Here is a 281,822-nt window from a genome sequence, read left to right on the forward strand (position 1 = left end):
CGCTCGGCTCGCTGCAGGCTCGCCTGCTGGATTCACCGCAGCCCCGCATTTTCCCCCACCACCCCTCCCGCTCCGGCCCTGGGACAGTCTGGCGTTCTCCTGGCCCCGAGCCAAACGTGGGAGTGGGTCTTTACCCCGTAACCCCATCCGTCGGCAGTTGCACCTTCTGCTGGGGTCTGCGGTCGGAAGGTCCTTCCTCTGTACCATCCCTGCCAGGGTGCTCGCCCGCAGCTTTGACCAGGTGCGGCCTGCTCCCACCTCGCACCACCGTGCCCCGGTCCTGCCGGGGCCTAGGGCTGTCCCTGCACAAAAACCGATCCTCACTGACCTAGCGCCACCTCCCTTTGCAGCGCGCCGGGCAGCTCAGGTGGGCCTCGGGGGACAATGCATCAACTGGGGAAACGTTCTCGGTACCCCGTTTCCGCCTCACCATCCGTTTCTCCTTAGAGGCCACGGGCTCCTGCCCTCGCCTTGTCGTCAGGTCCCTACCGCTGACGGCTGAGTTTTAGCAACTGCTCCCAGCATCCCCAGAGCTCGTGATTGGGGCCAGCCCTCATCAGCTCACCTCCGGCACGGGGGCAGCCGCCCGGCTTGTTTCTGGCGTGTTTGTCACCAATACTGAGCTGCATCAGCCAGTCGGCCCCAGGGCTGCGGGGACAACCCGCCTGACATCTCCGACAACATCGTCGCCATTGGGACAAAGGGCCCGGGCCCGGCCCGCCCCGGGCAGCACCGTGCGCCCCGGGCCGCCAGGGGGCGCTGCCCGCCGCCCGGGCCGCTCCTGCGGCCGGCGTGAGGCGGCGGCCCCGGGCGGTGTCCGCGGCCCCGAGCGGTGTCGGCGGCCCCGGGCGGTGTCGGCGGCCCCGGGCGGTGTCGGCGGCCCCGGGCGGTGTCGGCGGCCCCGGGCGGTGCCCTGCCGCCCGGCTGCCTCCGCCCGTGCCGGGTTCCTGTCATCAATAATACGCGAGCTCGGCATCCTTTGCGGTGTTGGGGCTGGCGCCGGCCTCGCATTAGCGCCCAGAACCGAGGCCAGCGACAGTCGGCTCCGTCTGGCGTCCAGCCCCGGCGGCCGCAGCGGGGTGAGCAGGCAGGGACCGGGCAGGGTCCCGTGCCGGGGAGGTATCAGGTGTGTCACAAGTTGTCTCGGCGGTCTGTGGGACGGGGGTCTCTGGGACTGCCGGTGTCGGAGGAAGGCTGGGAGCCGTAGCGAACGCGAGAGCGGCGGGGGCTGGAGCCGGGCTCTGGGGCCGTACTGCGGGAGTTGCCGGAGCGAGCACTGCGGGACCTCTCGCTCGCTCCTGCTGCCCGTAAGACGCAGGAATGGCTGCTTTCCTTGCCAGCCCGGGGATGCTGCTTCTGCTGGTACTGCGGTACCCCAACCCCAGTGAGTGAGCACGGGCCTCCGGGAGCGCAGCCGCCGCGGGGAGATGCGTGCTCGAGGGCCGGTTCTGCTCCCTCCGCTCCAGAGCCGTTCCTCGCTACTGCACGGGCACAGGGAACGACTCCCAGCACTGACACCCGCTCCGGTCACTGACTGGGGCATGTGCTCTGCTCAGCCACCAGTGGCTGGGACCAGCCAGCCCCCGGATTGGGGGTCAGAGCTATGGCTCAGAGTGAAGACTCCCCTTTGTCCCTGCATCCTTATCCTTGTAGCAAGCCTGCCACAAACCCGCTATGGGACATTGAGCAAGAAGCTCTGAGGGAAGGTGCAGATTGCACAGGCAGTGCAATGTTGCTCTTTCCTGCAGCCTGTGCTCCAGGACCTGCTCCAGGACAGCAAGGGTGCCATGCCCTTGAGATCCTGGTGCGGGCACTGCCTATCCCAAGTAGGCTGGCTGCAGCCCATCCAGGATCCTGAGGACCATGGGGCCCACTGGCTCCTGCTCTCCCACTGCCTGGGTGCTCAAGACACATTTCCCACTGGAGTGCCTTCATTTGCCAGAGACCTTCCAGAGTGTGCTGCTCAGTGTGGGACCTGAGGCCATGCAGTGCTTTCTGGCCCTGCTGCACTGCTCCTGATACCAGCTGGGAGGTGGCCGGGGTGGATGGGATGGGGCAGGGCGTTCAGAGCACATGTGTGGTGATTGTGAAGCCTTGTGATGGAGGGGAAACCCGAGCGGTGCCTCTGCAGGAGGACAGGGCTGGGAGGTCAGTGGGGTGCTGAGTGCTGGGGTAAGAAGAAGCCGGAGCCACAGCTACAGCAGCGCACGTTTATGGGGTCTGACCTGACGCGTTGCGGGTTACAGGATGCAGCACATGCTGGGCACAGAGATCGCACAAGCTAAGGGGGACCTGGGTCCCAGAGCGCTGCCGTGGTCCCGCTCAGTGCCGGAACTGCGGCAGCGGCGGCGGGATGCGGATGTCCTGCCCCTTCTCCAGCCGCCGCTCACAGTCTATCAGGTAGTTCACACCATCGATCACCAGCTGCACCAGTTCCACCTGCACAAGCACAGATGTGGTGACTGAGGGACCATCCCGGGAGCCACTCCCGCTGCATGCAGGGCAGGCACTGCCACTCCCAGCACCCACATGCTGGCCCCAGCACACTGCCCTGGGGCTGCATGGGCACTGTGGGCCCCTCATGCAGACACATTGCAGAACCTCCCTCCCCAGCTCTCTCTGGCACCCACCTCTGACTTCCCCAGACGGTCCAGGTTCGAGATGTCAAAGACACAGCCTTTGGCTGCAGTGTCCACACCACCCGTGCCACGCTTCTGTAGCCGGAGGTTCTCCAGGATCTTAGGGAAGCGGGTGTCCTGGTGCCCAGAGAAAGTGTCAGTGCTCAGCAGGACCAGCAACAGGGGAGTCAGGGCTCTGTGGCCGAATGCTCCCTGGTGTGGGCCCCTGCTGCTCACAGGGTCCTGTCAGTGGGTCACCAGCCCTACCAGAGTGCTGCCCTAAGCACACCCAGGCCTCCCTGGCTAGGAATGCAGGCAGGGGCTGGACCCCACACCTCCTAGGGGAACCTGAGTGTGGCCCAGGGCTGGGTCCCATGTTGTCCTGCACCTTTGTGGCTGAGCTCCCCACAGTCCCAGCCTGGCTCACCACAAAACTGGCCATGGTAATACCTTGCTGAGCAGTGGCAGCTTGATGTGGACGCCTGCTCGCAGCCCTGTGCCCAGGTTAGAGGGGCAGGTCAGGATGTAACCCAGCCGCTCATTCCACATGAACTCCCAGCCTCGCTCCTGGATTAGCCGCTCCACCTGAGTCAGAGGCACAAGCAGTCGCTCAGCCCTGGCCAAGGATCGCCCAGCAGAGGGCCAGCACCACAGGAGCTCTGCTTGCCCCTCTTTGCCTGTTTATGGGGCTGGCACAGCAGAAGCTGACACTCACCTCCTTTAGGCCCCGGCAGAACCGCTCAAAAACGCGCTTCATGTTGCCCCCCTTCTCCATGGAGATGATACGTGTGTGGTCCTCCTCATTGATCCAGATCAAGAAGGTCTTCTGGTGGTTGTGCCTAGGGACAGGGCAGTGTTTGGCTGTGCTGGCTTGCAGAGACCCTCTGCCCACTCAACTGTGCCCCTTCTGCCCCTGCCACTGTGCTACCAGTGCTGCCCTTGGTTCCCACGTGCTGAATGCACCAGTCTGGGCAGCCAGGGGATGCTCCTGGAGACAGGCCAGTGCCCATCCACATGTTTCACTGCTGCTGATGGGAGCTGTCTCCAGTGCCCTGGGCACAGACGGGTGCCAGCACGGTGGTGACCCAGCCTGGACTGGAGATGGGAGCGCGGCTCCTGCACCGTGCAGGCAGTGGGAGGGGGCTTGTGAGGCATGGAGCGTGCTCTGGAGGGCTGGGCTAGGTGCAGCTGGAGCTGGAAACCGTCTCTGCCCTGGAGATGTTTTCCATGTAAAGGCACGGCGTCAGCGAGGGTGGCATGGGCGGACAAGTGTGCCGGCTGTTGCTCTGCAGGAGCGTGGGATGTTGCATGGCTGTGCAAAGATGCTGGGAGGGAGCAGTGAGATGTGGCTGTGGCAGGGCAGGTTTGGTGTCACACAGAGTGTGCAGAAGCCAGGAGGAGTGCTGGGGATTGCCCAGGGAGCAGAAGGCAATCAGAGGTTTTTGGCAGCCTTAGAGTGCAAGGTGCTGCAGGATGGTGAGAGCAGGCAGGATTGGCAGCTGGTACCGGCTCCACAGTCTCTCTTGCCAGTACAGTGCTGTGTTTATGTAGGGAACAGTAGACTGCTGACAGTGATGCACGGAGCTCCCAGGTGAGGCCACAGAACACATGGTGAGCACGGCCCAGGGGCACTGGTGCCATGTGCTAGGGTCTGTGGCATGGCAAGCAGGGGAAACATGGGTGGCAGGGCTGAGATGGATGGAGCAGTGCATCCCCCCCCATTTGTGCCCTGCTGCCCGTTGCCAGGGCAGAACCTCACCAGATCCCTCGGGCGTCAGGCCAGTCCCGAGCCATTCCTGCTGCTGTCAGGAGCGGGGACACCGGCTTGTCAAAGAGGAAGTGGTCCTGGAAGGAGGCAGAGTTCATGGGCTCACCCAGGCTGCATGGCTGGAGCCAGGGCACCCTCACTTGTTCCAGTACTCCCTGTCGTACTGGTCCCATCTGCCATGCAGGAGATTCACCACAGCTCTCCCAGGCAGGGCACCCAGGGGCAGGAGCCCTTGCCTTCCTGGCCTGGGAGGCAGAAGGTTGCTGGTGCATAGCCCACCCTGTGCCAGGGGCTGGTGGGGCACCACTTGAGTGCAACAAGACTGCCTTCCTCTTGGCAGGGGCATGGGCAGGGAAATGGAGGCAAGAGTCAGAGGCGGCCATGAGCTGCTGGGGCTCAGTTTGGGGAGCTCCTGGCTCACGAGGGCTGAGCAGCACTGTGTTGTTGGGCTGCCTTGCTAGGGCAGGGCTCCCGGTTGAAGACAGCAGAGCTGTAAAAAGAGGATGCAAGCTGCCAGAGAGGCAGTGCCAGGAAGGGGTCCTGCTCTGCATGCACCCGGGGGGCTGCTGGGGAGCTGCGCTGACTCACATCAATGAGCTGCTGCTGCTCCGACTCGGTCATCTCGCTGAGGCGGTAGTAGCGGCCCGCCAGGTCCCCGGTGAGGCCGCTCAGGGCGTCCACAGCCACCTTCTCCACCTCGCGTCTCTCGGCACGGGTGCAGGCCGGCGGCAGGCTCAGGCCGCGGATGCTGCGCCCGGTCCGCACCCGGGACGAGAGCACGTAGCGCTCGTCAAACTGGCCAAACTTTATCTGGAACAGACAGGAGCCACAGGCTGTTCATGGGCGGCCCTGGGGCTGCCAGGGCCCGACCCCACGGCCCAAGGAAGGACACCCCGTGCAGCACCGCTGTCCAGCTTCTGCACCTTTGTGCAATCCAGGTCTGTGACGTGCTTCATGGTGCGGGGGTTGTATCCGTTGTGCCGCTCCTGAATCACAGGGTCAAACAGGTCGGCAAACACCTGGAAACAAGTGGGACAATGTACAGCAGACCCAGGGCTCCATGAAGCCCCTGCCACAAGCCTGGCAGGGCCACACTGCCAGTGTGGGGGACAGTGTGTCCTGCAGTGCAACGGCAATCCACAGGGCAAGTGGAGCAGGAGGCTGCAGGGCTCCAGCAACAGCTGCTCCAAAAGAGCTCCTGCAGGAGCACAGGGAGGCTTTCCAGGGGCCTCTCCAGCTGCTCAGGCTGGGCGAGAGGAGGTGGGCAGTAATGACCCAGGCTGCTGGTTGTACCATGGGTACTGGGATTCCTCTGGATGCTGCAGGCAAGGCTCTGGCTGCCACTCACCTCATAGGTCTCCTCATCACCAGCTACAATGCCCACAGTCTTGATGAAAGGATGGCCAGGGTTGTCGACGCCAGTCTGAATGCACTGGTCCAAGGTCCAGCCATTTGGGGTTGCTTTGTCACAGAGCCTGGCGTAGATGGCTGGTGTCAGGTTGCTGGCCATGCAGTTGTTGTGCTTCCGCAGGTCGGGGTACTCAGCGCTGTGAGAGGAGACACCAAGGAGTTCTTTGGGGCCAGGGGACCCCAGCACTTGTGCCTGTGCTCCACAGAGACTCTTGGTGCAGGTGTGGGCAGGGGAGCTCAGGGAGGAGTCAAATACTCTGCTTATCCACAGCAACTGGGAGCAGGGAGAGAGTTACAGGCCTTGCTGGGCAAGGGCAGGGAGAGGCCAAACCCAAGGCTGGCACTGAACCAAGACAAGAGTCCACAGGCAAATCTGGACCAGTCCTTAGGGAGCGGCTCCTTATCAAACACACAGCAGGGCCCCAGAGCGGGAGAACCTGCTGGGTGAGCAGTGGGGCCACGTGAGCCCATCCCCACACTGAGCTCCAGGGCAGCTGGGCTGCAGAGTGGGGTCCCACTCCCCTTGTCCTCCCTGGGGCTGCCCTGATGCCAGCTCAAATGGAAAGAGGCTGCTCCTGGTCTGCCGATGCAGTGGGCAGGGGAGGGAGGACATGCAGTCTGCAGGGTCCTGGCTTGCTTGAGCCCTGGACCCCTGCCCCCCAGATGCTGTGGGGCAGGAGATTGGCTGACCCTGATCTGCAGCCAGTGGGAACAGCACAGTCCCAGTGCAGTTTATTGTATTAGGGGGATGCTTTCCTCTAATCAGCTTAGAGGGAGGCTGTCTCTTGACCTCATTCCCACTTTAGACAGACTTTGTACTTGTTCTGCACTCACAGGGAAATTGGCAGGGCAGGACCTGCTGGCCTTGGCCAATCTCTCTGGAGGGTGCCTCCACGCACCTTAGTGGGACGGGACCGGCCCTTGTCAGCCCAGGAGACCACACTGGTGGCTGGAGGGGGTCCTGCATTCCTGGGGACGCCCCACTGAGAGACGCTGCTTTGGGGGTGACATAGCTTGGGCTGGGGGTCCATGCGGAAGGAAAGGTGCCTGGGCTGGCACAGGTCTGGTCGTTGGAAGCAAGTCAGGCATCAGCACTAGCAGCGAGTCCTGGCACCCCCTGTGCTCGCTCCTGCGCTTGGGCTGAGTGCTCACCCTGGGCATTGGCTGTGCTGCCAGCACCAATCCTGTGCTGCAATGCAGAGCCTGTGGCTGCCACTGCCTCCTCCCCTGTGTCTGCAGGCCAAGGAATGTGGCCCTTCGCCCACAGCTTGGCTACTGCTCATGGCTTCCTGTGCTGTGCAGAAACAAAGGGAGCTAGGGCTTCCAGTGCATTGTGTGGGGAAGCACTAGCACTGCTGCCTGGACCAGCAGAAGGAGGCATTTGCTCCAGACAAGAGCTGGTCCCAGGTTGAGGGGGCTGAGGGCTGCTCCCAGCCCACACACACACCTGTGCCCTGTTGACATGATCCAGACAAGAGGCTGACGTGCCATGCATGGGATGCAGCCTACCCTGGCCTCCCTCACTGCTTCTGCCCCTGTCATCTGCTGGTCACTGTCTCCCCTGAGTGACACGCTTGTCAAAAAAGCATTTGCTGATCAGAATGGGACCCTTGGGCAGGTTCCTCCACTGCTCCAGCATGGTCATGCTGCTGGGCATGCCGGGGCCACTTGCTGTGCTTTCTGTGTCACAGAGGATGCCCGGGAGCAGTAGAGGTCCCCAAGGAAAGCCAGCTTACTCCCAGCAGGCAGGAGAATGCTATGGGTTGAAGCATGCTGTCTACACCTTCCCTGAGGTGCTCAGCATGCAAACCATGGGACTCCAGGCTCCTGCCTGCAGGTGCTGTGCCTGCTGCAGAGCTGACTGAGCACCTGGTTGGAGTGCACCCACCCCAAACAGCCCCGGACCACAGCCAGCAAACTGGGGCAACTCAGATGGGTGTTGCCAGGAGCAGCTGGGTAATGCTGGGGTGAAGGTCCTGAGCACCTGGCGCTGTGCTCGCCGTGGTGCCACAGAGCTGCTGGGGGAGGCTGTATCCAGGCTGGCACTGGAGGGCTCTGGCAGTGGCACCACGCTCCCACCATGTGCTCAGGGTGTCCACGAGTCCTCTGGCATAGTGTCAGGATGATGCTGCACCCAGGCTGCTTTGACCCCTTGGTTTTGGTCCCCAAGGCTGGTTTCAAAATTATGACCATTTCAGCACCATCTATTTTGTTCCCACAAAAATTTTTTTTTGTGCCACAGCACCGAGTGATATCTTAAAAGTCTTTTCCAAGCCCAGTGATTCCATGATTGCACGGTTCTGTGGTGCTGTGGCTCCTGCCCAGCTGCAGAGGCTGGAGGCGTGGATGTGTGCCAGGAGTGCAGCTCAGCACTGGCGCCCACGCTGTCCTGTGCTCGCCTCAGCCTGCCGTCCTGCCCCTGACCTCGGGCTGCAGCTGCCCTCTCTGCCCTTGAGCAGGCAGGTGCCTGACCCAGAGCAGACCTGCTCAGCAGCCAGCAGGGATTATTGCTCCACTGTCCACTGACTGGGCAGCTTCTCCACAAGTGACAACCACCTGCACCTCCCCACAGCTCTTCACCTCTAACGTGGCAGCCGCCAGTGCCCTTCCTGGCATCACCGGCCTGAGGAGCACACGTGGCCTCTGGAGAGGTGTGGGGGTGTGTGGGGTGAGCAGCAGAGCCTGTGTCACGGCATGGAACTGGAGCTGGCAGGCAGCCAAGCACGAGGCTTGCTTACGCAGGGAGGAAGGGGCTTGGGCTTTGTCTGGAGGGGCTTTGCAGGGAGCCCCATCGTGGTGGCCCAAATGACGGGCCATGCCTATCACAGGACCCCCGTGGCAGAAGGCAGGGGTGGCAGTGCCTGTGCCCTCCCAGCGTGGCCATCCATACCACAGGGTCTCTGAAAGGAGGCTGCAGCGTGCTGCTCAGACCCCTCAGGGCTGCCGCCAATGTCTCTCGGTTTTAACTTAGAGATTGGAGGGGCAAAATCCTCGGGCAAGTCAGCTGCCGAGTGAGGGATTGCAGCTCACTCCTAGGGTTCCATCCAGGTGCTTTTCAAGTGTCAGCACTGTCACAAAACCATTCCTAACGGAACAGAACCCCCCAGGAGGCTCATTTTAGAGCTTCTCAGCCACAGCCTCACCTTGACTTCATCCCCTCCTGACCTATGTCCGTGTCTCTGCAGTTGTTCGGAAAGCTGGAAAACATCCCCCTCTCGGGAGGTAAATAATCAATAACATCCGGCCTTTGTAATTCTATTAACTCAGTCAATTTCTGTCCCCGACTTTCTGTAGCCCAACGCAGCTTGCCAGAGCCCCAGTGCCAGCTCCTTGCGAGCCCTCCACATGCCCAGGGTTCCCAGTCTGCAATGCAGCACAGCAACACACCGCTCTGACTGTCGGCATTTGGTGCAGGGATGGCAGCAGCTGCTGGTGTTCGGAGCAGCAACGCGCTGCCTCCTTCCCACCATGCTCCTTCCCTGTGCACAGTCTCTGCTGGTGTTGGGATGGGCAGGAAAACTCACTCCTCGTTTTCCTGGCCTGCCTCTAGGATGTGCTAAGCCAAGCAGCTGTTGCCAGCACAAGGACTGGCTGGTGGCCACCACATCCCTCTCCCCTTCTGGCCCTTGCCCCGTTCCCACTGTGCCTAGCCCTTGTGAGGCACAGGTAGTTACTGTGCCCAGTCCTGTGTGGCACCGTGCTGCTCTATGGTCCTCAGGGCTGGCAGCACAAACACTGGGCAGGACCAGCCTGTGTCTCCTCCACCCCACTTGCCATGGCAAGCCATGGTGAGTGGAACCATGAGAATGTGAGGCACTTGGCCCTCCTGGGCTTCCTGGGGCAACAAAGAGCCATTTGGAGGGGAGCGACGTGAAATCTTCTGGTCTAGAGCTTGAACCTTAGCATTGTGCTGCAGCTGTGACACTTATCTGGCTTAAGGGATCAGGCGCTGGGTGTGCAAATAGAGCCAGGGCTCTTGCAGAGCCAGCATTACCTCAAAAGCACCCCTAAGCCAGCCTGTGGCTGTGTATGCGCCCACTTGGCCCAGCTCAACCCTGCGCCCACCTCCCACAACTCCCGACTGCACATCTCATTGTCATCCAAAATCCACACATGGGGCTATTTGCTCAGCATCCACAGGCCCCTCCAGCTCTCCCTTTAAAAACTGGCCCAGAGAGGGAAGAGGCAGGACCTGCCAGCAAAGCTTTTCTTTTCAATAGAGGAGTCCCTGTCCCAAAGGGAGGCACGTGGGAAGGCTGGTACAGCCAGATGAGGTCGGGCCAGGGGCTGCTCTGACACCAGCTCCCACAGTTAGAAATCCTCGGTGTTCTGCCAGCAGGACAAAATGGACCCTTTGCTCCATCCCGTTCCTACCAGGACATTGGCAAAGTCTCCCTGGCTTCTCTTGGGCCGAGCCTGGGGTATGTCCCCACTGGCACTGGCGGTCCCGGCACTGCTGTCTCCCAAACAACCCCAATCTCTGCCCTCCAGCCATCGCAGGAAGTCCCCCGGGACCCCAATCGTACTGTCAAGCATTTGTCCCGTCCCGCTCCCCCACGTCCCCGGCTGCAGCGGCTCGTCCTGGTACTCTGGGACCACCCAGGGCAGCCGGCAGCTCGGGGCTCCCTGCCCGGACCGCAGCGCCCCGAGCCAAGCCCCGGACACGGGAATGTGCCCGGGCGGCCCCCGCAGCCCTCACAGCCGCTGCCGGCGCGGGTCCCGCCAAGGAGGCCCGCGGCAACCCCGAGGAACCCCGCAGAGCCGGGACCCGCGCTCCCTGGTCCCTGCGGGACCGCACCCGGCCCGCGGCTGTGCCGGTGTCCTTGCGCGCCTCGGGGGCCGGCGGGGCCGGTGACCAGCAGCCCGAGGTTGATCCATCCAACGCGGCTGAGCCCCTGCGGCCGCCCCGTCCCCCTCCCGGCCCGGGGCCCCGGGGCCGGTTCAGGGCCTCCCGGTCCTTCCCGCCATGGACGAGCAGCGTCCATCGCGCCGTCCCCACGAGCTGCCCCGGGACCCGCCGCCCAGGCTCGAGCCGGGGGGCGGCCGCCGCGCCCGCCCCCGGTGCCGGTGCCGGTGCCGCAGGGATCGTCCCCGCCCGTGCGCCCTCGCCGCCCGCGCGCATTACCTGGGCGGGTATCGCCGACGCTGACGGTCGCCCGCGCTGACCGAGTCCCGGGCGAGAAGGAAGCCGGCGGCGAGAGAGCCGGCGCCCACCATGGCCAGGAGGCCGGCGGAGCGGCGAGAGGAGAGAGCGCGGGCGAAGGTGCTGGCCATGTCGGAGCGGCGGAGCAAGCGCGCCGGGGCGGACAGCGGACGTGAGGGGAATGGGAACGGGAATGGGAATGGGAATGGGAACGGGAGCGGCGGCGGGGCGCGCGGAGGCGGGGACCGGCGGGGCACGGGGGGGCCTAGCGGCACCGCCACCTGCTTGGCTGCCCCGCCCCGCCCCGCCCCATCGAGGCTGCCGCCGCTTTCAGCACCGCTCGCCGGACAGCGCCGGAGGGGCGGCTGCGCCGAGACCGGCCGGCTCCACGCCGGGACCCACTCCTCGGACCCCTCGCCGCGCCCTGGGGCGGGTCGGCGCCGCCGGGTCAAAGTTCGTCCACCTGAAGCCGGGAGCGGCGACCGCGGCTGCTCGATGGGATGCGGCCCGCGATGGGTCGCGGGGTCGGGGGGCCTGTTCTCACCGGTCACCAGCCCTCCCGCAGTGCCCGCCACACCGACGGGGCCGCACCGGTGGGCCCCGGAAGTGCGCTGCGTTCGCTACCCCAGAACCCCGAGGGACGGGAGCTGCTGGCGCAGACTTGCGCTGCTCTGGGACACGGGAAGCGGCCGCCCAGTAGAACCGTGCGCCCAGCCCGGTACGGCCGCTGCGGCCGCCTGTCCCCCCGGTGCAGGCGCGCGCCTGCCGTTACAGCACGGGCCCGGCGTGGGGCCCGCGCCCACGTGCGCCCGGCCGCGCTGCATCTCCCGCAGTCGCCGCCAGGCGGCGCCATGCCATGCCCGCTCGCGTCCCGGCCGGCCCGCCTCCTCCGCGCCGATTGGCTGCCTACGGTCGTCAGCAGACGGTGATTGGCCGGCGGCAGAGCCCGCAGCGCAGGGTGCGCTCGGAGGCCGCAGGTGAGCGGAGCGAAATGGCGGCGCCTGGCGTGGCGCCCCCTGCTGCCGCCGGGGGGGCAGGGGCGGCCGAGGGGCCGGGGCCGGGTCGGGGAGCGAAGTGAAGCAAAGCGCAAGGCGGGGAGGGGTAGGGCAGCCGATCGCGCCGCTGCTGGGCCCTGTTTGTTGGCGGCTGTCGGGGAGCGCCAGGAGGGCGGCAGCGGCGGCTCCACGGCGAGACGCGGCCCGGTCCCGTGCCGCCCCCCCGGCTCGCCGCCGCCGCCGCTCGCCTGTGCCGCCGGGCCCGGGTCCGGCCTCGGGCCGCGCGGCAGCTCCGCCCGACTCGGGGGCAGCGGCGGGCCAGGCTCGTCCAGGCCGCTCGGGGCCTGTGCGTGCCGGCGCGGGGCTGGTGCCTGCCCGCTGTCCGGGCAGCGGCGGCTCGCCCTTTGCGGGGCTGCTTGAGGTCGCGCCGCTCTCCGGGCCCGGTCCTGGCTGCCGCCTGTGCCTCTGCCCCGCTCTCCGGGGCCGCTGTCTCTCCCGAGCCTGGCGGGCCGGTGTTTGTGAAGCCGCCACGCTGTGCGCGGGGTAGAGCGGCAGCAGCCCCCCGCAGTAAACCCTCAGTGACAGCGGCCGTGTCGGAGGAGTTGCCGGTGCTGAGGAGTTTCACGCTCTACAGGTCCCACGAGTGTGATTAAATATTTCGTTGCGAGCAGCGCCAGACGCGGCGGGGCCTCGCCGCCGTGCGCACGCACCGCCCGGTGTGCGGGGCAAACCGAGGGGCTGCCCGGGGCTGCCTCCGCTCCGCCCTCCGCGCTCGCAGCCCGCGGGGCGTTCGGCTCCCCGGCAGCGCTGCTGGCATCCGCTGAGCATCCGCGGAGCACCGCTGCGCCTGCCTGCTGTGAACGCGCCTGTACTACCAGAACAGAGGGATTGCCTTGATACTACGTGTCCAAATAGTTTTAATTATTAGCCCTAGGATAGGTGATGTTTGTGTTCTGAAGCAATAAAGTGCCCATGAGAGGAGCACAGCTTTCACCATTTTAAAGTATGGAATTAACCTTAGTGCAAACAGCCCTTGTAACAGTGGAAGTAACTCTCCGTGTGTCACTGGTCATGCAGAGGTGTATTAGTGGTCATGAATGCAAAGGTACTTCACTGCTCAGGGCCTAAGCTTTCAGGGTTGGTTTTTTTTGGTCTGGTTGGTTGGTTGTAGGGCCATCAGTGGTTTCAGATAGTTCTACAAGACATTGTCAGCATAAGTGTTTTAAAATGCCAGCTGTGTGTATTTTTAGAAGTCGTGATCCTGCATGTACTTGACCTGGCTTGGCTAGACTGTGGGTCTCTAAGTTGGATCATGCTTGCAGGCTTTTTGCTTGCCAGGGTAATCCCAAATTCCTGCCACTGGCAGTGGTATAAGTCATGTTCCTGTCTGTCAGCCCAGCACTACAGGCACTGCACCTGCATCTGCACCTTGTGTTTAAAAAATGAAATGAAACAAAACCCTGACATGCAAGCCCACTCTTTGGTTAATGCCACACTGAGTACAAAATACAAGACCTAATCACATATTCTCACCTTAAATGCCTGGTACCTCAGAAGCAGGGCACGAAGAATTTCTTTACTCTATTAGCACCCTTATCTGAACAGCACCAGAATGATCTGCTGGGGAACAGGAAAACAATTTCCTATATGGTTTCTTATCTCTAATACAGGGCAGTCTAGGGAGCTGAAACAGTCCCAGGCCATCAGAGGCAAGGTCTGTGGCTCCATTTAGGGTTGTGTGTCAGCAGATTTGGATTGATGATGGGGTAATTTTGGTAACCTTTGGTATGACTGTGCAGCAGATCACAGCTGCCCTTCTTGCAAGTGCAGCAGGAAAGTCTCCGGGTGTAGGGACTGGCATGTACTTTTTCCTGTGTGAAAAGTGTGGGCTGTGTGCTGTGCAGGAGCCTGTAAGGGTTCTGTGATGGCATTGCCACCCTGCTGGCATATGGGCCCTGTGCCAGTTCAGCACTAGAGCTGGCTCAGGTATGGTGGGCAAACTTCCTGTCACTGTCCTTAGATACCAGAATAGAACTCCGCTCGCCTGTGTCCATTTAAGAGCAACAGTCTGAGTTTTAAATGCCTTAGTTGTGCCTGTAGCTAAAAGTTCTGTTCATCAAGAGTCTGTAGTTGCTTGGTGTAAGTCTATGGTAAGGAATGTACTTTTAAGAAAAACTAGAAGAAGGTTCCAGTTAACCGTCCCCTCACACCTGAAATCATGAGGCTTTCCTTATTAACATCATGGGCACACCTGTGCTATCAGTGGCTGTCAGCTTCAGTGAGGCTCTGAGGTTTTACTTGATGTGAGTATGATGTGTCACGGCCTTGAAACAGAGCTACAGAGCAAGGAAGAGGCTTTGTCTGTGGGGTAGGAGGAGGAATATAGAGAAGTTGTTGCTTTCTGAGTTCTTGGGGCAAAGGTTTTCTTGCTGCTTATCTGTTTTTTTTCCAGGAGGGAGGGGAGATTAAGGGATTGGAGAAAATAACCCTCTTCCTCCTTTTGCTTGGTTTGCTTCACTTCATTAAATCATCAGCCTTCAAGCTGATGGTATACCTGCCAGGGGTTCATTCTGCACTGGTATGCTGAGGCAGCAGGACACAGGCGTGAGAATGGTTCCTGAGTCTGTTGGGAATGCTACTCTTGTCCTCCTCTGGAGATAGCAGGGCTATGTGGAGTGCACAGTGAATGCCTCTAGAGCCTGCTCTGCCGGCCCTGTTCCTCCCACTAGCAGCGAGCACTGATGGTGAGTATCATCTCTGACTGGTGCTGCTCCAGGTGTTTCAGTGCCAGGTGTGTGTGCTTTGAGGGTTTTGTGGCAGCAGCAGCCCTGGGCTCGGTGCATGGGACTGGGATGGAGGAGACCGTCCTTGGTGTGGTATGTACAAAGTCCAGCCTTGCTGTGTCCCCTCGTGTGGTTTCTGTTGGGTCGATGTCTGCTCACCCAGTGGATCCTTATGCAGGAGGAATGCTTTTGGCTACTTTATAATAAGGAAAAGCACAGTGAAAGACGCCTGCTTGACGCTGGGTGGAGCTTAGGCCAACGGTGAACAGCTGTGTCCTTGGCATGGCTAGGTCAGTTGAATGGTGTGTTCAGACTCTGTCTCCTCTGAGGCAGGCAGGGCTGCTCTTGTAGGTGACACTGGAGGACGTGATCCTTTCCTGGTGTTTCTAACTCATAGCATATATTCAGCAGCTGGTCAAAGGAGGTGATTGTTCCATTCTGCTCTGGTCACAGCACTAAGCCTATGGACAATGCTCTCTGGCACATGGTGGGGTTTTTGGGATGTCTGCACAGGGCCAGGAGCTGGACTCAGTCTTGATGGATCCCTTCCAACTTGGTGTATTCTGTGTTTCTGTGCCAGCTTGCAAACCCAGACATCCTGACCTGTTACCCAAAGTGTTGCTGATGCTCCCTCTGTGTCGTCTTTCCCTGCCATAGAGTTTTCACTTGTTTTTCCTCCTCCCTGCAAACTCCTTCACCTCTCAAACTGTTCTCTCTGTTACTGTAGGTCTTCTTGAGCTGAAAGGATGAAAATTGGCAATTGGAAAATCACTGTCACTGACCTGAGCTTTATCCTGACTTCTGGAGTCCCAGTTGATGTTGTTGGGCATATGAGTCTGCAAGAGTGTCCCCTGTCCATGATTTAGGCAGCGGTTGGACATGCATCACTGTAAGGGTTACATGATTTCAGTGCTGGTGGTAATGCTTTCCCAGTGCGAGGGGGTTAATTGCAAAATGGAGCTGCTTATCTAAATTGATCCAGAATTCCAAATCCCCTCCCACACTGAGAATGTCTTCTTGTTCCCCGTTTTTGTGCTGGGCAGCACTGTCCCTGGGTTCCCTCATGCTGGCTCAGTCCCTGCCCTCCCCACATGGTTTGCTTCCCCGTGCAGCTGCCTCTGACCCCTCTCCCTTTTGCACTCTGTGATTCCAGAGCGGGATGGTCGCCCACCAAAGCTGCAATGTCGTCCCTGACGACCTCCAGTGAGGGAGAGAACTCTGCTCCCAGGTTTGTTCTTGGTTCCAGAGATGATGAGACAGAATTTCTGGGATCAAACATGAAGACAGACGAAACTGATTTCTTTGAAGATGACGAAGAGGAGGAGTCGGTAAGGAGGTCCCAGCATTCTGGGCTGGAGCACCTGTGTGGGATCCCTGGGTCTCAGCCAGGTTTTGCATGGTTACTGCTGGGGCTGCAGGTAGTTGGGACTGCAGGGGACATGGCAGTGGCATTGATGACAGGACACATTACATCGTGCTGCTATGCTCACTGCCTCGGGAAATCCAGCTTTTTTGCTTGCAGATCTGATTTGAGAAAACTAGATGATTCCTTTGTTCTAGAGACTTAACCTCACACTCCTGTAAGTCTTTCTGTTTCACCAGGGAAATTTTTGGGGAAAACTCTGGCATGTGTGAAAAGGACAAACGTGTCTCTGCAGAGAGGAAACATTCATTTTTTCTATAACCTCCAGGAGCAGGATGCAGAAAAAATGATCTCTAGCTCCTGACTGCCTTTGGCCCCTATTCAGTGTTATATTAAATGCTACTTAACTGATCTCTGTCTTCCTCTCTGTCAGCCTCCAGAACGGCAGATCGTGGTGGGAATCTGTGCCATGACCAAAAAGTCCAAGTCAAAGCCCATGACACAGATTCTGGAACGTCTGTGTAAGTTTGAGTACATCACAGTGGTGATCATGGGGGAAGATGTTATTCTGAATGAACCGGTAGAAAACTGGCCCTCTTGTGACTGCCTGATATCCTTCCACTCCAAAGGTAACACATCTCTAGCAGTCCTTAGCCTGCTTGAGCTGTGGGCAAGGGATTGTCCTTTCAGCCCTCCCCTCTGTCCTCACCCTGTATTTCAGGATTCCCCCTGGATAAGGCAGTTGCTTATGCCAAGCTGTGCAAACCATTTCTGATCAACGACCTTGATATGCAGTATTACATCCAGGACAGGTGGGTGTCTGTGAGACACTAAAGCCCTTTCCCTCTTCCTCTGATTCTTCTCAGCATGCTGTGGAATTCTAATTTTTCTGGTCACAAAGGAGTGAGATGAGGAGGAAGGGGACCTTAGCAGTGGCTTTTTGGGGTTTCTCCAAAGCGTGGAGGGGAATGGCTTTGAGGGTAAAACCATTGAGACCATATAAAATCATGCTTTGTTTTCTGGTGTAAATGTCCTGTAAGGAGTGGCTGGGATGTAGGGAGTGGAAGAGTTCTCACAGAACAAGGCTGCCACGACTAAAGCAAAAAGACTAGTGTCTAAGGAGGAGAGCCAGATGGTGAGATGGGGCTCTGGGTCAGAAATTGGGAGCAAGGCTGGGTCAGAATCTGTGCAACCTGTGTTGTTCAGACACGTGAGGTTTCTCAGTCATCTGTTGGTAGAGGCCACTGGCAGCCGTGTACTTGGGCCCTTATAGCCAGGCTGCTTTGGCTGTGTGTGAGTAGGGCTCCTAACAGATCCTAAACCTCCTGCCCTGTCTTTGGGGTGGCGAGCAGTGTTATGTGGGTGCTGGCAGGCATCCCAAGGTGTACCTAGTGAAAGAACTGGGATTTGCCCCTTGGCACAAGATGAAAGAAGGCTCCTGCTGCTTCTGCCAGGCCTGGGCACCGGACAGCTTGGCATGACAGGGCACTCTCCAACAGGATGGGTCTGGGCAGGTGGTGTGCACTGGGTGTGATGCTGTGCTTTGGGCACATGCTAATAATTGAGCATCCATGTTTAGGCCAGGTAGAAATTTACTGTGGGCCGTCTGTGTCCAGAGCAGGACTGCAGCAAACCCTGTAGCCTGTGGGACTCGGCCAGAGAGCATGTGCTACAAGTACCTGCAGTCTTGATGCTTATTTGTGTTCATCTGACTGTGTTTCTCATCAGAGGGAGTGAAGTCTTTCCCTTGGTGTGTACTGAGGACATTCTAAACTCTTCTGATGCTTTTGTGTCCTCTGCAGGCGTGAAGTGTATCGGATCCTTCAGGAAGAGGGAATAGACCTGCCCCGCTATGCTGTGCTCAATCGAGATCCTGACCGACCAGAAGGTCAGTGTCCAACTTCTGCTGAAAGCCATTTCCCCAGGCTCTGCTCTTTAGGATAGTCTGCAGAGGACAGATACTGGCAGTCACCTCAAAGAGGTCTGGCTCCTAAGTCTCCCGGGTTTTTCTCGTGGGCAAAGGTCCCAGCACAAAACCGGCTGATGGGCCTGGAAGGGGCTGTGGCTCTGCACTGGGACTGTGTCACCTTTCCCGATGTGCTGCTGCTGTGCTTTGTCTTCAGAGTGCAACTTGGTGGAAGGAGAGGACCACGTGGAGGTAAATGGAGCTGTGTTCCCAAAGCCATTTGTAGAGAAGCCAGTCAGTGCTGAGGACCACAATGTGTATATTTACTACCCGACATCAGCAGGTGGGGGCAGCCAGCGGCTCTTCCGCAAGGTGAGGAGGGGTCTCCAGGGCTGCTGCTGGGACCAGTAGATCTGAGACTCGTGTGGCTTCAGGAGGGAGTGTTGGGGCAGGGGAAGGGCAAAGGAGGGTTTTGTGTGGGGGAACTTTAGACCTTCTTAGAACTTTGAGTTCAAGTGCATCTACCTGGGAACCACAAAAGGACATATTTTAGTGGTAGTGCTGACTTCACTTTCCCCATCCTCTTGGTGACATTTATCCTGTAGTCATGGAGCACTGTGTCCCTTTCTGAATTGCATGCTGATTTCTCCTGGGTTCATCATGATGAATTTTTCTAAAAACCTACATTCCTTTCATTTAACATCATTCTTGCCCTTCCCATTTACTGTAGCTTGCACACGTGATAAAAGCAGCATTTATTCCTAGATTTCACAGGAAATCTGCCCTTACTCATGTCCCCCACTTTTCCAGTGAACAGTAATAGGTGTGATGTATTTTTTTCCAATCAGATACACATCTGGCATGAATAAACCTAAAATGATTGTTCCCTTAGGTAAGATACAGGTATGCCTCTTGAGTCTGTATGCAAAGCCTTACTACAGATGAAAACAACGTTATCCTTGATGTTGATAAAATCAGTCATGGTTCTAGAAGGAAATGAAATTATCACCTGGTATAATTTATTTTCATTTGCATGTTAGTTAGGCTCCTTACCTTGTAGTATTTTTTCACTTTTTTTTGTTCCATGTCCTTGAAGTGATTGGAGACAAATTCATGGTCTATAATAGCTTTTCTCCTCTTTAAAACCTGGAAAATGACATACCTGCTGCCTGCATTCTGGTATCTTTTGTCCTCCATAAATAAGTGTGCTGTAACATCTGAGGAGCCTGAGATGCTGATCCATTAAGTCTGCTAAATTCCCTACTTACGGGATGAAACTTCTGCTTTTCTGCTTCCATCTAAGAAAAGGATCCCCGCGCTCTTCCCTGAGGTGTTTATTCTGTGCTTTCAGATTGGAAGCCGGAGCAGTGTGTACTCCCCAGAGAGCAGTGTGAGGAAGACAGGCTCCTACATTTATGAGGAGTTCATGCCTACGGATGGCACTGATGTAAAGGTGAGGAAAAGCCTGGCATGGTGCTTTCCTTTGTCAGGCTTGGGGAAGCTGAAAGTTCAGCTGCTCTGCTTAGTCCTTCATAGGCTATGGAATGTGTGTTGAGGCTTTGAGGTGCTGACTGCGCAGTTTGACCGCCAAAGTGGGGAGTGGGTGCTCTGTGGATCACGCCAGGAGGAATGTGTGAGACGATCTCATCTCCTTTTCTGCGTCTGCAGCAGGAATACCTGCTGGAAGCTGCAGTTAGTCGTGGTGGCTGTGTCAGGTGCGCTCCCTCTCGCTGCAGGTGTACACCGTGGGGCCGGACTATGCCCATGCAGAGGCTCGCAAGTCCCCTGCTTTGGACGGGAAGGTGGAGCGGGACAGCGAGGGGAAGGAGATTCGCTACCCGGTCATGCTGACTGCCATGGAGAAGCTCGTTGCCCGTAAAGTCTGCGTAGCCTTTAAGGTCTGCGTTTTCTTTCCTGTGCAAGCAGGACTCCACAAATGTCTGATATGTGTCAGGACTGGGATTAAAATTGGTCATCCTGGTATGTCTCAGGCATAGCAATCCCCCGTGCCTGGTGCCAGTTGTTGGTCCTGCTGGCTGTGGCACTTTGCTGGGCAGAGGTGACTGGGACGGCAAAAGGGCCTGCAGCAAATGCCCTTTGGGCTGGTCGGTGCCTGGTGCCCCACATACATCTGAGCATTCAATACTGAATCCTGAGCATGCTCTCTGTCTGACCTGTGCTCATCCTGTCTTGACTTATTTCCTGCTTTTGTTTATGTGGAAAATTTGGTCTTATTTTCTTGGGTTTTTTTTTCTTTTTTGTGTTTTGGTACTTGTGTTTGGTTCTTCTGTTTGTTGGCTTTTTGTTTGTCTGGTTTTGGTTTTTTTAGTTCTTGGTTTTTTTTAATATGGCTCTGGTGCAAATTGATGTTTTATTTTAGAGTTGGGTAGAGTGAGTAAGAGTCTAGGTATGGTTCCATGACATGTTCGGCAGTATCAGTGGAAGAAGCACTGGACTCCTTGTTCCTGTTCCACTGCAACTGGCACCCCGTGTGGTTGGGCTGATGCAGATTTGGTCTCTTTTCTACCTTGTAGCCTTTTCCATTTAGTGATGGGTGTCTTTGCCTACTGCACTTCTTGTGCATGCTTGTCAATCTGGTTCAAAATTATTGGATTTCAAAGGAAGAGCTGGATATCCAGGAACTGCTCTGTTTCAGGTCCTTAGAGCTCTGGAAAGTCGGGGGTTGGCCCTGGTGGCTCCATCTGGGGGTTTGTGGTTAGGGCCTTTGGCTCAGCAGTAAGGGGGTAAAGGGCTGACTAACAGCATGTCTTCACACTTGTTGTAGGCTTGTGAGGTGGGCATGGACTGTAGGATGGCTGTAGCATCAGCAGGCTGAGCTGGGCAGCGTTGGCTGGGTCTGTGCATGCCCTGCTGGCAGGGTCGCTGCTGTCCCCCACTGCTTCCTTCCCGTGTGTCCAAGGGCCCTGTCCTCTGCTTCCTCCTGCAGCAAACCGTGTGTGGCTTCGACCTCCTGCGGGCCAACGGCCACTCCTTTGTTTGTGATGTGAATGGCTTCAGCTTTGTGAAGAACTCCATGAAGTATTATGATGACTGTGCCAAAATCCTTGGGTATGAGCAATCTGAGTTTTGATAAGGTGGTAAGGTAACTCACAGCAGAGTAAAATGAAATATGGAGTCTTGGTCACTATGTCAGAGAAGTCTGCCAGTGGTTCATGCGAGTCACTTGCTCAGCAGGTGAAAGCTTGGCTCTTGGAGGAACAGGTTATTTTCAAGCCCTGGAGCTCCTGCCTGCAATGGCATTAGCTGTCTTTGTCTACAGCTAGATATAGATATATATCTTCCAGGACTTTTCATTGCATGCTGAGCCCAGTTGTGGTATTGGTGATGTGGGGAAAACTGGTACCCCTTTGGGGTGCCCTAACTAGCCCACAGTGTGGTAGGTGTCTCTGCAATGAAAGTGAGGGGAAGTTCTGTGGCTCCCTTCACATCTTTCAGCAGGACTGCTAAGGAGGAGGTAGAGAACTAAGGGAATGGATTTTCTTGTGAGTGTTGTATTTTGATTTCTTTCAGAAATATAATCATGAGGGAGTTGGCTCCCCAGTTTCATATCCCCTGGTCCATCCCAACGGAGGCAGAAGACATCCCCATTGTCCCCACTACTTCAGGCACCATGTGAGTACCTGCTGTCTTCTCAAAAGGATGCCAGTGATGACTGTGTGAGGGACAAATTGTGACAAACCCTGTCCAAGGGCCTGACACCACTAGCAGCATGGCATCCTCCAGCTGCTGTGCTGCTTGCAACCCTGAAATGCCTGTGGAAAGGCTTAGCTATGCACGTGGAAGTTGTGATAGGTTGGAGATTAGTTGTAGGTTTGATGAATGCAGATGAGCAATAACTGAAGAAATAACAGAAACTGCTTGCATGGCTTTCAGAGGTCCAAATTCTTCGTCAGGACAGGAAACAGATCAGGACAGATGCTGTAGCTGGCTGCTACATGGAGAAAGTGCGTGTTGAGCTACCAGTGAAATAGGTGGAAACACTTAGTTGAAACATTCATCATTACCAATATGCTTGGCAGCCCCTCATTTGATACCTTTGACCTTACTGGTTTTCTGGCACATAAGGCTAAAAGATCAAAGGCAAAAGTTTCTTTGTGATCCTCAGCGTACTTGTACACCAGTATGAAACCCCTCACCTTAGTAGTGTCTGCAGAGCTCTGACTCCCTCTGCAACTGTGGCACTTGTGTCTGGTTTAGGCTGGGAGAAACTCTACCCCTGCTGAGGAAAGCAGGTGTCAGAAGAATGGAACTGAATGAGCAATAGGAAGCTCCTTCCTGGTGGCAGTTCTGGAGTGTAAGGGCACATTTGTCCTCTTTATCTTATGTTTGCCCAGGATGGAGCTTCGCTGCGTTATTGCAGTCATCCGTCATGGAGATCGCACCCCGAAGCAGAAGATGAAGATGGAAGTGAAACATCCCCGGTAAGAGCCAAGGGAAAAAGGTGCTCTGCTCCTGGGAAAGGATGAGGGCCTATTCTCTAAACCAGAAGCGGGAGCAGAGGGCTGAGTGCATAGGAGGCAGTATTTTTCATGGCCCATCCAAGCAAATGCTTTCTGACCAGTTGGGAGAGCCCCCTTTCCCCACAAGGATCCTGACACCTTTTGTGTGAGCTGGAAGGCAGAATGAAGGTGTGGGTGCTGAAAAGGGAAGTGCCTCACTAAATGGGAAGCTAGTATCTGCTTACTGGTTGTATTTTGAAAAACACTTGTTTTTTCAGAATTTCTGAAGTGCAGGGAAGAGCCAGCAGCCTGCTGGTTCTCCCTGAAGAATAGAGACTGAAGGCACAAGTGGGAATGACCCTCCTTGTGTTATGAAACAGCAGAAAATGGATCAGCATTCTTTTTTGTCTGTTCAGGTTCTTTGAATTATTTGAGAAATATGATGGTTACAAGACAGGAAAGTTGAAGTTGAAGAAACCAGAGCAGCTACAGGTGAGGAAGTGCATTCTGGGGTTACTGCGTGGGATATGCAGGTAATACAGATCCTGGTGCGAGGCAATTCTTTGGGAGGGTACAAACCTCCAAGAGGGCAACAGTGTGTCACACAGATGCTCTGTGTCCCATTCTGCACCCTGGGCCCACTCAGCTGGGTGACAGCAGGAGAGCAGAATGGAAACTTCTGCTGCCCGATGCGCACGCTGTGGGATGGAGATGACCTGATGCAGCTTGCCCACCAGGCTGTGGTTGCCTCTGGTGACAGATGGGTCCATGCTAAGGAGTGGGGCAGTTGGAGGTACCTGCTTGGTTCTCAGCAGGGCTGTAGTACAGCATGAGGATGAAGCAAACTGCAGTGTGGAAGTTTGTCCTGCCTGAGCTGTGTCTTATGAAATGACATACCTCTGAGGAGTGTCTGTATGGACCTGCTTCTGGGTGAAGCTGTTAGGAGGCCTTGCAGGAGTACACTGGTGAGTCTGAGGCAGAATTGCTCTCTGCTTCCCAACAGGAAGTGCTGGACATTGCACGGCAGCTTGTGGTGGAGCTGGGAACCCACAGCGATTGTGAAATCGAGGAGAGGAAATCCAAACTGGAGCAGCTGAAGAGTGTCTTGGAGATGTAAGCATTCCTGTCTCAGGGCGCTGCCTCAGAGGATGTGACACGGGACCAAGCTGTGCTGCTGGTGCCCAGAGACGGGGGTCTCCTCTGTCCCCTGTTAGTAGCTGTACAGCAAAGGCACCATGTTCCTCACTTTTTCTCCTTGACATCAAAACCCTGCTGATCCTTGTCCCAAGCGTGTCTGGTGTTTGGCTAAACTACTTGAGACAAAACTGAGCTTTCTTTGCTGCAGGAGAGGAACTGGGGTCCTAGATGGACTATGTTGATCTGAAGCATTTTGATATGATTGGAATAAAGTTGTTTTAAATAAAGTTGTCCTGGTGCCAAAAGTTTAGCAAAAAAGAGCTTGGAAAACATGAAAAGATGTTGTGTCCTCTGAGGTTTTGTACAGTCAAAATAAAAATGTGGTGATATTGACAGCTTCTAAACAAAACAGGGTTCCTCTCAGGCTGCAGCTGGCTATGGCACACACAGCCAGCATCTGTGTTCAGGCCGTGTCTCTGGAGCACAGAGGAGGACTTTTTGCTGTGATCACCTCCTCTGCTCTTTCTGCTCATCATGGTTATCCTCAAAACATCTGTCAGAGTGGTTTTTTCTGTGATCTCATTAATCCACTTGTTAAAGGTGTAGATAAGAGTTTAAAGCCATAGTGAGGAATGACAGCATAGAGTGCTCTTGGTAGAAGAGTAAAGCAATGGATCTTTGAATTTTGTTTGAGGGAGCTGTTTGGCTTTTTGTGGGGGTCTGTGCTGGGTCACAGGGAGATGACAAAAATCATGTTCCATGGCTATGGGTGTTGTGGCAGAAAGTCTCTTGCTTGTGCTATACTTCTGCTGTGTACTGCCTGGGGGCCTCTGGGCAAAGGTTGGGTGGAGTTGATTTGTTTCAGTGTTTTTTTCTCCATCCCTTGTGACAGGTATGGACATTTTTCTGGCATTAACCGTAAGGTTCAGTTGACCTATCTTCCTCATGGACATCCAAAAGCTGCGAGTGAAGATGAAGGTAAAGGAACCTAATGGTGCTACCTAAACCTGATCTTTAAGCCCAGAGTTCAGGTGGGAGTGCAGCTACCATCTGTGTATAGGCCTCTGGACATGCTAGCAGAGTTGGTGACCCATATCTTATCTTTGCTCACATCATAGGAAGGATTGCAGGGATTCCAGTACACCCTGGCTGGCTCTACAGGGCTTGCATTTCCAGTTTTATGAATGTCATCCTTCAAAAAGTAGTGACTCTGAATTTCCTACTTGCTGGTTTGTTTCCTGGGGGGCTTGGGTCAGGCTTGTGTTGGGAGCTGTGTGCAAGGTGCTGATGACGGCCTCTTCTTCCTCCCTCGGCAAGCTCAGGCAGGAGCTCTGATGGGTGAATGCCTGTTTGTCTCCTAGAGGCTCGCCGGGAGGCCTCCCCCTCGCTGCTGCTGGTGCTCAAGTGGGGTGGGGAGCTGACCCCAGCGGGAAGAGTGCAGGCTGAGGAGCTGGGCCGCGCCTTCCGCTGCATGTACCCTGGGGGCCAAGGTGAGTCTGGCCCTGCCCAGCCCACGCGAGGGCTGCGAGGGCATCTGTGGCTGTACACAGCCTCTGGGATAGTGTTTGTTCTTTTGAGTTGGCATGGTCGGGATAAATAATTCAGGTGGGTTTTGTACCCAGATCCCTAAGCTGACCTGAGAGGTCTGCTGTTAAACTTCAGTGTGTCTTGGAGAGCCCGGCAGCTTTCCTAAGACATACATTTCCTCTGACTTGTGGCTGGTGCCTGTCTGCCAGGGTGTTTCTCTGAGCTGTGAGCTGGGAGTAGTTAGTGTTCCTGTCTTGTCACACGGTGTGACTGGGTACTGTGCAGAATTGCCCTGGGATTCCAGGTAGCAGCAAATAGTGACCACTGGACTGTCTTTGGAGGTCAGACTCGAGAGCTTCATGAGTTACTTTCCTCCATTACTGATCTGACTCTTGTGGTTGACTCAGACATGAGAAATAAACTGGCAATTTGTGCCACAAAGTAATTGTAGCTGTACAGGACTTGCTTTGGAAACTTCCTTGCTGAACCACCCTCCCTGCAGTTCTGAGGGCTGCAGGATTTGCTCTCATGCAGAAACTAAGCAGAAGGAAGTGGGGTTTTTTTGCATCTTCATTCTGCACCAGGGATTCAGGCTATCAGATCTACTACAGGGTGTTCAGTAGAGTTTGCTGCAGAATTTGGGCAGCATCAGACTTAACTGGGGGATGCTCATTTTTTTCCTCAAAATGAACTTTCCCAAGTTAAGCAATGACTGTTACATTTCTAGTCCTTGTGTATAGCTAGAACTGTCTATTTTGGAGCAGCATAAATGCTGCCTATGCAAGTGACTAGTTCTCTACATAACTTTGTTACTACAATAAAGTTTGTTTGTGTAAACCAATATATTCAGCTGGTAATTTTGCAGGTGTGAGAATATAAATCTTGAGTTGTCCCTGGTTGCAGGCGATTATGCTGGTTTCCCTGGCTGTGGCTTGCTCAGGCTGCACAGCACTTATCGCCATGATCTCAAGATCTACGCCTCGGATGAGGGGAGAGTGCAGATGACAGCAGCAGCTTTTGCAAAGGTCTTTCTTCTCTTTTGGGCATCCGTTTGTTCATCACTCTTAAAATATGCCAGTTCTAAAGGAAAGCCTCTGGTGATGAGGAAGGAGTTTTCCTAGGATCTTCCTCCTCTGTGTTGGATGGACTGGGGTACACTGGGCTAATAGCAGGTGTATGGGGCAGTACTGAACATCTGGTGTATCTGCACACACCTGTCACCTTTAATGTCCTGTCCAGGACAGGACTCTCAGTCAGGAAGGAGTTCCATGTGGATTATTGCTGATGCTTGATCTTAGAGCACACCAGATGTGCTGCTGAGTATTGATTGCCTATAGAATGAATGTTTCTGGGGTGGCTGCCCAGCCAGAGGGGTTATTCCTTGCCTGCTGAATTTAAAAGGGAAATGAAATGTCTTTGGTGAGGTATGGGGTGGAAACAGGTTCATTTGCAGCTAAAGCCAAGGGGAATCCTGCGGTGGCCTTAGCTGGTCTTTGGAGCATTCGCTGTATTTTCAAGCAAACTGAGCTGCTTGATAGTTGAGCCTGCTCAATAGTTGCCTGGATAAATCTGGGGCTGCCACAGGCAGATCTGCCCTTTGCTTGAACAGCTCTAGAACCATGCCAGAGTCATCTCTGACTGGAGGGGGTGTTGCTGTAAAACTGCCCTTCAAGGACAGTTGAGATTTTGCTTTAGTTGCCTGAGTTCTGGCCATGAAACCACCAGAATTTTTGTTGCTTGGTTGCTGAAATCTTGTCCTATGTGGTGTGGTTTTAGGGTCTGCTGGCCCTGGAAGGAGAGCTGACCCCCATCCTGGTGCAGATGGTGAAAAGTGCCAACATGAATGGTCTGCTGGACAGTGACAGTGATTCCCTTAGCAGCTGTCAGCACAGAGTGAAGGCTCGACTACATGAAATCATGCAGAAGGATGCTGAGTTCTGTGAAGAGGATTATGAAAAGGTAAAGCACCAGTGTGGCTTCATTGCTCCCTGGATCTGAAAGGAGAATAGCATCACTGCAGTGGTTTGATGTGAAGTCTGGTATGTGGACAGTGGTTTGGTTAGTTTGAGATCAGTTCTGGTCAAAATGGCAGGATATGTATGGAATGTGCAAGTTAATAGCTTTTGTCCTTCCTGGAGTGACAGTCCTCAGTGTTGCTCTGCTGTCCCCTTCAGGACTGATCATGGTGCCTTTTTCTCCCTTCATAATTGCCGGTTCATTTTGTTCTTGTGAGTGTGCTGGAAGAGCTCCTGCATGCTGCTCAGATCAATCCCAGCTGCTGTGGGCAGGGACTGTGTCTCACTGCATTCTAGATCCGTGCTCTATGCACGTGTGAACAGACCTTTTGGTTACAAATTGTTGTGTGTCCTGTCAGGTTCTCATTGCTGCAGAGTGGAGAGCATGGGCTGCATGCAGCACAACAACCAGTGAAAGCACTATTGCTGCTTCTCCAGCAAGTCCCCAAAATACTGTTTTTCCCAGACTCTGAAATGTGATTACTGGACTGAAGTCCTTTAAGGAACATATTTATCATCTCAAAGAACTACTTAAAATGAAGCCCTTTTGCTCAAGCACAGAAGCAAAATGAGACAAGAGTGGATATTGGAGGTGGAGGGAGGTCCAGACTAATGGGAGCAGTTGTTTGCTCCCTCTGAGTTTGATCTTGAGGAAGATTTTAAGACATGCCTGACTACTCCTAAGAACAGGCCAGCTTATTGTGCTCAGCTGGGAGCACAGCTTTTGTCCCAAGTCATAAAGCAGTATGGCTGCAAAAGACAGACATTTTTCATTCCCCATTTGTGTAGACTGGCTAATGTCTGCTGGAATCTTCTTTCAGCTAGCACCTACAGGCAGTGCTTCTCTGCTCAACTCCATGACCTTTATCCAGAACCCAGTTGAGGTCTGTAACCAGGTGTTCACCCTGATTGAAAATCTCACCTCCCAGATACGAAAACGTCTGGAGGACCCAAAATCTGCAGGTGAGCAACAGAACTGGAAAAGATTAATTTATTGTTACATCTTCCGAGCTCCCAAATACCACTAGGGCTTGTGATTGTCTGTAGCAAAGAAACTGTAAAGTGTAATTCCGTATGTGCTTATTGATGTGGAAGGCTCAGCTTTCAATTACTGTTAAAGAGAGCTCTAATGTAAAGGAAATTATATATGCATTTATGGCAGACCTAAGCAGCTAGGCAAACAGTTTCACTTTTCTCAAGCATTTCAGAAGTAGCCTGTTGCTGCAGATTAAAACCCCTGCAACAGTTCCAGTGGCTTTTCCAGACTAGGATTCCTGTGGGTGACACAAGAATTGGAGCCCTTTCGTGCTGGGAGAACTCAGTCACAGCTGGCCCTTGAAATCTCTGCAGCAATAACCAAGGTTCTGTGATTCTGTGGCTCTAGGATGTGCATGTTGTTTGCTGTCCTTTGCTTTTTAGACCTGCAGCTGTACCACAGTGAGACTTTGGAACTGATGCTGCAACGCTGGAGTAAGCTGGAGCGAGATTTCCGCATGAAGAATGGGCGCTATGACATCAGCAAGATCCCTGATATATATGACTGCATCAAGTATGATGTACAGCACAACTGTGCACTGAAACTGGAAGGCACAACTGAACTCTTCAAGCTCTCCAAAGCCCTGGCAGATGTGATCATACCCCAGGTAGAGCCTGTATGACAATGCCTGTGCCACCAATTTCTGAGCCTTTGCCTTTGTGTTTTGTCTCGATTCTCTTGCACATTAACTGCCAAGGCAGCCTGTCACAGTAGGGTGTTTCTCAGATCTGTCTCAGTGTTTGTATAAGGCCAAAACCATTTATGACTTGAAATGTGGCAGGGCTGAGCTTCTGGTTGAGGATTCTGGCAGGGTCAGAGTAATGAGCAGCTGATGCAGCAGCTTTTCCATGTTGCTGTAGTGCATCACAGCACAGCTCCAAGCTGTGTGTGTGTGTGCTACAGCAACATTCCATCCTCTCCGCATGTAGGGTTGTGAAAGTGAAGGGATATTTCTGTGTTAAAGTTCTGACAAGTTTGTTTTTCTTGTCAAACTAGGACTTGTTCAGTGTCCAATGTTGAGTTGCTTCTGACAAAGTTTAATTTATATGGGATGAGTTTCTGCCAGCAAGGTCCAGCTGCCCCTGTAGAGCAGAAGTGGTCTAAACTTTTTCAGTGTTGCTGGTGATGTGCAGTCTGGCTGTTTTCAGCGTAGCACTGCAGTTTATATCTTTGCTAATAGCAGTTGTTGCTTTAATGCTCATGCTAGCTCAGGGTATAAGTTTGCATGTCATGAGATCTGAGATTTGCTCATGGTCCTTGCACTCTGAGCTGTTGAGGATAGTGATAGTCATGTCCAGACATAACTGGGGTTCTTGGAAGTCTCAGTCCTCTGTTACCCCCTGCAATATGTGAGGGAAAAAAAAGTGAAAAGTGTTGAGTGACATTTCTCTTCTTGTCCTTGCTTAACCAGTGGTGCTGCAGACTGAAGTGGCCTTTTATGTGAGGATCTGGCAAAGAACCAGGGCTCAGGGTATCTGTTGTTTTGTTCCTGCAGGAATATGGGATTAATAAGGAGGAGAAACTGGAGATTGCTATTGGCTTTTGTCTTCCTCTCATTAAAAAGATCCAGCTGGACCTACAGAGAACTCATGAAGATGAGTCTGTCAACAAGCTACATCCGTTGTAAGGCTTGTGCTGCATGCTGCTGGCAGTGGGGAGGGCAGCTGTGGAGCAGGGGTGGTTCCCATGCCAGAAGAGTGTACTGTTGTGGAAGGAGGTGCTGAGCATACACTGAAGGACGTCCAGGTGGAAGGCATGTTGGTGCTCCCAGAACTAGAAGGCAGATGGAGAAGGCACATTGAGACAGAATACCAGAAGTGCAGGGCCACAAAGGCTTGTACCCATTGCAGCTGGATGGTGATGCCTCATCCTGGCATTTCCCTGCACAGGGCCACTGTAGAGTGATGAGCCACCTACTGTGTGTCTCCATTAGGATTTCACAAAATTTGTTGCTCCTGTGCCAGCACTCTCACTGTTTGTTCTGTCCTGCTGCCTTTGACATTTCTCAGTGTGGGGCTGTGTCATTGCATTAAGTGTGCAGAAGTGCTGATGTGTGACAGATGGCAGTTGATTGGCAGGTGAGTGACTGGGGCTGGTTTTGGTTTAGGTACTCACGAGGAGTTCTGTCCCCGGGCCGCCACGTCCGCACTCGGCTGTACTTCACCAGTGAGAGCCACGTGCACTCCCTGCTCAGCATCTTCCGCTACGGGGGCCTTCTGGATGTAAGTGTCCCGCAGTGCTCACACAGTAGGCCTCCCTGCTTTCTTCCAGTAGCCTTTTCCAAGGCAGACAGTGTACGTCTGTAGGTTGCCCCTTTAGCCAGCTCTGCCACGAATGCTGTGCATCAGTGGCATCGGGCCAGCTCCATCTCTGCTGTGTTTGCATGCTGCAGCTTCCTGCATTTCTGGCATGTAGGGGGATTGTTCTTCCTCAGTGCCTTCCTTGCTTGCACAGAGACATGTTTTCTCCAAGATCTCTCCTGCTAGTTTCAGGTGGGCAGACCACTTACTTGTATAGGAGAAGAGCAGTATGAGGCAATGGGGATGATTGAATTTCTTCCTTCCTGCTTCCTTCAACCCTTTATTTTAAGAGCTTAGTCCTGTATTTATAGTCCTGTCTTTAGTCCTGTCTTTATATCAATTCTAAGTCAATAAAATCAGTTTTCTTACAGAGGAAGCAATTCAAGGTTGCAAATTCACAGGATGTGCTCTCTACCAGAGAGGCAGATGACAGTTTTTAGGGATTAATTCATCCAGCTTACCCTCCACTTGCTCTCTCTTCACCTGCTTCCTGAATGATTTGGTATGCAGACCCTGAGAAAAGCTCTGCTTTAAAGAGGCTGTCTGATTTACCTTCCCATTTTTAAGCGTGGTCTGAAATGCCTTGAGAGTTTGGGCTTGCTTAACAGACATGATTTCTGGTGTCTGTGGCAGCTTAGCATATCTGTAGACAGTGATCAGAAAAGTGCCTCTAAATCACTCACTGAACAAGATGCTCCCTTTTCCCTGACTCAGGTGCCCAAGGATGCTGTGTTGCCAACACAGGGATATTGGGCTGCATCTGAGTTCTTTGTACTGGAGAGTTCAGTTCATGTCCATCAACGTGCTGATTCACTCCACAGCATCATGGGTGGCCCTTCAGGTGTGCCCATTTCCTGGCAGTGCTGGGGGGCAGTGAAGGGTGGGCTGCCCTGCTCTGTGGAGCCCAGGGCTTCAGCCTGTCTCCACATTTTCCATTCAGCGTCAGGTGACAGCCTTTCACTCGGTCCCTTATTTAGCACAAGCCCATCCCCTGTGCTCGTTCCTGTGGTGTGAGAATGACTGTGTTGGGAGCCTGCTGTGGGCTCTGCTTGTCTCCAGTCAGCGCGGCACAGCGGCTTGCAGCTCCCATCTGCCATGGGTCCCTCTGTGCAGCTGCCCCTGACTGCAAGCACCCCACCACATGGCAAGCTCATTTCTTCATGCAAGTTAAGCAAGGTGTTACCTTGTGGAGAGAGGAACTCTCTCAGTCCCGTTTCACTGAATGCTGCAAGGTGTCTGCTGTTGCTTATCCCATGCGACTGTTTGTGTGTATATATCAGGAAAACAAAGACCAGCAGTGGAAGAGAGCCATGGACTATTTGAGTGCTATCTCAGAGCTGAACTACATGACCCAGATTGTTATCATGCTCTACGAGGACAACAACAAGGTGAGGGATAGAGCAGTAGGATGCAATGCTTCCTGCCCCGTTGCAAGGCAGTCCTCAGAGTTGGAAGCTCAGTTGGAAGTCTGTAACTTGAGCTCTTGCTGCTTGTGGACAAAGATGGATGGATCATTAACACAACTGCTAGTTTTTAGTTTGTGTGGGAGGCAGTGACCTAGTTAATGCTTGTTGCATGTAAGCAGAAAGAGCAGTAATACTCTGAGCATAATACCCAACTTATGTAATTAATACTGACTATTTTAAAGCATTTTCTAGTCAAAATTATTTGCTCTTTTTAAGTATTAATTGCAAGTAAGCAGTAGGAAAAAATAAATATATTTGAGTGACATTTGATTTGTATTTTTGAAATATGTCTAGAAAATATCCAGAAATTCCACATCTGTTAACTATTTTTTATTCTGAAAGCGTGCTGATATAGTTAGGGAAATGTAAACTGGTATCTTCAGGAAGTAAAGAGACTCATTTAATAAACAGCTAGAATGTGGGAGCTGAGGGTGCTGACTGTAAGTAGGTTTGCCACCAAACTGCATGTCTTGATCATCAGACCTTGTGACTTGGGTCTGTGCTGCAGGAGGTTGTAGTGGTGAGGGAAGCAGCCCCTTAGCCCACACCTTACAGAGTTAGAGCTTTGCATTCACAGAGCTGGTGTGAGCTTCTAATGTTAGAAGTGATGCTTCTCAAAAAATATGTGACTAGAGCTCTCACGAGTGGTGTGGATGTGTCAGTCAGTCAAGATGGGTTTATATCATTAGTGCCAGATACTGTAAAAACTCTGTCTTCCTTTAAAAAAGGTTAATGAAAAATTATTATTAGAGACAGTTGCTTAAGTCTTGGATCAGCCTGACTGAAGGTCCAGGGGGGACCCAGTCTCCCCCTGTCCTGGCATATGCTGGGTTTGCAGCAGGAGTGGGTCAGAAGGAGCTGGGGTTTAGGGAGATATGTGTGTGTACATATATAAATAGAGCCTGATTCTGTTATACTCCTCTGTGGCTGTTGTCTCAAAATAGCAACAGTCAGAATGGCTCAGCTGGGTGCTGATGAGGGCTGTCCTTTTGGATGGGACAAATCTGGAGCCATTCTGTTCATGCTTGTTGCCTCTGCTTTCCCTCCGAGGGATGGGCCTGGGATGCGTGCTGGCCAGCACAGCAGGGTGGGACCTTGGCCTGGGCTGATGGTAGGATTAACTGGGTTTTGTTCTTTACCTATTCCCTGTGACATGTGTTCACAGGATCCCTCTTCAGAGGAGCGTTTCCATGTGGAGCTGCACTTCAGCCCTGGTGTCAAAGGCTGTGAGGAGGACAGGAACATACCCACGGGGTTTGGCTTTCGACCGGCCTCAGCAGAGGTAAGCAGACACCTGGGCAGGAGCTGCCAGCCCCAGGGGACACCTGGGCGCTGTTGTGCTCTGTCTGTGTGCACGGGGAGCTGGCACGCTGTGTCTGTCCCGTTTGGGCCCGTCAGGGTGGCTGTGGGACTGTGAGTGCCTCCTGAGCTTGGCACGGCAGGAGATGCAAGCCTGGAGCTGGTGTGGGGCAGCGTGGGCAGAGGCCACGTGCCTGTGGACACAAGGGCAGCGTTTCCTCACGGCAGAACGAGGACAAGAAGGCGGACCAAGGCAGCCTGGAGGACCTGTCGCGTGAGAAGGGCGGCGATGAGGCAGAGCGCGCGCGGCAGAAGTCCCCGCAGCCCTCGGAGCCCGTCAGCATCCAGCGCAGGTCGCCGCTGGTCAGGAGCCGCAAAACGGGATCCATGGAGGTAACCGTGCTCCTGGTGCCCGTCCTGCTTCTGGCAAAGGCCTTTGGCTTGGTGTTGGTTTCCTGGCGTTTCTTTTAACATGCCAGAGTCCGAGTTGATTCTGGGAAAGGATCTGCAGAAGGCAAGGAGGGATGTTGTGGAGGGCAAACCTCTGAAACTCTTCCTCATTGAGGAAGGACAGGAACACAGGCCAGAGAAACTGAAGAGCACGTAAGGAAATGCTTGAGAAACACTAGCATTATTTGGATTACATGCTCTACAGAGGCACTGGTGTAGCCAGTATAAGATTACATGCAACCTCACCACCAAGCTGTGATGACATCTTGCCAGTCTGCCTTTCACAAAGGCAGCTCCATGTTTCACATTCCTCCATCCCATCCAAGATCTCATGCTGATGAGGGTCCCTGCTCACTGGTGGATACATCCAGGATGTTTAAGCTATCAGGGCTTAGAACTGTCCCATTCACTGATTTGGTGAAGTAACAAAATTAATTTTACTGTTGTAACATCTCTCCTTCCAGGCTGTTCTGTGTCACAAGGCCAGTGTCACAGTCAGCAGGTGACTGTTACCTTCAGAGCACTCTGGAATTGTCCCTCCTTTAAGAGGGATTTCACAGGCATTTTTGCCATCAGTTTTCTGAACCAGAAAACAGCAGAGTTAATGTTTGAGGTTAGCTGTCTTCCATCACTGTATGTTTCTCACAATGTGCAGCACTCAGAGGCTCTTTGTGATAGGCACATACTGAATTAAAAGGGATATGATTTCCTGCTGCTAAAGAAGGAAGTCTGAGTCCCAAGGATCTCAGAAAGAGTCTTGGGAGAAAAGATGCTCACTACATGAGTCCCGTCCTACTTTACAGATTTCCATTGTTCCACAATCCAACAAAATCTTGAAATTACAATTGAGCATTCATTATCACAATCCTAGCATATGACTACCTTTGTGCTTCTTGAAAATGATGATTTTAAGGAAGAGATATCCATTTCTTTACCTTCAACTGATGTTTAAAGGCTTTGATAGCAGTGGGTAACTTGGAGCATGGTGCTGATTATTTACACTATGTCTTTGCAGGTGCTGTCTGAATCTTCTTCTAAATCAGGAGGTTATCGCCTCTTCAGCACTTATTCCAGGCAGTCTTCTGAGATGAAGCAAAGTGGATTAGGTACTGTACCTGACCTGTAACCAGCCTACTTGCTTGTGACTCTATTTCCATGGGCATTAGTCTGTGTCTCCACATACACATCTGGCTTGAGTTCCTTGTATGCCTCTGTGTGTTTCGTGTCTTCTCTCAGTGTTGCTGTTGAGACCACTGTAGAGACTGTCTCACTCGGTACCTTTTGTACAAACTTCTTCAGCTGCTAGCAGCACAAGATGGACTTTTCATCCTTTCCAGTACAGGAGCAACAGGGCAAACTGCCTGCAAACCTGCAGGCTTGCCTCTGCATCTCTGTTGCTCTCATTTGTTACGTTCCTCAAAGGAAGAGACGATTTTAGGTGAGAACTCGTGAGCTTTCTGTTCTACAAAACATCAGTTTATCTGCAAAGCTGTTCTTCATGTGAGACTGTTCCGTTTCTACCTTTGCTTCATAAAGATCTGTTGTATGGAACAGACGTGTCACATACAGGATGTTTGATAGCTCTCTAATTGAGCCGAAGTCCTTGGTCAGCCATCGTCATGTGGCAGCCAGTGGAAGAGAATATTTCAGGGCATTTGACAATCTCAATCTCTGTCCTTGATTGTTTTATTCCATGTCATCTTAACCTAAACTATGTCTGAACAGTTGAAATTCTTCCTGAAATATTTCTGCTAAAGCAAGAGCCATTTTGAAACTGGAAGAGCTGTCTTTGCTGTCATGAGCTTCAGAGATGGCTGTGCAACCTGTGTCTTGAGGAGAGGAGGTGATAATGCCCAAATCACGCCCACTTTCTTTTTCTTTAAACCATCTTAGCATTGTAGCATGGCTGCAGACTTGCAGCAGTTCTGACTCATCAATCTATTATATGGAAAACCTGCAGCTAAGAGACTACTGAAAGGCCTGCTCACTTCTTTGCCACTTCTGAATGGGCAGCTTCTTTGGAATCTAATTCTTACGAAGGAAAGAGTATTTTCTTCTGAGTGGTTAGAAGGTATCCCTGGAGCCTGCCAGCTAATGCGTCCAACCAGCTGGAAAAATCTAAATAGGAATGACTGATGTACGTTATTTTCATAAAGGGACAGTATCCTTGGCCAGGGTGATTTTTGAATGTGTTATTCACTTATCTCTGCTTTTCCCGGTGCCACTGTGAGATTCAGTGAGCTGTGACAAACTGCCATGCTTAGGCTTGAAGAAACCTGTGGCTGTTTTGGATGAATATGGGAATTTCTGAAATGGCACATAGTCAAGGAGGTGCATCTGCTGGAGAATTACTGGGTATATCAAATGGTACTGCAGACTGGTTTTACTGTTTGAATGTGCGACTACCAGAAGGCCTGGGCTCTGGAAAGCAGATATTACAGCCCTTGGACTAGAGCCTTTTCCAGGTTTTTGAGGAATGTCTGTTTTGGCAATAGAGAAGAAGACCACTGCTTTTCTACACCTTTGTACAGTACTACTTTTCCTTCACAACAAAATCTGAGATATGATCCTGGCAGGTTTGATTTCAATTTCTTGCTTCGTGTGCCTTGCTGGGAAGCTTGTGCTGGTTGCTCTTCTACCTGTGAAGCTCTGCAGGGACAAAACCTTGAGCAGGAGCTGATAGATGTGATCTGTGCCGTAGACCTGCAGCCCAGCCATGGTTCTCCTCTGTAGAGTCCTGCAGGTACAGAAGGATTGAGCAGGAAAGACCTGTTGTACCACACCAGCTTGCACAACACTTGGTGATTAGGATATCTGTGTTTCTGTGAGGTTTTTTTCACCTGAGGCCTGCTAGGAAGAACCGTGCCCCTTTACCTGTACAAGTCAAGATCTTCAAGGAATCTTCCTGATTCTTTTCCTGCTTGTTTTTTAGAAATCTAATTTCTTGCCCCTTTATGATTTGAAATGTGTTCTCTCTCTAAGAGATAATACAGAACTGTGGAAGCTTGAGCTTTGGCTTTCATACTTGTCTCAGCAGCTTTGGGGGGTTATGAGGGGGGTTCATTCAGGCACTCCCTGCTGTTTCTGAGTTTTCTGAAGCTGAGCACACCTCCTGTTGCCTGACCTTGTCAGTCAGTACCTGGCTGTCATTCTCTCTGGAAAATGGAATACCTGTCCTGGTGTAAGCTCCCATGTGTAGGCATGCAGGAGCAGAGGGAGCACGAGGGAGCTCTTGCAATAGCTCTGCCCTGCTACTATACCTTCCAGAATGGTGCATCTACTGTAATTTAAAAAAATGTAATTCCTTCTTTGAAAATAGGTGGCTGCACCTTGCTTTGTCTGTGCTTTGGAGTGTGACAGGTTTTTCTGGGCAGCATCAAGTGCAGTGCTGTGGATTGTTTGCCATAGTGAATGTGCTTCTAGCTTGAAAAGCCCAGGGATGTTTCAGTACCTTTCTTTGCTTACAAGAACCCTTCAAAATGGAGTAAAATCACTGCTGGCTATTTGAGCAGTAGAGATTGTGCACTGCCAGTGGCACAAAGCCTTGTGCTGAGATTCCCAGAGGGGAACCAAGAATGACTAATAAACATCTGACATACTGAATGAACACGTGACAATTAAATGCACAGTAAATATCCAGCACGTACAGTAATTCCTAGCAAGTGTTGCTACATTTAAATCCAAATGGCCATTGTGTTTTTAGGATGTGTGTGTGTGTGTGGTTACTTGGGTGCAGTGGTCTTGTGGAGTTCCCTGTAGACAATTGCTGTTGTCCATAAAGTCATCTTTGTAAATTCTCTTCTGACTTAATGCCTCTGTCTGCAGCAGGAGAGCAGAAACACTGAGGTATCCCTAGCTTAATGATTAACAGCGCAAGGTTGCTCAAGACATGCAGTCCTAAAAAGTTCAATTTTTATCTGCCAGTAAATGCATCTGTTGGGTGGTTTTCGTTGTTGTTTGTTTTTAAAACCATGGAAGAGCTATTGGGAGCATCATCCTGTCTGATGTATGACAAAATTTCATTTTCATTCCAACAGATTCCAGTTCATGCTGAGTCAGCACTTTGCATCAATTTGAGGCATTTAGGAGAAAATTTTCTAAGGTTTGTGTATCAGTGACTCTGCAGGCAAGAGTTCCTTTATGTCCAAGGCACGTATGTGCTGGTCTGTGCTGTGGAAAGCCACCAGCAGGGTCACAGTGGGGCCCCAGCTGCAGTTCACTGCCACAAGGACCCTTTTGGTCACCCAGGAACAGATGTCCTCAGCTCAGCCTGAGTTTACACAAGAACATTTTAATGCTCAGGATCTCTGTGTTTTCTCCAAAGAAGCTCTGGCTTAAGGATCTTTGCAGGAATGGAGCTGGGGTCCCCAAGAGCAATGAGTGGATGTGAAGCAGCAGTGTGTCCTCACACCAAGGAAGGCTGATGGCATGCCTGGCTGCATCAGCTGGAGTACAGCTGTCCAGCTGAGGGCTTTGGCTCTTTCTGTTCACCTCTCGTGCGTGCCTGAAGCTCTGCTGTCCTGCCCCAGGCTCCCTGGGCTGTGTCAGGGCTGTGAGCTCACTGGGAGGCAGTGGAAATGGGTGAGAAGCCTGGAGCTCATGGCATTGGAGGAAAAACTGGGAGCTGTGCTTGTTCAGATTGGAGCTTGTGGGGACTGGAGACCTTAATGCTCTTTCAGCACCTAAATGGGAGATTGCAGAGAGAACAGACACAGACTATCCCCAGAGCCCTGTGGTTGTTGATGGAGAAACAATGAACACAAGTTGCAGCATAAGAAGTTCCAATTAGCTAGGAGGAATAGATTTTTCACCCACCGTGAATGTGCCAGATGTTAGAGCAGGGGCCCAGAGAGATTGTGAAATTTACTTTCTTGGAGGTATTGACAACTTGATTGGACAAACCCTAGCAAGCTGATCTGAGCTGGTCCTCCTGGGGTGTTGGGAAAGAAGCTTCAGTCTCCTTCCAACCTAAATCATGCTATGCTGCCATATTTTAGAATCAAGAGCTGCTTCCAGTATAGGCAGGTTCTCTTTCAGAGCAGTAACAGTTGCACTGTTCTGTGTTGCAGGTTTTTGCTGTGGCAGACCAGATCAATCTGCTTGTTTCTGGAAGCCCTTTGTATGTACGAGTAACGTTGGTTTGAGCAGTCAGTACAGAATGCAGCAGCAGGACTGTTTACAGAGAATCTGCAGCCAATCAGTGGCTGTGTCTGGCCCATAATGAGGTTTTGTCTCGACTCACAGTTGCTTTCCTCAGTCAGTTGAAAGAATCCTCTTTGAAATGCCTGGTGTTCACTAAATATCACGGGAAGCCAAGTCAGTGTTCAGAGCACTGTGCCTTGGAGAAGCAAAGCCAAAGCCCCAGGAAGGAGGTTGCCCTCCACCTTGCATGCCGTGTTCCTTGACTCTGGGTAGGTCAGGTTCCATGCTGTGTGCACATCTGGTGCTTTGCAAGGCTCTTGGTGGGCCCGTTGCTCCTGTGCTGGAGCAGTGAGCCATGAGGAGTAAAGTCTGTCTGTGATGGAAAGTTTGTGAGAACAAGAACTTTCTCTGCTTGTTTGCCTGGAGACGAATCCACGCTGGCTGGTCCACAGATCAGACAATTCTTTCCTCTCCTCAGTGTCCTGCACAAAAAGGAGCTTTCCAAAGAGAAAGGGCAAAGAGCAATGAACCTCTGTGACATGAACATCAGTGGTTTGGCATCCTGAGTGTTCTGGCATCAGTGTGTAGCTTTGGCTTTGCTGACTAAAAGGGGTGAAGGTGTTTCCCCTAGGTGAGGGCAAGAAAGCCAAATGGAAGTAAACCTCTGGATGAAGTTAGGAACTTCCCTGGTGCTGAGGTTTGTGCTACCTGCTCTGCATTTGGCACTGTGGAATTTAGAATGGAGAACACGGCCTCCCTGTGCTTCCAGGTGTCATGTTTTTTTCCTGAAGTTGCTTGTGAAGTGGCCAGTTCACCCTTCATCCTTTGACTAACCCTGCTTTTCTGTCGCTGCATGCAGTGGGTATGTGTTACTAACACCTTCCCTGCCTTTCCAGGGTCACAGTGCACCGGGCTGTTTAGCACCACTGTGCTGGGAGGCTCCTCCAGTGCCCCCAACCTCCAGGACTACGCACGCAGCCATGGCAAAAAGTTTGCCAGCAGCCTGACATACAAAGACGGTATGTGTGTTCCCTGGCAGCAGGGCGGTACTTTGTGGACACTGGCGTCTCAAGATGTGCCTGTGGCACAGACTTGGACTGCGGAAAACAGTGACAGTTCAATGTATGTATTCATCACATCTACAATGGTAAATTTTACCATGCTGCAAGAAATCACGATTCTTGCTAGCACAGAAGGGACCTAACATTGTGAGAAAAGTTTTAGGCTGATGTGTGGTATTGCTGGGGTCTGATTTTGGTCTGATGTTTTAATAGTAGTTGGCTGTTGTGAAGGGGAATTTATTGGTCGAGATATTAAATCAGTTTGTCCTGGAAGGGCAATCCAGCAGATCACATCATCTTGCTTACCTTGATCATCTTGCTGATGCTAAAATGAAGCTCTTTTTGGGGCAGTAATCCTTGCCCCATGGAAGGTGGAGCCATCCCAAAGACAGAATGATGTGCTTGGGCATGGTTAAGGTGGGCACTAGAGAGAGGCTGAGCACGTGGCAGTCTGAGGGAGCTCTCCGGAGCCAAGGGCAATACGCCCGAGGTGAGTGAGTTGCTGTGGATGAAGTACTGCAGATGAAGTACTGGAAAGTCTGGTTTCTGTGCAGCTGTGCAAAAACTGCCGGGCAGGTCAGCAAGCCTTTGGTGAAGGCATTGGGGCCAGGGTTAGAGACACTCCATGCCCATGGCTGCAGGTGCTGCAGCTGCACCCTGGCCTGCCGGCAGCACTCGGTGCCATGTGCAGGGAGCAGCAGAGCGTTGTTATTTGCAAGGAAGTTGGGGCACAGGGCACAGGCTGGGCTGTCCTGGAGCAGCTGGAGGGTGTCATGCACAAGTGCAAGTGTCCACTGTGGTCCTGCTAGGAAAGACACTCACTCAAACTCTTCAGTACTGATTCACATACCATTTGTTGGGACACTGATTTGGGGAGCTCCATGGGCAGGGTTTGCACAGCATACTCTGACAAGGTTGGAAATCCACCTAAGGTTTCCCAGCATTTGAATGGATGGATGTAAGGTTGTCTCTATTGGATGTCTTATCTTTTTGATATTTTACTCAATGCAGATTCGGAGTGCCTTTCTTATTGGGATTGTAAGGAACATTAACACTGCCGGTTTTCAAAGTGGGAAGAGGATTAAGGGAGTAGTTTGGGAAAGACACGAGGTTGGTTCATCTGGATTTTTGTCCAGTTTTGAGGCAAGGAAAATGGCCTAGCAAATCAGGATGGAAAGATGTTGTCCAATTCTCATCCCTGTTGGAACTCTGTAGGTGCCACTATGTACGCTAGCTGCATGTGCTGCTTTTCTTGTATAAGAGAAAGCTGAGCTGGTTCTCCCCTCCTCAGGGCACTCCCAGCCACACATTGGGCTGTGAATGATGGTGGCAGGGAGGGTGACACGGGAGTGTTCTCAGCCCCAGTGTACCAGTCTGAGCTGCCCCAGGCAGCAAGTACTGGCTGCTCAGGTTGCAGAATAAGCTGATGGTGTTTGGCACAAAACCAGGATATGAGTCATGGTGAAGCCTCTGAAAAGGCCAGCCAAGGCCCTGGCAGCTGTTCTTTCCTGACTCTGCAAGGAGTGGGAGTCCAAGGCAGCAGCGATTCTCAGGGAAAAGCATCAGAGGCTGCTGTGTGTCCAGCTGGGCACAGAACCCTGCTCAGTGCTGGTGCTGGGCTCTGTGCCTCTGTGGAACTGTGGGCTGTGCAGCAGGACATGCCTGCAGCAGGCTACAGGCATTTGAGGCCATGGACTCCTGCTAAGCCTAAATTCAGTGACAAGTGATTTCCCTCACCAAATCCCAACTGCATCTCTGTGTGCTGAGATGCACTTGTACCCTCAAGTACCTAAAATGCAGACTTAGTTGCCTAGCATGTGTCTAACAGAGCTCAGAATTATAAATCTTGATGTTATGCTTCTGTTTTCATGTTCCTTGGCATGCCCTGAGACCCTGTGCTGTCAGTGCCTTGCTGCAGTAAGGGCATTTGGAGGGAAGGTGTCAGGAAAACAAGGAGAAGGCAGAAGGACATTTAGCTTCTGGGGAAAGTAGTTTGGAATGTGAAATGAGCCCTTGATCTGCATGTTTTCGCTTAAGTGGGCACTACTGCAGCGCTGAACAATGGAATTGAATCCGAACATCACTACGCATGGTTGCAGTCCGTGGCACTGCAGCTACAGCAGACTCTTGGAGAACATTTGTTTTAAGACCTGTTCCACACTCTTTAGACTAATGGCATTGAAAAGCAGCACATTTTTGCGTGAACTCTTTGGTAGTTTTTCATGGCTGTGACGCTTCAAGGTGCAGTGTGTGGCATACAGTACTTCACCAGTGTAGACTTGCCTTTTTCTGGGGAAGTTTCAAGGGCCCTTATTTCTGAAGCCTTTTATGCTTGGAGCTGGAGGAGGGCTAAGGAATACTTCAGCGGGAAGTTTTCTGAGCCTCAAGCTGAGGGAAGGTCCGTGGATGGTTGTGGTTACAGGCTGGCTTTCCTGAAGCCAGGGATCCAGCAGACTGGGTCAGTGCCATTTCAGTTGTTGTGCCCCCAGGGCAAGGGGAGGTGTGGAGATGGTCACCAGCTGACTGCAGCTGCAGGACAGACACTTCCAAGGGCTTGCACGTGCAGGGAAGATTGTCATGCTGTTTGTTGAGTTTAAAGAAAGAAAAACAATTTTTAGGGCTGGTACACTAGAGGAGGAAGTTCCAGTGAGAGTTGGTTTTAGATACATTCTTTGGCCAAGCCACTGCATGTAGGAGCACATTGGGAGTATGGAGCATGCTTTGGTGCACTGATGAAGGGTGAAGGCATACACATCCTGTGCACTAGGGAGAATGGATGCATGAAACATGAAAGAGAAATAAAAGGGTTTTCTACTATTTCCTGAAAGATCCCCAATAGCAGTAAAAGGTATGATTGGCTGGGGTCTCACATCAAATCCCGCATATAGGTGGTCTGATCCAGGCCATTCTTTTTCATTATAGCTGAGGAATTTCCAGTGTGGGGAAAAAAGCAAAGCTTCCAGCCTTTTTGTGTGTGTGTGTGTGTGTGTGTGTGTGTGCGCATGTGGAGCCCAATCCATGTCCTTTAAAGCCTATCTGTTTGCACCCATTGGATGCACAGTGTCTGTCCTTGCACAGTCTTTCTGATAGGGGATTTGTATGGGAGAGCTCGGCCTGGCCTGGGGCATGGCCAGGAGAAGCCTGAGGACCACTCTGACAGGTGTATCCCAAAGCTTCCCCCATACTGAAATGTTTTAGAGAACTGTAGAGGCATGGGTCTTCATGGGTCTTTTCCTTCTTCCCTACTCAGGTGATTTGCCTTTAAATTCATAAATAGCTCTATATAGCTTGCATTAGGAGGTTGTTTTGAGCTGTACCTTTGCTGGAACTCCTTAGTCCCTGTGCAGAAGAGTGTTTGTTTTCCTTGGGCAGAGGTGAATGCTGAGAACAGTCCTGCTGTGGTGCTGCTGCCGGCTGGGACACGTGCTCTGGTGGCTGTGAGCATGGCCTGGCTGCATTCTGCACTGGCTGAGCCTGCTGTGGTGGGAAGCTGTGAGCTGCTGACGGAGGGTGACCGAGTGTGGCTGAGTGTGCATGCTGGGGAGACCCTGGCAGGGTGGTGTGAGGGCTGGCAGATGCAGAATGCTTCAGGTGGGCCCACAGGCAGAGTGTTGAATGCCACAGCAGTGCCAGTGGGGGCAGCTGTTGTGGGGGTCAGGAAGGTGAACCTGAAAGCGTAATCAGGTGTATGAAGGTCGGGAGATCCTTTGAAGCAGGCTGTTAACTGAGATGATCTGTTTTTATTTCCTCAGAGCTCTTGTCTATGCCAGCCGTAAAACGATTTTCTGTGTCGTTTGCAAAGCATCCGACTAATGGTATGTTTGCTTTCTGGATTTGATGTTCCCTCACACTTCTAACCCCATGCTCACGTTCACTTTTCTCTGCACACGTTCTCCTCTCAGCCTTCTTGTGGTTTTTTTGTGTTTGTGTATCTGGTGTCCAAACATGCTTCACCTTCCTCCATTGTCTCCTTGTGACTAATGTGCTCACTCATACCCTGCTACTGCTCAGTGGTGCCTCTGTTTTCCCTGAGGTGTTCTTGTCCCAGGGGAAGAGGCAGAAGCCATGGCTCTGTGAGGGTGCTGCTAAAGCAGCCTTTAACTCTGCGGTGACATTGAGGCCTTTTGTCGTGCTCCTTGTTGGGAGGGTGGGGATCAGGGGGAAAATACCACTGGACTGGGGGCTGATGCTCATTCCATATCATGAAGCATCAGCAGCTTAGGTCCTCAGTTCCTACACTGCAGATTTGCAGAATGAAAACAAGAATAACACTAGGACAGCTGTGTGTCACCTGGAAGGGCCTAGTGTATGGTGGGAAAGAAGGAAGTGCACCTGGTGCATCATGTCAGGAGTGCTGGTAGCCTCCTGTTGTGAAACATCTCTGTTAGGCTGGTCTTGTGGTTCCTCCAAGCACGGTGGTGTTGGCACAGGTAGGCTCACCTTTTCTGCAGACGTTACCCTGTGCAATGTGTCTCTCCACAGCTCTTACTCATCTGCTGTTGGTGAATGGTGCTGGCTTGGGGGAAGGAATGGGCATCATGCTACCTGGGGTGGCATCACCTGCTTCATCCCATCCTGCCTGTCCCTCTGGAAAGGTTTGGGGACAGATGTCGGCCAGGTGTCGGACAGAGCTTCTGCTAATTCACTGTCTCTCCTCCATGTTGCTACTTGCCTGACAACCAAAGTGTGAGTCTGTGAGGTTACAGGCCACTAGCCCTGCTGTAGCAGGTGCCTTGAACCAGTGTTTACTCTCCAGCTCTTGCACAGATACTTTTAAAGAGGTTTCACAGCACCCCTCCTCTTGCATGGCTCCTGCTGCTGAGACAAGCCGGAACCAAAGGAGATCACTGAACACTACCAAGTATTTCTGCCTGATGTGATCAAGGCAGCTTGCGAATATGAAGACATCCTGCTTGGTGTAATCTGGAAGATGAATGAAATTCAGAAGACTGTTCTGAAAATGAAAGTTTTGGGAAGGATGAAATGGGAAAGGACAAGTCACTGTGGCTTTACTGTTTCAAATAACTAGAGGGAGCCTATTCTCTGTGTTTGCTTGGCTTTGGTTTTTCCAGAGTGGCCAATTGCTTGGTTTGTCTGTATGTCTGGACAGCATTGGAGCTCACATGGTGTATGTCAGCAGGGTGTGTTGTTCTATCTTTCCTGCAAAGGTTGTACTAAGTTCCAGCCTTGTGTAAGACACGCTGTAAAGCAGTTGCCCCTGCTCCAAATACAGTCTGGTTAAACCGGGCATCATGTTTCTCCCAAAAGCCCAATTAGTATTTTTGATGGCAAGGAGCTTCTTAATCAAGAAAAAAAGACAGGGGTCCAGCAGGTGAGAGCTCAAAGTCAGGGATATTTGGTCTAGGATTTGCACTACTTTGAGCAGAAGGGATGTTTACCCCATGAAGCACTTAAAAAACTGAATGCAAAAAGTATTCCTAGCTCTGAGTCAGGATTTTGTGTCTGGAGAGCTGCCTCTGTGTGGTGAAATGGAATGGGTGAGCCAAGGTAGTGGTCAAGCATAGCATCAGGCCAGATAGTTTATGCCCTGGTCGCACAAGTCTTGGGTGGGTGACGTGAGTCCTGAGGCTGTGTATAGAGAGAAGGCATGCCTGCATGCTGGTATCTTGTCTGCTATGCGAGGCTATCACAGAAGGTTGCACAGGGCTGTTCTCAAAGACAAGGAAAGTCAGTGCTTCTGTGCTCCCTCTGTTCTGCTGCACTCTCAGCACTTTGCTCTCAGTCAGACCCTGCTGTTCCCGAAGTGCCTTGCACAGCCTCTGCTCATTTGATGCTGGGCCATTTGCTCTCTCCCCGTGCTGATGTGCCTGGCTGCGCTTGGATGTAGGACTCAAACACTGTTGGCAGTCTTGGCACCGCTGGATTTCTCATGTGAGCTGCGGAAGGGCGAGTCTGGCCCTGAGCCTGATCCTTTTATCTAGCCAGACCTGAACTGCATTGGACTTGGAATGTGTCCTGAAATTTATTCCCTTGTCAGGCTTTCCTTTACAAAGATGAGCCCTCGCTCTCAGGCAGTGCCCTGTGCTGCAGCTGGGCAAAGCCTGGGCTGGGTGGGAGTCTGGTCTGCCCTGGTGTCACTGGGGAAGCATAACTCTCAAGGGCATTCCTGACCTGCTCGCTGTGGGAGGGATTTCGCTTAATGTGTGGCGTGTGTCCTTCTCACCCAGCGGCCCTGGTGCTGGCAGCTCCATGCCCACATCTCCGCAGTTTCTCTGTCCCCCAGCTGTACCTGCCCCTCTCCTCTCACTCTCTATGGCCCCTTTCCTCCAGATGTGTTGGAGCACCAGCACGTTGCCCAGTTGCTACGGCGTTTTTCCTCTGACTGTGCCGCGAGCCGGACCATCTCCTTGGATGCCACCCTAGCCCATCACCTGCAGCAGTGCTCCTACCACCTGCGCCTCTTCAGGAGCTGGCTGATCTCAGGGCAGGATGACTTGGAGTGTCTTTACGGTACTGCACGCTGCAGCTGCCTCTGTCCCATGCTCTTGTAGCTGAGCAGGGACCACTGTCTGCTTGAGAGTGCAAAGTATGCTTTGCTTCTGAAAAAGGAAAGTGTTTCCCTCACCAAATCCCAAAGGTCTCTAGGCTGCTGCTCCCGCAAGCTGTGTGGGCTGTTGTACCAGCAGTTTTGGAGCCTTAGGCAGGAGCCTTTCCACATGGAGCCTCCACTCCCCATGTGGCTGTGACTGCTCTTTCCATCTTTGGCAATTGTTTGTTGCCTCCTTCCTTTAGCCAGGGTAAGCCTTAAGCTCCCTTCAGGGAGCTGATGATCTGCTATCGATGGGATGCCCTGCTGGCAGGATGCTGTGTGCAGCTCTTGGTGAGCTGCCACAGAGTGCCCCCTTAGAAATGGAGGAACCAAAGTGGGTAGTAAGAGTAGAGGAAGAGATTAAGGAGATGCTGCAGCTGGTCACAAGCTGAGTGAACTTGCTGTGGAAATTTTGGGGAAGTGAGTGCTTGTGGGTGTGTTGTATCTAGAGAGACTGAGTTAAGACAGGGTAGAGCTGAGCTTCTGTGTGGCTGCACTGCATGGCATCTTTCCTGCCTGATAGGGCCTCTCAGTGTGTCCTGTCTCTGGTGGGAAGAGGTAGGCAACTTCAGCACTGAACCCAGATGTTATCAGTCAAAGCTTGCTGCTGTTTCTCTGGTGTTTTTCAGCCTCTGTCACAGACGGGGAGTCTGATGCATGGAGGCCTTGGTGCTGCTCACACAGGCAGAAAGGTTGCTGCTCCCTGAAGGAGGCAACGAGCTGGGGCTGGCTGCTGAGGTTTACTTGCACCATAGGAGCTGCTCGGAGCATGTGGCTTGCTGAGCTGTGTGGTGTGATGCATGGACCCCTCTTTCCATTCAGACCCACAGGTGGAAAGGGCACAGACAGTGCAGCCTTCCATGTAGTGAAGCAGCAAGACCAAGCATTTTCAGAGCCTGGAAGATGAGAATTTTTCTTAAGTCTGTTTTTCCTTGATGTGGCCCTTTCTGTCAAACAGACAGATTTGGAGACAGTTGCTTTTCACATGTAATTAGGACAATTCCTTGGTCTCCTGGCAACAAATGCTAAAGAGGAGCAAGAGCTGCTTCAAGGGAAGAGATGCTGGATCACAGCAGACTGCTCCAGAGCAAGGGCTGAGCTTTCCCTGCTGCAAGTCTTGGCCCTGTTTGTGAGCTCGGGTGGGGAGAGAAAATGAGCTCAGTGCTTTGGACACAGCACCTGGTGGGGGCTGCGTCCTGCCCCAACACAGGCGTTAGGTGCTCCCAACTCCTTACCAGTGCAGCAGCCCTCCCAGCTGGAAATCAAATATCCAGCATCGAGTTCATGCTGTTTTCCCATCCATCAGCAAGCCCACAGTTCATTGATATGTTTGGGATTCCTGCTGAGGCTCTTCTCAGAGCAGACATGGTTGACAGCCCAGGTTTCTTCCTTGTGAAAACTGCATTCTTCTGTCCTCTCTTGGCTTTCCACTGTACTTCTATCCACACAAAGGAAACATGAATTAGAAGATAGAATCAGTGAGTCAAAAGTATGCAGTTGGCATCCATAGTTGGAAAAATCAACAGTGGAGCCCTGAAGGAATGTTTGGGAACCTGTGTGGTCATAGCTGGGATAAAGAATGTGTGAAGTGAGTTCATATTGGTAATGAATCCCACTGGTACTGAAAGCCAAAGGTCAGCTGTGGACAGAGAGTAGTCCTGTGATGATGAGCAGGAGAGTAGCAGTGATGTCCACTGTAAATTAATTTAAATTACAAAGGGAAACAGCCCCAAACTCGTATATGAAATAGTGGGCTCTGATCTGACCATCATCACTTGAGACAAGGTGGAAGAGGTAGAAATTTGCAAAATTAGAAACCTGGGAAGGCTGTTTGTAATAGTGGTCTGAGTGGCCTGAGGGAAGGGGTGGGGACCCACAGTTTTGTGTAGATGCAGGAGCAAGAAGGTTTCTAATGGAGTGAGTTGAGGTACTTTGGACAGAAGTGGGTTTTTTCCAAGCTCCGTACCACGGTACCTGGCGATGTTGGGAGCTTAACTGAGTTCAAGGGGAAACGAGAATACGGCAGAGACAGATGATATCCACAGCAATTCTGAGCTCTGGGTCCCTGATGTTTGGAGCCCATGACTAGACAGTTGTATGTGCTGTCTGGACTTGTGATCCTTCATATACAATATACATGTGGCATGTTGGAGTTCGTCCAGGAGAATAGGGGTGGATTGATGATGCATGTCAGAGAGGAGCCTGACGAGTGCTTTTGTTTGTGCTGAGACTGGACAAGTGCTTCGTCAGTCCAGAAGAACTGGCAAGCAGAACACTGGCACACAGAACTTCCTCTGTGGGCTGCTGTTGGATGTTGGTACAAAATGGGTGGAATTCTGTCCAGTTTCTCGTGCCATTGCCTGCATCACAGACTCCTGCCCTTCAGGCCCCAGGAAAGAGTTTGGGGGAGCATCAGCAGTAGCTGCACAGTCAGCACAGGGTAACTGACAGTCAAGGATGGTTCCTGTGGCTTGCTGTCACATTTTGTTTTTCTTGCCCTTTCCCAAAGGTGAGAATCCTTGCTAAATGTGTGTGGTGCAGCAGTGGTTGGAGCCTTCACTGCAGACACATCGGGATTGTGATCCGTAGTGGCAGCTGCTGCCTTGGCTGTGCTGGGGTGGCGTGAGCCACTGTTGGCCTCTTCCCCAGCAGCCCAGCAGGTCCAGGGAGGTGTGCAGGGAGTGGGGTCCTGTACACAAATGAAAAGGATTCCTTGAACACAGTGCTCCTCCACCTTGAAAGAGGAAACTTGGGCCATTTTCCTCTGCTTGCTCAAGAGTGGTGCAGTGCCACAGCGCTGGGCAGAGTTGCATAAGCAGGCACCTGGCACTTTGGGGATACAGGTATGTGATTTCACATCAGCTGTGTGTCAGTGTCTAATGTTTCTTTTATTGCTGGACCTTTGATTTCCTCATCTTACTAGAGGGGAGCCCAAGCACTCAGATCCCCATTGGTGCCCCTAGTGTATCTTGTAACATTGCTTTGCCCTATCTTATCTTTAAACTTCCTTTTTTCTTTGGAGACCCCAATACCTGAGCCAACTTTGGCCCCTCTCAGACCAGATTCTGTTGTGAAATGACATTAGCCTCAAACTGGGCTGCTCCACAACTATCTCCCGTGACCATTTTAAGATTTGCCCTCACCTTTTTTGTTTAGCTCTGTCTCCCAGGAGGCCTCTGAGAAAATAGAGGACATTCATTCTTCCTTGCTCAGCACTTCCACTCTCAGGACTTCTCAGCAACAGACACAAGAATGTGGTCTTTTTTCTGTGTCTTATGTTTCTTCATCCTAGCCGAGGATTTGTTATCCTTTTTGTCTTGAATTATGTTTGTAGGTCCTTTGTGGCGTAGGTAACCTTGTGAACTCTCTGGAGGATTCTTTATCTCCACCAACTGTTATTTATTGCAGTGAGCACCTTCATGGCTCATGCTCCTTGCCTCTTGCAGAGCTGGGTTAGGTGAGGATATTGGAGCAGAGCCTGTCCTGGAGGCGACTGGAACAACTGTCTGCAGTACACAAACAGGTGCTCCAGGGCTTCTCCTGAGGTACTGCCAAGCTGCAGGGGTCAGTTTTGTCCTGTTGGTGTGGTGGGCAGACATCTTGCTACAGATTGCATCAAGAACTCTCTTGCTTTTTGCATTTCAAAGTATTTTTCCTTCTCTGTAGAAGCAAACACAGTTTCTTTCCAGAGTCTTTTTGAGGTCCTTGGAGGCGACTGGGGGGCCACAGAATGGGAAGCCCAACCCTGAGGAGTTGAGAGGCCATTAAAATTGAGAGAGGCATTAAACAGAGCAGGGGGCAGCCTCATTCCATATACCCACGGACTCATCTGTTTCTTCCTTGCTCCTCTGACAGTTCAGGTTGGCTTGGTTCCACAAGGCATTTACAGGAAGCTGGGATGAAGAGGAAGATGCTTTGCTATGATACTCTGCTGGCTTGAGCAGCAAAGGATTTATTCTGAGTGGTTGTGATGCAGCTTAGCTTTGAGAAAGTGTCTATTACACGCTGAGATGCCTATTTTATGCTCGTTCTGGGTTTGCTGGCAGTGAATTCTAGTTAAAGGGACAAATAATTCATTACCCAGCCCTTCCTTTGGACACAGCCTGTCGGGGTGCACGGGGGGGATGCTGTGACAGGGAGTTTCTGTGGCTCCTTGTGGCTGCTGCAGGGTGTGCTCCCTGCTGTGGGGAGAGGGGGCTGTGCCAGCCAGGGGTCACCAGCGGTGGGACCTCTTTAATGGAAATTCTGTTGGCACCACTTCAATTCTGTTTGGCTTCTGTGAGAGGGGGCACTGTGCCAAGCTCTGTGCCAAGTTCTCCATCATGGCTGTGTATTTTAAGTGTCCCAGGCTCAGCAGCAAAAATGGCACCTGCCAGATACTTTTCCTCTTTTCCCCTCCATGTGTACCCAGGTGCTTGCTTTCAGGTCTGTATTTGCATGGGATTGCTTCGTGGTGATTTTCTTGGGTTAGAAGAGATGACCTGAGGCCTGAGTGTGCCTGTTGTTTGATTCCCAGACTGCCCAGCTCCTTCAGCCACGACTGCTCCTGCATGGATTTTCCCTGCTGTTTCCTCTATTCATTCTCTGCGTGGTCTCTTTGCAGGTTTTGAAGGCTGCTCCATGGTTCCCACCATCTATCCCCTGGAGACGCTGCACAACTCGCTGTCTCTGCGGCAGGTGAACGAGTTCCTGACGGCCGTGTGCCGGAGCTGCAGCGAGCCGCACGCCCACTCCACCGCAGGTACTGCTCGCTGGCTGGGCTCTGGCAGGGCAGGGAGCACGCCTGCTCTTTCCCGTTCTTGGGCAGATCAGCCTGACAGCACTGCAGAGCAGTGCAGCCCCTGGAGCCTGTCCCTGAGTGTTCCAGCCCAGGAATGAGCCACAGGACCCAGCTCAGAGCCATCCTAGGCCGCTTACGTGGCAAATAATCAGTCAGGCCTGTCTCTAGCTGATGAGTAGGGTGATGAGGACACCGACTCCAGCTCTGGAAATCTTAGCCTCAGATTCCCAGGACCTGATGGGCTGGCATGGCTCTGAATTGGCACTGGTCTTTAGCTCTTCCCAGAGTGCCTGCTCGTGACTGCTGGGCTACAAGCCGTTCCTTTATGTCTGTAGGAATATTACTGATGTGTGTATTTTTTTTCCTGAAGCTCTGTTTGATTCAATGATTGGGAGCCAGATCCCAGGAGACCCCTTCATGTCCCAGCGAATCCTGTCGTCGTCGTCGCTGCCGCTGCGCCCGCGCTCGGACAAACCCCCTTGGTGTGAGTGTGCTCTGCGCTCGGTCAGGGCCGATGCAACGGGCAGGGAGGGAAGGCTGTGGAGTCAGCAAGGCCAGGAAACCAGTCTGGCTGAAAACAGTTGTTTCATTCTCCTCCTTTATTGGATTAGATGCAATATAGCTATTGCTCTAATTTTGCTTATTGTGCAATATAAGGCAAGAATAAGCATTAGTAGAGAATCAATATTTCTTTCTCTAGTGTTGACTCTCACTCAGCACTCAGGGACTGTGTGTATCAGGAACCAGGAGGAGCAAGTTGAAGCTGGGGTTGTTCCGTAATAGTAAGGGAATGAAATAAATTGGTTTGCATTTTGAAGCGAAACATCACACTTCACATTTTGTGCTGTAACAACAGAGTCTGCTCTTGGCTGTATGCCAACATATAGCACTGGATTAAAAGGTAGTAGTGTACTCTGTGTGATTGGGTTTTCATCAGCTGAATTGCCAGAAATGTCCCAGACCAGCTTCAAGCCCCTGACAGGTCCCACAGCATATAGACAGCCCTCACCTCTTGGTTGCAGAACTGTGGGACTGTGACAGTTCGGGTAGGAAAATACCAGCTACATGTTTTAAGATTTTTCTTCCTCTTTGCAGACAGCAGTGGCCCCTCCAGCACCGTCTCCAGTGCAGGCCCATCCTCCCCAACTTCTGTGGACAGCTGTGCTCGTTTCAGCTTCACTGAGAAACTTTCCGTCAGCCCCCCAAAAAGTGAGGAGCAGCTGACCAGCCAGTCCCCTGAGCAGGAGGAGAGTCAAGCGCCACGCAGAGAGCCTGACGTGCGGGAGGGTGTGTCTGGGCTGCCAGCAGCAGAGCCAAGTGCCCCAGAGACCCTGGTCTGCAATAAGGGCCCAGAGCCAGGCAGGATTCTGGAGCTGGCAGGGGAGGATGCGAACCCAGAAGAGGAGAGCATGGGAGAGCGGGATGAAGAAAAATCATCTGGGGAAATGTTAGAGCCAAGTAACATAGGAAACCCAAAGTGTGGTGAAGGATTTGACCTGGGGCTGGCTGGGGAGACAGGGAAGCCAGGTGAGGGGTCTCTCAGGGGAATGACTGGCCTGGATCTGTCCAAGGAGATCCTGGTGCCCTGTGAAGAGGAGCTGCTGGGACAGATGTTGGACCCAGAGCATACAGGCAAGGAGCTGCTGGGGGACAGTGCTCTGTCAGACCAGCTTTTCTCTGGTCACCTGTGCCAGGTGCAGCCACTGACTCCTGAGAAGAATGTGGAGGAACTGCAGCTGCTGTGTCAGAAGGATCAGCAAATTTAGTGGCTTACTGGAAGCACACTGCAAGCACTTCTCAGCCTGAGTGCAGCCCGACTTCCTGCATGGCACCTCACGCAGCTGGCGGTGCACAGCAGAGAGGAAGCCACGTCCCAGGGCTACAGGACTCTGTGGTGTGGAAGAGACTGCTTTGCTCCTCCACAAGCCAGCTCTTTGCCATTCAGCAAGAATGCTTGCCTCGTTAAATGAACAACAATGCAGTCTGGGTACTGGCATGGCACCTTCATGGAGCAGGGACATGGTGCTGCCTTGGTGTCCCAAGGGCTTTGTGCTCACTGGGACAGCAGCATTAGAGGACTGGTACAGCCAAGGCTTTTAGGGTGGTAAGTCCAAAGAGGACAGATCCTCCTGACCCTTTGGCCCACAGCCTTGAGAGAAAGGCATTCTGGGCCCAAATTAATCAGATCCATCACAACTACCAACCTCCTCTCTGTTTCTTCCTTCTTCCTCTCTGAAATCCCACTGCTGGCCACCAAAATCAGGTCTAGAGAGTCCATGGTAGGAAAACCAGCAAAAGCAGAAAGCATTCTGAACGAGTGTGGAAAACAAGGGTAGTGAGGGTATCAGGTTTGACTGCCACTTGCAGGGAAACATCCCTTTGGCATGGCCTTGGATGTTTCCCTGCTGGACTGGGGCCGGCAGGAGCCTGGGCATCCAGCCTGAGAGGGTGTGCAGGGAAGACACACACAGTTGTTTTTTCTCGTCCCCAAGGATCAGGCAGGGTACAGCTCTGAGGTCTTGGTGACAGGGATTAAAAGAAACTGCTATTTTGATAATTCAGGACTATTAGAAACCAATAAGGAGAAATCTTTATTATATAAAATGAAAAGTATTTAATGGATATTTATGTAAATGCCTTGTGAGCACAAGCCTGAGGGCAAGATTGATACGGGTGTCCCTGCCGCATCCCGAGTGCCGGCCGGGGCTGTGCTTCCCACTCCTCTGTATTTATGGACAAGTCTGCGTGTCTGTCTGTAGCTAGGATCTCTGTTTTTGTGAAGCTGTGCCCAAAGATCTCTATGCTGTGTTGTGACAATGTGTGTTCACAGTAAATCTATGCTGTGGGTCCGGTGTCTCTGTCTCTGATGCTGGCTTGGCAGCAGTGTGTATGTGCCAAAGCTTGCAGGTGCTTGGAACAGTAAGCCCTGCTCATGCTCTCTTGTCCTGGAAGAGCAGCTGTGGCTGGAGTCAGACCTGTTGGAAAAGCACAGGCTCCAGGCCAGGAAAAAAACCTCCTTTTTCCTGCATAGGAGAACTGGTCATACTGGGGAAGAGCTCCTGGCTTGCCAGGTCTCAGGGGCGTTTGTGGTAGAATGAGGACACTGGAATGGTGTGTCCAGCACTGCTGTGGCAGCCACGTCTCCTGCCAGGGCCTGTGTGTTCCTGTCTGGGGACAGTGCCAGGGCAGCGTGGCTGCCACGATGGGCCCACGAGCACCTGCTGCAGGGGCTCATTCCTGAGGGGGGCATGGACAAGGGCCCTCGGGTGCTGACCCCTACAGAGCCTGCACGCCCTGGGGAAATGCACTGCGGTCACAGGACCTTGGTTAGCAGAGACAGTGTCATTTACTTGAAAAGTAGCTGTGTGTGGAAGTAGTTCCTGGTTTATGGTAACAGTTCATGGTTCCTCCCATCAGCACTGGGTTTGGCAGCTGCCCTGAGGTCCCCACCAGGGCCTGCACAAGCTGTGGTGTGGTCTGGGGCAATGATGGCCTCTCTCCTGAGGACTGTAGCACAGAATCTGCTTTCTTTTTTCCTAGCACCCACCTGTGCCATTGCTTCCTTCTGAGGACAGGCAGGAAGGAACAGAACTAACTGGGCATCAGCCTCTCCTGACTCTGTTGCACCACAGGCAGAGCAGCAGCTGTCCCAGTTTTCTGGTAAGGAGCTGGAAGATCGTTCCCTTGTTGGAGGTCAGGCTGAAGTTCTGCAGAGGTGCCAAAGCCCAGCTGCTGCAGTGGGTCAGGCATGGAGTCCCTGGCATGCCTGTGCCCAGGTGCCACGCCAGCGGGTGTGCTGCCTGCCAGAGACCCTTGCAGCTCAGAGAGTGCCAGCAGTGCTGGGCAGAGCTGCCATTGCCAAGGAGTGCAGGGCCAGGTGGAGGGCCCAATGGAATGCATGATTCTGGAACTGTGAGGAGGGATGGTGCTGCATGGCACACAGGCCACGCCAGGCTCCTCACTGCATTGTCAGGAGCTGCTCTCCCCCCGCAGCCCCTGGCCAGCTGTCCCAGACGTGCCCCAGGAGGGACCCACAGTTACCCTGCTGGGGCCAGGGGCTGTCCCGGGCAGGCTCTGGGCCCTTGTGTGCATGTCCCTTTCCAGGTCACAGCAGAGTTCAGCAGCTGCTGGCGAACGTGGGGTGTTGCTGGAAAAGCTGGGGCTCGCCTCCGCTGGGAGGCATGGGAGGGTGGCACAGCAGCCATGGCCGTGGGCTCACTGAAAAAACAGCTGGAAACCACCGGAGATGTTCTCATTCGCAATTAATGTGGCTTTATTTTTAATGTGTTGGGCTCCTCTCTTGACAGCAGTTAGTTACAGTGTTTCACATGGAAATGGGCAAAAGGACAGAACTCAAGGAACTAAATTCAAATAGAAATGTGATGCTGAAGAAAAGAATCAGGGCTCTCTTCTTAAAACATTTAGCATAGAAGAAGCTAGGAGCACAAGATGCCATTTCAATACAGTTAAGACGTTCACTTTTTTTAATTATAGGTTTAAAATAGTATTTTTTACCTATTACATACAGGAAGATTACGCGTTGTTGCCCACATGCAGAAACAAGCAAAAGCAGAGTTTAACTGTTTCTCTCTATAGTGTTGTATTACCTCTGGCTCCAGATAGGTCCTGCTGGCTCCTGTGGCCTGAGCAGGGCCAGACTCTATGAATCAGCATTTTCCTAAGTCTTTTTTCCCCATTGTTTTTTTAAGATGGAATGGAGTGGGGGAGAGAGGGAGATAGGGAGTGAGAGAAGCTCAAGGCAGAATAGACTGAGACAAAAACTGAAAAAAAATGTGGAGCATTGAGGACAGGGAAGCAAAGTGGTGTAGGATAAAGGTAGCCAAGCAGCAGAGCTGCAGAGGGCAGGAGCAGAGCATGGAGGGCAGCCTTCCTCCTGGAATCCACCAGTGGCCACACTCCTGCCTGGAGGATGCAGGTACCTCACAAAGCCTCACTATTACTGCTGCTTAGTCAGAACTGCTTCAAGTTTAAAATTGAGAAAACATTCATGTGTGTGTCTATCTAAAGTTAGTGCATTAGCTTTTACATCTAGCTACGCAGAGGGATCCCAGGAGCCAGTGAGGGCCGTGCTTGTGCCTCTGGTGTCCGGCCTCCTGCAGCTGCCCCTGTGGCGAGTGGGCCAGGGTCTCCCCAAAGCACAGCAGGCAAAGCCCCCCAGCATTCCAGGGAGGGGCAACGGCAGGTGTTTCAGTGCCTGCAGTTGCCAGAACCAACATTTATGAATGCTGACCCCATCAGGGTGCAGAGAATGACATTTATTATGCTGGCAGACACAGTGTGATTCCATGGTTAAAATGAACACAGCACAGGGCAGGAATTAGCTAAAGCCCTGAGTAAGCTCACATGCTCCTAACAGGGGCCATAGCCAAAGAGCTGGCTGTGCCTTGGGGAGGCTGCTGGCCTCAGGCCTTGTCCCACAGCTGCTGGGTTTTAGACACCGCCTTGCAGAGACATTTTTGCTGCCCACAAGTTCTCTATGGTCTTTTCATTTGTTTAAATTGCAGCATGTTAGTATTTGTACTGAGAAAACCTGTGAACTGACACTAAAAGCACATGGTATCATGTTAACATGTATAAATTAAAATATTAACACAAAATGCAGCTTAAAGTTAAAAAAATAAATATATAAATTAAAATGCAAAATAGACCATTTCCCTAGAAACTCCATTTTAGTGCTAGGAGCAGGTTTCTAAGCAGCGTTTTCTTCATGTCACCTGCCAGAACGCTGCCGTGACTGAAGTGTCCCAGGCTAGTGCAACACAGGGCCCGAGGATGCTCATGGTGGAGTCAGCCCTCTGCTCAGGGCCAAGCACAGTGGGTGTCACAGCAGATGGAAATATTTTGTGCTGGCTGACAACCACTGCAGCACAGCTTTCCATCTCACTCCTTCTTTCCCAGAGCACAGCCTGCTGCCACTCTCTTTGTCTTACAGAAAAGCTATCTTTGTGGTAAGAGCCTCTGTCGGTTCTCTGGGACATGGCAAAGGCTCGTGGATGCTGCAGGCTTGGTGCACCTCAACACCCCAGTCCCTGCTGGGAGAACGTGTCTCCCACACTGGAACGGGCCTGTGTGCCAAGGAGGCACCACAGGGCACTGACTGCACACACTCCTGCTCCTGCCAGGCCATCCGAGAGCAAGGACAGACACCCACAGTGATGCACAGGCCAGGGAGCAAGCTGCAAGGTGGCACCACACGGATGAGCAGCGCCTCACCTGCGCTGTCAACACTTCCCTGCCACAGTGTGAGGGAACTGAGAATGGCTACGCTTGCTAAACTACTTTTTCCCGAGTATGTTGGGAAGGGCCTTCTCTTCCCTCACACCACAATTGTATTCCCCACATCCTGGACACTTGGGGGGACAACAAAAAGCTTGAACAGAGCTCTAAGGCTTGGAGCCTGGCACACGGGCAGTGAGGTGATGGCTGCTGTGTGCAGGCTGGCACAGCACAGCCACAGGGCCCCAGCCTCCCAGCAGGGCCCGCGGCTGCCTCGGCACCGTCCTCAGAGCTGGCACAGGGAGGTTTCTTCCACATCCCGGGCCAAGCGTGGCCAAGGCTTCCTCAGCCCTTCTGCTGTTGAGGGGGCTGTAGTTGTGCGTTTGGATGCTCTTTGTGTGTAACTGTTCAGGCCACAGCCTCTCTGTGCCTCCTCCTGCCACACAGCTGGCGTGCAGGAGTCAGCCGGCTGCTCTGTGTGCGAAGCTCAAGTTAGCAGGTTAGGAATGTGCTGAACCCTCCCCTCCCACTGCCGTGATCCTTCATCCCAGCTCCCTGAGCACAGCAAACAGGTGCTGCAGGATGCCACAGGTGAGTACTTGGGACACAAATTTGCCAAGCTGGCATGTGGTGGTCGTGCCTAGTAGGAGCACAGGTCCCCTTGCTCAGAACACCTCCTGTATGCTCAGGAGGGGAGATGGAAGAATGACCTTCATTGTCACATTACAGTTCAGAGGGTTTTGTCTTCCCTCGTCTCCCTGGTGCAATTTCTTTGCAAGTTAGATTTCACCTCTGCCCCCTGCCTCCCATGCACTCTGCATGCAGCAGCAGCACTTCAGCCCTCACCAGAAAGGTGAGGTTCATGGTGCTACAGGTTAAATGGCAAGGCAGCCAGGAAGAGAGTAGAACAAGCTCTCACAGCAGCAAGGCAGCCAAGATAGTCTACAGAAACTGTACAGGCAGCAGAATAAAGCAGGGAAGGTGAAAGTGCCCCTGGCCTGCAACTGCTCTTGCACAAACTCTTAGCTCAGTCCAGAAAATTACAGAGCCCTGCACTTCTTCCTCACGGCATCCAGTGCTGAGCAAGATGGATACCCGATTGCCTGACAAATGGGAACCATGTAGAGGACTAAACCAGAGAAGAACTGGACTGTGATTAGATGGTGTCTCTCATGTTGCATCGGTGACTGAAGAATCAATGGATGAACACAAAATGTGGAAGATCTAGAATTCAATCTTACAGGCTGGAAAAGATTCGTCCTGCATCACAACAGTGCTGCTGCTTGCCAGTACCATGATGTTTAGCTCTTGCTGTTTCTCATGGGTCTGTTGATACCATTCTCGCGTTACCTCAGTATCGTGTGTTGGGATCAATGTCACCTGGGAAAAGAAAGCAGCAGGGATGATTGAGAACAACTGCAGTAACAAAGAATGCCCATAGGAGCTGCAGCTAAAATTTCTTGTTAATTTTGGAACACTGTACCCTTGGTACTGCTTGTTCTATTTAGTGTCTTTCAGATGTCGGGTTCTGAGGCAGAGCTTTATTTTATACAGTACCAGCACAATGGGGCTCTGAACTGGCTGCAAACTGGCAGCACTGACACCATAATGATGAGAATGGCTGCAGTGCAGGGGAGAGCTCTGGAGCTCCAGAAACAGCCTCAGAAAGATCCTTCAGTATGAAAGGAACAATACTGGCAGTGTCACTCTTGATGGACACTATGTGCCCGTTGACCCAGCGTGCAGCTCAGGGACCCTGAAATATGGGGCTGCTTCATCTGGAAGAACATTTATACCTTTCTGTACGTGTCTTCAGGACTGCCCACCTGGCGTGTCCTGCAAGCCTGCCTAAACAAGAACTGTGTTACAGAACATTCTTGTTTAAATGCTCTATTAGTAAGTTGATGTCAGAAAAATCTTCAGCAAGCCAGGCTAGCAAGAGATGCCACTGGGTGTGGGACACTGATGAAAATTCAGCTTGTGTTGGTGTTTGATTTTGCTTGAGGATACGCTCATCCTGCAGTAGGTAAGGATGAGTGTATGATCTCTCAATGCTTCCTCCCCTCAGGAGCATGTGGAAAAGAGGACATATCTGCTTCTTCTATTCATACCATTTTGCAAGTGTTCTCCTCCTCATCAGTACAAGCAATTACTCTGCTGAGACTGCAAAACAGGATATGCCCAGTACCATTTGCTTCCTCTCAGTGTACTCCCTTGGGTATGTGATACCCATCTTTTCTGAGCACTTGTGACATCAAAAGCGTGACACAGCGCTTTGCATTTCCATGACCTACCTGCAGGTTCTCTCCCCACTGAGACTTCCCCTCCAGAAGTGCATCCAGCACTGCACGGCTCGGCTCTCCGTTGGCTGCATCGTTCCCACTCACAACATAATAAGATGCTCGAACCCGCTTGAAGAACTCTGGATCTGTGTTCTTCCCACTGCAGTGGTTGGGGATGTAGGCCAAGTCCACGTAGACAGGTGGACCCATAGGCACCGACAAACTGCTCTTAGGACTATTGGAAGCTTTGGAAAACAGGAAACAAGAGGCTATCAAAACCCTTCTGCAAGGGACAAACACTCAGATTAACAAAGAAGGACTTGGATTCCAGAAAGACTTTTCCATTGCAGCAGTGAAGTTGAGACTTATCCATGCTCTGCTGCTCAGAGGTGACCTGGATGGATTTCTGGGCCAGTGCTGTGACAGGTCTTGGGTGGGAAAGGAAGTTCTGCTATTTTTGGGGGGGAGGGATTGGAAAGCTTTAGGATCAGAAGATTTTTTCTGGGGGAGGGAACCAAAAATCTCCATTGTTAACTTTTGCAGAGTTGTCATCCCAATTAATATTTAGTCCTAATTTTTGTCAATAACCTACATTTGCTTAAACACAGAGACACACCCTCTCCCCCATTCTGATGGCCTATGTATGCCATCCTAGGGCATTACAGTAGTCTTTGTCCATCCTGGCTTCCTGCCATCCCTGTGAATCGCTGCTGCTCCTAGGACTCTATTGCACTTTCATATCAACCTTTTGTACATCTCAACCTTATCACTGCTTATAACTTTTTATGCCTGACTGGGAAGATCTGTTCTCTGTTCTGCTGTATTTAACCTAGTGCTTTTCTCGGCGTTGGACCTATAGAGATAATGCATTTTTCAGGAAGGATTTCTTACCGGGATTTGTTTTGATGCCATTAACAAGGCTCTTGCCAGGGTTGCTGTGACTACTCCGGGATAACTCATCCTCTGGCATCAGCGCACTACGTGCTTTGGGCTTTTCTCCTCCATCTCTTTCTTTTTTGGCAGTGACAGATTTTGGAGATTTGTCCGATGACTGTTTCACAGGAGTGGGTGATCGTTTCCCTTTCACATCTAATTTTCGGGCAGGTGAGGAAGATTTGGGTTTGCTCAAAGGCTTCCTCACACCTTTGTTCTTTTCTTTTATGTCTTTCTTGGAAATTTTATCAGTTCTGCTCATGCTTTGCTCATTTAGCAACATATCAGGGTCTACCATGCAGACATCAGGGTGAGGAGGGTGGGGATGGGGATCTACCATTGGAACAGGCTGAGGATCATGGCTAGACCTAGAACTGGCATGATGAGCATTCCCCACAGCTTTGTCCACTGGGAGGAAATCAGCATCTTCATCTGAGTCCATGTTGGCATCTGCTGTGATGGATGGACATTCTTCAGTCTCAGGAGGGACATCGGAGTCTGACTGGGAGGTTCCAGAATCACTCACTGATGTTGGAGGGGTTTCCTCCACTGTGGCACTTTGCATGGGACTGCTGCCAGTGTGGGGTGGTCTCCCCTGCACTGAAGGGTGACCCTCCTCCTCTGAGAGGTCACTGTCTTCAGAGAGCTCATGGGGGCTCGGGTTGATGAATGAAGGAGAGAGCTCTCCCTTTCTCTGCTTGTATTCACATGAGGAAAATTTCTGTCCACAATCAGAACTGCCTCCTAAATGGGTCTCTGTGTCATGGGAAGCGTCTCCACAGTCCTCTGCTTTTTCGCCCCTCTGCACATCTGGGAAAAATGGCTGGAAACTGTTTTCAGGGGACATCAGAGAGGAAGGACGGCTTTGCCTCTCTGTTTCCTCTTTGCCCGCGCATGGAGAAAAACTGCTGTCAGAATCAGGACATGTTTTTTCATCTTTTGCCTCTGCTGCATGGTGTGTGCTTTGGAAAGCTGGCAGACTAGTGCTCACCTCTGTTGGACCATTAGCTGTGGTTTCATCTTTGTACTGATGATGAGAAAATGATGCCAGCACATCAGGGAGAGATCTCAGAGGCAAGGGCTGCTCTGCAAATGGTGCCTTCTGCTCTGGGCTGCTCCCACAGTGCTGCTGCTCTTGCTCTGCAGAGAACGGTGTGGGCTCTGAGCCCTGGCACTCTTTTCTGCGTGGCAAGGTGCGGTCACTCATGCCATAGGGAAATGGAGACCCATGTTCTTCAGCAAAGACAAAGTCTTTGGTTTCAGCTGTATGTATTTTCACAGCATTATCTGGAACCAGTGGAGACATATCCCAAGCACTCCTCGTACCTGATTCCACTCCTGCACCTGTGGATGTGGAAAGCATATGGGAATAGAAACTTTCTGCTGTAGCCAGTATCACAGGAGTGGTGGCCTCAGATGAGGGTTCCTCTGACAGGCTGGAAGAGTCATCTTTCAGCTGCTGCTGGGTCACAGACTCTTTCTCCACACCTTTGGAGAACACCTTGTCTTCTTCATATGGACTCAGTGGTGAGAATTTAGGAAAAGATGAGTCAAGGCTGCTGATTTTCTCAGAAACCTCCAAGTACTCATCTTTGTTTCCCTGGGCTGACAGCAAAGCACAAGGAGACTCTAAAGAAAGAGAAATATCCCCTAAATGGCTTACTGAGGTTGGCTTATGTCTGAATGTGCTGGCTGTTTCAAATGCAGAAGAGCTATCCATCCCTCTGCTCTCTACCCTTGGGCCCTGTTCATATACTTCTGTTTGTTTGCTGGAAGCAGATTTCATGGCTTGCTCTTGGCACTCAGAGGCCACTGCTGCACTTGGGTAATCTGCTACCCAGAAATGGGATTCCTTTGTGGATTTTTCAGCAACCTCTATCTTTTGTGAAGAATCATGGCACATTTCTGAAGTTTGTTCATCTCTGTCCATGTCTGGTACGTCACTGTAACCAACGGCATATGTCTCCACAACAGCAGCTGATGCAGTCGCCCTACTTTCATATTTCTCTTGCCAGCCTGGACCAGAGGGAGAGGAGGCAGCGGAGCTGGGTGAAAGGGGCTCCTGACATTTGCTCTGCAGGAAGGGGTCTGAGACAGGGAAGTTGCTGATGGCTGAGATGCGTGTATAGACGGTGCCTGCAGCTTCAGCAGGGCTGTGCAGTTTAGATTCCTTTTCAGACTTCTCCTTAGCACCTTTTTCTAGCTCTGAGTCACTTGCACTTTCTTCCCCTCGACCTGCTTTCTCATAGTATGTATCTTTGGGATTTGGGATTTCAGATTTCAGGGACAAAGATACCTGCTCCTGGCTAGACAAAATGATATTCTCATCTGGACAACCAGCATCAATATAGGCGGATGACTTTCCTTGATAAAAGGTGTCAGCTGTGACAGTGGGAGAGGCAAATGCTGCGCTTGCAGATGATGGATGCATTGCAGAGTCCAGTTCTCCTGGTAAAGCAGAAGACACAGTCAGTTTTTCCTGTCCTTCTGATGTCCTAGGCTTCCCTGTTTCAGATAAGGGCAAATATCTTTCATGGATGTCTCTATAGTCAAAGACTGAATCTGCTTTATCCTTAGGGGATGCTGGAGAAGACAGTTCCTTCTCAGCTGAGGTATAAAGGCAGGACTCTTCTTCCTTTGCAGACACATGAAAATTTTGACCTTTTTGAGAGTTCAGTGCTGTCACTGGCACCTTGTCAGTGTGACCTGGGCTGTGTGCACCCATGGCTGTGAAGGGAGAGGGTCCCACTCCAGACACAATTATCTTCTCATAGATGTCAGCATACTTGAAACTTCTTTCATCAGGGTAGGGAGTTGGTTCTCTTTCTTCCGGTTCTTGTCTTGTGGAAGTGTCATCATCTCTCTGTGTGCAGACCCCTTCCTCATAGGAATAAGGCTCAGGGGAGCTCCTGGAGTAGGTCTCTGCAGGGTACACCTCTCGGGTGGTAGCACCCACAGCCCCAGCACTGCCAACAGCATCACCACTTTTTTGACCCAGGCCTTGTGCTGGAGGGGAGTGTGCACACTGCCCTGACAGCTCAGCACTCCCTTTTGTGGGCTCTGCAATGTATTCTGCTGCTCTTGTAGATTGCAACAGAGTAGGTGCTGCTGCTCTCTGCTCTTTTCTTCCTGTAGAGTCATACAGACCCTCAGTGGATTTGCAGTCATCCTCTTGCCTGCTATCTGACTTGTATTTGCAATCAATTTCCTGATACAAATCACTGATGTCTGATTTCTTTTCAGATGCCTTCGATGGGACATCCTCCCATAAAGGTGGCTTGCACTGATCTAGCTTGCAGGGCCTGTCTGCTCCTGGAGGTGCCTCTGTCTCTTTTCTCACTGCAGACAGGGGAGATGCCACAGCTTGGTCTAGTGACTTTGCATAGATATCTAGGACAGCTTTGTCCTCGTTGTCTAAGCGGGAGCAATCTTGTTTAGAGGTCAACAACAATTCTTGACTTTCTTTGTTTCCAGTTAAAGCTTTGGCCTGATTTTCCTCGCCAGGGATATACTGAGGAGATAGAGGAGAACCTTCCCTTTGTGCTCTTTCTGGGACAGTGATGTCAGCAGGAATCACATCCACTTTCTTTGTTTCTGACTTAGGTTGGGCACCCTTCTGTGTGTCTTCTTTGTAATCAAATGACTCCATCTTTAAACATTCAGTTTCTGCTTGCAGTAGCTTGGGTTTGTCTTCAGCATGGTGAAGCTCCTCATCCTCCTCACTGGGTAACTGCTCTCCTCTCCCACTGTCTCTCCCTTCCTCGAGATACCCAAAGGCAGAACCCCATGCTTCCCTTTCTGCCTCTCTCCAGGTATGGCTGCCAGACAAGGCAGGAGGCAGGTTCTCCTCCTTTCCCAGTTTAGGAAGGGATTTTGTTTCAAATTCTGGTACCTCATCCAAGAATGTACACTCCCTCTCTTTGTCATATCTCTGCCGCGTTCCCTGAACAGGGACCTCTTCTACCTCTTCTGGAAACCACACTTTCTTCTCATAACTTAAATCTTTCATGAAAAACTTATCCATTTCCGGAGATTTTTTTTCTTGAGCTTCCTTGATCTTGCAAGATTTTATGTCTTCAGTAGAAATGTGTGAACATGTTTTATCTTCACTTGGGCTAGGTTCTGTAAAATGAAAGCTCTTTGCATCTGGAGATACTTCCTGAGAGTCCAAGCCTGCATTTCTTCCCCTCAACAGGCTCTTTTCTGATGCAGAAAATAAACTGCTGTCATCTGGAGACATTTCTTCAGTTGAAGAATCTCTCGGTGATGTGCCTTTAACTGAACTACTTTCTGGGCAAGGAGAAGATTTTGATGCTTCTTTCAGTTCTTTGGCAGAAATTTCCAGTGATTTTTCATATGTGGCTGGGCTCTGGTCGATGAAACATGTGGATTTCACAGCTTCTGAAGAGAATTTGTCAGTGCATTTGGACACAGTTTTTTCTTTTGCAGATATCTCTTCTGTGAAACTAAGAGCTTTGATTTCTTCTGGAGAAAGTCCTTTAATAAAAACATCTGAAGAGATTTTTCTACTGGAACTCTCAGTGAGAGAAATGGATTTGGTCTCTTCTGGGGAAATATCTTCAACAGAAGCATGAGAAGATTTCTCTTCTTCTGATGTGTCTCCTGTTAAATATAGCAGTTTTCCTTCTTCAGTAGTAATTGTCTTAGAAATATCTGAGGATTTTTCTTTACCAATCCATTCTTCTGTAAAAGAAGGTGATTTGATGCCATCTGGTGAAAATTGCAAAGATTTGCCATTTTTACATTTGCTTTGGCTTGTGAACTGTGGAAGATCCACATTTCCCGGAGAAGCTCCTGTGGTTGCAAATGGCTCAAAGGACAAGTGCTTTGGAAATCCCATTAACCCTTCTGTCACAGTTTTAGCTCCTTGCTCTTTTTCTGGTTTCGCGCTCGGAGGCTGCTCGTCCTCCCCGACCACCACCGTGTCCTGCTTGTGGTAGGAGGGCCAGGGCAGCTCGTCCCTGCTCGCTTCCTGCACCTCCTCCTCCTCCGGAGACGCTGCAGCATCGCTGCTCAGAGCCTGTTCGTGCTGCACAGGCCCCGGCGCTTCTCCTCCGTCTCTGCATTTGGCCACAGACGCCTCGTCTTCCCTGAGAGCTTCACCCTTGGCTCCCTTCACCACAGCAGGACTTTGGCCTTCCAGTTTCTTGGCAGCAGCGTCCGTTTGTTTTTCAAACAGATCTGAATCTACCGTTTCCAGCTTTTCCTCCACTGGAGACTGGTGGAACGGCGTGTGCCCTGCGCTGGTGGGGCCGGAGGGAGTGGGAGAGGCCATTTTCACTGTGCTGTCATCGGGGCTGGTGCATCGCTCCTCAGCCTCTGCAGAGTCAGCCTGGGAAAACGGTGCCTCCTCAGAGGACAAGGGCATCCCCTGTGTGGGAACACTGATTATCACATTACCAGGGCATACTGGAGGAACAAACACAGGAGCATTGTAATGCCCTCTGAGTTTCTCAGGCACCTCAATATTTGGAGTCCCATCTTCTTCATCTTCTTCATCTTCTGCCTCCTCATGAAGGTCCTTTTTTTGAGTTTCCACTTTCCTCTCTCCTTCTGCTAATGCATGGAAATCTTCAGGGGGTGGAGATTTAAAGCATTTGTCTTCCTCCAAGGATGATGTGGGGGAAATGGTGCCAGCAGAAGGAACGTAGTCGAGACCTTGGGTTGCTTCAGTCCGAGAAGAGGGCATACTGTTTCCTGTGTCCAGAAGTAAAGAGCTTTTCCCAGTCTCTTCGGTCTGTGGTGCTGTTATGGATGCAACAGATTGATCCTCTGCTACGGATGTTGCAAAAGATGAAAGCTTGTCACATTCAGTAATGGAGGTAGCAGAAGATATGTGTTCCTCCTCAGCTAGAGGTGCTGCCACAATGTTTGTAGGATATGCCAGGATTTCAGACTCCTGCCCAGCATAGCCCTTGGCTGAAAGGTCAGCAGGAGGCATGGCCTGTATTCCGTGTACTGCTTCAAAAGAGCCTGGATGGTCAGGAACAGAAATGTTATAGGCATTGACATCATACTTCAAGTGTGGGATCCTCTCTTCCTGTTCATCATGTATTTCTTCATCAGAAATGGTCTGCTCTGTTTCTGAGTAGCCAGGGATAGTTTCATCTTGGATATAAGAAACATGTTCTGCTGTTGCTCCCGGTGGGACTGGCAGGCTGCTCAGATATGACTCTTCCTTTGTTATGTCCTTTTCAAGTAACTTGGTTTTCTCATCCATGAAACTAAATTCTCTTTCCTTCTCTGTAACAGTAAAAAGTTTTTCCTCCCTATCATCCTGATTCAGCCTACAGAATTCTCTATTCTTCTCCATTTTCTCCTCTGCTTTCATGTGCTGTTCTTCCTTTTCTTCCAGTTCTGCCTTTTCTATCACATCTTCTCTCTTTTCCTTCTCATCCTCTTCCTGTACCTGTGTCCCCTCAATATACTTTTCACAAGTTTCTGCTTCCCTCTGTTTTCTGTCCAAAGATATTTTCTCCTCTTCCTCCTTTTCTTCCTCTCTGAACACTGGGGGCTGAGCACCTTTTGCCAAGAGGTCTGTATGTGATGGCAGGTGTTCTTTGTCAGGAAACACCTCGATGTCCTTGCCCTGCTCAGCTTTTCCCCCCCAGTATCTCATGTCATGGTTTTCATCTACTGTTTTTCTTTCATCCTCTATTGTTTCAGCAGAACCTCCCCTCAGCTCCCAGTGATGGACTGCCATTTCCTCTGCTGATGATTCTTTTTCCATACCAGTAGTAGTTACTCCCTGGTCAGGGGTCTTTCCTTTTAAAATCAGATCCACTTCAAGGTTACTCTGACCAGTCATATCAACAGAGTCTCTTATCTCTGCTTCAGGTGCTCCCATAATCTTATCACTAACTTCCATATCAGATTGTTCTTGAGTCAGCTGCAAGGCCCCTTTCTCCTCATGCTTCAGTTCCTCAAAGTCCTTTGTGAGATCTTCTGGTGAAGACAGGACCAACCTCTGTTCCACCATGGATGTCTCTCCTGGATCCACTTGTACAGGTGCCTTCTCCATTGGTAATGTCTTAAGGTCAGCAGGTACCTTTTCAGGCTCTTTTTCAGGTTTTACTTTGATCTTCTCAGTTCTGAGTCTGCCTGGAAGTTTTGCCTTGTACAGTGTTTTTCTTACTTCTGGGGTAAATGGTTTCAAGTCTGGTTTAGGAATTTTTTTGATCTCTGGTTTGTTTTCTTTCTTTTTATCCTCTTTCTTTGAATCTTTTTTCTCATCCTTCTTTCCATCATCTTTTTTAAAGTCCTTTTTCTCCTTCTTAATCTCTTTCTTTTCTTTGTCTTTCTTCTCCTCTAATTTGGATACTTTCTCTTTGAGATGCTTTTTTCCAACCTTGTCTTTTGCCAATTTTCTTTTCTCAGCTTTGAGAGCATCACTTATTTCTGTCTTTATCTTTTCATGTTTAACAGGTTTCTCAGGAACTTTCTCTGTGTGTTCCTTAACCTTTTTTTCAATTTTAGCATCCTTTACAACTTCTGGTTTTACTTCCTTAATCCCCTCCTCAACTGCTTCTTCCTTCTTGACTTGCTTTGTCACAGATGGCTTGGGGGAAGACTTAAGACTCTCTTTACTGTCAGTTCTTTGTTTAATTTTGGTCTGCTTCAGCACAGGTGGAGGTATTCCAGAGGTGATATCTTTCTGAGTAGCCACTGGGTACCTCAGAAAATCAAGGTGCTTGAGTTTCTCAAGACCTTCCAATATCTTATTTTGAGGAGCATTTCCAGGAAACAAAACCCTTACAATTTTCTCAGTTGGGCTGGCTGGTAGCCATACCACTAGGGCTGTGATAGATGTGAGATAGGGAACAGAAATTTCACCTTCTTTTCCATTTGCAAGAATGATGCCAGTCTTTGCTTTACTATTGCCAGCCCATTTCTGCATTAGAAACTGCATTTCTTTACTGTCCTTGACAGGGTTCAGTATATACATGTCCAGCTTACCCACGCCCATTTTGTGGAAGAGTGTGATGGGCTCGATGGTGCTGCTCACCACCCTGTAGAGAGGCTCTGATTTAATGCCCAGTCTGTTGAGATACTGCAGTGTCATGCACGCTTCTTCGATGCTCCTCTTTACTTTCATGGAGGCTTCAGGCATCTTCAGTTTTTCAGGAACATTAAAAAAAACCACCCCGAGCTCAGGAGAAATTAGGTTTTTCATCCAGTCACTGTAGTTGGTAGAGCCCTGGGATTGTTCCTCCTCTTGCTCAGCAACTTTCCTCTGCAGCAACCCGTTGATGCCAGGCAGGTTGTCTGCACCAATGTGGGTGAGCAGGATTGAGTCAATCCTGTCCAGGTGCCTCACCAGCTTCCAGAAACATGATTTCCTTTCAGAGCCACCATCCACAAGGATGTTAAACCCATTGACAGCAAAGAGAGCAGAATCACCTCTTCCCCCAGGGAATATGTAGCAGCAGGGCTTAGAAAGCTTCAGAAAACCCCCTGAGGTGGGTGGCTCCAGGAGATCAAATGGAGACGGTACATCAACTGTCTCAGAGACATATTCCGCAAATTCAGACACCCCATCCATTTCTGGCAGAACTGGATCAGGATTCAGTTTCAGATTAATAATGTCCTGAAATCGAGGATGCCCAAGGTTGCTCCAGGCTCCTTCTCCCACGCACGACACAGTAAGAGAGGTCTTGGTATCTGAATCAGAGTTGCTGAGAATCTGGGTGACCTAATGGGATAAACAGAGACAAATAAAGGTCAAATAGAGCTTTGAGACCTATACAGCACTTAAAAAAAAATGCAGCCAGTTAATGCAGAAATACTGAAGGTACCATGAGCACTTTACCAATGGGAAACATTGGGCGTACATGAAATACTTTGAAAGCCGTGGAAAATCAATGCATAGAGCCACGCTCTCTTTTGATATTCTTAATGTTTTTGGAAATTGCCCACAGTTATGTTAAGACCCACTTTAAGAAATTTTGGGCATTCGTCCCCTGCAGAACCAGTCTGGAAGGTTATTTCAAGCTGAGCACTTAAAGGAATCACCCATGCCTGCACCTTGGAAAACTTAAGACAGAGAGTTAAAGCAAGATTCCCAACAAAATAACATGAATTATTTTTAGTATGCATTTTGCTGGGTTGCAAACCCATCTGTCTGCAAATCTGCCTGAAGATTACCCTGAAGGAGGGCCCAGGCTGCATTATTCTACCACACACTCTGAACAGGAAGGGATGTGCTGGATTACGGCTCACACTCACCTCCGGATCCAAAAGTATCTCAGCAAACTTGTGGTAAGTGAAGGTCCCTGTCTGCAGGACCAAGTCTCCTTCCTGGTCTGAGCTCTGGCCACAGAGGATCAGTAGTTTGTGGGCTGATGAATCACACACAAGGGAGCGGACCTACCCAGAGAGGAGATGAGACAGAGGGCTGCCATTAGAATTCACCTGTACTGCACACCAGCACCCAGAATCCCAATCCCACGACAGGCGATGACCACGTTATTCACAAATAGCCAAACCCTACGTTTTCTACATACAAGGAAGTTGCTTACTGAAGAGGGCAGACACTGCTACTGTCTGCCCAACACAGCTCCACGTCACACCAGAGTTACTGTGTATATCCTGATCACTGGCAAGACCAGAACACCTGGCCTTTTCACCACACCTTGCAGCAGACGGGCAGCAGGTTTGCACTCTCCAGAAGGTACAGAGTGTGCTAATCATGACCTCCATTGCAAGCAAGGGCAGGAGAGCTGATGTGGAGAGAACTTGATGGCACATCTGGTCCTCACCTCGGACACGACGCTGTCCACATTAGGATTTACCAGGATCACCGTGTCCAGAGTGTCACTCCGGTGATGGAGAGTTCTTTGGCCTGAGGAAAGAAAAAGGATTAGACAGGATGAGAGAAGCTGATGAGACAGCATCCAGCTAAAGATATTTTAGCCTCAAAAGTTCCGCTTCAGCGTGGGTTTGATTGCAAGGCTTCAGATTGTATTCAAGACCCAGTTTGATACCCAAGTCTCATAAAACAGAACAAACTCTTTTCAAAAACAAGGAAAGAAATCCTTCTTCTGGATCAGCACGCTCAGCTCCAACATATTCAGAAGTCCACAGACCCTGCACCTTGAGCTGCCTGCCTGTGCCAGCTGGCTGTGTCTGCAAACACTGGCACACACAAATGACCCCTTCCAGACACAAGTGCCTTGCCTCACTGCAGCTCCCACAGAGAGGTGTCTCTAGCACTGTCCCAACCCCAGCCAGCGCAGGGCTCTGTGAGTGCCAACTCAGTGGGTGCCAACTCAGCTCTCACTCGAGTGCCGCAGCACTGGTAACAAGTCTCCACTCATTTGTAACAGTTTTTTTCTTTAATGAAGCATTTTTCTTTAATCCAAATGTGCACTCCTAAACTGCTGCTATGGGAAGTACCTAGACAACAAGAATTCTCATTCTTCTGTCAGAGGCACAAATAGGAAACAAGACAGGACTCTGCTCTCTCTATATATTTAGAGGAAAAAAAAAAGAGAAGCCAAAGAGCAAACAAGATCCTGGGAATGCAAAAAAGCAATTTGTGTGCTCACCTTGCCATGGGCATTGTACAGATATTTGGCAAAATGCTACCCTAATTCCAGGGCCATGTTAAATTATTAGGCAGTAGGGTAATGGGTGTCTGCCACTGCTGCGTGCCCACATCAGACAGCTCTGGGGTGCAGGACAGCATGCAGCACCTTCCTGCAGCGCTTCCCTGGTCACTGCAGGCAGCACGGAACCTTTTCTGATTACAGTCTTTGCTAATACCTACCTCTGGACATTTTATCCACTCAAAAAGCCAGACACTTAGAACTTAACTGCTGGAATATATAATTTATAGGCTTTAAGACTTTCATAGGTTTTAATCCCTCATATAGACTGGAGGTCCACAGATCTTCACTGAAAATGAACAACTATTTTTAGTTTGCATCTTTCAGACAACTGTTGCTTCCTGACAATGTTCTTTCCACCCTCCACAACCTCCCATTGCCTCTTTTTAGGCAGATCTCAGTTCTTCTAAAATAGCTCTATCAATCTGGTGGAAGGATGGAAAGGATTGGAAGGATGGAAGGTCAATAATCAAGCATAGCTTTAAATCAAACTCACTTTACTGGAATGTTTTTTTAGCAATTAATCAGACAGATAAGCCCAGAAGTAGCTTTCAGCCCAAACAGAGCTAAGCTCTCAGCAGAATTATTTGTACTCAGCATCTCTAGCTGCTTTCTGAACTTGTTTTTCAGTTTGGCTAAAAATCACCCCTCTAGACTAAAACCAAACCATCACTGTGCAAAATGCATTGAGTTCAGTGGCATTTCTGGCACTGATGTGGAATGGCTGGAGACACTGGGAAGCAAGTTCCTGTGCCCAGAAGGGACATTGCAAGTGAGCTGTGGGCACGGGAGGGTGGGAGGACGGCCCAGGAAGCTGGGCCTGGGGCATTCTGTGCCGCCCGAAGAAACAAAACCACAGTAATCCTTGAGGCAATGATAATTGCGAAGGCATTGCTGATGTCCCAGAAGAGCTGACAAGGAGCACCCTGGATCTCCATGGATCCATAGCGCAGCATCCACACAGCTCTCCCGTGCCAGGATCTCCAGTGCTGCTGCTTGGGGCATCCAGAAGAGCAGTGCTCTGCCCCCGTTAGTCAGCACTGCCACTGGGATAAAGTGACGCAGCCTCTGCCCCCTTGGTGCCTGCACAGCCCAGACATGATTTTAGCAGTGGTTCCCACATCCCTCGGGGAACCCTGTGTGGTGCACAGCACCAACACCAGCAGCCTTGTCCTCGTGCCACACGCCAGGGAGGCTCCTGGGCACAGTGCGGTCACCGTGCCCACCTGTGCCCATCTTTCCAGGCCCTGCCATCTGCGGGGCACGGCAGCCTGCGGGCTGCACTGCTGACAGGGCCAGCTGCAGACGCACGGGGCCCGTCTGCAGCACCAACAGGCATGAAAACACTGCTTCTCAGTGCCGTGCCATGGTCCCAGCCCAGGCAGCTGGGGCTGTGAACAAAGCCTGGCTGTTAGCATTCTGCTGGCAGCCCCTCACCCCCGGGAATGGGCCCTGCACTGGGCAACAAAGAGAAGGCTCAAGCTGCAGGGCCAGCAGTTGCTGGCAGATGGGGAACGACTGAGTCGTGTGAAGACTCAGTCTTGTGAGGATGATTAAGGGACTAAATTGTTTTCCTACAAGGTGAGGCTGAGTGTGTGTGTGTTGCGGGGGGGATATTTTCAATATGAATAAATAAATACCTGATGGGAGGGAATGAAGAAGAGGAAGATAGGCACTCTCAGTAGTGCTCAGTGACAGGACGTGAGGCACAAATTAAAACATAGGCAATTTCATATAGACACAAGAAAACACTGTTTTTACTATGAGAGTGGTAAAATACTGAAATAGGTTGTACAAAGAGGTTGTGGAACATCCATCTCCAGAGATACTAAGAAGACAACTGGATACAGGCCTGGGAAATCTGCTTTCGCTTACCCTTCTTGAACAAATGTGATTGGACTAAACAATCCCAAGAAGTCCCTTCCAGCCTACAGTTAACCAATTCTGTGACATTGTGAAGCACTGCAGCCCTCCATAACTTTGCTCCTGGCACACTGCAGGGTAGATTCCCTCTGTACAGTTGCAGCAGTTCATTCTCAGGACGATCCAGGAGCAGAGCTGTACACATAGGCCATTTCCAGAAACATGGACTCCCTTAATACCAGTGGACCCATGCACGCCAATACCCCAAACTCTTTTCTAACTAAATCCAGAGGCAAAGCAGAACAGCACATGAACTCCAGGCTGAGCTGCAAACTGTGAGTAAGGCAGCAATACAGTGCCCTAAGGCAGCCCATGCCCAGCTAAGGGCTCTGTGAATCCAAGTGCTTTTCAGGCTGAGAAACCCTTTGCTGGCCACTTTCTCTGTACAGCCTGTGGTAGCAGCTGCACAGACAGAGGATTTAAACACACAGCCTGGCACATCATTCCTCTCACTACCAAAAACCATATGCACCAGGAATGTGTAGTGGTATGAGTGACATTGCAGACATGGGGCTTGAAGTATGCTGTTCAGGTCACTTCCTGGCATTTGTCCTTATTAGAGCTCCATCACAGTGAAATGTGTGCATTGCAAATAAGAAAATCCCTCCATTCCACTGACCAGTTCAAGAATATCCTTCTCAGGCTCCTGAAGGCTGCTGTCTTCAATTTACCTGGAACAAATATCTGGACACAGCTCATCTCCAGATGCATTCTGAACACAGATCCCTGACCCTGTGCAGCCTTCTCCAACTATACTCAGAAGCTGCTACATTAAATAAATATCCTCTCTTCAGTAGTATTGCGTTTCTCATTTTGTATGAACCCTCACTCTGTGTGTTCAGGCACGTTCTGATTTCTGCAGTGATCCCTGTGCACATGCACTTGCAGGAAATATTTCCATCCATCATGCCCCCACCAAGGCAGAAAGCCCTTGGTCTTTACCACTTGTTTCTTTGGAGCAGAATTTCTTTAGTCCCTAGGAACTGCTATCATTTATCCCTATGGCCACTAAGATGAGCAGGAACAGAAGTACACAAGAAGGAGCACAGAAGATTCACAGGGTGTCATTATTGTATTTTCTGTATTATTCCCCACCCTATTTTTTTATGCATCACAACATAACCTAAGATCAGCTTTGCACCAAATAAAGATCTTCAGTTAGGATACACAGTGAAATCCAAATGCCACCCTGCCATGAAACTATTAAGCCCTTTTAGGGAGTCTAGAAGGTTTAATTTCTTTAGTGTGCTTGACTTTATTTTTTTTTGACTATGAATTTAATGGACACCATGACTGTGCAATTTAGTTGCTGAAGTTCCTCACAGACTTTCCTACATGTCAGTAACTGCGTCATCTATAAATTTAGCCACCTCCATGTCCCTTCATCACTACTGTACTGATCAACTTTGTATTTAGTAGTGGAAATCATGAAGCCCTTGTACTTTACCTCTGAATGCCGCACAAAGATGACCATATATTTGTTTGCTAACTTGATGTCTGTCTTTTAAGTAGTTTTGACTCATGGTATTACTATGTATAGCTCACCTAGAGTAATGTATAGAAGAGCTGAGGTACCCTTGTTGCTGTTCACAGCATTCTGAAGAAGGGCAGCAGAGGAGAAGCTGCTGATCTCCCTTCTCTGGTGACCAGCACTAGTACATGAGGAAACAGAATGAAATTGCATCAACAGTGTTCAGACTGGACATTAGAAAATGTTCTTCACGAAGAAAGTGGGCAGCCGTGGGAACAGGTTCCCTGGGGAATTGCCAACAGCACCAAGCCCATCAGAGTTCAAGGGGTATTTGAATACCCCTTAGTCATGGTTTAATTTTAGCTAGACCTGTGAGGAGCAGGGAGTTGGACTTGGTGATCCCTACGGGTCCCTTCAAAATAACATATTCTGACTATATGGTTCCTTGAGTGTAGAATTTCTTTGGTTATGGCAGAGGATAGCAAGTGAAGAGCAAAGCCACACTGGCTCTGGAGTGGATATGAACTAACCATTCAGGGCTGCACCTGCAAAGAGGCAGAGGGAGAGAACAGGGGAGCAGATTCTGTGGGTTTAGTGCTCAGCAGTCAGGCAGAGAGGTCTCTTCTGTGGAGGTCAGGCTGGGCTGGAAGAAAGGACAGTGCACTGGGGTAACTGTGACAAACAGGATGCTTGAGAGAGAGAGATGATCCTACAAACAGACAGATGGCTGTAGAGGCAGAAAAGGAGGTCATGCTGACAGCACAGATCCTTGTGTTCTGCTGCTTTAAATGGAAACACCTAAAGCCCTTGTAGCTGCAGAATAAATTCTGGGCTAGTCTGAAGAGCTGTCAAGGATGGCTATGCAAGATGCTGCTTGTTATTTTCTTTAATCTTTCAGACCATCAAATCTCAAAGGTCTTATTCTGTTAATCATGACTGGAAGAACCACACTTAGAGCTCACCATGCTGAAATCAGAGATCAAGTGTCAGGGCAGCAGGACCCAGTTTCTCACCTTTGTGAAATGATGCCTTAGGTGAGAGCACTGGGTGACTTTCAGGTGACAGTGCTGAAATCAGTCATGATGCTCTGACCAGTACAACAAATCAGAATGAGCAAAGGGGCCAAAAGGACTGGCACATCTCAATGAGAGGAGAAGTCAGGTGGGACTGTTTAGCCAATAAAAGAAAACTCAGGGCAGAGATCTCACTTACCAGTCTGTGTACCTGTCTGATAGCAGGTCCAAATCTGGGCTGCAGAGCTACCACATCTTTGCCATCCAGAGGATGGAGACTGCTTGTCTGACCACATAGGAATCAGCCCCTTCCCACCCAAGATGCATTCTTTATCCCTCATTACCTCTCTTAGGCCTTCCCACACCCTTCCCCCCTTCTTTGTCCCTAAAATTATTTAGGTTTATCAGGCCAGGTTCTACCTGTAAAGTAAACACCAATAATACATTGATAAAAAATACAGAAGAAAAAATACAGGAGTCTGAAAATGTTATCAAGGCTCACAAACTACAGTGATTAAAAACCAACTCTACCTCACTTCTGGCTGTCTTAGCTGACATGAACATCCCTCTTCAAGGGGACACTGTTGAAAAGACTCTAACAAGAAGATCCTAGATATTGCTATGGCTCAGTACCTTTTTGCTACACTTCAGCAAAGAGCTGAACCTGGGATCATGTGTTCTTCCTGATGTTCACTGAACAAAATCCATCTCTGAAGACAGTGAAACCATGCATAGGGTTCTTGGAGTGTATGCATTTGCAGAGCTATTGCAAGCTGAAAGACTGCCATTTCCTTCACTCTGAAATTACATAATAACACTGAGATAGTAACAGTCTCTCTCATTCTGAGGCTGTGAGGCCTCCAACTGCAGTTTCTTCAGTGCCAGTGGAAGAAAAAGGATCCAGCCCCAAATGGTGTCCATTCAGAGAATGAAACAACACAGTCATTCACCAGCACTCCAGGACTGTACCAAGTACGGCAAGCCACAGCTCCTTGGTGGGAGATTGTAAAGGCCAGAGGAACAGCAGACAAGGTTCTGCGCTGAGCTCTGGGCAGGGTCTGCGCACATGCACAGCCTGTGCCCCACTCCTCTGGCAGAGCAGGGCTGCCCCACGCCGTCCAGCAGCGAGGGAGAGCACTGAGCAGACAGCCTCAACAGTGCACAGCTGGCAGGTGGGAAAGCAGTGAGCAGACAGCCTCAACAGTGCACAGCTGGCAGGTGGGAAAGCAGTGAGCAGACAGCCTCAACAGTGCACAGCTGGCAGGTGGGAAAGCAGTGAGCAGACAGCCTCAACAGTGCACAGCTGGCAGGTGGGAAAGCACTGAGCAGACAGGCTCAACAGTGCACAGCTGGCAGGTGGGAAAGGAATGAGCCTGCCCTTGCTGGAAGCACCATCACACTGCACAGCTCCTTCGTGAGCAGACAGCCTACACGGTGCACAGCTGGCAGGTGGGACCAGCTCTGGCTGACACACACCTAGGAGCTCTGCCAGCTAGTGAGGTAGGCTCAGGAGTTAAAAAATAAACACAAAGTCTGCTTTGGCAGCCAGTACATAGCCAACAACTGTGGATTCACCATTCAGGTCCTCATGAGCTGGTTCCAGCTCAGGAACTCAAACACAGTTTCTGGCACCCCAGGAATAGACCTGGATGTGCTTATCACAACGACAGGACAAGTCCCACTCTGTTCCTCCTTGCCATTTACTGGCAGTGTTTTGCCAGGTGAGAGGAGACTCTCAGCCAAGGCAAGGAGAGAGACATCAGGTGAGGGATAGAGGTAGAACTTGGCAGAAACCCCCCAGCAAAGGCTAAGAGCCATTCTGAGTCCTAGGTGGGTGGCTGCTGTGCACACTGTGCCTGACCACTGCCTTCCGGAGCCTGAGGCAATGCAGCAACCCCAGAAATCCTGGGCACATCCAGCTGTTGTTGCTTTTCCAGAGATGAGCAGAGCAAAGGGCTTAGGCAGATCACTAGGGATCACAGCAAAAGGGCTGTCTCACTGCCTCCTTCCCTCCTGACACAACATGTGATAGCTGCAGTAGCTACTTATTTTTGTAAGATTATTGGGAAAGCGCTGTAGTTTTAGCTTGCTGGTGTGATTCAGCATCTGAGAATGATGAGAAACTGGCTACAGATAGTGCTTTGTGGTCTAGCAGCAAGTGCTCTGCCTCTCATAGTCTGAAAAAAGTCTACTGTTAAGATTTATTTCATATACTTTCTATTTTTAGGTCTTCAAACGCACCGCAGAAATACAGAAATATTTATTTGTCAATAGCTAAATAAAAAAATCTTTCCCCTTAAAGGGAATCTTTAGTGATTTTCTGAGAAATTCATTGTGTACCAGCAAAGGGAAACATATTTTTAACAGAAATATGAAAATAATCTGAAAATTGGGAGGCAAGAAACTGCAGCAAACTGCTGAGCCCCTGTCAAGGAGGGCCAGGGCAGAGCCATGTGCTGCCTGTGGAGCAGTGGAAACCATCACCAAACAGGCCACAGATTCAACCACAGCATTAAATGAGGGATTTTAAACTGCACCTAGAAAAGGAGGGGAAGTCAATGGTGTTTAACCAGGAAGATATTACTATATGTAAGAGTTTTTATTTTTATGAATATTTCAAAATAGTGTTTGATGATTTTTCACATTGAGATACCAAGACACACAGTTAAAAACACAGCACTACTGAAATAAAGTCCTGTGGATTTGCAATAGGAGATGTGCCTTATCTGGAGGAATTGAATAAACAAAGCACAGGAAAGTTCAAATCAGCGTGCAGAGAGAAGGAAGATGATTCAAACATCTTTATGAAGCAAAGCATTCTGTTCAGACTGAACGCACACCCACACCAACTCATGCCTGTTAACAAGGGCAAATCTCCAGACACTGGCTTTGGCTTCGGCTAATATCCCAGCTGCAGACTGAGGGGAATTTGGGGTACATGTGGTCTATTGACCGCTATTGCTCATATTCCAGTGACACTGAAGCTGAGCAGAAGGCAGAGGAGCAGCCTCTCTACACGATGCCCACACGCGCACCGAGGGTCTCCGGCTGTTCTGCACCGGGACCAGGGGCAGCAGGGCTCCCAGCCAGCCCCGACTGCGGAGCACACAGCACCACGGGCAGGAGCACAGGGAGCCAGAGCAGGGCCGTGACGCGCCCCGCGCTCCTCCGAGGGCTCATCGCAAGCTCCCAACCACAACACCCGCACAGCTGTCTCCAGGAGGACAAACAGGACAACCAGTCACAGACACACTCCCACAAAACAGCCGCATTCCAGCTCCCTCAGTGTAAGGGGAGCTGTGAGGTACTAACACCACAAAAGAAGAGAGCATCTGATTTGGGACACAAAAAGCAAACTTCAGAACAGCTCAGAGGCAGAGCAAAAGCCTTAAGAGCTGCAGAACTCTGCAATCAGAGAACTTCGTTTAAGAAACTAAAGAAAGGAGACAGTGTCATCAAGATAGCTCCACAAATGAAAAAAAAAAGATTTTCAACAGGAACAGAGTGAAAAAGTAAAATTAATTGAGAACCATACTAGGATGGACAGAGAAAGGAAAAACATAGCCAGTAGAAAGAAGAATATTTCTGGGAGGACCAGGCAGCAGTGAAGGAGAACAAGATCTGGTTTCTAGAAATGTTGCTGAATCTGTCAGGATGAAGAGGGCTGAGGAATCTGAAAGTGTTCTCAGGTTTCCTTTTATGTGTAATGCTGGAGATATTTCATAACTCACCTTCCCATACCGTTACTGCAAGCCAGGAGAATTGTTCATGCTTTAAGGTAAGAGCAGGCTCTGTGAAATGACTGACTGCCTCCTGGGCATTTACTACAAAGGTGAACCAGCAGCAGGGCCAGAGAAGGAAATGAAATATTCCTTAAGGTGTGGGAGGCTGTGGGCACTTGCCACATCCCAGGAGATATTTCTGCTAACCACTTGCCTGTGCTTTCCATCTTCCCTCCTCCCTGTGGTATTTTCATGCCATCTAGAGCTCCTCTCCCAGGCAACCTCTATTTCTATACCATGTCAACCATAGCAACCATCTCTTTGCTCCCTAATTGCACATACTGTCTCACTCTTATGCTAAGGAGCAATTTGATAGCTCAGCCATTTTAGAACCACTAATTGAAGATGCAGGTACTCACTTTGGAAATAATTTCTCATATTTTTACTGCCTTGCAACTGGAAGCTATACCACCACTGAGATAATTGATAAGGTGAGCAGTTTTACCTAGTTTGTCAGCTGCTAGATTGGCCACAAAAATATTCTGTTCCCTGCAGCAGCTTTGCTGACTCATGTAGGCCTTGTATCGTTCTGCTGAGGAACAGTGTGTGGCATTCACATAAACCAGGAATGAAGCCCTGCACAGAGACATGGCCTCCAGCTGTGAGCAGCTGAAGCTGTGACTTTTTAAATGTCTCCAGCGAAATCCACAAAAGAAAACCTGAACACAACTTAAGACACCCTCTTGTCTGGTGTCCTCACTCCACCAAGCCCTGACAGATTTATTACAGCTGATCCCTTTGGAAACCAAACTAATGTTTCCCATTCCTGTGTCAGCTAGACTTCAGCTAGGAGTTGCTGAAGTCCCTGAAACAGAAGTTCCATAAAACCACTCCCACTGGCATGAGGCAGATACCCTGTTGCGTGTTCCAGAGATGAAGACTCCTGTAAGTCACGAAGTTAGACAGCTTATTATCCCTTAATTTTTATAAGAATATGCATTCCTTAACACATGCTCTTACAACAAGAACATAGCACAGACTGAAGAAAACTGCATGTTTCTCTTAGTTGAGAAGTACCTGGGTAAAACTCACTCTGACTGACTTGGAGGCACAGCAGCTCATGATGATCTGTTCTATTTATCTTTTTTTTTCCCCCTCAACTGATCAATATGACAAATAAACTGCCCGAGGTAGGGAGAACTTAATTGTATAAAAGAGGGGATGACTGCACACACAGGAAAATAACTCTGAGATTTCCTCCTGTTTGCTTATTGAGATGCCAAATTTTTGTAAGAGAGTCCTGCCTCTGACTTACAGCAACTGTTTGGACTCTTTAAACCTCATTCCTATTGCATACTATTTACAGTCTCATTCCAAGTAGCTTTTCTTCTCTCTCTTGCTTGTTTTTAGGATGACCTGCTGGATGTCAGCCCCCATGAAGATGCAGATATTAAACCAGCTGTGAACTCCGAGTGGCTGAGGTGGTTGGTGAAGCACAGGACCGCATTCTGCCAGCCCTTGAGAAAAAGCAGCTCTCCCCTGCCAACAGCTTTCTTTGTTGCATCCTGACTTTGCACTCCTGAATCTAGGTGACCCTTGATAGATCCTCTGCGTGGTCTGTGCTCCTGGGATTTGATTTGTGGTGGAGTACAACAATAATGAATATGATACAAAAAGTCATTTCAAAGTTGAGAACTTCGAGGCCTCCTCTCCATTCTGCCAGCAAACACAGGGCCTGTCCATTTGGAAGTGGAGGGAGAGGGCCCTGCAAGCAGCCAAGGAGGTTTCCAGCAGAGGAGTCCAGGCCATACCCCCTCGTTATGTCCTCTCAGCCACTGCCTCTCACCAGTCTGCTTGAAACAAGCTCACTCAAGTCTTATTCCACCTCAGGAGCCCCTGCTTCACAATGCCACCCCATCCAGACAGGTCCCTTTCAGCTTGCAGATTACACAGCGCAATCAGGAACTGAACGTACTAACCAGGGAGAATAAAAAGGACCAAGAGAGGCTTCCATCACCACAAATGCTTCTCTCGGGGCCTCTTACTGTTCAGTTCCCTCACATCCATGCAGGCATGGAAACCTTTCTTGCTCCCATGCCTCCCTCTTCCTTAGCAATGGTCTTTGCCTTTGAGTGTGGACCAAAGCAAGAAGAAAAGCCCTAACAAATGAAACTGACACAAATCTAGCAACAAAGAACTGGGCCAAAACACGTATTATACCTATCAGCCTGCAAGCTGACTCTTCAGAAAGATGCTACGTGGATCAAAGGTGCAGAGAGCCACCCTATCCAATGCTTTACCCTTGTGCAAAGGAGTAATTTTTGATGGAGGCCATTGACTTCTGACATGGCTTGGGTAGTGTCTGCATTTCTATGTGCTGCAACTTAACTTACCCCTCTTAATCCATTTTAAGCAAGCTTTTCAGAACATAAATCTAGTCACCCAGAAGAAAAACCACTGGCTTCTTGCCCATTTCTCTTCTAAGAACATCTGGAGTTCCTGAGGACACACCGACACTCCTCAGACAATTTTCAACAGGGAGCTACTAATGGTCTTTTCCTTCTAGTTTTTCTCTTCAATTACTTAAAATTTTGACACTGAAGCTTAATAGAGAATGGACAGTTGATATCAGTGAAATAAAAGGTTAGCAAAGTGCAAAAGCAATTAACTGAATTTCTCAACTTGAAAGTCAATAGAGGAAGCCAGTTATGCTGCCATGCTTCCTAAACACAGTTTGTTTGTAGCTATAGCACATTGTGAAAAACAGCACTGAACTTTTACAGCCCCGAGGTAGGTTCTAGCACATTGCCAAAGACTTCAGTGCCTCGCAAGAAGGTGCATGAGTGACAGTAACACATGCAAAGAGAGACAAATGTTATTCAGTAGCTTTGTAGCTATGTATTGATAACCGGCATGCATATTGAATCCTGCCCCTCTGTGATTTGCAAGTCTCCTTTAGCTGGTGATTCTCAGCCTTCAACTTCTTGGAGGAAATATTCAAGCCTTTACTTTCGAAAGCAAAGAAAGAAAGGACTCACTAATATCTTTCCAAATACTGATATTGAGATAATGCTGCTTTTCAAAAAAGCAGAAATTAATCAAAATTGTATTCCTCATTAAAAAATAAAACCAAGAAACCAAGTCAACCCAGTAACATTCTATGCATTTGAGAAATCAGTTGAGCAAGACTTCAAGGGCTGTCTCAGGAGAACTAAGAACCTGCTGGCCAAGGAGATTAGTGCTCATGTTCATCTGTGAATAAAGCATCAGAAGGACAGAAACTTCCTGAAGAGCTGGATACATAACTAATTGTGCCATCAATACTAACTTTTGAGATCCTGGAGAGGAAGCTATGAGAGGAAGAAAACTGATCTAAAGTCACCACATGTAGAAATTTATCTCCATTTCTTTAGTGTGAAGCAAAGGTAAAAGGCCACAGAGCTTAGGCACAGCAAAGCATGAACTAACGAAGACTGCTTTTTGTGCGGCCACCCTGCTCTGTTCCACCACCATAATCCCAGCTTCCTCCACATTCCCTGCTGCCCACTGCCCTACCCTCACTCCCCTTGTGAGCCAAAACTCCCAGCTGTGCAGGTGGCAGCGTGCTCGGGGACAGCCACGGGCAGGACAAGCAGATGCGCACTGCTCCCACCGCGGCACCGACCCCGATACCCTGCCTGCTCCACCAACTTGCAAAACACTGGCAGAAGCTTGTTAATGCCAATGTTTAATTGAAACATTTTCAGTGTTTTAGAAGGAAAGTGTTTACGGCAAATACAGCAGGTGTATTTGTAAGAGGAATTCATAACTGTGCAGCCAAGCACCTCTAAGGGAATGGAGAAAAAATAATACAAATTAAGAAGTTAGCTCAATACTTTCTCTAATCTTTCCTGTCAACAGCTACTGTGCTGGTGTTGGAGTCCAGAACGTTCATGAATTTTGAGGGGGAAAGAAAAATAAATCTTTTTTCCACCTCAGTAAATTCCCCCCAGAATAAATTTTAGGTATTCATTTACACATAGCTTGCTCTCCTTCCTTCCATACTCAGTTTCTGGGCTGATGGAGGGTCTCTATCAGCTGCCCTTCTTCCACAGGTACTTTTGCCTAACAGGCTGGAAGATACTCCCTGTGTTTTAAGCTAGCTGCTACTGTCGGGTCTCCGTGTACTAACCAGATTTACCTGAACTGCTCCCCTAGCATCTCCTCTCAGGGTCTGGAGGCCCCTCTCTTCTGCCCATCAAGGAGCAGTGGAAAGCCTGTGACAGTGCCTGTCACAAGCACCCTGGGCTCTGCTAGAAGCAGCGTCCACCAAGATCTCTGTACTCAGACGCCTATCACAAGAATCTATTACTGCATCTTTATCTGCTTCTGAGTTTCTTCTTCCTTTGCAAGATGCATCCCAGAAGTTACCTAGGAAGGTCTGTGTCTGACCATGTACAAAGAGCACAAGTCACATCCCACAGAAACTCATGCTGAGGAACTACTCTTCTGTGCCTCCCCTGGTGTCCAGCCATGCCCCTTGGAGACACATTGCACCTTTTGTTCACACACATGCAGCTTCCTTGCTTTCACCAAAAAGCTGGCAATTGCTCACCATGCTCCCGTGATCCAGTCTACCATCCATTTACCACCACACCTGCTGAAGATGTGACTCAGGTATGCCAGCATGACAGACAATGACGAAGAGTGGCAAAAGGACATGACAGGAGGTAGATTGTTTTGTCAGGAAAGAAACTACTGCAAAGCTACACATCTCTCTATCTGCAGAATGGGAGTAGGCAGAAGGTCTCACAGCCTGGCCTTGCCAGATCACAGGAAAGGAAAGGAGAAGAGAAAAAAATGTGTCCCAACTCAGTAACTACTTGCTGGAGAAATTATAAGGACAGCAACAGAGGCTGGATGCAGCCAACCAGTGTGAAGCCATCAAGGAAACAGAGAGGGTACTGACCTGACACAGCAAAAGGGCCCCTACCCCATCAGAAGAAAGAGGAATCCCCGTCATTCTGGAACAATGCCCAGCCTGCAGGGCTTTTCACAGCGGAACCAGAGCAACTTGGAATAGAAACAGCCTCGTCTCTGAGATCAGAGAATTTGAACCGGAGCTTGTTTTTTCTGCAGTCACAAGCCAGCAGGCACCAGCTGCAGAATTTGCCGCAGTGTGTGTGTGCGTGTGTCTCTGCGTGTGTGAGCGTGCAGCAGCCATGCTCCTCCCCTCGAGCTCACTGTAGGATCAATGACACAGTGATCACAGCTCCCTCCCTTTCCCCTCCCTAAGCACTGACAGTCCCAGTCTGATCGCTCGCAGCCCCCTCTCTTCTATATTAAGAGAGCTTTTGTTGGTATCTCTACTGACTTTTTTTCATTGCTCCCTCCCTGATTTACAAGGTTTTGCTTGTTCTCTTTTTCCCTCTTAGCCAAAACAACAGTGTCTGACAGATATTCACAGTCACATACCCAAGTCTATGCAAAGTGCCAAACCATGCTCTTGCTCCTCTAGTTCTGAACCCTGGAGATAAAAGGCCATGTTTTGAAATACTTCAACACATTTCAGCGCTAGCATACAGATAATTTAACACTTTTACCAAGAAGCTTGCTGGTGGCGACACTAACGAATGCCAGAGATACCCTATTAAAATAGAACCTCATGTGTCTGTGACTGCAGCAGTATCATCATCACACAGTACCACTGGTAAAGCAGGAGAGCTGATGATAAAGAGACAGCTGGCCCCTTATCCCTCTGTGTTACAAGGGCAGTCCAGCAAGGTGAGGGATGACAAAGGACTACTGCTAGGAAAAAGAAAGCATTTTGTTATTCTCACTTCTTAAGCACAAAGTCCCTGCTTATAGCCTACTAGGGTGAAAATCAGCTCCAAGAGTGGCCACATCTCCTTCTGCTGCCACAGAAAGGCTGCATGACTCACATATTAGGGGAACCTTCCCTTTTTTCTCTCCCACCTACTGGACACATTTGGATGCTTTTTGGTTTCCTGTACTGGAAGCATGTAGTGTTGTGAAGCTTGAAGTCAGACTTCAGCTATTTCATAGACTTCAGACTTCATATGCAGGTGTGCAGCACCAAAGCACAGAGAAATTGCAAAAGAAGACAGGCCTTGCATCTCTCTTCCATCAAATCGATAGCACGACAGTCCACCTTAACAACCCTCCCCCCTCCTGCCTGGTATTAGCCTCATTCCAGCATTAGCTGAACGGTGATACAGACGCTAATGCTGTCTTTTACCAAGCCTTGCCCAAAGGCAGCATCTGTGAGATGCCTTGTACCACCTCCTCCGTTCTCCAGCAGCACACCATCTTCAGGGTCAGAAAACTATACTGGGATAAAACATAATGATGCAGGACTCCTTACGTTCCTGACAGGCAGAATACTTTCTCCAGATTGTTCTCTAAACCCATACATTCTTCTCTGTGTTTGAGCTAAGGACACAAGCGCAGCAAACAGCTGAGCAGCTGGGGAATTTGGGTTTTGTTCCTATACTCGAGCACAAACAGCTGAGAAGGGGGAAGGTCCGCAGATCATAGAAACTCCAAGCTCCATCCGCAGTCACCTTCCCCTCTTGTCACTAATCCCCTTCAACCCCCCAAATTCCAAGGCAATAAACCCGCACCCGCTACGAGCGCTCCGCGCAGGTGCGTTTGCTCACCTGCGACTCTGCCGGGGCTGCGCACCCCAGCAGCTCAGCGGGACCGCGCACAGGAGCGCAGAGCCCGGACAGGTCCGCCCGCCGTCACCGACATCCCCCGCTACCTCCCCACAAGGGCCCGTCCTCCCCGCCGACCAACGTCTTCCAAAGCAACGAGCAGCATCCGAGCGCGAACAAAGCGCCGCCGCCTCCATCCCGCAACCTCCGCGATACCGGGGCTCCTCGCTCCCGACCGCCCCGGCACCTTTCGCTGCTCGCCCCAGGCCGGTGGGGAAGGAAGATGCACCTACCATCCTGCCGGGAAGCGACGCCGACGGGCTGCGCTGAGCGCGGAGGATGCGCCGGCACGGCACGGCACGGCCCGGCCCGGGCTGCGGCGAGCGGGGCCGTGTCACGGAGGGGGCGGCGCCGCCGCGGCCCCACCCGAGCGCAGCGCTTTAACCCTCTGCGCGCCGGCCCCGGCCCCTCGGGCGGCCTGGCCTGCTCCGCCGCTCCGCCGCCGGCCCGCTGAGGCCCCGGCTCCCGATCGCCGGGCAACGGCGCGCACCGAGCTCCGGTCCCGCGCTGCCGAACACCCGACTGCGGTCAAACCGCGGCCCGCGCTCCGAAATACCCGACACAGGTCAGAGCCCGGCCAACACGGCTGAACGCTTTCCACGTCGCTCTTGGGCCTCACGGGCCTCTCTGTCCTCGCGGGCTGCCGGAGGGCTGCTCTCCATCCCACCTCGGGCGCCTTCGGCTTAATTGTCTCAAACTGGAACCGCAGGTGGGACTCCAGCTGCAGAGCTGCTCCTCCAGTTAAAAACGAGCGACACGAAGCACCCCTGCTACGGGACAGATGTACCTGACCCCACACACCAGCACCTGGCTGCTCATGCACGGACACGGGCCAGTGCTGAGCTTGGACCACACTGGACAGACAGTGAATGCCAATGAGTGAGGCAAGAATACCAGATATTCAACCTCTGGAGACTTATTTCCAGCATGTTTTCAGATAAATGTTTACATTGTTTTCTGAGAACCTTGCAACTTGTTTCATAGTCAGCATCAGCTCCAAGGCACTTGCAAATAATTGTGCCTCCTTGTTTCTCCTTTGCTGGTCGCAGGCATCCCAGTCCAGCATTGGAATATACAGATTACTTCATGGTGTGCTAGTTGGCAATAGTGATTTTTTTGATTTTTTCCCCACAGCAAAAACTGAAATCACTCTCACTGCCCTGCTTGCTGTACACATGATGCTGGCTTACTTTAGATTCCAGAATTAATGTGAAAGCTGGAGATGTCCTGTCAGCTGCACAGCAGGTCTCCCTCAGTGGTTTTTGTCAGACACGATGCAATGCTCAGAAATAGAAATATCACAGAATTTTAAGTTTTAAAAGTTAAAAAACCCCAAATCAGAACCTTTCTTTCTGTAACTTTCAGATGACATCAATCAGTGGCAAATATCTGTAAACCTGAGGAAAAATCAATGCACTGGATCAAACATCTTAAGTTTCTGTATGTTTTGGACAGGTAACATTGCATCATATTTTAAAAAGACCAAAGGTTAAAATATTCTCAAAGGACAAACTATGAAGAAAATAGCTCCACGCTATAGGTCCCCTGTGCACTACAATGGACATTCTTTGAAACAGAGGGGGTCATTATCACTACCCATTGTAGCTGTCATCCCACTATAACCAGTATAACACAAGTTGAAGAGTTTTGCATAGTCAAAGTAAAAAAGGAGTCAGAAGTAAAGAGCCAAGTAAACAGGTGGGGATGCAGATGACTGCAAACCAAATGTGCAGTCCCCTTTTTAAGTTTAAAGATGCACCAGGTGAGCAAAGGATATTACCTTAAAGGTGCTGCTATGTAGGAGTGCTGAAGACAAAGCAGGAGGATGTATTTGCTATTACTGCTTCATATAAGCTAAGCTTCTTAGTATTTGAATTAACATCATCCACTTCATCCACAGTGCAAGAACTGCCCCAGATGGCTAGCCCAGGACAATTTCACCCCTTAGGCAGTTCTTGGGGTCTTTTCTAATGCACCCACAGCACTGAGATGTGTCTGTCACTTCAGAGAGCAGCGCCAGGGGTGCAGGAGGGAAGGGAGGGGATCACATAGTCTGCTCTAGAACTGGCCCACACTGCAAACTGCACTGCCATCAGCAGATTTTTCAGAGCACTCCAGAAGGGCAGCTCCCGTTGCACACTCAGGAAGGGCATATAGCCCAGGCCATTTCATACAATGACACACAACTCTACAAGCCTTTTCCTTTTCTACACCCACTACAACAGTGATCAAATTTAGCCCCTAGCAGGATATTTGGAGTAGCATGATCTCTTTCTGCATTGATTTTTTTTAATATTGATATATTCTATTTCAAGCAGCAAAATTAGATTTTACTGTCTAATCAGGACATTTCCTGATATTAGTAATTGTTTCAAAATCCCTTCCTATTAACACTCACGCAAGTACAACTAAAGTATGAACTAGCTGGATATCCTTAAATGCATTAAAACCTTTTTAATATATAAACATACCAATTTGTTATCTTCCATCCATGATCTTATTTTACAAGAAACTATATTTTTTCAACAATATGTCGTGCTCTTTTCTCTTTTGCTTCAAAATACTTCTTTATGTCACAAAAAATTTGCATCGTCCAGTTGCTATTGAGAATGTACATCAGAAACAGCTATCTCTATGAAATTAATGTCTGAAGCTAGGTGCATCTTCTGTCTCTAGTTTCCCTCTCACTTTCCACTCTTAGTTACATGTTCACACCCCAGCAAACTGGAATGCATATTTTTATACATTGCAAGTGGACGTTTACAAAGCAAAAGTAATTTACAAGGTATGGTGGTTTTCACAAAGCACAGTTCTTGGCATATGTGTACTGTTTGACCAGCAAAACACTTCTCAAAACTGAAGAGGTTCTTAAAGTAGCTGCTGCTTTTACCATGCACCTGTTATTTAAGTGGCCTAAGCAGCCTCCTGCACACATGTTCTCTGAGGCAGCCCCACTGCCTTCATATGATCAGATAGCAGCTGCAGATAATCTCTTCTTTTTAGCTTTTAAAGAAAACAACATTTAGCAATAAACCTAAAAATAGTCATCAGAAGCAAAAGGGAACTAGTAAGGGAAGCACTCACCTATCTTCAAGGCTCTTCCAGTTCCTAAAAAAAGGGCACTGAGCTTCTACTAGGAAGACCTAGAGCTATGATCAAGGTAATTTCCATTTCTTCAGTCCTTTAGGAGATCAGGAGATTCACCTGACAGTTATGGAACCTCACAGAGCGGGCACCAGGACCACTGCTAAGATGAGGCTCAACTCCAACGACCACTCAAACATGAAAGGTAAAGACACTATTATTCTCTGATCCAAGGATGGATTTATTTTACATATTGAATTAGAAAGAGACAGGGAGAGTTTCCCTATTTATGCTAAAAAGCCTCAAACCACTTTTTTGCATTTTGTCAAACGGACAACTATGGTTTGAAACAAAGATCCTGTCTTTAGGCTGTTCCCTGTCCTCATGGCTTTGAAAAGGCCACAAAGCTTCCTGTGATGTTAGGTGTAGTTCCTTTCTGACTAGGATATGGAATTAAACATGGAATCAAATTGTTAAAAATGTGAACACTTATTTAATGACTACACACCTTAGCCAGTATCACACTGACAGGAATATCCTGGATCATAAATAATAATAAGCTATAGACAGGGTCTTTCCCTAGGCCAGCATAAATATAAAAAGTCACTTCTTGAAATGTTTTTCTGTTATTTTCAAACGCCATGGTCATATCTCCATGTTTTTCTCTACTATGATGTTTAAAACAGTTTTATATAAATGAAGGCTGTATGTTTTTTTGATGTATGAGATATCCAGAACTACAGCTAAAGCATAAGTCTTACAATGAGTCTAATGGTCATGCTTCTCCTAAACAAAAACTCCAAGCTGCCTACCATCTCAAGCTCAAAAACATTTGATTTTCTAAAAAACTATAGGCCAAAGGCTTTAATAAGAAAATACATTCTAATCAAGAATATACTATCTTCTGAGAACCTTGGGACAAAGAATAACTGTGGTCTGATCCAGACATAGCCCAGATATTATTTTGAGTAAAATATATTTATTTCCCCACACCTTTGTGTGAAATGCAGAGTTGTGCTGACCTCTCCATTAGTCTACACCCCAGCTTTCAAGCTCTCACTGCACAAGGCAATCACAGCACATCCAAGAGCAGACAGCACACAGGACAGAAAAAACTGCCAAGAAGCACAAAGATTTGTTTGCATTTGGAAGATTTCTTTGCTTAGACTATCCAGTTACTGACTTCCACACGCTATCTGCTTTCAATCAAACAAATGAACCAATGACTTGGTCAAGTCTTTGGCAAATCACTCCCCAAATCCTCTTGGCTATCTTAATTTCTGCAATTTTTACAGTGATTTTTACAGCAATTTTTACTCTTTTCTACAGGCTGCACTAGGATGCATTTAAAGGACTCATTTTTGTTGAATACTGTATCTTTCTCTGCAACTGTTCAATGAGTCTTCCTATCTCCTTTCTTATTTACAGGTATATGTATCTTTTTAATCTGTATGTTAGCCTAAATTCTGACCAAAAAGGTGTTTCCCACTTTTGTCAAGTTTTCTTATTTTTAAATAACCATTTCTGAAATGTTGTGACAACCCTTTGATTGTCAGTATAGTTCTATTTAAAGTAACCTTTAATCCCTAAAGTATTTTATTCTTTCAGGTAGCTTTGCAGGTACAGTTGTTTATTATTATTATTATTGTTGTTGTTGTTGTTCTTGTCTATTACAATACAGTCACATATTTAGGCTTTTCTTCCTTAATTTGAGAATGATGTTTTCATCTTTCTGATGCTTCAGGGCCCAAGAAGTGTTTATTATCTGAGCTATTGAGAATTAACAGCCCTAATGTGGAATTTTAGAAGTTTAAAGGTGGGAATCTCAAGTCATCCAATCCATTTAGTTTTGTATCATTTTCTTCTTCAAGTAAGGTTTTACTGTTGTGGTAATAGCATCTCTAATGCAGGCCCAAAGAGACTGTGTGCACCTGTTACCAACCTCTTTTCCAATTCCTACTTTAAACAAATTCATGAACCATGTGAGTTTTCAGTGGCAACATTCTGGTCCTTCTTGCCCCAGAAAATAAGGTTTTAAAAATGGTGATCCTAATTTAACTCAGCAACTGCAAACCTTTAGGGAAAACAACAGAAGATGACCTGTCTAGAACTCTCGGTGGAAAGGATGAGGAGGTTTATAAATCAAGGCTGTAAAACTGGAGCAAACACCAGCAGTGCCAGAAGGCCAGGAGGACAGGAGCAGAGGGACTGAGGCGAACCCCAGAGCGCAGCGAGACCAGCAGGGCGCTCCTGCACAGAGCAGCTCCGCTCCTCAGCACCCAGGGGTGCCACAAGGCCCAGGGGGACAGGACCGAATCCCAGTGAGTGCTTAGTGACGCTGGGATAAACCCTAGTGTCCTCCTAATTACACTGAGCTCAAAGAGGAGACTTCTCCCAGGGCATTTCCCAGACCAGCATACATCCATCGTGCCTTCGGCCAGCGCTGGGGTTGGCCGCACTTCTCAGCCTACATGAAGGCACCCCTGGGCACAGCAAAGCTTCCCACATCACCCGTCAGACACAGAGAGCACAGCAGAAGGGACAAGCCAGGTCTGCCACTGGAAGTAAGAAAGAAATGCAACCAAGGCAATGTGAGCTACATGAGCCAAATCCTAGTGCAAGGTTTCTCTTTGTGCAGAGGGTATTTTCTCCTTCCAGTCATGCTTAACTGCCTCAGATTCCATTCTTGCCCTGAACCAGACAGCAACCTGTTGGAAAAGGTACCAGCTGCCCCAAAAATGGATTCCTGGGAACCTGCTATTTTAACTCTGTCTTCAAAGCCTGCACAGGGGTGCAAAGGCTGCTAACACCCTTATGGAGAGCAGTGTCACTCCAGCAGGTGCCCTGCCTGCTGTTTGGGTAGCAAATGCTGCAATGCTCTACAGACAAGGAAGGACAGCTCTGACAAAAAAAAATCACAGCAGGATCTTAAGAGAGAGGCAACAGGCATCAGGCATCACACTGTAGGTGCTGCAAATGGCAGGCAGGAGCAAAGGCTGGCAGAGAAACCAAAAGGAAGGCTGTGGAGAGGGCAGAGTGGAATTTAGAACTGGCAGTGGCACAAGTAAAATTGTCAAGACAACATACAGTTGGGAAGGTTGACAACACTGTATATAATTCCATGTTTACATGGCTGTGACATTGACTAGACATGACTTGCCTAAAAAGAGGCATATTTTTTATTCACCCATACCACAGGTTCATAAAACCACCAGAGGTGCTTCATTTTTTTTGTATAACATTTAGAATTGGAAACCAAGATGTAGACATGCAGACATTTTTACGTAAGCAATACAAATCAGCTCTGACACATTTTGTGAGGCGGTAGAACCCATTACCTGTCAGGTTCAGGCAGTTTTAACAGGCATTGTTTGAAGACTTCTCTCAAAATGAATCCAGGTTTGAAGACAAGCTGAAAATTCTAGAAAAAACTAAGAGTGACAGGATCTAGTTGCTACTAAATGCAAAGACACCACAGAAATAACCATATGCTATTATTACAGAACAGATAGTGCTCTTTCAGGCATATTTTAAATTTAAACAGATAAAATGTTAGTCCCTACAAACTAATGATAGTAAATTATGTGCATGTTTAGGATGTAATGGTTTCTAGACACTTTCTGCTTGTAATCTGCTTAGTTAAGAAAAAGGAAAAATTTGAGAAATATGCAAATATTCTTCAGACATGGATCAAACAGGGCATCCATTTCAGGCACTATTCCCCCCTGGGTTTATGCTCTCCTGTATGATAAGATCAGCACTGCAGCACATGCTTTCCTGCAAAGATCTAGCTCAGATGAAACCAGAGAGGGAAAACAAATAGGGGGTAGGGATGTGGTGAGGGGAGGAAGGGAAATCAATAATCACTTTGAATTATTCATCCCCATGAAATAGGAATAAAAATGCAAGCAAATGCCATCTTTATAACAGTGATCCCAGGAGAATTTTCTTTATAGAAGTCTGTCTACTGCAGATTTTTCGACAGAATCATTAGTACTCACTAAAATTTCAGAGGCAAAGAAGTAGGATTAAGTCAAACTCAAACCATTCACTTACCTGAAGGCACATAACATTGTAAATAGTCACTGTCAATTTCCACATTAGCTACTGTCAAAGTGAAGGCAGACAAAATCCAGAATAGGCCTTAGTTTACAAAAATATGAAGGAAACACTGAGATCAGGTCATCTGAAAGAAATATGTGTCCTTGTCCTATTGTGTTGTTCAGAGATCTTTTTTCTCTTTTAACCATCAGAAATTTAGGTGTCATCCACCTTGACCATCCTAAAAAGTTCTGTAGATGAGGACCAACATCACTGGAGCAAACTCCATCATTTCAAATCAATTCAGAATGTATTCCACCAAAGCCATTTAAAAAGGGCCCGAGAAATCAAAACCGTTGAGTTATTTCCAAGCTACTACCATAAGCACAGCCCAGGCTCAACATTTCTTTTTTAAAATGTAACAAAGAAAAGGTAAATTTTAAAAGGCAATAAAAAACCAATCACACCTACCAAGACACAAAGTACTAAAGGAAAAAAACCCCAAAATATGCTTGTTTTATATTGTGTCCTGAAGGAAGGCCCAACCCTTTCCCAAAGATCTCATAATTATTTTCCTTTTCTATCAAATTCAAGGGTTAATCTTCCCTCAAGGTCCATTCAAACAGATCCTGACCCCTCAGGTATCCTACATGACAGCACAGCAGGAGTGGCTCAGCTCAGTGCTCTCCCTCCTCTGTCCTCGAAGGAGAACAAAGACTGGTCCAGGATAAACCCAGATATTTTTTGCCTCCACATGTGTTTCAACAATTTGAATTCTGTGAACTGCCAGCAACATTTAACCACGGCATCTGGTTTCAGAAGCAAGAGTAACAATTTAGTAAGGCAAGTTCTAACTTTAGAAATGCAACCAGTTAATTCACAATTGGGGTGGTTTCAACTCTAGGAGTTTTTGAGCTAAGAAACTCGCAAAATTGGAAAGTTAACTATCTGTGGAGATAAAATGCAGAAAACACAGGAAAAACCTTCCCAAACGTACATTAATTTTAGCTCCCCCCTCCCCGCCCCTTCAGTCAGTAACAATGTTCGGGCAGAACAGCACAAACAAAAGAAACTGGTGTTTGCTGAACCTGTGCTGAGCTGAAGCTCAAAACAGCTCACCAGGGCTTTGGTTTCTTATTTCCACGGCATAGCCTTTTGGGTGTCACAGTGAGAACCTCAAAATACTGGTAGGAACAAAGGAACAGTCTGAAATACAACAGCAAACTGAGATGAAGGCTGACAGCTCCCTGGCCTGCCAAGGCAGCACCAGTATACTGGCATCAGATGCACGACATGAGGCCCATCTTCCATGTTCTCATGGGAAGCATCATTCCTATGAAGGAATCAATTTTTCACAGCTGCTCTGGTTCTGTTGGCTCCTCTGCTGAGTATTGAGGGGAAAATTCTGTTCAGCTTCTTAGAAGAAAAGAGAACTCTGAGGATGTGCAATGTCCAGAGGAGGTGTCTTAGCACAAAAGCAAAACCATGTAAGACCATATATAAAAACACTGCTTTTACCAACTTTAGCAGATGTTTTGATGCTATCTCATTTTAAAACTAAGCTCTTCAGGTCAAATAGAGCCAGAAGCATTCAGTAAATACTTCTTTTCTGTAGTTGAAAGAAATTAAAATATATTTTAGAGACAATGAACTTTTAACAGTAACAATGGTGGGAGACTGCAGCATTCAGACCAAGCCTATGCAAAATATAATTTCTTGTACAAGATCTAAGATTGACTAAGAAGCTCTCAGCTTCCAACATGAGCTCCACTACTCTGGCATTTAAGTCCAAGGAGACTGGAAAACCCATCAGCAGTAAAGATTCAAATAGAATACTAAATTAATGTCAATCAGCATGGCTTTACAAAAAATATGACCTTCCTTCTTAATAAAACCCAAATAAGCTTGTCAAAATCTCAAAGGTTGTATTGATATAGTGTTATTTTATAAGTCATGTCATATAAGCCTACACTGTGACTTGAGCTGCTCACTGTAGCCTACCTGGAAAGGAGGAAAGCAGACTGGAGGCAAAGCTTATGGATAGTGCCCAGAATGGCTGCAGATGAACTGCCAGGGAAACTTCACAATGCCGAGTTCATTCGCCCCTTTATTCATATGTATGAATCACATATAGAGTTACACTAACTATTGCTAACCAGAGCTGACTTGTACCACTGGGGTATCTTGAGGTTATGATCAGCTCAGTTCCATTCATGAGTCAGCTCACTGATCAGCAGCAGTCAGAAAGCAATAGATATGTCAGAGACAGGGAAAGGAAGGAAAAAACCCTTGTGCCACTGTGTAAATGCATAGCTCTGCCCCACTTTGAACACTACACAGTTCTGTTCCCAGCATCCCAAAGAGGTACATCTGAAAGGCATTAATATAAAACGAAATATCTGGGATAGATTCCCAGACTTATCCCTTAGAAAAGTCTGGCCTCTGCAATCTGGAGAAATCATGAGAAGGCAAATATGCCAGACCTATAACACAATCAGATTGGACAGGATTGTCCAATATAGGAAGGTATATCAAAATGAGACCAGGCAGGAATAAGAGTCCAAGCAAATAAGACAGTGTTGCAGGTGAATGAACCCTTCTATTCCTTGCTTGCTCTACTTGCAGGGAAAAACTGAAAAAGCACTTTGTGGGAATTGAAAAGTGCTGTTACTAAACAAGTGGAAAACACCTCTCCATGACCTGGAAAGAGATATGAGCTAGAATAGTACAAGGAAGAAGTATTTTATGTACTCATCTTACACTCCTGCCCATGCATCCATTTTTTCTTGCTGTGCTGCGTGTACCTTTGGCTTGAACCAGGATCAATACCCACCCTGACATACAGCAGCCTTAGAGAAGATTTATTCCTGCAGAACACATGAGTAACTGATTAAAGTATGTCTAACTGGCAGATCCTACCAAGTCTAACTGGTAGATCCTTGCAAGTCCCACAGAGATATTCTTTACCAGTTATCTGGGAGAAAAATCTAAGGATGTTTGTGACAGGAATCAGCTGGAAAGAGCAATGCTTGGGATTACTGCAGCCACAGGTACCAACAAGAAACACAGGCTGTGCTTACAGCCTGGGAAGCCACTGTAGTAGACTGCAGCTCATGGGATCTTTGAGGTCCTGCTCTGTGTGGTTACTATGAAAGCAAATACAGCCCTCAAGCACACAAGGAGGAAGCACAGAAGCTGGCAAGTGCTTGCTTTGTGTTTCTCTGGTCTAAAGAACAGTGGCAGACAAATGGTACGAGTCAATTAATAGCTCAAGCACTAGAAATTGCATCAGAAGTCCAAATAATCATTGTTGCATCTGTGGGGAAAAAAAAACCAAATCAAAAAGAAAACCCAGTAGTGTTAGTCACTGACTTTTCTGCTACCTGAACATGCAAATTTAGGATATAGCAGTACTTTCATTAAAACAGCCAAGACCTGAACAAAATCCATCACTCAGTGACCTATGTTACAGAAATCTCTCTAGCAAGAGGCCACAGCTGTGGGGAATATACACTTTCACTGTAATCTAATTTTCACAAGCAATTGGTCTTTTGCCGCCTGTCTAGAACAGCTTTTGCTTGAACACACAGAATTATCTTCTGTACTATCTAGAAGCTATAATTTGAATAAACAAGGCAGCTTTTTTTACTGTCATGCACTTGAGACTCACCACTGACGACCAACTAAGCAGTGCAGTTGGAAAAAGCATATGGCACAAGCTGACACTCCAAGCCATTCCAAGTTCCATGAAGAAATTGAATCACTTGCACAAGTAAAAACATTGACCTAGGGGATATTAATGCAAAAGGAAGAGCTGTGCAGAAGTACATGTGGGGCTGCCCTTAGCATACAGGAGGGCACACTTCTGTTCATTTTTTCTTCCCATGTCACACTCTCCTTCCTTCCGACAATTTACTAGCTTCCAGAATCTCCAAATAGACCCACACTTGATTTCTTGCTGTGCCTTCCATGCTGTGAGATTACCCCTACAGCAAGGGCCACGTTGTCTGTGGTACTCAGAGGACAGCCAGCAAGTCAGTGGGGGGAAAAAAACTCAAAAGCCCAACAACAAATCAACTTGCATAAGATGCATCCAGTCTCAATTTAGTATTACAAGCTCTGCCATGAGCTTTTCTCTTCTGGATTGTTCTGCATTTGAGACTCACTTGTTCCTCATCATCTTTACGCAGACTAAAATCTTGTCTGAGGGATAACTGTGCCATGTCCATTCCCAGAGAACACTGCAGTTACATTTTAATTTCAGCTGCAAACACTATGCATCGACATCCTACAAATACAGGTTGGAAATAGCTATTGTAACCAAGTGAGAAATTGCAAACAGGAAAGTCTTGGAATATTCAGGTAGACTGCTCTACTTAGTCATATTGTGTTACCAGTCTCCATACTTTGTTTCTTGCCAGTGATGTCAAACATTTACTGGTTACTACAAATCTGTCAAGTGAGAAACTCAAACAACTGCTCTGGCTTTACAGTAACTGCTGTGCTGCAGCTGACTTCTCCCTAATCAGACTGCAAGCATCAGCCTTTAAGGGAATTATATTCTCCAATTAATGCACCTCTGAAAAAAATAGTTTTATCCTTCAGATATCCTACTCAGCAGACCAGTGTGGAGGTACATATTCCCCACAAGTCAGACTGAGATCTTTCCAGTAGCATGGAATCAAAACAACATTAGCTGGGAGAAATTTCAGGAGAGCTCTAGGACAGCCATCTGCTCAGAGAAGCTAGCACCAAGCCACGAATGCTAGGAGGAAAATCAGTTGTGTACACTCTTCCCTTTGCCCACAGTAGGAACAAGAGGGTAAATAAAGTATAAAGCCAAACAGCAATAAATAAGCTCTAGTTTTATGTATGTTCATCTGGAGAATAGTGATGAACAACACCTTCACAGGGCTGTTACAGGATACATAGCAATGAATTTGCAGCAAGCTGCAGCAAAAGTTTAAAAAATAAATTAAAATTATAAAGATTCTTTACCATCAAAATAGTCAGTTAAAAATAGCTGCTCAAGCAGAAACTGCAAAACTAACAGAGCATATAAAACTGCAGCTATATTCCAAAGGGTATTAACTGATAGTACATATGGAATGCAGACAAGACTGTTCACAGTTCACATTTTGAGCTTCTTCTAGATTGTATTATCAGTTGTGACCTGAAATTTCTCTTGTAGCAGTCTTTCCCACTTCCTCCCCACAAACCATGCCATAACCATAGCTTACTGCTGTCCCTGAGAGAAACCTGTCTGCATTCAAGATCTACCACCATCAAGTAAATCCTGGGATTATAGCATAATTCCTCAATTTAGCTTTCCAGCATTCAAGATACACTATCTCCTACACAATCTTCCTGTACAGACTGTCATTATTTTCCACAGTCCCATATAGCTGCTTAACACATTTTAAATTGTATCTATTATTCTCACATACATTCCTTGTGTCTCTGACAGATCATCTTGCTGCATTTCAAGATCTATGCTTATTGAATAAACATGGGTCCAGACAGGAAATGTGCAAATATCTAACTTGAGGCAAAGCTTCTTTCTAGACCCCCCTAATCCCAAAGCCTTTCTCTGTCTGGCTGTTCTGGCCTTAAGGGCTGCCAGGGAGATTTATTAGAGAAATTGTGAGTGCCAGATGTTCGCACTTGCCACAAACCAAGGAGCCCCTACAGTTGTACCTCTGGTCCTCAGGTCAATCCATGCCTACTAGGATCCCCAGACCAGAATCTCTCACATCCCTACTGCTAAGTACCCGAGAGGCAGCTACGCTTTTCCTTTCCCAGAAATGTACCAGAGGAAACAGACACTATGTGGTGCTAGCTGGAATGTATAGTCCCACAGGAAATTCTGTAGGTGTGTAAATAAAGCTTTAAAGAAGAGGGCAGCATGACTAACACCAGGTTAAGCTTCAAGCTTTCAGTTCAGGACCAAGTCTCTATACACAGTGCATATCAAAAAAAGTTTCGGTTTACCCATCCTTTTTTCAGTAACTTCTTTTTTCAGTAACTTCTGCCTGATCCCGAATTCTGTGGCCAAGCCATTAAGGCTTTCTTAAACAGACTTCATAGACTTAGATTCCTCAAATATTTTTGCTTGGTGGACTAAATCACTCGTCTACATGTTTGCTGATCTCTTTGAAGAACTACAAGACATTTGAAAAGCAGAGCTTCCCTTTGCAGAACCAATGGTGAGTCTTCCAAGACAGACACTAATCCTGCTTTATATTTTAGTTGCTGTTTTGCTCAGTAAGTCTGACAGTTGGTTGACAGACTTGCTGTTCCCCAGATCCACCACAGAAACCTCTTCATAGACTGCCAACACAGTCATCATCTTTTGCTCCTCAGGAACAAAGCTAGGGCACGTTCATCACCCCTTGCTCCTCGGGGACTACACTGGGGAAGTGAGTAGGAGACATTTTGCTAACATTAATCCAACTCTGACTTAGAAGAATTCTTGGGCAAATGTTATATTCATGGTAATTTATTATTGTTCTGCTCTATTTATACTATAGGCCCTGTTACAGCTACTTCAAACTGAGACAGATCTACTGAGTGTTTCAAATTATATGTTTCACACACTTTTTTTTTTAATCCCGTAAGTGTACACACATGCACACACCAACTTGCAAGGAGAGAGAAATTCCATCTCCATGTTAAAAAGTCACAGAGAAGGTGAGACCTCTCAGTCAGTGGCACATTTGAGAATAGTCCAGGTACTTTCCTTCAGAGCTGTCCATTAGGAGAACAGTTTCCCCAGTGGAAAAAACTCAGAAGCTTTGACAAGAGTGTAAAACATACAGTGAACTATAAGATGGTGTTATATAAACTAGGTTTTGCAAGTGTCATCTGTGCTTCTTATAGTAACTTAACATATGTTACATAAAAGTATTATGAACAGAGTTTAAGCTTTTCACAAGCTAAGCAAGCCAAATTTCTAATGGTTGGTGCCATTTTTATAATGCTCTTATACATTTTTCTCAGGAAAGGGAGCTTCAAAAAGACAAATCCAAAAGGTCATTTGGCTACTCTTACACACTACTTGCAACACCTTTTGTGCATATGAAAACATATTTTAAAACCTCAGAGGAAGGGGCTGATAATAAATAGCTTACGAAGTAAACTACTTTGTGCCATCTGAATAAGATACAGATAGATAGATAGATAGATAGATAGATAGATAGATAGATAGATAGATAGATAGATAGATAGATAGATTCTAACTTTTAACTAGTTTAATAGGCATTAAAGCTGCACACTTTTCTATTCAACTCTATTCTCAGTAGTGAGGTCTGTAATTTTAAGGTAAATTAATTGCATCCAACACACTGTTAAGATTGTTTATCTTTCGCATTCAGCCCCACAGAATCCTAGGCAAACAAATTGCTAATTGAATCACAATCAGTTTTATTCTTTGTTGTTGTTTTTTTTTTTTTTTTCCCAGACTCAAAACAAGAGTTAGAAGTTAATGCATATAAACCAAAAAGCTGACCTTTGACTTCAGAAGAAAACTGAGCCAGATGTCGATTTACAAAGAGCCGCAGTTGATGATTCAGATCACAGTACAGAGGATTAATGTTCCAGGAACGAATTCCTGTTTAAAAAAATAAAAAAGGAAAAAGTAAGCTGTCCTTGTCATTACATCTACTCCAGAAACACAAGTGGAGAAAGAAAGGTGAGCAGGACACACAAAGACCAGGGATGCTCTACTAGATGAGCATCCTTAGGATGGAAAAGGTCTTCAGAAGCAGAGGACCATAAGATACTTACATTGCATAAGACATTTCTTCCTGAAGAAATGAAGTGTTCCATGAAGGACATGCAGTGAGCAAGTCTCCATTCAACTTGGACTTCATGCAAGGGAAACCAGCAAGAGATGAGGCCAAATGAATTACACTACCGCTTAACCAAACAAATACATGATGTTAGTTTTACATCTGCACTCTCCAGCACTGGTCACCAGCAGAGATGGGCTACTGCATTGTTCTGCTACTGAAAAGCCCAGAGACATCAGCTTCTTTGCCCTTACAGCCTGTGCATCCTCCAAGCCACAAAAGCCTCCCACTCCTCCAAGTCGCACTGCCCAATCACTCCTTCAAAGACACTGATCCCACTGAGACCATTTGAGTCTGTTCTTTAATCTTTATAATCTCTGCCGGCTAGATGCCTTCATATCACAGCAGGAAGATGCTTCTGCTCCCACAGCAAGTGGCACCAAGCCATACTGGGGAAGTCACCTTCAGACCTCAGTGTGAGCAGCTGCACATTCTGGAGGACACCAAACACCACAGACCACAGATTTTCACACCCCAGTAGGGAGCAGCCTTTCCTGGATGGTGTGACTCTTCTACACTGTGCCACAATGAACAAAAGCAGGATATCACTACGCATCCCTACTCCAGCATCTGGTGCTGATGCCTGCTGATGTTCAGACATTGAAGGCCAATGCCACAGACTTCTAAGGTTAACTGAAACAAGAATTTCAGCTCCGGTATTTATTAATGCAGTCCTCACTAAGAGTTCTTTCACCATCTCTCTTGCATAAAATACAAAGTTTTATTGCCTCTATTATCTACTTTCTTTCAAAGTAACCACGTTAATTTTCCATGGAGATATTCCCATTTACTGCAGTTCTAGCTCTCCATGTTGTGCAACAGTTTTTGCTGGCCACTGGTGGGAGAGGATCCTCAAGGATACACACTCCAGCTTTCTACACATAGCAAGACACAGTAGGCATTGCATCACACGGGTCAGTATTCTCAAGGCCTGTAGAATCTACAGCAGCTAAAAAAACTTTGAGCTTAGTTTCTTTTTCTGGTGACAGCTGACACAGCAGAGTAACAAAGCTATTTATTATGCTTATTTACTGACAGTATTCACTTCAGACTGCACAAAAACCTCCTCATTAAATCATCTGACCTTCGGTGAAAAAAAAAAAAAAAAAAAAAAGCCAGAAAACCAAACAACTTTCCAGCACTGACCCTTTCAATTTGGACATGGGATACAAATAAACAAAACACATAGAGGAAGAAGATGGACAAAGTGCTTTCCTATCCTACACTCCAAGAGAGCATAATTGTTTAACCAAATGTCCAGTGTAAGAGAATCTTAATGCAGTACTCATGAGCTTTCTGACCCGGACAGGAACAAGGTGGCACTCTGCAGGGCAAATCCTGCTGACTAGCTGCTGTGTCATGGTCATTGTGTCCTACTGCAGCAATAAGTGCTATTTGAGGCACTGCTACATCCTCTAGATTGCAGAAGGAATAGGTGCTCTTTCAGAGCAGGAAAGGGAATTATCTCACTTGTTCTCATACTTGCAACAATTTATTCAACATTTTCTTTCCTACAGGTAGTCTGAATTTACCTATAATCTCTATAAATTTGTTACAATTTCACTTTATCACTCCATGGCACATGAGCCTTGCTGATTAGAATCCTCTACCATGAGAGTGCAGACTATATCACAATAAGGGTAAATATTCCAGCTCTTTGCAAATGCAAAGCCCAGATAAGGGACCATGTGACTCATCAGTTTTCAATCTCATTCTTTATGCCCTTGTGAATGTTTTATTTCCTGCTGAGGTAATTTGCTTAAAAGATTTGGCCTTTCTCCCCAATACCAGATCTAGTCTTCTGGATATTGTTTCAAAATTGGACAAAAGTAACACAGTAACAGAAAAATAAAACTAGTATTTATTAGACAGTATTTTGGGAAAAATGTTGTTCAGATATCCCACAGATTCACAATGTCACAGCCTACAAAGCTCTACACCTGGAAACAAGCAGGTTCCTATAATGCCCTGTAGCCACTATTGCATTCTTCCGAACCAAGGTATAGAAAGAAGTCTGGAAGAACATACTTTTTATATCAGTCAGGGTAAGAGATTTATCAACTGAAAAAAAATCTTTGTTTGTTTTTTGCTTGTTTGTGGCTTTTGTTCTTTGCTTGTTTTTTTGGTTTTTTTTTTTTTTTTCCTTTCTTTGTCTTTTTGGGGGTTTTTTGGGGTTGTTTTGTTTGTTTTTTTTTGTTTTTTGTTTTTTGTTTTTTTTTTTTTTTTTTTTTTTAATGCAGACAGGGTGCCATGGCCAACAGAACAGACACAAAACAAACCCTAGCTTTTTCATCCATTTTATATTCACTGCTCAGCAGCCTGTTCTACCTTCACATGAGCCCTCTACAGCAGCTAACACTTCGGTAGGAATCATCATTTCCACATTGCTTGAACTCCCTCAGTCAAGAGTCCAGCTCTCTACAACATCATAACATGCTGACTATTGACAGGTCTCAAGATTGCTGTCATTTTAACTATTCTCATTTTTCATATCTTTCAATTTGCAAATATTGGTCCATTTTAACTAGAGGTCATTCTCCCATTTCACAGTGGGGAAAGCTCTAACTTGCTGGAGGTGCTATTCCATGTAAGAGGAGAGACTGAAATCCAGGTTTCCAGCTCTGAGTGATTCACTTCTACTGCCAGTAACTTACTAATACCGCTGAAATGGCTCCCTCCGATGCAAATGAAAGAAGTGTTTACATTTGGCAGAATTTCAGCAGGTTTCTAGTCAGACAAGGCCAACTGCAGAACTTATTTCTACTGTGGCAGTTACAATTTATGTGTCAAACAGCAGGTTTTTCCTCTGCAATGGGAAATCTCTGGCATGTGACTGCAGAATTAGAGTGAAATCCTTTAGTTCCCAGTCTGATCTGTCACCATTTCAAAGATTCAGACAATGGATAAGGGTGTAGGTTGGCACACCAGTTCAGTGAAGTGCCAAGTGAAGATGACCATCCTGCTGGGCAGGAAGCACGAGGGGCCCCTTCAAAGAAGGTCTTTCAGAGGCCAGATGGTCATAATCAGATCTACCACTCCTGAAGCCATCCCTTGAAAAAGGGAATGAAATATTCCTCATGAACAAAGGGGCCTGCCAACAGAGATAGCTGGAAAAGTGAATCAGGAAGTGAAGAAATTGGACAATATTTGACATTTTCACACCCACCCTTTTCTTAAATTGCACTGTCCATCTGTTCTGCAGTAATGCTGATGCTTGGGAAGAAAACAGTCACAGAATTATCTCTGAATAACACACTTTGTCCAATAGTTATGACTGTTATTTCAAACCAAAGTGCTTTGGAAGTGGGGAGCTGAGGGGAAGAGTGAAGGTGAGTCAGAAAGCTGTTACTTTATTTCTCAAAGGTGTACTAGCTGCTTATTAGAACAAAGGTGCCCTTAAGGTCCTGATGTGGTTGATCAGCTCTCCTTTGTCTTTTGGTCAGAAACTATCAGAAACTGCCACAAGGGAAGAACTGTCATTCAGCACCTTCTTCCCCCTTACTTCTAAACAACACTGTGTCTAATATACAAAGACTAATTCATTGCCAAGACCTCTGGATTTTACTAAAATATTGATAACAGAGGAGAAAAATATTATGGCAGACCTATCCTGAATTGTGTAATTCCTGAAGCAGTTCACTGTGTGTCACCCTGGTCCATGCAGCTGCTCTATAGACAGGGAGAGGCCATACCACAAGGGACCCTGTCCACAGCCGTCCCTGGGACCACAGTGAACAGTGCAGCAAGACAATTCCTCCAACAAGACAGAATTTTGGGGTAAGATGGAAAAAAGATGCAATCCTCCAAAGCACTAATAAAATTAAGACTGAGGGGAAGAGAACCAAGAAATGTCTTTAAGCTTTAAGACGTTCGAAAACTGCGTTAGTTACAAGTCACTAATGCATATAAAGCAATGATCAGGGGAGAAAAAGAACGGAATGCCGTCTGAAGCCGCAGAGACCGGCCCCGCAGTGCGCCGGGGACCCGAGCCCCGCCCGGCCTCGCCCTCCGCCCGGGCCGCCCCGCTTCAGCCTCGGCCCCCGCCCGCGGCCCCGACAGCGCCCCGACCCTCTCGCAGCCACCGCCCGCGGGCCCGCGCCGCCGTCCCCCCGGGAGGAGTCGGATGAAGCCCTGCGGCCAGACGGCAGTGCCGCAGGGCGGGGAGGGCGCCGGCAGCGGCAGAGGACGACGCGGCAGGCGCGCAGTTGCGCGGCCCTGGGGGCAGGGATGGGTCCGCCCGGCCCCGGCCCCGGCCCCGGCCCAGCCCGGCCACAGCCGCAGTGCCCGCAGCGCTCGCCGTGCCCGCAGTGCCCGCAGCCCTCGCCGTGCCCGCAGTGCCCGCAGCGCTCGCAGTGCCCGCAGGGCCCGCAGTGCCCGCAGGGCTCGCAGCGCTCGCAGCGCTCTCAGTGCCCGCAGTGCCCGCAGCGCTCGCAGTGCCCGCAGCGCTCGCAGTGCCCGCAGTGCCCGCAGGGCTCGCAGCGCTCTCAGTGCCCGCAGCCCTCGCCGTGCCCGCAGTGCCCGCAGTGCCCGCAGGGCTCGCAGCGCTCGCAGCGCTCTCAGTGCCCGCAGGGCCCGCAGTGCCCGCAGGGCTCGCAGCGCTCGCAGCGCTCTCAGTGCCCGCAGTGCCCGCAGCGCTCGCAGTGCCCGCAGCGCTCGCAGTGCCCGCAGTGCCCGCAGTGCTCGCAGTGCCCGCAGCGCTCGCAGTGCTCTCAGTGCCCGCAGGGCCCGCAGCGCTCGCAGGGCCCGCAGCGCTCGCAGTCCCCGCAGGGCCCGCAGGGCTCGCAGCGCTCGCAGTGCCCGCCGTGCCCGCCGTACCCGCAGTGCCCGCAGCCCTCGCCGTGCCCGCCGTGCCCGCAGTGCTCACCGCGCTCCAGCGCGCCGCGCAGCGCGCCCCGCTCCGGCTCCGTGCCGATCTCCCCGATCACGGCCAGCAGCGCGTGCCGCCCACCGCCCGGCGGCGCCGCCGTGACCATGGCGACCGGCCCCGCCGCCGTCTCCATGGCAACGCCGCGGCCGCTGCTGCAGCGCGCGGTCACTGGCGCGCGGCTCTTAAAGCGCCCCGAATCCCCCGCTGATTGGCCGAGCTGGCACGTGGTCCTGCACTACTGCGGGAGGGGGCGTGGCCTGCCCCTCCGGGCCCCGCCTCAGCTCGCGCCCCGCCCCGCCCTCGGGCTCTCCCCTTCGGCCCCGCTCGGCCCCGCTCGGCCCCGGCTGCTGCCGCTGTCCCGGCTGCTGCCGCTGTCCCGGCTGCGGGAGCCTGCTGCTGCCGCTGTCCCGGCTGCTGCCGCTGTCCCGGCTGCGGGAGCCTGCTGCTGCCGCTGTCCCGGCTGCTGCCGCTGTCCCGGCTGCGGGAGCCTGCTGCTGCCGCTGTCCCGGCTGCTGCCGCTGTCCCGGCTGCTGCCGCTGTCCCGGCTGCGGGAGCCTGCTGCTGCCGCTGTCCCGGCTGCTGCCGCTGTCCCGGCTGCTGCCGCTGTCCCGGCTGCTGCCGCTGTCCCGGCTGCTGCCGCTGCCGCTGTCTCGACCCGGACCTGCTGCACCCGCACTGCCTGCCCAAGGCAGGTCGTGCCGGCGCGGCGATTGCCGGTGAGCTCTCGCCGGCGCTACGGCGCGGGGTCGTAGTTCCTTCCGTCACGATGGACAGAGCGGAACAGCGACCAGCTCGGATGCTCAAAACCGTGAGCGGGGCTCAGACCTTTGAAAGAACAAATCAAGGGCGAAGGGGTGTTGGCTTGTAGTTTAGTTTAGAATTTAGTCACTTAAATACAGAAATCCACGGAGATTTTTAAATGCTTGGTGTTGAGTTGTTCCAATACTCGCAATAAAGCCATAGAAGACAACAGTTCTAAAGACTCAAGGCTTGGTATTATCATTCACCTTCCTTATCTCTTCTCCATTGCTTGGCCATCAGCAGATCCCTTCCTGGTGGTTCTTCCTTCTAAGAAGAACCTGTTCAATTAAAAGCAAGTGTATCTCCAAGGATAAATAATGGGATTTCCCAGATTCCAGACCCATGAGCTACAAGAACAATCTGAGCTTTGCTAGCTGCCAGTGCAAAGCTGATGTGAGCTGCCCATGACTGTACTGGCAGGCCATGGTGTATGCAGGAGTTCTCGCTATCTGGGGTGGCCAGAGAGGCCATATCTTTGGGCACAAGTCCTTGTTGCTCACAGTTCTGGCCAGCCACTGCTGAAAAGAAGTTCAATGCAGATGGCCTTAAGCTGAGACATAAGAGATCTGGATTAGATATTAGAAAAAGTGTTTCCACTGTCAGAGTGGCCAGGCATGGGAACAGGTTGCCCAGGGAAGTGGTGGAGTAACCACCCTGGTGGTGTTCAAGAGGTATCTGGATCTGTATCTGCACGATGTGGTTTAGGGGTTACAGTGGTAGTGCTGGATGGATGGTTGGACTGGGTGATCTTGAAGGTCTCTTCTAACCCTGGTGATCCTATCATGTTATGCGCAAAAACTGAGCAACCCCAATGTATGAGACTTCTACAGGCTGAAGGGAGAGCCACCAAAAAGTAGTTTCAGGTAGAAAAATTTGTATCTTTCCTGACAAAAAAGGAAGAACCACCCTGTGCTGATGTCCTTGTCTGGAAAAGCGACCCAGCGATTATTAAATGACACAAGTCAGCAATAATATGCAGTGTTTCCTAAACTAGTGTCAGATTCTGCCCTGCAGTGCACAGGATTTCCACAGGTGAGCTATAGTTCATAAACTTGATGGGCAGAGAAGTCAGCATCCTGCTCTCTTTCATTCTTTTGTGCCCACCAAGACTGCAGTTGAAACCTCATAAGGTTCAGAAAGTTGGCACTTTGGCAATCATATATGAACCTATAGTGTCACAGGACTCTGACAAAAGATAGTCAGGAAAAGAAACCAACCACAGAAAGGGAAACAAATATAAAACAATTATCTCTGCAGGCTACAGCTGATGCTACTAGCTTATGGAGTTTTCTCAAATTAAAATCTTAAATCAAAAGGTTTTAGATAAATTAGGAGATGATGCAATAGGTCTTTTTCACATTAAACTATGGTGACATCACAGGCTATGAATTTTATGAACTAAACCTTGTAAAGAGGAAGAATTACTTTATCACAAGGGTTTTTATTCATTTCTGTGTGTTGTAACCTGCATGGCAGCAATGATTTAGTTTTAGAGGACTGCACTGAACAGGTAAATAAGTGAATAAAATAGTAAACCTGGAAATAAATTCTAATGCTAGTACATTGAATTCTCTCATGAAAGTAGGATTGTAGATCATAGAGGGAAAACATGACAACAACACATGAAGGTGAAAAATATTCAGATATTTTCATACCAGCTGATAGAAGTACCTTCTGTTTTCTGGTGATTCAGTCTTAGTACTTGCTGCTTGTTTTTGACATGGTAGCTTTCCAGAGCTGCAGCTTTTCGCTGCAGTGCAGAGATGCTCTTCCAGCTGGCTTTCTGCCAAGGAGAAATGAAACAGGAGACATGCAAACTGGAGTGGAAGCTTAGAAAGAATATCCAAACAGAGACTATTTGGGGAAGACTTTACAATTAAAACACTAATTCTGCAAATGTGATCCATTTGCATTCTTCTACTGTGCCATCAATTAATAGAATGATGGTATTACTCTTGCTTTCTAATGTGAGTCAGAGATATCTGTGGTCATGGTAGAATTGCAGTAGAAAAGGCTTGTGTCCTAAGTGTGTGTGCACTGCATGAGACAGTGAAATTGGGTATTTCCAATTTACTGAGTTCCTCCTTTCCCCTGTAAATTCACACTCCAGGACCATATAATAGAACTGTATAGAAATTATGGTGTAAGCTTCTGCTTTCATGCACTGCAGCAGTAGCTGGCACCGCCATGAAAATCAAAAGCTGACTGTGCTGAATGCAGATATTAGAGGTCCTGACAAACACCACAGAAGGAGAGTGGCAAAAGCAGACTAAAGGATTACTTCAAATGGAAGGACAGCGAGTCACAGGTAAATGACCTTTATAAAAGGAGATTTAGAAAGTAGGATCAAAATAGTGCAAAAAGGATTTTCTTAATACTGTGAGAAGAACAATCTACACTATTTCAATTCCTCAGTCCTTCAGCCTGGAAGGATTACTTCCTGTGCTTGCCAGCTAAAAATTTCCAAGTGAATAAAAATACTTCAGGGAATCAGAGACCTGTGACAGTACCCAAGTGAGGATAATGCCTTTAACAGTGGTGAAATATAGTATCATTTTGGCCGTGACATTTCTAAGAAGCAGAGAAAAATTGGGTGACTACCTAAAGGGACTTTGTTCAGGTCTTGATCTCTCCTGTGGTGAACACAGCCATCCCTACATGGAGCACAAGAAACCAGCATTGATAATGCTTTTATATACAGATGGAGTCTTATGGTTGTTTATACTGACACTTCCAGAATGTGTTGTAAGATGGAGAAACAGAGGGCTAAGCTTTTCAGTTTGACCAAACCACATTTTTGCTTCTGTTTAATCCCATGGGTAATCCGAGTACTACTCCTATCCTCCCATTTTTGTCTTACAGAAAGTGTGGCAAGATACTATCTCCTGTGCAATTTGGAACAAAGCTCTGATCAAGGCCAGGATATAAGGGCCAATGAAATTATCAGGTATAGTCTTTGCATCAAGTGACTCAGCTTTGGAATTAAAAGACATGTTTATCAGGCATTGAAAGGTACTAATTTGTACTTTTATGGCAGTCCTTCTTTGATGCCAAGGTGATTTTTAATCAATTAAATATTGAATACAAACTGGTGAGAATCTGTACCTCTTTGTTTCATCTTTCCACATAACTAAAGTCAAAATAATACAGCTGAAATGGTCAGGCAAAGTACAAGTCTAAAAAATCGAATATTACTGACATTTTTTGCAGACTAAACTGTCCATGTAGGTTGCCTGCAGCCTTACTGAACATTGCAAAGAAATGATGATGCCACACTTTCCACCATAATTGTGCGTGTTTTCACAACTTCTCCTGCTCAGTTTTAAGTCAAGCACTCATTTCAACATTTCTCCAGAAGAAGATGCAGACAAACTGCACGATCCCAGCTTGTAATGAAATAACTTAATTGCAGTATTTCGTGGTGCATTTTGTGCGATTGACTAGGTTGCTAGTGTTCAGAGAAAGTGATGTGCATGTAAATAAAGTGAACGCTTGCGAAGTTAATTTGGTTTGGCAACCGCAGCCCCGTCTGGCATGATGGAATATCTGAGCGTTCTCTTGTGGCATTCATGTGGTGAACGCTTTCGTGTGAGCAGCCTTCGACAGATTAAGGACACACATACCTTGCGTTACCGGTAGGAGCCGTTGCCGGAGGGGGCAGGACCACGCCCGGGGCGGTACAGGGGCGGTGCCGGGGCGGTACAGGGGCGGTGCCGGGGCGGTGCCCGGGGCGGTGCCCGGGGCGGTACAGGGGCGGTGCCGGGGCGGTGCCCGGGGCGGTACAGGGGCGGTGCCGGGGCGGTGCCCGGGGCGGTGCCCGGGGCGGTACAGGGGCGGTGCCGGGGCGGAGCCCGGGGCGGAGCCCGGGGCGGAGCCCGGGGCGGAGCCCGGGGCGGAGCGGAAGGCGGTGCCCGGGGCGGAGCGGAAGGCGGTGCCCGGGGCGGTACAGACGCGGGAGGCGGGCCGCGGGCCCGTCCCGCCGGCGGCGCCCTCCTGATGTCAGCGGAGCAGCGTCAGTCTCGTTCGTCGGCCCGGAGCAGCTAAAGGGAGCGGCCCGGGTCTGGCGGCCGCCGTGTTCATCACCCGAGTTCTGTTGCTCCGCGGAGTGCCGTAGGGAGAGCGAGCAGCTCTGCGGCGGGGCCCGGGAGCGCTGGGGCGCCGCAGGCCCCGTCTGGGCAGCCCCGGCCGCGGCCGCTGCGCTCGGGGCGCCCCGGCGGAGCGGGACGGGACGCGCCGAGGAGCTCCGCGCAGTCCGGGAGCGACTGCGGAAGGCGGCGGTCGCTGCAGCTCCCCCCGGGGACGTGGGTGTCCTGCCGGCGGCTCGTGGTGGCTCTCCCGTCGGTAGATCGGCGGGCCGGACTCATGGCCCACGAGAGCGGTCAGTGCCCGGCACTGTTAGTTCTAAAGTCACGGCGCAGAGAACAGTGCGTACGGAAATTGGCCGGGTAGCTTTTAAATGCGTCTGCATCACAATAATTGCAATACACAGCACAAAACATAAAGCTAGTTTTGCAAATACAAGTAGCATCCTTAGTCTTTTACCAAGCTTAGCTATCTTGCTGAGTATCTTCGTTTGTTGTAACTAATTCTCATTTGAAATCAGGATCTGGAATTTGGTCCTTTTTCTAGGAACACTGTCCAGTTTTGAAGATGAGGCTTGGGGCTGCATTGGGACATGGAGAACCAGATTCAAAGTGCAAGAAATGAGAATGAGGAGTAGCAGTCCTGCTTATTGGCTCCCATAGTTCGTGGTTTGCATTGGAAAGGAGCTTTTGGATGAAAATCAATTACAGCCTCAGCGTGCTATTGCAAATTCTGTAAGATACAAGAAATTTGGAATCCTCCAAATATGAAAAATCAGACAGTCACCATACTTTCATTCATTGGAAGTCTGGTGTTGGACATGTTTTGTTTGAAGCAAAAGGAAGCAAAGATTCATTTTGCTCTTTTATTCTTTCTTAGACAAAGGTAGTCATGCCCTGTTCCTAGTTTATAATTAGACTCAGATAAAAGGCTATCTGCTGAGGAAAAATACTTAAATGAAGACATGTATATTATAAACAAAGCAGAGCATTTATTTTCATAGCATAACAAAGCTGGGAAAAGTAGGATTACAAATTTGACACAAATAATGGGCAGTCAGCTTTAAAACACACACAGATTTGGCATTTACAAATTTGTCCATCTGGACTGAGTTTTCAATTTTGTCCTATTCTGGTTCATATAAAAGAACTGAATTGCAAAAAAACGACTGGAAGGAGATTCTGGAGATAATGTAGTTCAACTTCCCATTTCAGACCAAGATCAACTATACCCATTTGTTTTACTTAAAAGAAACCCAACTTAAATGTTAGAAATGGCATAAATTTTAGAACTTCTTTAGGCTTACTTTTCAAATATTTTTGCTTATTTCTGTTTAGTCTTTAATTTACACCTACTTGCAGTTCATGAAAGCAAATTCAGTTGTCTTCTAAACTGTGAATATTAATAAACAAATTATTTGCCATCAACTTTTTTTCTATCTGGAGAATATTATGATACCCAACTCTTTTGCCGTCTTCTCACTAGATGCAGGGCTTAGCTTAGGCCATGCCAGTGGAGAGTAAAAGAATTACTTCATGCATCTAAGGTCTGCATACTACACACAAGTATAATGCTGTTTGCTCCTTTTTTTTTTTTTTTTGTGGCAGCAGAATGACACTGACTCGCTTTGTGAGGCACTACAGTCCCCATTGCTTTATTTTGCAGAAAAACTATACAGCCCAGCAGCCCCCTCCTGAATTTGTGCAGTTATTTAATTTTATATAAAATTGTTCTTACCTGCATTGTACTTTGTCCATTATCCAGACCATTAAAAAAAAACAAACTTCCTTCTAGCACTTCTAGAACCTCTCAATTTCAGATTGCTTGTGGATTAATAAATGTACTTATTTTGTGACCAAAGTGATTAAAGAAAACAGTGGACTAGGAACAGCACGCTAATGTTTGAACCTTCACTTAAATGTACTTGTTTTGAACTGAGGATTATTACTTTCTGAGGATGAATACCAAACAAGTTTTTTCCTTACCTTACTGAAACTTCATCACCTCTATGCTTCCCTAGTTTGCCTACGAGAGTCCCATATAGATACAACTTACTATAGTAAAGTTGTTACTCTGCCACCTACGTCCTGTTGCTCTGACACAAGGTATCAGATCAACTGTAGGCACCTTGTCTTTTGTTGGGGAAGATGAAACAGGAAAGCCTTACAAATATGATTGCTTGGCAAAAGTTTCTGAGAATATAGAAACTATAAGCGAGATTGAAATGAAAGCAAGTTTTGAGATCCCTCAGTTACTGAACAACTGGAAAACAAAGGTGTGGCTGGCTGAAGGTAATCCCCTTTTGATGGAACAACACCCTCTGCCTGCAGGCAGGTCTAAGGGCCTGAGCAGACTCGGCCAGCTTGGCAGAAGGGGTCTAAAGAGGAGTTTTTAGGGTTTAAAATGTAACACAGTATGGTAATGTAGTGATTCTTATAAGTTGTATGGAAATGCTATAGGATTTCTATCTTGTACTAGATTGGTTAGTGAGAATTAGAATATTTAACACAGAAGATGATTTATTGTATTGTAACGGGAACTTACTTACTTTTCTATGCTCTTACCTCTTACTCTTGCTTCCTGTTTCTTAGCTCTTGCCTTTTACTCTCTTACCTTCTTTGAGTCCCTTACGCTTTCCTCTTCTTTTCTCTGGGGCCTGCTCCGAGCTGTGGCTGCAGCTCCCAGCAGGGCCCTGCACCCAGGCCCTGTGCAATGAACCCCAAATCCCAGCAGGGCCCTGCACCCAGGCCCTGTGCAATGAACCCCAAATCCCAGCAGGGCCCTGCACCCAGGCCCTGTGCAATGAACCCCAAATCCCAGCAGGGCCCTGCACCCAGGCCCTGTGCAATGAACCCCAAATCCCAGCAGGGCCCTGCACCCAGGCCCTGTGCAATGAACCCCAAATCCCAGCAGGGCCCTGCACCCAGGCCCTGTACAATGAACCCCAAATCCCAGCAGGGCCCGGCACCCAGGCCCTGTGCAATAAACCCCAAATCCCAGCAGGGCCCGGCACCCAGGCCCTGTGCAATAAACTGCAAGTTCCAGACCTGGCTGCAGAGATCTCTGGTCTCCGTCCATCCCGACCGTGCCACCCCCATCAATCCCACAGTCTTTAGCGATCTGTGTAGGCTGGTAACTCCTCTCCTTGTCTTCCAGATACAAACCTAATTTGTCTGAGGATTTGTTATCAAAGTTTTCAAGAATTTGAAAGGAATTTTGAGAAAGTGGCTGGCACATTTGCTGTTTCTAGTCTTCAGTATCCGCTGTGAATTCTGTAAGGTATCTGTTAACCCTTCTAAAAAAACCCATTTCAATAATACAGCTTAATATACATGCTAGAGTATCTTCTAATATACAAAGGAGGATCTTCTGGGATTTGAACAATCAGCCACTAAAGCATCCCTCCTGTGTAGCAATTGCAAATATTTTTAGCCTTTTTAATGTTCTTAACATGCATGTGCAAACTTGGATTTCACATTACACACAAAATTTGTAACATACTCATATTTACAGTGTTTCGCTATGTACAACCTTTTATCTATAATGTTGCACAGTAAGAGTTTCTTTCAGGTCAGGTACCATTTTTTCCGATTCTGTGGTTTTGGTTCTACAACAAATTTTAAAATAAAATGTACAGAATTTTCATCTATAAAATACAGAGACGTGCAGATATAAAAAACAGAATTGCAAAAGTTGATTTAAATTACGCTATTCGAACTCACTGATTATTAGGCAAGAAGGTGAATGCTGGAAAGACAACAATACAGTCACAATTATGCGCAAGGCTTCTTCGATAACCGTTTAGTGATATAAACACAAGGAAATTAATAGGATTTCACTCTCCCGTGATATCCAAGAAAGGACATACCCGATGGTGGCTGTTCGGGGCACGCGATGCTCGGTCCGTGCGGCAGCCCGAGCACGGGGGTGCTTCGTACCTGAGAAGAAAGGGGATCGGGAGGGCACCGTGCGGACACTTCCCGGCCCGCACCCGGCACCCGGCCCGGGCCTCCGCCGCGCCCTGGCCCGCCATGCGCGAGAGGTCGCTGCGTTGGCCCTGGAGCGAGCTCCGCGGACGGAAGGCGCGAGGCTCTTTGTGTCTCCTGAGGCCTGGCGGCGCTCCGCGGCGCTCTCGGGGCCCTCCCGCCGGCCCGGCCCCCCCTCACCGTCTCCCCGGTAACGGCGGGGCGGACGGGTCGCTCGCACCAATCGGCGCGCGGCAAGATGGCGGCGGCGGGAAGTGCGGCTGGGTTGGGCGGCGTAGGGCCTGGCCCGGCTCCGCAGCCTGCGCCGTCCTGCATGGAGCGCGGCGGGAGCAGCCAGCTGGACCCGGGATTCTCGCAGCAGGGCACGCCCCTCCTCATCGTGGAGGACTCGCAGCCCCAGGGCGCGGAGGCGGAGGCGGACGCGGAGAGGGCTAGGCTCGGCGCGCTGGCCCGCCGGCTGCCGGCCTGGCGGAGCCCGAGCCCCGTGCTGGTGAGCGCCTGGCGTGGTGGCAGCACCCCTCGGCCTTGCCCGGCCCGGCCCGGCCCGGCTCTGACGCGGCCCCCGCCTCTCTCTTGCAGGACATCGTCCGCGGTCCTGCTGGCAGCCGGGCGCTGCGGGAGCGACTCGCAGGTAAGGGCGGGGCGCGGGATCACGGTGGGTCCGGGTACCGCGGTCGCGCTGACGGCGCTGTGCTTGCAGAGCCCATGGAGGGCCCGGCCCGCCCGAGCGCCTCTGGACCGCGGCGCTGCGCAGCGGAGGAGTCTCCAGCGCCCGACCGGGAGAGCAGGTACGTGGGGCGCGCCAGATGGCGGCTCTCGGCCGCCGTCTCTCTGGCCTGCTGCAGTCTCTCTCGTGGAGGACAGGCCGAGAAGGCGGGCTCGCTGCTGTAGCGGCCGTGCTCGGCCCCGGCCAGGACGTGCGGTGCGGAGGGCTTGGAGCGCCTGGACGGTGCCAAGTGATCCCTCGGAACGAGCCGCGGGGAGGCGGCCTGCAGGAGCCCCTGCGCGACGTTAGCGAGTCTCTCTGTTGCAGCGCCCTTGGAGAGGCCAGGGAACGAAGCGAAGGTGATGTTGAGGACTGTGCTTCTTCGCCGTGTGTAGAAGGTAACTAACCCATTTCAGGTCGGTTTTTTGGGTTTTCGGAATTGGATCAACCGTCTGTGCAGTTTTTCAGTTGAGCTGACTCACTTGTTTCACCAGGGGTAATTGTGCCGGTAGTAATAGGTCAGAAATTGGCATCCTTTTCTGAAAGTGTATTTGAATGCTTTGGTGTTTGGAAAAAAACCCCAAAAAACGAAAAGAAGGTTGATTTATTATTGTTAGAATGGATCTTCAAGATTGAAGGTGGTTTAGAAGAAGCAGGGATGCATTGTGATCATTAGGAAATGGAGCCTTATTATGAACTGGCATAATGGTCGTTATCATCAGAGGATTTTCAGACACAGGTTGTGTGTTATCAAGATTATTTTCTATTCATGGAATGAAAGTCTACTGCAGCTCCTAATGGCATTACATAAGCCCTTGCTAATTAATACAGATTTTTGAGTTAATGGCCACTGTCCCTGTTGTGATACCATATTTTAATTAGTACAGCTGAGATCAGATCAGTTAGTTTATTCAGAGTCTCAGCAATAGCCTAAATACTTTGCATGTTAGAGGGTATATCTTTTGCCCTTGTAGAAGTGATGGATGGCCCTTGATTTTTTCTTTTTGGTATCTATGTTTGTAATGGATGTCTGATGTTAGATACAGGCATGTCACAGCTCCAATTCGGAGTTCTAGAGCTGTCGCAGAGCCAGGACTTTGAGAGTGACTTGGTGCCCAGTGAGGGAGATGCTAGGCATCAGCTCCACTCTGGACCCACTGTCGTTTCTTCCAGACTTGTTAAGAATGAGTCTAAATATGGTAAGTGAAAACGATCATAGATGTCTTCTTGCTGCTATGTAGATTCTATCTACTTTCTTTCAATGTTATAGTTTTTTGACAGGAGATACGGTACTAGTAGTTTCCAAAAATGAGTTCACAGCTCACTGGTAGTTGCAAAGAATTTTGCCCCCTCTTTCCTTTGGACTAATTAATTTGCTTTCTTGTACCTGTCCAAGTGCTATCAATGATTCTTTCACTTCTCTTTCCTAATTGATTTCCAAAATATTTAGACAATCAGATACTGAATTCCCTCCCTGGTAAAAACCTCATCCTGCTTTGGTTTTTTTCCTTCTTTTTATCGTAGATCGTTCAAAATTAATTTTGTTAAATATAAGGCTTGCCTTGGTATTTGTGTAAATTACAGACCTACATTTTCTTATTTGTATATTAATCCAGGTATTTTTCTTTTGTCTCTCTTTCTAGAATTTTGTGCAGACAACTTAGAAACTGACTCCAGCACAGAAGCACATACTGCTTTGGAGAGCCCGGCAGAGAAGTCTGAAAGGTAAAGCAGTCTGTCTTTTCTGTAGGTTGTTTGCTGTAGGCACACAGTTTGTGGTAATTGGGAGTGCAGTGGGGCTGCAGCCCAGCCTCGTCCCCTGTGGGTGCAGCTGTGAGCAGCAGGTGGGCAGCCCTGGCAGCAATGAGCCATGGAGTGCCCAGGTGTGCTGAGCAGCCACCCAGGGCAGAGGGCACACAGGTGCCATGCATGAACATTGGGAGTATAAAAGGTTAAAGAATATAAATATATTCTTTATAAATATATTCTTATATAAAGAATAAGAAGGGCAAATGCTTGAAGCCTTCTGAAGTGGTGTGGTGTTACTTTGTATGGGTAGAAGCTTCCTGAAATTGTATGAGGATATGCTGTGTAGCGTGGCTGTCTCAACTGCAACATATGCTGTGGCAGTTTGTGGGCATTCTGGAAGGTGATTTGTTCAGTTTTTTAACTAGATTTTTAGCTATGGAGGAGAGTTCAAGGCAAAAGAGAAAGGTAAAGGGAAAGATGACATACTGCTGAGGCCTTCTTGTAGCAGTGCTGACTAAGGAGTGCTCTTAGTATTCCCTGGTGAGAAAAGATGTGATGTCAAACTCCTAAACACAAAGATATTGATAGGTTTGTTTTTAAGGGCAAGTACACGGCGTAATAAAATATGCCAGTAATTTTCCTGAAATGGTATGACTGGAATATACTAGAAGCAATAATTCATTTTGAGTCACAGAAGTTATCGTGAAATAACTTAATTGCTGTAGCATGGGCTGCACAGGAGAAATATGGAGGCTAAGTGGTGGGTATTTCAGGATGCTTTTGCATATTTGCTATTGTAAGCTTTGTTTTAACTGTTTTTAAGTGTGAAACTTCAATTTGTTGAATAGTATTGATTCTCTCTGGCATAAAATTTATATAATATTTAGTTCATCATGTATTATTGTATTTTGCTACAAAATTATGTTCAAGAGGTGAAGTGAAATTCCTAGACTGCATTGACTAGAAGTCAGTAGAACATCTGCATTCCATTTAAGCATTGCTTAGATTGGTGGAAAATGTGAAAAACTATTCTGGAAGTATAACTTATCAAGGATGAAGATGTTATTTTGTCAGGAGAAGCTGGTTTTCTTTCTTCTTTCCTATTTTCCCCTGTGTTATACATGAGTGAACACCTTCTATCTGTTACTGATAGATTTTCTTTACAATGCTGTGGTCTTCATATTTTGAATTTCTCAGGTCAGAGACTGTGTCTTGCATTTTCAGAACTCTGCAGGAAGCAGAAGAGCATACCAGAAAGGAAACGCCTGTCAGTGGTGCCAGTAAAACTGAGGAATCCCTTGGTTCTGGTCATGAGGAGTCAGACATCTTGTCAACACAGGAAGAGATGTTTCCTGAGAATCATGCAACAGGTAACAACAGACAAGCAGAACCAAAATGTCCATCCCAGAGCTAGTTATAAACATCATACCTACTTGATCTTCACAGACATTTAGTGTTTTAGGGTGTAGAGCGCTGTGAGTATTTTTCGTGTAACTACTGCTGAAATTGAGAACACTATGGAAATAAAAGGCCACAGCCTCATTCACTATACTATGGAACAATATCTAAACGTCACTTCCTGTTAGAATGGCTACTGGCTTGTTAAATACATTAAATTTCCTTTATTTCTGCGCCCCTTGAAGAGCAAAACCAAAACCCAACTTTTACCATCTTCTGAAACTAATGGTGCTCTGCCTTTGTAATGACACCCCAGTGTGGATAAGTAGTGTAGGCAGTATAGGCAAACTTCTGCTCAGTGGTGTCTGTTCTGGCTTGATCTTGTGAATGAACCTTCTGTATCCAGAAGGTTCAATAATATTCTTCTCCTCATGCCAAGTCAGTGGTCAGTGCAAGGTGTCTTTCTTACAAGAACCTTGCCTGTATTTGTATTTTAGTGCTGGATCAGGTGTGCTGGTATTGGAGCCATTGGGGATTTTTTTTTTTAATTCCCAGGTAGGAACACTTGTACAGTCTAAAATCTATTCAGATTTTTCTTTTTCATCTGAACTATTTTGTGCTCACATTTCACATACTGAACTGTCATGTGCAGTTCTTCACCAGCTCTGAAAATCAGCTTGTTGTTGCCTATCTGAAAAGGAGCTGTGCAATAGCATGAGTTTAATTCCTCAGAATTTTCTGATCACTGTGGTTTTTGGCTGTATTTCTGTCTTTGTTTTCTTTTGTTCAAAGTAACTTCAGGGAGTGGCTCTCTGATAACCAGGGTGGAAGAGGGAAGTTCTCTGGCGTGCACCCCTGCCCGCAGTCTGCAAGTCCTGCAGCTCTCTGGGCAGGCAGTCCTTGTACAGGAGGGTGATTCCATGTAAGTGAAAAATCCCCAAGCTCTTTCAAGAATTTTGTTGCAGTAGTGCATTCCCCCTACTCTCTTCATTATTCAAGGACTTGTGCTTGATTTTAAGCAATCAGTGTTTAATTTTTGCACTATGAGAGGAGCATGGCCTTATTTTGCAATGAAATGAACTAATGGTGGCCATCTGATCCCTGACTGTCACTAGTCTCTTACTGGTGAACACCTGACACTTGCCTTTCATGAGAAGAATTGTATTGTGGCATGCTGGAGCTTGATAGGAGAACTTAATGCATTTTTTAGTAAGGTGTGGTTTTCATTTCCTTGTTTCCTTTTGGTCTGCAGTGTCTCTTCAGGCCTGGTTATTACTCCTCCTGTTTCCTTTGGACCCAGTGCCCTTGTCCCCAGCAGTCCTACTGAACAGGGGAAAGCAGAAGGTAATGCTTTTCTGCATACTGTCTGTGGTCGTGTTTTGGTGCACTGATTTTATCAGAGCTTGCAGCCTTTTCAAAATCTGTTAAAATTATGTGTAAAGAATAAAGTAGAACTGAAAACAGTGAAGGAGTAGATGGATCTTTATTTTTGACTCTGTTGTTTAGGATTCTCTATCTGCTATTGATATTTCCTGCATAGCTATCATAATTAAATGAGTACTGTTGACTAGTGACCCTTCATTTGAAAGATCGGAAATTCTTTGTATAGCATACAGATTTCTTCTGGCAATTATCTTCTTTAGGAACAAGCCATTCTTGCTACAGGCAGAAACCTGTATTAAGTCTATACTGTTAGGGCAATAGGAAGGACAGATAAGAATTGCATCATAATAGGTTATTTTACCTTAATAGAGACAACTTCCACAATATTTGTAAAACCTTTCATGTGCTACAAGTATGTGTCCTAAATTGTGTTGCCTAAAGAGAAATTATTCTGTATGATACATTGGTTGTTAAATATTTGCTCTAAGCACACATTTACCATCAAGGATAAGATATCCATCCCTGCAGGTTTTGAGTATGATACAAAATCAAATATTCCTTTCTGAGAGATTCCTGTCACAGAATGTGAAATACTGTTATAACAGGTATTTTCTTAGCTGGGGTCTGAATGTAGTTGAATTTTAATAAAGATAGCAAAAGGAAAAGAAATACCTCAGAAAAATGCTTTTTTTATAAGTTGCAGACACTTTTTTTTTAATTGTAGAAGTTCTAGACCTGTAGCAAAATAGTAATATGAATTTGTAACAAAACACTTGCTTCCCCCTTTGAAAGTAAGAATACAGATATTTTTGTTGATTTTTTTCCCTTTACGAAAAGAATGCTGCTGCAGACAAGATTTTACAAAGTTGAATACACCACTGAAGACAAATCTTTTAATAAGATGTTAAAAGCTTCGACATAACACAAGAATTTAGTGCTAATGTCTTTGCTCATTTAAACCAGATGAACAAATGGATATATCTATCCCTGCAGATGGAAGAGAGCTGATGCAAAAGCAGAAAGGAGATATGCTGGTGGAGATGGCCTTCCCTTGTATCCCTCCAAGACCTCTTGCTCAGCCACAGGCTTCAACTCCAGTGTCCCAGAGTGCTCCAACCTTCTTTCCTGGATCTTTAGCTATGCCATCACAACCAGAGTTCTCTCATGTAAGGGTCCATGTATATAGCTTTTCTGAGGTTTTTATATGGCTGAGGCAGAAGTTGTGTTTTAGTCAACCTCTATTCTTTTATGTTGAGCTTCCCTACTAAGCTGTTCCCACCAGTTGCAATTATTTATTAGTTATACTGTGTGGCAGTTTTTCCTGCAGAGAAAATGCAGAACAGCTTAAGAGGGCATAGTGAGTTACAAAACATAGAAGCTGTTGACTTTGACTGTGCTGCCTTCTTATGCTGAACTGGCCATCCTGCATCTCAAACTGCATCATAAATTAGTTTTTTATTGGGCAAGACCTTAGCATAATTTTTGTGGAGAAAGGGAAGCTGTTCCATAATAAAGTATTTTTATTCTACAAGGCTAGAATTTATTTACTGCATTTTTCAAGTTTCTTGTTCTTGCTGTTGTTTCCTTTGTGTATTTTGATTCTGGAAATTATAATTATTCAAAAGGATTTAACAGACAGTTTGTGGGTTTATACCTAAATATTATGAATTGAATGTCGTGAACTTGCTAGAAGCTTCACTAGTTGAAGCAGTACTTCTCCTCAGCTGAAAACAGCATTCGTGTTAATATAATATAGATACATAGAGGCTCTTTCTGAAACCCTTGGTGGATCAAGTAAAAATAGCTACTAATTTGCCATATTGGCCCTGTATTTTGTGATTTGGTAGTGAAAGATACCAAGGATTGTGTCTGACTTTGCCAAAGATCACTAAATAGTAATTCATGATGATAATTTTTCTCAGCAAAACCAGATCAATTATGGCTCTCATAAATGTGTGGAGAAAAAAAGTTTTGGATGTTTTTTGTTTTTATTGATTGTTTTTTAATTAGTAATTTTGTGCTAAACTTGCTATGATCCATAATCTAGTGTAATTTTTTAGGAATAATAAACAGTCCTACTTGGGATGCCCTAATACTCCATGTCCCACTTTTCTCATTTTAGGATATCTTTGTTCCGACTCAGAGTCCAGAGAATAAGCTTGGAGAAGAAAAAACTGCTGGTTTAACCCCTTTATGCTTACCAGGAGATCTCTCTGGATCTACAGATGCTTTGTCAAAGATGTCTACAGATGACTCTGTGTTACAGCCTCCTGATTCTTGTAAACTGATGCTTTCTGCAAGTGCATGTAGCCAGCCCACAAATACAGACGTCAGTTCAGGCTCTCTGAACACGGGCCAAGGCTGTGAGACCACACAGGTAGAGAGGATTTCTGAATGCAAGGCCTCAGACTCAAGACTCTGTTCTGTGGACAATGATAAAATAAAACTAAAAGTGAATGCAGGTGATCAAGCACCCTCTGAAAACTGTGAAAAAGCAAAAAAGGAGGATGTAGAGACTGCAGGAATGCCTGTAGGACAGTTTGTTAATGCAGGTGTTGGAGAAGAGGGGCCATTAGCCTCTACAGTTCATCGGGAGATTGAGTGTATTTCTGGAAGTCAGGCTGCTGCAGGCAAGTCTGGTCTGCTTGAGATTTTGTCCTATGCTCAAGAGGCTTCCAAACCTGAGGCAGTTCCTGAGACTCAGTGTGAAGAACAAGAAGAGAAACTGCAAATAAAAGAGAAGCAAATAAAGGAAGATAGGTCTCTTGTTAATATAACACTTTCTCATAGGTTTATTCTTGAAAGGGAAGGACAGTGTCATGAAGATAAAGAAGTGAATGATTCTTGTAAAAATGGCAAAAATGTAGCCGAGGAATTAGAAGAGGTTGGACCAGAATGCCAGGGAAAAGCAGCTTTGAAAGGTTGCACTTTTGATGCTGGAGAGGCAAAGAGTATGGATAAAATGACTACTAACAAGGCAAAGCTCAATGAAGTTTTAGCTAAGCCTTCTGTAGGGGAGTTACTGGAGCAACACGATTTGCTTCCAAAGTTGAAGAGTGATGTCCAATCAGAAGTGGCATTGTGTGCCAAAAACCATCCCGATTGTTCAGAAGTGGGACAGGTAGTGATAATAAGCAATCAGCCATCACTTCCAGAGAGAGGGTTTGAAACACACGTGGTTCAGCATGAGAATCCCCTACCGAAGAATACGGAGGATACTGTTACGACAAGGAATCTGGAGCAAGAGGAGCAAATGCAGCCACAGGAGAAGGCAACTTCTAAGTCCCCCAGTCCTTCCAGTGGTAAGTGAATTTAGGTTAGTAGTTCACAGGTGTATATTTTGAGTAATGTCAAGGACAGCTGTATACAATCCTCAGTGTTTTCAGGGAGCACTGCTATTGGATGCAAGTTGAGCAGCACTATACCTTACTGTGTTATATACCGAACATGACTTTGCTGGTTTCCCCTGTAGTGTAATTTTCATTCCTGACTCTCACTGCTTTAAGGTAGAAATGCAGGGTGGGTTGAAGAACTGAAAATGCTGTGACCTTGGCAATGTTCAGGGATTTTTCTGACTTCTCCCCCACTCAAGAAGCAACAACAGCAGGGTCCTTGAAAGGAATAGAGTATGTGGTAGTCAGTATTTTCCCTTTTGTAGGTCTCCTTTTCTTTTTCCTTCATTTTCAGTGGAGAATTTTCTTTGTGGGGGTGTACAGAACAACTTTGAGCTAGAAGCTAGTAAAGCAATTTTTTTCTTGAGACTTTTTTTAAAGTGGAATGGCTTTGCACTCTCATGTAAGCTCTGGCTCAGCAGGTATTGTCGTGACCCATTAAAACAATTTAACATGCTGTGTGTCACTATACAAGATGTGGGATATTACACTTGTTTTGTTTGTGCCTCTTAGCTGGCTTCATCTTTAAACACAGGTTTTTTAAGACAATTTGGCATAGTCAGGAGAACAGTTCTGGTCTTCAAACTTAAAAGAGTATGGGGTTTATTAAATACAACAATAACTTTGGCAGTACACTGCTAAAATGATGATAAAGAGAAATAGCTGCAGTTACATAACAAGGTTAAAATGTCAGGTTCCACTTCAGTATTGTCTTTCACAATTTTCACAGTCCAAAACTTCCTTTTTAAGAGAGAATAAACAGAATTGTGTTTGACTTTGGATAATATTTCGTCTCTCATACTGTATTGAAAATGTTTTGGTTTTTTTTCTTAGACAAATCTAAATGCAATTTAAGCACATCACAGTTGGCTGTGTTTGCTTTTAAAAGGGAACTATAAGCAAAATTTTAAAGAAAATGAATTCCAAAATTAATGCTTGTTTGTGTTTTATGCATTTGTATTATGCTGAAGGGCTGATTGGTGTTAGGAGAGAGTTCAGGTTTTTGGCCTACTCTACTTAATTGCCTTCAGACTCATGAAGCATGGTGGAAAAAGTATGTAGAGTGGTATTTGCTCTCCTGACATCGCTCAGTCCTTAAGGTATGAAGAGCTGTAGAGCATCCCTCTACTCTTAAAGCAGCTTTGTTATTGTAATAATTATTTTCATAATAAATATTTTAGGAGTCTAATCCCTTATCAACAAACTATGAAGCATAAATCAGTAAGCACAAACTTTAGGTGGGGGCTTGCTAGGGGTGCACTCTGTACCTCCATCCAGGTCACTGATGAACAAGAGGCTGGACCCTGCAGTGACCCCTAGGGACACCGCTAGCTGCAGGCCTCCCAGCTAGATTCCATGCCACTGGTCACAGCCCTCTGAGCTCTGTTGTTCAGCCAGTTCTCTATTGACTTTGCTATCTGTTCATTCAAACCACACTTCCTGGCATTACCTATATGGATGTTTCAGGAGACAATTTAAAAAAGTCTTCCTGAAGGCAGTGTAGACACACCGTGCACTGTTCTCTTCTCATCTCCCCAGCTAGTCATTCCGTCACTGGAGGCAATCTTGTTGGTCAAGTGTGATTGCCCCTTGGTCAATCCATGCTGACTACTCCTGATAACCTTCTCCTCCATGTGCTTAATGGGGACAACCAGGATGATTTGTTCCATCTTTCCATGGACGGAGGTGCAACAGTGCCTGGTTCACTGAGTCCTCCTTCTTGCCCTTTTTGAAGACTGGAGTGACACTGGCTTTCTGTCCTGAGGTGTCTCCTATACTCCATGACCTTTCAGAGATGAGGGAGCGTGGCTTAGCTCCTATAGCACTCATGGGCACATCCTGTCAGGGCCCATATGGGTGGTTGTGGGTGTCAGATTTGTCTAAATGATCTCTAACTTGATCATCCTTGGCTGAGGGGAAGCCTTCCTTTCTCTATACTCTCTCTCTTGCCTCCAGGATCTGGGTTTCTGTGCCTCTGGGCTTATTAGTAAAGACTGAAGCAAAGCAGGTATTCAGTAACTCTGTCTTCTCTGTATTCTTCATCACCATGGCATCCACCTCACTGAGCTACAAACCTGTGGTGGTGTTCGCAGGGGTCCCAGGATGAGGGAAGAGATGAGTATGTTGACTCCATGTTTCAGAAGGCTGATTTATTTATGATATATATTATATTAAAAGAAAATTATATACTAAAACTATACTAAAATAATAGAAGAAAGGATTTCATCAGAAAGCTAGCAAAGGAATAGAAAAGAATGATAATAAAATCTTGTGACTGCTCACAGCCTCGATACAGGTGGCTGTCATTGGTCATCAAGCAAAAACAATTTCCCATGCTGGGTAAACAATTGTCCAAATCACATTCCAAAGCAGCAAAACATGGAGGAGCTGAAGCTTCCCAGTTTCTCAGGAGAAAAGATCCTAGCGAAAGGATTTTTTCATAAAATATGTCTGTGATACAAACCCACATTTTCCTTAGGTTTCTTTTTGCTACTGATGTTCTTGGAGAAACCCTTCTTGTTTTTGACATCCCTTGCCATGTTCAATTCCAAATGGATCTGAATCTGTTACAGGTTGATGGTCATAAGAATGTAAGAAAAGCTTAACTGTTTTGATTAACTCTTTTCATTGATAGAACAGTTGAGACTTCAATGTGAATGAAAACATTTAAAATTTTAGTTGAGGCATTCACATTTTTTTCAGTTCTTCTGAAAGCTTGCTTGTATTCCCTTTCATGGTATCCCTTGGTGTAATAATTAGAATATGCTGTTGGTCATCACCTGTACTGGTGATCAGTTCATAAATTCTAGTGATCATTTGTTACTAGCCTGCCAAATGTGGATTTATAGGTTAGAAGGGATTGTGGTAGCTAAATCAATATTCAGTTGAGTTGCTTCAGTTCTTAGATAAAAGACTTTTTAAATGGAGACATGCTCTAGGACATAATATGGCAAGCATTCATAAAGTGTTCATGAGGAGGGGCGGTTTGCCTTACAGTGTGTGAGTACCATTGTGCTAGAAGGTACCTACCCACTGCAAAAATACAGTGAAGTTCTTGGGTTGGTCTTCAGGATGTTGCAGTTGCTCAACCATGTCTTTAAAGCTTGTGATAATCAGATAGGCGATGGTTTTCAGAGTTTTCAAACAGATGATACATAATTGTTTGCTGATGGGGCATTTTTCTATGAGAGGATTATGCAAGCTACTTCTCTATAACATTGAAAGTTTGCAAGTAAATGCATGGAATGAGGCAAAAGAGCATTTTACTAGGTTTTTGATTTATTTATTTGTTAAATCCTGCAACATCTGCACATAGTAAATCCACCAAGGCATGGTTTCCCTGATGCGATAGGCCACCTCAGCCATCATTCTGAGTAAGTTTTAGGTTATCAGTTCAGGCACATGTAGCTTTTCCAGTTCATTTTTGTCCTAATCTTCATTTCTATTTTTGACCTCATTTTCATCTTCTTTGGAAAATGCTGAGCACCTCTGAGGCAAAGCTGCATTCTGTAGAAGTCCTCTTCATGTTAGGATATTTAATCTCCCTTTTATCTAGCACCTGTGAGCAACTGCATTCAGTTGACCACAGTCTAGATTTTCACTGGGAGAGATTTTTCACATAAAATGTGAGGATTATCAGTTAGAGCAGCTGTTCAGGGGGGTTTTGTACAGCACCAGTGTTATGCTTTTTCCTATTTCCACAGCACAGTGAATATGTGCTTTTGATACTTGAACTAAAGTAGATCCTCTAAATTACTAATTCTGGTGCTGTGTGTCTTTTAGGAACCCCGTTTCATTTTACTTTGCCGAAGGAGGGTGATGTCATTCAGTCCTTAACTAGCATAACACCACCTCTTACTGGCCATCTCAAAATGGGACCCAGGAGACACAGCACACCAATTGGTGAGTTCGACCCAAATGGCTGTGTTCTGCAGTGAAAGCCTGGAAGCTTTTGATTCTTGGTGCAGTATGCATTAGGATAACTCAAACCTGCCTTGGCAAAAAATTGCTACATTCCCCTTCAATGGGGGAGCGTTTATCCCTTCCCTACAGTTTCCTTGTCATGTTTTCTCAGTCTCTAGTGAAGGTGTTTGCTCCCTGAGTACAGAGTGGTATGGAGCATGTCTTCCTTGCACTCACTGTGGTCCTGAATACAACTCCATTAAAGAATGTCAGAGAGCCTTCTGAGTACCAAAAGAGCTTAGACCAAAAGAAGATTGCTTCCAGTATTCATCATCTTTTATCAGAACTTTCTCTGCTAGTTTTACAAAACAGCACTCTGCACGTGCTAGATCAAAAGAAGTCTGTTCTGCTTGGATCATAGTAAATTATTCTGTCATAAACTAAGGACAATACCTCTGCTACAGAATTTTCATGCTTCAGATCTCTAGAAAGGAATTTCCACTACTGCAGCATTACTAATAATGTGTGCGGTGCAGTGTCTTCAAGCCAAAACTAGGACCTCAACCCCAGCAATGTGAATGACAGTAGCTACTTCTTGTTTCTTGTTTTTGTTTTTCTGTTTTCAGTGGATGATACTTGCCCAGACAGCACTATAGCAACCAGTGATGTTACAGCAGAGGGCACAATGCGGACCAACGATGTCACCATGGAAAGTGCAGTGGTATCAGCAGATGTGTCAGAAGTATATGAGAAAGGAGAGTCTGGTGTGGTTCCTGAGTTGGATGCAAAACTTTCTCTGCGAATGAACCTTGTGACCCCTGTGAATGATGGGAGCGAGGAGTCCTTGCCGTTCAGCTTGGAAAGTAAGAGGATGAAACCTGAAGTGTGTGAGTCCAACTGGATCTCAGCCCTAACTCAGAACCTCTCTGTGGCATTCCCCAAGGCAGTCTCTGAGTCCCTGTAATTTTTCTCATTTTTCTTTTTGGGCAGTGTCACTTAAATTTGTTTCTCTGTTTCTGCAATGCTCTAAGCAAGGATGAAGTGAGAGGAGAGGCTTCTGTTGTGAGGAAAGGTATTTCCAGCAGACTACAAATTGTGATGTATAGTGGCAATGGTATACAGGATAGGAAGCGAAGTTTGATTGTGTTGGGTGGGGAAAAAAAATATAAGAAAATCATAGAATGGTTTGGATTGGAAGGGACCTTAAAGATCACATAGTCCCAACACCCCCTGCCATGGGCAGGGACACCTTCCACTAGACTAGGTTGCTCCAAGCCCCTTCCAGCCTGGCCTCGGACACTTCCAGAGTTGGGGCAGCCACAGCTTCTCCAGGCAACATGTGAAAGTGCATCACCACCCTCACAGGGAATAATTTCTTCCTAACATCTAATCTAAATCTCTTGTCTCTTAATTTAAAACTGTTTTCCCTTTTTTTTTTTTTTTTTTTTTTTTTTTTTTTTTTTTTTTTTAATAAGCCCCCTTTTAAGTACTGAAAGGCCACAATGAGGTGTCTCTGGAGCCTTTTCTTCTGGCTGAACAAGCCTACCTTTCTCAGCCTGTCTCTGTGGGAGGCATTCTCCAGTTCATCTCATCATATTTGTTGCTTCCTCTGGACCTGTCCATAATCTGGAAAAAAAAGTTTGACAGGATTTTAACCAGAACAGTGGCATTCAGTCTAATAGTCTAAAACTTGTAGAAATTTAGGTCTGTTCTGAGAAGTTGGATGGAGAAGCCTGGGCATCCTTTGTCCAGTGTTACTCAGCCTCTCTTCACTGAGTGTATGGAGCTAGGAAAGGTTGAGAGAGTCCTTTTAGATGATGCCAAAATCATCCTTCCCTTCCTTCTTGTTTCAGAGCCTACAGCCAGTGACAGGAAAGATGGATCCTCTGCTGCTGCTGAGGCTGCTGCTAGGTAACTGGGCTTCTTGCTGGGCAGAGTTAATACAAAGGTCTGGGTAGATCCTTTCTCCACATATTATCAACTGTAGGGGAAAAAAAATTAGGAGACACAGAAGCAAGGAATGTTCTAGCAGTAGATGTGATACTAAGTCTATAGCTCTTGCAGCAGGTTTTAATTACATAAGCAAAGTGGGAACCTCACTTGTTTGTTCATTATGGGCTCTGTGGTTCCTACCAATGTCAGCATTTTGCCTCCATTAGATTGTAGTCAAAGCCAGAAGTTCATGTCTTGTGCAGTCCACAATGCAAGTCTGCCTTATCCATCTCCTAAATTTCAAATATATGGGTTTCTGCTGTCTTTCATGGTGCAATTTTCTGCCAAGAATCTGAGAAGTTCTGAAGGAGAATTGTCTTTTTAGTATAAAGCTGATAGAAACTCATAATCAGTTCATGGATATACAGAAATCACAGGTTAACATTTTGACCAAAACATTGAGTTATCCCTTGGTCTTTTGATTTGTATGTATCAATCTTACCTCAAATTTAAGGTCTAGCATTGCTTGATTTAGCTTGCAGGAAGTAATGTTTGTAAATACTAACAGGAATCTCAGTAGGAAGGAAGATGGTGACCTGTAGTAATCAGAGTGAAGAGTAGTGGTTTGAAGTAATGAGAAAACATAGGAATAAACTCAGTACTTTTGTTACAGGATTGCTTGTTAGATGGTAATCATGCCTCAATGCTGAGGATGGGTGATAATAATTTCTCTCTGGTTGAGCATGGATTACCTTTATAGGTATGGGATGAATATGAACTCTCAGGGTCTGCTTTATGACTGTAATTCCCAATATTCTTACGGTGCCATGAAATCCCTGAGAAGTAAGCCATAAAGGGTCTAACTGGTGGGTACCAGAGGCACTAGATGCTGAAACTCTTGATGGTGCTGCAGTTTTCCACACAATGGTTTCTGGAACTGTTCCATTGCTCTTGGCTGTTAGGGTGTCTTCAGAAATGACAGTAATGCTTGTGCAATTGCAGCTTCATTCTTGGTCTTTGAGATGGATCATATCAGTCATTCTGTGGCTGTGTAGGTCAACAAGCTCAATTCTCTGTTCTCACGAGGAGCTAGAGAATTCTTGTTTTGCTGTATGAGGGTTTTTCTCACTTCCTGATGCATTTTTGTTTGTTTGTTTGTCTTAAATCTGCACTGCTAGCTCCCAGAAAGCATCATCTGTGTTTAGTCGTGTCTGTGAAGTTCGTCGAGAGGATGAGGCCAGAGGTCATGGTCTTTCCACTTCTCCGTTTAGGTAACTCCTCACAGTCTTTGCCTGCCAGTCCTGGTTGGATTTATATTCAGGTGTGCATTTTCTACATCAAAGAAATTGTGCTAAGCCATTTTCTTTGGGTGACTTAGAAGGTTGGGGACAACGGGGTAAGTATACTAAATCTGTATGTTTGTGTCTCATGTGGTTATCAGGCTTACCTTTTGATTGAGTGGCCATGTGATTCCAGAAGGCTAATATACTTCAGTGAAGTCTTGGGTTTGAGAAAATTGACACCATATTTAAGGCTGTTTAAATACCTTTTCTGTCTCCTCTAAGATCTTCTGACCAGTTTTGATGGTTTGTTGTTGCTGTTACTATTGTCCCCCTTCCAAAGGACTGTACAGCTGCGTATGTTACAGTGAGGAGGGTGCCGCCTGGAGAACTAGAAGTAGAAATCTGCTTCTTCAGTGTTTTCCATTCTGTCTTTCGATGGGACAGTGAGGTCTATGTAGAAAGAGTAACCTGAGTTTCAACAGCTACATTAAAGACCATAACGAATAGGGAGTTCCAGCGCTGGGCAGGGCACAGCCAGAAGGGAGAACAGTCGCTCCTCAGAATCCTCAAGTACCCAAGGGAAGCCAAATACGTACTTCGAGTTTGGATCAGTATAGTGTCCCATGTAGTACCTGGCAGAGGCAGTACTTTTGGCAGAGCAGACAAATTGTAATGAAAACATTAACAGTGTTTGTGTTTATGCTGCTGGGTCTTCTTGCTACCTGTGATTATCAGTTTCAAGCCAGTTAAGCACTGGAGGAGCCTGAAGTAACTTCAAGATGACATGCTTCTGGGAAGTTGCATAGTTGGTGCCTAATGTGTGGAGTGTAGCAAGAAAATCTGTATTTCAAAAAGCACTTAGTTCTGTACAGTGTCAGCCATATGTTTTACCACGCTATGTATCACTTGAGAAGTGTTGAAAGATTTTTTTATTATTTGAACTCTCTGAGTTTTGTGCAATTGTAAGAAGCAATTGAGTGACTGCCAAGGTGGGGGTTTTTTAATACTGTTTTTACTTGAGTGGTAGCATATTGGTTGTCTTGTTTTGTAAATCAGTAGTTTTGATCTGTGTGTAACTGGTTTGCAGGGGGGATCGGTTAATTTTTCCTGGCACACAAGAAGATGCTGAATTACATACCACTCCTAGTGACTGGCAGTACCAGCAACAGAAGGCAGATGGCAGTGGTGGACAGAGCCTAATTCCTCAGAGGATGCAGCAGGACTGCCATCAGCAATCTTCTGGTGCAGAGGATGGAGAGTCTATGGAGACTGATGTTGCAATCACTCAGGCAGAAGATAGGAGAAGAATGCTGAGAAAACTAAGTAAGGCTGTTCAAATTGATCAAAGTCAAGAGAGGTGGGAAAACATCAAGGATAAAGGGATCCAAACTACAGCAGACTGTCTTTTTACCCCAACAACTGTTACAACAGCAACACAAACATCAGAAGAAATCTGTAGACAGGTGGAAACGGGAACCAGTATGTCTGGGCAAAAACCTGGGCAACAAGATGTGAACATTCAAACCGACGAGAGCGGGGAAAAGCTTGTCAACACCTCTGGAGATGACACCGACTCTTTGCGCAGTCAGGTGGGATGAGAGCTGCCTGTATTTAACTGCTTTAGGACAGTAAAGTATCCTTTCAGCTAGTAGATTCATTAACAGTTGGTTCTCTATTGAAAAAAAGGCCAAGGGCCACTTTAAAATGTTAGTCACAAGCTGTCCTGAATCAAATGTCAAGGTAGCAGTACTCACTGGACAGCATGAATTTGGGAAGTAAATGTCTCCATATGTATTTTCTGGAAAAATGTGACAAATTTTGATTGGTTGGTTGATTATTTTTGTTTGGGATTGGGTTTTTTATCAACAGAAAGACTAGAAAGATGATTTTTTACTAAACATGATTTAAGACTAATGTGTCCTATGGGAAATAGGAGATAAACAGGGCCATAAAAAGACAGTGCAAGATTGATGTGATACATGTGGGAGTCTACTGAATCAAAGAGTATCAGAAGCCATGCTAAACAAGCTTGCTGTTTCCTCCTTGGACTGTTGTGATTTCCCTTCCTCTACTTGTCAGCAGAATGCATTTAGTTCTCCTTTGTTTAGGGTCTCCTGTGTTGCATTAATTTGTAACAAGATGCTTAAAGGTTCCCTACTCCTGTACTTTAGCATGGTATGAGGAAACTGTACTGCAGAGGTACCCCTACTCAGAAATAGTTTGCTTTTTATTGTGGTCTGTTTTGATTTTACTGTACCCTCTTTATTACAGGGAGAAGAGGAATTCAACCTTCTTCACCCACCCAAAGGCCAAGTTCAGCGTCGCCACGTGCGAACCATTCGAGAAGTGCGCACTGTTGTTACACGTGTTATAACAGATGTCTACTACATCAATGGTGCAGAGGTGGAACGAAAGGTAGTTGAGGTAAGTTCCTGTTTTCGTGGCTAAATGGGATGAGATACTTGCTGAAAAGTAGTAGTAGTTAAAGTGAGAGCATGTTTTGACTGTAGGAAACAAGTTGAATGAACAAATCTGTGTGCTGTGATGCCAAGGCTTTCTTCATGAGCAGACTTGCAGGCCATTTAGTGAACGGCAAAAGCTGTGGTTTTGATGCTGGTATACTTCATGCCATGTGTTCTCAAGACATGTTCAAGTCCCAAAGAACTCAACAAAAGACTTATTTTAACATAAAAATGGAGAATTAAGCGTCCTGAAATATGCTTACATTGTTGGTGTAATCACAGTCATATAACCATTTCTGCTTTACCTACCAACACTTGATATCATTGTTCTGTAGATGCATGTTTTTATATCCATAAAGCTTTAGTAACTCCAGATGACAAGCTGTCTGAAACTGATCTTGGAGTATAAGCAACCCAAAGCTCCTAGTGTCTCATGTATTTGTTGCAGTCTCACACTCTAGAGGGATGGGAATTATTCAGAGCCAGACCAATTGGATACAAAGCTGAGCTCTGCCCTGTTGTTAAGGAAACTTCCCTGTCCAGGCATCCAGGAGCCACTCTGGCAGTCACAACTGTCACCACCTGAGCTGGGACTGAGGCCCCTTCACAGTGGACAGAGCTGATGGGTGCCCTGCTCAAGTCCTTATGTGCCCCACACTCGCACAGTTAGATCAGGTTTCCTCACCCTGGACTGGACCCCAGGTTTGCCATGGCAGAGTCTCAGATATCTGGATCCTTAAAATAATTTAATCTTGTTGCAATAACTAAATAACAATAACACCTTGAGCTGGTGCCTCCAAGGAGAGACCTCAAACAAAGGGCACCCTGGGCTTTTTTACCCTTACAGTCTAAGCTGGAAAAATGCAGGAAGGTCTGGGGGTTTTCTGTTGCTGCTGTGCCTCCAAGTGTCTAGGTCCCATGACCTTTTGCCTGGGGCTCTCACCCCCCAGAGCTCAACATGCAGCTTGCACTTGCAGCCCTGTGCTACCTGCACTGAAAGCATTCCTCAGCACTGCTGACTGAGGTCTTAATGAGACTTCTTGATACAGAGCAGCTGCAGACCTGTAGTGAGAGATGCACTGTCTACCATGGATTGGCCCAGACTGAAGTTTATGTGGCTGTCATCAGCTTCATGAATGTGATATCAGCTTGTCTGCACTTTGGACTGGTGATTGTAAAGCGTCTAGCACTTGTATTGTTGGAGAGGATGAAACAAGAAAGCCTTTTAAATATGACTGTCTGACAAAAGATTTTGAGAATATAGAAACTATAAGCGAGATTGAAATGAAAGCAACCTTTGAGATACCTTAGTTGCTGAAAAACAATGATGTAATCAGCTGAATGTTATCCCCCCTAGAGGAAACAATTCCCTCTGCAAGCAAGCCCTGCAGCTTGGCAGACAGGGCCCAAAGAATAAGATTTAGGGTTTAAAACATAAACGTAGTATGGTAATGTAGTGATTCTTATAAGTTGTGTAGAAATGTTATAAGATATGCATGCTGTAGTAGATTGGTTAATGAGAATCTGAATATTCAACACTGAAGATGATTTATTGTATCGTAATGAGAACTTCGCTCTCTTTTCGCGCTTTCTTATCTCTCTTCTCCCTTATCTCTTTGCTCGCTCTCGCGCTCTTCTTTGCGCCCTTTTCTTTCTTTGTCTCTTTGTCTTCCCTCTGCACTTCTTCACCCCCTCCTTTCTACATGCTCTCCGCTCTTAAACCTTTGCCGTTGACTCTCTTACACTTTAAGCCCCTTTTCTCTCGGGCCTGCTCCGAGCTGCGGCTGGCAGCTCACGCCCTTTGCAATAAACTACAAGTTATATGACTTGGCTTCAAAGAGATCTCATCTCCGTCTGTCCCTACCGTGCGTGACCCCCGTCACTCCTACATGTATCATCTTAGACAATGCTCTTTTTTGCTTATTTTAAGGAAACTGAGGAGCCTGTAGTGGAGAGCCAGGAATGTGAGACCGACATGTCCCCTTCAAGAACTGCAGGGGGCTCGTCGCTGACCTCAGGGGACCTTGGTGATGTCAGCTCTTTCTCGTCTAAGGCCTCAAGTCTCCACCGTACATCCAGTGGAGGAAGCAGTGGTCACTCTGCCACACACAGCAGCAGCATCTCAGGGCGAGGAACTGGAGCTGTAAAAGGGAAAGTGTGTGGGACAGAAACCGGAGAATTTGCTTTACCCATTGGCAGAGGCATCTTAGGAAAATTGAGGTAGGTGCAGAATCTTAGGAAAAGAGGAAGAGATGTTTTGCAGAAACAGGCATCTGGCTTGTGAGTGTGAAGCAGGGTAGACCTAAATCAAAGGTTTTCTGAAAAAGATCTGGCTTTATGAACAGAATTAAGGAGGTATATTTGCTTTTGCATCTGTTCTTCCTGAAGGAGTAGCTTCTTTTCTTGTGAGCCATTACTTTGCAGCAAAGAGGCAAAATTCTGGATGAGTTGTGATGATCAAGAAAATGGGAGGACCCTAGTGGGCTGGCTTCTCTCCTCAAAACAGTTAACTCATAAATTCTCTAGCCCTAGGAAAGGAGCTGGTCAGCCTGCATCGCCACTCAGAGTTAGCCAAACAGGAGCACTGCCTTGTGAGGAAGAGGAGGACTGTATGCCTGGCACTCGTCAGGCTGGCAGAGCACCTGTGACACCTCGAGGACGAGGAAGAAGAGGACGCCCACCATCTCGAACAACAGGAACAAGGTACCCTGGAAAAAGGAGACTGTAACTTTAATTTATTGCAAGAAACAGAATAGGGAACTTCTGTCTTAATGTCCTAGAGGAAAAGGAGTACTGAATATTTCAGAGGTTTCTGGTCATACCATATAGCAACTGCAAGCACCTCCTCCAGGTATTTTATACTTAGTAATTGTTTTTTCAGATCTTTCTGGGAATGCTTTTTGTCTTTTTTTTTTGTCTTTTTTTTTTTCTCCCCTCTCTTATATGGGGCTGCTTTTTTCTACAGAGATTTAGCTGGACTGCCAGGTATGGAGGATCTCTCAACTACAGCATCACCTGAGGAGAAATCATGTACTCGTTCAGTTCGCCTGCCAGATGGAGGAGAGAAATCTGGCACTTCTGGCTTCTGTGCCTTACGCCGTAGTGACTCTCCAGAAATCCCGTTTCAAGTGGTGACTGTTCCTTTGGACTGTGCAGACTCATCCACTGGGAGCAGCTTTGTGGGCCTCAAGGTTGTAGCAAAGTGGTCCTCAAATGGGTACTTTTATTCGGGGACGATTACCCAAGATGTTGGAGCAGGAAAGTACAAGCTGCTCTTTGATGACGGATATGACTGTGATGTGCTAGGAAAAGATATTTTGCTCTGTGATCCTATCCCACTGGAGACAGAGGTGACTGCCCTCTCTGAGGACGAGTACTTCAGTGCAGGTAAGAGCAGTGCTTGCGTTTCATACTTGGTTTTTTGAGTTGCTGTATGTGGTGGGGAATGGGTGCTTGTTCCAGGAGGATGAGAAGCCTGGGTATGGTTGGCTAACAGCTGTTAGTTGCTGTCTTGTCAGGTGTGGTGAAGGGACACCGGAAGGAGTCTGGAGAGCTATACTACTGCATTGAAAAGGAAGGCCAGAGGAAGTGGTATAAACGAATGGCTGTTATCCTGTCTCAGGAACAAGGAAATAAGCTGCGGGAGCAGTTTGGGCTAGGTCCTTATGAACCTGTCACCCCTGTGACCAAAGCAGCTGACATCAGTCTTGGTAAGGAGAGGTGCTGTTGAGCTGCTGACTGCTATTTTGTGTCTTGTGCCTTTGAGGTAACTCTAGTGCCTGATCTGAATTGCCAATATTTAAATGTTTTTGGATATTCAGTGATGCTTTTTGTACTTTATAGTGAGATTTTTGAGATCCTTTTATTGTTTGCCCTCAGAGACATAGTGGTATTGACTTGCTTGTGGAAAGTGGTCTGCTTCAAGCACAGTGATGCTTGCCGTACTTCAAATAAACTTGGTGGATGGCTGCTTTGATAATAAAGTCCCAGCAGTACTGAGAGGAAAGCAGACAAGCAGGATACAGGACTTGAGAAGATAGATGTATTTTTTTCTTGCTTTCCTCTGTCAGAGGGTGGTGGCATGTATCTTCAAGGTACTATTGAGTTCTGCCACTTCTGTACAGATAGGTAGGGTGAAAGCTTGTGGAGTTTGGTGACAGCCCATCACTAATTCCTGCATACTATATTGCAGATAATCTGGTGGAGGGGAAGAGGAAGCGACGTAGTAACCTTGGTTCTCCCAGCACTTCCAGCAGCAGCACAACTCCCACTCGTAAAGGGCAGGAGAGTCCACGTGTCCCACCAGTCTCACTGTCTGGGAAAAGGAAACTTCTTGCTTCTGAAGATGAACGATCCCCAGCTAAACGTGGCCGCAAGTCAGCAATGATAAACCCTGGTGAGAACTTGAATTCATCTAGTTTTTTCAGCACTACTTTTTCTGTAATTATCTTTCCGCTTTCCATAACTAAAAAGTAGATCAGATTGCTTTTTTTTTTCCCTGCATGGTTTGAGGCTGCTTCTCCCTGGATGCATTCAGCAGCCAGAGATACTGTCAGCGTAGTCTGAGTATTTACTTGCCGTCTTTTGAGTTCTGCCTTTTGACTTTAATGTTGTGGTTGGTCTCTCTCTTATTTCTTTAGTCAGTCCTGAAAGCTGTTAAAGGGACCCCTCACAGCAGTCAGTGTTGTTTCAGGATGCTGTTAAGACTTGCAAACTTGTCCCATTAGTCCTTCGTATTTTGATTTGAAGATCCAGAAGGATAAAAGATCCCTACCTAGCTAAGTGTAATTGTAGCCCAATCCTGCCTCTCTGTGTCTCCTGCAGTAAAATATCTGAGTTGAACGGGTTCCTCAGGTAAGACATATCTTTGAAGACTCATGGTGCTTCTGTCTCTCTGCAGGGGCTCTGAGAGGTGGAGAGCTTTTAAGCACCTCTGAAGGTGTAGATGCTGCAGATCCCCCAGTACTGGACAGTGACCATGGACCCTTGCCCCACAATAAGACCCTCTTTTTGGGCTATGCCTTTCTTCTCACCATGGCAACACCAAGTGATAAATTGGTCGACCACCAGAAGCCATCAGATGGTCCCACTGGGAGCAGTGAGGAGGAAGAAGGTGAGGCAAATCTTACCCACTGCATTTTCAAGTGAGATGCTGTGTCTTTAGGAAAAATGCTGGATACTGTCTGATCAGGCATTTGCTCTTTAATCCTTTGCAGAAAGGACCTAAGATTCAGTCTCTGACTTAGCCAACTTGTGGCCTAAGATGTGACAAACCTCGATGATGATCATAGGCTTGTTCAGCAAGCTAAGAAAGGTGTGAAGATTAGTGAGATCATCAGTGTCAGAATAGTATAATGTAAGAAGGAAGGTTTTGAGAGCTAAAGGATAGTGCTGGCAAGCAGAGAACATGAAAGCATGTATGGATTGCTCCAGTTAGCCGTTGCTAGTGTCATGTTTCATGCAGTCAGAGAAGTGACAAGGTGCTCACCTGGCTACTGGTGTGTTGTTGCCCTTTCTGCTGCCCCCCCCCCCCCCCCCCTTTTTTTTTCCCTTACCCTTTTAATGATTTTCTCTAGAAATTCTTGGGAGTATAGCTGAGATCCCTTACTGGAATAGATGAAGGCTTTGTAGACTAAGATGTAGGAATATAAGCGGATAGATTATAATCAAAAATTGAACTTTCTGCTGTAGATTTTTTAGAGATGACTCCGTATGATAAACATTACATAGCACAACAGCTGCGAGCAGGAGCTGGCTATATCCTGGAAGACTTCAATGAAACCCAGGTAAGGGTTCACTTACTAATCTAGAACAGTCACAGAATAGTTGAGATTAGAAGGAATTTCTATAGCTTATCTTGTCCAACTGCTCTGCTGAAAGTGGGTTCAAATAGAGCAGATTGCTTAGGTCCTTGTCCAGTTGTGTTTTGAGTATTGTCAAGGATGGAAACAACAAAGCCTTTCTGGGCAACTTGATCCAAATAGGGAGGAAAAAAAAAGGATTTCTTGTATTTCAGTTTGTAACTGTTGCTTCTTGTCCTTTGAGTGGATAACACTGAGGCGAGTGTGGCTGCATCTTTTGTATTGCCTCATATCAGTCATAAATATGCATTAAAAAGACCACCCAAGCCTTCCCTTTTTGATCTTTAACAAGCTCAGCTCTCAGCTTCTTCTGGTATGTCAGGTGCTCCAGTGCCCAGGCCTCTTAGTGGTCCTTGGCTGGACCTGCTCCGGCATGTCTGGTGTTTTTGGTATACTGCAGAACCTGGGAGTGGATGAAGTACTCCAGATCTGGAGTGGTCTCACCATAGGTGAGCTCTTCACTTACCAGATCTACTTGGACAACTGCTGTAATTTAGTGTGGCTTTTACATTTTTTTTAATAAACAGGGTAAATTGTTTTTGGAACATCTTACTTGAGGAAGCAGTCTTGTCTAGTGACTTACTGAGTCTCAGACTAAAAGGTCTCTGTGTGAACTAGAAAAGAGCTATGATACAAAAACTACTAGGCAGTTTTTGCCTAGAGCAACTGCAGAGCTTGGAATAGGATATGATTAAACAGATTCTGAAATTGATACTAGCTTTATCTAATTCACCTTTCACATAATATGGCTGTGAAAATCAAGGTTTCAGTTGTTTTCTTCTTTAACCTGTTTAGCATCAGCATAATTTGGGGGGATTTTTTGCAAGCATTGCCTCCTGTTTACATGCCTTCTTTTCTCCCCTGAAGTGTAATGCAGCATACCAGTGTCTTTTAATTGCGGACCAGCATTGTCGAACTCAGAAATACTTGCTGTGCCTTGCCAGAGGGATCCCTTGCGTGTCTCATATCTGGGTACATGATAGCTGTCATGCTAATCAGCTTCAAAATTATCGGAATTACCTTTTGCCAGCTGGATATAGCCTCCAGGAGCAAAAATTGCTAGAATGGTGAGTGCCAATAACCATGATCTGAGTCTACAGACTCTTGGAGAGACCTGTTCCACTTGGGAGGCTCTTAAATAGCTACAGATACTGAAGCTGACCTGAGTACTGACTCCCTATACTTTCCCTTCCATATAGGAGCAGCATTTCCATCTCTTTCTTTGGACTTAAAATGATCTCTAATGCCAAGGTACATTTGAGTGCCATATACACAGAAAACAGTCTCTTTGGAAGTAAGGAAGGTGTCAGTCTTTCTCATGAGGAAGGCAGAATTCAGACAAGGCTTCCCACACCCTCGGCTAATTTCTCTAATTGCTCAGAAATGGATAAAGGAGAACAATACTATGTTAATTTCTTTTTCCCTTGATACATTTTGAAGCTAGCTTCTGCATTTTCTGCGGAGTCTAATCCAGTTAGCCTGTTCTGAGATGACAGAGGAAGTCAGACTCCTTAGGCAAGCTGAGGGACAGACACAGTAGATAACTGTAGACTTTTGGGCAGGAGACTCAGGTCTTCCTGCTCAGCCCCATCAAAGTGGAAGTAATTTGGATGTGCACAAAAAAGGCAGCTCAGGATTAGGAGGAGCTCAGTTTAACTTTGGATATAGGCTGCTGTGCACATACCCCACCAACACTGTCTAGCTCTGTGTTAGTCTCTATAAACAAAGGATAGTCAGTCCAAGTACTTCAGGAAGGGTGGTAAGAGAGTGGGTCATGGTGTGCAAGATACTAAAAAAACATACATGGGAGCAAATCAGGTGACGAGGCTACTGGATATTCTTACCAGTCTGCATTTCTCTTCACTCTGCAGGCACCCACGAGAAAACCCATTCCATAACCTGAAGGTTCTCCTGGTGTCAGACCAGCAAGAGAACTTCCTGGATTTGTGGTCTGAAATTCTCATGACAGGGGGAGCAGCATCTGTTAAACAGCATTACTCACGTGCTCACAACAAAGGTACTCGCTGCCAGTTTCTCAGGGAATCCTATGCCACTGTGGTCTTTAGTATGGTTTAAAACCATGTGGGATGGTTTACAAGGTTGTCTGTAAGCAGAAAGGCAGGCAAAGGGTGAATGCTCACTACTCTAATATAATCTGTATATAGATTACATCTAGGACACCTGTCTTGCAGAGAAGCTGCAGCAATTCAGACAAAAGCCATCAGCTTCCAGCCTACGTTGAAAGGGGGAAATTGGTGTCTCAAATTGTGCTTCTCTTGTCCTCCTGAACTGGGCTGTCTCTCCCTCTCTGTATGTGATGTAGGCCCTAGCACTCACAGCCTGAGGTCAGGACTCAGGGTTGTGCCTATACTTCTGGCTACTGGTCTTCCCCTTATTTTTATCTGGACTAAAAGGAATATTTTCTTGTGAGGTGCAGGGCTGCTGTAGGTGTGTCTTAACTTTTACCAAGAGAATTCACTGCCTAGGAATGAGAAGACATAAGAGTGGTTCATAGTGGCAAAACACACTGAGCTGCCAGGTTGGATGGGGCTTGAAGGAACCTGGTCCAGTGGAAGGTGTCCCCATTCTTGGCAGAGGGTGGAATGACATGAGCTTTAAGGTCCCTCTCAAATCAAATAATTTAGCATTCTGTGTTTCTGTGATGTTCTGCTGCAGAGCAAAATCCTCTTTCTTCACCTGACAGATGCCTGTCTTTCCTCCTGTACAGATATTGCTTTGGGTGTTTATGATGTGGTGGTGACTGATTTTTCCTGCCCAGCTGGTGTCTTGAAGTGTGCAGAAGCTTTACGGCTGCCTGTTGTCTCACAAGAGTGGGTGATCCAGAGTCTTATTGCTGGGGAGAGAGTAGGCTACAAGCAGCATCCAAAATACAAACATGATTATGTCCCTCACTGAGTGAAACTCTGCCCCGCTGTCCAACTGTTGTGCAGACTGTGTTTTAAACAGGTTTTAAATGTTTGTGAATTGGGCAGTATGCATGGATTATTGTATATAGTTTTACCTGCTGGACTTTTATGATTAAATAAATGTTTGATCTCTTGTGGTATCTGCTGGTACTCCTCATTTATCTAAACTTACTCAGGCAATGCCTTCAGGAAAGGAGTGCAGAGAAAAAAGAAATGCTTACATTTCTCTGAGCTGAATATCGCTAATATTCTGCTTTGAGTAAAGCCTGAGCTAACACAAAGTCAGTTACAGAGAAAGAGTGTTTTCCATTAGCAGAAGTTCAGGGCCATAGCATTTCTGTTTGTTGGGAAGAATACCACCATGTATTCCTCCAGTTTGCTCCAGCTGTTATTTTCTATTAATTTCATTAAGGTGCTGCTGAAGTGAGTGCTAGAGATAGACACAAGAACCTTGGACAACTAAACTACTAGGAGACTGAGGTACAAAGAGTATGTAAGTGCTATGTATCTTTAAATGGTAATGGGATAAATCATCTGCTTTTGAGCATCTGCATTCACATCTTAGGGGTCAACTGGTATAAAGGCAAAAGCTCTTCACACAAACAGTGCTATAGGCTGAAGCCCTCCCTCCATCCTCATACAATCTTTAGTCCCTTGCTTCAAAAGTGTAAAGTTTTTCTCAATGTGTATTCCTTCCTCTATCATTTCATGGCTCAGACAGTTGACTGTGGTGGTCTATAAATCCCACATCCAACCTTCAACACTTTCTCTGGCTTTCTAGCTTTTTCCATGGTCAAGGGCTTTTAAACCTTGCATCAGGCGCAGACCTACCATAAACAATTGTAATGTGTGGAAGGTGCCAAGTCCTATACTTGCTGGCTGTTGTTACTGTGTCTTCCTGAGTGAGCAGAGAGGATTTTTTCCCCCAAGGACATGTAACTTCAGTGTGAGCTGCAGCTGTGTGCAAATACCAACCCTTTGAGGGGAAAGCTGGTTTCCTGGCAGCATTTGTGTTCAAATTGGGAAACCTGCTACAACACCCTAGTGATGGACTGGAGGCTTCTCTTTTGCTAGTCATTCAAGGGTCTGTTCATTATAGCAAGGCTAGGAAATCTTAGTAACAGGCAAGAGTTCCTGCCAGATCATGCTCTTCAGTGACAGACAAGACCGTGCCATGCTATTCCCTTTGCACTGGGGTGCAGACATTGACAATACTCCATATAATTGCACGACAAGATATTTTTATTTTGGTTCAGTAGGGTAGTCACTAGTAGCATTCTAAATCGTCTGGAATGAGAATAGCACAGGTGAACATCCCAGGTAAGCATCTCCTTACCATTTTCCTGCCAGCAGAAGGCCCTTTCTACTCAAACAGGGCAAGGCTCCTGTCTTGGCAAGTGTAATTTTAGCACATAAACTATTAAACTGTATAGAGAAAGCCCACAGTGTCTCCATGATCTATGCACATATACTAGACTAGTGCACTGCATGAGAAGAGACTTAAAAAATATTTCTTTTTCCCTCCCCCTTCACCTCAATTGAAAATTGCTACTGTTGTTTCATTTATCTGGTGGTGTTTGACTAGAAGACATTGTGTACTGTAAATCAGCTTACTACACAAGTGGAAATTCTGAATACAGCCAAAATTTAGAAGAGGATTAATTCCTCCATACTCATCTAATTCTGGTTTTTCACTTTCTGAAGAGGTTCAGACTGCCTCCCTGGAAGCACCTATAAGTATATGCAGGGCTGCAGAAAGCATATTTTTTTGATTTCTCGAAGAAATAGAATAGCTTTCTGTAATTGCTGGTCAGCCTCAGATAAGAGGCAATTCCTGCCAATTCCCTGTGAAACAGCATTTCATCAGGCAAAAGCCAGCTACAAAGAAAAATCTGAGCGCAAACTCTGCAATTGTCCAAGAGCGCCAGTCTCCAGTGCTTGATGCATCACTAGTCACAGCCTGAAGCAAAGGCCTTTAGTGCTTAAACTCCAAAACTGCAAGAGAAAGGTACAATATTAGCTACATGTTGAAAGTAATTCCCTTCACCAACCCACACCAGCATTTTCTGGCCAATATGAGCTAGCAGCTTGTTCAACTTTCTGCCAAAAGAAACTCAATGGGAAGAAAGCATATGAAACCCAAAAATTACCATATGCTGATTTATTATTGTTATTTTTCTGTCATAGTATTTATCAACACTTAGTGTAAGTCAAAATAATTATAAGCCATTAATAAAAAATGGCTTTGTGCTTCAAGTACCTCAGGATAATGCTACAAGCAGCCCTCAAGATATTCCTACCTGCCCAAGGTTCCTCCAGCCTGGGTGTAGTATTTGTTATAATCCAAGCGTAGCAGCAGTTGAGCTAAGTCGGAGTTTATCTGATGATTGCGAACACTAGAGAGAATCTTGAAGAGCAGTGATGACTGACGACTGAATCCCTACAAATTTGGAAATGTCAGTTCTGGGCCTTCTCAGAAGAGAAGGAAAACAAGCATCTCATCTCTGTTTCTGCCTACCCAGTCCTTTAACAGCCTGAAGAAGAGAATCACTATAAGAGATGTGATGCTTGTGGTCCAGGATAAGGTCAGCTGTGAGCCACAAGAACTTCTAGATGTTAGTTATACAAAAGGAGGGGTAGAGGTACCAACCTCTGCCTCCTTTCTATTCCAGTATCTGCCCTCATTCTGCCTCTCTGTGCACACAGAATTTCCAACTCAAGTTGATTAGGTAAAATAATTACAAGCACTTACATAGAAGGTCTTGGCTTACACTCACAGTTGTTCTAGAACTTTTAAAGCCAAGATAACTGCTTAGTTAAAATGTTTGCACGGGAGGAGAACAGATCCACAGAAACAAATTCACCTTCACCAAAATACTGAGTTGTGCAGCTCCCCGTTCATCTAAGGGACCCAGATTCTGACTGACCAGAGAACAAAAGCTATGACAAAGATCCAGAATTTCATTTAAGCAGTGGAAAACCTACATGGAATAAAAAGTACAAGTTAATAGTTGAAACAGAGTTCATACACAGAGAGAAAGCAGAAAAGTTGTAGCATTCCTAACAAAGATGTTTCTGATACTGTACTTTTTATTCAGGAAGATATTGATGCAGCATTTTAAAAAAAGTTTTCTATGGAAAAGGGATTTAAATGTTATGCTTCATCTCCCCTCTGCCCCTCCCACAACCTTTTGCTGACTTTTCTGGGAAAACAGCAATTAACCATCCAGATAGGCACAGGAGTTGAACACTGGCTTCTCTATCCAACCAGCAGGTCATCACTGCAGCTTTGGGATTAAGAAGGCAGGATAAAGACCAACAAGAGCTGTGGTTCTTTCACTGTTTGCTAAACTAGGAATTTCCATTGTATCAGTTATCTGACTGGGTAATTACTATTCTGACATCTTTATTCTATAATAACCTCATAGATGAGCACAGAGACGTGTTTCATTGAAACTAACCTTCTTTGCAGATGTTTTTGTGATGCTGTTTATAAAAATACGTCTAACTTTTTTTTTTTTTTTTAATGAAATTAAAAACACCCTAAGTCCACTCAGGAACATCACAACTAATCTTTTCTCTTAAGTAGAAGATGAAATTTTTCCTAGTCTAACCCATATCTGTGAATCCCTCAGGAATACAGTTCCCAGCACTATGCTCTTTAGTTCTTCTTTAATAAAATAGCCTGTGATAAAAACATGGTGATAAAATACAAATTAGTAATGTTAACTGAACACTGAAATAAGCTTGACTTAGAATTGCCAGGAATACAGCATTCACACTCACCAACTGTAAAATAGACGATCTTAATTCAATTATCAGTTATAATTTATACCTGCCTAACTCCTACAATTGTAGTCTGCAGGAGATTATCACTGATCTGTTTTAAAAGATGTGATTTGTCATACCTGTTAAAAAAGGTGTGTTTCTTAGGGCACTTGGATAATTGGTAGAAAAAGGTGAAAACAAGACCTACTTACAGGTTTTAGAAGGATGAAAGACTGAGCCAACAAATTACTTAGGAAATGATCATGAGCCAATCGTATACTCTCAAAATCTCTTGTGGCATTTATCTGCTGCAGAAGCTGTGAGAACTGAGACTCCAGTACATCGACCTGATGAGTATGTGAAGATACCTCATTAGTGGTTTGAGGAACTGGGAGTGCTTCAGACCAGCCAGAAGTTTGGAATAAGAAATTTACTTTCCTTATTGCTACCTTTATTTTATAGGCTGAGGATCTCCTTCTCTCTGGCTGATCAATGAATTATATACAAGAGCAGTACATAATGTGGGGTATGCAACAATTTTTGATGCCTAAGTAATATCTAAGTAGAAAGGGGAATTGTAATTTTCTTTAACTAAGGAAAGGTATATAGCTAGCATGTAGACAAAGGCATTTGATTGTAGTAATTTCTGAATTTTATACTGGGAGATACTATTTGGAATCTTAGGGCAAAGGCTGCAGTACAAAAGCTCAGCCACATTACTGTGGAGAATTTAGAAATCCAGGCTCCCTCTCAGTTATTTAAAAACCAAATAAAAAAGCCCAAAACTTCACTCAAAGTAGAGTTTACTTAGAGGCCAGAGAAGGAACCAGGATGGTATCTTAATGATAGTCGTTCAGAGATGAGTGGTTTCTCACAAACATTTAGTAGCATTAGAGAGCTACTAAAGAACTCCTCCATTTCACTGATTCACAAATCCAAAAACTTCGTAATTGGAGCAGTAGTCTGGAGGAAGCTCTAGACTTGCAAAGGAAATCCTGATTTCCTTAAGGTACAAGGAATCAGAAACCCGAGATAGGTCTTCAGTGCTCCCTCCATGCATTTCTGCCAGTTTCTGATTAACTGATACAATTTTTCTTTCTCTGTTATACTGACCTGCAGATAATACTGAAGATTGTCCACAAGGAAAGCCATGTGATCCCTCAGACGCCACTTGATGGCATCTGTTCTATTAGATTTTAGGTGTTTACGTTGCATCTGGAGAGCCCAGCAGTGCTGCAGCTCAGCCTGAACTCGTCGCACACTCAGCAGGTATTTGAACACAACGTTGTACCTACAATCAAAAAGTACAAAGTTGTTTAAGACTAAAATCTTCCTCTGTTACTGGAAAATGGAGTTACTGGAGTACTGGAGTTCAGTGTTACTGGAGTTATTGGAGAATGTAACAATGCAAGACTGGAAAAAGAAACAGTCGGTGACTGCCAATAGTTAGGGCCAGTCAGGTCATGGCCCATGTGCCCCATGGCACATCTTGCAGAGCAAGATTTCTGCTTGTACTGATTAGTGACCTAAAAAATATGAAGTTAGTCAGGAGGGGAGCTGTCAATGAAAACACTGTCAAAGTAGTGCTGTTTGTAAATCAGTGCAGATCTGTCAGCATCTTGCAGGTCTTACTGTCATTACAAGTACTTTCAATATGGGTAAATGGAACGAACCATTTTAAGGTTCAGGGAGCAATTGCTCTGTCTTTTTCTCCATAGAGAATAAAATCCCCCAACACACTAGTGAATGCCTCACATCAGGGAACATACAGATGAATATAGAAAGACCACACCTAGTACTTACTTCTCGAGAACAGCGGGAGTAAAAAGAATGTGCAGTGGCCACTGAACTTTGTAAGAAAGGCCCAGAGCCGCCCATCCAGATGTGGGGGCTTCACGTGGAGATAATTCCCGAGAAGGCCCTTCACGAGTCTGAGAAGTATCTAAAAACAAATAAGGTGCTGAATTATGTCATCTTCTCAGTCAGTGCAACCATGGCAAGGAAAAGAGGAAGAAAATAATTAAGAGGAGCCAAAGTAGTCTAGGCCATCACATAGGGCAGTAAAGGGTAAAAATTAGTATTTCTTTAACTTGAGAGAAGGGTAAGTAATCAATTTAAGAACAAGGTCACCATCTGCCCTCTTAATTTACATCTAAAAATGCAAGTAGATACCTTTATGTTCCTTTCCATGATACTCAATGGTTAAGTGAAGAAGAGGAAGAAGGTTGTCATCATCTAACAGTACCTTATGAGCAGACAGCTGAAATGCAATGTTGACATCTGACAACAAGAGAAAATGTATCAGCACAACATGATGCAGCTAGTGCTAATTTTGCACCCATTAATTATTTACTCTTGGTCCTAAAAGACAAAATTGATGCACTATTGACACTCTTTTCTTTTAATTACAGTTTCAAATACCTGCCATCAGAAGGTTTCTGAGAGATTGTTTTCACTCACTTTCTGAGACATTCTCATTCACAAGTGCTGTAGTTTCAAAACTAGAGAGTTAAGATAGAACTCTTCTGTACTGGACATGGCTTACCAGTTTCCTGTTATACCACAATGAGGCCAGTTGGTTAGCAAATAAGCAACACTCACCATGTTCCGTTACAGCTGTAGGTGGTGTCTTTAACATGTGCTGTGCGGTGTCTATGAAAGCCTGAAACAGCTCACCTCTTCCCAAAAGGTAAAAGTCTTTTATAATCTGTGGAGATAAGTTTGTTGTACCTAACATACTAAAAACTGAGCAGAAATTTTAAGCATCCTAGCTGATTGCACCCATTTTTATTATTTGGACAAGTGCTGTTTCTAAACACAGCTCTCAATTTCATTCATTGACCAAAAAGTCTATGCTGCATTTGTTTATTTCAAGATGCAAAGTACACATCCCTCTAACTCTGTCTTTGAGCATACAGTGATAGAACCTGGCCAATCTTGAGACTGGAAAGTGAAAACAGCTCTACCTAAATGAAGAAAGCCCAGAGTGTAAGGCAGCAAAGTATTTAATAGAAAGAAACAAAGAAGAGAAGAAACAGCTGCTTTAGCAAAAATAAAGTAGCAGTTGCATTACCTTCAGTTGTCCTAGTAGATCCGATTCCTCCACCATCAGTTTCCAAAGATGCTAGTGAAAATACAAAAATCAAATGAAACAACAGAAATCTCCCCTCAGAATTATCTTGGCCATTCAGAGAGAAGAGTAGCTGCTGTCTTAAAACACTTGCGATGCATACAAAAAGAGCACCTATACAAAATACTGTATAAACTACAATAGAACACAGTCAGAGTCCTGTGTAGCAGCTCATGCTACCAGTTAAAATTCTTGATATATATTGACAAAAACTCTGCCTAAGAAACCTGAAGACCTGTGGCAAAAGAATGCAAATTTCTATGAAACCAGTTCTACTCCAGCTTTGTTCTTGATTCTCCAACCTCCCCCTTTTCTTAGGTTCTCCTCCCTGCCCCAAGTGAAAAAAAGATTAAAAATTGCCAAAACATGTGCCCAGCAAGATGCCATCTATTATGCTGAAAGTAAATGAAAAGTTCTGAAATAATTTCAATAATTTTCTGAAATAATTTTCAATTTTAATTAAAATTAAAAAAAACACCATAACTCCCTTCTTTCCCTCATGAAAGAGCATAGTATTTGTTAATGACCATTTGTGACTAGAAGTTCTGAGACCAGTTAGAACAGCTGCACCACTGAAATGTTTGTTCAATCACTGGCACTGACGAGCCCTCTTCTTCCAAGTCCTTAACAAAAGAGCTTCTCAGCCTGCAGAGTAGTTACCCTTCCTAGGATGCTCACCTCAGCAACAGTGCTCCGTATCCAGTCAACCACTGATTCAAAGTCCACCAAACTAAAAAGTGGTTGCTGCTTGAGTCGATGTAGCTCTGCTGCAAAAGTGTCCTCCTGGTTTTTTAGGATGGAGCCTGTGCAGCAATGAGAAGAATTTCAGAGAGTAAAAATGGATGCCATTTGGAGATGTGCAGACAGAACAGAGGAACAGAAAGGCTCTCCAGGAAGCAGTTTCAGGTCTGGCAAGGAATGTGAAGAGGAGGCTTTAAAGTACAAGTACAAAGGTATAACATTACTATTGCATGTACAGTTGCAGTATATTTACTTGCCTCGGCAGTGCTGTGGTATCAGTAAAACCCCCAAATATTTTCTACATAAATGGTTGCTGCTAAAAGCCCTTTTTCGAGGACTGAGCTAGATCTTCAAACCCACAAACTTTTCTGCAACATTAACCAGCTGGTTTGGGTCTTCCCTTACCCCTGCCTCTTTCAAATCTATCCTACTGCCTGAACTTGGGGACTTTGTGTTTTTTTAACCAACTGAGCTAGAAGACAAATTTTTCCCCCCCTCTGCTTCTGCTACTGCAACAAAACAGTCCACCTGAATTGGTCCTTTGTTCTCTGTAATGTCACTCAAGTAACTGAAGTACTTTTGCATAGGCATGCTCAAGGTAGTGCCACCACAGCAGTCCTCCCCCACTGGCGTAGAAATATATTTCACAAACCACCTTCAATGTAAACTTTTCAAGCTCTCAAAGTGAACTATCACCTAGAAATTTCTCTCCCTTGCTGTCTTTATGGCTCCATATAATTTGTCTTTCATAGCAACTTTGGGACTACCTTGCAAGTGAATCTCTCATGTTTGTGGATGCAAGTTAATCCCATGACACCATTCTGCAATATATATAGAGCAAGATGTGCCTTTGTGTCAGTTTGCAGTCTTTAGGGAGAGGGATGCAAACTGAAAAGAAAACAAGGCCTTTGCAATTGCTTTATGCAGAGCAAACCACATAGTAACTTGCTGCTGGAAACTTGGAGACTATGTTTGGAAAGTGTTAATCTACTCGTCCTGTTTTTACACCTCTCCCTTGGAATCAATCAGAAGCAGAACACTGGGACTACTGCTCTGTCCTGGCACAACTATCCATACAGTCTGAAGAATAATGGCCAATAGTCAGTGACTGTTGAGGAATTAATTAATGTGGCATTTTGGAAACTACATGTCAGTCACTCATAACTGAGCAAAGGTTGCAAGAAAGATGTTCCTTACCTTTTCTGGTCAGGTTAACATTCTGATTCTCAAACATCTGAACAGATTCTCCCACAAAGAGGATCTTCTCAGCAACCCGTACAGGAATGTATGAAGGCAGCATTTCTACTCTCAAAGAAAACTGCTTTAGAGATGGAGCTAACATGTTCTCCTCCTCAATCAAGCGCTGCCAGAGACACCAGGGAAAACAAAAATCAAGTGCAAAACAGTGTCAGGAAACCAGACAGAAAAGGTGTATAAAGGGGAATGTGTGTGAGGGGGGCATTTAAGAGCTTTGGAAGTAAGCAGAAAGGTAGCAGAACTGATTTGTATCATTTAACTAAGCCAGTAATCTTCCTTATACTTCTGGTATGCTAGCAGATCTCCCTGGAGATATTGGTTCCATCAGAGTGCAGCAGAAGGGGGAAAAAAAAGTTAAAACTTTGTGGAAGAGCAACAAATTGGCTGTATTGAAGGGTTATGATACATAAGAAAAAGGAGTGTTATTGCAAATACATTACATCAGTCCTTTGCTGCCATAAAAATGTTAACTGGCATTACCAAAAATAATCCTCCCCTACACCCATTCCTATGTTTCAACACTGTTAGAACTCTTGTGATACAGGCCAAATATAATATAAACACTTCCACTAGTGAGCAAATAGGATAAAGATCCAAAGGCTTACTAGCAAAGATAAGGCAATTTTCTCAGTTCCTGTGAAAGTTGTCTTAGAACAATACAGTAAGTTATTAATTTTTTTTCTGAATGTTAATAAGAAACTCCAGGTATGGAGGCAAGATCTTCCTTCATGAATGCAATATTAATAATCTCATCTGGCTTTCTTGTTACTGCAGAATTAGTTTCAGTGGTCCGTAATCCAGAAAAAAATCACCCACGGTTTTGAGAATGTTTGCCATCTACAAAATTCTTCATTCCAATAGGAGAATTCAGTAATAATTTGTATACTGATGTTAACAGGTTGGCAATTCTTAAGATTCTAGCAACACTTTTAGATGAGGCAATACCCAAGTATTTCATCAATCTATTCCACTAAAACTCAAGAGTTCCTATTTTACTCTTTGAAGAATTGCCAATGCTGTTAGTCGATAATACTGAAGAAAGAAGTTGCTTAGTCTGCAATTTCCACCATGGACCTAGAAGACTGAAGAATTTTCACTTTCTTTATCCAATATAGTGAAGTAACAGATTTTTCCACTAAATGCCTTTTAAAGTTTTTCCCAGTTTTTCTCTGGGTGTAGTCCATTTTCAGCAGAGACTGTTGGCACAGGGCACCTAATTAGTATGCAACACAGTTTCTGTGTAGTCACAGCAAAGCTGCATGTACCACACTAACTCCATAAGTGCCCATGAAATGTTTTCTCACCATAAACTAGAGGGTAAATTTAGAGTTGAACTTGCTCCAGACCATTCTCTATTCAGACACTATTCAAATGCTCAGTGTGGAAGACTACTCCATTGAGAAAGGTACTTTGCAAAAGGGCACTCTAATGGTATAGCATCTACAGGAAGTGTTACCACATTTCACCAGTGTGCTGGCAGGTTGCTCCCTTGCTTAGCAGTCCCTTGACTCTCACATAACACATTTTCTACCAGTAATGTCAGTAGCATTAACCTGTTATGTAACATTTGCACAACTAATGGTTGTACAAGAAAGGCACCTGACCCAGGTGCCCATACAAAGTGTGCAAATCAAATCAACAGCCACCTTCCCCACACCCTGTTTCTTGAATTATTCACACTATCACCATTGCCTATGCTAAACAGATCACAGTGATGACCATAAGGAATGAGGAACCAGTCAGTCAAGAGCAGTGGGCATGCAGCAGTTCCCACTACTTGACATTAGCGTCTATTCCATCCATAGGGCTTTCTGCTGTGGAGTTATCCAGCTGTGCCAAACAATAGGTCTCTGCCCCTTAGGCCTGGCAGCAACCTATCACAGTATTATTTCACTTTACCATCCTAGAAGGTTTCAGTATAGTCTAGCATAGCTCGAACCAAAGTAGAATACAATACACATCTTTAGTTCACTAAGAACCAAAGATGCCAAGTTATGACTCATAGATCTTACCAGGTCCTGCAGTTCTCGTAGCTGTTTTCCTGTAAGCCCCCCAATTCCTAAGTCATCGTCATCTTCTTCAGGTTGGCTAGGGACATTTCCAGAAGAGGGGCCTTGTTTGATAAAGAACTCTTCATGTTGGTCTAGTAGTAATCCATGCAGCATCCAGGCAGAGAGCTGCTTATACATGACTCCATGACACACAGCCAGAATCCTGAGGTCATGTGAAACAGTCAGTCAGGCCTTTGCACACAATAATCAAAACCTCATTGTATGTTGTTCCAGAAAGTCCAGTTGGTTGGCTAAGGAGTATGGAAAGTACTAAATGCCTAATGTGGTATTTTATATTTATATATTTTTTTTTTAAACAAGGGTGGACAAAACTAGAAGGTGCAAAACTAAGCTAACATATCCTCTGAATATGTGGCTTCTCCATGGAAATCTGCTGGTATACCAGAGGTATAAGTCTGCAGTGGTTGCTGTTTCTACTCAAAGGACATTTTAAGTGGTTTGACTTTCTCCACAAGGACATACAAATATCAGAACATTCACAGAGTCACATTTATAATTTTGAAGGATCAAAGATCAGAGATCAGTGATATGCACAAAAAAGAAGAAAAACCTGGGTCTGAAGTTTCCTAAGCCCTTAGCTTTAATTCTCACCAGAAGCCCGCTTTAGATAAATAATGAGGATGGTGACAGTTTTCTCCTGCATGATATTCCTACTTTTATACCAAGGCTGTTTTGCATGTACTGTTTCAACAAGTAAGAAACACTTTGACACTAACTCCAGAAGAATGAAGTAATAGCTTTACTGGATCTACATACTTTTCAAGAGCACTGCGAACAGGAGGCAACCCCCCACAGCTATGTTTGTGGACTGTCTCCAATATCTGGCACCCATGAATCTGGAGAAAGAAAAGGTTACACTAGGTCTGTTATTTGGATATGTATTGACCTTTTTATACATTTAAACAATGCACTTTCAGTTAACAAAAAAATGCCTTCACAGTCTTGCAGAAAGAAAGGTGTAACATGCTGCATGTAGTGATGAAAAAGGCCTTCTATGTGTGGCTTTACACTCAAGTTTCTCTCAATACTTTCCCTTAAAAAAATGTAAGCATCTCTGGATTCTTAAAACATTAGCCTCTGCCTTTTTTATTTCAGGCAACAGCCAGAAAAAACAGTCTCAGAAGAGAAAAATTCCAACCTACTGAGCATACTGTCCTATAAAATTCAGCACATCAAAGACTATGGGATAAGGGAAAAATTAAAATACAGTGTAAATGAATTTGTAAAATAGTCTCAATAGTTACAGCAGAACTAGTAACAGGGCATCCTTACTGGAACTACATTATTTTCTAGTATTAGAAGTCTGCAATGGGGGCAGAAATTACTTTGTCAGTTAAAGAGAAAATCTGTTAAGAGAAATTAGCTGCAATTTTACTGTACCTTCTGAGTTTTGATCTGTTCCACCATGACCATCACAGAGGGGAAGAGTAACTGAAACTGCAGAACAAGAAGTGAAATATTGCTTTAGGTTGTTATGTAAGGAAGAGAGTTGGACAGCAACTGAACACAATAATTTAATAAAACTATTATTTGTGTTTCCTCACAAATTAGAAACATGACATGCAACTCTCCAGGAAGTATGTCTTTCCTTCACTGGGCCAAGATGCACAAAGTTACTATATTCCAGCAGTAGTTCAGGCTAAACACAGTCAGTGAGCAGCAATGTGTGAGGGTCAAGGTAGAGGACCTTAGCTTTGTGTTGAAGTGCAGGTGATCCTCTGAGCATGATTAAGGAACTACAGATGTAGAGGCATTAGATAGAAATGGCATGACATGATGGAATAAGCCTCGTTTATCCACCCACTTTCTTATTAGATAGACTCAATGAGCGATACAAGCAAGCAAAGAACACTACCTCTTTAATAACATGACATACCTGGTCCAAGGAGTAATTAACATGTGAGATGGAAAGATGTGGGTCAGCCAGAAACTATAAAGATAAAGCAATTAAAGAAGATTAATTATCACAACCACTGGATGGTGACACTACCCAAGGTATGACAGCTACTAGTCTAGCAGAGATTAATCAAAACCTCTAAAACTGAAAACAGAAACCACAATAGTCTGAGACAGCAGACAAAGATGGAGCCTTTACTGAACTGAAGGAAGAGGGGACAAAATAGGATGAAAAGTAATTTACAATGGCATCTCACAGGAATAATTCTCACAGAAGGGCATCCCTAACGTGGAAAGGAAAATACCTTGTTTAATTTTAGAAACTACTACTCATATATTAATTGCAGAAATGACAAGTTTCCACAATCTGTCAGCAGCACTACAACCTCTTGTTCTGTATCTCTCTCCTTTACCTCTTGTTCTAGATCAAGTAGTGCCTGTCGATAAGGCTGCAGCACTGAATCAAGACCTGTACAGAAGGCTCTCAAATAAATGCCATGCAATCCACTCTGGTTTTGCTGAGATGGATGGTGATCCTGAAACCAAACAATAAAATCTGCATCAGCATCCTCACACAACTCTGAAGAGTAACGTAGTATCTGTGCAGTATCACAGCAGTAGTCAGTGCTCAGAACATCTTGAAATGTAGCTTAGCTCACCACAAAGTGATCAGAAAAACATATAGAACCTCGTCACAATTAGAGTTACTTGAGCAGACTTATATTTAGCTCTTTTGTGGACATATGAAAGTGCTGGGAGCCACTGGTATCAGTGCTTCTTTTCACTTAGGTATGCCTCTTGCATCTCAAGGGTCTTCGCAAATCCTGAGGAGATAGTCATGAGCATTCTGCTCAACTGACAAACACTGGCCAGTCCACTGTGGTCAGAAATTATTACAAGACGTCCCCAAGAATAAGATTTTACATTTGATTCATTTTTCATTGCTCTCTACCCTCCCTTACAAGCATCGCAGAGAGCTTTCTGGAGCTCTGCTCGGTGCGAGCGCGCGTATGGGCCACGGGCCACTCCTGTGTCCTGGGCAGCTTGGTCTTACTAGCACCTGCCGCGCTCTTCCCGGGAAATACCTCGGCCCGGCGCCCCCACCTGCTGCTGTACGTGTCCCGTGTACTGCTCCACGAATTCGGCGAAGCGGATGTAGTCGGTGCCGAGGCGGCAGAGCCGGTTAAGGACGCTGGTCTCGCTGGGATGCAGAAACGGCAGCTCTTGAGACACCTGGAAGGGAAAACAGCGGTGACGGACGGACGGGCCGCGCAGGGTGGGGGCCAGGGACCACGCGGGTCGGGAGCCAGGGTGGGCTTTGCCCGGGGGGTGGGCTTTTCCCGGGGCCATGCCACACCTGGAGGCCGCCGCGCTTGCTCCAGGTGAAGGCCGCCCCTGGGTACCCGCTCAGGGCCAGCAGCAGCTCGTGGATCATCCTGCCGCGCCGGGCCGCGCGGGCTGCCGGGAGCAGCGCGGGGGCCGCCGGGAACGGCGGGCGGGGGGCGCCGAGGAGACGGCGGGGAGGGCGGAACGGCGGAGCGCGGCGGGAGGGGCGCCCTGAGGAGGGGGCGCCGTGAGCGGTGTCGCCGTGAGCGGTGCCGAGAGGGGTGCCCTGAGGAGGGGGCACCGTGAGCGGTGCCGAGAGGGGTGCCCTGAGGAGGGGGCACCGTGAGCGGTGCCGAGAGGGGTGCCCTGAGGAGGGGGCACCGTGAGCGGGGCCGAGAGGGGTGCCCTGAGGAGGGGGCGCCGTGAGCGGGGCCGAGAGGGGTGCCCTGAGGAGGTGTCGCCGTGAGCGGTGCCGAGAGGGGTGCCCTGAGGAGGTGTCGCCGTGAGCGGTGCCGAGAGGGGTGCCCTGAGGAGGGGGCGCCGTGAGCGGTGCCGAGAGGGGTGCCCTGAGGAGGGGGCGCCGTGAGCGGGGCCGAGAGGGGTGCCCTGAGGAGGGGGCGCCGTGAGCGGGGCCGAGAGGGGTGCCCTGAGGAGGGGGCGCCGTGAGCGGTGTCGCCGTGAGCGGTGTCGCGCGGGGGGTGCCGTGGCGCCGCTCCCGCCCGGCCGCTCCAGAGGCGCGTTGGCTTTGGCTCGCGGCAGGAGGACGGTGCAGTAACGTGAGTGGCTGTGATGGCAAGTGCCTGTTTGAGAGGTCCCGATTCAGGACAACAGCAAACGCGCAACCTTCTATGTAGACTTGGTTTCGGTATGCCTCAGTAGGTTTCTTTATCGGTTTCGCAGGTTATCTGTCAGTGTTTTATCAATGCCAGTTTTACCTTTCTCTCTTTATTATATCTTGCTTTCCTTCACTTCCTGTCGTATGCCCGGTAGTCTTCAAAACGGTCTAGTTTGAAAACTATGAAGTTAATAAATAAAGTATTTTTTAGCAGCCTCTTTTTCATTTCCCCCCCAATTTTGGACAGTGTTTTTTGCAATGTGCATTTTTACTCTTCTTCATTTAGAAGAAATGATGATTGCTTAGTCTTAAGGGTCATCTAAGTTCTGTTTGGTTCAGCTTGCCACAATAAGGTCTGAAATGTAGCAAGAATATGGGCATGTACTATCTTTAGCTGTACAGCTTTATGTGTGAATTGGGAGCCCCAACATTATTGTTTATCATGTATGAGTATAATAAAACGATCGTCTTTCTGTTGACAAACCTTCTAGCGTCATAATAAAGACTGGGGGGTTGGGCTAGACATTTGTTATGCATCCTTGACATAAATATCACAGTAAACATTTGGTCCGGAAACCCCTGCAAAAGAACAGATAACAGTAGTTTATTTAAAGGATTTTGGTTTCCTCTGGGAAGCCTAGTGATTAGTCACTAAGACCAAAAACTTAAAAGATTTTTTTACAGAATTGGTTGCTCAGAGTTTGAAATGAGAGAAAAATTGGTATCTCTATAATACTTGCAGAGCCATCTGACTAGTGCTCATTCAATATTAAGGGAAAAAAAACAAGGAACAGAAAAGGCAATAAATTAGACATAAATACACAGCTCCTAATAAAAACATTTTGCAGAGTCAATAGCAAACACCAGAAATCTTAAATCAGGAGAGCTGTTAGAGGTACCGTTGACTACAACCTTGAAGAGGTTCAGAAAGGTTCTTTGATGATATGTAATAATTGTGTTTTATTTTTCTTATCAGAATAAGATGTTTTTGAGGGAGGATTGTGGCACTGTGCAAAAAATGTTACGAGATTTTTAGGGGGAACAAAATAAATTCTGCATTCCACAGTCTACATATAAACATTATTTTGAATGTCTTCTCATTGCATAACTTCCAAGTGGCCACATGTGAAGTAATGCAAATGTTAATAAATAGAACCCTAACTGTATTATGAAACCTTTTGTTTTGTAATTTATGTCTGGCATTCCCCGATGTAGTTATTTCTGTAACCATTGAATTATGTCTTTCTTTAATCAATTAGGTTCTCTAAGATTGTTGAGTCCAACCAATGATCGAACACCACCTCATCAACTAGACTGAGGCACTAAGTGCCATGTCCAGTCTTTCTTCTAACACTTCCAGGGATGATGTCTCTACCACGTTCCTTGGCAGCCCATTCCAATCTCCCTTCCTGTGAAGAAATGCTTCATAATGTCCAACCTAAACCTGCCCTGGCACACCTTTAGACTGTGTCTTCTTGTCCTATTGCTTGTTGCCTAAGTATATGTAGTAAGTAAATGTACTTTTTGATGGGCTCATGGAATCATTGAGTTTGGAAGTGACCTCTAGAAGTCTCTAGTCCCACCTTGTTTCCTCAATACCAGGTGAACTCGAGTGGGTTTGTCCAGGACTATGCCTAGTTAGGCTTCAACTGTCTCCAGGGGCAGAGACTCCACAACTTCTCCAGGTAACTCGTTCCAGTGTTGGATCACCTTCAGAATACAAACATTTTTTATTTTGTTGAAATGGGACTTTTTATGTTTTTCAGTCCATCGCCCACTGATTCTTGGCATGTTCTCTTGTGCTCTCCTCATATGTCAGATGCTCCAAACCCTTAATCAATTTGACTGTACTTGTTCTATTATGTCCATGTCTTCCTTGTACTGGGGAGGCTGAAACTGAATCCACAGCCAGAAAGATGTCTCCCTTACCTGCTGGTGATGCTTTTCCTAACAGAGGCTATTGGTCTTCTAAATTACTTAATATGGGCTTAGGTAGTAAATGTATGCCCTGGCACTGAAATTCATGGAACTAATTAAAATGGATACATGGTGGCTGGCATTGTCAGTGCTCTGACCTTGAACAAGAAATAGGCAAAGCAACAGTAATATGTACTGAGGGGAAGGAAATTTTCAGGGCATGATTCTCTTCTGGCAGTGCTTCTGGAGATTGCTATTATTTTTGGGCACCCTGCTTCCACTTATGGCTGAGGTGAGCTACCACGGTTTGGTCAGTAGAGATGTTTATATGGAAAGGCATGGCTGCTTCCAGCGAGGCCAGGTTTTGCTACTGTGAAGGGCAATGCAGCTGGGGAACCTGGCAGGACAAGAGGGCTTAGGCAAAGCAGCCTGTGGGAGGCAGCCGGGCCGTGGAGGCTGAGCTGATGAGGCTGCACCGCACACAGTGGGGCTCACATGGGCTGGGCGCTCATGGCTGGGCTGGGAGGGCTGAGAGCGTAAGACGTGGGTCATGACCAGGTTGACGTGCGTTGTGCCGCATATGCCGGCGGAGTTTGAGAGCTTAGCTGGGTGTTAGAAATGAGGCTAACAGGAAGATTCAGGGCCAGGGCGCTGGCCCTGTGAGAGGGAGGGACAAGGCGCCCGAGCCGGGTCCTTCAGGTTTACGGGATGGGCCGAGCTAGACTGGGGGTTGGGTCCGTCCGGAGGGGGACTGCGCAACTCGTCGTTTCTCTCCAGCGGCGGCCGAAGGTGGCGGGGGCGTCTAGGGTGCGGCCGGGGCGGGGAGAGGGAGAGAGAGCGCGGAGGGGCGACTCCTCCCCCGCCACACCCGGAGCACAGGAAGAGGAACAGCCGCGCCCTGCTCCCGCTAGCCCCGGCCCAGCGCAGCGCCATGGCGGCGGAGGACGTGGACGGGCTGGCCGTGTCTCGGCCCCACTATGGCTGTGAGTACCGGGACCCCGGGGGTCTGGGAATCCGCGTGACCGCCAAGCGACGCCCCGCCCGAGCTGTCCGTGCCGTCTAGCGCTGGGACGGGAGGCTTGGTCACCGCAGGCATGGGGGCAGCCGCGGGGTCCGGGCCCCGGGACTGCCCCGCGGGCGCGGTGCGCCCCGCCGGCTCTCCTCGCGGGCCCCGGCGAGCTGCGCCTTCCGCGAGATGGGCGCTGTGCCGCGCGGGAGCTCGCCAAAGCTCGACGGTCCTCCTGAGTGCTGGCGAGGAGTGCTGGGGGAAGGCAGGGGATGAGCAGCGACGGGGCGTCCCGCGGCTGTGCCGCCGTCGTCTGCCGCGGGCGAGCCCTGCGCCGCGCCCAAGATGTCCGCCGCGGGCGGGGCGGGGGCGGCCCTGCCTTCCGCCTTCCCGCCGATTCTGGCGACCACACCCCATTTGCCGGGCGGAGCGCCGCTCCCGTCGGACTCGCCTTGTCCCACGCCTGCCTTGTCGTGGGCTTGCTGTGGAGAGGGGGCATCTTGGCGTCCGACGCGTGGGCTCGCCTGTGCTACGATACTGCGTCAAAAATGATCAACGGGGGAGGAAAACGTGGTGCTGTGGAGGGGCGATGTTGTAGGCGGCAGTCAGTCGGACTTGGTCTTTTAACACTTCTAGGGATGGGGTTGCCACAGCTGTGAGCAGCCCGTGCCAATGCCTCACTATTTTCTTGGTTCAAGAATTTCTCCCTATCATCTGGTCTAAATCTCTCCACTTCTAGTTTAAAACTGTTCCCCCTTGTCCCATCAGTATCGCCCTCTTCCTTTTATAAGCCTCCTTTTAAGTACTGAAAGGCCACAGTGAAGTATCCCTGGAGCCTTCTCCAGGCTGAGCAAACCCTGCTGTCTCAGCCTGCCGTTTTGGGAAAGGGGTTCCAGCCCCCATAACATCTTTGTTGCTCTCTGGACGTGCTGTAGCAGGTTTTGTGCTGAGGACACCAGACCTGGATGCAGTGTTCCTGCTGGGGTCTCACAAGTGCAGTGCAGATTGTTGTTGAAGTTATTTTAGGTATAAGCTAACCTTTGCTGAATAACAGTATGAGATATTTCTTATTTGTCAAATTGGTTCATAAAACCTAAAATCTGTAGGTTTTTCTTCTTTTTTTGACATTAGATGTAAGTATGGGAAGAGAAGACTTTTTCACCGAGGCTTTGAACACACGGAATCTAGAAGATTCAGGCATATTACCCCTATCTAGATCTTCAGCATGATCTGAGGATGGCATGCAGGTTGGGAATCTGAATGATTCCCTTCCTTATAGGGAGTGTGAGTAGCATTTCCACCTTGTTTTAGAGGTGGACTATAAAGATATAGAAGGGATTATATGATGTGAATACGTATTTCTGTCCTTCATTAATCTTTTGCTATCAAAATTGGAGGATAGGTGAGGAGACAAGTGGTCGCTGATGGGCTTTCGAGGAAGACAAAGGCAAATCTAGAAGAAAATAAGAAAATAAAGGATTGTTTCTAAGAAATTGTGAGAGGGATGCAGTCAATTTGAGAAATCAGGAAGAAGGAATCTGGCAAATTTATGTGACAAGGATAAGGAAATGGAGAGTTTTCTGTTGCTCGTAAAGAACAAGTAATTAGATCCTTAGTTTTCTGAATTAAAGGAGAACAACTGTGATGAGTTTCTGTGGGAGAGGTTGCATCTGATTTTTGATGTGCCTGTTCCATTACATTCAATCTTCAACCATCTGAGGGCTGTGTTTTGTTTATTTTCAGCCGTCTTGGATAATGAGAGGTTAACAGCGGAGGAAATGGATGAAAGGCGACGCCAGAATGTAGCCTATGAATACCTTTGTCATCTGGAGGAAGCAAAGAGGTGAGAATAATTGATTTTGAAACTGCTGGTGCTCTAAAAGACGATGTGACCTTTGGTACAGGGAATAATTTGGATGCATCTTACCTCTTGTCTCGGTTTCTTAGTGGCTATATAGTTTTGCTAGAAAGAACAACCAATCAAAAAAAATCAAAGAAACTGCCTTCCTCTCCAAAAAAACTAACTGACCTCTGATGTGTATTTCTAAGGTTCTCAAAGACTTCATGACAAGGGCTCTGTAGCTGTTTGTTCTCTTATTCCTAGCACTGGATGCATTCTCCTGATGCTATGATGATTTTTTACCTTTTCTTTTTATATATCACTTATATATTCTCAATACTCTTAACATGCATACTTGTAATTCTTTAAGCCTAATGTCTTAGCATAGTCCTGGTATTCTGTTAAGCCAGAAGACCAAACATCCTGAAGGCCTTGCACTTGGAGGCCAAAAAACCTTATGGTATCTTGAAAAACCAAGACTCCCTCTCAAACATGTCCTGTAAACTAAAATTAAGTCCATCTGGGGGAAAATACTTGGAGATAAGAAAATGTCACACTGTTCATTTAAACCTCTCAGTGGAGTATAATTTTTAAATATACTAATTTACAAAGTCCGTAATACTGTATACGTGATCTACTGTGTGTGTACATTTTGGTCTATTCCACCTTGGTGAATTATTGCACCATAAAAATCCTTATTAGATACTGAGATAAAAAGCCCTTTATCCCTTAACCCTGTCTAACTCTTAATTCTAAAGCCAAAGGCATCGTGTCCCGTTGTCTAACTTGTATATGTCTGGTGCACTATTGCTTCCTGGCTTAGCAGTGCACATGAAAACCAGTTATTCCCTTCCTCTTAACTGAAACCTTTTACAAATTTAAATTGTAACAGTGTATATTCCTTGCACACTGAGACCTCAATTCTTGCATGTTTCTCCATGCATCCATATATTTAATAGATCTGTAGTACTTTTCCCTGGGTTGCTCAGACTGCTTTCTCGGCACTCAGTGCCTTTCTGGAAGTTCACTGCCAAAAGAGAGAAAACTTTTCCAACAGGGCCTTAGTGGGCATACTTAGAAAAAGTGCAATGATTATTTTGTATACTCCAATGGATTTGGTAGTATCATACATTATTGCATGGTATCTGCTTTTTCTTGATGTTATGGTATAGTAGAGTTTTGCTGAGTTGTCACCTTGAAGTTGTGCTGCTGACATTTGTTTCTCATCTTTTATTTATATGGTCTGTTGTGTTTTCCTGAGTGTTACCCTTTACTCAATCCTGCTGAATTAGATTTTTTCTGATTTTTGTTTAAAATATTGAAATAACTTTTATTCTTATTCTTATTTTCCCTGTCTGGGTGCTGAATTTTGTGTAAATCTGTGTTAGCACGGCAGGCATGTTCAGCTGTAGTGACTTTACTGAGGAGGAAGTACTGAATTTGTACAAGTTCAAACTCAGTTCTACTGGCAGAATATAAAGGATTGAATTCCAGGACTTTTACTACGAATTTATAGTATATTTTTGAAGGGACAGGGAGCACGCAGTTTATGCTGTAGTCCTTTAGGCACTTTATGAGAGTTATCACTGTTGTAAATTCGCAGAGACTGCTTAGTTACTAGTAGACAATTTTCCTTCCATACCGACTTGAATGAAGTTTGAAGTAGTAAGCAAGATCTGACTGTGTTTCAAAATAACTCCTTCCCTTTGAATCCAAAGTCTACCAGCAAATGCGGGGCAAACAGGAAGAGATGAGTTGCACTGTAGTAACTGTCCAAGCTTGAAGGAGCCCCAGATCCTTCACTTGTGGGTTCTTCCTGCGTTCAACCTTGGAGTAAATGCTAGAGGAGGTGCTGATTCTCACTTGAATTCCATGCTCAGGTCTGCAAAAAACCCAAAAACCACCTCAGGCAAAAATACATTTCACAGTAACAGCTTTAATATTTTCGTCTAGCTCTTGCTTAATCGTGGGTACTTACTCTTTAAATAAATCAGCTTTGACTCCGAAGTTCTTAGTGATCTTGTCTCTGCTTCTGAGTGTTGTCTTGATGTTGATGAGATTGAGCAGCTGGGCATTTGATTTTTGCCGCACATTGTCAGAAAAAAGAAGCGTTCACTCTTGTCTCAGGGTGAGCATTGAGATGTTTCAAATAATGCCTAGTGGTAGCCAGTATGTTTTGTAAAGAATGAAGAAACAGCTGTGCTGCTCCAAATGCAAGTGGTGGTGTACAGCCTTCCTTGTATCCACCTTGGCAGTAGGAGCACATATTTTTCAAGTGGAAGGTCTGAGTGGAGAGCCTCAACCCTTATCCAACCCATAACTCATGTTTGCTTAGTGGCATATGGGCTATTCATGTATATGTGAGTGGGAGTTCCTGATTCCTATAGAGAAGGCCATATCACTTAACATAAGAGTTAAAGATTAAATCTGCTCCAGGAGGGGAGCAGACTTCTGAGTTTAATAATTAAGATATACAAGGGAGAGAAAAGGCTTGAGTTCACTGTCTACTTCCAGGAATTTTTTTTCCTTCCTGAGAGGTTATTTTGTAAATTGCCCTTCGAGTTTTGTTTATTGCTACTAGTGCAGTCTAGAAGAGGGCTTTTGGCTGCTTTGTTGGTAAGGAGTTTATTTAGCAGAAGCAATTAAACAAGAACTATAAGAGATCAGTGTGTTTGAAATTAATGCCCTTGATCTGAGATTTTCTATATTTGAGTTCTTTGCCAGTAGTGTAACTGAGACATAGCATCTGAATTAGATACTGTGGCTTTTTCTTGTACTATTGATTACAGTCCCTCTGAGCTGTGAGAGGGCTAATAATCTTTCTTCATGGTGAGAGAATGTCAGATTGAAAATTATATCTCTAAGGAGAAGAGGAGGACCTAAGAGCCCAGGAAGGTAGCTGGTGTACTCTGTGTTGCGCTCAGAAGCTGGAAAGGTGGATGTTGTAAAGGTGATGGTAGCCAAGGCAGGGTGAGAGGCAGCTGAAGAGCAGCAGCTGGTGACTCCTCTCCTCTTCCCTGTAATCATGTTATATTATTACAGTATAGTATTGCATTCAAACACTGTAGTTTGTATTTATTTTTTCTTCTACAACATAAAGACAAGTAAAATCATGTGGTTAACAACGTGCTGATTAGCATTGTTAGAGGCTTGCTAGCCCTTTAACCGAGCAACAGATATGGAATCTAGAAGCAAAGTGGTTTTTTTTAAATGTTAGAAGACAGGAAGATAATAATTGGCTAGCACCTAATTTCATACTGAAGTAAAAAATATAGAAAAGTTTGAATTTCTGATCTGTTTGATGTGATGGCCCATGTGCAATGTAACTTTGGGCACTTCTGTACTCTATTTATGGCAATTTATAGCTGTTTGCAAGACCCGTCTGCTAATGAGCATACATCAGAAGCATTATTAGAGTTGTTTGATTGGTCTTTTTCAACTGTCACTGTTTTTCTATTGTTATTTTGTAGTTTTTAATTTCAGTTAATAATGTGCAACAGTCTTGTGAAACAGGAATTAATTCTTGCTAGTTGGAGAAAGTTACACTCTGCTTCCCTAAGTTGCTCAAGATTGTGAAAGACTGAAATGAAATTTGGGGTTAAAATGAAGATTGTGAATAGAGGGATTCCTGTACTATGTGAAGAAAAATGGCTTTATTAATAAGTGTTGTTTAATACCTCAAATTTTCTTTTCCATGTTCTCTTGTTTGTTTGGATTGCTTTACTTTTTTGTTTTGTTTTGGGTTTTTTTTGTTTTTCCCTGTCTCCAAATCACAGTAATCGAATATAAAAGCTGTGGCAGTGCAGATAAAACTGCAAAAATATACTCTGTTCTGTTGCCAGCTCATTCTCACAGAAGGGTAAGGGTATATTTGTCTTGAACAGAAGCAGCCTGAGGCCTGATTTTTGTGGTCCTTTTCTAAGAGTCAGGGTGTTTTACTATAATATCCTTCATCAATGTTTCCACTTGGAGATTGGGTCAGATACTGGTTTTGGGTTGGTTGTTTGAATTGGTTTTCAATATGTGTTGTTTTGTGGTGGGTTTTTTTGTTTGTTTTCTGCTTCTCTCAGACACAATGTAAGTGTCATGTTAGATTGTAATCCAGGAATATTCATAGACAATATTTTATTATCACTAGTTATAAGTTGAAGTAACTTCTACTTAGCTCTTACTGCTTTATTTGGGCTTTTATCGGGTCCTGTTTGGACTTGAGGTATTTCTCTACAGATCCTGTTCTGTTTCGTGTGACCTCATGCAGTTGCAGGGAGTGGCTGTCTGGACTGGAAATGACTTGGAATGCACATTCACGACTATTTTTTCTGAGAAGTGGGTGGAGAGAGGTACAGAAAGGACAGTGGTGGAGTACCACCATCTTTGCCTCACTTCAGATACTTCTTTTATGACTCACTGGAAATGGTAATGAACAGCAGGCCAGGAGGAAAGAAACAGCTGTTTGTTCAGAGACCAGGTTTTTTCTTTTTGGACGGTGCTTTCTGAAGGAGTACTGTGTATAATGTAAGGAGAAAGCAGCTCAAAATAACCAAAGCAAACAGATGTTGCTAACAGTTCTTGGCTATTAAGTACTGTGGACTGCTTCTTAATAATCCTTATTTACAAGAAATCAAGTTGGTCTTGAGGAGTGATAACTTCAGTGATGTTGTAGCTTCCAGGCATTTAGGCCTATTTAGTTTCTAATGCTAAATGATCAAGGCAATTATCTTGAAGAAGATTTCTGTGTGTTTGATAATTACGTTCCTCTTGACTGTGGGCTTGGTACTCATCTCAGCTCTCCAGGACAAATGATCAATCTTTTTTGGCAGACATGGCAAGAGCAGCAGTATCCTCATCAGCAAGAGCAGCTAAGAGAATTTTTACAGGTTTATGGCAGTGGTTGCAAGGAAGCAAAGAGGAACCTCATATTTACTTTTAAGGGGATAGGGAGTAGTAGAGGGAAAGATTTTAATGACAGAGTATCAGTATTGTCTTTGGTTCAGCTGCATGTTGCCAGGAAGAGTACATCAATCACTGGGGAAAATCTGACATATGTTACTCAATTATTTCTTGCTCTCTTGTATCTTTGAACTGAAAATGCCTGTGTGGATAATGAGAATGTTCTTTTAGCTGTGGCTAGTACTTATTTTCCTAGCTCTCTGTTTGTACAAACCTTACTGAAAGGCATTGAAATATCCACCTACTTTTCTGGAGGATAACACTCCTGATGTGATAAATTTATTTTACTTTGCCATTGTTAACTCTCTGAGAGATCTTTCTTTCATCTTTTGAGGTGATTCCTTGATTTTTTTAGAGCTGGTAGAATGAGTTATTTTGAGGAGAAGTTTTTGTTGGGTTTTTTTCCATGACTGTCCAATGCCCTTGTTCAGGTGAAATGGATGGAGAGCTGAGTCTGTCTTCCAAATTTTCTCTTCTTAACCATGTGTGAGAATGCCTGCCAAGTGTACATTTGTAACTGCACTAAAAATATTTGAGATTGCCTCTACATATGAATGATCAGCTGGAGTATGGGAATCCTCATTTTTCAATAAAACGAATAGTATGGTTAGTCAAAAAGATGCCATATCTGTGGTGTTGCAGTAGTAAGCAGTGAAAAAGTTTTTAAGCCATAGTTTTGTACATTCTTTTGGGTGGTTAGTGCAGATACTGTTGGGAAGAAAAAAAAAGGTGCTGCCTTTTGCTCTCACTGCTTTTTCCTCTGCTGTGGTGCTACAGCGGCCATGCATCTTTTCCTTGGTACATTTCTGGGGAATTGCATTAGAAGAAGGGCTGAACGATCACAAACAGAAGCATCTAGATGTGAAGGCACGATGTGCAACAATTGGAATGAATTGTCTTTAACAATGCCTGGATTAGCTGCTAGTCATCCAGATCCCAGCATGTTTGCATTTGGTTTCGCTAGACCCCGTTTGAAGGCAGAGCGTAGTGAACAAATGCTGGTGAATCGTGGAGGTGGTACTGGACAGGGATAGTCATCGCTGTTTACTGTCAAAGGGTATGGAAAGGTTTATCCTTATCTGTAACCTGTAAATTCTCCATCTGGTTGCCAACTGAGAAGGTGTGCAGAAGATGTGAGGAGAACTTGATGACTGGTCACCCTCCGTGTCAGGGCAGCAGGTCCTGGACCTCCTGATCCTTGTTGGGCCAGGTGTAATGGCCCTCTCCTGGGTGGATAGCTTGAACATCCTTTTCCTGCTTGAGCAAGAGCTTTTTCTTTTCTGGGGCAAGTAACAAAACTCTAAATTTCTATTTTGGCTTGTTAGATTTTTCAAAGCTATTTGAGTTGAAAGTGAAATTAAGAATTATGCTTTTGGTAGAGAAATAGAGGGTTAGAAATAGACCAATCAGCAGTGAAATGTGTTTTAGTAAACATATCTTGCTCAATAGGATAAGTCAATTTACAATCCTGATAGTTTTATAGTAATTACTGGTGTAATTTTAATGGTTGTAAAGGTACCTGACAATGTGTCATACTGATATGAGCAAAGTCCTCTGAGTTAACAAGTGTGATTTTGGATTTCCATGCTTTGGAAGTCTTTAAGGGACTGATCTTGAACATTGTATCTCTTGATGATGATCTTGTTTCCCAGGATGTTTGTTGTTGCACCGCTGTGAAAGCCTTCCTGTGCTTCTCTTCCCTCCACCCTTCCCTGGGATGTGATTATGATCTTTGAAGAGTGGAATTCTAAATAAGTATTGTTGGTACCTTCCTTTAGATAGGACACCTGCTGTCTGAAACATGCTGGTGTCCCTTAGTCTTCTTTTGTGAGCCTTGTTTCTGTAGGATCAGTTCTCAGGCAAAAGATGATAATGCTTTAAATGGTGTCAGTGCTGGGTGCTGGACAAGGCAGGCAAACAAAATTGATGTATTATACAAATATGGACCCTGAGGGTGAGCAAATCCATTGGGGAGTTAGGGAAAGGGAGACAGTTTTTCTTTATTGAGGTTTTGTTGTTCTGAATGGAATGCTTAGTATGCTGTAAGTCATTGTGTGTCATCATTTGTCATTTTTGTAGTAGGAATTAAATGGCAGGCTAGCATTATTCACTGTCTCATTTCCAGCTTCTGACTTATGGTTGTACTGTGACCACTGAAACTCCATTTGTCAGAGTTCTGTCCTCTTGTGTGTTTTCTGCCATCTCTTAAGATTTTTGCCAAATTCTCCTGTTACAGCAGCCACATGAAGAATAAGATGCTATCACAAACTATTACTTAAGGAGGTTTATATTATTTACTGTATGTCAGAAATCCTGTGAAACAAACTACTTTCCACCTAAATAAATGCAGTTTTCAACACAGGAACAGGTTGATCATGTTACAGGTCCTTCTTGCTCAAAATGTAGCTGTCCTGAAATTGTGAATCTAGCTAAGTAACTACCAAAAACTGAAGTATGTGAATATGTTTGGGTCTTTACTGCTGCAGGTTTTCATACCAACTTTGGCAGATCAAGAACAATTTTTTCATTTATTTTCTTGTGAGCAAAACTGTTGTTATATGTTTTATGCTATTTTTTTTTTTGTTTTTTTTTTTAGCTCTGACTAGACAACTTTAGGAACTTTTGCATTAGCACTGTGATATTTGGCAGAGTTATACCACAAAGGTTTCCAGTATTGATTTTATTGATGCTCCAGGCACTTCAAAAGTGCACAAAAATGACCTAATTTCAAGAATTTGTACTCACAGTCTGAGCACGTGCATGGAAATCACGTGTTGAAAATGTCTTTGAAGAATGTGATTTTGGGCAAATAGCCTGCCTATTTCATGGTTGTGAGAAGGAGACGTTTAAGGCAGTCTAACTCTGTTGGTAAAGCACAAGCTTAGGTAGGCTTGTTTTCCTAATTAAAATATATTGGTATGGTATACAGACAGTGTTATGAAGATCGGACACCAGCAGTCAAATATGGCCCTGGAAAGAGAGTTAAGCTCTGTGCCCCTCCAGTCTCACTCCGTTTCCTCATTCAGGGGGAAATGGAGCATACGCCTCTTGAAGAAGAAGACAACGACCTTCTGAAACGTGGTTGGTAGGGGAACACTGGAAGCAAGGAAGCGCTGCTGTGGCACTGACATGCTTACAAAGAGAAGACTCACATGGTTCTCACCTGTGATCGGGAGCTCTGTGGCCAGTGCTCTCAAACTAGTGACTCAGAAGTTTACATGGAGGTTCTGTTTGCAGCTTTCCTGCTAATGCTACTGGTGAGGTATTCAGTAAGCAGAATGTGATGTGGAACTGAGCTTCAACCAACAGTGTTGGTACTGATACAGATCGTACCAGTTATTCTTCAGCATGATGTGTCAAGGTTACATACTTTATCTTCTTAGAGTTCTTATTTGCTGGAAGTGATATAATGTCACTCTTGAGGCCTGCGCAGTGGAACTGACCACCAGGTGCAGACTTAGATGGTGTGTTGGGCCACTGAGTCATCTCAGAGTTGAAAAATGTCCCTGGCTAGGTCTGTGTTTTGGAGTGGTAGGAGAATTGAAGGTTAGAAAATGTTATTTATATTTCTGGCCCCTTCAAATAATTAGTTTTACTTGGAAATTATTGTTACTTAATGATGACCAAGAAGTGAGCTTTCCTCATTGGTGGATAAAATCACTTTTTTCAACTATTGATGCCTTCTGTATTTTGTATGTCTTGCTCTGTTTTCTTTTTGTGCTGGAACATACTGCATGGTAGTCCTGTCATGAAATGAGCAGCCTTCTTTAGAGGCTTTTTCAATTTTTAAAATTTTCTACTCTAGTATTTTTGTTTATTCAATTTGCAACAGTTTCCGGAGAGATGGTTTGCTAGTTATAGGCTTGTCTATAATCAGTCTGAGAGGAAAAGAGTGGCTTTTTATTTATTTTCCACACTATTTAAATTGTCTCAGGTTTAGCCAGACTCAACATTTTCACAAATGAAAGAGCAAAAGGTATGCCATATGATCAGTGTTAAGTTTTTGCTGTGCCTAAACTCCAGATCTGGTTGAATTGCACCTACGATACTTTTCAAACATAAGGACACATTTGTGTAAATTTGTCATAACTCTCAATAATGCCATATTGTGGGAGAATAAAAAAGTTGCTAGTTGAGATGATGATGTTGTTTTTTTCCAGTCCTTGGTAATGAAGCTGAGTTTCCTTTGAAAGCTTGAAGACAATGTTACTTGAGAGACTGGCTGCCCAACAATACCTGATGTTAACTTTTTATTGTCATGTGTTGTCAGGAGAGCCTGGCTCTAAATTGCAGTTGATGGTAGTAGCTGCATGTAGGCATTCAAGAATCTTTTTCTAGCAGGGGGATTTTGTAACAGTATGACTAACTGATTGAAAAGGTGCACAACTTTAATTAGAGCTAGCTTCAGTAAAATTGTAAGTCCAGTATTGTCTATGCAGTCATGTGATGAAACTTGATTGAAAAAACAATTCTGGGTTAAATATTGTTTTCTGTACTGGTGAGAGGGAGGGAGCATAGTGGAAACAAGTAGCAGAAGTAGCAGAAAATAATTGAAAGTTTCTGCAAAACCTTGTTGATGGCATATTGTTCAAATGCGTAATGTCGAAAAGGAGTAGAGGTTGTTGCCCACCACCTGGGTTCCCTGCTCATTGAGAAATGTATTTGTATTGTTCATCTGGAAGTTCCACATGTATTTCTGCCTTTTAAGGATGACAGGTTTTAATTTTAATACAAGTATGTAAGCTTTTAAATATAAAAGGTACTGAATGATATTTTCTGAAAACATAGCTTTGTCCTCTGGCTTAGCAAATGGTTAAGGAATGCTACACCAAGCAGGAACATTACTGTATGTAAATTGCTCTAGTTTTGTAGTTATAATAACACCCACCTAAGAACCTGTTGAAACAGGTATGAGTACATTGAGATAGCTTATGTTCTAATTATGGGCCATTTATCTTTCGTTATGGAGACAGACAAAACTCACTGCCTCTGTGCCCTTCCATATGGTAATAATTAAATTGTTTGGTCACATATCCCTTCTACTTACTTTAGGTCATCTAGTCTGAAGAAAGTGGATGCTTTTTGGTGTTTTTTTTTTTTTGTTTTCCAGGTAAGGTAGTTGGGAAGGTGTTGTGAAAACTGTTGCTATGATTTGGACTCTATCAGCATCTGAGTAGCTCTGTGTCCTCTCAGGAATCTTTGGTTCTAATGGTCTGTGGCATGCAAGTGACAGTATCTTTTTGATAATAGTCCAGAATTTTTAAACTTATGTCATGTTTATCACATATTCAGTTAGTATGTGCATTTTTCTAGAACTTAATATTCAAGAGCAACTAAGTTTTGAGAGGAAAGTGGCAAAACCGGGAAAAACAGTAGTTTTAAGAAGAACTGAGTTTCTTTCTGTATTTTATGTATAGATATTTTCCAGGTGTTTCCAGAAACCTTTTCTTCCTGGTAAACACTACTTTCCAGGTCCTGCTTTAGGTTGCAAGCCCCACCTTTTTCCTGGGCTCAGGTTGCAGTCCACAGTACAATGGTGTCTCATTTGGGATTTAAAGTGCACTGGGTTGCAGCAGGATCAACTACTTGCTTGTGTTTCAGATTAGTGCCAGTAACGTGGGTTTATAATCCCTGTAAGTCAAATTATTAACTTTGTTTACGTTATACTGTCAGCTCTGTTTTGTAGTATGGACTGTTGCTCTTTTGGACCCCTGTTGTCTTGAAAGTCGCCTTTCTGTGATCTTATTTGGCCCAAGTCCTGTAAGAGCTTTAGAGTTCAGCTGCAAGTGAGGCATGGTTTGAGTAAGACACTTTAGAAAATGGCCTGTGGTTGTGCAGGTCCCTTTTTTAGAGACTAGAGCAGTCAGGTAGCAGGTCATCTTCAGGTGAAATTGTAGCTGAGCTTGCAGGTTACAGCCTCCAGTAGCTTGTACAGAAAAAATATCAAGATGCACCTTTGTTTTGAGAACAGTGATTTTTTTTCAAAATGTTTTGCTGTAGTCTTTATTTTTGTCATGAGATCTGTGATATCATTTGATGAGATGGAAGGCAGCAATATAAGGGAAAATGAGTTATGAGGAGAAGAATGCCTGTTCCATGTTTTTTCCCCTGTTCTTGAAACGTAATAGTAGGATGGGAGAAGACATATAGGAAGATAGACTTAAGAACATCATCGTTGAACTGAAAGAGGGTAGGTTTAGATTTGATATAAGGGGAAAAATTCTTTACTGTGTGGATGTTGAGGCACCTGAAGCAGTTTGCCCAGGAAATTGTGGCTTGCCCTATCCCTGTAAGTGTTCAGGACCAGTCTTGGATGGTATGAGCAACTTTGTCTAGTGGAAGGTGTCCCTGCTTATAGCAGAGGGTTGGAATGAAAAAGGCCTTGAGGTCCTTTCTGACTCAAACCGTTCTATGATTCTGTGAACATTGTAGGACCTCTCTGTGAGATTTAAAAGAGCTTGAGTAAGCGACACAAAGTCCTGAAATAACTAGCAAATACTTAATGAGAGTAAAGAAATGCTTGTGAGATAAACCGGTACAAGGAGAAGATTTAAGTTAAGTTAGTTAAAAGGACAGGATGGCCACACTATCTGTAGACCAGTGCAACCTAGGTCGTGGGCTGAAGCAGAAACATGAAGATGAGATGGTGTCTTAATTGCTTTTGAAACTCTGGCTGATTAACTCTGAACTCTTCTCCTTAATATTTTCTCTGAAGTATTACTGACTAGCATTTTAATGACGCCACTCTGTGTTAGTGTTATATCTGTTTTCAACCCCTAGTGCTAAGTGAATAGTATGCTTGAGTATGACAGCAGCAGCAGCATGAGACTTGTTTGGCATGGGATTTTGTTCACAAATTAGAAATGTATTAATATGACCAATTTTGTTGTTTTTGCACTTCCAGATGGATGGAGGCTTGTTTGAATGAGGAGCTTCCTGCCACAACAGAGCTGGAAGAAGGATTGAGAAATGGAGTCTACCTGGCAAAACTTGGAAATTTTTTCTCCCCTAAAGTGGTTTCTGTGAAGAAAATCTATGACAGGGAACAGACTAGGTATAAGGTGAGTACTGTTGACCATGGATACTTCTTTAGATAGACATCTAAAATGGGAATATGTACGCATGGAAATACTGTGAGAAAATAAGCGTAAAGTTAATTTGTATTAGTCTTACCTGAGAAACTCTGCCTTCATTCTAGAACAATGATTAAATTAGGGGGTGGGTGGACTCTTACCTTTATATCTAAGCTTGCATTTAGGTAAAATAATTTCTTGTAAATGGTCAATATGAGTGTTTATAGAAGACTTCGGACTTCTTTCCTGCAAAAATGTTGTTTTCACTATCTGTGTTAATGAAACTCATTGCTGTTCTTGACAGCTGTGATATTTTTTTTCTAAGTGCCCTCCCTCTTGTTTCTGCCGGTTTTTATTTCAGGCAACTGGTCTCCACTTCCGACACACAGATAATGTGATCCAGTGGCTGAATGCCATGTCTGAGATTGGTCTCCCCAAGGTAACTTCTGTCTTGTACATATGAATAAATAAATAATCTCAGAAAAGCTTTGCATTCTGTGGAAACATTTGCTGTTACAAAAAGAATCAGCACACTTACACTAGTTAATTCTTAAATTTCTAGATTTGTGTCCCTATAGAAACTCTCTCCTAGAACTTGCTGAAAGATTTCATTCTGCTACATGTGTGAGAATGACTAGGAGCAAAATAATTTATCCCTGTGTACCATATCCCTGATATTACTTATCTTGAATAATATCTGCAATATGTCGTTCTTGCCTTGTTTTGAGCAGTATCCAGGCGACAGTTTGATTGTGAAAGTTTTTTTAGAAATCAATGCTAAACTTAGCAGCACAACAGAAAATACTATGTTCTCTGTTTCTTCAGACTTTCCTGTTAAATTTTCACGACAAGTTGAAAATGTTCCTGGTGTGGCTTAATCAAGTATAAATGATTGACTTGACTAGAGAAATGGCCAGATAAACTTTTCAGTGCTAATAAACACAGTTGCCTAACAGTGTATGGAACTGTGGTAGCATTGGGCTGATAGTCAAGTTTATTTGTAGCCATGTTATGCATAGTCTCATCAAAACTGGCATTGTGTAGTTTAAGTTGATGCATGTTTTCTTTGCATATGTACTTGCAAATTGAACACTTTGATTTTGGCAAAGATTTTTAAATAACTTCCTGTGATTTACTAGTTGAGCTTTCCTGGGATCTATGATGATCTTACAGAAACACATTTGGTATTAGAAAATACTGAAATATGCTGTTAGGGTGGTTAGGTGAAAAGAAATGAGGGATTTAGATGGAGAGGCATCAAGTGCCAGGTATGAGGTAAGATTTTTCAGATGCATTAGGCTTTGGGTGGAAGTAAATGTGTGAGAAGATGTTGAGGAAACTAGATTGGAGTTCAGTACATTTACATGAGATACTGGTGCTTTAAGTATTTTACCATGCAGAAGAGCCAGCGAACTGATGCTGTGGAATTAGGGGTCATTCAGTTGCTCTTGCCTTTACAGAAAGAGCAGTGCTATTTTGTTCTCATAGGCAACAGCAAGGAACCTTCAAATAGTTGGAAAATAACATACTTTATTATGTTACAATAAATCAGGACTTCTGAAATAGCTGAAATGTCATTTGTTAAACTTGGAAGGCTTTGTGTTTGAAAGCTTTTGGGTCCAGCTAACTGAAAATATAGTATGCAGAGCACCTCTGTGCTGGTCTGGGTTTCCAGTTTCCCTTTGAAATTGTCTCTCCTCTTGTTTTTCAACCACATTTAATCCAAACGAAATTGTGTTTTCTCTCTTCTCCTGTGAGTCTTTTTTCATCCTTTGGCTTTCACAGAGGTCCTTGCTAATACCTCATGACCCAGTCAGTATCTTGGTGTACACACAAAAGAAAGATTCTGCCCATTCACATATGTAGAACTTGGCAGGAAAAGGACAGTTCTGATTTGTGTATTGGAAACAAAAGGAAGCATTGACACTTCATTAGGAGAAACACTGGTCCAGGGCAGAGAAGCTTGAAGAGTTGTGTTCCATGAGCTGTTTCTCTAGTGTAATGTGGAAGAATTGAGCTGATGTGATTTGGCTATATAGATTGAATATAATTCAGACAGCTACCTTTGTTTTGTCTCTAGATATTCTACCCAGAAACAACAGATATCTATGATCGCAAGAACATGCCACGCTGTATCTATTGTATTCATGCACTCAGGTAAGGAATACTAGACAGAAATCTGATTGCTTCTGAAATCTTTCTGCAAAGCTGAAACGTGACAGGAAAGACAGCTGAACTGAAGGCTGGATGACGGCAAGTCTTCTAGCAGAACAATCTCATCAGGTCAGCAAAGATTAATTAAGCCAATATTTTGCCTACGGCAGGGGCCAGATCAGATTCTGAAAGAAAAAAGCCAGTCAAGTATGTTGATATTACTACCTTTTTATTCTGGTGTTCTGGTTCCCACCCTCTCTGCTGTCTGAGCTAGGCAGAGTTAGGCATTGTTTAACCAAGAAGATAGTAAGGCACTGGCACAGATTACTCAGAGAAGCTTTGGCTGTCCCATCCCTGGAAGTGTTCAAGTCCTGGTTGGACTTTAGCAGCCTGAGATAGTGGAAGGTGTCCCTCCCTGTGGCAGTGGGATGAGTTGAAAGTAGATGATCTTTGAGATCCCTTCCAAGCCACGCCTTTCTGTGATTCTGTGATCTGTGTTGAGCTGGCATGACAGGCAGAAAGTAGGAGTTGGTTTTATTTTCCAGACCCATGTTTCTGCAGCTGTAGGGGATCATCCCTCCTTTGTAGCGATTCTATTTCTCATCAGGCCACAGGTGAATACATTAACCCTATTTTAGTGAGCCAAATCAGCCTAGTGGATACTTCACTATTAGAAATGCCACACCTGCAGTCCTGTGTCCAGTTCTGGGCTCTCCAGCATTAGAGAGACACAAACCAACTGGAGAGAGTTTAAGGAAAGGTCACTAAGATGCTTAATGGACTAGAGGATCTCTCCTGTCAGGACAGGCTGAGACAGTTGGGCCTATTCAGCTTATATAACATATAGTGCCATGGGAATCTCAACAATGTGTGCAGCTATCTGAAGGGAGGATGCTAAGGAGAAGCCAGGCTCTTCTTAGTGATGACCCATGATGTGATAAGAGGCAAATGGCATAGTCTGAACCATAGGAGAGTCCCTCTTAACATCAGCAAATTTATCTGTGAGATTCTGCTTCATTTATCTGTGAGATTGACCAAAGAGTGGCACAGGTTGCTCTGAAATGTGAAGTCTCCACTGTTTTGATCCTCAAAAGCCATCTGAAATGATCCTGGGGAACTTGATCCTATGTGACCTGGTTTGAAAAGGGAGCTTTAACAAGACAAACTTGAGAGTGCCCTTCTAGCCTCAACCATTCTGTTATTCTTTGAAGACTTCATAGTGGTGGGCATAGTTACGTTCCATTAAGGGGGGAAGAGAAAGTCAGCTCACTCTCTTGTTGATTATGAGCTATTATATTGGCTTACCTCTCCTTGAATCTGTAGCTCCTAAAACTGTATTGTTGCCAGAACCACAAGGAAAAATGCCTAGTTCTAATTATTTGCTTCTTTTATTTTCTAGCCTGTACCTTTTTAAACTGGGTCTTGCCCCTCAGATTCAGGATTTGTATGGCAAGGTAGACTTCACAGGTAAAAAAACCCCAGCACTTTCGTATGCTGCCTTCATCTCATACCCTTCTAGATCAGTTATTGAACGCTTGTTTAAGTCAATTAAAGGATTGTTGCTGTGATATTCTTAATGTAAATAAAATTATAAATTAATGGCTGTGAGGAGTTTCAGTAATTTAAGAAAAAGAACTTAATTTGCCGGCTTCCGAGACAGGCAGTTAGACAGTCATTGGTTCATTTATTGTACTGTAAACATTTATTTTACAAATAACAATGTCTGAACACTTTTGTCACTGTGGTAAGATGCTTAAGCCTTGCATCCATCTTTTAGAGTTGTATGATATTTAGCAACCGCATGTGTTTACGCACTGCATTCGCTTCTCTCAATGTAGCCTGTTTGTGGGGAAAAAGAAAATCTTAAACTACTGCCTGTGTGTTTTCCTGACCTGTTAGCAACCACAGTTGAGGTACCTCAGAATGGAGTCGGTTTCCAGCTCCTCATGAGAGTTCTTGCATTGTTTTCTAATAAGAAAAACTATAGAATACTCCCGTACGAGTTTCTGGGAGAAATGTAGATTTTAGAAGAGTGTGCAAAATGTCTTAGCATTTTCATTTATTTTGTTTCACTTACTGAGTTACAATCAAAGTATTATTTAAATAATAATTGTCGTCTGTTGTAGCTGTCCTATTTTTTTTTTTTAGCAGCAGTTAGTACAACAGTGCTAATGGATTGTTAATGATAATGCCATGTAACACTAATTTAACATGTTTCAGAGGAGGAAATCAGTAATATGAGGCTTGAACTGGAGAAGTATGGCATTCAGATGCCTGCCTTCAGCAAGATTGGAGGAATTCTTGCAAATGAACTTTCTGTGGATGAAGCTGCATGTAAGGAAAAAAGGCATTTTGTTTGCTTTTTCAAATCAGCAGATCATTTAAGTGTTGGTTTTAATGCTGCAGGTTTTAAGGCTAGTACAGTCTTTCTGATAGGCCTTTTCGAAAACTGCGAAGATGTTTTTATTCTTTCCCTTGTGTATTTTTCTTTTTTCTGGAGCATGATGGTTTGACTACTTTAAATATTGTAATTAGGAATTAGGCTGCTATTTTTTTCAAAACACAAAGCCATGATGAAATTAGATATACTTTGATAATTCTTTTGCTTTCCAGTTAATTTTCAGATGATTTTTCTGCTCTTTTCAAATAAGGGATTCTGGATTTCTTGATTTTTAACAGTGCTGTTTTATTTGGGACTAAGTGGCAGACTGTGGCTTGTTTTTCAGTGCATGCTGCTGTCATTGCCATTAATGAAGCAATTGACCGTCAGGTTCCAGCTGACACTCTTACAGCAATGAAGAACCCTAATGCTATGCTAATAAATCTAGATGATCAACTGGAATCCACTTACCAAGCCACACTCTACAGAGCAAAGCAAGACAAGATGGACAATGCTAAAAATAGGGTAGCTCAGTTCTTCTTTCAAACCATTTGCGTTGCTATGTTGTATTGCAGTGTAAACTGTGGGGAATTTGCTGAATGTGTGTTAAGGTCATGTATATGTGGTCTTAGGTGGATTTACTCCTCCTGGCATTCTGTTACGTTCTCCAGTAACTTCTTGCAGAAAACAGGCAAGAGTTAACTGCATTAGTCTGTTTAACTGTCTGAAATACGGGCCACATAGATACAGAATTCCTGTCAACGTTTTATGTTGAGAGTGCCTCCTTCTGTTTTCACAGATATGTTTTTCTGACAATGAAATGATGAGCAAAACTGACTGATGCTGGAAGTGGTCCATGTTGCTTTAGAATAGTATATAATAGATGCCTAACTCTGTGTACAGCTTTCTGTGTTCTGGAGCTCTACTGTGTGTTCAGTAGAGCCATTAGATTGAAATAAGATGTGGTTCTAAACTGTCTGTATCAGAGTTTGACTATAGTTACTCCAAATGTATTTATGTCTAGGGCTTCTTTTTGCATGTGTAGAGGTAGTGTATGTATGGCCTATCTCAGATCTATGTGGGTCAACATTTACCCTTCCTGACCTTTTCAGTTAGAAGGTCTGTAAGGGAGAAGGAAGCTGTAGAAACCCTGATTAGTTTTTATTTCATCCTCAGATTGCCTCAGAAAGTTCAGAGAGAGAGAGAGATGTGTATGAAGAACTTCTGACTCAAGCTGAGATTCAGGGAAACATCAATAAAGTGAACAGTAAGTGTAATGTTATACTAATAGTCTTAATGAAATCAAAATGATACCTGTCCTCCTCTTTTTCTGTAATGCTGACAAAATTTCAAGGAAGTTCCCTTGTTTTTGTGGGTTGTTTTAGTGGTGGGGTGTTTTGGTTTTCTTCAGTTGTGTGGTTTTCTTGTTGTTAACTGGTTTTGGTTTTGTTTTGGTTTGGTTTTTTTTAGTCATTATTAGTACATAGTTGTAAGCCTAATTCGCTATGACTTCTGTAACCCTTGCTTTTGGAAATGGATTGTCCATGTTGCTGAGCCCTTCAATTCTTCATTCTGAATAGTGCATGCCATTTAATAGCCTGTTTTTCAGGCTAATAATTCATAATTGACTTTATAATTGATTCTGGAAGTGTTCCTTTTGGATTACATACCTAACTTGTCTATCAGGTCTAAGAGTATTTCTTTCTGAGTGGTAGGTTGTGTAAACCATGGCACTTTCTCAAGACTCTGTTTTACTGTTGCTAGCACATGCAGCCATATCAAAGATTGACCTGGCTTTGGAACGAGGAGATGCGTTAGCACTGTATGAAGCTTTGGCAACACCAGCCCTGGGACTTCGAGGATTGCTACAAGAAAATTGCGATTGGTATTTCAAGCAGTTCTTGAGTGATAGACAACAGAAACAGGAGGTATGGTGTTGTGGAGGGTGAAACAAGAAAGCCTTTTAAATATGACTGCCCGGCAAAAGAGTTTGAGAATATAGAAACTATAAGTGAGATTGAAATGAAAGCAACCTTTGAGATACCTTAGTTGTGACCAGTTGAATGTAATCCCCACTGGAGGAAACAATTCCCTCTGCAAGTAGGCCCTGCAGCTTGGCAGACGGGGCCCAAAGAATAAGATTTAAGGTTTAACATGTAAATGTAGTATAGTAATGTAGTGATTCTTATAGGTTGTGTGGAAATGTTGTAAGATATGCATGCTGTAGTAGATTGGTTAATGAGAATCTGCATATTCAACACTGAAGATGATTTATTGTTTTGTAACGGGAGCTTCGCTCTCTTTTCGCGCTTTCTTATCTCTCTTCTCCCTTATCTCTTTGCTCGCTCTCGCGCTCTTCTTTGCGCCCTTTTCTTTCTTTGTCTCTTTGTCTTCCCTCTGCACTTCTTCACCCCCTCCTTTCTACATGCTCTCCGCTCTTAAACCTTTGCCGTTGACTCTCTTACACTTTAAGCCCCTTTTCTCTCGGGCCTGCTCCGAGCTGCGGCTGGCAGCTCACGCCCTTTGCAATAAACTACAAGTTATATGACTTGGCTTCAAAGAGATCTCATCTCTGTCTGTCCCTACTGTGCGTGACCCCCGTCACTCCTACAGTATGGAAAAGTATAGATTACCCTGATTTGTGAGTTTTTTTTTCCCTGCCTTTCACCATACAACTGTGTACTAATCACTTGGTATATACCTGCATTACGGTTTAGTGTTGTCTAGAAAAAGTCAGTGTTAAGAGATGGAAGCATTGAGTAAGCCTATTATTTAGGCTTTATCTCTGCATGTGAAAGGCCAGTATAATTTTTGTATGTATGTAGGTGTACATATAATAGACCAAACCTTAAACTGCTAACTTGTGTGTGTATAGAACTATTAAAATTAAGGTGTGTCCTCCCTCATTTTGCTATTGTCAGTGCCTAAATAATGTGAATACGTGTGTTTTATAAACACCTATCAGATAAGCTTGAACTACTTTCACTGTGGAGAATACTATCATAGACATAGACTAAGGCTTGACCATGGTGCTTAGGGACATGGTTTAGTGGTGGATTTGGCAGTATTAGGTGTATGGTTGGACTCAGTGCTCCTTAGGGTCTTTTTCAGCTTCAATGATTCTGTGATGCTACCCAAGTTATTAAAGTCCTCCTACTTATTTTCTATTTGTATTTGTGTAATATCATAATAGTTCAAGAAGCGTGTATGTATAAGCCAATGCTGCGTGTTCTCCATTTTGATGTTCTGCTAACTCTGTAGTTGCTCAGAGGTAAAACGCAACATTACTTAATGGATTGTTTCATGCCAAACTGCACAATTGCTAGTCTCACTCCAGCAACCAGCTCATGTACAGAGAGCCTTTCCCCTCAAAGTTGTGCCTTTTGTCTTAAGTATGTTATCACTTTGGAAGCAATCTTGCCTTTTATTGCTATGTCCATGGGACTGCAATTCTGATATAAAAAAGATCAGATTGTACACATACAATCTTTCAGCACCTGAACTCAGAATCTGGTGAGTAATTTCGTATTTCCTTACGTCTATTCTTTTTGGTTTAAGTTCAAGTGGAGTATTTTTATTGAGGCAATTGAAATTAACTTGACGTTGTTTCACCCTTACAGTTTCTGTTTTTTCTTTAGGCTGGCCTTACAGGTCCTCTCCAGAAGGAAGAGTTGCAGTTGGGAGTGGATGCTGCTAACAGGGCAGCGCAGCAGTACCAGCAAAGTAAGGATCAGCAGAAATTTCTGTAGCAAAGTCACTGTGGATTTGATCAAGAAAATGAAGCAGCACAGTATTTGGGTTTATTATGAATGGTCATTGTGAATGTTCTTTAAGTATTTTACAGCTGCTAAGAACATGTAAGAGAGTTGGTTGCCCTAATTATTTGCAGTGTCTTTTATCCAACTCTTACTATGTGGCTGGAGATAACAGCATTAGAACATTATTTTGAATTAAGAAACATTGAATTTTTGCATCCATCTTAAATAACCTCTTTTTATAGATTACTTTTATGAATTTTTATGCTGTGGATCTGTGAAGAAAATCTGGATTGCTCCAAGAGATGTGAAAGATAGTTTTATCTGCTGATCATTCACACTGAGCTATAGAACCATTACTGTTTCCAAATATCAGGTAGCAAATAAAATGCCGATAATTTGCTGATTGGTTTTTGACAGATGCTTCTGAGACTGCACAGAGCTCTCTTACTGTCCAGGAGCAATTTACTTTGTGATAGGTAAAAAGGAGAGTAACAGAGGTTGGAGGAGAGAGGATTTAGAATACAAGAGGAAAATAGCGAATGCTGAATTAAGTAGGCAACTACCTTTGAAGTGCCTTATTTGTTAGGCATGGACGTCCACATTTGTTTACCTTCTTGTGGTGTTTTAAGTTAGCCAGCATGTACCCAATATGGAGTGCCTGTGTTACTGCCTTGAGCAGGATAGAGGTAGAAAGGAAGAGAAAATCAGTATGATTCACCCATCCAAAAATTTGCAGTGAGGCTTCTTACTATCAGAATAGTGAAATGGTAAAACAGTCCCTTGATAACCAGACAAAAAGGTGAACTAGTATTAAATAGGAACATTGTGTGTTTTAATGGTCTTCAGTAATGGAAGACTAGCTAACTAGTGTAGGGGGTGTATGGATCTGAGAGTTTGGCTCTTTCCCTGCAGTTTGGGTATTATTCTTTCTCTAGTTAAGTATTTGAGTAAAATGAAAGTGCTAGTAAGTATTATGGGAGTCTCAGCTGTCTGCCTTCCTCATTTTTTTATGCTCTTTGAATTTCTAGAACTGGCAGCAGTAGCCAAAATTAATTCAGCAATTCGAATGGGTGATGCTGAGAAGACTGTGGCAGAAATGATGAATCCAGAGGCCCAGTTACCAGAGGTTTATACATTTGCTGCAGATCTTTACCAAAGGGAGCTGGCCACCTTACAGCAACAGAGCCCTGAAGTAAGTATCAACTTCTCTGTTATTTCTGAAGGTTGACATGGGTCACTGGGTCCACCTTGTCTGTTTTCCTGAATGCGTTCTCTGGAACAAACCTGTCTTGAGTCTTCCCAGAACTGCTTTGGTGTTCAGTCTGTTCTGATGTGGTTTAATCCTTTGATCTTGATCTGATCGGCCTTGTAAGACTTTACCTCAGTCTCTTACTTAGTGATCGAGCTTTGTTTATGATACTCACCTTTCTACTTTGTTGTCTTAAAGGATGTCTCTTTGCCTTGTTACATGTCTGTTCTGACAGCTACTCCACTGTTCTCTGTGTGCAGCAATAGTTTGTATAGAGTGAATAGAATTAATTTGTTGTCCTCTTTGTATGCAGGGTCACCTCACCCATCCAGAACTGGCTGTTGCTGTAGAGATGCTGTCTTCTGTGGCCCTGATTAACAGGGCTTTGGATTCAGGGGATATGAACACAGTGTGGAAACAACTGAGCAGTCCTGTCACAGGCCTTACAAACATTGAGGATGAGAACTCACAGAGGTGAGTAATTCAAGGAATTGTAGCTATCCTTGATGGTGCTCTGTGGCTTCATGAATTTTCTGTTCCTTCTCTTAAATTTTACATGATTTCTACATTCTTTCTTGCAGTATGGATTTAATCTCTGCTATCTCTTGAATCTTGTTTTTGCGAATACTGTTTCTTATTGGTCTGATTCCTGTGCTGTCTTGTGGATTTCACATTAAAATCGTGCAGGTTGTCACTAGTACTTATGCCAGCTCACCCATTTTGTTTGTCCTGGACTCTTACTCAGCGTTTCAGTGCTTTTTTCTGTTTGGCAGTTCTGTCTGATTGAACCTACTTCACATTTGTGCTGATATCCTTCACACACACAATCATTTCTCTTTCTCCCCATTTTCAGTTTCAACTCTCATGCTACCTCTCCGACTTAGTGTGCAGTTCTCAGTGCAGGGTTGTGTGCTCCCTGAGCAGCTTGTTGCAATGTCATGTTTACTGGATTTGGGTTTTGTTTTCTGACAGATACATTGATGATTTGGTGAAGCTGAAAGCTGAAAGAAGTGCAGAAGGAAATGAATTTATCACATGGAATGATATCCAATCATGTGTTGATCATGTGAATAAAGTTGTGCATGAAGAACATGAAAGTAGGTTTTTCTGTTCAATTCATGGTAGACTGATTGTAGCTTATAAGGAGTGCTAAAATTAGATGTCAATCCAAAAAGTTATTGATTGACTTGTAGTTGTGTTATGCATTAGATATCTAGGAAGATCTTAGTTGTGAACAAGACTTGGTGTTCTGTAATCTGAAAGTCTTGATTGCAGGACTTTTTGTTGATGGAGAGATCAGGCAGTCTGTTGTGTTTGTGGTATTGATGTCAGTATTTCAAAGCTGATTATTAATACTTCCAGTGTAAATTTCTACCCTTTTTGGGTTGGAAATGCATTGCCTGCTGTCAGCGTCTAGGATTAGTCTAGAATCTTCTCATTTTGCTTCAATCCCCCAATTTTAGGCTAGTATTACCAAAATCTCTCAATTAGTTGTAGCCTTGTCTTGGAGTGCTCCATCTTTCTTCCTAATTTGCTGCATTCAGTAGTAGAGATTTTTCTTAAAGTCTTATCCTTTTATTTGATGGCTACTTTTTCCCTGTTCAGGTTTTCCTATTCTTCCTTTTTTTTTTTTTTTTTTTTTTTTTTTTTTTTTTTTTTAAATCTGCACTGGTCTTTTTACCTTCCCAGTATTTCATTCCCTGGTTTAGTTGCCAGTGATTTAGCTCTGTAATCAGAAGATGTGCAAAAAACTCTCTGAAGTTGCAAGTGTGTAACACAGATCACTGGTGATACTCCTGCTCCCTGGGTGCAGGGAAAATGATATTTGAGCTCTCACAGTGGCCATGCTTCTGAAGTTAATCCTTCAACTGTACCTTGTGTCTTACACCCTACAATCGCACTGCTCAGTGTTTGCCTAGGCGGCTTGTTGACCTGGAGCATGGAAGCCTGTTTCTTTGCATTCATATAAAAGGTGTGCTCGAGGAATCACCACTAGTGCATTGCACTCACTTACAGGCATTGGTCAGTAGTCCTATATTGAAGAGAAAGGGAGAGGTGTAGTATATACATGCATATACAGTGCGAGGTTCAACGAGACATGGAGTGGCCTGGTCTGTAGTCTTCTTGGACTAGTGGAAGGTGTGCCTTGCCCCTGGCAAGGGGCCTTGGAGCTAGGTGATCTTTAATGTCCCTTCCAACCCAAACCACTCTATGCAGCAAGTGTGAATACTGAAAATTATATACTCATGAAAGAAAAAAATTACTGTTGCAAGCTGAAAATGGTGAATGAGTGTTAATATAATTCTGTGCTTCTAGCCCTTCAAGTTTTTTACTTTCTGTTTCTCAGTAGTATTTATGTTAATAATGGTCTTGTAACAGTGGTAAAAGACTGGGTGGGAGTGTAATTATGAAGACTTTATCAGAAGAGAAAACTGGAGTAATTCTTATTGCACTAAGACAGTATTAGTTGACGTAAAATCCAGAGTGAAGATAGAGGAGTCCTTGAAAATAGTACAGTTAAACAAACTTATTCTTCATTAGATCCTTGTGATGTTCTGTTTCGTATGGTTTAATTTTTTTAGGTTTTTTTCTTGTTTTCATTAAGGGTTCTTAATTTTTGTTTATGACCAATACTGAAAACCTCCTGAGTTTGACTCTAACTTTGAAGCTATATTTGTAGTATTTATAATTTTATAATATTTAGTATCTCAGCAAGGCTTGGAGCTTTGCATCATAAAGCGGGAGAGATTTGTCACAAGTGTGGAGGTGATGATAAAATTTATGTTGTACACTGAGACAAGCCGGTGTCTTCTGCCACTCCTTGTTTCTGTACTTGGTGTATTTCACTTTGCAAAGCTTATACTCTAGAGAGGGTTAACTTGTAAATTAAAAGCCTGCTGTCTTGGTTAACTTGTTTTCTGCATCTCCAAATAGACACTATGTTTCCTGTTTGGGTCACCTAAGTAGATCTGTTAAAACCACACAAACAGGGCGCGCATTGGGGGTGCGCACACCGGGGCTAGTTTTATAGTATCTTTATAGTATCTTTTCCTTTCTGTGTAAGAGGTTACAGTGGAATTCTAAAAGTCTGTGTAGTCCCAACATCCTGTTTCTTTTAACGCTCCTTGTCCTGTAAGAAAATCTGCAGAAAGTCCTATAATGACATAAATTGTTCTCCTGGGAAATTTCCTAATTCTTTGGTCTGCTTCGTATATGCCCTTATAGAAAGATACGTTTATCTTCTCTCTATGAATAACTTGAATTAGTCAGAGAAGGTCCTCAAGCTTTGTGATTGTATATAAATGTATGTGTGTGTGTATGAGTGTATTTTTTTTTCTGTGTGCTTTCTTAAGTTACTGTATCTGGTTTTTGATGGAAACCATGCCATTGTTTTATGTTGCAGTTCTTGCAATGTCCTTAGCATATATTTTTCCTTGATCTCTACTCTATCCAAATGTAATCTCTTCCCCAAGGTGTTCTACTTTTTTAATCAACTTCTGTTTTGTAAGTCTTGTGTTGAAGAGTCACAATCTTTGAATACAAGCAGAGTTGGAGATTCCCACACTGATCTCCTTTCTTTTATCTAACAGAGTTCTTTGTTCTGCACTGAACCAAACCATGGCTGGATCCCTCTTTAAGTAGAGAATTGAATCAGATGAACTCTGGGATTCATCTCAACCTGAGTTATTTCATGATTTTCAAGATCAGTTGCTATAGATGTAGATTCTGTTTGCATTTAGCTAACTGTAAGGTCTTTATTTTGCTGAACAGTAAATTTTACTGTACTTGAATAGCATCCACTTTTCTGATAATACAGCTGATACTACATATGTCCTTAATAAAAGAGTTTTCTAAAATGCAAGGTTACTGTATTTTTAAATGGTATTCCATGCAGGGCCTTAGTTTCATGTGAAGATTTCTTTCCAAGCCATAACCTTGGAATATTGTGAACTCTGGCCATTTGGGCTTTCTAGAAGCTCTGAGCTAGGTGTCTGAGGATTCAGTTTTGTCTCTGCATGTGGTCTCCCTGAGGTGCTTTTTTTTTTTTTCCTTTGAAACTTTATTTTTTTGATTGCAGCGCTCAAGAATTACAACTACTTTGGAGAGGAGAAATAGCTTTGGTTTCTTTGCTAGTAAATAATGTTTTCTGTTGAAAAAATAATGTGGTTCTGAGCTGTTACTTGATTTAGGAAGGACTAACTGCACTTTTGTTCTGAAGCAATGCTTGTGATTATTGTTAACCAAGAATGGAACTTTGTCCTTCTCCTCCCCCTTTGCATTCCTCCCTAGGGATTTTGGCAATTGGTCTTATTAATGAAGCTCTGGATGAAGGGGACACCAAGAAGACTCTTCAAGCCTTACAGACTCCTGCAGCAAAATTGGAGGGTGTAGCCCCAAAGGTAGCACAACATTACCAAGATACACTACTTCGAGCCAAGAGAGAGAAAGCGCAGGTGAGTGCAGTTAAATGCACCTTTTGAAAGACCTTTGCATTAGTGTTGCTGTAATGTTACTGGTCTTGAAAGTCCGGAATCAAAATTGGCAATGGAGAAGTGGCCATTCTGCATACCTTCAACTGATCTTAACCAATCAGAAAGAGATTTCAGTTAGCAGTGTCAATCTGTGAACTGTGGAGATGGGTGTAAGGATATTAAGAGCACATGGTGGCTTGCTATAGCTAAACTCAGGTCCCAGGTGAGGTACGTATCTTTTTTGTGGAAAAAATGATATTCATTATCTGGTTTTGTGAGGAGACCATGTTCATTCCAGGAGTACTGAACTTCTGCTTGCAAGTTTTCTGCAAGCTTAAGTACTTTATTCTCATGTTCTGTGTTAAATGTACTCTGAAGTATAGTTATATATATGGCAAAAAAGAAAGTTTCTGGAAGTGGAAAAATCTGTAAAGTGATAAATTAGAAAAAAGATGTGAAACAACATACATACATGCTACCAGCAAAATATATATGCTGTTGTTCACCTGATGACACTTCCATTGCTTATGGCTTTTTTGAGCTGAAGTTGTCATTAGCCAAGGACTTCTACCTACTTGTACATAGTTGCAGTTTTCACTAATTGAAAGGTGAAGATGAAGAGAGGAAGAGCAAGTTTCATCTTACATCTTTCATCAAGGTATAAGAAAGGATGACAAGTGCAGGTGTGTGTATGCAAGTGATTTTTGGGTAGTAGGGAGGGGACACTGGATTTTTTTCCCGTATCTATTTACAGAGAAGTAGCAGATGTCTGCTTTCCGTGACTTGAGAGTGTTTTGTTTTCTATTTTCTGCTGTGGAGCTCATTGTTCAAGTAGCAATGCACAATTTTTTACAGAGGCTAAGGTCTAGATTGTGTTGAACATTTTGTTTTTGACTAAAGGTAAACCAGTATGATGACAATAGAAAACTGTATGCTATTCTGATGGAAATCATTGAGCACCTTTCCCAAGGGTCTTGACAGGGTTAATGTTCCTCAGGATCCATTTTGTGCTGAAGCATTTCCTCTCGCTGAGTCAGAATGAAACAATGAAATCTTTTTATCCTGTACTTAAACTTGTGCCAGACTGTGCTGGTAACTTCTGGGTTGGTATGAAATTACCTTATTTAGACATAAGATAAATAAAGGGCTTCTCCCAGCAGCATGGGAATAATTCCAGAAATAGAAAGATCATATTATACAGTAACTATGTGGGGAAAATAACCACAATCTGAAGTCAACTGTTATGAACTAGTGATTTCTATACCTCAGGGCTGAGAAGGATTAATGTTCACCTGAAGATGTTGTTCAGTTGCTTACTTGATTGGGGAGTGCTGTATCATGCTGATGAGAGAGGTGAGAGGGGGAAAAAACAGTAGACTCCATAGTATGTTACACTGTGTGTATCTTGCAGAAAGCCTTGCAGCAGTAAAACTGTAGAGAAGCCACAACATGATTTTGACTTCTGTGGATACAGTAGAGTTACAGTGATGATTCTCCCCCACATCCTGGACAGGAATTTTGCTGTTGCTGGTACTCTTGTGGGACTGTCTGGCTTTCAGATGAAATCTGGCTATGAAGGTCATGTTAAGCTCTTGAATGAAGTATCATTTAGCCAGTTAGTTTCAGATCTGCCAAAACAATGGTTAAAATATGGAAAGCACATGAGGAAATGTTCATTTTAAGTCTGGCCTTAAAGCACTTGAATGTTGTAAATAGTGGTTCTTTTGTGCACTGTGATTATTATTCCCTTCCAGAACTAAAGGTTTCCTATGTTCTGCTTGTATGAGAAAAGTTGTCAGAAGGATGGTAGTTGCATCTTAGCATTTCTTTTGGTAGTTACCTACAGGAAGGACCAGTGGGTGGAGAGAAGCTTATGCTTGGCAACTGCTGGGTCATTGTTCTCTATGTATATTTTGGGACTTGCAAAACACTTGTCCCTTTCCTCCTCTCAAAATTCTGCGTGTAACATTAGCTCATTTGGCTAGATTTCCCAGCCAAAATACAGGATACTGTGTGATCACTGTTCCTTGACAGGCCATCTGTTAAAATAAAGATTTAAAACATGGCTTTGACTGCTGTGTGTGTACACCCATCCACAACACATACAATGCTTTTTGCTTTGTTAGTTTGTACAGGTTTGTGAAGTTTTGTGGGCAGGGAAATGAGCAGCCTGATGTGACCTTACCCAAAGGTTTATTAGTTTCTGCACACATATGTGCATCAGCAGCTCTCGGTAGTCCTTCTGTTGAAGGACTAACTTCCTGGAAAATCATATACTCTTAGCTAGTATGGCTTTAGGACTAGCTGGCACTAAGTCCCTGGCCTTGTGTTTGCTCATCTTATTAGAGTGATTCTTATTGATAGAATTTCTTGTTTGTTCTGTTTCCTGCGAATTTCTTTTGTCCAGGGAAAGTGTTGGGTTTGGTAATGCCATAGTAGTTTCTGCCAGTCACAAATCCACATTATATCCTTGTGCTGGAGTTAGTTAGGAAGACTGAAATACTTATTTTTCCCTCTGTTATGGAAAACTACTCTATTGGCTGTTTCTGAATATAGGTTATCTAACTTGGCAAAAATAGTGATACTTTTCTCCTGATATTGTATATTTTTCTTGTTGTATTCTCTTCAGGACACACAGGATGAAACAGCTGTACTTTGGCTAGATGAAATTCAGGATGGGATTCATAAGGCTAACAAGGACACTGAGGAGTCCCAGAGATGTAAGTATTATCGCACAGTATTGCAATTAATCCCCACTACCAGCCAAATACCACTTATTTAAGGAAAAGTTGGGGGCTAGAAATGTCATATACATGTGGCAAAGGAAACCAGAAGAGCCTACAGGCTTCTGGTGCAGGTGTGGTTTTTTGAGGAGTGAATGTCAGATTCTTCAAATATTAAATTTCTTCTGTTGTGGGGGGATATGTATTTTTTTCCAGTTTTGCATGTGACCATTAGACTACGTTACCTTGTTGGACCAATCTTTTTCAAATTGTTTGTCATTTGCGACTAACTGTGTGTGTCTGTGGATGATTGGTTAGAAGTGAGAGTGTTCACATGCACTATTGAAATGATGCTTTCTGGTGAGCATTACCTTTTATTTGTGTGAGGTACTGTTGTCTTGTCTTGGTTCTCTTAGATATTACCAGACAAACACTCATGGTTTTTGGATACAAAGAATACTGCCCGTCAGCGATACTCACCTTTGCTCCTTAACGCAGTTGGCAGGTGGGCTGGTCCACCCGTTGTTGCTTCCCAGTCATTATAACAATTTTGTTTCTGTCTGCAGAAACAATTAAGTAATTATTGCTCTGGTTGTTGAGTTGTGGCTGGCTCTGCCAGAAGAAACTGTGTTAACTGAAACAGACATCAGAGGAGAGCTGTAACTGTGTATGTTGAAAAGTTCTGGTGATAAATCAGCACCATACTGGGACTTTGGGCACACCATTACATGCTGTCAGGTGCAGTTTCACGCATGGCTGGATACTCTGTACTGAATACTGCAAGTCCTCGAGTTGTTTTTTTATTTATGTTTCATGTTTATGTACACTTAAAATTTGTAAAATTTACATACAGCCCAGCTATGAGGGTGTGTTCATGTTGCCTTGCTCTGTTCTGCCATTCTGTGCTTGCTGTGAGCTACTGAGACCCTGCGCTAACTTGCTTTCTGGTTTTATCCAAGTCTCCTTAGGAATTCTAGCCATTAATGAAGCAGTAGATCGTGGTGACATTAGCCAGACCTTGAGTGCCTTGCGTTCACCTGATGTTGGGCTGTACGGAGTCACTCCAGAATGTGCTGAGACGTACCAGCAAGAATTGTCAGAAGTTAAGAAAAAGGCGGCAGGTACACCTTAAGTGGCTAACTATTAGTGAAATAAACGCAAGATTATTGTTTATTGGAATTGGAACTAGAGGTAAAAAAAGCCCCTGGGAAAAAAATCCTGTGTTGTAGATAGCAGCTGTGGATGCTCTGTGAAATAAGGTGTTTTTAAAAAAAAAAAAAAAAAAAAGAGTATTATAATGTTCTCCACTTATACAATGCGTTGTGTTTAGGTAGCTCTCATATGAGGTCATTAGGGATTCAGAAACTTTCCTTTCCTTGTTTGGAGAAAGAATAATCTGTAAAGGAAATTTCCTGGTTGTAAAATTTGTATGTGTGAAAGGTAAGACACTTGTCAGTGCGTTTGAGACTTCTAATTGCAGTTTCTGCTCTTAGGGGGAAATGGCAGCGAGTGGGTGAAACACTGGGTGAGAGGAGGCTATCATTATTATCATAACCTGCGGACCAAAGAGGGAGGATGGGATGAACCAGCAGAATTTGTGCAAAATGACACTCAGCTGTCACGGGAAGAGATACAGGTAGAGTAATAGATTAACACATGCTCCTTCTCTCGAAAGTTGACGTTCTCACCATTCCCACCCTTAATGCAGCTCTGAGATAGAATGCTTCAATGCCATAGTCATGTTAACTCGCTTAGTAATTCATTTGATTTGCTAGGCATCATCAGATTGTGTGTGTCACACCTCCTTGTCCTATTTCATGAAAATTTATCCTGTCACTAAGAGAGTACAGGACTGTGATGTCACTGTTTTCTGAAACACAGCTTTGGAGCTTCTTGTAAGCACAGTATGGAAAGCTGATGTAACATCCTTTTTTTTTGTATTTCCATTTTCTTTTTCTGGCTTCTCTTCCTGTCATAACATTAAATCAGAGCACCATATCTGGAGTCACTGCAGCATACAACCGAGAACAGTTGTGGCTTGCAAATGAGAACCTGATTATGAAACTTCAGGCTTGCTGTCGAGGGTATCTTGTTCGCCAGGAATTCAACTCAAGAATGAATTTTTTGAAGAAGCAAGTCCCAGCAATCACTTGCATTCAGGTAGTGATACCCTTTAATTCTGTTTGGAACTTGTACTCTGCAGTTGTTTTCTGTACACAAGCTTATTAACAGTTTTTGTTCAATTCAAGTAATTACAGCACACAATTGTCTTTGCCTCATATTGTAACTTATCTAAAAACATTTCCTTCTCCAGTGAGTTTTGGTGTATTATTTGCTTTTAGGTGTCATATATAATCGATCCAGTAATCACATAGAATTAGAGAGAGAAAAAGTTACTTGAGGAAGCTTTAACAGTTATTTTTTTATACGTTTCGAGAGTGAGGAAATATGAAGTGTGTTCTATGTGTTGATGGTGATAGTACCATGAGATGCGTTGCTGCTGTGATTCATTATGAATTAAGGAGAAACAGCATAGTCTTTAGTATTCTTGCTTTTCTTCAAATTTGTCCAGGGATTTGGAGCATAGCTGGATAATTCAGCATGAAATCAGGTGCATTTACAGGACAGCCACAAAAAAATTATTCTGTGATGTTGTAACTGAATTATGTGCAAATGCAACAGTTGCTTTGCACTCTATTACCATTTTATTTTTTCAGCAGTATATATCCAATTGTTTCTGCCTAAGTAGCAGATACTCTGCTGTATATTTAACAAAACCTCCACACCCACTCCCAGCTCATTAAAATAACACACTCTCCCTTTAAGTGTAGTCCAACCCCTTGCCTGACTTCTCTTCCCAAGTGTGAATGGCAGTGGGTCTGCTGGGAAAGCTTAAACTGTTACACCATTGTTCTCAGCAGCAGCAGCAGCAGCTAACACATGATCCTTATGTAGAACAGTTTCTATCAACTTGACTGTTTCACTGTATACTTGACCCCTAATTGTGCTTCAGAAGGCCCAGACTCTTCATGGTGTAATTTCAAGTCTCTCATGATTACATTTGGAGAATAGTTAATGCTTGACACAGTGTCTCTTGATAAGACAAGCACGTCTGCTTCATGTTTCATTTAGCCAAAAGGGCAATTGGAAGCTGAGGAACCCAAAGAAGCTCAGATTTGCAATTACTTCTGTTCAATTAGAAAAATAAAGTGAATGTGCCTGTTTTGTTTTGTTTTCAGTCTCAATGGCGTGGCTACAAGCAAAGGAAGGCATATCAAACCCGTTTGGATTACCTACGTGCACAAAAGGACCAAGTAGTAAAGGTAGTGCAGGTTTTCTGCTTGCTGTTTTGGTAAGCCTTTGGGGTAGTGAACTTCATAGATAAGTTTTGGATCTGAGTGTTTTGGTTACCCTTCAATAGATTCAATCAATGACCAGGATGTATCAAGCCAGAAGACGTTACAGAGATCGTCTGCAGTATTTCAGAAACCACGTAAGAGGCTATCTTGTTAAATATATTCTGTATCTGACTTTGGTACTCTTTCCAGAATGATGTCAAGTGCTTTTTTGTTTCTTAAATCCTAGATAAATGATGTCATAAAAATTCAAGCATTTATTCGAGCAAACAAAGCCCGAGAAGACTACAAAACCCTCAGTAAGTATTGCCAAGAGAATAAAGCTGCTGTGGCTTGAATCTCTGTTTGTGAGGGATCATAGATTCATAGAAGAGATTCCCCAATTCTCTCTGCCTGTCTCCATTGGAGAGATGCTTTAGCCCATGATAATCTTTGTAGTCCTCCTTTGGACTCGGCCCTGCAGCTCCATATCCTTCTTACTATATTGGGGGCCCCAGAGCTGAACACAGCTGAACACTTCAGGTGGGGTCTCATTAGAGTAGAGTAGAGGAGGAGAATCACCTGCCTTGACCTCCTGACCACACTGCTTTTGATGCAGCCCAGGATGCAGTTGGCTTTCTGTGCTGCAAGTGCACATTGCTGGGTCACATCAAGCTTCTTGTCAACCATTATGATATTGGCTGTGTGATCTATAACATCAAGACAGTTTTGAGGAGCAGTCGGGATGAAGTTGATAGGGAAGTGCAGGGTGTAGGTAGTTCTTGAGGCTGAAGGAGAAGTTGATTCTAGCTGCCTATTTTTTTTTTTCCCTGCTGAAAAATAGAACTGTAGCTTTGCAGTTAGCTCTGACAGTGTGTACTACCCTATGCTAATACTTTGTTCTTGATTTAGTTCTCTTACAATTTTCTCAAAACAGGAGAATTAAAATGTATGAAGCTGGTTAGACAAGATGGTACTAATTTGACTCTGGGTGCTCCTTGATGTGCTGTTTAAACATAGATAAGGCATGTATTTACTTCTGTTTGCCATCCCCTAGCGTTGCCTATTTTCTTTCCTGTTTTTAGTTAATGCTGAAAATCCACCTATGGCTGTGGTTCGGAAATTTGTCCACTTGCTTGATCAGAGTGACCAAGATTTTCAGGAGGAGCTTGAGCTAATGAAACTCCGTGAAGAAGTTGTAACCTTGATCCGATCCAATCAGCAACTGGAAAATGACCTCAATCTCATGGACATCAAAATTGGTTTGCTAGTGAAAAACAAAATTACATTGCAGGTAAGAAATGTGTGTTGGGAGACCAGCTACACGTAGAATTGAGCCCAGTGGTAGTTGGCATGGAGAGCTCCTGGCCTTATATGTTGGTTGCTCAGACCCAGTGGAAAACATTTCCCCTGACTTAGTTTTTACTCCCAGTATGTTCTTAGTTAATTCCACTGATTTAGTATGTATCCCTAGAAAGAAAACTGTAGGAGGAGAAGAAACAAGTCCTGAAGCTGAAAAAGGCAGCAAGACTATCTTGAGCTAACAAATGCAACAGGTTTTGTATTGAACGGCTTTGAGACTGTTTTGTTGCTCCTTTGGGGTTAAACAAGTCACATGCCACAAGCTTTCAGCCAAGGGGGGGTGATTTTGTAATTTTGTCAGCCAAGGGGGTGATTTTGTAATTCTGGAGGCAGGAGACATACTTGTGAGGCTTGGTTGCTTGTTGGTTAAAGGAAGTGCCCTCTATCTAAGCTTGGCTGGTGTGATTCATTTCCAAAAAAGAAAAAAAAAAGGGGGCTCTTGCTGATACAGCATTGTCTTTTCTTCAAGCTGAAGTATTGGTCAACTTTTCATGTGGTCCTGAATTCATTACACTAGGCTTCTCTGAGCGCAAAATCTCAATTGATGTAGTGAAATTTATCTTAGAAGGAAGCTGCAGTGGTTGGGCTGATGATTGCAGTGAAAAGTGCTATTGCTGTCAGAGTATGTGGAGGTAGTGAGCTAGGTGAATATAGAACAGTATTTGTAAACTGTAAGCCCAGTTTAAAAAAGGAAAACATTTACAAGTGTCTCCAGAATGCTACCAGCTCTGATCGTAATTGCTGCCAAGAGTGACTAGCCCATCTAGGGTTTCAGACCAATTCACAAAGTCAGGAACGAAGCAGAACATATACTTCTAGTTGGAGAAACTGCTGCCATAGCAAACAATGCTTCACTTTTATGGCCCCAGGCATTTCTTGACCCTGCATTTCCACATCCAAGAGAACTAGCTCTCAGATGCAACTGTTTTCCAGTATTTCTTGTTTGAAACTTCTCAGAGTGAAATCTGTACCTTTTCTTTCTTTCCAGGATGTTGTTTCTCATAGCAAAAAACTTACCAAGAAGAACAAGGAACAGCTCTCTGACATGATGATGCTGAACAAGCAAAGGGGAGGGTTGAAAGCATTGAGCAAAGAAAAGAGAGAAAAGTTGGAAGCCTATCAGCATTTGTTCTACCTACTTCAGGTAAGCAACTTCTTACACTGCTCGGTAACCTTTTGTCATAGAAGGTGATATGTCTTAGCAGAGTCTTTGCTTGTGCGCTGTAGTTGTCATAGAAGTAAGTAAGGTTGAAAAAGACCTTTAAAATCAAGTCCAGCCAGCAACTGTTTTGAGCCACCTTAGTTTTTTAGCAACACCAGTGGGGACATGTACACTAAGTAATTTTTCTTGTTGTTGTAGACTAACCCAACCTACTTGGCCAAGCTGATTTTTCAGATGCCTCAAAACAAATCCACAAAATTCATGGATTCTGTCATCTTCACGCTGTATAACTATGCATCCAATCAAAGAGAGGAATACCTGTTGTTGCGACTTTTCCAAACAGCACTGCAGGAAGAGATCAAGTATGTGGTAGCATACGGCACATTCTTGCTGTTGAATCAGTTTTGGCAGTTCCTGAAAATGAGGCACCTTTTCATGTGACGTCTAGTGCTTATATGCAGATAATGCTAATCTGTCCCTTCACTGTCCTTTTCCCATTTCATATCTATTAATGTAGTCTATCAAAGAAGAATCAAGTATGTCAATAGAAGATGAAGGCTTTTTACTTCAATCAAGATTTCACAACATGGCAGCTACTTCTGATCTGATGCAAAGTCATTCTAAAATTCAGTCTAATCTCAATTCTCCAGTGTCTGATTATAAATATGTCCAACAAAGTGCAAACTCAGGCTTTAGGAGCCAGGAAGAGAGCTAAATCTAAGCTGTCTGGATTTGCAAAAACTAATGAGGAGTCTGAAATCTCTGTTGTTTGGCACTTCTATTTCCTGTCAGTGTTAGAAACTCTGGCTGTCCTCAGACGTGTTTTGTTGGATTGCTTAGGCCTTAGGTGCTCAGTGTAACGTGACTTACATGACTGTAACTCAAAGTGTGAGTTTGAGTTACATGACTTAACAATGCAGAGTGGCACAACTTGCTGTGAGGAAGAATATGCAATGAACTTTTTAAGGAACTACCCTCAAGCATTTTTGGGAATGCTTTTTAAGCATGAAGATGCCTTGAAACAAATAACAATTTCTAAAAAACATGTGTGTCTCCCCCCCACCACCCCACCCCCAAAGTTATGCTTGGAACAGTAGTCCAGGGAAGCGTAGGCAGTGACAGAGTTATGCATACCTAAAATTTCTTATGGATTCTTTCTTCTTCAGATCAAAAGTAGACCAGATACATGAAATTGTGACTGGGAATCCTACTGTTATTAAAATGGTGGTAAGTTTCAATCGTGGTGCCCGTGGTCAAAATGCCCTGAGGCAGATCCTTGCACCAGTTGTGAAGGAAATCATCGATGACAAGTCACTTAATATCAAAACTGATCCTGTGGATATTTACAAGTCTTGGGTTAACCAGATGGAATCTCAAACTGGAGAGGCCAGGTATGGGACCTGTTAATACTGTATTTTTCTAAACATTGCTTAGCTGCTTTGCATTGCTCAGTTAGTCATTCAAAACTTGCCTCCTTGGCTGCACTGCATGCATCTGCCAACTGTCTTGTCAAGACAGCTTTCATCTGAGAGTTCTAAAGTTCTTACTCTGGTTATGGTGCTGAGAGTATTGAACAGGAATGTCATTAAATTATGGAAAAAGAAGTACTCTTTGGTATTTTCCTATGTTAACTTGATAGTTAGCTATGAGATGCCCTCTAACGTAAAATAGTGTATTGTAAGAAAATGTATTTGGGAATTGCTTCCATGTCAGTCCCTGTTCATGTCATGCTTGGCCTGTGCAAACACGTACTGTTCTCAAGCACACAAAGCCGCTCTTGCTGGCAGGAACCATCACATTGCGTTTAATTCTCCTTGGTCCTAACATCTTTCTAATTAATATCAGCCATTGATGACAAATTTATATTCAGCTATGTGATTTTGTGTCATTCTGGTTTCTTTTTCTTTGGTGGTTGTGATTTGCTAGGACTTGAGGATTTTGTTGTGTTATTGGGATTTTTTAATGTATTAAAAAAAAAAAGCAAAAGCCATACAGATGAATGACTTCCTCCATATCTAAAGCAGTTTATGCACACTTTATGCAAAATTCTGGATATGGTAAAAATGGAAGTGATTATGTGTATTCAGATTCTTCTCTATACATGAGATTTAGGATACACCTTTATGAATTATCATTTGTCTGTGTTCACTGGAATACTATGCAGTAGTTTCAGCTGATTGAAAAAAGGATAACCATTCCTTCAGCAGCATGTTATATTGATTTTATGGATGCTGCTCTGCTTGTGTCCAAGTTTTCATCATCTTAATACTCAAATGTGTAGCTTTCATTTTCACCAATTCGCAGTCTGAAGTACCACTATGTATAATGAGTGGTGCTTTTTTTGCCTGATGTGCATGCTGTAAAAAAGATTCAATTTTGAGTTAGCTGGGTCTTTGTCTCAGTGGCCAGCACAAGGGAAAGTAAAGGAAGTAACAGCAAAAGAATTTCAGTTCTGATGGTGCCAAACAGGTTAATTAAAAGCAGTGCATAATTTTTTGCAGTGAAGTGAATATAAGTTTCTGGTTTTGGCAGTGAATATGTTTCAGGCTATAGGTCCTTGAAGTGTACTAGCCTGAGTAATACTCTCCTTTATATGTCTGACTTTTTCAAATAGCAAACTGCCATATGATGTTACTCCTGAGCAAGCCCTAATTCATGAAGAGGTGAGGACGCGCCTGGATGCCTCAATCAGAAACATGAGGACAGTGACAGACAAGTTCCTATCTGCCATTATTAGTTCAGTGGACAAAATCCCGTGAGTCTGATGCACCACTGTTATCCCTGTGAAGTTGCTGGTGTCTTCATGCTTGCAGCAGTCTTATTTGACCTTTTCTTTCTCTCAGGTATGGAATGCGTTTCATTGCCAAGGTCCTAAAAGACTCCCTGCATGAGAAGTTTCCTGATGCTGGTGAGGATGAGCTTCTGAAGGTGAGGATCTATACACCTTTGTAAGTAATTGCCAGCCGAATTGGCTGTGGCGAGTTCATCTCATTCTTCTCTCTTGTTAGGTGTATGTTTGGAGAGGAGCGCATGTAAACCTATTCATTTACCTCTACAGATAGAAAATATTTCACATCAGGCTATTGACGTCATCTTCATACACATCGCTTGAGATGTAATACATTGTTTAGAAGGAAGTATCCTGATGCTTCTGTTTTGTTTTTAGTATCTTGGGCATTTGGACCTTTAGGTTTCTTGACCTGGGGTTTACTGTTGCTCCTAGAAAATAAACCTTGGGTTAACTAGTGTGATCACTGCCTGCTGCTCCTTCCTTAAAGGGACAAGTTAAAAAGTCTGTGTGCCAAATTCTTAATGCCCCATCTGGAACACACTGGGATATTTTGACGGCAATATGTAGAATTGCTTCCCATGATGCCTGGTCAGTTTTGTATTTTGCATTTCAGTTGGTTTGGAGAACTAAAAGGATCCTAATATTAGTTGCTCTTAGATGACTACAGCATCAGGGTTTTTGTTGAAATTTCATTGATTTTTGTGGCTTCTGGGAAATTCTGACTTTATGCCCATGAATGCTTTACTTTTTAATACAATATATAGTTTGGTTATTAGAATACTTGACAACGTCTCTTTAAGCTTTTCTGCCTCTGCTTCATTACAAAATAATTACCAATCTGAATGCTGTTTTCTTCTCTCTTCTAGTTCTGTGCTTTCCCATTCTGAGACATCGGTTCTTTCTATGCAGGTGAATTAATTTCTTCCATCTGTAAATTTAGGTGGAAAACTGCAGGTTTTGTTAATCCTCATGAAAATAATGTAACTGTCCACATGAAAGTCAAAACTGCAGTTGCGTGCAATACCTACCTGTAGATATTTTTTTAGCAACTGAAGATTCTCATATAATATACTGTTCTTTTTGCCCCACAAGTTCAAATGTCATTAATTCAATTTCTTTCATGGTTGTTTTTTTCTTTTTACTGGCAGTAAGCAGACTGTTAATGGTCAGCAGACTGTTAACATCCCACAGCATAATTTGTGAGAGTACAGCAGAGGCTTGCATAAAACACTTGTCCAAACATGGCCTGACTGAAACCAGTTATTAATTTCTGGGACTTACCAATGGCTAGGTTTTTTCTCTGTGTTTTCACCTGTTTGTTCAGACCCCAATCTCTTCCATGCATTTTAGTCACATGAAAAGCAGGTGAAGCCAAGGTTCAGTGACCTGGCCTTCTGCAAATGAGCATGTGGTGAGAGAGCTTTTGCTTTAAATCAGCACGGTGAGTTAATACCTTTCCTTGCTAGAATTACTTTTGGCAAAATATCCAGCACAGGGTAGAAGAATATTGTGAGCATATGGATAATGTGATAATCTTTATTTGTAGTTCTTTGCTCACATTTGACTAGGTAAATTGGATTTTCAAAACATCCAATGCCATTTGTTTTCTGTACTTCTAATTTTCTTACTTCTGGATTAAATGGCTTCTCACTAACTAGGGATCTGTGCCAGAATATCTTGCTGGGTTATAGAAGAAGGCTTTTATTCTGAAAGCGAGAAGGACGCTTTGGACAAGAAATGGAAAATCATTTCCTCAATTTACCTTCTTGTGTGCCATTCTTCTTCCCTATTTTTTCTTTGTCAGAGATGGCAGCCAGTGCTTTATGCTTCTTTAAAAATCGGCTCTTGTTCCACACTGAAACTTCATTATCAGATTCCTCTATATTGTGGTCATTCTGCCCTCTGTTAGGCTAATTCAGTTGCATTTAATTCTCCTGACAGACTCTCTCATGCTCATATCAGTAGTTCATTGGTAACTTATAGTATCTCCTATCCGTACATTTTTGTAAGTTGCAGTTCTAAATCTTTACGCATAGGAATATCTGCTGCTGTATTGTCCTGTGACTGATGGTGCTCAGGCTTTCCTCTGTGTTGACTTTCCTATTGCATCTTTATGATATTGTTTTTTTTTAACACTGTAGATCTTTTGGGATGGTGTGTGCTTCTGTACAGCAGAACCTTTGTGTTGGAAAGAAGCTCACAAGAAAATAATTTATCTAAACACAGAGTAGTTTCAATAAAATTTGGTTGGGTCCTGTACTTTTGTTTATTGATACATTTCTTCTTTCTTTCCCAGATTGTGGGCAACTTACTCTATTATCGCTACATGAATCCAGCTATTGTTGCACCAGATGCATTCGACATCATCGACCTTTCAGCTGGAGGTCAGCTGACGACAGATCAACGCAGAAACCTCGGTTCCATTGCAAAGATGTTACAGCATGCTGCATCCAATAAGATGTTCATGGGAGACAATGCTCATCTAAGCATCATTAATGAATACCTGTTGCAGTCATACCAGAAATTCAGGTAGAAGAACGTAGATAATTAAGTTGGGAAGTTTGTAGAAGGGTAACATTGCAAGTAAAAAGGGAAAACAGTAAATTTAGAATATGAAAAATTCTGTCTCTGTCAAATATACAGTCTATTTAAAGTAAAAGATTTCAGTCCAGACTGCCACAAGCATCAGAGACAATGGGAGATAAAATATATACCTGGGATTTATGAACAATGGATTCTATTTTCATGAGATTGCAAAGTCAAGAGTTTCAAGTGTCCAAAATAAAGGTTGCTTTTGCACGTGCTTATTACAGTACTTTGGACAGGACATACATTCTTCTGTCCTGTGTGAACCCTGGTTGCATATGAAAATCTAGTGGTGATCAGGAATAAAGCAGGTTGGCATTTAGCTATTCATGTAGTTGAAGTAAGGTTTTGTTTAAGAATTGTCATATCTCCTGTCTTTTGGAAAAAGGGTAACCAGAGGTAGTTGGGGGCAAAGGATGATAATGCAGTGGAGGCAGGAGAATGAGATCACTGAAGGCAGTTCTGTCAATTTTGAAAATGAGCAAATGTCAACATGGCCAGTATCAATGATTGAATTTACTAGTTTGCTTCTGATGTGCTAAACTAAAGCTGCAAACTGTAGTATGCCATAGTGTACCATAGTTTAAAGGGGAGAGTCTATGCTTGAACTTGTCACAGGGAGGTAATACTCTTGACATATCTCAGAGTCATACTGAGTGTTCTCTCCTTCTTTGTTCTGAAGACGTTTTTTTCAGGCTGCCTGTGAGGTTCCCGAATTGCAGGATAAATTTAATATTGATGAATATTCAGACTTGGTGACTCTCACTAAACCAGTAATTTATATTTCTATTGGTGAAATCATCAATACACACACTGTAAGTATGCATTAGTCACAGTTGCTCCTTATAAGCAGTGTTTGTGAAGAAAATGCTGCTTCTGTCTGAAACACAAAGGTACCAAATACAAGGCCGAAAGTCGTAATGATTGTAGTTTGTGAGAGCTTGTGGTTGGTTTATCGAATATAGTAGTTTAGGTACAGCTTCACTAAGTTTCTTTGGAAAGCATTTGAGTATTTTCACATTATTGTCACGATTTTGTCAATGTTGTGATATTGACGCAGCTCTGAATATTGACATTGCTGCTTTGGAGTTCAGTGATTTTTTTCTAAAAGATACCAGCCTAAAGTAATGAAATTCTACTGTCTAGAAAAGGATATATTGCTAAAACATTATTGTTTTTTTTCTATTCATCCAGTTGCTCTTAGACCATCAAGATGCAATTGCTCCTGAGCACAGTGATCCAATTCACGAGCTGCTGGATGATCTCGGAGAGGTTCCTACAATTGAGTCTTTAATAGGTGGTCTAGTTTATTCTGCTAAAGTGATATGTGATATTACCTGCAATGACTTAAAGTGCAGTAAAGAAACAGTAAGAAATCATCACAGGTCCTTCGGGAGGACATGCTCTAAAAAACAGCTGCAGATTTGTTGCAGTATATTTTCTCTACATAATTTACTGCCCTAAAAAAAAACAGGGGTTCTTTCTCTTCTCCCCACCCACCTCACCTCATCCCACTCTAGAAGTTTCCAGAAGACAGATGGATATTGACATATTTTCTTTGTTCCATTACACTGGAGCCATTTCTCTGTGCTTGTGTCCCTGTTCCAGTTTGTTTGCAAGGATCCGTCCTTACTGGAGACCTGTAGGTATTCCTTGCAGAGTGCAGTAATAAATGTATTAAATAGCATGTGTTCCTTTAAGAGTCTTTGGCATGTGGACAGGTGATCTTCCCCAACAGACAGGTAACATTTTTCCCCTCCTTTAGAGTTACTTTCCATAAGGAAAATAGAATTTTATTCCCTTCTGGCTGGGGGAAGAAGGAACTAACACTGCTAATCTGTGAAACTGTTCTGGAAACCTGAGACACAGTTTACTGCTTCAGGATGTAACACATACTGGAAGGATGCACAAGTTTTTCTCCCTCATTGGTTTCTGTGTTGCAGTTATTTGAAGTTTCTAGTCTAGCAGAGGGGAGGGAGGCAAACCAGGCACAGTTTTTGGAGAAGATGCTCTGACAGCAAACACTAACCTTGAAGTTGCTTGATCAGAAAGGTTAGAATCTTCTAAAGGAATAATTGCAAGCACATTTTCTTCCAAGCACTGGCAAAGAACTGTAAGAGGCATTATCTGAACAAGCAGAGACCATGGGTTTAGCTAGAACTCGTCCTCCTTCCCCATTTCATTTCTCCTGTGTGCATTGTTTCACTGTGGCTAATATGTCAGATCTTTCTGCAACCCTTTAAAAAATGGGGGGAAAGCTACCAACTATTGTTCTGGTGAAAGATCATGTGCAGTTAGAGGAAGAAAATTTCTTTTTGATGGGATAGCTTACTTAGTTCAAGAGATGATGATAGGCTCAGTTGCTAACAAGCTCTTTGCTCTTACCTTGAAACATGCATTTTGATGAGGACATGAACATATGGGCATCATCACATTTTTGTTTTCTGCTTTTGGCAGTTCAGCCACTCTTCTAAGTGAGATACTGAGATAGAGTGTGGAATGCATGTAAATCTTTAAGGCATTCAAAGTGGTGACTTTGTGGTGCTTTTCTGGCTGGTGTGTTCTCTCAGATTTATTATGAAAAAATCTGATATTCAAGATACAGTCTGATATATTCAAGAAAGTCTGATATATTCAAGATGATGTCTTTAAAACTTGGTTTGGGTTTTGAAGTGTCCTTTGGACAGTATAGGAAGCAGTCTAATTTCTCTGTGTCTGTTATGGGAACAATTACGAAGTCCTAACAGTCAAGAAGGTAAAGAATGTGATTTAATCTATAAACTGTCTCTGCTTGGCAGGGGAAGGTTCTGGCAATGTTAATGACCCCAGCAGGGAAATGCTAGCAAAGACTGAGGTTTCTCTCACACTCACTAATAAATTTGACGTTCCTGGTGATGAGAATGCAGAGATGGATGCGAGAACAATTCTTTTGAAGTAAGTAGGAGATAACTGCCTGGTATGTTACTTAAAAGAAGGAGCAACTGGAATTTTACCAGTTAATCAGCATGTGAAAATGAGAGAATTGAGGCATAATTTAAGGAAATGTGGGGGGTCTGTTACTCCAAATACACTGAGATTGTAGTCATGTCCTTTTCCATGCTGTGGCATGACTTTTAATTGATGAAGACTTATAGTCTTTTTGAGAAGCATAGGTCTTATAACCTAAAGGAAAGATAGCAATGGGCTGTTATTTTATCTCACCAATTAAATTCTCTCCGCAATAATAATTTTATTATTGCCAGAATATTTATTCTGGAAAACCTGTAACTAGCAGTGACTCTTGGCTGGTTTTAAGCAAATCCCTATTGCTGAGATGTACAAAGCAGTGACCTGACGTTCAAATGCATGCTTACCTCCTCTTATGCATTCCTGCTCAGATGGCAGTTTGAAAAATCTTTGCTCAGCATGTACTAGGTGTAGGCAGACAAATCATCTCCCATGAGAAGATTTTGTCTCCAAAAATAACTTTTACTGGACTTCTTAAATGATACATCAGTATTTTCCTACCCACCAGACAAAGGTAACATTGATTTCAAAAGTAAAGATTTACCAGCTGCACTGGTAGTCGTTTAAGTTGTGGATGATGAGGAAGGTGCGTATGCGATGCAGTTTGTGTGATTCCAAAAATAATTCCAGCTGGACTACAGAGATGCTATTTGGTTTTATTGTGTGGCTTAAGGACAGAAGTGCTTCACAGTGGACACTGACTGTGATTAAATCTCAGCTCAAATCAAGGAAATGACCCTGTCTGTTGCCAGGCTGCACTTGAGATCTACCTGTCTCTCATCCACATAAGAAAATAATCCTTGTGAGTTTTTTGATACCTGTTATAGATCACTGAAGCATGCTTATGGATGGATAATATTATAGAGCTTTTCTGGTTGCACAGATGGGCTGTGGCTGCTACCTGTGTTATCATTCACCTTGAATGCAGTTTCTGTGGTCCACCTGGCAGTACTGGGACTACCTTCTATTATATGGGGTAGCCTCCTTGCTGTTTGAAGAAGTTTTGGGAAGCAAATTGTGCATATTACAGAGAGGAACCTTTCGAGGAACCAGTTTCCAATAACGCACTGTCCAAAACGTAAAGTGCTTGTCAGGGTTCTGGTCTAGTTTAGCCTATGCCTACCTGAGTACTTATCCAGTAATAATCTGACTTTAAATAAATCAGTAGCATTGGTATTGTTGCAGAACAGAAAAGTATTAAAGGTCTTTCTATTTAATTTTTTTTTTCTTCTATTATCCTTGATCTCTTTACAGCACAAAACGTTTAATTGTTGATGTAATCCGCTTCCAGCCAGGGGAGACGCTGACTGAAATTTTGGAAACTTCAGCTACCTCAGAGCAAGTATGATGCTGTTTGTCTGTGCTGGTTTTAGACTTGGAAATCATAATCTATCTAGATATATGTGAGATTCTCCATTTAAGTATTGCAGTGACACTGTCTCCACTGATGATGGAGCAGAGTGTTAAGATAATCAGGAGGGTGTACAGTGGAAGTAAATTGTACGTGTGAATCTTACTCCTGCAGCAGTTGCTAGAAACTGTTTATGTAGAAGACCACTTTAGATGATAGATAGGCATCTCCTGGTCCCCATATGTAGAATGTGTTCATCAAAATCTGTTCATTCGAATCAGTATGGGAATCGCCAAGCAAAACTCTTTATCCTGTGTTATGCCAGAGATCAGACAAGATCTGTCTCTGCTTCTTTTTGTCTTCTTGTAATTGATCTGCTTATGAACTTGCAGGTTTTTGTTTTCTTCTAGGAAGCAGAGCATCATAGAGCTATGCAGAAACGGGCCATTCGTGATGCTAAAACTCCTGATAAGATGAAAAAATCTGTCTCTGTAAAGGAAGATGGCAACTTGAATCTCCAAGAAAAAAAAGAAAAAATCAAGGCAGGCCTAAAGAAGTTGACAGAACTGGGGCCAGTGAATGCCAAAAATAAATACCAGGAACTAATTAATGACATTGCGAAGGTATACCATTTGATGGTTTCCTAGTAATGATAGTTTTCCCAGTTTCCAGCTTTGTGAAACTGGCATGAGTTTTCAGAGGGAGAGTAAAGTTTTTAGTAGCTAATTTATAGAGAACAATCATGCCTTTTGTTGCAGCATTTCCAGCTCTTGGCATGTGGAAAGTCCTTTACTTTTATACAGTGTTTCTGTTCTCTCAAACGACTGCGTTGCCTGGTTCTCAGATACTTTAAGAAAAAACTTAATAGCTTGGAAGGGAGGTCCTGACGTGTGATGTGTTTTTCTGCTCTATTTCACTAATTCAAGTAGTGCCTCTACAAGCTTAGTCACTCAAAGAAGTTTTGCTCATAACTCTAAGACATCCTAATTGTTATTTTGATTTAAATGTGCCTGTTAAATAATCCCTAAATTATGAGGAGAGTTGCTATGAAAAACTTACAAAAGAGATCCAGTACTGTTGTATATTGCTACAGTGACAATATATTTTACATCACATTGTTTACTGAAAAACTATTTGGGAAATGTTACGTAAGTAAACCAACTAAATAATCACCTTTAGGGATTTGATAAGAATTAATTGTACTATAGATTATACGTGTCACAAATTAAAGTATCAGTCAATGAATGTAGTGTTTTCTTGTTGAGATATTAAGGCAAGTGATACTTAAATGCTGACTGACAAAGAAAAATAATGAAGTCTGTGTGCTGCTATGGTTGTTGCGCTCAATTTGTAAGATACTTTCCAGTGCTGGCAGAATTACTGCTTTTATCTCATGGGTTTTCAGTGCCCACTCTAGTCATTGCAACTAGAACAGAACTGAAGTTTGAGAAAGTCACAGAAGGTGCAACTTTGTAGAGTTACTTAGTTCCACAAATAGTCATAACAGAGAAAAAGCTGTGACACTTAAACTGGGGCAAGTGCAAGTGAGTGCTCAAGCCTTGCATTGAAGCAAAATCAAATTGTGTGTTTCAAGTACTCAGTGGCTCTGGGACTGAGCACCTGGAGAGCTCAAATCACTGTTAAGTCTCTGCCTTTCTTTGTGCTGTAGGATATCAGAAATCAGCGTAGATACCGTCAGAGAAGAAAGGCGGAGCTAGTGAAGCTGCAGCAGACATACAGTGCCTTGAACTCCAAAGCTACTTTTTATGGAGAACAAGTAGATTATTACAAAAGTTACATAAAGACCTGCTTGGATAACTTGGCCAGCAAGGGCAAGTAAGTATCTTGGAACTGTAGAACAATAAAATGGTTTGGTTTTGAGGGGACCTTTAAAGACAGTCTGGTTCCCACCGCCCTGCCATGGGCAGGGACACCTTGCACTAGACCGGGTTGCTCCAAGGCCTCTCCAGCCTGGGCTGGAACAGTTCTGGGATGGGGTAGCCACAGCTTCCCAGGCAACTTGTCCCGGGGCCTTACCACCCTCACAGGAAGCTGTTGACTGCAATTCTTTGAGTGTGACCATCCAGTTGATCCTTATCCGTCAAGTGGTCCATCTATCAAATCCCTTTTTCTTCAGTTTAGACACAAGGATGTTGTGTGGAACATTGTTGAATGCTTTTCCACAAATACAGGTAGATGATTGTCAGTCAGAAATGGAGAAGAAGTTGAAAACCTCATCCAGAAATGGTATATTAACCCTGTTGTAGCAGATCACCAAATGGGCCGGGCACCTGAGTGAAGGTATATTGGCTGTCACCAATTACCTCCTTGTTTTTTTGTATCTTAGCACAGTTTCTAGGAGGACCTTGCCAGTCACAGAAGATTGTATCTTCCTTATTTTCCTTCTCCAGTTGATATGAGCTTGACTGGAATGCCACATTTTCTCATACATGGTGGATAGTGGCTTAGCCACTTCTTCCACTGGTTCCCCGAGGACCTGTCTCATCAGGGTCCGTGGACTTCCACACCTTCAGATTCCTTAGATGGTCTTGAACCTCATGACCTGCAGCAGGTGGTTCCACGGCCCTAGAGGAGCTTCTTACAAGAAAGCATGTGTTGCTAAGAAGAACCATGATGCTATCTGCTCAAAGCTCCTTGTCCAAGCTCTTTCCCACAACAATAGTCTTAGCAAAAGGGTCTCAGCAGCAGTAAGAAAATACAGGGTGAGGCCCTTGCCATGAATGGTGTCAAAAAGACAATCTTGAAAGATTTTTTGTTCCCTTTGGGAGAAGATAGTGCAGAGAGTCCAGTGGTACAAACGTTGTTGTCCACATAGGCACTTGCTGCTCAGTCAGTCTGTCCTTTTATCCTTATTAGAATGAAAATAACATAGTTACCTACAAAGAAACCCTTGATCACAAATTGTCCCCATTTCTATGCCAAATGAAGTCAGCTGTTACAGTGCTAGACAAATTAGATTTTCTGGGGGGGAAAAAAAGTTGTTGTCTTCTCCAGTCATATGTGAGAATGTGAACCCTTTTTGTTTGCAGAATGAAAATACAAGCAAGTTTCTGAGTAGTCTCAGCTTTTCTCCATGTCAGTTGTCATTAGACCCCATTTTGCCTAATGAGAGATGGTATTGCTTTTTATGAAGTACCATATCCTTAGGTTTTGGGTAGGATTTTTTTGGTTTTGTTTTTTTGATTGGTTTTTGTTTACTTTGGTATTATTATTATTCTGCTTAAATGTTAGTGGTAAATAGTAGAAAATTAAGGATCTGATCTGGGCTACCAGTGCTTTGTGGGTAAACTGACTAGTAGAAGTACATAATTATCTATCATTAGTTACAGTTCTTTAGCTGTACTGATTCTATGCCCTCTTTCAAATAGAATTGAAAATTTACTGCAGTGTCTATACTTGTGACCTTCTAATTTGTTTGGTTTGTCTTTTTTCCCCAGAGTCTCCAAGAAACCTCGAGAGATGAAAGGCAAAAACAGTAAAAAGATTTCTCTGAAATACACAGCAGCTCGACTTCATGAGAAAGGAGTGCTTTTAGAGATTGAGGACCTGCAAGGTAACCAGTGAGTATCTATTATTTAAAACTCTTTAGAGCTAAATAACCTTTTTGGAGGAAAAGGAAAATAGATATGCTGAATTCCTGTCTTTTTCTTAGAACTAGTCTAGGTGCTGATAGTTGAGGACCAGAAATTTTGAGATCTCTTTGAGGCTGTGCGACATTGTCTCGCAATTTTGTTATTTGAATTTTAGTGTTATTGGTAGACTTAGTTATTGAAGCTGGAAAAGTTGCTTTGGTGACCTAGGCTGGCATCCCTAGGGCCAAGACACCTTGCATAGTGATCACTCTTCAGTTCTCTTTTTCTGGTTGGAGCAAAGCAATTCTTTGATTGAGAAGTGTAATGTGATTTAAACATGACATCGTCTTTCCCCCAACCGCTTCTCTGTCACCTCCACAGTTATGGGAGGGTACCTCCTTGGGTGAATTGTTATTATGCCTAACAGCTTCCATTGCTGAAAAGTCAGCTTTATGCTAGCTTGAGTTTTTCCAGCTGTAGTTTGCTAGCCTTGAGAAGCTGGCATGTCTTGTGTGGAATATAGAGAAGCTGGCTGTTACTAGAATTTTTTCACCTCTGAGTCATACTTTGTACTCGGTGCACTAAATGAGGCATAAATATGTGGCACTAAAGTAGACTGCTTAGATTTTGCAAACTAAATTAAATGACCCTGTTTCCTGCTATGCTTCTGTGAAGATAGGATTTACCGGACATAGAATCTGTTAGGCTTCTGTTCATTGTTGTATTGAGTCTCTTTGGCTTGTATGGGCTCATTTCAAATGGGGCTAATAGAATAAAGAGTTAAGAAGAGAATTTTTAAAAATTTGTCTTCAGGTTTCATCTCATATATTCCCTCCCTGTGATTTGTCATTTCTCAACTTCATAGGTTTAAAAACGTGATTTTTGAAATCAGTCCAACAGAAGAAGTGGGAGATTTTGAGGTTAAAGCAAAATTCATGGGTGTACAGATGGAAACGTTTATGTTACATTATCAGGTAAGAACTGTCCTGTTTAATAGTCTCGTGTAAGTTCCCATGCCAGTCTCTTCTCTATCAAAATAGCAGTGACACATTTTTTGCCTAAATGGTCTGAATAATGCTCTCAAAAATAACCCATTTATTGCAGATGACACAGATGCAACACATACAGGGGATCCAAACTGCTTTTTGTTTATTTGCTAATGAAAGCCTGTTGTCGGTCTGTGTTCTTAATTATGTATACACATACACACACAAAACAAAAACTTGCATTTTCAACAATTTGCTGCTACAGCGGAGAGCTTTGGAGTCTGTGGCACCTAGGCTTGTGTGTGATGGCTTCAGCCAGTCATTGTGTATTGGTATTCTTTCTGCTACTCTACACTTACCCATTTGTTTCCGGTTCTTAAGTGTCCTCCTTAGGTGTCAGCCTCTACTTAGGCCACCAGAACAGGCATGCCAACTTCACGGTTCCCTGTTCTTTTTCTCATGCCAGTATTTTCACACCTGGTGTCTCTGTCCCTTTCTTTCCCCACTCCCTGTGCATCTTGGTCTTCTTTAGGTTTGTTAGTTGTGGAAGCTTCAGGCCTTTCAAAACAGATTCTGTGCAGTAGCACCGTGCATTGCAGTTAGTCCATGCCAGCTTGGCTGCTGGGATGGACAGCTGCCTCACACCTTTTGTTTGCTTTGAGGGCTCCCCTAGTAAGTTCCGGTCCTAATCTGTCAGAGCTGGTCATTAACTTGTTGGTTTGTGGGGCTACCCAAGGTCACCAAGGTCACATGGTTTACTATACCACTATGCCTTTGTAGCGCTGCCTTGCAGATAAAGCAGATGTTGTCAGAGGACAGCACAAGGGATACAACATCACACAGGTCCACCCATATGCCCACACCTACCCACTGTGTTACTTGCAGGAGTGGGATTGCGGAAAGAATTTAATCAGTGAGATAAAATCAGTGCAGGTGCATTGCTGACAAAGCAAAGTATAACTAGAAATACCGCCCACATAAACACCTGAGAGGTTGAATCGACATCATATGCATACTGACTGAGATGCCGTTTCTTTTTGCGCCGTAGATTGAAGCGCTGTAAGCCACTTCCCTGAGATCTGTGGCCACTAAAGCTTTCAGAAAGGGACACTGTGGAATGTTGTAATGCTTCATGGGTACATGATAGAATTAGGCACATAGGAAACCTAAATGTTCTAAATGTTTATGGCTACTGTGCAAATGACAAGGCTGGAGATGGCTGGTCTTCTATTTCTGTCTCTTTTGTAATTTTTTTAAACCCATTGCTTAAAATAATCAAGACCTTTAATGTCTTAGAATGACTATTTTTTTCACAGTAAAAGTGGCTCTTTAATAAGTCTCTTGCTTTTCTATGTTATGCTGTGTACTTTTTTGTTGATATTCCTTAAGATCTACTGTACTAGAGGGTCTTATATATTCTCTGTCAGCTCTTGACAATTCTTCACTCATTAAGATACTCTCTTTGCAGGATCTCTTGCAGCTGCAGTATGAAGGTGTTGCTGTCATGAAGTTGTTCGACAGAGCAAAAGTGAACGTCAATCTTCTGATCTTTCTTCTGAATAAGAAATTTTATGGGAAGTAACTGACCTCTGCCAGTAAGTCTGTGAAAGGGGAGATGGATAGAAACCTGCACATGCAACTTTTAATAATGTGGTGATGTATCAGTATATTCGCACCGTGTACTAATTGTGTCAAATGTATCATGAAGGAGGACTAAGAACCTCTTGGGAATTGACAACCCTGATTGAGTCTGCAGGGAGTTGGTTTCTTGTTTATTTATAGTCTTCCAACTTTGAAGATCCCCTTTAAAGAGGTTATTTTAGAATGTATTTTTACATGGGTTTGGCCATTCAACTAATATTCGAGTATACTTAGGCCATCTGAATGCTTAGTTTGCCTACTGTGTGCTTTATGAGGCTTGAGTTCTTTTTGCCTGTGCAAAGAGAAAGCTGGCACTATATGGAGGTCTATTAGCCTCTTCCTGAGAACTAAAAAAGGGTTGCAGGTGGTATTTGGACTCCAGTTATTCTCAAGCAAAGATGACCAATGGAAAACATGGTTAAGATTCAGGTTATCCGTTTGTTTGCAAGCTTGCATTGGTAGAGGTGGCAGTTGCCAGTTGCCAAGATTAGAACTACTGTGGTCAGGTAATCAGTAAGCATAAAAAGTTATTGAGCTATTTGTGATGATGTACTACAGCCACATATAGCAGCTTAAGTGTCTCATTTTTCTCCATTTGCTTCTGTTTATCACACTGTAGTAATTTACAGGTGCACCCCTAATGGAGGGACCATGGAATGTATTTACTAGGGCTTATAGATGAAAAGATTTTTGTGGAAGGGGAGGGTAGCTGAAACAATTTCTTGTGACACGTTAACTTTTAATGTTGCTTGCAAAGCATTTGAAATGTAAAATTCACTTTTTTTTCCCCAGTTTAGAGCAATGTTATATATATATCTGTGTCTGATGCAATAAATGTTAGTTTTCTTCCTTGGACAAGTCTGTAGGTAGAGCCTGTCTCAAATAGATTAGCTTGTAAAAAGTTAATTTTTTTCTAGCTACACTCAAATTCCTTTATCTTTTATTATTTCATGGGGGGTTCGTCTGTGCTTTTTCACAGTCGTGGTGGTTGTTCTGTTATATCCAATAAAATGCAGAGACTCTTACAAAATATAATTGACCTTTAAATTCATTTGCTTCAGCTGTTTCCCCAGTTTTTTCCTTCAGTTTTTTTTTAACAGACACATCTCCTGCAAATTTCAAGTTGGCCTGCTTATTCAGGTTACTGTACAGAGTTTAAATGAACTTTTTGATCTATTCCGAGGCAAGTTCTTTCAGCTTATGTCTTTTTTTTTCTCATGAAAGACACTCCTAGTATTTGGAATGTCCATGCCACTGAGCATAACTTTTCTGTAGTTCTCTTGGAAGGAAATAATTAAACTTGCTGGTGTTTATACTGTATTTAAACATACTCTAGTGTGTTTGGTGTATGTGTGGTCCAACCCAATAACAAAAACTGCTTACCAAGCCCAAGAAAGATGGAGCACATCAACCATTTAGCTTTTCCCTCCTGTTTTATCAGGGAGTTTATGGCCCTGCCGAGAGACAGATGATAATTAATGAGTTCCAGGCTGAACTGTGACAGTAACCAGTTCTGTTCATGGTTTATTGACACATTCATCATCCACACTCTCCAATTGAAGTCCTGGGGTTTGTTCCTGTTTTTTTTCAGCCTTATATCCAACTTTCCATCCCTTCTCTCTGTCCAGTGTGTCTTTGGTGTTCATTTCTTGTCCTGTGTGCTTCCCCCTCCCATTCCCTTTCACTACTTCAGTCTCTCTTGTTCTTGTTTTTCTTTCAAGAAACAAATACTCAATATTTATTTAGTAAATATTACTCAATCTATCTCCTCTACTTTTTGTCTCTCTCCCTCCCTGCCTTCTTTATTTCTCCTTTCTTCCTCTCCTTTTTCCTTTGTCCTGGATGTGACTGTATTTCTTTGTCCCTCTCACTGTCCTTTTGTCCTGTACGTGTCTGCAGCTGCAGCCCAGCCCTTCTCCCTCATTGTACCCTTCTCTTGGTAAGCCTCTGACCTGCTGGCCATGCTGCTCTTTCTCCATTCCTCTGCTGCGCCTTGCCCGCCTTCCCCCCACTCACCTGCCGTGTCATGGTCACTTCCTCTCTCAGTCCTTGTTTCCCTCTTTGTCTCTGTAACCCTGTCCTTGCCGTGTGTGTAGCACTCTGTCTTTTTCTCTGTCCTCCTCCATGCCTCACTTGAGTTCCTTTCTATTCTCTGTGGCTCTGTGGTCTCCTTGTGCCGTTGTTCCTCACAGAATCCTTGTGTTCCATTTGCTGTCCCTGCTCCTTTTTAATCTGTCTCTGTCATGCTACCCATCCCAGGGGTGTTTTGTTTGGCTTTTTTCTGTTAGAGGTTTTTGTTTGTTTTTTTTGATGTGTTTTTTTGTTTGTTAGTTTTTGTTGTTTTTGTTGTTGCTTTGGTTTTTGGGGGGTGTGTGGTCAATTTCATCCTGTACCCCATTCTTCCTGTGTCCTCTCTTCTGTCACTCCCTATTTCTGCCTCTCACCTGTGACAGCGAGGCTGGGGAGGAACTTCAACCCTTCTGGGGGCTGCCTTCCTTTCTTGGTGGAGCAGTCCCTTTCTGGGGGGATGTACATGTGGAAAGGGCTTGACTAAAATGCCACGCTGCTGTTCAGGTCAGTTTGACTCATTCTGTGCCTTCTTAAGGGGTGAGGAAAAGCGGGTGAAGACTCGGGACTCTCATGTCATTTGGGGCACCCCAAGGTCCCTGGGAGAAGGAACCATACTGTGGTGGAGGAGCAAGTGGCTGGTGAATGAGGAGAGATCATGCTGGATGCCATCCCCCAGAGGGACCCAAAACTGCCAGAAATCTCACAGGGAGGGGTGGGTGTAGAATACTAAAACCTGTCAAGCTTTTCATTTTATAGGTAGTGGCAAAGAAAAGGAATTTATCTCTAAATTCATTTGGAAAGAAACCCTCTCTCTATCCACTCATTTGTATACAGCAATGTAGGAAACTCGGACTAGAGATGGGTAACAGTTTTGAAAATAAAGACATAAGTTTTATCTAGGAATGAACCAATCAAGTGCCCAGAAAGCATAAGAACAGCTGCAGGGGCTGAAGGGAACAGAAAGGGTTCTCTGGCAACTTTTGCCTCAGTTCTCTGCCTGCTCCCAATGTTCGTCGCAGCCCCGGCCTGAGCTCAGCGGCACAGCTGCCGCAATGTGGACAGAGAGCGGTACTGCCGCACCCCGACCCAGTGCCAGTTTTCCTTCCAGTTGTAGAACTGCAAACATCGCAGTATTCCTCTGACACCAGCAGTTCTAGGAAGTAGAGGTGTAGGTGGCCTTGGCCTCCCACAGGTCCTCATGTCAACTTACTCTGAAACATTGGGGTGGAAGTTATTCTATCTCATGAACAGAGGTACCTTTTCCTTACAGGTGCTTGTGCTGTAGTTTGGATTCTGCTTCCTAACATTTCTAGTGTGACATGGTTTACCATAGAGAAAATCTGCCAGGAGGTAGCACTCTGGGGACCGTGGCAGTCCCGGGTGTGTATTCTGAACTCCTCCAGAATGTTAGGTTTGAAGTATTTCTTATCTCAGGAAAACAGCATCTGCATATCAGCTGTTGAAATTTTGGGTTCAATTTCTTGAATCACAAATGTCATAGGATTCCTCCCAGATGGCAGCTGCCATGAAGTATGGCTCTTCTTGATCTTGGGTTTCAGGGGCTGTTTCCAAAGTGACCTACAGACATTGGAATGAAATAATTATTTACTGTGTAAAGGAATCGCTCTCCAAAGCATCAGCCAGGGTCTAAATGTGCCATTCTGCCTTTTAAAAGTACCAACATCACAGGATTTTTCTCAGATTAAAGCTTCCATGGAGTCGGATCTCTCAAGCCTGGCCCTTGAGAATTGTGGGCCTCCTGTGAACTGGTCTTGCCAGAAGGGCTTGCTGAGTTTTCCATTGTGTGGAAAAGAGATCCCATTTGCAGCCTGAAGCCTCGTGTTTCCTGTAGGATTTCCACTCCTAGAATTGCACACTTTGAAGAATTTCTTGTAGCAGAAGTTTTCTGGGAGCTAGGACTCTGGCTGGATTTGGGTCTCTGGACTCTCAGGTGAAGTGACCTTGAGACACTAGGGCATGCAGATTTCCTTGATGTTGAAAAGAGCTATTGTTCGCACCCAGGAGCCATGGTCTGAATGGGGGTGTCACCTCTTAAATTTGCAAATGTCACAGGATTTCTTCTAAATGAATGGTGCTAAGAACATAAGGTCTGGCTGGCTTTTGACTTAGAGGCGCCTCCTCTAAATTGGTCTTCAGACGCTAGGTTGGAAAGTGTTCCTACATATGCCAAATAGCCCTTGCTATGCAGTTAATAAGCTTCAAATTACCATGGAGTTGCTGTCCCTGCAAAGATTTTGGCAGAGCCTGGTTGTGGTGCCCCACTCCACTCCACCACCCTTAGCAGGTCCTTATGGTTGCATGGGGAATCATCGTGGAGCATGCCAACCCAGCTCCATCCTGGGAACAGCACCTGTATTTTACCCTAAAATTTCTGTCCCATTATAGCTCCTGTTAGGATACAAATGTAACTTCTCGGTTTCCACTGATTTTACCCCCAGTCATCTTTCCATACAGACATTGCTCCACTCCCCAGAGGATTATTGTGAGCAGATGTGAGCTCTGCTGTCCCTTTGGACTGACAAAGACAGAGGTTTTGTCCCAAGTTGCTTTTGAACCTGTCCTGCACCTGTTACGAGTCCTCAGTCTCCTGCAATTTTGTGGGTCAGTCACATGTAAAACAGCACAGCTGGCTGGCATGCTTTGCTCATGAGGGGAGACAAGAGAAGAATCCCTCTGCTCACACCAGACCTGCAGCTGCCAAACCTCACCAAAGCACCTGAGGAGCCCCCAGGGACTGATGGTACAGAAGGGAGGTGATGGAGGACAGCACAGCAGGCAGCCTGCCCTCCATCTGGCTGTGAAGAAGGCAGGGCTGGGAACTGTCAGCAACATCCCAGCAGGTCTGGCTGATGGTGCCACCCTGAGGGCTTCCCCTGCCTTTGGGCAGTCCCAGCTGCTGCAGCTCACTTGACAGAGACTCATTGTCTATACTGTGCTTGGCTGCACTGGAGATGATGAAGCCGAGGACAGCAATGGTTGCCTTCACATCCCCTGACTGCAGATGGGAAGGAGGGCGAGCTCTGTCACCTTGGGAAGGCGTCTGCAGAGTCACTGCTGCCCGTCTCTGGAGCGTGGCTCCATTGGGGGACCGTGGTAAGGACAGCAGTGCTCACTTAACTGTGCACCTGAGGACAGCTTCAGGATCTTGTCATACTGTGGGAGAGCAGAGCTTCACAGTAAACACCAGCTAACACACTGACTGCCAGTGTTAACACTAACAGTTCTTACCTAAATATTAATACTAGTAACACTTACTATGCGTATTATTAATCCTAGTAGAGGCTGGTAGCGTTCTTTAGGCTGAGGCTTGCATGAAGAATACAAAATTAATTAACGTTGCTGATTATGCTATTGTGTTGAAATACTTGGCCTCCACTGCGGTAGCCCCACGCTTACCTCGATGGCCTGCCCCAGCAGGTCCCAAAACACCTGGATGCAGATCAGCTTAAGCTTCACTGATGTGATAAACAGAGTTCACTCTTTATAATTTTTAAAATTTTAATAAAGGATAAAAGGACAAAATAATCCAGCACTGGGATGCTTTTAGCACACAGCCAAAGAGCACAGAGGTAGCTTAAAAACATGTTCACTATATACTGTTACATTGCTGAGGTTACAGGCATATTCATTAACTTACACATTATTCAAACATTCCTTTGACTTTTTGATGTTCCAGGAACTCTCTTGTTTGGTTTTAACCTCTGACTTGTCTGCAGAACGTTCTGTAAATTAGGTCTACATATTTTATTTCTTCCTGTAGTTTTATCCTGTTGCTTCACACTCCCTGATAACACTGGTAAGAGTCGATAAATCCTTCCTGGATGCTTAAGCTCTTTTTGTGTCACTATTATCTTATCACTTGGTAGGGGCAGTCTGCAGTTATAAGAAGCAGAATAATTGCTTTACACCATTTTCTGAGTTAGTTACATAGAAGTATTTTAGTTTCTATTTTAACATTTTGCTAAAGCCTACCATATATTTATCACGCTACTATTCATATGAAATATACAGTGCATACATAAACTGGCATATTACACTATACAAAGCAGTTCAAAGTAAGAATAAGTTTTACCACATCAAAATACTTGTAATGCAAAAAGCTAATCTATGAATGTGAAAGCCAGTATTGTTTTATCATCTATAACATCCGACGACGAGGGTGAGCAGCGGGCCCGCAGCAGGCGCAGGGCGGGCAGGGGGACGCGGGCACTTAACTTAACAGGGTGCTGATCTCGGCCAGTCGGGGCAGGCCAAGTCCCCGCAGAAGCGGAAGCACTGCGGTAGAAGAGGCACCCAGAGCCCGCAGCGGGCGCTGCACGCCCTCCCCGCTCGCGAGCCCTCTCCTCACCAAATCGCCGCCGCTCCCTAGTCCGCCCTGCTGTCGCAAAGACGACACGGAACCCCTCCCGGGCTACACTCCTCTCCGCCTCCTGCCCCGAGTGCCGATGGGGCGCTCCGGTAGGGGCTCTGCGGGGGTCCTTTCACCGGGACCTGGGCACGAGAGAGGGCCGGAGAAGGGGACGGGGGTTTCGCGAGCGGGAGCGCCGCCGCCGCCGCCGCCGCCGCCGCCGCCGCCGCCGCCGCCGCCGCCGCCGCCGCCGCCGCCGCCGCCGCCGCCGCCGCCGCCGCCGCCGCCGCCGCCGCCGCCGCCGCCGCCGCCGCCGCCGCCGCCGCCGCCGCCGCCTGCGAGCTCCGCCCCACGCTCCCACGGGCCTCAGCCTGACGGCTCCTAAGCCTGCCAATCACGGCCCGCCTTTCTCCGTCCGCCCTGTCCAATCACAGCCGCCCTTTCAAACCGGAAGCGGTCCCGCCAATCTCAGCCCGCTCAGTCGCGGCTCGCCGCCTCAGACTGGCCCCGCTCGCCCGTACGTCTGAGGCGCCGCTCCCGCCACCGCCGCTTTGGGAGCCGGCGGAGCAGCGTCCCCGCTGCCGCTGCCTCGGCAGGCGCTGTTGCGGACGGCAAGGGCGGCCGGGAGCTTCCAGTTCAGGTCCTGGTCGGGATCAGGTTCTGGTCCAGGGAAGCGGGCAGGCGGCGGGCAGCGGGCGGACGCGGCCACAGCAATGGCGGCGGCGGGAGCAGCGCTTGAGGGGACCGCGGGGAGTCGCGGATCCGAGCGCGGCGGGAATGGGCGGGCTGGGATTGGTGGAGCCGGCAGGCGCTGCCTCGGGTTGTGATTGGCTGGCTGTCCGCCCGTGGGGCATAAATAGCGGGCGTTGGGGCGCCAGCGGCGTCAGTTCGGCGGCGAAGCTGGGAGCGACGGGAGCTGCGGATGCGCGGTCCGAGGAGCGGCGCTGCGGCAGGACGGGACCCCCGCGGCAGCTGATCCGGGGAGCGCCGGTGAGCACGGGCGCGATGCCTGCGGCAGTATCTGGGGCCGGCCGTGTCCAGTTCTTTCTGCCGCGCCCTGCGTGGCGCGGGTAGCCGGCGGCTGGTGTGGGGCCTGGAGTGGCGCGGTGGGGGGGGCACCGTCTGCTGTCACTGGGGGCTGGGAAGTAGCTGCTTCGCGGTTTCTGGATTTAAAGAAATGTTCAGAATACGAGGGATAAAGCTTGCTTTTTGTATTTTTATTACTTTATTTTGTTTTTATTTGTAATGTTTTTTTTCTTAATTGTGTTATTTTATTATTGCCCGTTTTAATACATCTTTTTGGTTTGATTTGTTTTCTTTACTAGATGTGTCATGTTAATTTGGTAAGGGTTGTGGGACTGGGGCTGAAACACCAGTTGTGAGAGCAGTGGGGACATAAAACCCCAGGGTGTGGAATAATGATTTTGGCATGAGTCAGGCCCAAAACAATGTTGGGTGGTGGAAATGCTGAGGCTAGATAAATGCCATGGGAGGAAGGCGTGGAGCTGCAGCACAGGGCCTGCAGGTTATGCCTGGGGGTTCCCAGCCCCTGCCCTGTGGTACCAACGAGGGGCTGAGGGTGTGGGGGCTCAGAGGGTTCTAGGGCCCAAGAACCAGCCCAAGAGTGCCTTTTGGGATGGGGGGGCAGGAGTCCAGTGGCTGTTCCCAGCCCCTGGAGCTGCCTGAGGGGAGGTGAGGGGGCCTTTGTGCAGGTGCTGGGCTGAGAGCCAGGGTGAGGGGGAGGGTGGATGTTGAGCTTCAGGCTTCCAGTGTCCCCAGAGTTGGGATGCCACTTAGGGTTGCCACTTAGGGCTGGGTGGGTGGATGGGAGAGCTTCTAGAGATACTGAAATTGTAATGATGGCAGTAACTGATTTGTGGCCTTATCAACAGCCCCAAGGTGCAATGAGAAGCATGAGCAGCTTTTAGCTGCAGCCAGTAGGAAGCTGAGGAGCTGGAGCTGAGGCAGCAGAGCTGGAGGAGACAGAAATATGGTAGGGTTTGATGTAAAACCTCTGTGGGGCTGGGATAGGGATTGTGGAGTGGGGAGGTGAACTGCATGGTTGGAATTGAAATTGCTGTAAGGGCTGTGATCAGAGCTCAAGAACTAGAGCTAAAACAAAGATCCTGTCCTGAGAAGCACAAGTAGTATTGTGTGGCACTACTGTGAAGATTTTGAGCAGGAAGTGCAAAAGAAGAGCTGGCAGTTAAATAAAGCTTGTGGGACTGGAGCTGAAATCACTGGGGACGGGGTGGGGACTGCAGTGCTGCAGAAAGAGTCACTGCTACAAGGGATAATCACTGTGGATCTGAGGACTAATTGCAGAATGGGACACAGAGGTGGAAGAAGAGAGCTGGCAGTAAAATAAAGCTTGTGGGTCAAGAACTAAAAGAGCTGAGATCACTGGGCTTTGTCTTCTCTTCATTCTGGGACTGGAATTGCGCCTTAACACATCACAGTAACCTTAGGGCTGGTACCTGAGACTGTAGTGTTCTTGCGCCGAGATCACTGTAGGCCTGTGACATGGATGCAGGGGCCGGGTATTGCCACTAATAGTAGAACAGGATGTACGGGGTGGCGAAAGGGGGCTGCAAGGTGGCGCCTGAAAACCCCGTCGATGCTAGAATATTGCCTGCGCCTGTGATGGCACCTCTTGGGGCACACTGTGGGGCTGGGAAGTGGACTGTGGGGCTGGCAACTTGAATGAAAATGGCAAAGGACCTAGACCTGTGAACGGGGCTGTGGGCATCCAGGAGAACTTACGCAGGGGGTGGCAAAGTGACTGGGGACTGCTGGGTGGGGGCTAAATCACTGCCGGGCTAGCATATGGATGGTGGGGCGTGGGCTTTCGGAGGCTCGTGCGGGAGCTGAATTGTTTCCAAGCTGGAGCCAAGAGCCAGATGCTGGCATTTGAAGCTGGAAAAACTCAGAGCTGGAGCTGGAAGAAGAGAGCTGGCAGTAAAATAAAGCTTCTGGGTCAAGAACTAAAAGAGCTGAGATCACTGGGCTTTGTCTTCTCTTCATTCTGGGACTGGAATTGCGCCTTAACACATCACAGTAACCTTAGGGCTGGTACCTGAGACTGTAGTGTTCTTGCGCCGAGATCACTGTAGGCCTGTGACATGGATGCAGGGGCCGGGTATTGCCACTAATAGTAGAACAGGATGTGCGGGGTGGCGAAAGGGGGCTGCAAGGTGGCGCCTGAAAACCCCGTCGATGGCAGAATATTGCCTGCGCCTGTGATGGCACATCTTGGGGCGCACTGTGGGGCTGGGAAGTGGACTGAGGGACTGGCAACTTGAATGAAAATGGCAAAGGACCTAGACCTGTGAACGGGGCTGTGGGCATCCAGGAGAACTTACGCAGGGGGTGGCAAAGTGACTGGGGACTGATGGGTGGGGGCTAAATCACTGCCGGGCTAGCATATGGATGGTGGGGGGTGGGCTTTCGGAGGCTCGTGCGGGAGCTGAATTGTTTCCAAGCTGGAGCCAAGAGCCAGATGCTGGCATTTGAAGCTGGAAAAACTCAGAGCTGGAGCTGGAAGAAGAGAGCTGGCAGTAAAATAAAGCTTCTGGGTCAAGAACTAAAAGAGCTGAGATCACTGGGCCTGGTCTTCATTCTGGGACTGGAATTGTGCCTTAACACATCACATTAACCTTTTAGGGCTGGTACCTGAGACTGTAGTGTTCCTGCGCCGAGATCACTGTAGGCCTGTGACATGGATGCAGGGGCCGGGTATTGCCACTAATAGTAGAACAGGATGTGCGGGGTGGCGAAAGGGGGCTGCAAGGTGGCGCCTGAAAACCCCGTCGATGGCAGAATATTGCCTGCGCCTGTGATGGCACCTCTTGGGGCGCACTGTGGGGCTGGGAAGTGGACTGCGGGGCTGGCAACTTGAATGAAAATGGCAAAGGACCTAGACCTGTGAACGGGGCTGTGGGCATCCAGGAGAACTTACGCAGGGGGTGGCAAAGTGACTGGGGACTGATGGGTGGGGGCTAAATCACTGCCGGGCTAGCATATGGATGGTGGGGCGTGGGCTTTCGGAGGCTCGTGCGGGAGCTGAATTGTTTCCAAGCTGGAGCCAAGAGCCAGATGCTGGCATTTGAAGCTGGAAAAACTCAGAGCTGGAGCTGGAAGAAGAGAGCTGGCAGTAAAATAAAGCTTGTGGGTCAAGAACTAAAAGAGCTGAGATCACTGGGCTTTGTCTTCTCTTCATTCTGGGACTGGAATTGCGCCTTAACACATCACAGTAACCTTAGGGCTGGTACCTGAGACTGTAGTGTTCTTGCGCCGAGATCACTGTAGGCCTGTGACATGGATGCAGGGGCCGGGTATTGCGACTAATAGTAGAACAGGATGTACGGGGTGGCGAAAGGGGGCTGCAAGGTGGCGCCTGAAAACCCCGTCGATGGCAGAATATTGCCTGCGCCTGTGATGGCACCTCTTGGGGCACACTGTGGGGCTGGGAAGTGGACTGCGGGGCTGGCAACTTGAATGAAAATGGCAAAGGACCTAGACCTGTGAACGGGGCTGTGGGCATCCAGGAGAACTTACGCAGGGGGTGGCAAAGTGACTGGGGACTGCTGGGTGGGGGCTAAATCACTGCCGGGCTAGCATATGGATGGTGGGGCGTGGGCTTTCGGAGGCTCGTGCGGGAGCTGAATTGTTTCCAAGCTGGAGCCAAGAGCCAGATGCTGGCATTTGAAGCTGGAAAAACTCAGAGCTGGAGCTGGAAGAAGAGAGCTGGCAGTAAAATAAAGCTTCTGGGTCAAGAACTAAAAGAGCTGAGATCACTGGGCTTTGTCTTCTCTTCATTCTGGGACTGGAATTGCGCCTTAACACATCACAGTAACCTTAGGGCTGGTACCTGAGACTGTAGTGTTCTTGCGCCGAGATCACTGTAGGCCTGTGACATGGATGCAGGGGCCGGGTATTGCCACTAATAGTAGAACAGGATGTGCGGGGTGGCGAAAGGGGGCTGCAAGGTGGCGCCTGAAAACCCCGTCGATGGCAGAATATTGCCTGCGCCTGTGATGGCACATCTTGGGGCGCACTGTGGGGCTGGGAAGTGGACTGCGGGACTGGCAACTTGAATGAAAATGGCAAAGGACCTAGACCTGTGAACGGGGCTGTGGGCATCCAGGAGAACTTACGCAGGGGGTGGCAAAGTGACTGGGGACTGCTGGGTGGGGGCTAAATCACTGCCGGGCTAGCATATGGATGGTGGGGCGTGGGCTTTCGGAGGCTCGTGCGGGAGCTGAATTGTTTCCAAGCTGGAGCCAAGAGCCAGATGCTGGCATTTGAAGCTGGAAAAACTCAGAGCTGGAGCTGAAAGAAGAGAGCTGGCAGTAAAATAAAGCTTCTGGGTCAAGAACTAAAAGAGCTGAGATCACTGGGCTTTGTCTTCTCTTCATTCTGGGACTGGAATTGCGCCTTAACACATCACATTAACCTTAGGGCTGGTACCTGAGACTGTAGTGTTCCTGCGCCGAGATCACTGTAGGCCTGTGACATGGATGCAGGGGCCGGGTATTGCCACTAATAGTAGAACAGGATGTGCGGGGTGGCGAAAGGGGGCTGCAAGGTGGCGCCTGAAAACCCCGTCGATGCTAGAATATTGCCTGCGCCTGTGATGGCACCTCTTGGGGCGCACTGTGGGGCTGGGCAGTGGACTGTGGGGCTGGCAACTTGAATGAAAATGGCAAAGGACCTAGACCTGTGAACGGGGCTGTGGGCATCCAGGAGAACTTACGCAGGGGGTGGCAAAGTGACTGGGGACTGCTGGGTGGGGGCTAAATCACTGCCGGGCTAGCATATGGATGGTGGGGCGTGGGCTTTCGGAGGCTCGTGCGGGAGCTGAATTGTTTCCAAGCTGGAGCCAAGAGCCAGATGCTGGCATTTGAAGCTGGAAAAACTCAGAGCTGGAGCTGGAAGAAGAGAGCTGGCAGTAAAATAAAGCTTCTGGGTCAAGAACTAAAAGAGCTGAGATCACTGGGCTTTGTCTTCTCTTCATTCTGGGACTGGAATTGCGCCTTAACACATCACATTAACCTTAGGGCTGGTACCTGAGACTGTAGTGTTCTTGCGCCGAGATCACTGTAGGCCTGTGACATGGATGCAGGGGCCGGGTATTGCCACTAATAGTAGAACAGGATGTACGGGGTGGCGAAAGGGGGCTGCAAGGTGGCGCCTGAAAACCCCGTCGATGGCAGAATATTGCCTGCGCCTGTGATGGCACCTCTTGGGGCGCACTGTGGGGCTGGGAAGTGGACTGCGGGACTGGCAACTTGAATGAAAATGGCAAAGGACCTAGACCTGTGAACAGGGCTGTGGGCATCCAGGAGAACTTACGCAGGGGGTGGCAAAGTGACTGGGGACTGATGGGTGGGGGCTAAATCACTGCCGGGCTAGCATATGGATGGTGGGGCGTGGGCTTTCGGAGGCTCGTGCGGGAGCTGAATTGTTTCCAAGCTGGAGCCAAGAGCCAGATGCTGGCATTTGAAGCTGGAAAAACTCAGAGCTGGAGCTGGAAGAAGAGAGCTGGCAGTAAAATAAAGCTTCTGGGTCAAGAACTAAAAGAGCTGAGATCACTGGGCTTTGTCTTCTCTTCATTCTGGGACTGGAATTGCGCCTTAACACATCACATTAACCTTTTAGGGCTGGTACCTGAGACTGTAGTGTTCCTGCGCCGAGATCACTGTAGGCCTGTGACATGGATGCAGGGGCCGGGTATTGCCACTAATAGTAGAACAGGATGTGCGGGGTGGCGAAAGGGGGCTGCAAGGTGGCGCCTGAAAACCTCGTCGATGCTAGAATATTGCCTGCGCCTGTGATGGCACCTCTTGGGGCGCACTGTGGGGCTGGGAACTGGACTGTGGGGCTGGCAACTTGAATGAAAATGGCAAAGGACCTAGACCTGTGAACGGGGCTGTGGGCATCCAGGAGAACTTACGCAGGGGGTGGCAAAGTGACTGGGGACTGCTGGGTGGGGGCTAAATCACTGCCGGGCTAGCATATGGATGGTGGGGGGTGGGCTTTCGGAGGCTCGTGCGGGAGCTGAATTGTTTCCAAGCTGGAGCCAAGAGCCAGATGCTGGCATTTGAAGCTGGAAAAACTCAGAGCTGGAGCTGGAAGAAGAGAGCTGGCAGTAAAATAAAGCTTCTGGGTCAAGAACTAAAAGAGTTGAGATCACTGGGCTTTGTCTTCTCTTCATTCTGGGACTGGAATTGCGCCTTAACACATCACAGTAACCTTAGGGCTGGTACCTGAGACTGTAGTGTTCTTGCGCCGAGATCACTGTAGGCCTGTGACATGGATGCAGGGGCTGGGTATTGCCACTAATAGTAGAACAGGATGTGCGGGGTGGCGAAAGGGGGCTGCAAGGTGGCGCCTGAAAACCCCGTCGATGGCAGAATATTGCCTGCGCCTGTGATGGCACCTCTTGGGGCGCACTGTGGGGCTGGGAAGTGGACTGCGGGGCTGGCAACTTGAATGAAAATGGCAAAGGACCTAGACCTGTGAACGGGGCTGTGGGCATCCAGGAGAACTTACGCAGGGGGTGGCAAAGTGACTGGGGACTGATGGGTGGGGGCTAAATCACTGCAGGGCTAGCATATGGATGGTGGGGGGTGGGCTTTCGGAGGCTCGTGCGGGAGCTGAATTGTTTCCAAGCTGGAGCCAAGAGCCAGATGCTGGCATTTGAAGCTGGAAAAACTCAGAGCTGGAGCTGGAAGAAGAGAGCTGGCAGTAAAATAAAGCTTCTGGGTCAAGAACTAAAAGAGCTGAGATCACTGGGCTTTGTCTTCTCTTCATTCTGGGACTGGAATTGCGCCTTAACACATCACATTAACCTTAGGGCTGGTACCTGAGACTGTAGTGTTCTTGCGCCGAGATCACTGTAGGCCTGTGACATGGATGCAGGGGCCGGGTATTGCGACTAATAGTAGAACAGGATGTACGGGGTGGCGAAAGGGGGCTGCAAGGTGGCGCCTGAAAACCCCGTCGATGGCAGAATATTGCCTGCGCCTGTGATGGCACCTCTTGGGGCGCACTGTGGGGCTGGGAAGTGGACTGCGGGGCTGGCAACTTGAATGAAAATGGCAAAGGACCTAGACCTGTGAACGGGGCTGTGGGCATCCAGGAGAACTTACGCAGGGGGTGGCAAAGTGACTGGGGACTGATGGGTGGGGGCTAAATCACTGCCGGGCTAGCATATGGATGGTGGGGCGTGGGCTTTCGGAGGCTCGTGTGGGAGCTGAATTGTTTCCAAGCTGGAGCCAAGAGCCAGATGCTGGCATTTGAAGCTGGAAAAACTCAGAGCTGGAGCTGGAAAAAGAGAGCTGGCAGTAAAATAAAGCTTCTGGGTCAAGAACTAAAAGAGCTGAGATCACTGGGCTTTGTCTTCTCTTCATTCTGGGACTGGAATTGCGCCTTAACACATCACATTAACCTTTTAGGGCTGGTACCTGAGACTGTAGTGTTCCTGCGCCGAGATCACTGTAGGCCTGTGACATGGATGCAGGGGCCGGGTATTGCCACTAATAGTAGAACAGGATGTGCGGGGTGGCGAAAGGGGGCTGCAAGGTGGCGCCTGAAAACCCCGTCGATGGCAGAATATTGCCTGCGCCTGTGATGGCACCTCTTGGGGCGCACTGTGGGGCTGGGAAGTGGACTGCGGGGCTGGCAACTTGAATGAAAATGGCAAAGGACCTAGACCTGTGAACGGGGCTGTGGGCATCCAGGAGAACTTACGCAGGGGGTGGCAAAGTGACTGGGGACTGATGGGTGGGGGCTAAATCACTGCAGGGCTAGCATATGGATGGTGGGGCGTGGGCTTTCGGAGGCTCGTGTGGGAGCTGAATTGTTTCCAAGCTGGAGCCAAGAGCCAGATGCTGGCATTTGAAGCTGGAAAAACTCAGAGCTGGAGCTGGAAGAAGAGAGCTGGCAGTAAAATAAAGCTTCTGGGTCAAGAACTAAAAGAGCTGAGATCACTGGGCCTGGTCTTCATTCTGGGACTGGAATTGCGCCTTAACACATCACATTAACCTTTTAGGGCTGGTACCTGAGACTGTAGTGTTCCTGCGCCGAGATCACTGTAGGCCTGTGACATGGATGCAGGGGCCGGGTATTGCCACTAATAGTAGAACAGGATGTGCGGGGTGGCGAAAGGGGGCTGCAAGGTGGCGCCTGAAAACCCCGTCGATGGCAGAATATTGCCTGCGCCTGTGATGGCACCTCTTGGGGCGCACTGTGGGGCTGGGAAGTGGACTGCGGGGCTGGCAACTTGAATGAAAATGGCAAAGGACCTAGACCTGTGAACGGGGCTGTGGGCATCCAGGAGAACTTACGCAGGGGGTGGCAAAGTGACTGGGGACTGATGGGTGGGGGCTAAATCACTGCCGGGCTAGCATATGGATGGTGGGGGGTGGGCTTTCGGAGGCTCGTGCGGGAGCTGAATTGTTTCCAAGCTGGAGCCAAGAGCCAGATGCTGGCATTTGAAGCTGGAAAAACTCAGAGCTGGAGCTGGAAGAAGAGAGCTGGCAGTAAAATAAAGCTTCTGGGTCAAGAACTAAAAGAGCTGAGATCACTGGGCTTTGTCTTCTCTTCATTCTGGGACTGGAATTGCGCCTTAACACATCACATTAACCTTTTAGGGCTGGTACCTGAGACTGTAGTGTTCTTGCGCCGAGATCACTGTAGGCCTGTGACATGGATGCAGGGGCCGGGTATTGCGACTAATAGTAGAACAGGATGTACGGGGTGGCGAAAGGGGGCTGCAAGGTGGCGCCTGAAAACCCCGTCGATGGCAGAATATTGCCTGCGCCTGTGATGGCACCTCTTGGGGCGCACTGTGGGGCTGGGAAGTGGACTGCGGGGCTGGCAACTTGAATGAAAATGGCAAAGGACCTAGACCTGTGAACGGGGCTGTGGGCATCCAGGAGAACTTACGCAGGGGGTGGCAAGGTGACTGGGGACTGATGGGTGGGGGCTAAATCACTGCAGGGCTAGCATATGGATGGTGGGGTGGGCTTTCGGAGGCTCGTGCGGGAGCTGAATTGTTTCCAAGCTGGAGCCAAGAGCCAGATGCTGGCATTTGAAGCTGGAAAAACTCAGAGCTGGAGCTGGAAGAAGAGAGCTGGCAGTAAAATAAAGCTTCTGGGTCAAGAACTAAAAGAGCTGAGATCACTGGGCCTGGTCTTCATTCTGGGACTGGAATTGCGCCTTAACACATCACATTAACCTTAGGGCTGGTACCTGAGACTGTAGTGTTCTTGCGCCGAGATCACTGTAGGCCTGTGACATGGATGCAAGGGCCGGGTATTGCCACTAATAGTAGAACAGGATGTGCGGGGTGGCGAAAGGGGGCTGCAAGGTGGCGCCTGAAAACCCCGTCGATGGCAGAATATTGCCTGCGCCTGTGATGGCACCTCTTGGGGCGCATTGTCGTTCCAGTACATTCCCGGTACGTGCTAGGTACGGTTCTAGGTTTCTGAGATGGTCCTGAGTCGGTGCTGAGATGGTCCTGAGTTGGTGCGGATTGGTTGCTGTGATGGTTCTGAGTGAGTGCTGATTGGTTGCTGGGGTGATCCTGAGTGTGTGCTGATTGGTTGCTGGGATGATGCTGAGTGTGTTCTGATTGGTTGCTGAGATTGTCCTGAGTCGGTGCTGAGATGGTGCTGAGTGGATGCTGCTATGGTCCTGAGTGGGTGCTGATTGGTTGCTGAGATTGTTATGAGTGGGTCCGGATTGGTTGCTGATATTGTTTTGAGTGGGTGATGATTGGTTGCTGAGATGGTTCTGAGATGGTGCTGATTGGTGGTGATATGGTGCTGAGTGGATGTTGAGAAGGTCCTGAGATGGTGCTGATAGGTTGCCAAGATGGCCCTGAGTGGGTGCTGAGATGGTGCTGAATGGGTGCTTGTTGGTTGCTGAGATGGTCCTGATTGGGTGCTGATTGGTTGCTGAGATGGTGCGGGTTGGTGCTGAGACGGTGATGAATGGGTGCTGAATTGGTGCTGAATGGGTGTTGAGATTGTGCTGATTGGTCTGAGATGGTCCTTAGTGGGTGGTGCGAAGGTCCTGAGATGGTGCTGATTGGTTGCTAAGATGGTCCTGAGTGGGTGCTGAGATGGTGCTGAATGGGTGCTGATTGGTTGCTGCGATGGTCCTGGGTGGGTGCTGATTGGTTGCTGAGATTGTGCTGAGTGGATGCTGCGATGGTCCTGGGTGGGTGCTGATTGGTTGCTGAGATGGTGCTGAGTGGATGCTGCGATGGTCCTGTGGGGGTGCTGATTGGTTGCTGAGATTGTTATGAGTGGGTCCTGATTGGTTGCTGAGATTGGTATAAGTGGGTCCTGATTGGTGTCTGAGATGATCCTGAGATGGTGCTGAGATGGTGCTGAATGGTTGCTGAGATGGTGCTTAGTGGGTGCTGATTCGTTGCTGAGATGGTTCTGAGGGGGTGCTGATTCGTTGCCGAGATGGTTGCTGAGATGGTGCTGAGTGGGTGCTGAGATGGTGCGGATTGGTGCTGATATGGTGCTGAGCGGGTGCTGGTTGGTTGCTGACATGGTCCTGATTGGGTTCTGATTGGTTGCTGAGATGCTGCTGAGATGCTGCTGAATGGTTGCTGTGATGGTTGCTGAGATGGTGCTGAGTGGATGCTGCGATGGTGCTGAGTGGGTGCTGATTGGTTGCTGAGATTGTTATGAGTGGGTCCTGATTGGTTGCTGAGATTGGTATAAGTGGGTCCTGGTTGGTTGCTGAGATGGTGCTGAGATGGTGCTGAATGGTTGCTGAGATGGTGCTTAGTGGGTGCTGATTCGTTGCTGAGATGGTTCTGAGGGGGTGCTGATTCGTTGCTGAGATGGTTGCTGAGATGGTGCTGAGTGGGTGCTGAGATGGTGCGGATTGGTGCTGATATGGTGCTGAGCGGGTGCTGGTTGGTTGCTGAGATGGTGCTGAGTGGGTGCTGAGTGGGTGCTGATTGGTTGCTGAGATTGTCCTGATTGGGTTCTGATTGGTTGCTGAGATGCTGCTGAATGGTTGCTGAGATGGTGCTGAGTGGATGCTGCGATGGTGCTGAGTGGGTGCTGATTGGTTGCTGAGATTGTTATGAGTGGGTCCTGATTGGTTGCTGAGATTGGTATGAGTGGGTCCTGATTGGTGTCTGAGATGATCCTGAGATGGTGCTGAGTGGGTGCTGATTCGTTGCTGAGATGGTGCTGCGATGGTGCTGAGTGGGTGCTGATTGGTTGCTGACATGGTCCTGATTGGGTTCTGATTGGTTGCTGAGATGCTGCTGAGATGCTGCTGAATGGTTGCTGTGATGGTTGCTGTGATGGTGCTGAGTGGATGCTGCGATGGTCCTGAGGGGGTGCTGATTGGTTGCTGAGATTGTTATGAGTGGGTCCTGATTGGTTGCTGAGATTGGTATAAGTGGGTCCTGATTGGTTGCTGAGATGGTGCTGAGATGGTGCTGAATGGTTGCTGAGATGGTGCTTAGTGGGTGCTGATTCGTTGCTGAGATGGTTCTGAGGGGGTGCTGATTCGTTGCTGAGATGGTTGCTGAGATGGTGCTGAGTGGGTGCTGAGATGGTGCGGATTGGTGCTGATATGGTGCTGAGCGGGTGCTGGTTGGTTGCTGAGATGGTGCTGAGTGGGTGCTGATTGGTTGCTGAGATGCTGCTGAGATGCTGCTGAATGGTTGCTGTGATGGTTGCTGAGATGGTGCTGAGTGGGTGCTGATTGGTTGCTGAGATGGTGCTGAGATATTGCAGATTGGTGGTGAGATGGTGCTGAGCGGGTGCTGATTGGTTGCTCAGATGGTGCTGAGAGAGTGCTGCTTGGTTGCTGAGATGGTGCTGAGATGGTACTGATTGGTGGTGAGATGGTGCTGAGTGGGTGCTGCGAAGGTCCTGAGATGGTGCTTATTGGTTGCTAAGATGGTCCTGAGTGGGTGCTGAGATGGTGCTGAATGGGTGCTGATTGGTTCCTGCGATGGTCCTGAGGGGGTGCTGATTGGTTGCTGAGATTGGTATGAGTGGGTCCTGATTGGTGTCTGAGATGATCCTGAGATGGTGCTGAATGGTTGCTGAGATGGTGCTTAGTGGGTGTTGATTCGTTGCTGAGATGGTGCTGCGATGGTCCTGAGGGGGTGCTGATTGGTTGCTGAGATGGTCCTGAGTCTGTGCTGATTGGTTGCTGAGATGGTACTGAGTGGGTGCTGATTGGTTGCTGTCGTAAATACTGCCGTAAAGCGCGACTGTAGTAAAAGGTGCCGTGAAGCGCGACTGTCGTAAAAGGTACCGCAAAGCAAAACTGTCGTAAAAGGTGCCGTAAAGCGCGACTGTCGTAAAAGGTGCCGTAAAGCAAAACTGTCGTAAAATGTGTCGTAAAGCAAAACTGTCGTAAAAGGTGCCGTAAAGCGTGACTGTCGCAAAAGGCGCCGTAAAGCAAAACTGTCATAAAAGGTGCCGTAAAGCGCGACTGTCGTAAAAGGTGGCGTAAAGCAAACCTGTCGTAAAAGGTGCCGTAAAGCAAAACTGTCGTAAAAGGTGCCGTAAAGCGCGACTGTCGTAAAAGGTGTAGTAAAGCAAAACTGTCGTAAAAGGTGTCGTAAAGCGCGACTGTCGTAAAAGGTGGCGTAAAGCAAACCTGTCGTAAAAGGTGCCGTAAAGCGCGACAGTCGTAAAAGGTGTCGTAAAGCAAAACTTTCGTAAAAGGTGTCGTAAAGTAAAACTGTTGTAAAGGGTGCCGTAAAGCAAAACTGTCGTAAAAGGTGCCGTAAAGCATAACTGTCGTAAAGCGTGCCGTAAAACGCGACTGTAGTAAAAGGTGCCGTAAAGCAAAACTGTTGTAAAAGGTGTCGTAAAGTAAAGCTGTCGTAAAGGGTGCCGTAAAGCAAAACTGTCGTAAAAGGTGCCGTAAAGCATAACTGTCGTAAAGCGTGCCGTAAAGCGCGACTGTAGTAAAAGGTGCCGTAAAGCAAAACTGTAGTAAAAAGGTGCCGTTAAACGAGACTGTCGTAAAAGGTGTCGTAAAACGAAACTGTCGTAAAAGGTGCCGTAAAGCAAAACTGTCGTAAAATGTGCCGTAAAGTGCGACTGTCGTAAAATGTGCCGTAAAGTGCGACTGTCGTAAAAGGTGCCGTAAAGAAGCGCTGTCGTAAAAGGTGCCGTAAAGCGCGACTGTCGTAAAGCGCGACTGCTGTAAAGCGCGACTGTCGTAAAAGGCGACGCCGCAGCGCTGTGCCTGCAGTGCGCCTGTGCAGACGGCAGGGATCGCTGTGCCTGCAGTGCGCCGGTGCACACGCAGGGGGCGCTGTATAATGTATAAAATATCAACTATCTATAAGAAGGAATAAAAGCTCTATATCATGTGCAGCATTAGAAAATTTCAGGCTCCCAGGGAATAAATCGTTTTCTTTAAATCATTTTCGTTTTGGAGTTTTTTTTACTCCCAGGTAGCCTGAAAGTTACTACTGCTGCTTTTTTATTCTAAAGCTAGAAAGGAAAACCAAGATTAGAAATGCAGGGAAAGAAAGAAAGAAAAAGAAAAAAAGAAAATAAGGAAAGGAAATGAAAGGAAGAAAGAAGGAAGGACAGGAAGGAAGGAAGGAAGACAGACAAAAAACCCAAAAACCAGGAGGGCAAGGGGAAACCTACGGAAAAAAAAAAAAAAAAAAAAACAAAAAAAAAAAAAAAAAAACACCAAACCCACATAAAAAAAAAAACCTCGGGATGGGTGAGAAACCCCCCTCCCTGAAAAATCCAAGATGAGCAAGAAAAATCCCAGAAATACCACAGAAATAAAAACAGAAATAAAACAAAATAAAGACAAAAAAAAAAAAAAAAAAAAAGAAAAAAAAAACCGAAAAACAAGAACAAGATGGGCAAGAAAAAAACGCAGAAGAAAACCCCAAGATGGGCATGAAAAAGTCCAGAATAAACCCCCAAGATAGGGGAGAAAAATCCCAGGAAAAAAAAAAAAAAAAAAAAAAACAGAAAAAACCGTAAGAAAGGCAGAGAAAAAAAAAAAAAAACAAACCCAGAAAAGAACCCAAGATGGGCAAGAAAAATCCCTGAAAACAGACCAGAGAAAAACTCCAAAATGGGCAAGAAATAAAATCAGAACAAAAAACCAAGATGGGGAAGAAAAAATCCAGAAAAGAAAAAAAAAAAGGCCAAGAAAAACCCAGGGAAAAAAAAAAAAAAAAAAAAAAAAAAACCTGAAAAAAAAAAAACCCCAAGGGGGGCAAGGAAAAACCAAAAAAAACCCCAACAAGATGGGCAAGAAGAAACGAAGAAAAAACCCCAAGAAGTGCCAGAAAAAATCAAGGAAAAAGGGAGTAAAAGCCCCAAGAAACAAGGCAAGAAAGAGAGGCAATAAAGGCCACAAAAACTCAAGAAAAACTCAAAAAAAAACAAAAACAAGACATGCCAGAAAAAGGTACGAAAATGGTTCTGCCAGGTGCGATCAAGGTGAGCGGGTTCAGTTTCAGGTCCAGGAGATGAACAAGTGTCAGATTAGCTTGGGGCACTGCTGTGCAATGCAGCCGTGACAGGATTTATGTTTAAATATAGTTTAAATAAATTGGGGATAGTTTGGCTTTTATTGGGGTATGGGCTGGAGATTTCATAAAAAATATAAAACTAGAAATCCAAATATATCATATATATATATGTCCATATCAATAAATATTTAATACATATAAATATAAGTAAAAGAAATCTATTGTGTCAAAAGAATATATCTATTATTATATAAAAGGTATTCTCTCCAATATATATAATATCTATAAATATAACAAATGAAAATTACAAATGTAGATGTGAATAAAATTATGACAAACAAAATTATTTTTAAAATTTTAAATGTGTTTTAAAGAAAGGGGTGTCTTTGCTTTTTATTTCGTTAGAGGCAGGGGTTTTATTTTAAATATTATAAGTACTATAGAAATGTAAATCGACATACAGAAATATATAATAAATATATAGAGATATAAAGATATAATACCAAATGATGAATAGAAATAGAAACCTATGTAAGTAACATGAAGAGATGCAATATATAATTTTTATTATACAGAAATATAAATTCTAAATATACATGCGACTATAAATATGAAAAATATATGATGGGGCCTCAGATCAGCACCAGGTGTGTGTGAGGATGATGGGGGTTGGGAGCAGCCCAGGTGTGAGTGTGAGGATGATGGGGGCTCAGATCAGCACCAGGTGTGAGTGTGAGGATGATGAGGGGCCGGGGCGAGGCTGTTTTAGGGGGAGGCTTTGCCTCAGCTCCCTTTTGCATGGAACTGCTGAGTGGAGGGGTTTATGGGCCGCTCCCGGCGCTGTCTCATGGAAGGACTGCGAGAGCTTCCCACAGGGTCGGGGGGACACCTGGATCCGCGCTTGGGTACGTGGAGCATCGCTTAAAGGAGGCGCCGAGGGACGAATCTTTGTGCCCGGGAGCAGCAGCCGAACAGGTGAGCCCGTGTGGGTTTGGAGCGGGGAATTTTCTCCTTCCCCTTTGCAATTTCATCTTGCCAGTCCCTCCCCGGATCCCCAGGAACAAAAATGGAGCTTATGAAGACAAAAGGAATTAAGGAGAAGGAAGCAGCTCCTCTTCTTGTATTGTCTGCGTTTGACCTGAGGGGATCCCTCTTGACTTGTGGTTTTAAGGGTGTTGATTGCAGGAAAAGCTGCCTTTTCCAGGCTGTTAGGGGTATCCCGGGGCTGACAGGGAATCCCTGCGTTCTATTCTAAGGGGAATGGGAAAAGTATTCTTGTGGCATTATGGGTTTGATTTGAAGGCAGCCCACCCCATTTTCATCACCCTCAGGTTTAAATGGAGGGGGCAGCCCTGGTGTCCCTCCTTTTCAAGGGTTTGAATGGAGGTCGAAATCGCCCTTTCCCATCAGTCGAAGGCTTTCATTTGGGGAGCGCCCCTTCTTTTCTGCTCTCCTAGGGGGTGAAATTGGAGGGGAGAAGGCATTTCTTTGCCCTTGTTGAAGTGAGGTGCGCCCCGTCTGCGGTTTCGGGGCTGGCTTGCGGGAAGCCGCAGCTCCGGCAGCGTTTGCAGGGCTGCAATGGGGCTGTGCCGCTGCATTGGAGGGCGCTGCCCGTGCCCGCGGCCCGGCCCGGAACGTTCCCGCTCGGGAGCGCTGCTGGCACGGCCCGGGCAGCTGCCGGGGCGCACGGGGTTTTGGTGCGGCCGGGCCGGCCAAGGGCGGCAGGGGCGGAGCCGCGCCGGTGCGAGCCGTGCGGAGCCGAGCGGAGCCGGGCCGGGCCGGCCAAGGGCGGCAGAGGCGGCGCGGGCATTGCTGCGCCGGCCCGGGCGGTGCCGGCCGCTCCGTCCGCTCCGGGCACGGGGCTCGGGCGCCGCCGGTAGCCCCGGGCCCGGAGCCGCCACCGCCGGGCAGGGCCAGCGGGCGGGGCTCCCCGGGACGGCGCCGGCCCCGCGTGCCGGAGCGGCCGCCGCAGGAGCCGCTTTCCTGCCGGGAGCCGCGCTCCGTCCGGGGCCGGCAGCGAGCGCGGGGTTCGGCCGCTCAAAGTGCGGCGGTGCCGTGGTTCGGAGGCGCTTTGGAGGCGTTGATTGCATCGCTGTGTTCGGTTTGCAGCGGGTGTCCGCTAAGGGATACGGTGTTCTTCCTGAGTGGGCACGGTTCTCGGTGCCGGTAGGGATGATAATGGTTTGTTTTGGATTGGGTTTTGTAGTCGGATTTTATTTTTTTTTTCCGGGTATTATGTTTAGAAGGGCGCGCAATGTTTTTTACGGGTCGTAGCGCGAAGCAGCGGTTCGCATTTTAATTCTGTTGCGGTGGCTTTTATTAGCGTGAGTGTGTAGTGTTTGTTTTGGGCGGCTTGGAATAGCGTCGTGTCGTTCATAGCAGCGGGTTTTTAATCTCGATAATTGCATGTGTGTTTATCGTCTTCCAGGGCTTTTATTTGTTTGGTTTGTTTGATTGTAGTGTATGTTTTATGGTTACGGGTAATTTGGGGACATTGTTTATGGTTACGTTTGTCTTTAGTCTTTGTGTTTGTTTCTAGGTGGTATTTTTATTTTGATAGCTTGAGGCACTATGGGTTTATTCAGTGGGGAATAATTTTTTTGTTGCAGATTTATCTGGTTTTTGGTATTATTCTTGTTGTTGGTTTCTTTATTTTCCTTTTTTGTTGTTGTTGTTGTTGTCGTCTTTTAATGTATTTGCGTATTGTTTATCAGGGTTTTTTTTGGGAACATGGGTATTTATATGGTGGGTTTTTAAAGTATTTATTTATTTGGGTAGTTAATTTCTTAGTTTTTAGTGGTTGAGATGTTTTTCCATTTTGTTAATTAGTTCAGGTTTTAAAGTTATTTTTACAGAGGATTGTTTATTCTTTGAGTTAGTGTAGAGGTAGAATTTTGTTGTTTTTTATTTTTTTTTTAGTAACGTCGTTCAGGGTGAGTGGCATTGGCTTGAGTTGAGTAGATTGGTTTGACATTTTTTTAGTACTTTTTGTAATTTGCTGTGTGTGTTTCTAGAGGATTTTCTTTTATTTTGGTTCCATTTTTCTGTCGTGATGAGAATTGTTATTGAAAAGAGTGTTCTTTGTTTTTTTGCTGACACTTGTTTGGCTGTTGGAGGTATCTTGATGTTTTTGGAAGATATTGGTGGGAATTTGATGCTGTTTGTTCTGTCATTTCATTTAGGAATTGGATTTTAAATATGCAATTATGACTCTAACTATATTGAAACAAAAGAAATAGATGTGTAGCAATGGGAATGGGCCAATTTTATTTTTATATATTCGGTCAATTTTTAAAATTTAACATGTAACATAAGTCATTATATGTTACAATAAGTTACTCTAATTTTAATAGAGTATTGTGTATGTTTATAGATATATGAATAGAGAATATAAATGTAAATACAACCCAAACAAAAATACAAATATATAAATGTATTGCAACTATATGCAGATATATAAAAAATTAATAATAAATTGTAAATGTAAAATAACATGAATTGTAAAGTATATAATACACGTAATACTGCATGTATTTTATTAAATATATTATAGGAAATGGATATAAAATAGATATAAATATGGATGTGATATATGTAAGTATGTATCTATCTATTTATATCTATCATTTGTTGTATATTATGATAAATATAAATATAAAAAAAATTTAGGTAGTTTAAAATAATGGATGGTTTTGTTTTTTCTTTGCTAAAGCAGGGGTTTTCGTGTAAAAATTGCAAATACAAATAATATAAAGGTAGAAATATAAGTATAGAAATATATCATAAACACATTAAAGATTTATATAAAAATTAGAAATATAAGGAAAAATAAGTTGTAGCAGTAGATATGGTAAATAATTTAAAAAATAATTCCCGTATATTTTTTGAATAAGGTGCATATTATATATAGTTATTAATATAATGCATCAATATAAACTATAAATTTATATAAAATATCAACTATCTATAAGAAGGAATAAAAGCTCTGTGTCACGTGCAGCAGTAGAAAATTTCAGGCTCCCAGGGAATAAATAGTTTTCTTTAAATCATTTTCGTTTTGGAGTTTTTTTTTACCCCCGGGTAGCCTGAAAGTTTCTACTGCTGTACGTGACACAGAACTGCTGCTTTTTTATTCTAGAGGTGGAAATGTAAACCAAGATCAGAAATACAAGAATGGGGAAGGGGAAGGGGAAGGAAAGGAAAGGAAAGGAAAGGAAAGGAAAGGAAAGGAAAGGAAAGGAAAGGAAAGGAAAGGAAAGGAAAGGAAAGGAAAGGAAAGGAAAGGAAAGGAAAGGAAAGGAAAGGAAAGGAAAGGAAAGGAAAGGAAAGGAAAGGAAAGGAAAGGAAAGGAAAGGAAAGGAAAGGAAAGGAAAGGAAAGGAAGCAGGAGAGCAAGAAGGAAGGGAAGTGGTGAAAAAAAAAATCGAGTGAAAAAAGTAAAAAGAGTTGGAGGGAAAAAGAGAGGGCATTCGGGAGGAGCGGTGCTGCCTCAGGTCCTTCCCCGCCCTGGGGCGAAGGACCCGTTTGATGCCCAGGAGGGGCTGCAGCTCCCGGTGGCTCCCGGGGGACGGAGCTGTGGCTGTCATCCCGAGACTACAACTCCCGGCAGGCCATGCTGCTGGCGCGGCGTGTGACGCAACGGCCGACGCGGCACATGAGTGGCTGGCGTGCCAGGCGGCCGCGCGGGGCTGTGCGCGGGGCTGTGCGCGGGCAGCTGCCGGCGCCTCTCCCGCGCGGGACGGCGACGCTGGAGGGGCGCAGCCTCCGTCTGGCCGCCCGCACGGAGCTGAGCAGCGCGGAAGGAGCGTCCGCCCGGTTCCTCGGCCTCCCTCAGCGGTGCCGGGGGCGGGGGCGCTGCCGCCCGCCGATGGCGGGGGGCGAGGCGGTGCTTTGCTGCCGCGGGCCGGGAGCTGCAGGAGCCGCCCCGGGCGAGCGGCGCCGGGCGCTGCCGCGGTCCCGGTGGGGCGGCCGCCCTCGGGCTGGCGGAGGCGCCGGAGGAGCCCCCGAGCTGCAGCCGTCTCCCTCGGGCTGCTGCCGGTGCTGCGGGCGGAGGCGGCTCCGCCGCGTGTTGGGCGCTGCGAGCAGGGAGCGCTGCGGTATCGCTGGCATGACGGGGCTGCTGCCTGCGTTAGTGCCCGTGGCTCTTTGTGCCGTGACAGCGGATGGAGCGGCGCTGGGCGGTAAAGCCAGAGATGGCCGGGAGAATGCCCAGCGCAGGGAGCGGGCGGGCTGTATGCTTCGGATGGCACAGGTGCGAGCTGCAAAGTGACTCCCCCTTCCGCCCCTGCCCTCCCGAGCCCCGGGGAAAATGCTTTTCAGCATTGTCGAGCTTCTGAGAGACAAAACTTGTGATTTGACACTAGCATCCAGAAAAGGTTTCTGTCTAGATTAGCAAATGCCTAAATTGCTCTTGGTTACATCCCATGACCGGTTTTAGGCAGTGACTTCATACTGCTTTTAGGATTTTCTTGTACACTGGTGAGAAAATAGGCAGGTCTGATAGTGGTTTCACTTTTTTTCTACTTCACGTTCCATAAGATTCTTTTATCCAAGCGATTGTTTTAAAATTCTACTGTAAGCGTTTGTGGTTCACTTTTTTTTTCTTTGCAGCACCCGGGCCTTTTTTTTTTTCTCTAAATCGGGAGTAAATATAGCTGAGTAAAATTACCTTGGTTATCTTCCTTCTTTTTAAACGTAATTGTTTTTATTAATAATTCTATTTGAATATGCAGAAAAAGTGGGTATGTCCTGTAATCTATGCTAGCTTTTCTCGTTTACAGGGTACTCACAAAATATGTCTCCCTTAGTGTCCCACAGAAACATTCTGGGTGAAATCTGAATTAAGGTATGTGTTTTCAAATAAGTAATCAGTTTAGATATTTGCCTGTGTACCTTTTCCTGTAATTCAGAGCTTGTGTTCTGTGGGTTTTATGATAAACCTGTAAAACATGTAAGAATGGTTTTGCAAGTCTGAATCGTTGAAGGCAGCAATAAGTGGATTTAAAGCCTGTTCTTGAGCAGACAAAGGGGAAAAGTGTGACTCTGATGCTGAACTTGTCATTTTTCATTTGACTTGCCTTTAATTATTGAAGAAGAGAGAGAACTAGGAAAAGAAATAGAATTGATTATTGAGCACTCCTGAAAAGCTCACCATGATTCTGTGTAGAGCCAAAGTGAAGGATGATGGAACAGAGCTCTGTGCATTAGAAGGAAATAAACCTGATGTCCACACAGAGTCTTACTAATTTCTGTTTTTAAAATGCAAAATAAGTTTAGGAAGTGTTGGAAGTTAGTATTTTGGGAAAGAAATGGCAGTTCCACAAAACATTCCATTCCATTTAAGAGAGGCCCTTGGACTGATTCATGTTGTAACTGCTGTCACTGCAATCAGTTGGTGGTTCAGCCTTGAAACGTGCACTTGGCCTTCTATAAAGCACTGTTTTGTTTGCCTTTCAGTGCTATGAGTCTTGATAAATTGGAGAAGTGCCCAAGAGAAATTCATCATCCTGAGATACAAAAGGTAGGAAGTGACTTTTTTTGGTTTGGTTCTTTTTCTTTATTGTTTTCTGGAAATAGAAGTAATTAAGTATAGATACTACTGGTTTGTTTCTTCCAGTAGCTGATAATACTAATACCAATAATAATAATAATAAGAGTAAAGTAATACTACTTCAACTGTCTTTATTTATCCATTGGACTGGCCATTTAAAATCTAAACTTCTAAACACAAATCAAACCATCATCCTTGTAGAATCTTTAATAGGAGTGGGCTAAAGATCCTGGTTTTGTTGACAGGATTTATTGGTTCATGAAGAGCAAGAGGTAAGTACAAGCCTAACTACCCTCTAGCTCACAGACCTGCCCGGTGAATAGAGCTTTGTTTTTTTGATGGGCTTGTGATGACTTTGAAATCAATTGCTCATTCATTACAGTAAAAAAAAAAAAAAAATTGTTTTGAACACGACAGCAAAAATAACTTTAAGCACAACTTAATAATAATAGATCACCAATTTTAGTTAATAATTTTATGCTATACTCTTGGGTGAGGGAAGACTCGGACACTCAATATGAGATCAGCAAGCTATGTTTATTGCAGAGAGTATCAGACACTTATACAGCACATAATAAGCTTATGAATATTCTGTAAGCCAAGCGATCTATTGGTTAAACTATACCATCAACTCTTCCTCATTCCTTTGGGCCTACATTCTCTATTTCCCACGTCTCTCTGTCTACTTGTTATCCTACCCAGCTAGGCCCAGGCACACGCTATCTTGCAGGTGCAAAACTCAAAAATACCTGTGTTCGGTACTTTCCCAGCTCCTGGTCGGCTAACGAGCGAATGTCTGCGTGACCTCTGTCATGGAGCCATTTCTCCACACTATACTATCAAAGTTTAAAGGTAAATTATTATATATTAGGAGATGGTGTAAAGTGTATGTTGTAATGTGTAGGATATATACAAAGATACGTACTTGAAAGTCCGTAGAGGAAACAAATTTTTACGCCTTCTCTTTGACTGTTTGTCATATATTTGGTTTTATTTCCCAGGGATCAGTGAATTTTAACTCTGGAGTCCTCTATGCTAAGGATGCTCAGCTTACAGATGATGAAATGTTCAGTAATGGTGAGTTTTTCACCTTCTCCTTCATTGTTTTGCTCATCTGAATAAAAAAAAAAAAAAGGCAAGATTAAAGAAAAAGCAATAGTTTTATTATTTTTACCCTGTTATGTCTGTTTCCTCAGTATTTGCTGGAGCTGTGCTTACCCAAGGTTTGGGTAAAACAAGCTTTGGGTTCCCTCTGTCTCACTGGGAGTTGCCCAGTTCAGTTCCATCTGGTGAAATTCACCCTGAGACCTTACAGAACCAGCTCCAACTACGTGAGAGCCATTTGCAGTTCTCTCCAGACGCCTGGAGAATGGGTGACGTTTCTGAGGATCCGGCGAGCGTGCTTCTATCAAAACTCAGTCTGTGAAATTCCTGGGGAAAACCCTTCTGTGTCCTGAAGGGTTCAAACTCTGGCGAGGATCCAGTTATCAGGTGCTCACCTGGATGGTTCCAGCTGCCAAAGGTAACACTTGTACTCTTGCCCTGTAGTTTACATCTATTGTATTTTTGTTATTTTGCAGGATTTTTTGTCTTTGCAAAATATTGTGCATTTCACTCTTTGGAACCTCTCAGATGGTTCTTTGGTGCAGCACCACCCCATGGGACACTTGGCTGCTGTCCTGAAGGGTTTGGTCGCTAGAATTGTGAATCCTGGAGAGTTTGTGAGTCTTCTGTCCCCAGGGAGGTGTCGTGCTTTGTTTACTTTTGTTCTGTTGGTTAGGTGCTGCTTCTCGTTGCAAGTACGAATTTCAAACTGCCCTGTTCTTATTTTAACTGTTTTCCTGGTTCTCTCTGTCCGGCAGCGAAAGACTCTCGTATCCTTGTCGTCGGGCTCGGTGCTGTCCAAGAAGATACAGAGACTAAAAAAATCATAAGAAGCAAAATATGACTGCAGGGAAAAGAAGCTGGAGAGAACAGAAGGTGATATTGTTATCCTTACCCTGTATTGGAAACATCCGCTGTGCTTTGATGCTGGCAGCTGCCAGGGGCTTGTTAGCTCTTTGTAGGCAGGTGTAGGTGTTCACTTGTAGGTTTTTTCTCTGGACAAGTCAATTCAAACTTTGCTAAGCTTATATTTTCAGATTACTCTGTAGCACAGTCCAGCATGACATTTTTGAATGTTGTAAAAATACCATGTTACTTGGAAATTGCTAATGAAGAGAAGCTTTAGGGGAAAATAAGATTTCAGGGTTGGGAGATGTGAGAAGAATTGTGTGGGGATGTTAGACTGAAGTAAAGCACACTTGAAGCTGGACTGGCACGCTGGCAGGTCCCCTATTAAACAGTAGTGCTGAGATTAGCCTGGGGGTTGCCCATTGTTTCTGTAGAAATCAATGTTTCGTGGTCTTCAGAGGTAAGCTGCTTTGAAAAGCTGGAAGGTGCAGCATGCTGACAATCCCCGTGCTTTGGATTAAAAGTAGATTTCAGAAGGGTCCTAAGCTTTTGTCTTTTCCTAGAAGTCGATGTAATCCTATCGAGGAGTTTTTAGTTCTGTGTTGCCATGTCATCCATCAGAGCCCTGTTGTACTAATCATCATACAAGTACAAAACAAAAAATCAGACCCTGTCCCAACCACTTAGAGACCAGAACACGATTTCCTCGGGCTGCCATTTGCGTGCCATCGGTACTCACCACGAATTGACCCCTCTGGCTCTGACAGAGCCCCTGGATGCTGACGGAAGGGGGCTGGTCACAGACCCTGGAGGTGCCTGTCCCCCAGGGAGGGAGAGGACGAGGCAGTGTGGCCTGCAGGGAGGGTGTCGTCCCCAGAGAGCAGCCGGCGACTCCATGCCTGCCCGGGGCTGCGGGTGCCCCCTCGGGGTGGACGCCTGCCCTCAGGTTTCCCTCTGGGCACCCGGGGAGGGAACCAGGTCCATCCGTGTGGCAGCTGCAGGGCCTGCAGGCTCTGGGCCCTGGAGCCGAGTGAGCCTGAGCTGCTGCATGCTTGCTGTGAGCTTTGGGGTGAGCGTGCATCACTGCAGGCCTGGGATGGATTGAAATGCGCTGAGGAAAGCAGAGGGAGGGAGGGAGGGAGGGAAATGCTCTGTTAACATGTGCCAGTTCTTCTGTCAGACTCATCACGGCGGGACAGCGTGAGGACTGAAAGTGTAAGAAGATGTGGAGGGAAACAGAGAATCTGACAGGAGCAGCGAACGCACGAGTGCACGAATTTTGCTTTTTGCTTGGATGTAAACTCAGGAGTTGAAAGGAATTTGGGAGTGAGAAGGGACATTTCAGAAGGAGAAGAAGAAAAAGAAGTTGTTGTTGTTGTTGCTACAGTCCTGGCAAAAGCTTTTGTTCTAGCTAATAAAAGAAGTTAGTTTAAAAAACAAAAAGGAAAAAATGTAGTGTTTTTTTTTTCCTTCACTATGATATGCATTGGTGGTATATGGTGTGTTGTTTTATTTCTTGGTATTATTAACTCTGTGTAAATTGTTTTTTGAGTGAAGCTGACTTTCTGGATGGGTTGGTTTGTATTTGAGGCAGGATTAATTTCAGTAGGGTTCTTTCATAGATTTCTGATGGGTATTACTGGGATTTTGGTTTTGTTTACTGTATGTATAAACCTAGAGCTTTGGTAGGGCCAGCTGGGCTGCTGGAGTTTTGGGTGTGAATTTATTAGATGGCTTTTGTTAAATGCAGTTTTTAATTTTTGAAATGTTTTTCAGTGTAGTGGTTTTAAGGTGGTTTTTAAGAATTCATTGTATTGTTTTATCTTGTTTGTAGTTGGTGTATGATAAGGGATGTGGTGTGACCTTTTGGACATTATGGTTTTGGTGTTCCTAAGTTCTGATTTCTTTCTGGTTGGATAGTTTTTTTTATTTTTATTTTTTGGGACAGGAGCATTTATATGGTGGGTTTTTATAGGCAATATGTTTTTTAATTTAGGTAGTGATATTTTTTAGTATTTTAATAGTTTAGGTTTTTTATTTTCATGGTTTTAATTATTTTTTTAATTTTTTCAAATAACTTTGATAGATCATAGGTTATTATTTGTGCATTAGCATAAAGGTAGAGCTTTGGGGACTTTTTTTAGTAATGTTTAGGGTCAGTTGTGCAGTTTTGAGTCTAGTGAGTTGGTTTGATTTAATTTTTATTGGGTGTTAATTTTTATTAGCAGTTGTGTCATTTTCAAGGTGTGTTTGAGTTTTTTGGGGTTTTTGAGATATCATTTTAGGAGGAAGTTTATGATGAGCATGTGCGGAGGTTTTGGGCCACTTTATAGTGGGATTTAAAATTTATTTACAGTTAGGTTTATTTGAGTTTTTATTAGGGTTCAATGACGTTGTGGGATGTTTGTTCCGTTAGTAATAGAAATAGGTTTTGTTTTGCTGTGCTGCGATGGGATGGGCGTGTGCTGCGTGCCGGCGCTGACAAAGGTACAGTATTGTTGTGGCTCTGGTGTGTTGGGTTAATGAACTGACATGGTTTAATATAGAGATGAAAATAGAAATAAATATACATTTAAAAATAAATATAACATTAGAGTGGTAAACATAAATATAGATAACAGATACATACATAAAACTAAAATACATAGTATATAATTGTAACATATTATCATATAGATAAATGATAGTCTATTTTATATATATATATATATACACAAAGATAAATAAATATAGATTGTAGATATAAAAATATTTAAATAGAGTTAAAGTAAATTGGGGTTTTTTTTTTAGGTTATAGGCTGGGAATTTTAAATAAATGATAGAAATAAAATATAAATTCAGATATACAAATATATATAGAAATACAAATATCTATACATATTTAATTTAAATAAATATAAGTAAAAATATATATAATACGGAAAATATATATCTATGATTATATTAGAAGGTATTCTCTCTAATATATATAATATCTATGAATAAAATAAATAAAAATATCCATATAAATATCATTATAATTTTGAAAAATAAATTTACTTCCTAAATTTTAAATCTGGTTCAAATAATGGGGTATCCTTGGTTTTTATTTGGTTAGAGGCAGGAGTTTTATTTTAAATAATATAAGTAAAATAGAAATGTGGATCTTAAGATAGAAATATATAGTAAATATATAAAGAGAAATTGCTAAACTATGACTATAAATTTAAATATAAATATATGTAAGTAATATGAAGAGTTGTAGTATAGAATATAAATAACATTATATGGCAATATAAATTATAAATGGGCATATAAATATAAAAATATGTAAATATAGTTTAGGAGAAAGGGAATGTTTTGGCTTTTATTTAAGTAGAGGCAGGGTTTTTATTTTGAATATTATACGTGTTCCAGAAGTAAAAATCTTGACGCAGAAATATTTAATCAATATAAAAAATATGAATAAAAATATATAAAAAATATAAATACCTACTCGCATCGGATGTAATATAGAATATAAATTTATTAATAAATTGACATTGGTAAAGATAAATGTATAAGTAAGCAATAGACATTAATATACATTATAAATACAAATATGAATATAAAAATTGAACATGAGGATAAAATCTATTTAAATATTGTTTAAAACAAAGGGTTGGGGTTTTTTTTATTCTTCTTGTGTTAGAGGCAGGGTTTTTATTTTAAATAATATGAATATAGATATTATTGTTATATATTTCTAAATATTGAGATATACAATCAAGATATAAATATATATATAAACACAAAATATAAATAAATACAAATAATAGGAAGAGATGTAATGAAGAATACAAATAACAGTATACATAAGTATACATTTTAAATGTAAATGTGAATATGAACCTGAAAAATAGAATTTAAAAAAATATTTAAATACAGTTTTGAAGAAAGGGGTTCTTTTTGGCTTTAATGTGGATGGAGGCAAAGGTTTTATTTTAAATAATCCAAGTGTTACAGAAGTAAAAATCGTAACAGAAATATATACTTACTATGTAAAAATATTTATAAAAATATACAAATAAATTTAAGTTGTAGGGATATATGCAATATCGAATAGAAATGTATTTATAAAAAGAAATGTGTAAATGGACAGTGTACATCAATATACATTGTAAATAGAAATGTGAATATCAATATGAAAAAATATTTTAAAAATATTTAAATATTTTTTTAAAGAAATTGTTGGGGTTTTTTTTCTTTGTTTTTTTTTTTTGTTTTGTTTTGTTTTTTTTTTTTTTTGTGTTGTGTTGTGTTTTGTTTTGTTTTGTCTTTTATCCTATTAGGCTAGAGGCAGAAGTTTTTTTTCCCTCTTCCCGGTTGTTTTGGGGCATTTATTTCAGAGCAGTTTTCGGCGGGGTTCGCCCCTGTTCTTTTTTGCCGCCTTCGCTGCCCGCAGCCCCGAGGCGCGCTGCGCCCCCGGCTGGGGCGGGCGACAGTGCTGCCGCCTTGTGGGCAGAGCGCGGTACTGCAGCCCTGCACCGAGAGGCCGCCACCTTGGGAGTGGCGCGTGGGCGATGTCGCGGAGTTTTGGTTGACCTTCTCAGCATGGCGGCGAAAAGGGCGGGGAAGTGGAGGACCGGGTGGGTGTAACTGGACTGCCTGCACGGAATACCGACGTCATGGCGGCCCCGACGGATTTTTCTGTGGCGTTTCATGTGTACTCGAGACATGCTGTGGGCTCAGGGGCGCCGTGGGCGGGCGTATTTCGGCGGGTTTGTGAGAGGCATCTGGGTAAACGCCTCGCTGTGCCGGGGTCCTCTCACGTCCGCTTTCCCGCCCTGAGGGAGCCGAGCCGGACCGAATAGTTCCGAAGAGCCGAAGAGCCGAGTGTGGCCGGAAACAGCCGAGTTTACCCGAAGAGCCGAGTGTGGCCGGAAAGAGCCGAGTTTCCCCGAAGAGCCGACTGCGGCCGAAAACAGCCGACTTGAACCGAAGAGCCCAGTGCGGCCGAAAACAGCCGAGTTTACACCAAGAGCCGATGATAGCCGACTGGAACCGATAGCCGAGTGTAGCCGACTTGAGCCGCATTTAGACAACGTGCCGAATACGACCGAGTTTAGCCGAAGAGCCGAACTGAAACGAGTTTAGACCAAGAGCCGAAGCAAGCCGAATTCAGCCGAGTTTCATTAAACAGAACCGAACGACGCCGCAGCGCTCTGCATGCAGTGCGCCTGTGCAGACGGCAGGGGGCGCTGTATAAAGTATAAAATATCAACTATCTATAAGAGGGAATAAAAGCTCTATGTCATGTGCAGCAGTAGAAAATTTCAGGCTCCCAGGGAATAAATAGTTTTCTTTAAATCATTTTCGTTTTGGAGTTTTTTTTACTCCCAGGTAGCCTGAAAGTTACTACTGCTGCTTTTTTATTCTAAAGCTAGAAAGGAAAACCAAGATTAGAAATGCAGGGAAAGAAAGAAAGAAAAAGAAAAAAAGAAAATAAGGAAAGGAAATGAAAGGAAGAAAGAAGGAAGGACAGGAAGGAAGGAAGGAAAACAGACAAAAAACCCAAAAACCAGGAGGGCAAGGAGAAACCTACGGAAAAAAAAAAAAAAAAAACAAAAAAAAAAAACAAAAAAAAAAAAACAAACCCACATAAAAAAAACCCAAACCTCGGGATGGGTGAGAAACCCCCCTCCCCGAAAAATCCAAGATGAGCAAGAAAAATCCCAGAAATACCACAGAAATAAAAACAGGAATAAAACAAAATAAAGACAGAAAAAAAAAACCGAAAAACAAGAACAAGATGGGCAAGAAAAAAACGCAGAAGAAAACCCCAAGATGGGCATGAAAAAGCCCAGAATAAACCCCCAAGATAGGGGAGAAAAATCCCAGAAAAAAAAATAAACCAGAAAAAACCGTAAGAAAGGCAGAGAAAAAAAAAAAAAAAAAAACAAAACAGAAAAGTACCCAAGATGGGCAAGAAAAATCCCTGAAAACAGACCAGAGAAAAACCCCAAAATGGGCAAGAAATAAAATCAGAACAAAAAACCAAGATGGGGAAGAAAAAATCCAGAAAAGAAAAAAAAAGAAGGCCAAGAAAATCCAAGGAAAAAAAAAAAAAAAAACAACAAAACACCTGAAAAAAAAACCCCAAGGGGGGCAAGGAAAAACCAAAAAAACCCAACAAGATGGGCAAGAAGAAACGAAGAAAAAACCCCAAGAAGTGCCAGAAAAAAATCAAGGAAAAAGGGAGTAAAAGCCCCCAAAATCAAGGCAAGAAAGAGAGGCAATAAAGGCCACAAAAACTCAAGACAAAAAAAAACAAAAACAAGACATGCCAGGAAAAGGTACGAAAATGGTTCTGCCAGGTGCGATCAAGGTGAGCGGGTTCAGATTCAGGTCCAGGAGATGAACAAGTGTCAGATTAGCTTGGGGCACTGCTGTGCAATGCAGCTGTGACACGATTTATGTTTAAATATAGTTTAAATAAATTGGGGATAGTTTGGCTTTTATTGGGGTATGGGCTGGAGATTTCATAAAAAATATAAAACTAGAAATCCAAATATATCATATATATATGTCGATATCAATAAATATTTAATACATATAAATATAAGTAAAAGAAATCTATTGTGTCAAAAGAATATATCTATTATTATATAAAAAGGTATTCTCTCCAATATATATAATATCTATAAATATAACAAATGAAAATTACAAATATAGATGTGAATAAAATTATGACAAACAAAATTATTTTTAAAATTTTAAATGTGTTTTAAAGAAAGGGTTGTCTTTGCTTTTTATTTCGTTAGAGGCAGGGGTTTTATTTTAAATAATATAAGTACTCTAGAAATGTAAATCGACATACAGAAATATATAATAAATATATAGAGATATAAAGATATAATACCAAACGATGAATAGAAATAGAAACCTATGTAAGTAACATGAAGAGATGCAATATATAATATAACTTTTATTATACAGTAATATAAATTCTAAATATACATGCGACTATAAATATGAAAAATATATGATGGGGGCTCGGAGCACCCCAGGTGTGAGTGTGACGGTGATGGGGGCTCGGAGCAGCCCAGGTGTGAGTGTGAGGATGATGAGGGCTCAGATCAGCACCAGGTGTGAGTGTGAGGATGATGGGGGCTCGGAGCAGCCCAGGTGTGAGTGTGAGGATGATGGGGGCTCGGAGCAGCCCAGGTGTGAGTGTGAGGATGATGGGGGCTTGGAGCAGCCCAGGTGTGAGTGTGAGGATGATGAGGGTCCGGCTCCTGCCAGGGCGAGGCTGTTTTAGGGGGAGGCTTTGCCTCAGCTCCCTTTTGCATGGAGCTGCTGAGTGGAGGGGTTTATGGGCGGCTCCCGGCGCTGTCTCATGGAAGGACTGCGGGAGCTTCCCACAGGGTCGGGGGCAACACCTGGATCCGCGCTTGGGTACGTGGAGCATCGCTTAAAGGAGGCGCCGAGGGACGAATCCTTGTGCCCGGGAGCAGCAGCCGAACAGGTGAGCCCGTGTGGGTTTGGAGCGGGGAATTTTCTCCTTCCCCTTTGCAATTTCATCTTGCCAGTCCCTCCCCGGATCCCCAGGAACAAAAGTGGAGCTTGTGAGGACAAAAAGGGATTAAGGAGAAGGAAGCAGCTCCTCTTCTTTTATTGTCTGCGTTTGACCTGAGGGGATCCCTCTTGACTTGTGGTTTTAAGGGTGTTGATTGCAGGAAAAGCTGCCTTTTCCAGGCTGTTAGGGGTATCCCGGGGCTGACAGGGAATCCCTGCGTTCTATTCTAAGGGGAATGGGAAAAGTATTCTTGTGGCATTATGGGATTGATTTGAAGGCAGCCCACCCCATTTTCATCACCCTCGGGTTTAAATGGAGGGGGCAGCCCTGGTGTCCCTCCTTTTCAAGGGTTTGAATGGAGGTCGAAATCGCCCTTTCCCATCAGTCGAAGGCTTTCATTTGGGGAGCGCCCCTTCTTTTCTGCTCTCCTAGGGGGTGAAATTGGAGGGGAGAAGGCATTTCTTTGCCCTTGTTGAAGTGAGGTGCGCCCCGTCTGCGGTTTCGGGGCTGGCTTGCGGGAAGCCGCAGCTCCGGCAGCGTTTGCAGGGCTGCAATGGGGCTGTGCCGCTGCATTGGAGGGCGCTGCCCGTGCCCGCGGCCCGGCCCGGAACGTTCCCGCTCGGAAGCGCTGCTGGCACGGCCCGGGCAGCTGCCGGGGCGCACGGGGGATTCGGCGCGGCCGGGCCGGCCAAGAGCGGCAGTGGCGGAGCCGCGCTGGTGCGAGCCGTGCGGAGCCGAGCGGAGCCGGGCCGGGCCGGCCAAGGGCGGCAGAGGCGGCGCGGGCGCTGCTGCGCCGGCCCGGGCGGTGCCGGCCGCTCCGTCCGCTCCGGGCGCGGGGCTCGGGCGCCTCCGGTAGCCCCGGGCCCGGTGCCGGCCCCGCCGGGCAGGGGCAGCGGGCGGGGCTGCCCGGGACGGCGCCGGCCCCGCGTGCCGGAGCAGCCGCCGCAGGAGCCGCTTTCCTGCCGGGAGCCGCGCTCCGTCCGGGGCCGGCAGCGAGCGCGGGGTTCGGCCGCTCAAAGTGCGGCGGTGCCGTGGCTCGGAGGCGCTTTGGAGGCGTTGATTGCATCGCTGGGTTCGGTTTGCAGCGGGTGTCCGCTAAGGGATACGGTGTTCTTCCTGAGTGGGCACGGTTCTCGGTGCCGGTAGGGATGATAAAGGTTTGTTTTGGATTGGGTTTTGTAGTCGGATATATATTTTTTTGGCGGGGTGTTATTTTTAGAAGGGCGCGCAATGGTTTTTACGGGTCGTAGCGCGAAGCAGCGGTTCGCATTTTAATTCTGTTGCGGTGGCTTTTATTAGCGTGAGTGTGTAGTGTTTGTTTTGGGCGGCTTGGGGTAGCGTCGTGTCGTTCATAGCAGCGGGTTTTTAATCTCGATAATTGCATGTGTGTTTATCGTCTTCCAGGGCTTTTATTTGTTTGGTTTGTTTGATTGTAGTGTATGTTTTATGGTTACGGGTAATTTGGGGGACATTGTTTATGGTTACGTTTGTCTTTAGTCTTTGTGTTTGTTTCTAGGTGGTATTTTTATTTTGATAGCTTGAGGCACTATGGGTTTATTCAGTGGGGAATAATTTTTTTGTTGCAGATTTATCTGGTTTTTGGTATTATTCTTGTTGTTGGTTTCTTTATTTTCCTTTTTTGTTGTTGTTGTTGTTGTCGTCTTTTAATGTATTTGCGTATTGTTTATCAGGGTTTTTTTTGGGAACATGGGTATTTATATGGTGGGTTTTTAAAGTATTTATTTATTTGGGTAGTTAATTTCTTAGTTTTTAGTGGTTGAGATGTTTTTCCATTTTGTTAATTAGTTCAGGTTTTAAAGTTATTTTTACAGAGGATTGTTTATTCTTTGAGTTAGTGTAGAGGTAGAATTTTGTTGTTTTTTATTTTTTTTTAGTAACGTCGTTCAGGGTGAGTGGCATTGGCTTGAGTTGAGTAGATTGGTTTGACATTTTTTTAGTACTTTTTGTAATTTGCTGTGTGTGTTTCTAGAGGATTTTCTTTTATTTTGGTTCCATTTTTCTGTCGTGATGAGAATTGTTATTGAAAAGAGTGTTCTTTGTTTTTTTGCTGACACTTGTTTGGCTGTTGGAGGTATCTTGATGTTTTTGGAAGATATTGGTGGGAATTTGATGCTGTTTGTTCTGTCATTTCATTTAGGAATTGGATTTTAAATATGCAATTATGACTCTAACTATATTGAAACAAAAGAAATAGATGTGTAGCAATGGGAATGGGCCAATTTTATTTTTATATATTCGGTCAATTTTTAAAATTTAACATGTAACATAAGTCATTATATGTTACAATAAGTTACTCTAATTTTAATAGAGTATTGTGTATGTTTATAGATATATGAATAGAGAATATAAATGTAAATACAACCCAAACAAAAATACAAATATATAAATGTACTGCAACTATATGCAGATATATAAAAAATTAATAATAAATTGTAAATGTAAAATAACATGAATTGTAAAGTATATAATACACGTAATACTGCATATATTTTATTAAATATATTATAGGAAATGGATATAAAATAGATATAAATATGGATGTGATATATGTATGTATGTATCTATCTATCTATATCTATCATTTGTTGTATATTATGATAAATATAAATATTAAAAAAATTTAGGTAGTTTAAAATAATGGATGGTTTTGTTTTTTCTTTGCTAAAGCAGGGGTTTTCGTGTAAAAATTACAAATACAAATAATATAAAGGTAGAAATATAAGTATAGAAATATATCATAAACACATTAAAGATTTATATAAAAATTAGAAATATAAGGAAAAATAAGTTGTAGCAGTAGATATGGTAAATAATTTAAAAAATAATTCCCGTATATTTTTTGAATAAGGTGCATATTATATATAGTTATTAATATAATGCATCAATATAAACTATAAATTTATATAAAATATCAACTATCTATAAGAAGGAATAAAAGCTCTGTGTCACGTGCAGCAGTAGAAAATTTCAGGCTCCCAGGGAATAAATAGTTTTCTTTAAATCATTTTCGTTTTGGAGTTTTTTTTTACTCCCGGGTAGCCTGAAAGTTTCTACTGCTGTACGTGACACAGAACTGCTGCTTTTTTATTCTAGAGGTGGAAATGTAAACCAAGATCAGAAATACAAAAATGGGTAAGGAAAGGAAAGGAAAGGAAAGGAAAGGAAAGGAAAGGAAAGGAAGCAGGAGAGCAAGAAGGAAGGGAAGTGGTGAAAAAAAAAATCGAGTGAAAAAAGTAAAAAGAGTTGGAGGGAAAAAGAGAGGGTATTCGGGAGGAGCGGTGCTGCCTCAGGTCCTTCCCCGCCGTGGGGCGAAGCACCGGTTTGATGCCCAGGAGGGGCTGCAGCTCCCGGTGGCTCCCGGGGGACGGAGCTGTGGCTGTCAGCCCGAGACTCCAACTCCCGGCAGGCCCTGCTGCTGGCGCGGCGTGTGACGCAACGGCCGACGCGGCACATGAGTGGCTGGCGTGCCAGGCGGCCGCGCGGGGCTGTGCGCGGGCAGCTGCCGGCGCCTCTCCCGCGCGGGACGGCGACGCTGGAGCGGCGCAGCCTCCGTCTGGCCGCCCGCACGGAGCTGAGCAGCGCGGAAGGAGCGTCCGCCCGGTTCCTCGGCCTCCCTCAGCGGTGCCGGGGGCGGGGGCGCTGCCGCCCGCCGATGGCGGGGGGCGAGGCGGTGCTTTGCTGCCGCGGGCCGGGAGCTGCAGGAGCCGCCCCGGGCGAGCGGCGCCGGGCGCTGCCGCGGTCCCGGTGGGGCGGCCGCCCTCGGGCTGGCGGAGGCGCCGGAGGAGCCCCCGAGCTGCAGCCGTCTCCCTCGGGCTGCTGCCGGTGCTGCGGGCGGAGGCGGCTCCGCCCGTGTTGGGCGCTGCGAGCAGGGAGCGCTGCGGTATCGCCGGCATGACGGGGCTGCTGCCTGCGTTAGTGCCCGTGGCTCTTTGTGCCGTGACAGCGGATGGAGCGGCGCTGGGCGGTAAAGCCAGAGATGGCCGGGAGAATGCCCAGCGCAGGGAGCGGGCGGGCTGTGTGCTTCGGATGGCACAGGTGCGAGCTGCAAAGTGACTCCCCCTTCCGCCCCTGCCCTCCCGAGCCCCGGGGAAAATGCTTTCCAGCATTGTCGAGCTTCTGAGAGACAAAACTTGTGATTTGACACTAGCATCCAGAAAAGGTTTCTGTCTAGATTAGCAAATGCCTAAATTGTTCTTGGTTACATCCCATGACCGGTTTTAGGCAGTGACTTCATACTGCTTTTAGGATTTTCTTGTACACTGGTGAGAAAATAGGCAGGTCTGATAGTGGTTTCACTTTTTTTCTACTTCACGTTCCATAAGATTCTTTTATCCAAGCGATTGTTTTAAAATTCTACTGTAAGCGTTTGTGGTTCACTTTTTTTTTCTTTGCAGCACCCGGGCCTTTTTTTTTTTCTCTAAATCGGGAGTAAATATAGCTGAGTAAAATTACCTTGGTTATCTTCCTTCTTTTTAAACTTAATTGTTTTTATTAATAATTCTATTTGAATATGCAGAAAAAGTGGGTATGTCCTGTAATCTATGCTAGCTTTTCTCGTTTACAGGGTACTCACAAAATATGTCTCCCTTAGTGTCCCACAGAAACATTCTGGGTGAAATCTGAATTAAGGTATGTGTTTTCAAATAAGTAATCAGTTTAGATATTTGCCTGTGTACCTTTTCCTGTAATTCAGAGCTTGTGTTCTGTGGGTTTTATGATAAACCTGTAAAACATGTAAGAATGGTTTTGCAAGTCTGAATCGTTGAAGGCAGCAATAAGTGGATTTAAAGCCTGTTCTTGAGCAGACAAAGGGGAAAAGTGTGACTCTGATGCTGAACTTGTCATTTTTCATTTGACTTGCCTTTAATTATTGAAGAAGAGAGAGAACTAGGAAAAGAAATAGAATTGATTATTGAGCACTCCTGAAAAGCTCACCATGATTCTGTGTAGAGCCAAAGTGAAGGATGATGGAACAGAGCTCTGTGCATTAGAAGGAAATAAACCTGATGTCCACACAGAGTCTTACTAATTTCTGTTTTTAAAATGCAAAATAAGTTTAGGAAGTGTTGGAAGTTAGTATTTTGGGAAAGAAATGGCAGTTCCACAAAACATTCCATTCCATTTAAGAGAGGCCCTTGGACTGATTCATGTTGTAACTGCTGTCACTGCAATCAGTTGGTGGTTCAGCCTTGAAACGTGCACTTGGCCTTCTATAAAGCACTGTTTTGTTTGCCTTTCAGTGCTATGAGTCTTGATAAATTGGAGAAGTGCCCAAGAGAAATTCATCATCCTGAGATACAAAAGGTAGGAAGTGACTTTTTTTGGTTTGGTTCTTTTTCTTTATTGTTTTCTGGAAATAGAAGTAATTAAGTATAGATACTACTGGTTTGTTTCTTCCAGTAGCTGATAATACTAATACCAATAATAATAATAATAAGAGTAAAGTAATACTACTTCAACTGTCTTTATTTATCCATTGGACTGGCCATTTTAAATCTAAACTTCTAAACACAAATCAAACCATCATCCTTGTAGAATCTTTAATAGGAGTGGGCTAAAGATCCTGGTTTTGTTGACAGGATTTATTGGTTCATGAAGAGCAAGAGGTAAGTACAAGCCTAACTACCCTCTAGCTCACAGACCTGCCCGGTGAATAGAGCTTTGTTTTTTTGATGGGCTTGTGATGACTTTGAAATCAATTGCTCATTCATTACAGTAAAAAAAAAAAAAAAATTGTTTTGAACATGACAGCAAAAATAACTTTAAGCACAACTTAATAATAATAGATCACCAATTTTAGTTAATAATTTTATGCTATACTCTTGGGTGAGGGAAGACTCGGACACTCAATATGAGATCAGCAAGCTATGTTTATTGCAGAGAGTATCAGACACTTATACAGCACATAATAAGCTTATGAATATTCTGTAAGCCAAGCGATCTATTGGTTAAACTATACCATCAACTCTTCCTCATTCCTTTGGGCCTACATTCCCTATTTCCCACGTCTCTCTGTCTACTTGTTATCCTACCCAGCTAGGCCCAGGCACACGCTATCTTGCAGGTGCAAAACTCAAAAATACCTGTGTTTGGTACTTTCCCAGCTCCTGGTCGGCTAACGAGCGAATGTCTGCGTGACCTCTGTCATGGAGCCATTTCTCCACACTATACTATCAAAGTTTAAAGGTAAATTATTATATATTAGGAGATGGTGTAAAGTGTATGTTGTAATGTGTAGGATATATACAAAGATACATTCTTGAAAGTCTGTAGAGGAAACAAATTTTTACGCCTTCTGTTTGACTGTTTGTCATATATTTGGTTTTATTTCCCAGGGATCAGTGAATTTTAACTCTGGAGTCCTCTATGCTAAGGATGCTCAGCTTACAGATGATGAAATGTTCAGTAATGGTGAGTTTTTCACCTTCTCCTTCATTGTTTTGCTCATCTGAATAAAACAAAAAAAGGCAAGATTAAAGAAAAAGCAATAGTTTTATTATTTTTACCCTGTTATGTCTGTTTCCTCAGTATTTGCTGGAGCTGTGCTTACCCAAGGTTTGGGTAAAACAAGCTTTGGGTTCCCTCTGTCTCACTGGGAGTTGCCCAGTTCAGTTCCATCTGGTGAAATTCACCCTGAGACCTTACAGAACCAGCTCCAACTACGTGAGAGCCATTTGCAGTTCTCTCCAGACGCCTGGAGAATGGGTGACGTTTCTGAGGATCCGGCGAGCGTGCTTCTATCAAAACTCAGTCTGTGAAATTCCTGGGGAAAACCCTTCTGTGTCCTGAAGGGTTCAAATTCTGGTGAGGATCCAGTTATCAGGTGCTCACCTGGATGGTTCCAGCTGCCAAAGGTAACACTTGTACTCTTGCCCTGTAGTTTACATCTATTGTATTTTTGTTATTTTGCAGGATTTTTTGTCTTTGCAAAATATTGTGCATTTCACTCTTTGGAACCTCTCAGATGGTTCTTTGGTGCAGCACCACCCCATGGGACACTTGGCTGCTGTCCTGAAGGGTTTGGTCGCTAGAATTGTAAATCCTGGAGAGTTTATAAGTCTTCTGTCCCCAGGGAGGTGTCGTGCTTTGTTTACTTTTGTTCTGTTGGTTAGGTGCTGCTTCTCGTTGCAAGTATGAATTTCAAACTGCCCTGTTCTTTTTTTAACTGTTTTCCTGGTTCTCTCCGTCCGGCAGGGAAAGACTCTCGTATCCTTGTCGTCGGGCTCGGTGCTGTCCTAGAAGATACAGAGACTAAAAAAATCATAAGAAGCAAAATATGACTGCAGGGAAAAGAAGCTGGAGAGAACAGAAGGTGATATTGTTATCCTTACCCTGTATTAGAAACATCTGCTGTGCTTTGATGCTGGCAGCTGCCAGGGGCTTGTTAGCTCTTTGTAGGCAGGTGTAGGTGTTCACTTGTAGTTTTTTTCTCTGTTCAAGTCAATTCAAACTTTGCTAAGCTTACATTTGAAAATTACTCTCTAGAACAGTCCAGCATGACATGCTGGATGTCGTCTCCCAGAGGGACCCAAAACTGCCATAAATTTCACAGGGAGGGATGGGTGTAGAATACTAAAACCTGTCAAGGTTTTCATTTTTATAGGTATTGGCAAAGAAAAGGAATTTATCTCTAAATTCATTTGGAAAGAAACCCTCTCTCTATCCACTTATTTGTATACAGGAATGTAGGAAACTCTGACTAGAGATGGGTAATAGCTTTGAAAATAAAGACATAAGTTTTATCTAGGAATGAACCAATCAAGTGCCCTGAAAGCATGAGAACAGCTGCAGGGGCTGAAGGGAACAGAAAGGGTTCTATCTCATGAACAGAGGTACCTTTTCCTTACAGGTGCTTGTGCTGTAGTTTGGATTCTGCTTCCTAACATTTCTAGTGTGACAGGGTTTACCATAGAGACAATCTGCCAGGAGGTAGCGCTTTGGGGGGTATGGCAGTCCTGGGTGTGTATTCTGAACTCCTTCAGAATGTTAGGTTTGGAGTATTTCTTATCTCAGGAAAACAGCAGTCTTTTGCATCTGCATATCAGCTGTTGAAATTTTGGGTTCAATTTCTTGAATCACAAATGTCATAGGATTCCTCCCAGATGGCAGCTGTCATGAAGTATGGCTCTTCTTGGTCTTGGGTTTCAGGGGCTGTTTCCAAAGTGACCTACAGACATTGGAATGAAATCATTATTTACTGTGTAAAAGAATCACTCTCCAAAGCATCAGCCAGGGTCTAAATGTGCCATTCTGCCTTTTAAAAGTACCAACATCACAGGATTTTTCTCAGATTAAAGCTTCCATGGAGTCGGATCTCTCAAGCCTGGCCCTTGAGAATTGTGGGCCTCCTGTGAACTGGTCTTGCCAGAAGGGCTTGCTGAGTTTTCCATTGTGTGGAAAAGAGATCCCATTTGCAGCCTGAAGCCTCGTGTTTCCTGTAGGATTTCCACTCCTAGAATTGCACACTTTGAAGGATTTCTTATAGCAGAAGTTTTTTGGGAACTAGGACTCTGGCTGGATTTGGGTCTCTGGACTCTCAGGTGAAGTGACCTTGAGACACTAGGGCATGCAGATTTCCTTGCTGTTGAAAAGAGCTATTGTTCGCACCCAGGAGCCATGGTCTGAATGGGGGTGTCACCTCTTAAATTTGCAAATGTCACAGGATTTCTTCTAAATGAATGGTGCTAAGAACATAAGGTCTGGCTGGCTTTTGACTTAGAGGCGCCTCCTCTAAATTGGTCTTCAGACGCTAGGTTGGAAAGTGTTCCTACATATGCCAAATAGCCCTTGCTATGCAATTAATAAGCTTCAAATTACCATGGAGTTGCTGCCCCTGCAAAGATTTTGGCAGAGCCTGGTTGTGGTGCCCCACTCCACTCCACCACCCTTAGCAGGTCCTTATGGTTGCATGGGGAATCATCGTGGAGCATGCCAACCCAGCTCCATCCTGGGAACAGCACCTGTATTTTACCCTAAAATTTCTGTCCCATTATAGCTCCTGTTAGGATACAAATGTAACTTCTCGGTTTCCACTGATTTTACCCCCAGTCATCTTTCCATACAGACATTGCTCCACTCCCCAGAGGATTATTGTGAGCAGATGTGAGCTCTGCTGTCCCTTTGGACTGACAAAGACAGAGGTTTTGTCCCAAGTTGCTTTTGAACCTGTCCTGCACCTGTTACGAGTCCTCAGTCTCCTGCAATTTTGTGGGTCAGTCACATGTAAAACAGCACAGCTGGCTGGCATGCTTTGCTCATGAGGGGAGACAAGAGAAGAATCCCTCTGCTCACACCAGACCTGCAGCTGCCAAACCTCACCAAAGCACCTGAGGAGCCCCCAGGGACTGATGGTACAGAAGGGAGGTGATGGAGGACAGCACAGCAGGCAGCCTGCCCTCCATCTGGCTGTGAAGAAGGCAGGGCTGGGAACTGTCAGCAACATCCCAGCAGGTCTGGCTGATGGTGCCACCCTGAGGGCTTCCCCTGCCTTTGGGCAGTCCCAGCTGCTGCAGCTCACTTGACAGAGACTCATTGTCTATACTGTGCTTGGCTGCACTGGAGATGATGAAGCCGAGGACAGCAATGGTTGCCTTCACATCCCCTGACTGCAGATGGGAAGGAGGGCGAGCTCTGTCACCTTGGGAAGGCGTCTGCAGAGTCACTGCTGCCCGTCTCTGGAGCGTGGCTCCATTGGGGGACCGTGGTAAGGACAGCAGTGCTCACTTAACTGTGCACCTGAGGACAGCTTCAGGATCTTGTCATACTGTGGGAGAGCAGAGCTTCACAGTAAACACCAGCTAACACACTGACTGCCAGTGTTAACACTAACAGTTCTTACCTAAATATTAATACTAGTAACACTTACTATGCGTATTATTAATCCTAGTAGAGGCTGGTAGCGTTCTTTAGGCTGAGGCTTGCATGAAGAATACAAAATTAATTAACGTTGCTGATTATGCTATTGTGTTGAAATACTTGGCCTCCACTGCGGTAGCCCCACGCTTACCTCGATGGCCTGCCCCAGCAGGTCCCAAAACACCTGGATGCAGATCAGCTTAAGCTTCACTGATGTGATAAACAGAGTTCACTCTTTATAATTTTTAAAATTTTAATAAAGGATAAAAGGACAAAATAATCCAGCACTGGGATGCTTTTAGCACACAGCCAAAGAGCACAGAGGTAGCTTAAAAACATGTTCACTATATACTGTTACATTGCTGAGGTTACAGGCATATTCATTAACTTACACATTATTCAAACATTCCTTTGACTTTTTGATGTTCCAGGAACTCTCTTGTTTGGTTTTAACCTCTGACTTGTCTGCAGAACGTTCTGTAAATTAGGTCTACATATTTTATTTCTTCCTGTAGTTTTATCCTGTTGCTTCACACTCCCTGATAACACTGGTAAGAGTCGATAAATCCTTCCTGGATGCTTAAGCTCTTTTTGTGTCACTATTATCTTATCACTTGGTAGGGGCAGTCTGCAGTTATAAGAAGCAGAATAATTGCTTTACACCATTTTCTGAGTTAGTTACATAGAAGTATTTTAGTTTCTATTTTAACATTTTGCTAAAGCCTACCATATATTTATCACGCTACTATTCATATGAAATATACAGTGCATACATAAACTGGCATATTACACTATACAAAGCAGTTCAAAGTAAGAATAAGTTTTACCACATCAAAATACTTGTAATGCAAAAAGCTAATCTATGAATGTGAAAGCCAGTATTGTTTTATCATCTATAACATCCGACGACGAGGGTGAGCAGCGGGCCCGCAGCAGGCGCAGGGCGGGCAGGGGGACGCGGGCACTTAACTTAACAGGGTGCTGATCTCGGCCAGTCGGGGCAGGCCAAGTCCCCGCAGAAGCGGAAGCACTGCGGTAGAAGAGGCACCCAGAGCCCGCAGCGGGCGCTGCACGCCCTCCCCGCTCGCGAGCCCTCTCCTCACCAAATCGCCGCCGCTCCCTAGTCCGCCCTGCTGTCGCAAAGACGACACGGAACCCCTCCCGGGCTACACTCCTCTCCGCCTCCTGCCCCGAGTGCCGATGGGGCGCTCCGGTAGGGGCTCTGCGGGGGTCCTTTCACCGGGACCTGGGCACGAGAGAGGGCCGGAGAAGGGGACGGGGGTTTCGCGAGCGGGAGCGCCGCCGCCGCCGCCGCCGCCGCCGCCGCCGCCGCCGCCGCCGCCGCCGCCGCCGCCGCCGCCGCCGCCGCCGCCGCCGCCGCCTGCGAGCTCCGCCCCACGCTCCCACGGGCCTCAGCCTGACGGCTCCTAAGCCTGCCAATCACGGCCCGCCTTTCTCCGTCCGCCCTGTCCAATCACAGCCGCCCTTTCAAACCGGAAGCGGTCCCGCCAATCTCAGCCCGCTCAGTCGCGGCTCGCCGCCTCAGACTGGCCCCGCTCGCCCGTACGTCTGAGGCGCCGCTCCCGCCACCCGCCGCTTTGGGAGCCGGCGGAGCAGCGTCCCCGCTGCCGCTGCCTCGGCAGGCGCTGTTGCGGACGGCAAGGGCGGCCGGGAGCTTCCAGTTCAGGTCCTGGTCGGGATCAGGTTCTGGTCCAGGGAAGCGGGCAGGCGGCGGGCAGCGGGCAGACGCGGCCACAGCAATGGCGGCGGCGGGAGCAGCGCTTGAGGGGACCGCGGGGAGTCGCGGATCCGAGCGCGGCGGGAATGGGCGGGCTGGGATTGGTGGAGCCGGCAGGCGCTGCCTCGGGTTGTGATTGGCTGGCTGTCCGCCCGTGGGGCATAAATAGCGGGCGTTGGGGCGCCAGCGGCGTCAGTTCGGCGGCGAAGCTGGGAGCGACGGGAGCTGCGGATGCGCGGTCCGAGGAGCGGCGCTGCGGCAGGACGGGACCCCCGCGGCAGCTGATCCGGGGAGCGCCGGTGAGCACGGGCGCGATGCCTGCGGCAGTATCTGGGGCCGGCCGTGTCCAGTTCTTTCTGCCGCGCCCTGCGTGGCGCGGGTAGCCGGCGGCTGGTGTGGGGCCTGGAGTGGCGCGGTGGGGGGGGCACCGTCTGCTGTCACTGGGGGCTGGGAAGTAGCTGCTTCGCGGTTTCTGGATTTAAAGAAATGTTCAGAATACGAGGGATAAAGCTTGCTTTTTGTATTTTTATTACTTTATTTTGTTTTTATTTGTAATGTTTTTTTTCTTAATTGTGTTATTTTATTATTGCCCGTTTTAATACATCTTTTTGGTTTGATTTGTTTTCTTTACTAGATGTGTCATGTTAATTTGGTAAGGGTTGTGGGACTGGGGCTGAAACACCAGTTGTGAGAGCAGTGGGGACATAAAACCCCAGGGTGTGGAATAATGATTTTGGCATGAGTCAGGCCCAAAACAATGTGGGGTGGTGGAAATGCTGAGGCTAGATAAATGCCATGGGAGGAAGGCATGGAGCTGCAGCACAGGGCCTGCAGGTTATGCCTGGGGGTTCCCAGCCCCTGCCCTGTGGTACCAACGAGGGGCTGAGGGTGTGGGGGCTCAGAGGGTTCTAGGGCCCAAGAACCAGCCCAAGAGTGCCTTTTGGGATGGGGGGGCAGGAGTCCAGTGGCTGTTCCCAGCCCCCGGAGCTGCCTGAGGGGAGGTGAGGGGGCCTTTGTGCAGGTGCTGGGCTGAGAGCCAGGGTGAGGGGGAGGGTGGATGTTGAGCTTCAGGCTTCCAGTGTCCCCAGAGTTGGGATGCCACTTAGGGTTGCCACTTAGGGCTGGGTGGGTGGATGGGAGAGCTTCTAGAGATACTGAAATTGTAATGATGGCAGTAACTGATTTGTGGCCTTATCAACAGCCCCAAGGTGCAATGAGAAGCATGAGCAGCTTTTAGCTGCAGCCAGTAGGAAGCTGAGGAGCTGGAGCTGAGGCAGCAGAGCTGGAGGAGACAGAAATATGGTAGGGTTTGATGTAAAACCTCTGTGGGGCTGGGATAGGGATTGTGGAGTGGGGAGGTGAACTGCATGGTTGGAATTGAAATTGCTGTAAGGGCTGTGATCAGAGCTCAAGAACTAGAGCTAAAACAAAGATCCTGTCCTGAGAGGCACAAGTAGTATTGTGTGGCACTACTGTGAAGATTTTGAGCAGAAAGTGCAAAAGAAGAGCTGGCAGTTAAATAAAGCTTGTGGGACTGGAGCTGAAATCACTGGGGCCGGGGTGGGGACGGCAGTGCTGCAGAAAGAGTCACTGCTACAAGGGATACTCACTGTGGATCTCAGGACTAAACGCGGAATGGGACACAGAGCTGGAAGAAGAGAGCTGGCAGTAAAATAAAGCTTGTGGGTCAAGAACTGAAAGGGCTGAGATCACTGGGCTTTGTCTTCATTCTGGGACTGGAATTGCGCCTTAACACATCACATTAACCTTAGGGCTGGTACCTGAGACTGTAGTGTTCTTGCGCCGAGATCACTGTAGGCCTGTGACATGGATGCAGGGGCCGGGTATTGCCACTAATAGTAGAACAGGATGTGCGGGGTGGCGAAAGGGGGCTGCAAGGTGGCGCCTGAAAACCCCGTCGATGGCAGAATATTGCCTGCGCCTGTGATGGCACCTCTTGGGGCGCACTGTGGGGCTGGGAAGTGGACTGCGGGGCTGGCAACTTGAATGAAAATGGCAAAGGCACTAGACCTGTGAACGGGGCTGTGGGCATCCAGGAGAACTTACGCAGGGGGTGGCAAAGTGACTGGGGACTGCTGGGTGGGGGCTAAAATCACTGCAGGGCTAGCATATGGATGGTGGGGGGTGGGCTTTCGGAGGCTCGTGCGGGAGCTGAATTGTTTCCAAGCTGGAGCCAAGAGCCAGATGCTGGCATTTGAAGCTGGAAAAACTCAGAGCTGGAGCTGGAAGAAGAGAGCTGGCCGTAAAATAAAGCTTCTGGGTCAAGAACTAAAAGAGCTGAGATCACTGGGCCTGGTCTTCATTCTGGGACTGGAATTGCGCCTTAACACATCACATTAACCTTTTAGGGCTGGTACCTGAGACTGTAGTGTTCCTGCGCCGAGATCACTGTAGGCCTGTGACATGGATGCAGGGGCCAGGTATTGCCACTAATAGTAGAACAGGATGTGCGGGGTGGCGAAAGGGGGCTGCAAGGTGGCGCCTGAAAACCCCGTCGATGGCAGAATATTGCCTGCGCCTGTGATGGCACCTCTTGGGGCGCACTGTGGGGCTGGGAAGTGGACTGCGGGGCTGGCAACTTGAATGAAAATGGCAAAGGACCTAGACCTGTGAACGGGGCTGTGGGCATCCAGGAGAACTTACGCAGGGGGTGGCAAAGTGACTGGGGACTGCTGGGTGGGGGCTAAAATCACTGCAGGGCTAGCATATGGATGGTGGGGGGTGGGCTTTCGGAGGCTCGTGCGGGAGCTGAATTGTTTCCAAGCTGGAGCCAAGAGCCAGATGCTGGCATTTGAAGCTGGAAAAACTCAGAGCTGGAGCTGGAAGAAGAGAGCTGGCCGTAAAATAAAGCTTCTGGGTCAAAAACTAAAAGAGCTGAGATCACTGGGCCTGGTCTTCATTCTGGGACTGGAATTGCGCCTTAACACATCACATTAACCTTAGGGCTGGTACCTGAGACTGTAGTGTTCTTGCGCCGAGATCACTGTAGGCCTGTGACATGGATGCAGGGGCCGGGTATTGCCACTAATAGTAGAACAGGATGTGCGGGGTGGCGAAAGGGGGCTGCAAGGTGGCGCCTGAAAACCCCGTCGATGGCAGAATATTGCCTGCGCCTGTGATGGCACCTCTTGGGGCGCACTGTGGGGCTGGGAAGTGGACTGCGGGGCTGGCAACTTGAATGAAAATGGCAAAGGCACTAGACCTGTGAACGGGGCTGTGGGCATCCAGGAGAACTTACGCAGGGGGTGGCAAAGTGACTGGGGACTGCTGGGTGGGGGCTAAAATCACTGCAGGGCTAGCATATGGATGGTGGGGGGTGGGCTTTCGGAGGCTCGTGCGGGAGCTGAATTGTTTCCAAGCTGGAGCCAAGAGCCAGATGCTGGCATTTGAAGCTGGAAAAACTCAGAGCTGGAGCTGGAAGAAGAGAGCTGGCAGTAAAATAAAGCTTCTGGGTCAAAAACTAAAAGAGCTGAGATCACTGGGCCTGGTCTTCATTCTGGGACTGGAATTGCGCCTTAACACATCACATTAACCTTAGGGCTGGTACCTGAGACTGTAGTGTTCTTGCGCCGAGATCACTGTAGGCCTGTGACATGGATGCAGGGGCCGGGTATTGCCACTAATAGTAGAACAGGATGTGCGGGGTGGCGAAAGGGGGCTGCAAGGTGGCGCCTGAAAACCCCGTCGATGGCAGAATATTGCCTGCGCCTGTGATGGCACCTCTTGGGGCGCACTGTGGGGCTGGGAAGTGGACTGCGGGGCTGGCAACTTGAATGAAAATGGCAAAGGCACTAGACCTGTGAACGGGGCTGTGGGCATCCAGGAGAACTTACGCAGGGGGTGGCAAAGTGACTGGGGACTGCTGGGTGGGGGCTAAAATCACTGCAGGGCTAGCATATGGATGGTGGGGGGTGGGCTTTCGGAGGCTCGTGCGGGAGCTGAATTGTTTCCAAGCTGGAGCCAAGAGCCAGATGCTGGCATTTGAAGCTGGAAAAACTCAGAGCTGGAGCTGGAAGAAGAGAGCTGGCCGTAAAATAAAGCTTCTGGGTCAAAAACTAAAAGAGCTGAGATCACTGGGCCTGGTCTTCATTCTGGGACTGGAATTGCGCCTTAACACATCACATTAACCTTAGGGCTGGTACCTGAGACTGTAGTGTTCTTGCGCCGAGATCACTGTAGGCCTGTGACATGGATGCAGGGGCCGGGTATTGCCACTAATAGTAGAACAGGATGTGCGGGGTGGCGAAAGGGGGCTGCAAGGTGGCGCCTGAAAACCCCGTCGATGGCAGAATATTGCCTGCGCCTGTGATGGCACCTCTTGGGGCTCACTGTGGGGCTGGGAAGTGGACTGCGGGGCTGGCAACTTGAATGAAAATGGCAAAGGCACTAGACCTGTGAACGGGGCTGTGGGCATCCAGGAGAACTTACGCAGGGGGTGGCAAAGTGACTGGGGACTGCTGGGTGGGGGCTAAAATCACTGCAGGGCTAGCATATGGATGGTGGGGGGTGGGCTTTCGGAGGCTCGTGCGGGAGCTGAATTGTTTCCAAGCTGGAGCCAAGAGCCAGATGCTGGCATTTGAAGCTGGAAAAACTCAGAGCTGGAGCTGGAAGAAGAGAGCTGGCCGTAAAATAAAGCTTCTGGGTCAAAAACTAAAAGAGCTGAGATCACTGGGCCTGGTCTTCATTCTGGGACTGGAATTGCGCCTTAACACATCACATTAACCTTAGGGCTGGTACCTGAGACTGTAGTGTTCTTGCGCCGAGATCACTGTAGGCCTGTGACATGGATGCAGGGGCCGGGTATTGCCACTAATAGTAGAACAGGATGTGCGGGGTGGCGAAAGGGGGCTGCAAGGTGGCGCCTGAAAACCCCGTCGATGGCAGAATATTGCCTGCGCCTGTGATGGCACCTCTTGGGGCGCACTGTGGGGCTGGGAAGTGGACTGCGGGGCTGGCAACTTGAATGAAAATGGCAAAGGCACTAGACCTGTGAACGGGGCTGTGGGCATCCAGGAGAACTTACGCAGGGGGTGGCAAAGTGACTGGGGACTGCTGGGTGGGGGCTAAAATCACTGCAGGGCTAGCATATGGATGGTGGGGGGTGGGCTTTCGGAGGCTCGTACGGGAGCTGAATTGTTTCCAAGCTGGAGCCAAGAGCCAGATGCTGGCATTTGAAGCTGGAAAAACTCAGAGCTGGAGCTGGAAGAAGAGAGCTGGCAGTAAAATAAAGCTTCTGGGTCAAAAACTAAAAGAGCTGAGATCACTGGGCCTGGTCTTCATTCTGGGACTGGAATTGCGCCTTAACACATCACATTAACCTTAGGGCTGGTACCTGAGACTGTAGTGTTCTTGCGCCGAGATCACTGTAGGCCTGTGACATGGATGCAGGGGCCGGGTATTGCCACTAATAGTAGAACAGGATGTGCGGGGTGGCGAAAGGGGGCTGCAAGGTGGCGCCTGAAAACCCCGTCGATGGCAGAATATTGCCTGCGCCTGTGATGGCACCTCTTGGGGCGCATTGTATTTCCAGTACGTTCCCGGTACGTGCTAGGTACGGTTCTAGGTTTCTGAGATGGTCCTGAGTCGGTTCTGAGATGGTGCTGAATTGGTGCTGATTGGTTGCTTGGGTGATCCTGAGTGGGTGCTGATTGGTTGCTGGGATGATGCTGAGTGTGTTCTGATTGGTTGCTGAGATGGTCCTGAGTCGGTGCTGAGATGGTGCTGAGTGGATGCTGCTATGGTCCTGAGGGGGTGCTGATTTGTTGCTGAGATTGTTATGAGTGGGTCCAGATTGGTTGCTGATATTGTTATGAGTGGGTGATGATTGGTTGCTGAGATGGTTCTGAGATGGTGCTGATTGGTGGTGATATGGTGCTGAGTGGATGTTGAGAAGGTCCTGAGATGGTGCTGACAGGTTGCCAAGATGGCCCTGAGTGGGTGCTGAGATGGTGCTGAATGGGTGCTGGTTGGTTGCTGAGATGGTCCTAATTGGGTGCTGATTGGTTGCTGAGATGGTGCGGGTTGGTGCTGATTCGTTGCTGAGATGGTGCTGAGTGGGTGCTGATTGGTTGCTGAGATGGTGCTGAGATATTGCTGATTGGTGGTGAGATGGTGCTGAGCGGGTTCTGATTGGTTGCTCAGATGGTGCTGAGAGGGTGCTGCTTGGTTGCTGAGATGGTGCTGAGATGGTACTGATTGGTGGTGAGATGGTCCTGAGTGGGTGCTGAGATGGTGCTGAATGGGTGCTGATTGGTTGCTGCGATGGTCCTGGGTGGGTGCTGATTGGTTGCTGAGATGGTCCTGAGTGGGTGCTGAGATGGTGCTGAATGGGTGCTGATTGGTTGCTGCGATGGTCCTGGGTGGGTGCTGATTGGTTGCTGAGATGGTGCTGAGTGGTTGCTGCGATGGTCCTGGGTGGGTGCTGATTGGTTGCTGAGATTGTTATGAGTGGGTCCTGATTGGTTGCTGAGATTGGTATGAGTGGGTCCTGATTGGTGTCTGAGATGGTGCTGAGATGGTGCTGAATGGTTGCTGAGATGGTGCTGAGTGGGTGCTGATTCGTTGCTGAGATGGTGCTTAGTGGGTGCTGATTCGTTGCTGAGATGGTTCTGAGGGGGTGCTGATTCGTTGCTGAGATGGTTGCTGAGATGGTGCTGAGTGGGTGCTGAGATGGTGTGGATTGGTGCTGATATGGTGCTGAGCGAGTGCTGGTTGGTTGCTGAGATGGTGCTGAGTGGGTGCTGATTGGTTGCTGAGATGGTCCTGATTGGGTTCTGATTGGTTGCTGAGATGCTGCTGAATGGTTGCTGTGATGGTTGCTGAGATGGTGCTGAGTGGGTGCTGATTGGTTGCTGAGATGGTGCTGAGATATTGCTGATTGGTGGTGAGATGGTGCTGAGCGGGTTCTGATTGGTTGCTCAGATGGTGCTGAGAGGGTGCTGCTTGGTTGCTGAGATGGTGCTGAGATGGTACTGATTGGTGGTGAGATGGTCCTGAGTGGGTGCTGAGATGGTGCTGAATGGGTGCTGATTGGTTGCTGCGATGGTCCTGGGTGGGTGCTGATTGGTTGCTGAGATGGTCCTGAGTGGGTGCTGAGATGGTGCTGAATGGGTGCTGATTGGTTGCTGCGATGGTCCTGGGTGGGTGCTGATTGGTTGCTGAGATTGTTATGAGTGGGTCCTGATTGGTTGCTGAGATTGGTATGAGTGGGTCCTGATTGGTGTCTGAGATGGTGCTGAGATGGTGCTGAATGGTTGCTGAGATGGTGCTTAGTGGGTGCTGATTCGTTGCTGAGATGGTGCTGCGATGGTGCTGACTGGGTGCTCATTGGTTGCTGAGATGCTGCTGAGATGCTGCTGAATGGTTGCTGTGATGGTTGCTGAGATGGTGCTGAGATGGTGCTGAATGGTTGCTGAGATGGTGCTTAGTGGGTGCTGATTCGTTGCTGAGATGGTTCTGAGGGGGTGCTGATTCGTTGCTGAGATGGTTGCTGAGATGGTGCTGAGTGGGTGCTGAGATGGTGTGGATTGGTGCTGATATGGTGCTGAGCGAGTGCTGGTTGGTTGCTGAGATGGTGCTGAGTGGGTGCTGATTGGTTTCTGAGATGGTCCTGATTGGGTTCTGATTGGTTGCTGAGATGCTGCTGAATGGTTGCTGTGATGGTTGCTGAGATGGTGCTGAGTGGGTGCTGATTGGTTGCTGAGATGGTGCTGAGATATTGCTGATTGGTGGTGAGATGGTGCTGAGCGGGTTCTGATTGGTTGCTCAGATGGTGCTGAGAGGGTGCTGATTGGTTGCTGAGATGGTGCTGAGATGGTACTGATTGGTGGTGAGATGGTCCTGAGTGGGTGCTGAGATGGTGCTGAATGGGTGCTGATTGGTTGCTGCGATGGTCCTGGGTGGGTGCTGATTGGTTGCTGAGATGGTCCTGAGTGGGTCCTGATTGGTTGCTGAGATTGTTATGAGTGGGTCCTGGTTGGTTGCTGAGATGGTGCTGAGATGGTGCTGAATGGTTGCTGAGATGGTGCTGAGATGGTGCTGAATGGTTGCTGAGATGGTGCTTAGTGGGTGCTGATTCGTTGCTGAGATGGTGCTGCGATGGTGCTGACTGGGTGCTCATTGGTTGCTGAGATGGTCCTGATTGGGTTCTGATTGGTTGCTGAGATGCTGCTGAGATGCTGCTGAATGGTTGCTGTGATGGTTGCTGCGATGGTCCTGGGTGGGTGCTGATTGGTTGCTGAGATTGTTATGAGTGGGTCCTGATTGGTTGCTGAGATTGGTATGAGTGGGTCCTGATTGGTGTCTGAGATGGTGCTGAGATGGTGCTGAATGGTTGCTGAGATGGTGCTTAGTGGGTGCTGATTCGTTGCTGAGATGGTGCTGCGATGGTGCTGAGTGGGTGCTGATTGGTTGCTGAGATGGTTGCTGAGATGGTGCTGAGATGGTGCTGAATGGTTGCTGAGATGGTGCTTAGTGGGTGCTGATTCGTTGCTGAGATGGTTGCTGAGATGGTGCTGAGTGGGTGCTGAGATGGTGTGGATTGGTGCTGATATGGTGCTGAGCGAGTGCTGGTTGGTTGCTGAGATGGTGCTGAGATGGTGCTGAGTGGGTGCTGATTGGTTGCTGAGATGGTCCTGATTGGGTTCTGATTGGTTGCTGAGATGCTGCTGAATGGTTGCTGTGATGGTTGCTGAGATGGTGCTGAGAGGGTGCTGCTTGGTTGCTGAGATGGTGCTGAGATGGTACTGATTGGTGGTGAGATGGTCCTGAGTGGGTGCTGAGATGGTGCTGAATGGGTGCTGATTGGTTGCTGCGATGGTCCTGGGTGGGTGCTGATTGGTTGCTGAGATGGTCCTGAGTGGGTCCTGATTGGTTGCTGAGATTGTTATGAGTGGGTCCTGGTTGGTTGCTGAGATGGTGCTGAGATGGTGCTGAATGGTTGCTGAGATGGTGCTGAGATGGTGCTGAATGGTTGCTGAGATGGTGCTTAGTGGGTGCTGATTCGTTGCTGAGATGGTGCTGCGATGGTGCTGACTGGGTGCTCATTGGTTGCTGAGATGGTCCTGATTGGGTTCTGATTGGTTGCTGAGATGCTGCTGAGATGCTGCTGAATGGTTGCTGTGATGGTTGCTGCGATGGTCCTGGGTGGGTGCTGATTGGTTGCTGAGATTGTTATGAGTGGGTCCTGATTGGTTGCTGAGATTGGTATGAGTGGGTCCTGATTGGTGTCTGAGATGGTGCTGAGATGGTGCTGAATGGTTGCTGAGATGGTGCTTAGTGGGTGCTGATTCGTTGCTGAGATGGTGCTGCGATGGTGCTGAGTGGGTGCTGATTGGTTGCTGAGATGCTGCTGAGATGCTGCTGAATGGTTGCTGTGATGGTTGCTGAGATGGTGCTGAGATGGTGCTGAATGGTTGCTGAGATGGTGCTTAGTGGGTGCTGATTCGTTGCTGAGATGGTTGCTGAGATGGTGCTGAGTGGGTGCTGAGATGGTGTGGATTGGTGCTGATATGGTGCTGAGCGAGTGCTGGTTGGTTGCTGAGATGGTGCTGAGATGGTGCTGAGTGGGTGCTGATTGGTTGCTGAGATGGTCCTGATTGGGTTCTGATTGGTTGCTGAGATGCTGCTGAATGGTTGCTGTGATGGTTGCTGAGATGGTGCTGAGTGGGTGCTGATTGGTTGCTGAGATGGTGCTGAGATATTGCTGATTGGTGGTGAGATGGTGCTGAGCGGGTTCTGATTGGTTGCTCAGATGGTGCTGAGAGGGTGCTGCTTGGTTGCTGAGATGGTGCTGAGATGGTACTGATTGGTGGTGAGATGGTCCTGAGTGGGTGCTGAGATGGTGCTGAATGGGTGCTGATTGGTTGCTGCGATGGTCCTGGGTGGGTGCTGATTGGTTGCTGAGATGGTCCTGAGTGGGTGCTGAGATGGTGCTGAATGGGTGCTGATTGGTTGCTGCGATGGTCCTGGGTGGGTGCTGATTGGTTGCTGAGATGGTGCTGAGTGGTTGCTGCGATGGTCCTGGGTGGGTGCTGATTGGTTGCTGAGATTGTTATGAGTGGGTCCTGATTGGTTGCTGAGATTGGTATGAGTGGGTCCTGATTGGTGTCTGAGATGGTGCTGAGATGGTGCTGAATGGTTGCTGAGATGGTGCTTAGTGGGTGCTGATTCGTTGCTGAGATGGTGCTGCGATGGTGCTGAGTGGGTGCTGATTGGTTGCTGAGATGGTCCTGATTGGGTTCTGATTGGTTGCTGAGATGCTGCTGAGATTCTGCTGAATGGTTGCTGTGATGGTTGCTGAGATGGTGCTGAGATGGTGCTGAATGGTTGCTGAGATGGTGCTTAGTGGGTGCTGATTCGTTGCTGAGATGGTTCTGAGGGGGTGCTGATTCGTTGCTGAGATGGTTGCTGAGATGGTGCTGAGTGGGTGCTGAGATGGTGTGGATTGGTGCTGATATGGTGCTGAGCGAGTGCTGGTTGGTTGCTGAGATGGTGCTTAGTGGGTGCTGATTGGTTGCTGAGATGGTCCTGATTGGGTTCTGATTGGTTGCTGAGATGCTGCTGAATGGTTGCTGTGATGGTTGCTGAGATGGTGCTGAGTGGGTGCTGATTGGTTGCTGAGATGGTGCTGAGATATTGCTGATTGGTGGTGAGATGGTGCTGAGCGGGTTCTGATTGGTTGCTCAGATGGTGCTGAGAGGGTGCTGCTTGGTTGCTGAGATGGTGCTGAGATGGTACTGATTGGTGGTGAGATGGTCCTGAGTGGGTGCTGAGATGGTGCTGAATGGGTGCTGATTGGTTGCTGCGATGGTCCTGGGTGGGTGCTGATTGGTTGCTGAGATGGTCCTGAGTGGGTCCTGATTGGTTGCTGAGATTGTTATGAGTGGGTCCTGGTTGGTTGCTGAGATGGTGCTGAGATGGTGCTGAATGGTTGCTGAGATGGTGCTTAGTGGGTGCTGATTCGTTGCTGAGATGGTGCTGCGATGGTGCTGACTGGGTGCTCATTGGTTGCTGAGATGGTCCTGATTGGGTTCTGATTGGTTGCTGAGATGCTGCTGAGATGCTGCTGAATGGTTGCTGTGATGGTTGCTGAGATGGTGCTCAGATGGTGCTCAGATGGTGCTGAATGGTTGCTGAGATGGTGCTTAGTGGGTGCTGATTCGTTGCTGAGATGGTTGCTGAGATGGTGCTGAGTGGGTGCTGAGATGGTGTGGATTGGTGCTGATATGGTGCTGAGCGAGTGCTGGTTGGTTGCTGAGATGGTGCTGAGATGGTGCTGAGTGGGTGCTGATTGGTTGCTGAGATGGTCCTGATTGGGTTCTGATTGGTTGCTGAGATGCTGCTGAATGGTTGCTGTGATGGTTGCTGAGATGGTGCTGAGTGGGTGCTGATTGGTTGCTGAGATGGTGCTGAGATATTGCTGATTGGTGGTGAGATGGTGCTGAGCGGGTTCTGATTGGTTGCTCAGATGGTGCTGAGAGGGTGCTGCTTGGTTGCTGAGATGGTGCTGAGATGGTACTGATTGGTGGTGAGATGGTCCTGAGTGGGTGCTGAGATGGTGCTGAATGGGTGCTGATTGGTTGCTGCGATGGTCCTGGGTGGGTGCTGATTGGTTGCTGAGATGGTCCTGAGTGGGTGCTGAGATGGTGCTGAATGGGTGCTGATTGGTTGCTGCGATGGTCCTGGGTGGGTGCTGATTGGTTGCTGAGATGGTGCTGAGTGGTTGCTGCGATGGTCCTGGGTGGGTGCTGATTGGTTTCTGAGATTGTTATGAGTGGGTCCTGATTGGTTGCTGAGATTGGTATGAGTGGGTCCTGATTGGTGTCTGAGATGGTGCTGAGATGGTGCTGAATGGTTGCTGAGATGGTGCTTAGTGGGTGCTGATTCGTTGCTGAGATGGTGCTGCGATGGTGCTGAGTGGGTGCTGATTGGTTGCTGAGATGGTCCTGATTGGGTTCTGATTGGTTGCTGAGATGCTGCTGAGATTCTGCTGAATGGTTGCTGTGATGGTTGCTGAGATGGTGCTGAGATGGTGCTGAATGGTTGCTGAGATGGTGCTTAGTGGGTGCTGATTCGTTGCTGAGATGGTTCTGAGGGGGTGCTGATTCGTTGCTGAGATGGTTGCTGAGATGGTGCTGAGTGGGTGCTGAGATGGTGCGGATTGGTGCTGATATGGTGCTGAGCGAGTGCTGGTTGGTTGCTGAGATGGTGCTGAGTGGGTGCTGATTGGTTGCTGAGATGGTCCTGATTGGGTTCTGATTGGTTGCTGAGATGCTGCTGAATGGTTGCTGTGATGGTTGCTGAGATGGTGCTGAGTGGGTGCTGATTGGTTGCTGAGATGGTGCTGAGATATTGCTGATTGGTGGTGAGATGGTGCTGAGCGGGTTCTGATTGGTTGCTCAGATGGTGCTGAGAGGGTGCTGCTTGGTTGCTGAGATGGTGCTGAGATGGTACTGATTGGTGGTGAGATGGTCCTGAGTGGGTGCTGAGATGGTGCTGAATGGGTGCTGATTGGTTGCTGCGATGGTCCTGGGTGGGTGCTGATTGGTTGCTGAGATGGTCCTGAGTGGGTGCTGAGATGGTGCTGAATGGGTGCTGATTGGTTGCTGCGATGGTCCTGGGTGGGTGCTGATTGGTTGCTGAGATTGTTATGAGTGGGTCCTGATTGGTTGCTGAGATTGGTATGAGTGGGTCCTGATTGGTGTCTGAGATGGTGCTGAGATGGTGCTGAATGGTTGCTGAGATGGTGCTTAGTGGGTGCTGATTCGTTGCTGAGATGGTGCTGCGATGGTGCTGAGTGGGTGCTGATTGGTTGCTGAGATGGTCCTGATTGGGTTCTGATTGGTTGCTGAGATGCTGCTGAGATGCTGCTGAATGGTTGCTGTGATGGTTGCTGAGATGGTGCTGAGATGGTGCTGAATGGTTGCTGAGATGGTGCTTAGTGGGTGCTGATTCGTTGCTGAGATGGTTCTGAGGGGGTGCTGATTCGTTGCTGAGATGGTTGCTGAGATAGTGCTGAGTGGGTGCTGAGATGGTGTGGATTGGTGCTGATATGGTGCTGAGCGAGTGCTGGTTGGTTGCTGAGATGGTGCTGAGATGGTGCTGAGTGGGTGCTGATTGGTTGCTGAGATGGTCCTGATTGGGTTCTGATTGGTTGCTGAGATGCTGCTGAGTGGTTGCTGTGATGGTTGCTGAGATGGTGCTGAGTGGGTGCTGATTGGTTGCTGAGATGGTGCTGAGATATTGCTGATTGGTGGTGAGATGGTCCTGAGCCGGTTCTGATTGGTTGCTCAGATGGTGCTGAGAGGGTGCTGCTTGGTTGCTGAGATGGTGCTGAGATGGTACTGATTGGTGGTGAGATGGTCATGAGTGGGTGCTGAGATGGTGCTGAATGGGTGCTGATTGGTTGCTGCGATGGTCCTGGGTGGGTGCTGATTGGTTGCTGAGATGGTCCTGAGTGGGTGCTGAGATGGTGCTGAATGGGTGCTGATTGGTTGCTGCGATGGTCCTGGGTGGGTGCTGATTGGTTGCTGAGATTGTTATGAGTGGTTGCTGATTGGTTGCTGAGATTGTTATGAGTGGGTCCTGATTGGTTGCTGAGATTGGTATGAGTGGGTCCTGATTGGTGTCTGAGATGGTGCTGAGATGGTGCTGAATGGTTGCTGAGATGGTGCTTAGTGGGTGCTGATTCGTTGCTGAGATGGTGCTGTGATGGTGCTGAGTGGGTGCTGATTGGTTGCTGAGATGGTCCTGATTGGGTTCTGATGGGTTGCTGAGATGCTGCTGAGATGCTGCTGAATGGTTGCTGTGATGGTTGCTGAGATGGTGCTGAGTAGATGCTGCGATGGTCCTGAGGGGGTGCTGATCGGCCGTAAAGCGCGACTGTCGTAAATACGGCCGTAAAGCGCGACTGTCGTAAAAGGTGCCGTAAAGCGCGACTGCCATAAATACGGCCGTAAAGCGCGACTGTCGTAAATACGGCCGTAAAGCGCGACTGTCGTAAAAGGTGCCGTAAAGCGCGACTGTCGTAAAAGGTGCCGTAAAGCGCGACTGTCGTAAATACGGCCGCAAAGCGCGACTGTCGTAAAAGGTGCCGTAAAGCGCGACTGTCGTAAATACGGCCGTAAAGCGCGACTGTCGTAAATACGGCCGTAAAGCGCGACTGTCGTAAAAGGTGCAGTAAAGCGCGACTGTCGTAAATACGGCCGTAAAGCGCGACTGTCGTAAAAGGTGCCGTAAAGCGCGACTGTCGTAAATACGGCCGTAAAGCGCGACTGTCGTAAAAGGTGCCGTAAAGCGCGACTGTCGTAAAAGGTGCCGTAAAGTGCCACTGTCGTAAAAGGTGCCGTAAAGCGCGACTGTCGTAAATACGGCCGTAAAGCGCGACTGTCGTAAATACGGCCGTAAAGCGCGACTGTCGTAAAAGGTGCCGTAAAGCGCGACTGTCGTAAATACGGCCGTAAAGCGCGACTGTCGTAAATACGGCCGTAAAGCGCGACTGTCGTAAAGACTGCCGTAAAGCGCGACTGTCGTAAAAGGTGCCGTAAAGCGCGACTGTCGTAAAAGGTGCCGTAAAGCGCGACTGTCGTAAAAGGTGCCGTAAAGCGCGACTGTCGTAAATACGGCCGTAAAGCGCGACTGTCGTAAAAGGTGCCGTAAAGCGCGACTGTCGTAAATACGGCCGTAAAGCGCGACTGTCGTAAAAGGTGCCGTAAAGCGCGACTGTCGTAAATACGGCCGTAAAGCGCGACTGTCGTAAATACGGCCGTAAAGCGCGACTGTCGTAAATACGGCCGTAAAGCGCGGCTGTCGTAAAAGGTGTCGTAAAGCGCGACTGTCGTAAATACGGCCGTAAAGCGCGACTGTCGTAAAAGGTGCCGTAAAGCGCGACTGTCGTAAAAGGTGCCGTAAAGCGCGACTGTCGTAAATACGGCCGTAAAGCGCGACTGTCGTAAAGACGGCCGTAAAGCGCGACTGTCGTAAATACGGCCGTAAAGCGCGACTGTCGTAAATACAGCCGTAAAGCGCGACTGTCGTAAATACGGCCGTAAAGCGCGACTGTCGTAAAAGGTGCCGTAAAGCGCGACTGTCGTAAAGACTGCCGTAAAGCGCGACTGTCGTAAATACGGCCGTAAAGCGCGACTGTCGTAAAAGGTGCCGTAAAGCGCGACTGTCGTAAAAGGTGCCGTAAAGCGCGACTGTCGTAAATACGGCCGTAAAACGCGACTGTCGTAAAAGGTGCCGTAAAGCGCGACTGTCGTAAATACGGCCGTAAAGCGCGACTGTCGTAAAAGGTGCCGTAAAGCGCGACTGTCGTAAATACGGCCGTAAAGCGCGACTGTCGTAAAAGGTGCCGTAAAGCGCGACTGTCGTAAATACGGCCGTAAAGCGCGACTGTCGTAAATACGGCCGTAAAGCGCGACTGTCGTAAAAGGTGCCGTAAAGCGCGACTGTCGTAAATACGGCCGTAAAGCGCGACTGTCGTAAAAGGTGCCGTAAAGCGCGACTGTCGTAAAAGGTGCCGTAAAGCGCGACTGTCGTAAATACGGCCGTAAAGCGCGACTGTCGTAAATACGGCCGTAAAGCGCGACTGTCGTAAATACGGCCGTAAAGCGCGACTGTCGTAAATACGGCCGTAAAGCGCGACTGTCGTAAAAGGTGCCGTAAAGCGCGACTGTCGTAAATACGGCCGTAAAGCGCGACTGTCGTAAAAGGTGCCGTAAAGCGCGACTGTCGTAAAAGGTGCCGTAAAGCGCGACTGTCGTAAAAGGTGCCGTAAAGCGCGACTGTCGTAAAAGGTGCCGTAAAGCGCGACTGTCGTAAATACGGCCGTAAAGCGCGACTGTCGTAAAGACTGCCGTAAAGCGCGACTGTCGTAAATACGGCCGTAAAGCGCGACTGTCGTAAAAGGTGCCGTAAAGCGCGACTGTCGTAAATACGGCCGTAAAGCGCGACTGTCGTAAAAGGTGCCGTAAAGCGCGACTGTCGTAAAAGGTGCCGTAAAGCGCGACTGTCGTAAATACGGCCGTAAAGCGCGACTGTCGTAAATACGGCCGTAAAGCGCGACTGTCGTAAAAGGTGCCGTAAAGCGCGACTGTCGTAAATACGGCCGTAAAGCGCGACTGTCGTAAATACGGCCGTAAAGCGCGACTGTCGTAAACACGGCCGTAAAGCGCGACTGTCGTAAAAGGTGCCGTAAAGCGCGACTGTCGTAAAAGGTGCCGTAAAGCGCGACTGTCGTAAAAGGTGCCGTAAAGCGCGACTGTCGTAAATACGGCCGTAAAGCGCGACTGTCGTAAAAGGTGCCGTAAAGCGCGACTGTCGTAAATACGGCCGTAAAGCGCGACTGTCGTAAAAGGTGCCGTAAAGCGCGACTGTCGTAAATACGGCCGTAAAGCGCGACTGTCGTAAATACGGCCGTAAAGCGCGACTGTCGTAAATACGGCCGTAAAGCGCGACTGTCGTAAAAGGTGCCGTAAAGCGCGACTGCCATAAATACGGCCGTAAAGCGCGACTGTCGTAAAAGGTGTCGTAAAGCGCGACTGTCGTAAATACGGCCGTAAAGCGCGACTGTCGTAAAAGGTGCCGTAAAGCGCGACTGTCGTAAATACGGCCGTAAAGCGCTACTGTCGTAAAAGGTGCCGTAAAGCGCGACTGTCGTAAATACGGCCGTAAAGGGCGACTGTCGTAAATACGGCCGTAAAGCGCGACTGTCGTAAAAGGTGTCGTAAAGCGCGACTGTCGTAAATACGGCCGTAAAGCGCGACTGTCGTAAAAGGTGCCGTAAAGCGCGACTGTCGTAAATACGGCCGTAAAGCGCGACTGTCGTAAAAGGTGCCGTAAAGCGCGACTGTCGTAAATACGGCCGTAAAGCGCGACTGTCGTAAAAGGCGCCGTAAAGCGCGACTGTCGTAAATACGGCCGTAAAGCGCGACTGTCGTAAAGACTGCCGTAAAGCGCGACTGCCGTAAATACGGCCGTAAAGCGCGACTGTCGTAAATACGGCCGTAAAGCGCGGACTGTCGTAAAAGGTGCCGTAAAGCGCGACTGTCGTAAATACGGCCCGTAAAGCGCGACTGTCGTAAATACGGCCCGTAAAGCGCGGCTGTCGTAAATACGGCCGTAAAGCGCGGCTGTCGTAAATACGGCCGTAAAGCGCGGACTGTCGTAAATACGGCCGTAAAGCGCGACTGTCGTAAATACGGCCGTAAAGCGCGACTGTCGTAAATACGGCCGTAAAGCGCGACTGTCGTAAATACGGCCGTAAAGCGCGACTGTCGTAAAAGGTGCCGTAAAGCGCGACTGTCGTAAAAGGTGCCGTAAAGCGCGACTGTCGTAAATACGGCCGTAAAGCGCGGACTGTCGTAAAAGGTGCCGTAAAGCGCGACTGTCGTAAATACGGCCGTAAAAGCGCGACTGTCGTAAATACGGCCGTAAAGCGCGACTGTCGTAAATACGGCCGTAAAGCGCGACTGTCGTAAATACGGCCGTAAAGCGCGACTGTCGTAAATACGGCCGTAAAGCGCGACTGTCGTAAATACGGCCGTAAAGCGCGACTGTCGTAAAGACGGCCGTAAAGCGCGACTGTCGTAAATACGGCCGTAAAGCGCGACTGTCGTAAAAGGTGCCGTAAAGCGCGACTGTCGTAAATACGGCCGTAAAGCGCGACTGTCGTAAATACGGCCGTAAAGCGCGACTGTCGTAAATGCGGTCGTAAAGCGCGACTGTCGTAATACGGCCGTAAAGCGCGACTGTCGTAAATACGGCCGTAAAGCGCGACTGTCGTAAATACGGCCGTAAAGCGCGACTGTCGTAAATACGGCCGTAAAGCGCGACTGTCGTAAATACGGCCGTAAAGCTTAAAGCGCGACTGTCGTAAATACGGCCGTAAAGCGCGACTGTCGTAATACGGCCGGTAAAGCGCGACTGTCGTAAATACGGCCGTAAAGCGCGACTGTCGTAAAAGGTGCCGTAAAGCGCGACTGTCGTAAATACGGCCGTAAAGCGCGACTGTCGTAAATACGGCCGTAAAGCGCGACTGTCGTAAATACGGCCGTAAAGCGCGACTGTCGTAAATACGGCCGTAAAGCGCGACTGTCGTAAAAGGTGCCGTAAAGCGCGACTGTCGTAAATACGGCCGTAAAGCGCGACTGTCGTAAATACGGCCGTAAAGCGCGACTGTCGTAAAAGGTGCCGTAAAGCGCGACTGTCGTAAATACGGCCGTAAAGCGCGACTGTCGTAAAACGGTGCCGTAAAGCGCGACTGTCGTAAATACGGCCGTAAAGCGCGACTGTCGTAAAAGGTGCCGTAAAGCGCGACTGTCGTAAATACGGCCGTAAAGCGCGACTGTCGTAAATACGGCCGTAAAGCGCGACTGTCGTAAAAGGTGCCGTAAAGCGCGACTGTCGTAAAAGGTGCCGTAAAGCGCGACTGTCGTAAATACGGCCGTAAAGCGCGACTGTCGTAAATACGGCCGTAAAGCGCGACTGTCGTAAATACGGCCGTAAAGCGCGACTGTCGTAAATACGGCCGTAAAGCGCGACTGTCGTAAAAGTGCCGTAAAGCGCGACTGTCATAAAGGTGCCGTAAAGCGCGACTGTCGTAAATACGGCCGTAAAGCGCGACTGTCGTAAATACGGCCGTAAAGCGCGACTGTCGTAAATCGGCCGTAAAGCGCGACTGTCGTAAATACGGCCGTAAAGCGCGACTGTCGTAAATACGGCCGTAAAGCGCGACTGTCGTAAATACGGCCGTAAAGCGCGACTGTCGTAAATACGGCCGTAAAGCGCGACTGTCGTAAATACGGCCGTAAAGCGCGACTGTCGTAAATACGGCCGTAAAGCGCGACTGTCGTAAATACGGCCGTAAAGCGCGACTGTCGTAATACGGCCGTAAAGCGCGACTGTCGTAAAAGGTGCCGTAAAGCGCGACTGTCGTAAATACGGCCGTAAAGCGCGACTGTCGTAAAAGGTGCCGTAAAGCGCGACTGTCGTAAATACGGCCGTAAAGCGCGACTGTCGTAAATACGGCCGTAAAGCGCGACTGTCGTAAATACGGCCGTAAAGCGCGACTGTCGTAAAAGGTGCCGTAAAGCGCGACTGTCGTAAATACGGCCGTAAAGCGCGACTGTCGTAAAAGGTGCCGTAAAGCGCGACTGTCGTAAATACGGCCGTAAAGCGCGACTGTCGTAAATACGGCCGTAAAGCGCGACTGTCGTAAAAGGTGCCGTAAAGCGCGACTGTCGTAAATACGGCCGTAAAGCGCGACTGTCGTAAATACGGCCGTAAAGCGCGACTGTCGTAAAAGGTGCCGTAAAGCGCGACTGTCGTAAATACGGCCGTAAAGCGCGACTGTCGTAAATACGGCCGTAAAGCGCGACTGTCGTAAATACGGCCGTAAAGCGCGACTGTCGTAAATACGGCCGTAAAGCGCGACTGTCGTAAATACGGCCGTAAAGCGCGACTGTCGTAAAAGGTGCCGTAAAGCGCGACTGTCGTAAATACGGCCGTAAAGCGCGACTGTCGTAAAAGGTGCCGTAAAGCGCGACTGTCGTAAATACGGCCGTAAAGCGCGACTGTCGTAAATACGGCCGTAAAGCGCGACTGTCGTAAATACGGCCGTAAAGCGCGACTGTCGTAAATACGGCCGTAAAGCGCGACTGTCGTAAATACGGCCGTAAAGCGCGACTGTCGTAAATACGGCCGTAAAGCGCGACTGTCGTAAATACGGCCGTAAAGCGCGACTGTCGTAAATACGGCCGTAAAGCGCGACTGTCGTAAAAGGTGCCGTAAAGCGCGACTGTCGTAAATACGGCCGTAAAGCGCGACTGTCGTAAATACGGCCGTAAAGCGCGACTGTCGTAAATACGGCCGTAAAGCGCGACTGTCGTAAAAGGTGCCGTAAAGCGCGACTGTCGTAAATACGGCCGTAAAGCGCGACTGTCGTAAAAGGTGCCGTAAAGCGCGACTGTCGTAAATACGGCCGTAAAGC

At 46.3% G+C, this 281,822-nt stretch overlaps 6 protein-coding genes and 3 long non-coding RNA genes across 27 annotated transcripts; 6 read left to right on the forward strand and 3 right to left on the reverse strand.

Moving 5' to 3' along the window:
• Positions 1-2,196: 2,196 nt before the first annotated feature.
• On the reverse strand, positions 2,197-11,202 carry LOC134425452 (creatine kinase U-type, mitochondrial). Its single transcript, XM_063170104.1, has 9 exons — positions 10,922-11,202; positions 5,735-5,933; positions 5,310-5,405; positions 4,975-5,196; positions 4,378-4,463; positions 3,334-3,457; positions 3,069-3,203; positions 2,631-2,756; positions 2,197-2,439 (listed from the first exon to the last, which is right to left on the reverse strand). Exons 1-9 carry the CDS (start codon positions 11,068-11,070, stop codon positions 2,323-2,325), a joined length of 1,254 nt encoding a protein of 417 aa, XP_063026174.1. The 5' UTR covers positions 11,071-11,202; the 3' UTR covers positions 2,197-2,322.
• A 664-nt stretch (positions 11,203-11,866) lies between these two features.
• On the forward strand, positions 11,867-54,063 carry PPIP5K1 (diphosphoinositol pentakisphosphate kinase 1). Of its 10 annotated transcripts, XM_063170109.1 has the most exons (33): positions 11,887-11,916; positions 14,469-14,678; positions 15,445-15,606; positions 15,871-16,045; positions 16,514-16,709; positions 16,802-16,892; positions 17,883-17,968; positions 18,204-18,358; positions 19,338-19,439; positions 19,723-19,884; positions 20,934-21,055; positions 21,518-21,619; positions 22,342-22,428; positions 22,863-22,938; positions 23,450-23,559; positions 24,476-24,561; positions 24,945-25,073; positions 26,014-26,135; positions 26,887-27,069; positions 27,947-28,088; positions 28,545-28,768; positions 29,657-29,784; positions 30,269-30,383; positions 31,742-31,849; positions 33,093-33,209; positions 33,455-33,619; positions 34,692-34,782; positions 39,715-39,837; positions 43,632-43,694; positions 46,171-46,350; positions 51,033-51,170; positions 51,580-51,693; positions 52,305-54,063. In XM_063170109.1, exons 4-33 carry the CDS (start codon positions 15,899-15,901, stop codon positions 52,973-52,975), a joined length of 4,335 nt encoding a protein of 1,444 aa, XP_063026179.1. In that variant the 5' UTR covers positions 11,887-11,916; positions 14,469-14,678; positions 15,445-15,606; positions 15,871-15,898; the 3' UTR covers positions 52,976-54,063. The 10 variants fall into 10 exon arrangements, with proteins under 10 accessions (XP_063026180.1, XP_063026179.1, XP_063026178.1 ...); XM_063170110.1 differs by lacking the exon at positions 14,469-14,678 and having other exon boundaries at positions 11,867-11,916; XM_063170108.1 differs by lacking the exon at positions 11,887-11,916 and having other exon boundaries at positions 12,782-14,678.
• A 1,395-nt stretch (positions 54,064-55,458) lies between these two features.
• Positions 55,459-106,109, reverse strand: MAP1A (microtubule associated protein 1A). 3 transcript variants are annotated; one of them, XM_063170105.1, is made up of 7 exons: positions 105,974-106,109; positions 100,767-100,868; positions 70,441-70,523; positions 69,908-70,048; positions 60,620-69,374; positions 59,741-59,973; positions 55,459-58,826 (listed from the first exon to the last, which is right to left on the reverse strand). In XM_063170105.1, the coding sequence occupies exons 1-7, from the start codon at positions 106,107-106,109 to the stop codon at positions 58,671-58,673; spliced, it is 9,606 nt and encodes a 3,201-aa protein (XP_063026175.1). In that variant the 3' UTR covers positions 55,459-58,670. The 3 variants fall into 3 exon arrangements, with proteins under 3 accessions (XP_063026175.1, XP_063026177.1, XP_063026176.1); XM_063170107.1 differs by lacking the exons at positions 100,767-100,868; positions 105,974-106,109 and adding an exon at positions 86,368-86,462; XM_063170106.1 differs by lacking the exons at positions 70,441-70,523; positions 100,767-100,868; positions 105,974-106,109 and adding an exon at positions 70,314-70,440.
• Positions 106,110-115,118: 9,009 nt separating this feature from the next.
• TP53BP1 (tumor protein p53 binding protein 1) lies at positions 115,119-141,982 on the forward strand. 4 transcript variants are annotated; one of them, XM_063170121.1, is made up of 27 exons: positions 115,119-115,336; positions 115,426-115,477; positions 115,547-115,634; positions 115,880-115,950; positions 116,593-116,751; positions 117,196-117,277; positions 118,526-118,671; positions 119,492-119,621; positions 119,952-120,043; positions 121,046-121,248; positions 122,205-123,384; positions 127,258-127,377; positions 128,004-128,240; positions 129,231-129,288; positions 130,488-130,580; positions 131,680-132,181; positions 132,864-133,016; positions 134,985-135,274; positions 135,581-135,757; positions 136,020-136,441; positions 136,573-136,764; positions 137,247-137,450; positions 137,955-138,167; positions 138,746-138,840; positions 139,783-139,982; positions 140,787-140,932; positions 141,644-141,982. In XM_063170121.1, exons 1-27 carry the CDS (start codon positions 115,160-115,162, stop codon positions 141,829-141,831), a joined length of 5,670 nt encoding a protein of 1,889 aa, XP_063026191.1. In that variant the 5' UTR covers positions 115,119-115,159; the 3' UTR covers positions 141,832-141,982. The 4 variants fall into 4 exon arrangements, with proteins under 4 accessions (XP_063026191.1, XP_063026189.1, XP_063026190.1 ...); XM_063170119.1 differs by having other exon boundaries at positions 115,426-115,634; XM_063170120.1 differs by having other exon boundaries at positions 115,426-115,634; positions 121,076-121,248.
• Positions 141,983-143,066: 1,084 nt separating this feature from the next.
• TUBGCP4 (tubulin gamma complex component 4) lies at positions 143,067-156,165 on the reverse strand. Its single transcript, XM_063170123.1, has 18 exons — positions 156,064-156,165; positions 155,811-155,939; positions 155,120-155,242; positions 154,687-154,740; positions 154,191-154,247; positions 153,567-153,646; positions 152,751-152,952; positions 150,679-150,844; positions 149,419-149,543; positions 148,684-148,734; positions 148,212-148,317; positions 147,783-147,890; positions 147,414-147,552; positions 146,724-146,901; positions 145,823-145,957; positions 144,707-144,823; positions 144,143-144,282; positions 143,067-143,837 (listed from the first exon to the last, which is right to left on the reverse strand). Exons 1-18 carry the CDS (start codon positions 156,139-156,141, stop codon positions 143,825-143,827), a joined length of 2,001 nt encoding a protein of 666 aa, XP_063026193.1. The 5' UTR covers positions 156,142-156,165; the 3' UTR covers positions 143,067-143,824.
• Positions 156,166-156,729: 564 nt separating this feature from the next.
• On the forward strand, positions 156,730-158,912 carry LOC134425045 (uncharacterized). The gene is made up of 3 exons (XR_010029580.1): positions 156,730-156,897; positions 158,127-158,374; positions 158,470-158,912. It is a non-coding gene; the product is annotated as an uncharacterized LOC134425045 (long non-coding RNA).
• A 737-nt stretch (positions 158,913-159,649) lies between these two features.
• IQGAP1 (IQ motif containing GTPase activating protein 1) lies at positions 159,650-213,532 on the forward strand. The gene is made up of 38 exons (XM_063170124.1): positions 159,650-159,767; positions 161,534-161,633; positions 173,485-173,641; positions 174,015-174,092; positions 175,734-175,810; positions 177,207-177,274; positions 178,028-178,141; positions 178,534-178,712; positions 179,364-179,454; positions 179,952-180,115; positions 181,826-181,910; positions 182,974-183,137; positions 183,508-183,668; positions 184,167-184,291; positions 187,485-187,648; positions 190,296-190,386; positions 191,349-191,510; positions 191,883-192,025; positions 192,379-192,549; positions 193,629-193,712; positions 193,811-193,882; positions 193,975-194,044; positions 194,810-195,018; positions 196,075-196,230; positions 196,447-196,610; positions 197,415-197,639; positions 198,863-199,003; positions 199,092-199,176; positions 201,336-201,568; positions 202,308-202,440; positions 202,820-202,922; positions 204,424-204,559; positions 205,886-205,973; positions 206,393-206,605; positions 207,652-207,818; positions 209,441-209,563; positions 210,441-210,549; positions 212,030-213,532. The coding sequence occupies exons 1-38, from the start codon at positions 159,716-159,718 to the stop codon at positions 212,141-212,143; spliced, it is 4,971 nt and encodes a 1,656-aa protein (XP_063026194.1). The 5' UTR covers positions 159,650-159,715; the 3' UTR covers positions 212,144-213,532.
• Positions 213,533-240,700: 27,168 nt separating this feature from the next.
• On the forward strand, positions 240,701-244,103 carry LOC134425459 (uncharacterized). Its single transcript, XR_010029682.1, has 4 exons — positions 240,701-241,784; positions 241,904-242,229; positions 242,570-242,687; positions 243,841-244,103. It is a non-coding gene; the product is annotated as an uncharacterized LOC134425459 (long non-coding RNA).
• Positions 244,104-251,238: 7,135 nt separating this feature from the next.
• On the forward strand, positions 251,239-260,657 carry LOC134425461 (uncharacterized). Of its 5 annotated transcripts, none has more exons than XR_010029690.1 (7): positions 251,239-251,354; positions 254,783-254,847; positions 255,459-255,522; positions 256,323-256,629; positions 256,747-257,072; positions 257,413-257,530; positions 258,367-260,657. It is a non-coding gene; the product is annotated as an uncharacterized LOC134425461 (long non-coding RNA). The 5 variants fall into 5 exon arrangements; XR_010029691.1 differs by lacking the exon at positions 251,239-251,354 and adding an exon at positions 254,006-254,253; XR_010029688.1 differs by lacking the exon at positions 251,239-251,354 and having other exon boundaries at positions 254,262-254,847.
• The last annotated feature ends 21,165 nt before the right edge of the window (positions 260,658-281,822 follow it).

Source organism: Melospiza melodia, chromosome 15, assembly GCF_035770615.1.
Source record: "Melospiza melodia melodia isolate bMelMel2 chromosome 15, bMelMel2.pri, whole genome shotgun sequence".
NCBI lineage: Eukaryota > Metazoa > Chordata > Aves > Passeriformes > Passerellidae > Melospiza > Melospiza melodia.

What these genes read in the sequence shown, in the direction of transcription:
- LOC134425452 (XM_063170104.1), bottom strand. Translation starts at nt 11,070, where the DNA reads ATGGCCAGCACCTTCGCCCGCGCTCTCTCCTCTCGCCGCTCCGCCGGC. An exon ending in AGCAGCAGCAGCTCATTGAT is followed by an intron (nt 4,464 to 4,974) that starts GTGAGTCAGCGC and finishes GCCTCCTTCCAG; the next exon opens with GACCACTTCCTCTTTGACAA. An exon ending in TCTGCCGGGGCCTAAAGGAG is followed by an intron (nt 3,204 to 3,333) that starts GTGAGTGTCAGC and finishes CCTCTGACTCAG; the next exon opens with GTGGAGCGGCTAATCCAGGA.
- PPIP5K1 (XM_063170110.1), top strand. Translation starts at nt 15,899, where the DNA reads ATGTCGTCCCTGACGACCTCCAGTGAGGGAGAGAACTCTGCTCCCAGG. An exon ending in AGATCCTGACCGACCAGAAG is followed by an intron (nt 17,969 to 18,203) that starts GTCAGTGTCCAA and finishes CTTTGTCTTCAG; the next exon opens with AGTGCAACTTGGTGGAAGGA. An exon ending in CAGATGTGATCATACCCCAG is followed by an intron (nt 28,769 to 29,656) that starts GTAGAGCCTGTA and finishes TTGTTCCTGCAG; the next exon opens with GAATATGGGATTAATAAGGA.
- MAP1A (XM_063170105.1), bottom strand. Translation starts at nt 106,109, where the DNA reads ATGGAGACGGCGGCGGGGCCGGTCGCCATGGTCACGGCGGCGCCGCCG. An exon ending in GTTTTCTTCTGAAGTCAAAG is followed by an intron (nt 70,524 to 100,766) that starts GTCAGCTTTTTG and finishes TTCTTTCCTCAG; the next exon opens with GCCAAAGAACTCTCCATCAC. An exon ending in AGTGGGGAGAGAACCTGCAG is followed by an intron (nt 58,827 to 59,740) that starts GTAGGTCATGGA and finishes TTCTTTTCCCAG; the next exon opens with GTGACATTGATCCCAACACA.
- TP53BP1 (XM_063170119.1), top strand. Translation starts at nt 115,160, where the DNA reads ATGGAGCGCGGCGGGAGCAGCCAGCTGGACCCGGGATTCTCGCAGCAG. An exon ending in TGAACAGGGGAAAGCAGAAG is followed by an intron (nt 120,044 to 121,045) that starts GTAATGCTTTTC and finishes CATTTAAACCAG; the next exon opens with ATGAACAAATGGATATATCT. An exon ending in GGCATCTTAGGAAAATTGAG is followed by an intron (nt 135,275 to 135,580) that starts GTAGGTGCAGAA and finishes TAAATTCTCTAG; the next exon opens with CCCTAGGAAAGGAGCTGGTC.
- TUBGCP4 (XM_063170123.1), bottom strand. Translation starts at nt 156,141, where the DNA reads ATGATCCACGAGCTGCTGCTGGCCCTGAGCGGGTACCCAGGGGCGGCC. An exon ending in CGGGACACGTACAGCAGCAG is followed by an intron (nt 155,243 to 155,810) that starts GTGGGGGCGCCG and finishes GTTTGGTTTCAG; the next exon opens with GATCACCATCCATCTCAGCA. An exon ending in AACAGATCAAAACTCAGAAG is followed by an intron (nt 153,647 to 154,190) that starts GTACAGTAAAAT and finishes TTCTTTCTCCAG; the next exon opens with ATTCATGGGTGCCAGATATT.
- IQGAP1 (XM_063170124.1), top strand. Translation starts at nt 159,716, where the DNA reads ATGGCGGCGGAGGACGTGGACGGGCTGGCCGTGTCTCGGCCCCACTAT. An exon ending in CCAAGAGAGAGAAAGCGCAG is followed by an intron (nt 187,649 to 190,295) that starts GTGAGTGCAGTT and finishes TATTCTCTTCAG; the next exon opens with GACACACAGGATGAAACAGC. An exon ending in TACAATTGAGTCTTTAATAG is followed by an intron (nt 202,923 to 204,423) that starts GTGGTCTAGTTT and finishes TCTGCTTGGCAG; the next exon opens with GGGAAGGTTCTGGCAATGTT.